A 275000-nucleotide genomic window follows, 5' to 3' on the forward strand; every position below is an offset into this window, starting at 1 on the left:
AAATACTAGTTTATCATCCTTTACATCTGTCATTTGTGCTAAAATGTCCTTATTGTTGATGCCTATGATGTATTTGTCTTTGTCTATGAATTCCTAGTAGGCCTGGAATCGTTTAAAAAGAGGTACGTCTGGTGCGGAAGAAAAACCCAAACATTTATTAAACACCGCACCAATAATTAATTCCATAATGTGATGCCATAATGGAAAATATAGTAACCTTTCCTTTAGTTTTTGCTCTAGTAAAACAGGGGTACCCTTGCTTTCCCCAGTATTGACACTCGTTGTGTCAAAGCACATTGCAGAAACTTTGTCAGTTAGGCCCCAGTCCTGCAAAGCTCACCTTCTTTATTTTTTTGTGTCATTGTAGTTCTGTTTTTGTTTTTTTGTTTTTTTTTTTCCAATAACTTCCATTGTTAATAAAGTTTTTCTAACTTGGGCTGATAGTTTTGGGGTCTTTGTACGGATATTCTGGCTTTCTGCCAAAATTTTGTTATTTCTTCTGTTGTATTTCTTAAAGATTCTCTTATGGTTTTCTTTAATTCAATATGATTATGAAGAAACATATCCAGTGCCATGCGAATTGAAGGTAGTTTATTACCTGTCAGCTCACTTATGGTTGAACTAAGAAGATAAACCTCTGATCTAATTGATGTATTTGCCATGCCCAGTTATTTTTAAGTAAAGAGACATATGCATTTCAAAAATAAGTGCAAACTGCCATTCCAACAGTGGTGAAATCAAAACCAAAACAATTAAGAATACATACATAAGCAATAAGTTGAAAAGTTATTCGATCACGACTGTTAAAGGAATAGATTTTATGTATTTACTTGTATTTACAAAAGTATTTTCATTTCATAATGACTATTGTTAAGTCTCTATATAAAATAGCAATTTTATAAAGCAATTGTTTTCTTGTTAATAAAAATAGCAATTATATTCTACCTTAGTGAGGTCAATGGTCGTGTGTCATACGCATCTATTCAGCAATGATGAAAACTTCATCTGCTTTGAGCTACCTCTAAATATTACCGAAATGTTTTCAAATTTTGTCTGATTTATTTTTTAATGCATTGAAACAAAATGGGAGGGTAGGACTCAAAAAATTTTCACCTTCGAAATTTTGGACCACCCTATTGTTCACACATCTTCTTCCAAATATCCTCCCTTTCATCCTTGGAAAAAAATTTTTATTTATAATTTTCTATTTATATGGAATTGGTCACGTCTTTGGTCATCACTGTTTTCACTTATTTCCCTCCTCTGAAATGAATTTCACTCCTATAAAAAATTCCAAGGGATATTTTCACGCCTTGAAGAAATCCCTAGTTATATTCCTGGTTACTATGTAGTTATGGACTTAATTGTTCAGCCTAGGAACAGAGACTCGATGTAAAGCATTTAAACATTTGCTCAAAAAGTGCAAATATTTAGTAATGTTTATTTGTTGCTAAAACGGTTGCAACTGATAACACTGCGAAAGAAAACGTAAGCTCAACTCTGCAGCAGTACGAAAGCACGACGAAGAAAATAAAATCTCCTGAGGGAAGCAGATTTTGCCGACACAAGATTTTTTTTAAATAAAATTGATCACTGCTACTGTTTTCGTATACAGGGTAGCCCAAGAGTAAGTATACTGTTACTTATACAGCATTCCTCTTTTTACAGGTTCAATTACATACATATATTAACATATTTAATCCCAAAGGTGCTCAACATGTCCGTCTTCGGCATTGGTGCATTTCTGAAACCTGTCCAAGTACGAATACAAGAAAGGGGCGATCTCTTTGACCCGAGATACAGGAACTTTTTTGAGGTATATTTTCGATGTTAAAGTTCCAAAAACGCAATTTTGCATAATATTCAGTGGTGTTAGCCGAGATTTTTCCGGAATTGAAGTATTGAAAACGAAATCATAGCCCATCTCTTATTACTTTGGGGATAGGTACCGGAACTTTATACATGATTTTTTGTTCCAAAACCTCAATTTCAGACGATTTTAGATGATATTAGGGATAGGTTCAAAGGATCACCCTGGATATTTTTCGAAATAAACACAGCTGTAGAACACTTTTGATTACACAAGGGTAAGCGATAGGGTTCAGTGTTGGTTATTTTCTGGAATAAACCTTATTCTTTACTACTTACCCCAGAAAGAGTCAGCTTTGAAAAAAAAAGCGGACACAATTGGTTTTGTGTATGTAACTGCATACCTACTTTTAGGTCAAGCTGTGTTACACTCCTACAAGAAATATCAAGGAGTATTTTCAATCATTGAAGAAAATCCAATTGTTGGGCAAATTTAAACTGGCAGCGTCGTAAATGCTGTGATTAGTATCTGCCTACCAGGTTAGGTTTGTCGTAACTATATTTATATCCCTGGTTACATTACAGTTTTTTTTTCTTAGTTGTTGAATCTATAGAAGCAAAAGCGAGACAGAAAACATTTAAGCATTTTCTCAAAAATCACGTAAGCTAAAACGGTTGCAACTGATTGCACAGAGAAATAAAACGTAAGCTTAACCCCCCAGCATCACGAAAGCACGACACAGAAAATAAAATCTCGGGAAGGAGATTTTGACGTCACTCTTTGGCCATTATCCCTCCAGGTCTAGCTTTCTCAGTAATTTGTCGCGGCCGATCCACCCAAGAGAAAGAAGCAAAAAACAAGCAACAAAAAACAATCCTCTCCGGCCGCTCTGCCGCAACCTGTAATAATGGAAGAATCCCATATACTTAACTCGTTCCAGGTACCACCCTTATAATTCCTTTTTCCCCTAGGTTTAAGTAATAATAACGATAACGTCGGGCCCGGACTTGAGGTGCGAGAAGTTTTTTGGGGCGATGAGTTTTAATGCTTGCTTCGTGAGTGGTGTTTACGGCTTTAATGCAGGCGATGGGATAGAGTTACGGGTTGAGTTCTGTGGAGCACTAAAGGTTAAGTTTTTAGGGCATATTTTTGTCTAAGTTGCTTCAACGGGAATGGAAACGCGATGGCAGAAAAATAAATAATTCTGAATTTTTGATCCTATTTTTTGAAATTAAATCACCGTGCTTTACTTCTTACACTACTGAAACTTTTTTAATGAAACCCTTCTAATTGCTCCCCCCCCCATCAGGAGCTTAAAGGTGTTTAGGCGGGCGGTTTAGTGCAGTTGCGGTATGATATCTGTGGAGCACTAAAGGTTAAGTTTTTGAGCATATTTTTGTTACTTGCTTCAACGGGAATGGAAATGCAATGGCAGAAAAAATAGTAATTTTGAACTTTCAACCTTGATGTTTGAAATTCATTTAGCATGGTTTACTTTTTACGCAGTTATAAAAAATTAATGAAATCTTTCTTCCCCCCCTCCCCTCTCTAGGGCTTAAAGGGTTCATTCCGACGGTGGAGTAGAGTTACAGTATGAATTCTGTGGAGCAGTAAAATTTAAGTTTTGGATATTAGTTTTGTTTTAGTTGCTTCAACTGGAACAAAATGGCAGAAAAATAAGTAATTTTGAACTTCCAATTTCAATTTTTGAAATTGAGTCATTGAGATTTACTTCAACCAATGTTAAAAATTTTAGAAAATAAAATCGCTATAGCTGTTTCTCCCCCACCCCCTTGAGTTTAGAGTTGTTTATGCTAGCAGTAGAATAGAGTTACAATATATGAGTTCTGAGGAAAATATATCTTCGTGAATATAAGGGACACTTTCACGAAAATGTACAAAATTGTTACACATAGCAAATAAACTAATTGCTGAAATTTACAGCTTATTTCCAGCCATTTACGATAATAAGTCGTCAAAATTATGATGGGTGATCCCCAATAAACTGTTCGTTTTCATTCTGAAACGTTCATTACTTCCGTTTTATGTTAAACTTTTACCTTTATATCGCCAAAAGTAGCATAAATTCAAAAATTCTCACCAAATTAAAGGAAAAGATTCATTTCTGAAGCATGGCAAAAATTTATCTAATAATATAAGCTCTGTTTTCTTTGAAATTCAAAGAACATCATTCGAGGTGAAACAAAACGACCAGACAGCGAGTCCATTCCACATAAAAAGCCACCATTTTGTCCTGCACGTGACAACCATTTCAGTAAACAGTAATATTTTTAAGTGGTAATGAACAAAATCTCACGGAATTACGTGCTTAAGAACTCATACGTACGTTTGGGAACTTTTGAGCTACAAAATTTGGTTCTTTACTCTTTTAACGTATTATTTTTAATAAAATGCAAAAAATTGCCAAGTGCGGCACAAAATGTCCGTTTTCGATGCTGGGATCAAAGTCATCCTATATTTCCTATAAATCCTATATTTTTCAAAAAAGGTCAAAAACCATCCTATATTTCCTATAAATCCTATATTTCCAATAAAAAGCCTATATTTTTGGTACCCCAGAGGAATTTTATACCTTATGCATAACGAGTTATGTGACCTTTCATTGAAAGTTATGCCCTGCTTCATCAAAAAAGAAACTCTTCAAGGGAAAACTGGTGAAAATTTACTTCAGTTAGATCTAATAAAAGATTTGAAATTTCATGTTGATAAATAACCCCAAATGTACCACAAAAACATTTATTCAAGTTAAAAAATATTAAAGTATCTTGCACTTAGCCTAAAATTCATAATTTTCTTCAAAAAACTAATATTTTTCTATATATTTTTTAAAAAACATAAGGTAAATTTTTAGAAATTATAAAGCTGAAAAATATAAATAATAAAATAGGTAATTAGCATTAAGTAAGAGATTTTGCTCTCATGCAATATTTAAGTCTCCTTCCCACATAGTACTCAAAAATATGGGGGGGGGGATGTTTCAGTTAAATTTTTTATTTTAGATGTAATTATTTTTTAATTATTCATTTGCAAATGTTGATTTAAACATGTGTTTGTTAAAAATTTTTGAAATTGATATTTTTAATATACATTTATGTATAATTTTTTAAAAAATAGAAAAATTCAATTTTTTTTGAAAAAAGGTCTGCTGTACACTTTAATAGTTTTTAATTTGGATAAATGTTTTTGTTGTACATATGGGGCTGTAGAAGCAACGTTTTATCAGGATGAAATTTCCAATCATCAAATTTTTTTTCCTCTATTCCGCTTAGTACATAAGTGCTGGTTCAGAACTTTGGATGCAAGTCGGCATGGCTTGGTGTTGTTAAAATTATATGACATATTTTACAATTGTTTTGACATAAAAGGGAAAATATGAGGGTGTGCGACTCAACAAAACAATTTTTTTTTTTTGGATATACCCTAATGTACATCAATGACGAAGATATTCCTAAGAATGTAGCAGATAACCCCGTCAATAAGTATTGGAATTTCATCTTTAACCTGAAGGATGAAAAGCTGCACTACCCTAATTTGACCAAACTTGATAAGGCGGTTCTGACTTTCTCTCATGATCAAACTTCCAAGAAGAGAGGCTAACAAAAGAATTGTGACTAGTGACAAACCAAACATGAGTTTAGACGCAATTGTTGCTCTGTGAGTGATAAAAGACTCGGTAAAACACCCTGTGAAAATATTGATGTAAATAAAAATGAGCCAGTTGTGCAAAGCACCACACTTGAAATAAAAGGAATAGAAAGAAAAAAAAAACTAAGAAATAAGAAGAAAAAATATAAAACCTAAATCGAATGTTGTAACGAAAAAATCTTCTGGAGATAAACTGAAAGGTTGTAAGGAAAGCATTAATTCAGCTCAGGCAATGATAGATGATTGGAGTACGAAATTAAAAATTAGGACTTAAATGTAATGCGTGATTGACATTGAGACGGGGCAAGCCGTAATAGACGCTGGTAATAAAAAATTTAAAAGCTGCTCAGAAAAGAGTCGGAAGTTCTATGTAATTTCTTGCTAAACCATTTTGATTTTCAATTGAAATAAATTGCTATTTCCCATAATATTATCGTTTTTATTTTTTTATTTTTTGTGTGTGAAAAATTTAAATTTTTACAGTATAAGTAAAGAATCAATAAAATATGTCTAATAATTTTTGTATGCATATATTTTCATCAGTGGCACTAAAAGGTACTTTTTTATGATGTATATGCAAAATTTAAATCATTTTTTGGTGTCCTATAAATACTATATTTTTTCAAAAAATGTCCTATATTTTGTCAGTTGGTCACTTTGATCCCTGCGGACTAACTGAAAGAAAAAAGTTTAACTCCGTAATTAAGACACACACATACACAAACAAACAACAAACAAAAAATAACTTTACGAGTAAAATAATTACTAAATTAAGTCAGAAAATTAAAAATCAATCTTCTTTGGGAGGAAATCAAGCCAAAATTATAAGTAAATGCACATACATACAAGTAATACTAAGCAGTCAATCTTTTGTTTTAATTTACTGATACTATCGTATTATCTAAGAAAATATGTTTAGGATGTGTGTGACACATGTCTGTAGAGATATGCATGCAAATTAAGTACGCAAATGTTAAAAAGGGTACCGTTGTAGAACTGGCTGTTAATGCGTGCGATAAAACGTATCTTAAAGCATCATAAATTTCTCTTAATTAACGACCTTTTGAGCTAGAAAATTAAGAATGAGAATTACATTACGTGTCACGAAAGCTGAACGTGAACAGTTTTATGAAAGTTCTGCACTAATAAACCATATGAATATAATCTTTTAGCTCTAGGTTTAAGGAAACACGCTTTAGGCTTATGGTTTATTGAAGCTAAAATCTTCGATGTAGTGATAAAATGTATTGCTGTTGATTGTTGTCGTGAGCGAGCTAGGCTGACAATTTGGGGTGCGGTGCTTCACTTTTCCAGCTGCACCGTAATTTGGTGTGAATTCCAACTTCTACAGCACACAAATGCCATAAGGACCGTTTGTAGAACAGGCAACCATTTACTGCATAACAACGCATTCACACAAAGAAAGGACAAGAGAAAAAGTACATCCAATCCGAGCCGGGATTCGAACCTGGGACCTCCTCATCGAAGTTAGACTTCTCTGACCACTAGGCAAGGCGGCCGGCATTGCTATGAATTTCCAAAAATATATTTAAAGATTTATGTACTTTTGCTGCTGTTTCCGGTTCCAGATCTTGTCTCAAACCCTCAGAACTGCTTCAATTTCTTCTCTCTCTCCTCTAACACAGCATCCGCTTGATCCGGTTGTTTCAAGGGACAGGAGTTCATCGTGACTTATCAAAAATTTTGTTGTTCTGCAAAATCCTGTCTGACGATTCGCCAAATATGAAGACAGTATTGATTTATTTTTTACTGTTGCTTCTCATTAAATCTAAGTATGTATTTTTTCAAACATGCACTAAAACTGGGATTTTCATTTGATAAATTGAGAATTCCCTCCTCTTCTCCCGAGTTTGGTTCGGGGCATCCCGGGGTTTTCTTTTTGGAGAAGGACTTTGACAGAGACGGATTCTCGTTCGGCTTTTCTTCATATTTCTTAATCATCTGACAACTCTAGATGGCAAATTTTTACTTACAAAAAAATAAAGTATTGACACACGTATTGATATAATTTTTCCAAAACAGTTGGTAAGGTATTTTGCTGTTTGCGCTCACCGACAGACGACAGTTTCAGTTGATCGAAAACAAACAAATATGCAACATATTTGAAGTCTTTGTATGGTGTTTTGTGGTGTTGCTATAAAACTAGGCGAAAGAGAAGGCGAAACTTAGTTTTTACTTAGATTTAATACCATAAACTGAAAAAGGTGCAATTTGGCTTCAGGAAATTATGTCGTAATCTGGTGTCAATCATGAAATCGCTAAGAAAGGCAAAGAAAATTCTATACATTTAATGTTTAAATGACCTAGTAGTCAAACGGCATAAACTATAAATGGTAAATTTTTATTTGCGAGACTGTACACTTCAAGAAATTCAACGTAAAACAGACGTAACTTTTTCAATAAATGCTCAAAATTTGTTAGTTTTGGCGAAACTGAAGAAAATATCGACAGATTGACTCCTTGATGGTGTAAAAATACCATTTCTCAAATAATAACTTTACCGACTTAATACAAAATGAAGTTTACATTTGGTTTATTGCCGCCTGTTCTGTGCATTAACAGAGCAAAACCAAAAAAAAAAAGCAGGCTTGGGCTTAAATACTACTGTACTTGGCACTTTGTGGCGGCCATCCTTCATCGCAGATTGGCGAGAAAGACAGGGTAGCAATTTATATTTCAACTCCAAGCCGTTTTACACGCCTAAAACAAAGAGAATAAAAAAATAACAAAACAGGAGGGGGGCTACCGTTGCGACGTGACTACGTGGTCACGCCAAACGCGAGGGGCTAAACAGGAAATTCCCTGTTGCCCCTCGCACACTGTGCATTTTCCACAATTCTCGCCATTTCCAGCGAGAGGGGTGGGCCACAGACGTCATTCTTCGCTTCCGCCCCTTCGATGACTCTTCGCACGTGAGGCTTGCCACGTGAATACGAAGATCTGTCACGCAAGTCACGAGACGAGATCTCGTGAGAAAAATGGTTTACATAGAGAGACAAGCAACCAGATATATCCTTCGCTGGTTCAAAAAAAAAAAAAAAAAAAGAAAAGAAAAGAAAAATAAAAGCGCATAGGATTTACGTTTTCAATTAAATATTCTTTCCCAGAGCAAAAACAATTAAATTGTTCAAAATAAATATTCCAATGTGCAATGTTTGTTTAGAATTTAGTTCATGATTCATAGAAAAAAGGGTTCCTTCCAGCATTGAAACAGGTGTATGCAATAGTTCTGCAATTTTGTGCTTTAATGACGTTGACTTCATCATTCAACATTTTTGCACATGGGATTTTTTTTTTTTTAATTGTGCTATTTGGACATTTCGGAAGTATTTCGCTACATAGTATATAATAACAATTCCTTTTAAGTTATTTCTGATCAAAGTTAAATTTGAACAATAATTTAACTCCAATTACATTGTACATCATTGATACTTGAAGTCTTTTTTTGTATTTTAAACCTACGCTGTTCTGCAATCATAATGACCTGTATCCGCTGTCTTCAATGAAATATTGATTAAAATTTTGAAAATTAATGTTTTAGGGGTCGTAAAATCAGCAGACTTGTCTAATACATAATCAATAATTGAAATGTAAAGCTAGTCTCCAATACAGTTTTCTAAATAATTTTATGCAAGTCATTTTGCTTATTTAGCTAGCATTACTTTTACGCAAATCTCCAAAAGCGAGACTCAAAAACATATTTTTTTAAAGTTCACTATTGAAAAATCGGCAATAGCATTAAAATCCAGGGTTTTGATGGATTTTTTTTTGAACGAAATAGACACCTGAATGGAAGTAATAGAAAATGTGAAAACTGAAACTTTTTTAACTGAATGCATAGTGAGTCACGATTGTTTTTCTCTCCAATCTCTATCAGTCAGCGTGTTGTTGACAATACCCAAAAGGGTCTAGCAATCTGTAAGCTAAGTCGTTTACCCGATTCGTTAAGAAGGTGGGCAATCGATTGGAAATGTAATTGTCGCAAACTGTTGGAACTTTACGTCTCAGTGCAACTTACGATGTAATCCAGAAACTTCAGAATAAATTTTTATCAAAAGATTTTGCCTCTAGAAGAAAATATTCCAAGCAAATCATCAGTTACAATACCAGCGGAACATCGTTTTCTAGCTCTTTCGGCCTAAAGGTGGAATCTCACTGACTGTACCGCAGATTGCTGCAGATCATTTCTTGTATCAGAAATAATAATCTCCGCTACCGAAGACTGCAGAAATGATTCCTGTAGTTTTCTGCGTTAGTCCAATTCAGAGCTTTTGATGATCTTGTAAAAGCAATGCACCAGATACAAATTTGGCGTTGTTGAGTTGCGAGCCATAGTTACACAGTAGCAGAAACTTTCAGTGGCGTCGCCGAAAGAGGAGGGAAAAATACATCCCCTTCCGGCAATCAGAAATTTTCCTTTTTTGATCACAGAAAAGGACTAAAACTAACCATACTTCCCTTCAAAATGTTTTCCTGGCTACGCTTCTGGAGATGCTTAAGCATAATTTGGTAAGATACCTATGTTCGTGAGTACAATGTCTTTAATTTGTTCCATGGAGGAACTCTGACAAAGCTGAGACATCGGGGCAAGATTTTTCATCCATGCGCTTGCTTGTACGATTCGCAAGGAATTGATTCTGATGAATTATAATAAGTGATGATCATAAAATGCACTTGTTGAGGAGTATGAAAGATCAGGGCATGGAACAAGTGAACTGTTTACCGCTATCCCTGAATCAAATAGAGCAAGTTTGGTATTACCTTAGCACACTTGTTTCTGCTTTTTGATTTTTGGCTTAGCCATTACAAGAGCTGAAACTCATGAATACTCGTATGCATTTGTGTATGTATGTAAGTACATTAACGTTATACAACCCATTTAATATGTGCAAAATAATAACTAATTAAATTCTGTTAATATCAGGCAAACAGGCTGCCTTCGTCGAGCAACCTGATGATTATCCCCCAAAGTACAGTCTGCGATGTTATTTCGGCGGCATTCATTCTATAAAACGTATCTGCAGATCAGAATTACGCTGAATACCTTCACAGAATAAACAGCAACCATAATAGTCTGATTCGCATGGGTGAGTGAGACAATCCCGTAACTCGGTTATTTCATGTGCACATATCACTTAAAAGAGTGTTTTCGTCATTATAGACGCGGAGTCATTATGTGACAGACCACAAAATAACCATTCGCCGGCACTTCATACCGTTTTCTTGGATGGCGATCGGGCGGGAGCATAAAGAGCGACATCTTTTCGCAGGATCTCGAATAATGATACATTATGGCGAGGAAAACGGGAGAGACCAACAAAACTGGAGAGAAGCAACGCTAACAACTTATGTTTCCGTTCGGGACCGCGCAAAATAATTATCAACGGAAGTAGAGGAACTGTCCGAGAAATTATTAACGAGCGCTCAGACAAATCTTTTGTGTGCACGGCGGGAGTTATGGGTAAATATATCTGCGAATGCATGCGTGCAGCAGAGAGGATTCTTCTGGAGAGGGAGGGAAAAGTTTGGGGATAATTGCCGCCAGGGAGGTTAGGCGCCCATTTTTAATGAAAACGTTGTTCTTTAACGAGTGTGGAAACGAGGAAGAATACTTTCGAAGCTTCGCTTGTTAAGCTACTGTTTGGCGTTTATTATTGGACGGATTGAAACTTTCGTTGGGGCTGTTATTTTGTCACAACAACAACAACAGCAGCAGACAATTTGAACTTGAATGAGACGTTGTTTTCTGCGGTAATGGGAAGAAGGCGCAATGGTGAATAAAAATTGTGTGTGCCAGGAATTGATAAATGGGGCGTTATTACCGCTATTACTAAGAATGGATGTCCTACTGGAATAAAATGTAAGATTTTCATGCTGATGAAATGATTCGATTTTTTTACTTGTAGGAATAAGTTTAGTATTATATGTTGGCTGTTAGCATTATACTGTTTGGCGTTTATTATTGGACAAATTGGACTGCCATTGTGGCAACCAGCTGGCTTGATTGTTTATCGAACTTTCTGTAACAGCTACCTAATAAGCCGCAGTCTCCTACACTGTTAAAACTACAGGATGCATTCGGCACCTTTCAGGGGAGAAACGCTTGTTCACCAGCGGCACCCAATACGGAGCCGAAATCGCACCTCTAAATAGGGTGAAAACAGGCACCTTTTAAAAAATAGACTGCTGGAGTGAAAAAAAGGAACCTTCGGAGAGAGAAACGGCACCTTACTATAGATCCTCCTCCCCCTCCCCCGTATTGTGTGCGTTTTTGAATACAGTTGTGTATTTTTTTTTCTTTTCTTTTTTTAAGTTTCGTTTTGATTTACGATATTCTACGTTTTGGACATTTTTCACATTGAACTCGGTACTGGAAATGATTAAAACATGTAATTACAGCATTTGATCATATTTCAGAGTTTTCAACATAGTTAAGAAGTGTTCATTGCTCTAACTCAGTGTTTCTCAACCTCTTTTGACCCACGGGCGCGGTAAAAGCAAATGAAAAACTTTGCGGACCAGTGAAATCTTTATCGTTTTCTTAAAAATTCATAAAATAAATAATATTAATAATAACTCTGGGGCCGTTAAAAACATGTGAAAAATTCAGAGTTCTTTTGAGTTTTTTTTTTTTTTTTTTTACAAAAAGTAATGTTAAGAATTAATAAAACAATAAATATCTACCCCTTTACTTGGTATCAAAGATCTGTCACAAATCGTTATAATTTAAAGACGAGCAATTATTTAAATAATGTGAGAAATTATACATTTACTAAAACATGACGCATTCCGAAAATGAAGCATAGCTGTACTTATGAATTATTTACATGAAGAGCCAAAAATATTCAGGGATATTACAGTTACGGAAAAACAAAATCGTTTCATAAACGTTAATCAAGAGTAACAAAATAAAATGCACATGAAGTTTTTCGACAGTTAAAAATAAAAGAAATTTCTAACGCTATCGAGACATTAACCGCGTACAGGAATTGATTCTAACACTTGAATGAAAAAGCAAAAAAAAAAAAAAAGCTAGACTTAGAGAGATTTTTTTTTCGCTAGCTTTCTGTTATAATCTACGAAGCACAAGAACCATTTTTATTAAGATTCTCACTTGTTGATAATTGATAATCTTACGGCAGGTGTTTTTTTCTTTTCTTTTGGTGATTAATAAAAGCTGCTTATCGAGTACTCAAGAAAATAATGACAGATATTTTTAGTAGCGTTTTTAATTATGATGGAAATTTCACGATAGTAACGGTAAACATGAAACTAAAAGACAGTAACGGTAACTGAAAAGCAATAAATGCACTTTTAAACACTTAACTATGTTTGAAAACCCTAAAAGCTACAAAGTGATCAAAAGCTGTACTTACTTGTAATTTCGGATAATTAATCCTAGAAAAGTTGTGTCTTAATCCAATAGTGTACTTCATTCAATGTGAAAGACACACAAACCCAATCATCATTTGTCCGCCATATTGAGGTGGTTGAATGTATGTCTAAGGCAAAAGCGCATGCGCAATGAGTCTTTTTGTCATTGCATGCTGTTTCGGCTCCTCTGCTCTATTTTCTGGCCTGCATTGCACCTTCAGGCACTATGCTTTCATCTTAGAGGGAATATTTTCACTCGTCTGGAACCCCTGGTTATAACAGTGTAGTTTGCTTATTTTTTAATTTTATTTAACTGATAGCAACTGTCAGCAAACACTTATGTTGCCTAACATTTTCTAAGTAATTACTTTCATTTAAAAATAATAATATATTTTTACCTCGATCTCAGTTATAAAATAGTAACAGGAATGTATTACCTGAGCAAGTCGAGAAACTTCTGACGGTACTTGGTAAATTCAAGTAAGTGTTGGTACGAAAGCGCAGATCCAAAAGATCCGAAAAAAATATAAATATTTTTTTAAGTCTAAAGACTTTGTCTAAGAAAGATTTGTTATCACTAAAAAGTACAAAATAAAATCAGTACATGATTTATTAATTGCAACACTCCAATAATTGCAGTTAATTCTAAAACCTTCATATTAAGGTTAATTCTGAAGCTTCCAGTAAAATTAAAATTAAAAATTGAGCCGAGAAATGACGAAGCTGTATACCGCCGCATTTTGTGTAAAATTTGCTCCAGACGTACCTGTACCCAAACTCTCCCCACAACATAGTACAATGTTTTCACTGAAATTTTTAAGATGAAATTTAAGATTTATTATTGGGGAAAATTTTCAGAATTAAAGTATTTCAATTTTTATAGACATAGAATTAAGTTGAGGTGTCACCCACCAGATGGCTGCCACCCGGGAGAGAGCGGGGGGAGGGACCGCCCCCTCTCAAGAAATTTTTTTTGACCCCGCAAAAAGTTTTTTTTTTTTTTTTCTCAGGTTACAGTTTGAAAAATTGAAAGCACAGGATTTGATCAACATCTATTTGTAAAAATCAAGGCTTCATTTGATAGCGTATCCAGTGAAGCTTTGTGTTTAAACATTAAAGGGGGGGGGGGAATTAATCCTTTTCATTTTTTTAAATGTGAGATTTTTAATTAATCTCACTTTAGAAATGGTAACTATTGGATAATTTGATTTTCGAATAGAACTTCAAACGTTATATACGTCTTTGTTTACAATAAAATACAATGCGAAAATTTCATGAAAAGGAATTAATATTTCAATCTCTGATTAGGGGTCTTCCCCCCTTCCCCATGAGGCAGGGATTCGAAAAAATTAAAAAATAAATAAATAAATAAAAAAGCCGCCGGAGTCGAAGTCGGCCATTTTTCCTCCGACTCCGCAGCCCTGCTTGAATGAGACGTTGTTTTCTGCGGTAATGGAAAGAAAGCTCAATGGTGAATAAAAACTGTATGTGCCACGGGAATTAATAAATGGTGCGTTATTACCGCTATTACTAAGCATTTGTGTCCTACTGGAATAAAATATAAGATTTCCATGTTGATGAAATGAATCGATTTTTTTTGCTTGTTGCAATGATTTTAGCATTATATGGATACCTCCAGTTGCCAAATCGATTAACTCCACTTTTTTAAAAAAATCCATATTTCTGCTTTAATAGTGGTTAATCAATGCTTAGAATGTGAATTTATATTAAACTTTTGTTCAGTACATTTCTGATCCTGCGATGGCAGAAAATGTAACACGAAGGCCCACTCACTAATATGGATAACACTATCTTCATCACTTTTTTCGACTTTTTGTTTTATGGAGTTAATCGATTTGGCAAGTCAAGCATCCATATGTTGGCCAGTGTTGCCAGATGGTCGAATCCAGATTTCCGCAATTCCCTTTCAACTTTTCCCCAAAAAGCGATGTTTTCTATCAAAATTCCCCAAATTCAAAAATTTTTTCCTACTAATATTTTCATAAAATCATAAAATGAATCGCGACTCCCTCTAATATTTTTGTCTCTTGAAAATTTTTTTTCCCCAAATAGCTAAATTTTCTTATAAAATTCCTCAACTTTTTTTTTCTTCCCATTTTCCCTTTTTTTTTTGTCTTCTTTATCTTTCTTTATCTTTACTTAAAAAAAACTGAAAGTCTCTGTGTCTGGATATCACCAGGATCTCTGTGACGCTCATAGCGCCTAGACCGTTCGGCCGATTTTCATGAAATTTGGCTAAGAATTAGTTTGTAGCATGAAAGTGTGCATTTTTAAGCAATTTTTCGAAAATTCGATTTTGTTCTTTTTCTATTTCAATTTTAAGAACATTTTCCCGAGCAAAATTATCATAAGATGGAGGAGTAAACTACCCAAGTTATCATAACGTGGAACCGTAACGTGGGCAAGCCAATTGGCGAGAAATTCATCATGCATTATTTGTAAATATACAGGGGATCCAATAGACTTTTTAATTTTTCTACTACGGGCAAAGCCGTGCGGGTGCCACAAGTCATAAATACAAGCGCCTGACCGAAAGATAAGAAATAACCAAATATTTTTTTTCTACTCGCATTTACTCCTGCTTCTGTATGTACATTTAATTTATGATTTTTGTATATATTGTTACAAATTCTGTAAATAGTAATTATTGTAGTAACGTAACCTGTAAATAGTTTCCCGTAATGAATATACAACCCCTTTTTTCATTCGGCTAAAGTATACGACCCCTATTTTCTTTCTTTTCGTTGATAACGGTCAACGCATTTCGAGAAGCGTGTGGAATATTTGAGAAAATTCTTTTCGGTGTATTTAAGCCGTTAGCAATGGATAAACGGGGAGTTTCGATTGATATTTCGAACTGATAGCATTTTGCTCTGTTTATAGCGAGGCATTTCGCTGTGTTGTTTTCGTATTTGGAAGTAAATACGTGTGTAAACGATGAGTTTACGGTGTTGTGTGATAATTGCTGATGAATAATTTAGCAGTTGTTAACGGTTTCTCCTGTACATAGTGTAAATAAATTTCCTGTGTTTTTATCAAGAACTGTGTCTTCATTTCAAGAAAGTGGAAGTCGCACCGAATCCGTTACAATTGGCGCCCAACGTGGGGCTTCTTCTGGACTTTCTTGGAGTAAGTGTGACTTTGGACATTTTTTCATAAAGACTTTTTTTTGAATTAGGACTTTATTTTTATGGTGATTACTCGCGCAATGGATGAACAATTAAAACAACTTCTTGACGCAATCACCTCTGTGAAGAGTGATATGGCGGCTAATCAAGAACAATTAAAAAGTGACTTGACTGCAAGTTTTACAGCCAATCAAGAACAATTAAAAAGTGACTTGACTGCAAGTTTTACAGCTAATCAAGAACAATTAAAAAATGATATGGCAGCTAATCAAGAACAATTAAAAAATGATATGGCAGCTAATCAAGAACAATTAAAAAATGATATGGCAGCTAATCAAGAACAATTAAAAAATGATATGGCGGCTAATCAAAACCAATTGAAAAGTGATTTAAACGGTGCTGAAAAATGACCTAGTTTCTAACCAAGAGGAAATTAAAAACGATCTTACTTCGGTAAAGACTGTGATGGAAAATAAATTTAATGAGATAGAGCATCGAGTTGATGCTATCGAAGAGAAATTTGAAGAAAAATTAAGTTCCGTGGAAGGCCGATGCAATGCTGTAGAAAATAAACTGAAAGAAGAAGATAGAAAATTTCATCAACTTAAAGAAGACATCTTTAAAAACCTGGAAAGGAGATTGGCGATCGCGGAAAGCAGCTCTGTACAGTTTGGCGCTCCCACATCGGTTGCTCGACCGTCCATTAAACTTGCCACATTTGATGGGAAAACTTCGTGGCAGGTTTACAAAACTCAATTCATGATAGTGGCGGAAGCGAACGGATGGGACTCTGCTACCAAGGCCTGTCATCTTGCAGCATCCCTGAGAGGTGACGCAGCGGACATTCTCCAGACCCTTCCGGACAGCCAGCGCCTGGATTTCGCCGCCCTCACATCTGCGTTGGAGCTTCGCTTCGGTGAGAAGTGCCAGAAAGATTTCAGCCGGCTCCAGTTGAAGTCCCGTTTCCAGAAAACTGGGGAAACCCTGCAAGAGCTTGCGGCGGACATCGAGAGACTGTCTCATCTTGCTTTTTACGACTGCCCTGCGGATGTTCGAGACAACCTGGCACTCAACTACTACATCGACGGGGTTCGAGATCCGGAAATCCAGAAAGCTCTACGGATGGCGGATGTCAAAGACCTGAATTCTGCCGTTGTGTATGCGATGAGATACGAGGCCGCCCAAGAAGCAACCCGTGTGGATCGCCATCTAATCCGGACTCAGGAAGCTGATGAGTCTGATTCCAGGTCGTCCCACCTCGCTGAACTTGAGAGACAACTCGGTGACTTGACAAGACATCTGAGCAGCATAACAGCCCAAAAGAAACAAGAGCAGAAGTGCTGGAAATGCGGTAGTGAAGGACACCTGCGAAGGAGTTGTCCGGCTCGCCAAGCTACGCGAGGGAAGGAAATCACCACCACTAGAGCTCTGCAGATTTCCTCTTCTAGTAGTGGCAGTGATGGACTTTTCATTTACGCACATGTAAATGGGAACCCCTGCAGACTGATTGTCGACACTGGAGCCAATGTGACAATCATTAGGACAGATGTGGCTCGTGAATTTGGATTGAAACTGCTGTGGACCTCGCCACGCGTAAGTCTCCAGACTGTGACAGGTGACAAAATTGAGATTGACGGTAAAGTGGACTTGGAAATAGTGTTTGGGAATGCCACCTACCATCATACGGCATTCGTCGCTAATATCACGGACCCCTTCATTCTCGGATTGGACTTTTTAAAGAAATATGACTTCACTCTCGACTTCAAGACTAATGAGCTGCACTCGATGAGAGAAGACATAGCTGTTTTCCCCGCAGAAAGTGATGTAAAATCCGCTCATCAAATAATAGCCCGAACAGATTTATCGATTCCCTCAAGGTCAGAATCATTAATACCTGGCTCCCTTGAAGAAAGCAATAGTTTTCGATTTGGACTCATTGAATACCCTAACCTAAGCAATAGCCTAAAAGGAGTGCTGGTAGCATCTACGCTTGTGGACCTTTCTAAGGATGTAATTCCCGTAAGAGTCGCCAACGTGAGTGAAAGGCCAAGGAATATCCGGAAAGGTGAAGTGTTAGCAACTTGTACTCCAGTAAACTGCATCATTAGAAGAATCAATTCCCCCGAGACTGTGTCTTCTGAGTCCTTGACATCGAAGTTAATTGGGAGTGCACCCTTATCGGAGGATCAAAGAACTGCTGCGGAACAATTGGTGGACGACTTCAAGCATCTGTTTTCATCTACATCGGAGGATGTTGGCCGTACGAATTTAACGCAGCATAAGATTTACACTGGAGAACACCCCCCTATTAAACAGCCTCCAAGACGACTACCGTTCGCTAAGAAGGAAGAGGTTGAAACTCTCCTGAAAGAGATGAAGGAGAATGATGTAATCGAACCTTCATCCAGTCCTTGGGCCTCTCCCATCGTCTTGGTCCGAAAGAAAGATGGCTCCACCAGATTTTGTGTCGATTACCGACGACTGAATGAAATCACCAAGAAAGACAGTTACCCTCTTCCACGGATAGACGACACCTTGGACACTCTTTCCGGACACAAGTGGTTTTCGACCCTGGACTTGAAGAGCGGCTACTGGCAGGTTGAAATACACCCTGATGACCGAGAGAAGACAGCGTTTACAACTGGACAAGGCTTATGGCAGTTTAAAGTGATGCCCTTCGGCCTCTGCAATGCACCAGCTACGTTCGAGCGTCTTATGGAGACAGTGTTAAGAGGACTCTCTTACGAATCCTGTCTGGTCTACTTAGACGATATCATCATCATGGGACGCAGCTTCGAAGAACATCTGGCAAATCTTAGGAAGGTACTGCAAAAGCTTAAGGAAGCCAATCTGAAGTTAAGCCCGTCCAAATGTAATTTGTTCCGCCGGGAAGTGAACTACCTTGGTCACATCATCTCTTCTGAGGGTGTGCAAACCGATCCAGAGAAGGTATCTGCGGTCAGGAGTTGGAGTCGTCCCGAAAACATCCATCAGTTGCGAAGTTTCCTGGGGCTCTGCACGTACTACAGGAAGTTCGTGAAGGGTTTTTCCAACATTGCACGACCTTTGCATAAGCTGACGGAGAGCAAGCAAAAGTTTGAATGGTCCAAAGAATGCGAAGATGCATTTCTACGACTGAAGGAGGCTTTAACATCAACGCCTATCCTCGCCTATCCTCAGCCTGAAAAATCCTTCATCCTGGACACTGATGCGAGCAACGAGGGCATCGGAGCTGTTTTATCCCAAGAAATTGACGGAAATGAACATGTCATCGCTTACTGGAGCAAATGCTTATCAAAGTCGGAGCGAAATTACTGCGTCACCAGAAAGGAGTTACTGGCCATAGTGAAAGCTGTGGAACACTTCCATCATTACCTCTACGGCCGAAAATTTCTGCTTCGGACAGATCATGCCTCATTAACTTGGCTTTTGAACTTCAAAAATCCGGAAGGCCAGATAGCCAGATGGATACAGCGGCTCCAGGAATATGACATGGAGATCAAGCATCGGAAAGGGTTATCTCACGGTAATGCTGACGCTTTATCAAGGAGACCCTGTCCTGAGAACTGCCACTATTGTTCCCGAATCGAGAAACAGTATGGAACGACTAGCCCTACCGCCTATCAGGTGACAGTGACTCCAACATCATCAGAACCTGATCCATGGAGTGATGACCAAGTTCGAAAAGATCAACTTGAAGACCCCGACATAAAACCAATTTTAGAGTTCATGGAAAGTGACAGTCGACGCCCTAGCTGGCAGGACGTTTCCATCTTCAGTCCTGCAACAAAAAGATACTGGGCTTTATGGAACTCACTCCATTTACGGAACGGCGTGCTACACCGGAAATGGGAATCTGATGACGGCAAGACATCTAGGTGGCAGTTACTACTTCCTCGATCCAGGATTTCAGATGTTCTGAAAGAAATACATAGAAGTGCGACTGGAGGACATTTTGGTGTCTTGAAAACTCTCAATAAAGTTCGGGAGCGCTTCTTCTGGAGCAAGGCGAAGGATGACGTGGAGAAGTGGTGCCATTCTTGTGACGCCTGTGCTGCTCGTAAAGGACCGAAGAAGAGAAGCAGAGGGAAGCTACATCTGTACAACGTTGGAGCTCCTTTCGAACGAATTGGGATCGACATCCTGGGTCCTCTACCAAGAACTGCTGATGGGAACAAATACATTCTTGTTTCCATCGACTACTTCACCAAATGGCCGGAAGCATATCCCATTCCAGATCAAGAGGCTACTACCGTAGCAGAGACTCTAGTCCAACATCGGATCTCGAGATATGGAACACTACAAATTCTGTAAATAGTAATTATTGTAGGAACGTAACCTGTAAATAGTTTCCCGTAATGAATATACAACCCCTTTTTCATTCGGCTAAAGTATACAACCCCTATTTTCTTTCTTTTCATTGATAACGGTCTACGCATTTCGCGAAGAGGTAAGAATGTTGTGGAAAATTCTTTTCGGTGTATTTAAGCCGTTAGCGATGGATAAACAGTGAGTTTCGATTCAGATTTCGAACTGAGTGTGTGTATTAGCTCTGTTTATAGCGAGGCATTTCGCTGTGTTGTTTTCGTATTTGGAAGTAAATACGTGTGTAAACGTTGAGTTTACGGTGTTGTGTGATAATTGCTGATGAATAATTTAGCAGTTGTTAACGGTTTCTCCTGTACATAGTGTAAATAAATTTCCTGTGTTTTTATCAAGAACTGTGTCTTCATTTCAAGAAAGTGGAAATCGCACCGAATCCGTTACAATTAATGTTACAAATTCTGTAAATAGTAATTATTGTAGTAACGTAACCTGTAAATAGTTTCCCGTAATGAATATACAACCCCTTTTTTCATTCGGCTAAAGTATACGACCCCTATTTTCTTTCTTTTCGTTGATAACGGTCAACGCATTTCGAGAAGCGTGTGGAATATTTGAGACAATTCTTTTCGGTGTATTTAAGCCGTTAGCAATGGATAAACGGGGAGTTTCGATTGATATTTCGAACTGATAGCATTTTGCTCTGTTTATAGCGAGGCATTTCGCTGTGTTGTTTTCGTATTTGGAAGTAAATACGTGTGTAAACGATGAGTTTACGGTGTTGTGTGATAATTGCTGATGAATAATTTAGCAGTTGTTAACGGTTTCTCCTGTACATAGTGTAAATAAATTTCCTGTGTTTTTATCAAGAACTGTGTCTTCATTTCAAGAAAGTGGAAGTCGCACCGAATCCGTTACAATTGGCGCCCAACGTGGGGCTTCTTCTGGACTTTCTTGGAGTAAGTGTGACTTTGGACATTTTGGTGTCTTGAAAACTCTCAATAAAGTTCGGGAGCGCTTCTTCTGGAGCAAGGCGAAGGATGACGTGGAGAAGTGGTGCAATTCTTGTGACGCCTGTGCTGCTCGTAAAGGACCGAAGAAGAGAAGCAGAGGGAAGCTACATCTGTACAACGTTGGAGCTCCTTTCGATCGAATTGGGATCGACATCCTGGGTCCTCTACCAAGAACTGCTGATGGGAACAAATACATTCTTGTTTCCATCGACTACTTCACCAAATGGCCGGAAGCATATCCCATTCCAGATCAAGAGGCTACTACCGTAGCAGAGACTCTAGTCCAACATTGGATCTCGAGATATGGAACACCTTTGCAGATTCATTCCGACCAAGGGAGGAATTTCATCTCTGCTGTTTTTAAGGGCCTATGTCAAATTCTCGGAATTGAGAAAACTAGGACAACACCACTACACCCACAATCGGACGGCATGGTGGAGAGATTTAACCGCACAATCCTGAATAATCTCTCACTTATGGTCTCCAGAAATCAACAGGATTGGGACAAGAAGCTGCCTTTGTTCCTGCTGGCCTACCGCAGTGCTGTCCACGAGACTACCGGATATGCCCCATCTCAGATGCTCTTCGGACGAGAGCTTCGGCTACCTTGTGATCTCGTCTTCGGTCGTCCTCCGGATGCGCCTTCATCGCCTGAGGAGTACATCCAGGATCTCCAGGCCCGATTGGAAGACGTTCATAACTTTGCACGAGAGCGAATCAACATCGCGGCGGAGAAGATGAAGACCCGATACGACACAAGGTCTACTGGACATGAATTCAACGAAGGCGACAAGGTTTGGTTATGGAATCCCATCCGACGGAAAGGTCTGTCACCCAAATTGCAGTCGCATTGGGATGGACCCTACAAAGTCCTTAACCGACTAAATGACGTCGTAGTGAGGATCCAAAAATCACCTAATGCAAAACCTAGGGTTGTACATTATGATCGGTTAGCCCCATACTATGGCCATAGTTCATGAGTATTACGTAAACAACCATGGTTGATAACATAAAAGTTGTAGATAATTTTTTGCTTTTAATGTTTAGTAATATTTCTTGTTATTATTGTGTTTTCTGTATCTGTTAGTTATTAATTAATGTGTATATTTGTAAACTTGTGATAGAAGTTTGGCACCCTTTCTGGGGATTGTACTGCCTGGGACGTGCAGTCCTTAGGAAGGGGGCAATGTTACAAATTCTGTAAATAGTAATTATTGTAGTAACGTAACCTGTAAATAGTTTCCCGTAATGAATATACAACCCCTTTTTTCATTCGGCTAAAGTATACGACCCCTATTTTCTTTCTTTTCGTTGATAACGGTCAACGCATTTCGAGAAGCGTGTGGAATATTTGAGAAAATTCTTTTCGGTGTATTTAAGCCGTTAGCAATGGATAAACGGGGAGTTTCGATTGATATTTCGAACTGATAGCATTTTGCTCTGTTTATAGCGAGGCATTTCGCTGTGTTGTTTTCGTATTTGGAAGTAAATACGTGTGTAAACGATGAGTTTACGGTGTTGTGTGATAATTGCTGATGAATAATTTAGCAGTTGTTAACGGTTTCTCCTGTACATAGTGTAAATAAATTTCCTGTGTTTTTATCAAGAACTGTGTCTTCATTTCAAGAAAGTGGAAGTCGCACCGAATCCGTTACAATTGGCGCCCAACGTGGGGCTTCTTCTGGACTTTCTTGGAGTAAGTGTGACTTTGGACATTTTGGTGTCTTGAAAACTCTCAATAAAGTTCGGGAGCGCTTCTTCTGGAGCAAGGCGAAGGATGACGTGGAGAAGTGGTGCCATTCTTGTGACGCCTGTGCTGCTCGTAAAGGACCGAAGAAGAGAAGCAGAGGGAAGCTACATCTGTACAACGTTGGAGCTCCTTTCGAACGAATTGGGATCGACATCCTGGGTCCTCTACCAAGAACTGCTGATGGGAACAAATACATTCTTGTTTCCATCGACTACTTCACCAAATGGCCGGAAGCATATCCCATTCCAGATCAAGAGGCTACTACCGTAGCAGAGACTCTAGTCCAACATTGGATCTCGAGATATGGAACACCTTTGCAGATTCATTCCGACCAAGGGAGGAATTTCATCTCTGCTGTTTTTAAGGGCCTATGTCAAATTCTCGGAATTGAGAAAACTAGGACAACACCACTACACCCACAATCGGACGGCATGGTGGAGAGATTTAACCGCACAATCCTGAATAATCTCTCACTTATGGTCTCCAGAAATCAACAGGATTGGGACAAGAAGCTGCCTTTGTTCCTGCTGGCCTACCGCAGTGCTGTCCACGAGACTACCGGATATGCCCCATCTCAGATGCTCTTCGGACGAGAGCTTCGGCTACCTTGTGATCTCGTCTTCGGTCGTCCTCCGGATGCGCCTTCATCGCCTGAGGAGTACATCCAGGATCTCCAGGCCCGATTGGAAGACGTTCATAACTTTGCACGAGAGCGAATCAACATCGCGGCGGAGAAGATGAAGACCCGATACGACACAAGGTCTACTGGACATGAATTCAACGAAGGCGACAAGGTTTGGTTATGGAATCCCATCCGACGGAAAGGTCTGTCACCCAAATTGCAGTCGCATTGGGATGGACCCTACAAAGTCCTTAACCGACTAAATGACGTCGTAGTGAGGATCCAAAAATCACCTAATGCAAAACCTAGGGTTGTACATTATGATCGGTTAGCCCCATACTATGGCCATAGTTCATGAGTATTACGTAAACAACCATGGTTGATAACATAAAAGTTGTAGATAATTTTTTGCTTTTAATGTTTAGTAATATTTCTTGTTATTATTGTGTTTTCTGTATCTGTTAGTTATTAATTAATGTGTATATTTGTAAACTTGTGATAGAAGTTTGGCACCCTTTCTGGGGATTGTACTGCCTGGGACGTGCAGTCCTTAGGAAGGGGGCAATGTTACAAATTCTGTAAATAGTAATTATTGTAGTAACGTAACCTGTAAATAGTTTCCCGTAATGAATATACAACCCCTTTTTTCATTCGGCTAAAGTATACGACCCCTATTTTCTTTCTTTTCGTTGATAACGGTCAACGCATTTCGAGAAGCGTGTGGAATATTTGAGAAAATTCTTTTCGGTGTATTTAAGCCGTTAGCAATGGATAAACGGGGAGTTTCGATTGATATTTCGAACTGATAGCATTTTGCTCTGTTTATAGCGAGGCATTTCGCTGTGTTGTTTTCGTATTTGGAAGTAAATACGTGTGTAAACGATGAGTTTACGGTGTTGTGTGATAATTGCTGATGAATAATTTAGCAGTTGTTAACGGTTTCTCCTGTACATAGTGTAAATAAATTTCCTGTGTTTTTATCAAGAACTGTGTCTTCATTTCAAGAAAGTGGAAGTCGCACCGAATCCGTTACAATTGGCGCCCAACGTGGGGCTTCTTCTGGACTTTCTTGGAGTAAGTGTGACTTTGGACATTTTGGTGTCTTGAAAACTCTCAATAAAGTTCGGGAGCGCTTCTTCTGGAGCAAGGCGAAGGATGACGTGGAGAAGTGGTGCCATTCTTGTGACGCCTGTGCTGCTCGTAAAGGACCGAAGAAGAGAAGCAGAGGGAAGCTACATCTGTACAACGTTGGAGCTCCTTTCGAACGAATTGGGATCGACATCCTGGGTCCTCTACCAAGAACTGCTGATGGGAACAAATACATTCTTGTTTCCATCGACTACTTCACCAAATGGCCGGAAGCATATCCCATTCCAGATCAAGAGGCTACTACCGTAGCAGAGACTCTAGTCCAACATTGGATCTCGAGATATGGAACACCTTTGCAGATTCATTCCGACCAAGGGAGGAATTTCATCTCTGCTGTTTTTAAGGGCCTATGTCAAATTCTCGGAATTGAGAAAACTAGGACAACACCACTACACCCACAATCGGACGGCATGGTGGAGAGATTTAACCGCACAATCCTGAATAATCTCTCACTTATGGTCTCCAGAAATCAACAGGATTGGGACAAGAAGCTGCCTTTGTTCCTGCTGGCCTACCGCAGTGCTGTCCACGAGACTACCGGATATGCCCCATCTCAGATGCTCTTCGGACGAGAGCTTCGGCTACCTTGTGATCTCGTCTTCGGTCGTCCTCCGGATGCGCCTTCATCGCCTGAGGAGTACATCCAGGATCTCCAGGCCCGATTGGAAGACGTTCATAACTTTGCACGAGAGCGAATCAACATCGCGGCGGAGAAGATGAAGACCCGATACGACACAAGGTCTACTGGACATGAATTCAACGAAGGCGACAAGGTTTGGTTATGGAATCCCATCCGACGGAAAGGTCTGTCACCCAAATTGCAGTCGCATTGGGATGGACCCTACAAAGTCCTTAACCGACTAAATGACGTCGTAGTGAGGATCCAAAAATCACCTAATGCAAAACCTAGGGTTGTACATTATGATCGGTTAGCCCCATACTATGGCCATAGTTCATGAGTATTATGTAAACAACCATGGTTGATAACATAAAAGTTGTAGATAATTTTTTGCTTTTAATGTTTAGTAATATTTCTTGTTATTATTGTGTTTTCTGTATCTGTTAGTTATTAATTAATGTGTATATTTGTAAACTTGTGATAGAAGTTTGGCACCCTTTCTGGGGATTGTACTGCCCGGGACGTGCAGTCCTTAGGAAGGGGGCAATGTTACAAATTCTGTAAATAGTAATTATTGTAGTAACGTAACCTGTAAATAGTTTCCCGTAATGAATATACAACCCCTTTTTTCATTCGGCTAAAGTATACGACCCCTATTTTCTTTCTTTTCGTTGATAACGGTCAACGCATTTCGAGAAGCGTGTGGAATATTTGAGAAAATTCTTTTCGGTGTATTTAAGCCGTTAGCAATGGATAAACGGGGAGTTTCGATTGATATTTCGAACTGATAGCATTTTGCTCTGTTTATAGCGAGGCATTTCGCTGTGTTGTTTTCGTATTTGGAAGTAAATACGTGTGTAAACGATGAGTTTACGGTGTTGTGTGATAATTGCTGATGAATAATTTAGCAGTTGTTAACGGTTTCTCCTGTACATAGTATAAATAAATTTCCTGTGTTTTTATCAAGAACTGTGTCTTCATTTCAAGAAAGTGGAAGTCGCACCGAATCCGTTACAATATTTATCCAAGAACATTCCTCATCACACTTATATTTATCTTTTTCACCTATCAACTAGTTACTCACGCAGAAAAATAATGCGAATTCCATAAAGTTGAGCAAAGTTAAACCAACGATGTTTGGTACAACTTCTTGACGCGAATTTAAATACGAAAAAAAAAAATCGTTTTTCCCGAGGTTTTTTTTTTCCCCTAGGATTTCCGCAAGAAAAAAAATTTTCCCCATAGAATTCCCCTCAAAACCAATTTACCCAAAATTTCCCCAGAGAGCACCAGATTTCCCCAAAATGGGGAAATTTCCCCCAATCTGGCAACACTGATGTTGGCTGTTAGCATTATACTGTTTGGCGTTTATTATTGGATGTATTGGAACTTCCTTTGGAGCTGTTATTTTGTCATAACAACAACAGAAGCAGACAGTTTGAATTTGAATGAGACGCTGTGTGTGCGCATTTAGGTTAAGCAAGAGAACACCAGAACACCTGCACGAGAATTTTCAGAAGACTGCAGAAAGGGCTCCTGTAGTCTTCTACGTCAGTCCAATTCAGAGCTTTTGATGATCTTGTAAAAGCAATGTACCAGATACAAGTTTGGCGTTGTTGAGTTAAGAGCCATATAGTTACACATCAGCAGAAACTTTCAGTGGCGTCGCCAAAAGAGGAAGGAGGGATACATCCCCTTCCGGCATTCAGAAATTTTCCTTTTATGACCACAGAAAAGGACTAAAACTAACCATACTCCCCTTCAAAATGTTTTCCTGGCTACGCTACTGGAGATGCTTAAGCATAATTTGGTAAGATACTGCAGCAATGGGAATAAAGCTCAATGAAGAATAAAAATTGAACATTATGCCAGGACTATGCCAAGAATTGATAAATTGTGCGTTATTACCGTTATTATTAAGCATGGATGTCCAACTGGAATAAAATGTAAGATTTTCATACTTATGAAATGATTCGAATTTCTTACTTGTTGCAATGATTTTACCACATTTTGATTTCAGAATTTTGTTTGCCTTTGAGAAAGGGAAAGCATAAAGATATAGGGAAAAGAGTTTTTAACACACCCAGGTTCTCCCAGTACTTAAATTTTTGGTAGAGCGGAAATTCTCAGTTTGCGGAACTGAACTTCAAATATTGCGGAATGATGATACTTTTGCCGAATGGAACTTCAAATTTCTCCGAATGATGATACTTTTGTCGAATAGAATCCAAATTTCACTGAATGATGATACTCTTATCGAATAGAACACCAAATGTTGCCAAATTGTCAGACAAAAATTTGCAAGTAAAGGAATTTTTGGAAAGTCACGGTGACCTCCCGTGACCAGGTGCCCCCGAACACACCAGAAACTTGTCGAAAAGTAGTTAAATTAGGAAGAAAATCTGTTTCAAATCATAAGAATCTTCTTCCCTCTAATAAGAAAAACTTAAATTTCAAATCCTTGTCCACGTCATGAGTCAAAACTTTAATTCACTACTGGTAGTTTTAAATATTTTTTTCTTCTCCTAGTAACAAACATAGTATTTTTACAAAATCAAAAAAAAAAAAAAAAAATTTGTTTTGACCAATTCTGGTACAATATTTCACAAGATAACTTCACTTTGTCCACGTCTACGGTTTACAACTTGAAATAGAGAGGGCAGATGATTTTGACATGGCTTGTACTCAACCCCATGGTTTGGTAGATATGTGAGAGCTTAGCATTTTTCTTCCAAAGCTGAAATTACCGCGCTTTTCACAATGCTCTACCGATTTCATTTAAATCTAAGCTGACCTTGAAATAATGACAATCTCAACAGTATGTTTACCAAAATTTCAAATCTCTTTAGGCTCAAATTCTTCCCTCTGTGGTTACTTCTTCTGGGGACACTATAAAGCACATGTGCACGATTATAAACCTCATAAAGTATAACATAGTAATGAAATATTGACATTAGCGATGAAACATTTTGACAACGATGATAAAAAGCTCATTCATCTTCATTGTTTTTATCAAATCAAAATCGTTAATTTTTTCCCTCACACTTTGTTTCAAAAATATTGTTAACATCGAAGTTTTACCAAGTTTCGTATAACCATGTAGAATACGTTTGTCTTTGTGTGGAAATTCAATGTTAGACAAATGGTAACGAAGCAAAAGTGTAAAATATGTTGCATACACTTGTTTCAATGTTACAAGAACGCTTTCATCAATGCAAAACGGTGTATGCTCCGGTGTGTAGATAATCCAAGAGAAGCAAGATGGATTCACTGTAAATTTTATGAAACTGCGTGCCTTCTCAACAAAATCTACAAAGCATTTAAATTCATTATTCTTCAAACTATTCGTGGATATCTTGTAAAACAACGTAGTTAAAGTGTTTATGATGAAAATTATGGAAAACGGACGCATCTTATGTTGCACAGAACCTTTCATCTGCATAGTAATTAATGTAGACCAACAGTCAGTTAATGTCTGAATTATTCTTAAAAACATGGATAAGTTTAGCCAAGAAAAATGTTGAATTAATTAAGAAAAACTAAAGCATTCAAGTGAAAATTACAGAGCAAAAAAACGAAGTAAATTTTACGAAACAAATAAAGTCAATGTATTCTGACATATCAGTAAAAATTTTCTACAGTGCATCTTTGACTATTCAGTAACTCAAAGGAGAAGGTATGATATATACTCATGCACTTTAAAAGATGGAAAGCAAAAAAAAATCCGGCAATTATGCTGCGAAAAATCAGGAATCGTTGGGACAAGAATTTTTTGTTCATCACTGTCATCATTTAGCATATTAACCGTTAAAACCCTCCAAGAATGCAAATGGCTGCATAAAAATGTTCCAGCTCTGTCTTGGAAAGCAGCACAAATTCTTTAAATGCTTCCCGTTCCCTCATCTTCCAGTCTGTATCCACTAACGAGGCCTTTATGAATTGTAAAAGCGAAATATCGCGTGATCCCCTCCAAGACTGTCATTTAGACCCGAGTGCGACTCATTCACACCCTTCGGTTTATTTTCCCAAATCCCTTTTCCACTCCCACACCGTTCCTTCGCTTCCTGAGTGGTATTAAATTTACTTTTACCGTATTTGGCAGGCTATCGCTCTGATGGAAGGAATGTTTCAGAATTCGGTACCGCCAAGTTTCTTCAAGTACTTGAGTACAGGAAACTGAACTCATGTGAAAAGTGTCATCATAAAATTTGGTTTTTTATGCAAGGGAATATGACTCAACATTAACAGAAAAATCTTTAGAGCATTTTTGAAAACATGTTGTTAAATGTTATTCAGTAATAATGTGATAAAAATATTTTTAGAAAGTTTTTGGAGTATTTTTAAAGTGACGATCCAATTTCATCAAATCGTTTTATTTATTAATTAATTTGTTTACTTTTATTCGATGAAATAAATAAACTCATTGGAACTGTTAAATTGATACCGTATTTGACAACATTAAGTTTTGTTTTTAACCTTGTCTCTTTGCAGTTGATTCACACAGACACAGATTTACGCAAAACTTGAAATTGAAAAAAAAAATAAATAAATAAATAAATAAATAAACAAATAAATAAATAAACTAAAAAATTAATTTAAACTTTGACATATGGAATTCAAATTATGTTTTTCGCAATCACGAGTGTGTGTGTATGTAGGCGTGCGTGTTTGTGTGTGTGTGTGTGTGAGGGAGTATGTTTGTGTGTTTGGGTATTTGTGTTTATGTGTAGGTGTGTGTGTGTTTGTTAGTGTGCGTGTATGTGTGTGTAGATGTGTTTGCGTGTGTGTAGGTGTATGTTTGCATGCGTGTGTGCGTGTAGGCGAGTAAATGACGCAACCTGGAGACGGTTTTCGCTAGAGGAGCAGCATTGTGAGGCGGCTGGCCGACGGTGGTGCTGCAGAGTGAGGCGGGGGGGGGGTTGAAATAAAATCATAGGACGCCAAAAACAATAAAAAAGTGAGAACAATAAGCAATGTGACAGCTCAAAAAAAATAATAATGATGCAATCAAGTACATTAAATTCAATTTTTAAAAGCTTATGAATTAGCTGTCTTTAAAAATCTTTCAGTTGATATTTCATATTACATTTCTTATATACATTTTAAGAATAAAAATGGCTGAGTCCTGTTATAAAACAGTCTTTAATCATTCTTCGTATTTTATGATCATGATTATTTTCTACTGACTTAATTCGATGAAGTTTTAAAATGCGGAGTTTGCAAATTTCAAGAAAGCAAATCAAAGTACGTTATGCTCAGCATGTTGCTGTTTTGGTCAAATTTAAACTTCTTTTCACTCAGACAAAACTTAGTTTCATATTTCTCTTGATCCCGGAAATAATTTCAAACTTAACTGCTGAATGAGGAAGTAACCATGATTCACAATAAATGAAGAATTGTATAAAATTATACTCTTCCAATCATTCCAAAATTTCGTAAGCTCATTTCTAGCAAATTGCATAAAGAAAAGTTTGCTATTTCAAGTTAAAGAAGAATTAGTTATTACCTGAGTTCAGCTATACCACTTTTTAAGTTTCCAAAGTATTATCTTTTAAAACAATTCTGACAAAGATTGTTTCTTTGAACAATTATGGCTGAATACTAGTAATTGAAAGTTCTGAAAAAAGAAAAAAAAAGAATTAAATACTTGTTCAGTATTTTACCATTTTTTGAGACTAAAGAGCTTTTATCATCAAATAGTGTTATAAGTTAAAAAAGGCTATATTGTTGAATAACTATAGGGTACTAAGAGAACAGAATTTGTGTAAAAATTTTTGTGGAGGAAAATGCGTTTCAAGCACAGTTTTTACAATAATTATTAGCCCAAGGCTTTGAGATCAAAATTTGCAATTAGTTTAAATTACAGCATTCTACAAAATAAAATGAAAAATTCGAAACTTAAGATAATCTTGTCTAAAATTTTTGATGTGAATCCACTCGAAAGCACTAAGCAACTAATCATAATTTATATTGCAGCCTTTTCCTTCCTTTATTTATTTAGTTTTTTTTTAACAAAAGAGGTGACATTTGCTCTGTAGATAATCGAAACAGGATTATGGGTATGAACCTTTAAACTGCCGATTTATTTTTTTACAAACAAACATATAATCCACCAAAAAATAACATTCTCAATGACTAAAACTTCAAATTACTGAGTGTCATCAATCCGCTGGCTTCTTCTTGGCGACAGATTAGCCGACGGCAACCCTAGTCGCCAAAGCGGAATTCCGTCGAAATTTTGCAAATGCGCCCGGGTGTACTCACGCATGCATCCATCGCACACTGAGCTCAGGAATGATTTTAATTTTCACTAACGACGTTGAGCCGATCATATGACTCTAACAAATGGATTCCCCCCCACACGTATTGGAGATCTTTAAAAACAATTTACCCGACGAATGCTATGAATTGAGTACTTAATCAAATTAATGGCCGTCATTAGGCTTTAGCGCTAGACACCTAAATCTCTTGCATATTCTCCGTGGGAAAAAAAACATTGCCTAGGAATTAAATATTTATTTCTGGCAGTCATTTCTGGCTTAGCATTTAGGTGTGAGGTTTGAGAAAACACCGCTGTTTTCAAGCTTTTTTTCTTTCTTTTTTTTTTCATTTTTCCTCATAAAGGTTTATTTTGTTTGCTTTGTAAATGATGGCATGGGAAAATACTTTTCGTTCACTTTAAGGTTCTTTTTGTTGGTAAATTTTCATTTATTGAACTTTTGAGTAAGTTAATGCATCAAGGAAATCATGGATTTGGACATGTTGTCTCGAGTTTTCTCCTAAGAATATTGCTTATTATTTATCAGCAGTCAGCATGTTTGATATAACTTGATCAACACATTGCAGTAAAGCATTGTTTATAGGCATTCTTTATTTTACATTTTTCAGTTTTACGTCTTTTCCACAAATCACTGATTCATCCCTGTTTATTTTAGTGTAGAAACTCATCATTTATACATTGCAAAATATCGGTTCTATGTCGTTTTCCTCTTCCTCCGTATATTATTTTTTCTTGTTATATTTCTTGATTTCTAGTAAGGTGGAATTTTCTCAGGTATAAAAGGTCAAATAAAAGAAAAAATAATTATTTGGTTTGCCAAAGCAGTACTTCAAAAGCATTTTGTAAACTTAATTCAATTTATAATATTATAAATAACACGCACAGACAATCATCGCGTAAAATATTTTTTTATTCAAATGCCTGCATACATATACCGTATAACAGTAAATACAGCCGTAAGCTGAGTGAGGTTTTGGGCCACCAAACTTACCCTGTGAAAGAAAATCCGTTTTACTCTATGGGATTGGTACGGTGTGGTCGCCCCGTTGTATACCGCACAAGAGTGATGTAATTGCATTAATGCTCGAGATGTACAAGATGCTTTTTTTATTTAAAAGGTCCGTTGAAGTTAAAAGTTCAATTATTGTTCTTAGTATAAAACTATTATTGAACATATTATAACAGTTAAAAAAAAATTATAAGGTCTTGAATTCAAAATATGTTTTTCGCAATCACGAATTGCGACAGGACCCGACTCGTTGGGTTTTTTGCTTCTACTAATGGCTTTTATCTTAACCACAATTTGAATTCAAGACGTCAAAATTTAAATGAATGCCGGATGCTGGATGTTGTGTGCTCTATACTGTTTTCACGTAAAAAGGATTGTGTAAAGTCTAAAAGGTCGTCTATAAATAATTGGGTGCTGCATTATAAGCACTGAAAAATAAACTCACAAGACGGACGTCATTCAACTTTCAAATAAAAACAATAAGCAATTCGAGAATGCTCACAAAACTCAGAACCTTAAAGCTCTTACATTTGCGTCGGTAGGGTTGAACGTGTAAAAAATAGTTGTTAATGCTTTGATTATGCGCCTTTTTCATTTATACCTATTTTTTTTCTTCTAGATCTTTAAAAACTGATTTTAAATCAAAAACTGTGACACTATTTGTAAAAAAAAGCGTAAAATTTTGAAAAGTGTGAAGACGAGAGTTTTCACTCCGGAAAAAGTGTGATTAGTCACTATTTGATCCATTTAGCTGCCAATCGGGTACTTCGCAGTGTTACACTTTTCTTCGATTTCCCTGAACGGTTGCTTTTGCTGCAATAAATAATGCTTTGCAGGCAATGGTAGTTAATCTAGTTTAGTTCATTGCACACAAGAATTGATTGACGCACAAACGTCAAGAGAAAATGACATTTTTTTCTCTTTTCATGTATTGCTGCATCTACTAAATATTTTCGCACTTAAAAGAAAAAAGAGCGCTAATATTATTAACTAGAAAGTCGCCCGTCAAGGTATGACGGGGGAAAATTGCTTCTACTCTTCTACATTTGAACGAAGGCATTGCCTGTTTGGCGATATTTCGATAGCTGAAATTTTAACCCTAACTCTAGTGGATTAACCTTAAACTCCAGTAGATAGCGTTTATTGTTGACCGTTTTTTCGTTTCGTCATTCCCCTGGAAATGACAGTCTTACCATGAAAACAGTGAAGTGACCGGATCAAGTTCAGACTTGTCGCAAATAAAACCTTTTCCTGCTCGTTAAACATTATCAAATGATCATGCCATGGCGCGAGTTTCATAGCTGAAACACGCGGGTTACTTAATCATCGGCTATTATTTATATGAAGATGTGCTTCAGGCATCCAGATCAAACATTTTATGAAAACTTTCCAGCACGAAACTTTTCAAAATGAAACTTTCTTGATCTAGAATGAAATTTTTTGACTTTTCTTTTGCAAGTTAAGTAGTATATTTTTGGTTAGAAATATATGCATCATATTTTCATATTTTTAGTCGTTTAGATACGACAAAATGAAAAAAAAAGGTAAACCAGTGACCTTAACCAAAAATAAATAAATAAAAACACAAAAACTGAGACGTGAAAGCATCATTTAATACGAAATAATAAATACGCAATGCCTTAAGTGGTATAAAACTGAAGTTGGACTTTTGAAGTCGAGAAAACGTGACTCAGTCGTTGGTTTACTTGTTTGGAGCGGTAATAATAACCTTAAAAAATTATCGTCTTCGGTAAGAAAAAGGGGGAAAATATCGAAAAACCTCTCTTAAAACACTTTAAGGCTATGTTACTTCACTTGATTCAAACTTTTTCTCACTTTTGAACAGTTCAAAAAACACGTAACTTTTGATAAAGCAGATACATCTTGTTTTAAGATGTAATCAAAGAAAGCGTTTACGTAAAATATGTAAGAAGATAGAATAATGAAAAGAATATATATATTTGATTACTTTGGTTGGCTTTTGATATGGCAAAAATGATGAATTACTTTTGACTTCTAGAAACGAAAGTCAAACTCTTTCATCAAAAAATATTACTTTAGAAAACATTAGAAATAAAATTTGTGCACCAAAAATTGGAAATAAATGTCAGAAGGTTCAGAGATTCTTTACTCTGTTCCATACGCTTGAATAAAATCTGTGGACAGATAGTGAAACATAGTAGGTATTTTGTTCATAGCTTAAACATGCAGATAAGCAAAATGCCAGTTAGAACTTTTTTTAAACATCAAATGATTTTAGCGCTCAAAGAAAAGGCAGTATGGAATTTGTTTTTCCCTTTGCAAAACAAAAGTTTCTCACGAGTATAGTATAAAACCTGTTAGTTTTCGTAGCATATTTTAGCTTAATTATAGTTTTAATAATTAGGTTATCCTAAATAATCAAAAATAAAATTTCATGTTTTGTTTCACACTTTGAATGAAACGAATTTGATTTTATAAGTGCAATATAGCAATTTTAATCTAAAACTAAACAAATGTGAACTTATCTTGTGTCAAATATGAAACGTGCTTCGGTTAAATGTCTGGTATTATTCCCTAACTCAAGCTAGTTCTAATGATTTCTATGGATAACTTATTATTTTCAACATACATTACATATTTATATACATACATACATACACACACATATACATTCATTCATACATGCATAGACACACATAAACATTCATACATACATACACACACACATACATACATACATACATAGAAACGTACATACAGCTGTATGTGCATAGGGGTGTGTATGTGCATCACTTTCATTGCCGAAAAACTCATTACAAGAGAAAGATAAAGCCAACGTACCGTAAATATATTTCCCCTGCCTTGCACGCTGGGAATAGCTACACTCTCGCTTCCATATTTTTTCCAGCCCATTTTGAGTATTTGGCACCTGTTGACTCGTATCCATTAAAATTTCTCATGCATGCATGCCGAGCGCGTATTCGCTTAATCGTCTGGGGTGCTGGAAGAATTAAAAAACAATCCTAAAAAAAGAAGAAGAAAAAAACTGAATGAAAGAAAAAGTAAATGGTAGTTCCGCGTTTAAGTAATAAATAAATAAATAATAATAACGACGATGAAAAAAAGGTGACGGACTAAATAATTCCGCAATATCGAAGGGGTGAGCGAGGCACCACGCGGTACTTGATAATCATAATAATCATAATAATAATATTATAGAGGTCGAGAAATGAGGGAGAGTGAGTAATAAAAAAGTGTAATACTCTCGTGTTTTTCTTTTTTCGTTCTTCACGCCACGCAGCGAAAAACCGAAATTGCATATCCCAAGCATCATCGAAAACCATCAGTGAGAAAAGTGGTTTTCTAGGCGTTAAAAGCGCGGCAGAACATCCGGGGGTTCCTTAATTGCGCGGTGCCGAATGAACCGGGCCCCTTCTTGCCTAGATAAAGTCGTTCGGTCTCCGCTCACCCCCACCGGGCCCTCCTAATTAGAGGGCCCGGCGCGCGCGCGCACGGACTCGCCCCTCCTTTTCGGAATAGAGGGAAGCAGGCGGCGAGATGGTTTTTACGAGAATTGTGGCTTTTTGCCAGGTGTCGATGAAAGTTTAATGTTGCTCGGAGTGGTGAGTGAAAATTTCCGTGAAATTGCGGGAAGGGACCAAATTCTCGCCTTTCACTAGGTAAATAAGAACTATAAGAACAATGTCACGATCGTAATTTTAGCATATATATATATATATTCAATACCTGCTTGAAAATACTATTCCGAACTTTGTACAAAACATTTTTTCCATAGTTCAGTAAAAATCTTCAGCATGCTTGGAGTTCGTCATCGTATAATGATAAAAGATCTTTTTTTTTAAAATAAATACTTCTTATAAATATTTGAACGCATTATTATTAATAAAAAAATTTAATGTAAATTGCGTTATTTGTCCAAAATTTTAAATGTATTTTTTTTTTTTTCTGAAAGGAGCATGCTTGAAAACATAAGTTTTAACCATTGTTTAAATTAGTTGACAAAGTTTAGTATTTTTAAAAATTTATTTCAATCGGCGCGCAGGTTCAATTTTATTTTTCATGCTTTTTTCATCACAAGTTTTGAAATGCCATTCACTGATGCCATCAGCGCAGAGCGCAATATTTTGGCATTAGATAAAGATAAAAATAGTATAGCGCAATAAAATACTAATGAATTTCATGTTTACTTCAGAAAAGCCTTCATTCAAAATTCTCATTATGATTGCTGTTAATATTAATGTTTAAAGGCAACCTTTTTTAAACAATGCGTAAATATTCAGGGCACCAGTGGAGTAGCGTGCCAAGTACATCACTTCTCACGCCAAAAAGACCACGCCTTAGCTCCAAAATCTGATGTAAGAAAAAATTAAATAAAGAATAACTATTGGGAAAAATAAAAACTTTTCTGGCTCTATGTTTTAGTTCTTTCTTTCTTTTTTTTTTTTTTGCTTCTTCTATCAATTTCAGTGACTAAAAGTAGAACTTTTGACTGAAGGAAACAACCCCATTATTATTCAGAATTGCATGTAGTGATGCAAACTTCAAAATATGCAGCTAAACTTAATTCTTATGAGACAAACTACACGAGAACAATTATGTGCTTTTGAACACAATATTTTCAAGACATTTTTCGAAAACCACTTAATGAATCATACGCAATAAAATTCCTGATTAATCAACTTTGTTGACACGTATTTGATACTACTGAAAAAATTATTCCTGTTTGGCATCTTTTGAACATTTTATTGCACAATAACCGATCATAAAAATTGATATATCTGTATCTGACGGAATACATTATCGATCTAATTTTTTATAACAATTAACTATCAAATTTATGCATACTTGAGGTAAAAGTGTTTCCTACTAACAATTAAAGGTTAATGAATTCAAAGTAAAACAGTTAGAAACATGAACTCAAAGAGTTTTATCGCAATAGCAGTTGTGAATGGCAGTACTCTGCAAAACGAGAAATATGTTCTCTTATTCATGACTAGTGGTACCCGCACGGCTTCGCCCGTAATAGCAAATTAAAAGGTCTTTTGGTTCGCCTGTATATTTACAAATGATGTGTAGTGAATTTTCTCTCCAATTGGCTTGTGCCCACGTTACGGTTCCTCGTTATGATAATTTCGTATCTCGCCAATTGGCTTGTGCCCATGTTACGGTTCCACGTTATGATAATTTCGTCATTTATTCGTCCATCTTATGATATTTTTTTCTTAAAATTGGAATAGAAAAAGAACAAAATCGAATTTTCGAAAAATCGCTTCGAGGTGCACACCCCCATTCTACATACTAACTTTGTGCCAAATTTCATGAAAATCGGCCGAACGGTCTAGGCGCTATGCGCGTCACAGACATCCTACAGACACCCTACAGATATCCTACAGACATCCAGACATCCTCCGGACAGAGAGACTTTCAGCTTTATTATTAGTAAAGATGAAAAATGACTTAGTGATGACACAAAACAGAATATGAAAGAAAAAGTTTATGGAAAAGTGACGAATAAAGAAAACTAAACCTCATTCCAAAACAAAAATATTTATTTGTGTTATAGGGAGTCAAAGTTAATACAGGAATAAAAGAGAGAGAGAGAAAAAAACGAACGAAGAAATTTTTCAAGCCTTTTTTATTTGTATTTTATTTCATTCATTTATTTAGCTCATTTGTAAGCCCCCTAATTGTTCTAAACTAAATAACTTTTTGAAAACATACTTATTGATTTCACTTTTGCTTCTCGTTGTCAACAAAGCGTTTATTTGTAATGATTGCTATCTACAAGGTTAAATACAAAAATTTTGTTATTGTATTCTTTACTAATAATAAAGCTAAAAGTCTCTCTGTCTGGATCTCTCTCTGTCCGGATCTGTCTGTCAGGATCTTTGTGACGCGCATAGCGCCTAGACCGCTCGGCCGATTTCTATGAATTTTGGCACCGAATTAGTTTGTAGCATGGGGCTGTGCACCTCGAAGAGATTTTTCGAAAATTCGATTTTGTTCTTTTTCTATTCCAATTTTAAGAACATTTTTCTTGAGCAAAATTATCATAAGATGGACGAGTAAATTACCAACTTATCATAAAGTGAAACCGTAACATGGGCAAGTCAATTGGCGAGAAATTCATCATACATTATTTGTAAATATACAGGCGAACCAAAAGAGCTTTTAATTTTCTACTACGGGCAAAACCGTGCGAGTGCCACTAGTAAGAAATAAACTAGGTAAAAAGAATTTTTACAGCGATATTGATTTTAAATTCCCAAAACGTGTCTACGGAAATTATTTAATCTATTAATTTAGAAAGTGACACTAAATTTTGATCAGTTTCATTAACAAATAATTGCATTTATTTTTAAAAAATTAGCATATGAAAAGTTCAGAGATTTAAGTTAGAGCTTTGATAACACTGGCAGTTGTGATGTTGTACTACGATACATTTTTATGTTTATTCAAAAAAGTGAGAAAAATTTCTTTATTGCAGTTTGGAGACACTTCAAATTAACGGATTGCTTCAAATGAAAGTTTACAATTGCCAAGCTATATTTAACTGAGTACGATTCCTGTATATGGACATATATCGGGCATGTGTGGAAACATTTACATTAAAAATATATATATATTTGAAAATGTACTGTTGTTTTTTTACAGATAATATTGTGTAAATTAAAATTTTTGTTTCAATTTTGGTTTGTATTTATCATAAGTAAACTTCTGGATCCTCTTCTAAGATGGTTAGTTTCTGATTTAGGTCTCTTCAATCTGTTTTGGATCTTTATCCAAGGTGGTTAATTTCTCATTTTTGTCTCTTAAATGTCTCACTATTGGATCTTTTCACAAGACGGTTATTTTCTCCTTTTTGTTTCTTCTGTGTCTTTTGGCTCTTTTCTCAAGATGGTTATTTTCTCATCTTTGTCTCTTCAATGTCTTTTGGATCTTTTCTCAAGATAGTTATTTTCTCATCTTTGTCTCTTCAATGTCTTTTGGATCTTTTCTCAAGATAGTTATTTCCTCATTTTTGTCTTTTTAATGTCTTCTTTGAAAAAAATCTAATTTAAACATCTAGCTATCTTATGAAATCTCACTCAGCTGTTGTTACTTAAATATCTCATAACTTGCCTAGCCCATCATCATAACTACTATCTTCAATTTATGATGGCAAATACCGCATATAAAATAGAGCTCGCAGCATTTATCTTTTTTATTTCATCTTTTAATACAGAAAAAAACAGCTTCTGGTGAGCTCAAATCTCTCTATTCTCTCTTTTGCATCATCTGAGGTCCAGTTCTTAACTAGTTCATTACTTTTATTTTTGAAAAAGTCAAACTCAAACGCATTGAAATGGAAAGGGAAGCACTGAACTGAAATTTCGCCAATTTGGAAATCTAGACGACGAACAGGCTTTCCACCCATTTTTCTCACGATCCTCCCTTTCAACCATCTCTGGTCTTCTCTCCTTGGAACGGGCACCAAAGGAGTGAATACTAGGTGGCGTGGGAATAGTTCCGCCCCTCAACCCAAGTGGGTCACTCGCAAGGACGCTAGGGTGGCCGTGGCACCAAAGAGCAAAAAACATCTCAATTTCGACTTTTTACTTCTTTTAATCAAGTTATTAAGTTATCATTATTGTTATTGCTATTATTATTATTATTATTATTATTTTACTATTATTTTTTTCATTATGATTATTATTTTATTATTATGATTGTTTTATTATTATTATTACTAGCTTATTACCCGGCGTTGCTCGGATGCTTCTCAATGCAACACATCATTTAGATAATTAAATGGATGAATTCTATCTAAATGAGAGTAAAAAACTGCATTCACACCACTCTAGGCTCAAATTTTCAAAAGACTGTAAATAGCACAGAAAGTTGAGCATTTGCAGGAAAAATAGCATCAAGTAAAAACGAAAAAGCATGAGACATGTTATCGGGGTTCTGTCAACGATATTCTTTGGTTCTTTAGGGTCCACTGGCACGTTGTCTGCGGTTGAATCAGACGTGCGGTACATCCAATGTCTTAATGCAGAGACAATGATTGTCTTGCATATCTTGTGGGACAACCTTTTGCGTGGTTCTTCGAATACGAAAACCGTTGTGCTGCCTTTGACGGTTTTGTATACCTCAAGACATTAAAGCATGCTATAGTACTCTTCACATACATTTTATTCTAGGAAAAAAAATCTTGGGGTGTTTTCCTAGAAAGAGTCGTGAATAAATTCAATGATTTTATTAGTTACAAATATATGCAAAATATGCCACCGTTACAATATTTTCAGATATGAAAATCATCCTCAATGGCCCAAAAGCTAAACAGATAGTCCACTGTTCAGAAAATAAGGAATTCGGTCTTTGTCTTTGTTATTAATAGCCGTTAACATTTCGTTTTACGGATAATTGACGGTGTTTTTACTTTCAAGGTTTCACGTGTTAGGTAGACTCATTTTATAATTTTTTGTAAGTGTTTAGGAATGTAAGCACATTCCGTAGAAAACGTTCACTTAGTATAGATAAATTCACAAAATGTGTCTGTTTGCCCTTTCCGTTGCGATTTAGTAGCATGCCGTGGAGTAATAATAGATAAGTGTAAATTGCATAAAAAGACGTACGACAACTACATTTTATTTCCTATATTTATGTCAAATTTCTATTTTCGTTGGTAAAAATGACAGTTAGATATTAATATTGGTGTCTTGTAACGATTCAAAATTTGTCTAGATTAAAATTTTATTTCAAATTTTTAAAACCTCACACTTTTGCCTTAAATTTTGTACATGGTAACTCAAACTGATGCAGGTCGTAAGATCACTTATTTAAGTTTGCTGCTCTGAAGTATTCCTTTGAGAATATCGAAATTTTAATTTGCAGAGACACAGTCGTCATTAGGGGTAGGAATGGTTCCACTGAATAATAGTTGCCATAGAAACAGTTACAGTTATTATTTTCAGATACATAAAGCATTAAAAATGGAGTACGTGGACGCGAACTTATGGAACGAACTATATAAAACCCGTCAATTGAACTGCCTTATAGAAAAAGAAAAAGGCGTGGACATTTTGGTCACTATCCGCGACGTGTTTTTTTTTTTTTTTTTTTTTTTTGATTATTTGCAGGCCAAGAAATTAAAAGAAAGAAACTTACAACTGTATAATAGACAATTCTTTTGTTTATGTTTTACAAAAGCTTGTTGCACATTCTGTTCCCCATATCCGCAGCTTCAAAACGAAGGAAATGTATTTCCACGTTTAGAAACGTAATCCAAGAACTAAAAAGTTAAATTATTTAAAATTTTCTAATTCTTAAAATTAACTCAAATCTTGCTCCTAAATACAATTTTTAGTCCCCCGTCCAACAGCAAAATGAAATACATTTTTGAATGAACCCAACCTTAAGCATGCAACATAAAATTATCTATATGGGAAATAGGTAAATTTCACATGCATTTAAAGTATTTAATCGCCTGCCCTTCTGACTTATTGATCGTGATACAGAACTTAAGTCTCACTGGAGATTTTAATTTCTTGAAGTTTAAAGAATGATGTATTGCGATTAGCGGATATACGTGAGATACAAATTGTTTCATCTTATCCCTCCACTGTTAACAGAGTTGCTTCTATAACACTGATACGTATCCATTTTTATCTTACAGCATTTTTTCAATGACGGTTGAATTACTTAGTGGTAGTTACAAACAGTAATATTTTTCGATTGTTTACAATAAAAGTTATCGAACTGATAGTCTTGTAACTGGAATTGGAGCTTTGCTCAACTAATTTCACGATGAAGACTAAAACGAAAAAACTTTATAATGTGGCGTAATATTTCATCATGCCCATTTCAGTAGCAATCTCTTCGTGTCAAAAGTTGCCTCATGCCCGCTAACTGGTTTAAAATTATTGCTAGTCAGCGAAGATGATCCTTCAGATGTACTATTGCTTCGAGCGTTAAAGTAATATAAAATTTTAAACGATTATGAAATTTGTTCACGTAAAAAATGGAGACATTTTATGCATTTTAAAAGTTTAAATGTAAATTAATATTTCTTTACATTTTTCAAACTTTAAACTTTTACCCTTCTAAAACTATGAATTCCGCCGTATTAAATTTTCGTGTGGTTTCGAGTCTAAAGGTGCACAGCCTTTTACTCTACCACACATTAGCAATTCTAGCATGATAGTTTATGTACATGTAATGAACCCTATGACTATCCCCCTCCCCCATGAAAGATAAATTCAATCTACGCTACTATGCACAAAAATGATTATTTTGCAATTCATTAGACATATTAGTATTTTTACCCCTGGTCTCTGATAACCTGGAGCGATTTCTGTGAAACTTAGGTGAACTGAATTGGGTAAATCATGGAATAGTATAAATAGCATATACATATTGATTTGTTTAAGGATAATACAATACTAAATTATATTTCCGATGCAATGATGTCGTTTTAATATCAATTTAGTATTCTAGTTGTAAACTGTTGAAGACTGTACTTCGATAATACCTACCTCATTTTGGTATTTTCTGTGCTGTTTATGTATAGAAAATACAGATCAAAATTTCGTTTACAGTTACGGTATTATTACTTGAAAACTTATTAGCGAAATTCGCAAGCAAATTGAAGAAGAACCACCGATGCTGATTTCAATGCATCCCTGTGTCTTTGCAGGGTGCAATTTAAGAACTACTGAAAGACAGCATTTCTTTTTGTTCGGCTTTCTTGAGAAACATGCTATACGTTTGTCGCTAATCGACATTAACAGCCATTGTTGAGGATACTTTTTGTGTTGATTGCATTTAAAATATCTCCTGGTGGTTATATGTTGTTAACCATTTTCATTTGCTTTGAACCAAGGTTCACAAATACCGAAGTTGAATCGAATTACTTAAAAATTCGACGTAAATCAAGCAATAGTATAAAGAAAATTAAAAATTGGTTTGATAAGGATCATAGAACATTAAATAAAATTTCTGTTGCAAGGATGAAATAGATTTGGTTTTAATAAAAGTAGTCTAATGTTGAAACAGTCGAAGATTGTACGTCAATTTTGAATGCAATACTATTACCTTACTCATGTTTGTATTTTCTTGCTATTAACGGGATAAACACTGATCAAAAATTACACGAAGCCTTACTGTTGTAGATTTATAATTAAACAATATTTAAAAATTATAATTCAACGGTAGCATTTAAATTAAGTAGCACTATGAGTAGCATCAATGGATCCCTGGGGCCTCGTAGGTAGCAGTTTAAGAAACGATGTTACAGCATCATTTATTATATCTATGGCTTTCTCGCCAAACATGCTTCAACGCTCATCACTAAACGGCATTAACGGCCATCGTTTAGGATACGTTTTGTGTTGATTGCATTTAAAATAGCTCCTGGTGGTTATATGTTGATAACCGTTTTCATTTGCTTTGAACCAAGGTTCACAAATTTAACGATTAAAGTCAATCTTTGAAGAAACTTCATCTAGGGCAGTTTTTTACGGGCTAAATTTAGACTAAATTCATAACTATACAAAAATTAGTTCGTGCAGAAAAGAGCAATTTTATGACTCAAAATATGAAATTAGACCACTTTGGGTGTTTTTAAAATTCCAAAAACCCGCCTATATGAATTCCTGAGCAACAATTTACCTTTGTGCCAAATTTGGAAGAAATCCGATGAAAACTGTGGATTTGTATAAGGAACATACACACATACCCACACACCCACAAACATACATCCATTTTTATATATATATATATAGATTATTTTTTATTGTTGTTGTTTTATTTTTATTTTTATTATTGTTCTCACTATTATTATTATTACTTTTATATGATAATTATTATTACTATCATTATTATTATTATTATTATAAAGTGTTATTTTTATTAATATTAATTTATTACCATTATTATTATCCTTCACATAAGCATTCCCCCATGCCATGAAGTCATGTTAACACCACAGCATCAACAAGATTTCCCCTGCACTTTATGAAGCCTATTTAAATGCGAAAAGCTAACTTCATGAAATTCAGAAAAGCAAAGCAAAAAAAAAAAGGCTTTTTCACAAGATTATTCGTGTTCAATAGTATTAAAAAATTATTCGCCTTTTTCTGCATTGAAAAGTACTAGCGTTCATTAGCATTGAGAACTTGGGGGAGGGGGGGGGGAGTTTCAAAAAGGCATGAGAGAGCTTAAGGGACAAAAAGGAGCCTTAACAGGACAAGAGGAAACTTCAAAGCCTAAAGTCTAAGTAATATTAATATATTACTTGCATTTGTTTTTTGCAGCTTAGCCTAAAACATTTTCACAATTTTTTTAAAAACTGATTACTGTTAATCTGAACTAATTCACTTTTATTTTTCTTACCTTGTCATCTACTATCTATCTATCTATCAATGCGTCCAGCATAAGCTCACTGTTTGGAAATGCATCTCTTAATGTTTGAAAGTGAGAAAATTTGATTAATCGTGAATAAATTTTACATTTTCTACTTTATTTTGAAATTCGGATTCAACATCTTTTACGGATTTGTAATTTGCGATATTTTTTACCAATGCTTCATTTTCAAAATATTTGAATAAATTATGCGTTGTGCGACAGCAGGAAAAATAAGTTTAATAAAAATAATATAAATTAAACAATTATAATCAATTTTGTTTCACAAATATGCAGTTCAATATTTTAAATTGATGAAGCGAATCGGAACTGATTCTGTACTTCAAATTTATTTAATCTTAATTTTAAATTCTTCGCCTTCATTCAATGAATGTTTAGGATGTTTGTAAAGTTTCTTAATAATGTTAATCAATATTTCTCTAAGGACACCTATTCATGATGCAGTGTTCAAATATACAAATAATTTAAATGTTTTCACATATCCTTCTTGCGAAAAAGCAAGTAAGTTTTGCCATGAAAAGAATGTACAACTCTTATATTTAAAATATATTAAAATTTTGTACATGAATTCGATTAAAGATTTCTGCCAATTTTAAGCAGCTTCAAATAATTCGTTTCAGGCAATTTATTCATAGTTTTGGGCATATTTAATTTTGTTTCAGAAATTGTCTGGTTCAATGATTCGCAATGGTTACCAAGTAATGAACTGAGAAACTCAAACGATTTGAATTATGCATTTTGATTTTAAGCGAAGAATTAATTTTCCTCCTCCGTTTAAATAGTTTGCTTTGCAGTATTCGGCAATCAAAAAGACCCAGAGTTTGAAATGCATTCATCAAACCGTACCAGCTTATTGAAATTAAGCGTTATTTGATCTATTTCACTTCTGAAGCCGTGATTTACGGGAAAAATTTATGCTATGTTGTTTAGATGACTGCATTTATGGCACTATGGAAAACTTAGGGAAAATTCTTTCTTAATGACTGTTCAACAGATGTGGTAATTTTTATCCTCATAAACCACACTACTTTTTAGGACAAAATGCATATCGGAAAATTAGCAGTAAGACGTATTGTTATTAACATATTTATTCATTAATTAATTTTTAAATCTTTTAAAAAATAACTATAAAGATCAAATTTGGTTGATTGTATTATGACCATTGAAATCGAAATTTTTCACACCAAAGAGATATTAATAAGCATTATAGTTTACTAGCGCATGGAACTCAAACATCAAGTTGTTTAAAGAGAAAGGCCATTGATTTTAATCTATAATTACGTAAGTTTTAAGTAAGTCCCTACGAATAAGTACATTGTTTTTAGGTTAAGAGTTCTTACTTTTGCTCAAGAGGTTGAACTGTAGGCAATCAGAAATGGTATACGATCCCTGAAATGACGGCAAAAACCGATTGAATATTTTTGCTAACATTTTGGATAGTTACATTAAATGTTCAACAGAACAATTTTTTCCTGAAAAATTGTTCAGCAGCTTGTTTCAGAAATTTTTTTTTCAGACATTAATTTCATTATTAATTTTAAAATGGATACTGAATTTATAATTTCAGCCATTCTAACGTGATTTTATTCATAGCTTGGATTTAAGTTATATGCATTTAAAAAAAAAAGAATGAGTGTAGTAGTTTAGATAATATATGGGGAAAAAAAGCTTTTAAACAGAATGAGATGAATATTGCCCTACTTGTTTTAAAGCAATCACCAAAACAACCAATACAAAGTTTGTTGAGAGAATAATTTGATGCACACTTTAGTTCTTGACAAAAATTTATAATTGACATTTTATCCTGTACTTTATTCGGAATAAATTGACACTTTTTATGTGTCTCTAGAACAAATAGTATTTAAAGAAAGAGGGACTGTTTTGGAGTTTTTTCCCTTCAGGATTTTTCAGTTTAAATTTCTCCGAAGAAAGTTAGCGAGCGATATATTCAACCCGCTCCTCTCCGAAGTCTATCCACAATTCAACTCCAGTCGATTTGCATGCAGCTGTGCTTAGCCTACGTGGGCAATCGGGGTTATAAGAGCCGGTACTGCACGCGCGCAGTTCACCTTTTGGCGTGTCCCGGGATGCACATTAAGACAACCGCCGCCCCTGCCGACCCCGCAATTAACCCGGGCGGTCGCCCCACCCGCCCAACACACCTGGGAAGGAAAGGGTGGATGCACTTGCATGCCTCTTCAGGAACGAAATTTCTGCGAAATCTTGGCCACGGTAAATAGGGTAGGCATCAACAATTTTGTCCTGTTTGATAGTGCGGAAAAAAAACATTACTGATGATAGTTTCTTAGATGGCTATTTATGATGAAAGGATGATGAAGTGTTTGAATATCCCCCACAGATGACTATCAGATTTCTTCTTCTTGTCTTAGGTTGGAATACGATAGTCTTGACCTCGAATTTCCTAGAATGTTCTTTTATTATTTCAACTTCTTAGTCGGAAGTGCTTCCAGACCTGTAATGGATTTAATTTTTTTCGACCATAAACAACTAGGACGAGTTATCAGTGTTTCAAAACAACAAAAGCACTTACTTATTTTTGTAGTAATGCTTTGTTATCTTTAGATATTTGGCATTCAAAGTTCAAATCATCATGTTCTGTGGTCTGAAGCCATTTTCAGGCTTAAGTCCAAATCCCAGTCAGTTCTTCGACACCAGGGAGATAATAACATTTTATGATTATTATCATGAGGATAATAAGAAACATTAACGTAACATGATATTTATATTAATCACGTAATAAAAATATTGATACAGTGATATGGTCACCTGTACCTTCACCTTTAACACAATATATATTTCGCGTTATTTGGCTGAGTTTTGGTCTAATTATAACTCATAGAGCGAAAGTTCTCTGTATAATTTTGCTGCTCATTTTTATAGTATACCTACTTTAAATCGCATCACAACTCAATGCTATTGTGTGCTAAGCAGTGGCGTAAGTAGAATGGAAGTTTGGCTTCAAAAACCCTCTCGAACCCAATCTTTAACACAAATTGCCCATCCTAATACACAACTTTACATACATATTAAGACAATTCTGATCCCCCCCCCCCCAGAAACCTCCACCTTTTCTGGCTGCGCTACTGGTTATCTTCCGCAGATCTAACACATGCGCACACTTTTATAATGTGTTGCGAAAATGCGCGTACGTCAAGCATTTCAAAATTGCATGGCTCACTGTAATACACTGGCCTCAAAAAGTTAAGGCACAACTTGTTTTTCGAAGCTCACCATAAAAAAAATGACAGTAACAATAAAATGCATAGTTTGCATGAATGATAATAACGATCTTTACATTTATGAAAAAAAAAGGCTACTACTTTTATTGTATAGAAAAGAGCATATTTTTAAGAGTGAGGAAAAAAAATGCGAAAAAAGCTATCTTACTTTTGTGTGTAAGTTGTGTTGATTTTCAACTGTTGTTGGCGGTTTCGATGACAATAATCAAAAGAATTTAGAAAATGTCTCAGAGACTTCTTTTACCCGATTCGTTAAGGTGGAGGGCAGTTAGATGGCTGGAAATGGGATTGTCGCAAGCTGATGCTGCTAGACGTCTCAATGTCTCACGTAGTGTTGTTCAGCGACTTTAGGATCGATACCAATCCGAAAATTCTGTGTCCAGAAGACCTGTTACAGGCCGACCACGAGCTACAATACCTGTAGAAGACCGTTTTCTAGTTCTTTCGGCCCGAAGGAGAAGAACCATTGCTGGGACACAGCTCGTTGCAGACCACTTTATAGCATCAGAAAGAAGAATCTCTGAAGAAGAAGATTCTCTGCTACTACTGTGCGAAATCGTCTTCACAATATGGGTGTCTATGCAAGATGACCAGTTGTGTGTGTTCCCTCGACGGACAACAGAGAAGGATTCGCTTAGGCTACGCAAGAGAGCATGTTTCCTGTACCCATCAGAAATGGGCTTCTGTGGTGATCACAGACGAGTCCCGATTTACATTGGAAAATGATTCAGGGCGTCTACTGATCTGGAGAGAACAGTACAATAGATAACATCAATCCAACACTGTTGAAGGACCACAGTTTAAGAGGTGGTGGAATTATGGTTTGGGCAGGGATCTCGCTCGGTGGACACACTGACCTGCATGTGTTCTGAGATATCGGGATGGGATCCTTGATCCACATGTCCGCCCATATGCTGGTGCTTTTGGTAATGACTTCATTCTGATGGACTCCAATTCACTACCTCACCGAGCTCGGATTGTTGAGGAGTATCTTGAGGATCACGGTTTTAGGCGAATGGAATGGCCAGCTCGATCTGAAGACCTGAATTCAACAGAACATCTTCAGGACTATTTTGGCATAGAGGTTGATGCTTTAATTCCTCCTCCTAGGTCGTTACACGAGCTGGAACAACACTTACTCTGTGTCTGGTCTTTGCTTCCTATTCCGATGTCCGACAACTTAATCAACAGCATGGAAAATCGATGCCGCCAATAAATTCAAGTTAGTGGGGACACATTCCTTATTAGAACCCATTTTTGTATTGTTTCTATGACATTTTACTACATAACACTGTGATGTTCTGTTTTCTTCAAAAATGGACTTTGCCGCAAAGATTGCTTTTTTTTTTTTTTTTTGTTATAAATCGGTTTTGCAATACACTTATACAAATTTCTACGAGGCATTCAATAAAATACCATTTAATGCACATATCTTCCAAATTTTTGTTTCTACATCCATTCATTTGCAAATTAGACGCAAAAAAAAAAAAAAAAAAAAAACGGTTGTACCTTAACTTTTTGAGGCGTGTGTAGTATTAAGAGTATTCTTTTCTTTTCACGTCCTCTTAACTTATCCCTTGAAGTTCTACTTTACTGACGGAATTATGGAATAGGGGAGACTAGAGATACTTAATCCCTCCCTAGGGATACATGATTCCGTAGCCAAAAATGTACCAAAATCATTAAGTAGAGATTTGAAACCTGACAATTATATCAAAGTTATACTTGTACATAAAAACTGGCAACATTTGTTTTTTTCAGCCATTTTGTTTTAGCTCAATAAATGATCGTCTGATTGTGACAAGAGAAACTTTTTTTAAGGAAAGCATTCCGAAGTTTACATTATCCGTTCAATACAACTTTTAAAAAATTCCGAAGTATAATGTTAAAGTATAGACAGTCATAAACAATTGAGACATATTTTTAGTAAATTCCAAGAGATTGTTAATAATAGAACAAATATGTTTGTAAAAATCGCATATTAGGGATACTTGATCCGTCGTGTAGACGGATACATGATCCCAGGGATCAAGTCTTCATATGACAATATAAACACAATGAAAACAATATAAATGTTGTTTACTTAGTTGACATCAACGTGAAACATTCAAAACCATGCTAACGTAATAAAATTTATCATAGTTTGAGTGATAGATTTAAACAATCACTGCTGTAAATATGCTAAACAATTGAAATATCAGTTCGTACTTGTAACCCACATAACACCTCAAACATCTAAACATAAACTAACTCTACTGATAAATTATGTACTGATCAGCTAAATGAGCTTGAACAAGTTGAACTAGATGTCAAATCTTTGTTGGAAAGAAAAAATAAATGATTTTGCAATAGTTAGATTTATAACAAAAAAGTCAGTTGCCCATTATGTTGACCCATTAGCGGATATAATGCAAAAATGGATTTCTAGAGTTTGAAATAAGTTTTCTTTAAAATGAAAAGGTAATATGCTTAATCAATCTAGTTTTCCTGAAAAATTTTCATAATGTGTTAAGCTGCACACATCCAGTTGGGTTGAGCGGAACTTAAAGAACTACAACAAACGAATTGTTTGCATTTGACTTTTCAGGTTTTGAAAACATATAAGCTAGGCTTTCTTTTTTATGAGTACACTGAAACATTTTTCTTCCCTCTTTTTAAAAATTAATGCAAATGATGAAACTATTAATTTTATTATTGCAAGACAAGAAGCAAATAAGATGATTTTCGTACTTGTCATCCTATTTTTTTTTATTTATTGTAATTTTAGCTTTATTACGCTACTTTAAAAAAATTGCTCGTTTTATTTATAAAATATGGTATTGTTCACAACTGTATTGGATAATAAGTAACTGATCAAAAGCATCATAAGTTCATGAAAGTTGTGTACATTTGTTTTACAAATGTCTATTAAAATTTGAAACTATGTTATTTTGTGTTCACATTATTACAATCTAATAAAGAAAATTAGATTTTTTTTTTAAATATTATGTAGAAAACTAAAATCCATAAATGAATTGCCGAACTAATGAAAATTCTATGTACGTTCTCAGTGGGATCAAGTATCCCCCATGAAGGATCATGTATCCCTTGATGTGGGGATACATGATCCCTTTATGAAATTTTTGAAAAAAAATTATTTTACCAAAATTATCTGTTTCATTTCAACTAAAAAAACACTGTCAGATAGAGGGAAAAGTTACCTTTGTTCACGTACTTAAAAAAAAAAAAAAAAAAAAAAAAAAAACGATAATTTGCAGCAGAGAAAATATTGAAAACTGAAGAAGGATCAAGTATCCCCTCCCCTCCCCAACTACTGTTGCTATCAAGCTAGAGGAGAGTAAGGTGTTGATCGGAGGACAATAAACAACCAAATTGCAAAAATTATATACAAATCAAAATTAAATAATTTTTGTAAGCATAAGAATCAGTTTTTGCTTTGTTTGAAAGCAAAAACTGATAAAAAAGTAAGTTAATATTTTGATTTAACCTAACCACAAAGATACAACTTTTTATAAAATCATTAAAGAGTTCAACGAGAGATTGAAAAAAAAAATAATTACTATCAAAAGGTATAATAATGGAATATGTGGAATTCATTGATTTTTCATGATAAGCAGTCAAAAATGTTTCCTTCCTTAAAAAAAATACATTGCTTCCTCATATGAAGCTAGCTAGCTATAAAGTAGAAAAATATTGTGTCCAAGGAAAAAACTCCACTCCAATTTAAATAAAAATTAATAATTGTGTTTAATACATAATGATGAATCGGTTACATCGCGTTCAACAAAGTCATTCTATAAAAGTATCTCCATTACGTAATGGGAAAAATGCTTTAATTTTGGTTGGCCAAGAAGGTCTGTCCGTAAGCAAGACAAAACACCCCGATCCAAATGTTTATGAAAAATAAAAGAACACATCATCCTAAAATTCTGATTTCTAATTCCAAATACCTGTTTAAAAGAATTGCCCTTTTTCCAGCTCTTTTATTTTGATCTAGAAAATATAATCTTTTCAATTTGTAAATTCGTTTTGAAATTTAGTATGCACGGGAAGTTAAAAAGAAAAAAAGTCAAACGATTCAGTGACTTAAGGCAGGGTTTCTTAACGTTTTTTGACCTACGGACCGGAAAATGCTTTTGAGATCATTTCGCGGATCAGAGAGGTTATTAGCCTTTTTTTTTTTTTTTTGCACAGAACGAAAAACAGATAGACCAGTGACCATTAAAAACTTGTGAAATATTTTGTAAGTCGTTGGAGCACCCCCCCCCCCACCTTTTTTTTACAAAGTAACACTAATCATAATAAATAAACAAAAACTGGTATTAAAAGGCTGTCATAAAACTATTTAAATGTTAAAGGAAGTACTTATTGTCAAAATTATAAATAAATAAATCAACATTTGTGAGAAATCAGGAAATTTCGAAAATAAATAACGAAATTTCCTTAAAATACATAGGATATTATTAGGGATGTGCCGATAAGCAAATTGGTCAATTACTGATTAATCGGCTGTGGGTAATCGGACAATCAATCGGCAGGGCCGATTAACGATCATAATGATTATTTTTATGATACCAATTTCTCCATCATATTTTTCCTCTTAAAATATCTACTTGAAAAATAGCTAGATAGATTATTACTGAGAGACGCTTTATTTTTCTCCACTTTCCTAATGTTCCCAAAACAGTTTCTAATTTAGGAACATTTTTAATTTAAATAAATATATTTTTTAATTTTAAGTAACTATTTAATCTAAGACTTTTATTCTTATTAAAAATTATAAAGTTATCTAAAAGCCCTATTTTGAAGGAGAAAAGTATCGACACAAGCAAAATGTGTATTCAAAATAGAAAAAAGAAAATAAATTAAAATAACATTACTTCAAACATCAGTTTGTAAAATTATAATAATAATAATAATAATAATAAAGTGTGTACATATTTTTTTTTAATCTCAAATGATAATATTTATTTTTTGTTAAACCAAAAATTAATAATTTAAAAAGACAGTTGCAAAATGTATGCTGCAATCATCTGCATAGTTAGAAGGGACAAAATAGATGAAAAAAAAAGTGTCATCAAAAGCTGGGGTGAGGGTATCCATAACATAAACTTAGGAAATGATCCTTTAATATTTATTTAGTTTTACGCTCTTTCCAAACTAGGTAGTTGTTTTGTTATTAAACTGTACACTTTCATACTACATATTATAGTAGCGATTGCAGAAAAGTACATTTTGTTTATTGTTGACAAATGTATTCATCAAAGTTTCTTGTTGAAGGTATGCTTTAAAAAAATATTTCGGAAAATATTTTTTTCCGCCGATTAATCGGCAAAATTTGGCCGATTGTAAATAATCGACAATATGGCCGATTATGGCTGATTAATCAGTACAACCAATTACTCGGCGCATCCTTACTATTATTATTATGATTGATTAGTAATAATTTTTTTCAATGTAAACGACCAAGAATCTATGAGGACCGGTAAAAATTTTCTGTGCCCGAAAAGTTGAGAATCGCTGATTTAACTCATGCCAAAGCATCTTCTTAAAAGATTAAAAGACTGCTAACTCTTAATTCAAGCACCTGTCAAAACAAGACGACTTTTTTCCAACATGTTCATATCGTGTCATGCTTAAAACATATTATTCTTCAACTTCTCTTTTGAGTTCTTTTATTTCTTTATTCATTAAAGTTTGTAGCATTTTTTTTTTCTAGATGGAAGCTGTGATGATAACTGTGTAGGCGGACATATAAAAACACTCCCTATAGGTATTACAACGTGCTTCTTACATTCACCCAGTTGAATTTTTATAAGTTATATTTGAATTTTTAATACACTTCCTGTAGATACGATAACTCATCTTTATAAACATGAAAGAATGTATGTATAGACGTTGCTTTGAATATATGAATGCATTTGTCATATTCTTTGCCCTCCTCATTTACACCTTTATTAACATGTGGTGAATAAAATTACTTTATTTTTGGTTAAGTTTTTCCCTTCGTACTTTTTAGATGTTGTAGCATTTATAGTACATTTCGTCGCAAAAAGTAAATGAAACAGAGGTAAACAAATCCATTTTAAGCGAAGCAGAGTTTGAAAATGTTTCACACTTTTACCAAATGCAGCAGGAAAGGAAAAATACAAAGGAAATTTTTAATTTAATGCATTGAATTGGGTTTTTTAAAAAAGAAACCCCTTTCTGATATTAAAGATTACATGAAAGATTGTTGTAATGTTCACAAATAACTGTGCATTAAAGTGATGCAATTAACACAAACACCATGATCTGAAAAAGTTTGCTCTTGTAATTTAGAGCTCCCCCCCCCCTTCTCCGACAGAAGATGTTTTATAAGGGCAGAGAAATTTTTATGTAGTTAATGCGTCATATTTATTTGATGTAGTAGGTATCCGTTTTAATTTCGAAACAGAGTCTGAAATTTGTAATATCTGTGGAAATCTTGTTTCAAATTTTATCTTTATGCTGATTCCCCGTGAAACTACACGAAAATACATCAATTAGGGCAATTCGTGAACGATTTAACTTTTCTCCTTATCGTTTTCGGCCGTTCACGTGGACAAAATTGGATCCGATTTCGATATGAAATCGTCACGTGGCCGAGCCGAAAACGATAGCGAAGTTGATGCGAAGTAGGAGAATTCCGCGATAGAGTTGCTCCGATTGCTATGGAATTTTTATGGTTTTACTCAAGAAACGAAAGGTGGCTCAATCAGTAATAAACTAAGATCCGAGTCAAAAGGTTTCGAATTTAATTCCCAGTTTTGCTGATGTTTATTTGAGATAAAAGGGGATGTTTCGTGGTAGTCGTCTTGCAGGATTTTTCCTGTTTCGGTAGTCAATCTTTTAAATAAACCAGAAGATCAATTTTTTTCTTTTAGACACTCTGTATTCAAAAGTACTACACAAAATATGATAGAATATATTTTATACATTTAATTCTATATAATCAAATATAAGAAACACAGGACAGAAAGAAATATAAGATGATAAATTTAATTTACTTCTTTGACATACCATTTGCAAAAATCATTTCTTTGCTCGGAAAACACCGCAAGTTGGCTAATGTATAATTGTATGCATAAATTATAGGAGGTTTAAAAAATAATTTCAAAATGAAATAAATCATTGATAACCCAAAATTTAACCCCCCCTTCCCCACTCCCAATGATTCTTTGGTGCCTATTGAGTTTAGCCAATCCTAAATTTTAAAACTTCACAAAAAAAAAAAAAAATCTAAAACTTTGGCATTGGCAAATATTTAAAAGAATTTTCAAGATATAGAGTAAAAAAAAAAAACTTTTATGGGCTTCCCCAGCGTTCTTCTCTTTTTGTAATCAGTAAAGTTAAAACTCAATGTTGTTAGTGTTCATTTTGTTTCCTCATTTGTAAATAAATAAAAGAGGTCAAAGTAACAATTTAATTGATAAGTTTTATAAATATTGTCAATCTCTGGTCATTATTTAATGAATATTGCATAACTTTGTTTTTTTTTAATTGCTTAAGTCACTTTTTCGTCGTTCATTATCGGTGTGCGGTGAGAAGATAAATAACTACACGTAGTAGGAAAGTTTCGAACCGTGTAAAACCACTACTCTTAGAAAATGGCTGTTTATCAACCAATTTCTGTCCTACATTTCTTCTATTCTGACAATATAATAATAAACAGAAATATCCGAAAAAAACTTTAGAAAGGGGTCGAGAAATATAAAAATTAGAACAAGTATATGACCCTGGAGTGACATTTTTGCTTCCACACTTTGATATTTTTCGGATATAAACATTATAAAAGTCAAATGCATTACTCCATTCCCATCATCTTGGAGCATTGACACACGCATATACATACGCAGCATTTCCATTCATGCTTGTATTGCAAATTCACCCCGTCAAAAATGCTGTTTCGCGACGTACTATTTATTAAGTTTTTGCATAGACCATTTGCATAAAGTAATGCATTTTTCATTCGTTTAGCCTTTCAACCGAGAGTGGAAGAGAAAATTCCGCCATTTTTTTCTTTATTCCTTCTCATGCCTTCCTGTTCTCTTAAAACACATTTTTAGCATAATATTTGAAAATTCGGCATCTTGATATCTCAAGGGATAAGTGAGAGCGGCTTCAAACTTAGTCGTATTCCATCTTCAAGAAGAAGAAAAAAAAAAAACTTTCCGGTTTCTAATAGTCTGCTTTATAAATCGTCTGCTTATTTGTCGTACAGGTAATGAGATTCTTGTTTCGGAAATCTTTCGCGAGCCCGGCAATTACCTTGAAATTTTAATATTCAAATTGTTTCGTTTTTGTCTGGTGATGAATTCTTTTGGTGAAAGAAATTTGCTGCCATTTTGTCAATATTAGATATTTTAACATTTTCATTTCGTGGTTATTTTAGCTATGAAAGATATGGCGCATTTAAAAGTAAAAATGTAATAAACAACTTAAGAATGAGAAAGTTTTTTTCTTACATCAACAGCATAAAGATGTGCTTGGAACTGAAACATATTACGTAATGGAAAAATGTTACGTAAATCGCAAGAAAGGTAAACTAAAAATTACGCAACCGCATTTTACTTTTGATGAAAATATTTGTTTAAAATCAAACCTTTTCTTTTGTAATTAATGAAACTACTATATTGAGAGGAGAATGGTTTTAACAAAGAGAAGATATGGACTTAATTGGAACAATTACTTTCAGAAAGTACGATCGTTTAGGTGAGTTATTTAATTTTATCATGCTTTAACTTCCTAGGCCTGTTACACCTGGTTGAATGTCATTGCTGACTGAATGTTGTCACACCTCAATGAGTATTAAGTGGGAATCTTGACACTTTGTAATCAGGCTCGACGAGAGGCCATGTCAGACTAGTCGGAAACTAGGGGCCTGCGCCTTGAGGGGGCCCCGTCGACACTGACGCAAAAAAAAAAAAGAAAGTAAAGAAGGAAAGAAAAAAGAACGAAAGAAAAAGAAAGGAAGAAAGAATGAAAAACGGGGGGGGGGAGGGGGGGTGAACCGAATAACAGAAAACATAAGCTTACTTGAAATTTACTTTTTTTTTTTGGTATTCACTGTTGTGGCACTTAAAATAGAGTTAATTGTTTTCTAATAAGCAGTTTTGATTTTTTCTCTCCCCCCTCCTTTCTCTCCCACTTTTTCCTTCTTTCCCCTTTTTTCTTTTCTTTTTTCCCCTTTTTTCTCTTTCCCCCTCTTTTCTTTTTTTTCCTTCCTTTTTATTTTTTGGGGGGCGGTAGGGGTACGGCAACATACCTGACAAGGGGTCCACGTTGGCTCTCTGTGGCCCTGCCTGTAATACGCGTTAATCTCAGCAGCGTTATGGAGAGGAGCATTATTTTGCCTTAAAACACACACACACACACACTTTCACTTTTTCACCTTTTCTTCCTTCAGGCTCAAGGAACTGCGATTATTTATCCCTCTGCTACGATTTCTGTTACCGTTTAAAAAAACTTTTCTTCATTAAAAAAAATGTTAATTACGCGAGAGCTGTGAATTAGACTAGCAAAGTACTTCAATATTATTCTGAATGGAAAATCTGAGCTCAAATAGTAGAAAATAGATAACCAAATAAACATGAGTAGCTTTTAAAAATATGAAATTTACAATCAAAAGCTTCCTGATAGTAGTGTCTTCATTGCAGTAGCAAACTTACATTCTTGCTCTGACATCGAAACATCCGTTTCAGAAATTGGAAAAATCCTCTGCAAACAAAATCTCTTTCACTAAAACAGCACCAGCGTCTCATACACTTCATAAAAACGACGAACGTTTTAGTTTGTTTAGGGGGCTGGCAAAAAAGTGAAAAATTCAATCTCACGCGGAACCTGTACATTGACTTCATTTTCTTGGGTAAATTAAATGCTCAGAATAATCAATCTATTTGTTCAATGCATTTCTTTCTTTTTCCTAATGTAAATAATAAAATGAAAGCTCATTTGCGTAAATGTAGCGAAGTTAATGTTCGAAAGCTTTGCCTAAAATCACGCTTACTTTAAAGATAAAGCTATTGATGAACATTGAAGTAAGAATTTTTATCTGGTATTTAAATAGTTGCGCTTGCGACGGATTTCAAAAGTTATAACATTCTGTAGAATTAAACTGAGCGTATTTTACAGCCTGTTGAATTAAAAATGCAGAAGAATCTTTCTTTTAATTGACTGAGATAAATTCTTTATCCGTCGAATAATTTAATTCGTGATTTTTGAAAATATTACTTTCGCGTTATATGCTTTGGACAGTTTCAGGAATAAAAGACAAGTAAATTTTTCATATAATTCTTTTAAATCTTGCTTCTTTGTGTCAATTTATTAAATTTTGCTCAAAATTATTGCACTATTATGAAAGCTATTAAATGATGATTGTTGATGGTTTAGTACAGTTTGATATTTATTTAATGATGGAGAAATCATAATATATCTTCAACATTTTTACTGTCTAGTAGACTTTTCAATGATGACAAATCAAATGTTAAAGTTTTTAAAATATGATAAATTCTTATTCTCTCATCTCGGAGGGGCAGAAGACTTTTTCAAGAAGGATAATTTTAACAATTAACAAGTTATAATTCCAAGAGATAATGTGAAATAACACTTTTTATTATGTTTACAGCTAAACCAATTTTTTAAACGTTAATGCAATTCACATTTTATATTAACAAGTTGCTGTCATATATTATAGGTGTAAACCTGAATTTGAATGATAAAATGTCAATGACAAGCTTAAATATAAAATGTATCAAAATCATGAAAAAACTATTGTCTGATTCAATTCACAAGCTACGCTATGGATTTCCAGATTTCTCACATAACACCAGTACGATATTTTTTAAGTGTATGTACATGATGAGTTGACGTTCAGTACAATCTGCAATTTTAGTAAGATTTATTAATTGAGATTAATCAATATTAATAAGAAGTCCATCTTATGTCCATCAGCACTTTCCCAGAAGAAAATGTCTTTTGCTCTTTTAGATTTATAGATATATGTATTTCTTCATCCATTAAAATAATTATTTCAAATCAACACGAAACTATTATAATCAAAACACAAGCTACTAGTTGCTGCAAAATCGGTAATCTGCAAGATACAGTAATTAAGTTACAGCAAAAAAGCATTTTTCTGCTGTTAAACAATAACAATAATAATTGAGAAAAAGGTAAAAGAATTAGAACTCTGAAATCATTAGAATCGAAAATAAATCGAGTGTGAGTTTTAAAATGTTTTAATTATTCAATTTCAAATATTGAATTTACAGATGTTTCCATGAATGACAATAGAGGCTGATAGTTGTGCATTAATTTTTATTACATTATGTTATATTTTCTTACTTCGCTGGTATTTTTTCCGTCGTTATTTTTTTTAATTCATAATATAAAGTGCTAAAAACGTGTAGTTGGATACTGTACAATTTTCTCCATTTCATGTCATCATTGGTCTTAATGATTTTTCAGTTTTAAAAAAATTGCTCAGCATGACAACACTAGGGCTAAATTCTCTTAAACTATTCAAATAGTATAGACTTAAAATGATGGAAGCAGAAAAAAAACATGTATTTTACGTGATATATTTTTTTATATTTGATCAGCGTTCATAAAAAGTTAATAGCCCACTTAGAATCTAAGTTAGGCTTCTTTTTATGAGCTACCTCATCTTCCGAAAAGAGATTAATGAAGAAAAGAAACACGAGACAATTGGGATACTCAACTTTTTATTTGGACGTTTCGAATTGGATATTTCCTCAGAGTTGAATTTACCATGTCGCAAATTTTATATTTGCTTGGACCCCCTGCACCATAAAGGTCCCGAAGGTTAACCAAAATGCATACGATTGTTTTACATTCTGTGATAGACAGAAGGGCCCCCAAATCTGCTATTGCAACGGGGCCTCAAATTGGTGAACACACCATTGTATTTAAAAACTATTGAAGAAAGACTGACTGATACCTGGGATGTGCACAGGGGAGGGCGAAGGGACACGTGTGGGTCTGGGCCCGAGCTTGAAAGGGGCCCGAGATTTTTAAAAATGATAGGTGAAATATTTATAGGGACGTTATAGTGGGGGTCCGTAAAAGTCGTTTGCGAAGGGCTCCAAACTTTCTGTGCACACCCCTAGCTGACCCACACACACACACACAAAGGACAGAGAGACAAGCAGATCGACAGACAGACATACATTCCAAGCAGCATTTCCTTTTTATTTCAATTATAAGTACATACTTTGCACCACTATAGAAGATGTTGACCTCATCGACATTTGATCGCTATTACATGGGTCTTCAGATATATATCTCAGATAAACTATTTTAGTTTCACATTGCCATTGTAAAACCTTTGTCGAAACACTTTGTTATAATCAATATTACTTGAGTTATTTTGTCCGCATTTTTTATATTTAATTTATTAAAATCGGTATTTCTCCATCTAATTTCAAGTTACCATGCCTCATTAAAAATATGTAGCTTTATGAACACTCTGCCACAGTTAGCTCCATAATAAATGATAACGATAAATTTACACCGTTTTGAATTGATGAGGTAATACCTTTTACGTATACGGTAGAACCTCATTAATCTAGTCTAATAGGGGATCGAGGTCGTCCGAATTGGTAAAAGTACGGATTAAATAAAATAACCGATAAATTGAGCCAAGGTACAAAAACATACTGTACACAGTAAATTTGTACTTGAATTCAAGAGAGTTAAATACAAAAATGCATAGAAATTTTTTTTTTTTAAGTACAAAATATGACCAACAAAAATACATTCTTGCGCTGTCCGGATTAAGCGAGGTCCGGTTTAGTAGGATCCGGATTGATGGAAGTTTACTATCCGTACTTCTACTGCATTACATGACGAAACTTCTTTGTCTGTATTTCAGGTGTTGAATTTACTAAAACAATGTATTTCCTTTAATATAAAATCTCCGCTTCTTGTCATAAAAAGAAGCCACATCATCACCACTCCATCATAATAAACTCGATGATTTTATGCATTGATAAAATTCGTCCGTACAATGGAAGCTTCAGAGAAAAGAAATACATTCCGATTTGCAAGAATCCTCAAGAGATTCATAAAGCTAAAATGAATAAGAGTAAAATGCAGGTGATAAAAGCTTTTTCGATTGATTGAAACATCATCGGAAATTCCAACAAGAAATCTACGAGTCGTCTGTTTTCTAGAGACGGGGGAGGGGAGCAACCATATGGAGTTGAAATATTTAGGAATGAGACCCATTGGGGCGCCAATGGCTCGTGAAATGGAATGATTTTCCGAAAATGTCTTTTCGGGTGAATCGCACTGCTTACAGCGATTTGATGGCAAAATATTTTCCTTTTAAATTTCTTTTATTTGAAGTCATAAATAATATTTAAATTTTCTTTGGATTGAAATCATGTTGATCTGCTTTTCTTTCCAAAAGAGGTTGAAAAATGAAATTTCTAGACGTCATAAAAAGTTGTACATGTGCCATTTTTTTTAGTCTATGGCATAAAAGAATATGTCTTCAAAAATTACAGATCATTATGATTAGTTAGCTATCTTACTAAGGGTTCATTAATTAGGATTATTTTTGTTTTCATTATAAAGTATGTTGCTTTTTAAACTTTAAAAAATAGTGACAAAAAAGCTCAGAATTTGACTTGGAACCAGGGTTTAGTTTACAACTAAAAAGTGCGGGGCCCTTAAGTTCCTATAATTTATATTTCAGGAAAATTTCCTACCTCTAAAAACATCATTTTTGAAGAATCAAAACATTGAGACGATGTGGGGAAAATATAGCTTTTTTTAAAAGTATTGTAAATGGGAAATATTGTTCCAAGTAGCGGTGCATTTATTGCTGGGTCGAAATCTATCATTTCAAGTTGAACCAAAAAAAAATAAATAAATAAATAAATAAATAAATAAATAAATAAATAAAATAAAAATAAATAAATAAATAAATAAATCGTCCCAAACTAAATGAACCTACTTTCCCTTCCCCCTTCTGTCATTTTCAAACGTCAAATAAATATCACCCTTAGCTGGTTTAAGGTGCAAATTATTTGAAATATAATTTTGAACACCTAGTGTAAATACGCAAAATAATGATTAAAAAAAAAAGGAGAAGAATCATTGCCAAAATTTTTGTTAGAATCAGTTGCAAGTAACCCTTAATGTTACGGATTGGATGCATCTCAATTGTTAATTATTATTATTATTTTAACCTTAAAGTTCTTTTTAAATCTAAAGCTGACGAGAACACAATGCCATGTAAATTTTAAAGTTAGACTTCATTTGCATGATGAAGGACAAATTTCGACACCAAAAGGAAGAAATCAAACAAAGTGAAAACGTAAGTAACGTCATGAATTGGCAACTATTTGACTCTAAAAGTTTTGGACGAGGATCATTGTTGCCTTGGAAGATAGCATTACTTTCTGGAAAAATGCTTTTTTCCTCTGAAGAAATTTACGAAAATTGTTTGCTGAATGAAAAACAATACAGTATAGTTACAGAGTCGCAAATTATCAGAAATCCTGCACATGTCATTATATTAATTTTTCCTGAATTCTCCAGTAATTAGCAGAGCATGAAAAACATATAACTTTGAACTGTTGCATTTCTCTGCAATTGATGTCATGAAGATTATCCGAAACTCACCTTTCGGAAAACATTAAAAACCCTTCTGAAATGTGTCGGTTTATTTTTGGCACAAATTAAACCTGATCATCATGGATTGTTTACTATAGCATTGGGACAGTTTACCTATTTCCTAAACAACAAAACTTAGGATGTAAAAGTCGAGTTGGCAGATATATGGTGAAAGAAATTTTGGACTGAGATTGCTGTCCTGGAAGATTGTCATTTTATTTCTAACACAAATTGAACCTGATCAACATAATTGTTTACTTTAGTATTAGGAGTTTGCCTATTTTCTAAACAAACAAGAAGTTCCGTCTAGAACTAGACGAGCCTACTTTCCCGTATACCCATACTACTTTCTAGTACCTGATCAATATTCTCAAAAATAGCTAAAATCGCAAATTTTTTCAAACATATTTTTTAAAATATTTTAAGCTGATTCCAAGGAATAAAATATTCCTTACTTTTCTTCAAAAAAAACGAACAAATAAAATAGCAGCACCTTTTAAACAAAGCAGCTAATACACTTCTTTCCATTAAAAATTTTTTTTAACAGCTTTCAAAACGAAAAAATAATAATAATAAGTTCATTAAAATAAATACATCATATAAAAAAATCGTTTCTTTTTCCCCTGTTGCCAAAAATAATTTTTTAAACGAATTAATGCACTTACCAAAATAGAAAAAAGCAATAAAATGCCAACTTAAAGAAATAATTTTCATTGTCAAAAAAAAAAAAAAAAATCGTCTGCGCATATTTTTCGAGTTTATTCACCGAAAACTAAATACCTAAATTAAAACTTTAGCGTGAAAATAAAAACAAATCATATCAACAATAATTATTTCACAGTTAAAACCACAGAAGCGGAGTCGGAGTCGGAGTCAATCTCATTTTGGGATAAAAGAGTCGGAGTCGAATATCCAAGAATCGGAGTCAGTCATTTGTCCTCCGTGTATAAATGTTTGCCAAAGCTACGAAGTCAGAGTCGAAGTCGGGGAGTCGGAGTCCGATTAATTGTCGGGAACAGGAGTCAGAGTCGGTGTCAGGTGCCCCTAAATTCTCGGAGTCGGAGTCGGGAGTAGGTCGTCAAGAGCTATTTCCAACAAAGTTTGTTTGAAGTAAATCCGCCTTTAAGTTCGGAATCTATATTGACTTTCAGTTTCCCCTTAGGCGCTAATGTTAAGAGATTTGAACTGTTCAAAATTGAACGAAAACTTGTTCAAATCAAAAAGATGTTTTCGATACATGTTTTTTATCAAAAGTTTTTCCCTACAAAGTTTGTTTGAAGCCACTTCGCTTCTAAGTTCAAGATTTATTTTTGATTTGAATTTCCCTGTAGGCGCTAATGTTAAGTTTTTTTGAACTGTTCAAAATCGAAAGAAAAATCGTTCAAATCAAAAAATGAATTATGGGAATGAGATGTCCTCGCCGAGATCTTTCTAACAAAAAAAAATTTGTTCGAATCGGACTATTCATTCAAAAGTTATTAGGGGGGGACAGACAGACAGACCGACAGACATTTTTCCCCATCTCAATACCCTACTTTCCAATTTTTAATTTTTCAATATTTATCTAACTATTTGATTTATTTTTGACTTTTTTTTGTTTTTCGGGATATTTTTAAGATGTATTAAGCCTTCTTTCATGCTTTTTTCTTCTTTTTCTGATTTTTACTGTGAAAGTAGGCTAAAAAAGGTAGGATGAAAAGGTCTAGTTGGCAAAAACACGGTGACAGAAATTTTAGACTGAGATCCATGCTGTCCTGGAAGATTATGTCATTTTGTTTCTGACAAAATTTGAGCCCGATCAATACCGATCGTTTACTTTAGTATTAGGACAGTTTACCTATGTCATAAATAAAAAACATAGGATGTAAAGCAGTGGCGCACACAAGGGGAGGGTCCATGGGGTTCGGACCCCTCCCATCGCCCTAGAGTTTTTTTGAATGACTATAATCCTATGCATGTAGAACTAAAAATTATTCCAAGCAAAGGTAACAATAATTTTAAATTTAATGAATGAAAAAAAAAAAAGTTTTCTCTCTTTCTTTCCCTGCAAAATCGAACTGTGTGTGAACATAAATTGCTCTAACAATGATAACTTTGCTTCGTTGTTTTATTTTTAATTTTGAGAAAAGTAAATGCATTTATTCTTGTGCTTTCTGTATTTTAATTTAAGTATTTGTGGTTAATAAATTTGTTTTATTAACTTAAACTAAGTGATTATTCAATACTTTTCGCCCCCCCCCCCCCCCGATTTGAAAAATTTCTGTGTGCGCTACTGATGTAAAGGTCAACTTAGAAGAAACACGATGACAATGATTTTGGACTGAGATTATTGCTGTCCTGGGAGATTATAGAACCGTATTATTTTCTGTTGAGACGTTTTTTTTTTCTGTTGAAAGAAATTGCTTGTTGAATGAAAAAGAGTACGATGTCATAAATTGGATGAAATCCCACACATGTGATTCTATTTATTTTCCCTTGCATTCTCCAATAATTAGCACCTTCAGAGCAGGAGAAACCGAAAACCTTAAACTGTTGTATTTCACTGCAATCGATGCCTTGAAGATTAATCCGAAACACACCTTTCTGAAAGTGTTAAAATGTGACGGCCAAATAAAAGACTGCCGGCAGGACAACCACAATGCTATTGTCGCAACACCTTTTCTTTCGGCATCGTGCTCGAATCGATCGCAAGCGGAGATACCAAATAATCGAAAAGTTTCGACGACGGACATCACAAAGAGAAAACCCCTGAAACTTTTGCCAAGCTTTTGGCAACACACACCTCACTTTTCGGCATCGGCTTCGGTAGCCATATTAATTGGTCTTTTATCCCAGATCCGTTTCGAACGCAAAGGGAGGGATGGGATGCACCATAGCGAAAGAACGTTCCGAGGGGGGGGGGGCAGCTATCACGTGGATGTCTATCGACCTGAGGAGTATGTGTGTACGTGGGGGCGTTGGTGTAAATTGGGTGTGCTGCAATACATACGCAGGGTGGGCCAACCGTTCGCTTTTACTCTTTTTTATTTTTTTTGTTATTCTATGTTCTTTTCTTTCTTCTTTATCTATCTTCTCTCTTCAAAGTCCTGTCACTCAAACGATGCCGACGTCTCCCGGAGACGTTCTATTGTTCGCGGCGGTGTGCACCGAATACTCTATAAATTGTGTTTACCGAAGTTTTATTGTAATAATAATGCGAGCAGAGGGAGGGTGTGCTGCTGCAAAAGAGAAGGTTTTATTTGATTAAATGGACGTTCGTTTGGGACCGTCCATAGATACCGTCGAGGCGGAAGTGTTTTCTCGTTCGTTTACTTCTGGAGACGGGGGGGGGAGGGGAGGGGGGGGGCGGCTCTCGAGCAAGCTAATCATCGATGGAATAGATGGAATACACCGCACTCGTCCCTATTAAATTAGCGAAACATGGATTTTCTGCTGGTTATGGTATGGTTCGTTCTTTGCAGTCGCTTGAAATTGGATCTAACCTGTCATGTTTCAAACGAATTGATATGATATAATATATGCGTGATAATTGAATCGTTTCAGAAGTTTATCACAACTGAGTTGAAAAAAGTTTTTGGGCATAATTACGTTTTTTATTGAACCCCGATCTGTTCAAAAGTATTTTTTTAAAAATATGTCTAAAAAATCTCAGCACGAAATATTAGATTCAGCACGTAGGTTAGAAAGGGTTTAAATATTTATAACTAACGTTTCTCTAAGCTGAACTCATATTACTGAAATAATAAGTTTCATTTAACTAGTATACAATCAAGTGTAGTTAAGTTTAATGGCTCTGTGACATGATAACATGTGCCAGAGATTTTACCTAATTTTTCTGATTAACTTCAAGATGCTTTTACTAATCAAATTTTGAAAATTAATTTTCAATTTCTTTTTGCCAACTATTCTTTTTAGAAGTAGCTCGTTAGGGCTACTGCTTACGTTTTTATAAGATATTTTTCCAGTAATTATTATATATATATTAGAAATGAGCTATTGCCTACAAAATAACTTTACGGTGGTAATTTACGTTACATTATTTTTTTAGTACTTGTTAAATATATTGCGAGTATCTTGTTAATGTGTATAAACTGTTTTTATGTTTTTTTTTTTTATTTTTTTTTTTTTTATGGTTTTTTTTTTTTTTTTTTTTTTTTTTTTTTAACTAAGATCATTTTGCAGACCATTGCTTAAAATGATTTTTTATATTTCTTGTTTTATATGACTTTCGCTATACTATTTTAAAATACTGACAATTTACACTTTAAAAATCACTTTTATTGGGAATTCCTCATAAACTAATTAAGAATTATCTCTTTCATTCCTATTTCGATGAATAGATGCTACTTTTATGTAGATAATTTTTGAACATGTTCCTAGTTTGCTTTCGGTTATTGGTTAACAGCTCTACCTTTAAAAAAATATATAGAAATACCTGAAAAAAAAAAACTTAATGGGGGACGGGTTTTCTGATTTAGTTTTATTTCCTTGATCTGAAGAAAGAGCTTTAGAGAAAGTGACAAAGTCTGCAGATTTTAAAGAAATATAATATTTTGTACGAAATATTGCTTTCTCAGAAAACTTAATGCAACGTTTCAGAAGAAAAATATTAGATTCCAGTACCCCGCACAATAATATGTGATTTTTTTTTCTTTTTTCAGTTAAAAATATTTAGAATACCTTCATAGAATAAATTAGTAATTCAAGCAAAGTAAAAACTAACATTTTTTACATTGTCGAAACGCGTCATAATACTTAAATGGGAAAAAGACAGAATTGTTTATATTACCCCTTTCCCTCTCTAATCTTTCTTTTATTTTTCAAATAATTATCTTTTCTTCGATTTGAAGGTACATTTTATCTCAGACTCCGTGCCTTTTGTTTTGGAATTCTGAAATGCACAGTCCTAAGAGATGCCTCTAATTTTCTTCATCATTTACGCGAAATAAAGCGTTGACTCCGATGATGGCCGATTGGAGAATGAGGGAGCGTTATTGGGTTAAAAGGCATGCCTGGTTGTTTTGGATGCTGGCGGGGGGTCGGCAGTCGGGCCACCCTTTAAGACCTAGTTCTGAAGCGTATGACCCCGCACGTTCGACGCCGCCTCCCACGCCACGGGTGTATCCGAGATTTTTGGTTTTGCTGCTAATCGGGCATTCTCGGGAGATGTCGGCAAAATTCGGTGATGAGAGAACGTAAAGTAAAATGGACTTGTGAAGTACCACCGGTTGAATCCTTTAAGTGTAAAGTTTAGTTTTGGTCGATTTCGACTTTTTATGGGCATTAGTACTCGCCGTTTATTAAAATCACTTTTGTTCTCAGGACATTTGATTTTATAAAGCGGCTAATTTTATAAACCAGCATACCTACACTCACTTTGAAAAATGAAAGATTTTGAAGTTTAAATACTCGAAAAACGAAATGAATGACTTACTTTATTGTTAACTGTTTCAAAATACAGTTGACATTTTAAACATGAAGTGTTTTTTTTTTTTTTTTTATCCGCACAAGGGTCTTAATCAAACAACAATGCGTCAATATTTTAACAGAATTGGAGAGTAAAGATTCAATATTGTTTGAAAGTTTACAAAATGTTTTGTAACTTTCAACATTATATATTCCTCTTTGCTCTAAAGGGCATTGTATAGCATCATGCGCTTTTCTGATATCTATTGCAAATTAGAATTTTCTATGGCAAATTAGAAGATTTCGACATCTTCTAAGTCGGATTCCTCATTTCTTGATGCTTCTCTATAAATTTTTTACGTATGATGTTCAAAAATGATTTTATAAAACGGCGATAATGATTTCAGAAAAGGATTGTTTTGATATGCTTTGATATTGTAATGATTCTGTTCTGCCAAATTTGATTTTAAAAAACGGCTGATTTTATAACCCAGTAATTTTATTAGTGGTGGGTACTATAATATGTTTTGACGAGTAATACTTGGAAAGCACTTGGCTTACGGATTTATGTTTTCTTTTTTAGCAAATGCTTGATCGGAAAATTCTTTTGAGAAATACATATAATAGTGCGCATATATCTGCATGTGAAATTGAAACTGATTAAACACTTTGAAATTTGAAATAACCTATAACACTTTCAGCAAAAAATGTATAGAAATAGTCTTTTCTGAAACCCGATTTTACCGTTTTAGGACCATTATAAGATTCTAGGTCAAAAGTAATTTTGTAAATTATCGAATACAAATAATTTATAAATTTTTCATGTTATTTTGACATCAGAATCTTAATATTAAAGCAAGTTAACGTTATTATTCGAAAATATACAGATTTTTCTTTTTCATTTTTTTGAAAACACTGCAAACTCCCATATTTTACCAGAAAGTAAAAGTCCTCAAAGGATTAATGGTCCAAATACAGAAAATTTAGTTATTCCTTAGCTGTTAAAATGTAATTACCGACTGTGACTTATTGCTGTTCAAAATTTTCAGATGTTGCGAGAGCTATTCCTTGTTTAAAAATCAATTAACGAAACCCAGTACGAGACAAAATTTACAAGAAAACTTCATTAATAATGTATTTTATTTCATTTCTTTTTTCCCTACAGAAACCTCTATTGACTGGGGTAGGGAGGAGGTAGTAGAAGAACACACACACATATCTTCCCTGGACGCACATTTAGCGAAAGGCTCCAGCACCATGACAGCCGGACAGGTCATAAGTTCCCGAGGACTTACCGGATAATGGATGGCCATTCTCTCAGGGCTGCCGTGCGCCTTTCCAAGTTTAACACTTGTCCGGTGGTGTCCCTGACAGCGTGATTACTTATTTGCCACCTCGATCCCCGGACTGACGTGCCGGGAAATGAGAATTTTGTCCGGCCAATGGGGGATCCGCCCAACACGTAAAAATATCATATTTCAAGGGGTTTCTCTATCATCCGATGTGGTTCGTGCCTCCTACTTTTCCATGCATTTTTCGGGATATGTTGTCTCTTTAAATAGAGTCATTTAGGGTAATTTTTGGGCCATACCGGTTGACTTTACGCCTCTTCAAATTTTTAATGCATTTTTAATTAATTAAAAAGAAAAGAATAATCCAGCATCCTGCACTGAGAAAAATAAAGTTTTCAAAAATGAGTACATTCATGCTTTCAAATTTTCTTGAAACCTTTTGTTTCAAATATGAGTACCCATGTTTTCAAATAAAATGCTGAATTATTTCATACTGAACAAGAAGTTCTGTCTAGAACTAGACGAGCCTACTTTCCCGTATACTCATACTATTTTCTAGTACCTGATCAATATTCTCAAAAATACCCAAAATCGCAAATTTTTTCAAACATATTTTTAAAACACTTTAAGCTGATTTCTAGGAAGAAAATATTCCTCACTCATCTAAAAAAATTAAAGGCGTAAAAAAAAAAATTAGCAGCAACTTTTAAACAAAGCAGCTAATGCACTTTTTTCCATTAAAAAAATCTTTAACAGCTTTCAAAACGAAAAAATAATAATTAAAATTAATAAGCTCATTAAAATAAATACATCATATCAAAAAAAAAAAAAAAACAAAATCGTTTCTTTTTCCCCTGTTGCCAAAAACAATTTTTTAAATGAATTAATGCACTTACCAAAATAAATAAAAACAATAAAATGTCAACTTAAAGAAATAATTTTCATTGTCAAAAAAAAAAAAAAAATCGTCTGCGCATATCTTTATGTAGAAACATAAATGACTTCGAGTTTATTCGCCGAAAACTAAATACCTAAATTAAAACTTTAGCGTAAAAATAAAAACAAGTCAGATCAATATTAATTATTTCACAGTCAAAACCATAGCTGCGGAGTCGGAGTCGGAGTCAATCTCATTTTGGGGTAAAGAAGTCAGAGTCGAATATCTAAGAATCGGAGTCAGTCATTTGTCCTCCGTGTATAAATTTTTGCCAAAGCTATGGAGTCTGAGTTGAAGTCGGGGAGTCGGAGTCCGATTAATTGTCGGGCGTCGGAGTCGGGAGTCAAATGCCCCTAAATTCTCGGAGTCGAAGTCTGTAGTTTGGCGTCAAGAGCTATTTCCAACAAAATTTGTTTGAAAAAAATCCGTCTTCAAGTACGGAATCTACATTGACTTTCAGTTTCCCCGTAGGCGCTAATGTTAAGGGATTTGAACTGTTCAAAACTGAACGAAAATTGTTCAAATCAAAAAGATATTTTATATACAAGTTTTTCATCAAAAGATTTTTCCTACAAAGTTTGTTTGAAGCAAATTCGCCTCACAGTTCGGAATTGCCTTGAATTTCCCCGTAGGCGCTAATGTTAAGTTTTTTTGAACTGTTCAAAATTGAACAAAAAATAGTTCAAATCAAAAAGTGAAGTATGGGAATGAGGTGTCCTCGCCGAGATCTTTCGAACAAAAAAAAAGGTTGTTCGAATCGGACTATTCATTCAAAAGTTATTGGGGGGGGGGGGGACAGACAGACCGACGGACCGACAGACATTTTCCCCCATCTCAATACCCTAATTTCCAATTTTTAATTTTTCAATATTTATTTAATTATTTTATTTATTTTTGACTTTTTTTTGTTTTTTGCGATATTTTAAAGATGCATTAAGCCTTCTTTCATGCTTTTTTCTTCTTTTTCTGACTTTAACAGGGAAAGTAGGCTAAAAATGAGTACATAATACTCAGTTTTGAAATTATTGCATATTCAAAAATGAGCACACATGTTGATTTGAGTATTTGATGAGTATTTGAACGTTCAAATTTGAATACCACGTAGTCGGAGCCATTTTGACTCACGATATGTTCAAATTCAAATTTGAGTACTTTTACATCATTTTTGAAATTGTTGTTTTTAGCCTACTTTCCCAGTAAAAGTCAGAAAAAAGAAAAAAGCATGAAAGAAGGCTAAATGCATCTTAAAAATATCGCAAAAAACAAAAAAAAAGTCAAAAATAAAAAAAAAAATAACTAAATAAATATCGAAAAATTAAAAATTAGAAAGTAGGGTATTGAGATGGGAAAAAATGTCTATCGGTCTGTCTCTCTGTCCCCCCTAATAACTTTTGAATGAATAGTCCGATTCGAACAAACTTTTTTTTGTTCGAAAGATCTCAGTGAGGACACCTCATTCCCATACTTCACTTTTTGATTTGAACTATTTTTGTTCAATTTTGAACAGTTCAAAAAAAACTTAACTTTAGCGCCTACGGGGAATTTCAAGGCAATTCCGAACTGTGAGGCGAATTTGCTTCAAACAAACTTTGTAGGAAAAAGCGTTTGATGAAAATCTTGTATATAAGATATCTTTTTGATTTGAACAATTTTCCGTTCAATTTTGAACAGTTCAACTCCCTTAAAATTAGCGCCTACGGGGAAACTGAAAGTCAATGTAGATTCCGTACTTGAAGGCGGATTTACTTCAAACAAATTTTGTTGGAAATAACTCTTGACGCCAAACTCCAGACTTCGACTCCGAGAATTTAGGGGCACTTGACTCCGACTCCTGTGCCGGACAATTAATCGGACTCCGACTCCCCGACTTCGACTCTGACTTCGTAGCTTTGGAAATAAATTTATACACGGAGGACAAATGACTGACTCCGATTTTTAGATATTCGACTCCGACTCCTTTACCTCAAAATGAGATTGACTCCGACTCCGCAGCTATGGTTTTGACTGTGAAATAATTATTGTTGATTTGACTTGTTTTTATTTTTACGCTAAAGTTTTAATTTAGGTATTCAGTTTTCGGCGAATAAACTCGAAGTCATTTCTGTTTCTACATAAAGATATGCGCAGACGATTTTTTTTTTTTTGACAATGAAAATTATTTCTTTAAGTTGACATTTTATTGTTTTTATTAATTTTGGTAAGTGCATTAATTCATTTAAAAAAATGTTTTTGACAACAGGGGAAAAAGAAACGATTTTTATTTTGATATGATGTATTTATTTTAATGAGCTTATTAATTTTAATTATTATTTTTTCGTTTTGAAAGCTGTTGTATTTTGATATGATGTATTTATTTTAATGAGCTTATTAATTTTAATTATTATTTTTTCGTTTTGAAAGCTGTTGAGAAGTTTTAATGGAGAAAAGTGTATTAGCTGCTTGGTTTAAAAGGTGCTGCTGTTTTATTTGTTCGTTTATTTTTATTTTTATTTTTTTATTTTTTACGCATGTAATTTTTTTAGATGAGTGAGGAATATTTTATTCCTAGAATGTTTGAAACAATTTGCGATTTTAGCTTTTTTTGAGAATATTGATTAGGTACTAGAAAGTAGTATGGATATACAGGAAAGAAGGCTCGTATAGTTCTAGACAGAACTTCTTGTTAGAGTGTGTTCCTGGCATTCGTTTCAATTTTGACGTCTTGAATTCAAATTATGTTTTTCGCAATCACGAATGGCAAGGACTCTACTCGCTGGGTTTCTTGTTTCTAAACATGAAATGGAATGAAAATGGAAAAGAAATTGGCATCCGTCGTGTTATGACTGGGGATTTTCTAGATTAAGCAATATCGGGCAAATAAAAAAAAAAGCAATGGTAAAATATATGACGGATTCTGAGAAAACAAAAACTTAAACTTTGCCAGCACGATTTGTGCAGAAAATAAAATCTTTAACAATTCTTTTTAACAACTGCCATAATCACTATGATTATTTCATCTGTACGTCAGTGAATACTTCACACATGCAAGCAAAATAGTTGATTTTTTTAGTTTTGGTGCCGGACACAGAATTAACACAGTTAAAAAAACATTTCTACATTCACTAAATGTCCAATCAAAGTGTAATAAATTGAAAAACAAACGATCTATTGCTTTGTTGGTCATTTAGTGTTATACTAAATATACACTACAGTATATAACACTGGAAATAAAGTGAAGGATTAAACAAAATGCAGAAACTAACACATTTTTTAAAAAATATTTAACTGTGCATTTCAACTAAGCACTGAATGGTGGAAATTCCAAACAGAAGTATTTGAGCGGTTTTAATTTCCTATGCTGACGTCGGACGCCATCACATTAAACCAATTTACTGCTTTGTTTGTAAGATGCAGGATTCATTTAAATTTTAATGGACTTCAATTCTCAAAATGGCTGCTTTGTGTGTGTGCACGTGTGTAAATTTACGGTTTAGGTTAATCACTTGTGATTTAAATACTCCATTTAAAAATTTACATATTAATTCCGTAATCACAACCCTGTTGGAGTTTAGAACTCTCGAAAACTCCAAATCAGTTTAAGGAACGTGGTGGTAGAATTTTCTTTAGTTTGATCAAAAATAAAATGAGACGTGAAATTATAAATCTGAACTTAATTTGCATAAATAAACTAAGAGGTAAATATGATTACTTCCCAAATCTATGACGTAAATATAAAAAAATATTAATAATAAATAAATAGTATATATTTTTTTGTAATTTAACTAAGGAAGCATGAGCCAATTTTATTCATCAAATAAATTCTAACAACAGCTATGCTTTTATTCATAAATTTACACTTTGCTGAACTACCTGGCCAATTATGAAAAACTGGAATGAAAGATGGGGCAATAAAACCATATTTTTATAATGAGAAACATTAGAATGGATATCGAATACTTCATATGATCAAAAGTACAATCAATTTAAAACAAAATAATTAAATACATAATATGAAAATAAAAAAACGATAAGCATCATAAAAATAAATTATTTTTTAAAGTTAATTAAATGATTAAAGTAAAAGAACGTGATGCAAAGTGAAACAGTTATGATAAATTATCTTCTCAACATTAACACATAGAAAAATTGTTTTGAAAATTACAGTATATCAAGAAAGAACAATGCATTTCATAATAAAACTTACATTGAATCATTATTTTTTATTACTGGCAGTAAATATGTACCTTAAAATAAATAAATAAATGAATAAATAAAGTGTAAAATATTCTATTTTTCTTTTTCATAGGGCAAAGTGAAAAAGGAAATATTTTACTAATAAAATATTTTCTATTTGATTTTTTTAAATATTTTTGATCAAACGAAAGAGTAAATAAAAGAATTATTGATTAAATTAATAGATGAAGAAAAAATAAATTTAAAAAAATATTTAATTAATAAATGAGTGAATAAAATAGTGAATGAATTAGAAAATAAGTAAATTAAAGAATAAATAGATGAATAATTTGATAAAGACATATAGTGAATTTATTTGTAAATGAATATATAAATGATTTAATAAAGAATTGAATAAGTGTAAGAATTGAACGATTTCACTTTGCCCAGCATGCACGTGACTATTTTACCATTTAAAAGAAAACTAAGCTTAATATTAAATAAATAAATACCACACTGAATATTAGTTAGTATTATTTAATATTTAAAATGGTAACAACGAGAACTTTATCATTTTATAATGCAAAAATAGTTTTTGACTTACTGCAAAATATTACAATATGAATCAATTTCTGAAAATTGTCTGCATTATCTTATTCTTTGATTTTCAGAGGTAATTATTTCCTGATTAGAATAGGCTGCATGCGTTACCACATAGTGACATAGTTAACATATTACCAGATACTTCGTGCTAAAAACAGAGTAAATATTTCAACCTTTCACTTTGCCTCTCATTCCGGTACATTAGACCATCAGTTATTCAGATTCAGATCAACTGAAGCATCTAGTAAGGAAGTTGAACAAAATGTAGAATACCACCATGTAGAATAGAAGTTCTGCGAATGGCTTTGCCGATCCATGATAACATTTTCTCGACTACCTATGAAAACATGTATAGTTACGTGTTTAAAAAAGCTTTATTTTTGATATTGTGACACAACACAAGAACGATTATTCTTCGTAAATAATCGATTTCCCGAAAAATCAGTTACTGAATCAGTTACCCCAGTATCCCAATTGTTTCATATTATCGATATTCTACATTATTTACAGATTCAACTTTGCATGTATATAGTTCAATATATTAAGTTCTTATCAACATTATGTGTTATCTCTTGAGGAATCTATTTTTTTTTTCATTTAGATTTTGAGCTTTTAAAAAATTAAAAATTCATAAGTAAGACTTTGATGGGGGGAAACTAAGGTCTGTCGGTCTATCTGTCTGCCCCCCCCCCCCCCCAATAACTTTTGAGGGAATAGTTCAATTCAAACAAACTTATTTTTTTGTTCGAAAGATCTTGGCGAGGACATTCCATCCAGTCCCATATTTTATTTTTCGATTTGAACAGTTTTTGTTTAATTTCGAACTGTTCGAAAAACCGGAAAATTTGCATCTGCGGGGAAAGATAAGACAAATGTAGCTTCTGTACGTAAAGCGTAACAGAGTTTTGCTTGAAACAAATTTTGTTGGAAAAAAATCTTGATGAAGAACATGTTCAAAAGAAAATATTTAAAAATGAATGTTCAAAAGGAACAGTAAAAAAATAAATAAATAAAACAAACTAACATTAACACCTTCGTGGAAATTTAAGGAAAATGCAGATCGCGCACTTGTAGGTGGATTTGCTACCAACCAGCTTTTTTTGGGAATAGCTATTGACGAAGAGCATGTTCGAGAATGAACGTTCAAACTGAAAAATGAAAAAATTCTAACATTAGACAAATACAGATCCCGAATTGGACAGATATGGATTCGGATTTGCTTGAAACAATCTTTGTTGAAAAAGGCTCTTGATAAAAAAAAAGTTCAAAATGAACAATTGATATTTTTTAAATATTAATCCAACGGGTTAATTTATTTATTTTATTTTGGCAAACGAAATCAAAAGAAAATTCAGTTTTTAATTGTTTTCCTTAAAAAAAGCTGTAAGTGATTTAATTTTTGATAAAATTAGATTACTTAGGTGAATTTTTATTGATATTATTATTTTTAAACTTTATTTTATTAATTTTTATGGAAGTTTTAACAGCAAGAAAAAAAAACTGTAATTTTATTTGTACATTTATTAATTTTTTACATGTTCAGACTCAAAATTATTCGTTGGGAACATTTTTTTTTTTTTTTTTTGGAAATTGTTCTATAATTTGCATGTAGGCTACACGGAAAGCTTAGACCAAATAGCTTCATTTAAAATATAACCAATTGAAATTCACTGAAATATAAATCCTAATAATTTGAGAAACTGAATTTGATGTTACATATTCTCTATCATTATTTATTTATTTATTTGCAAAAAAGATGCATGTTTTGTTGTTTGATATCATTTTCAAATATTAAAGCGATATGTTTGACACAATTTGCAATCTCAATTCACTGAGAAAATTTTGGTTTTATGCTGGAAAATCAAAGTTGATACGAAAAAGTCGGCTCGTTTAGTTCTTCTTTGACCAATTCTTTTTATTTTTAAATTTTTTTATTGCTTTATTTATTTAAATTTTACACTGTACATTTTAAAGTGTCTTTGTATGATATTACGACTATTTTTTCTGTAGTAAGTACAGATGCATCAGCTTAAATATATATGACTTCGGGAGCCAAAGTGGTGTAAGTAAATAAGACAACAAGAAAACTAACATGATTTTGTGAAATTGGATGGTTTAGCAGCCACTAGTACACAAACACTACTGCTGTTTCGTTTAACGATTACTTTATATCGGCAAATGCTTAAAACCTAGACTTACACAACTTTGAAGAAAAAAAGAAAACAAAATTCCTTTATAAATGTTGAGAAGAAAATATATCAAACTAATAAAAGAAAACTTTCTTGATGATTGGCCTAAACACCTGACCTTGTCCATAAACTACTATAAATGACAGCAATATGATCCTGACTCAATATGACAGCTGATAATAATTGACTTTTGTAATCCTTCGTAACTCGTAGGAATTTAAATATCGAAATTTAAGTATACAAAAAAGTTAATTTACCTGAGAGCGTATAAAAATGCATCTGACAAAAGCTTTTAAACATGCTTGTTAATATGTTTTACATAAAAATCATAGTCATTAACTACTTATCATACATTAAGTGGAAGTTGATTTCTTTGAAACATAAAATATGTAATTTAAATTTCACTCAGGATACATTTAATAACACAGTTGAGGGACTGAAGGAATCAAATTTTTCAACTAAATGACCTGCAGTCATCATTTAACTCAAAAGTAAAGTACCAATCTTTGAACAAATTGCATGTTTACTAATTTTAAACCACTTAGGTGAATATACTGCTGACGTAAAAATATCATTAAAAAAGGGGGGAGGGGGAAGAAAAACCAAATTGAATTATTGAAAAAATAATTTTTTTTTCTAGAAATTTACTGTTTTTAATCTAGTTTCTCCATATTTTAATCAAAGTTTAACCCTCCAGAAGCTTCATCCACTGTTACAAAAAGATTGACAAATTGAATTACTTTTAAGGAAAATAAATATTCAATTTGAAAATTTCGCTGCAATAACAAGATTGAGATTGCTTTATTTTGCAGCTCGAAGAGCCCGATGGAACTACGACGTTGAAAAGCATAAACTTGTTTTTAATAAGTTCTTCCGACGAAAACATCCCTTGACCACAACGTAAGAGTCATCCATCTTCTTCTTGACGCAGGAAGCTAAGTAGAAATTCAGGTATAACATTACGAAAGTAGTAAAAGAAATAAATTCGACCAAAAAGGCTTGCCCATGTTATTACGAAAAAAAAGAAGGCCCGAAAAACTCATTAAGCAAGTGGGACTGATTACTCTATATGTCAGTGAATATTTTGCAAGATAATATAATTTTTTTTCCTTGTGGATTTGTGAAGTTCATTTCTTGGATCGACTTCAGATTTGAAGCTGATGACTTTTTACTTGCGTGCTCCGTAAACTACATTTTTAAAAGAAGAGTTTATTTCTTGGTTTAACTTCAGATTTGAAGCAGTGACTTTTTATAAGCATGCTCCTTAAATTACAATTTAAAACGCTTCAGAAATATCCTTTTTTTTTTTTTTTTTTGCACTGTGGTTGTTGCTGGAATAGACTAGATACTAGAAGATCCCGAGTCAGAACACGAGGAAAGCGGTGTGGATTTATTACCGATTTAAATCATCTTGATGACCGAGGAGCACCTGAACAGAACTTTTTTTTTTTTTTAAGCATAAAAAAAAGAGATAATTCTTTCACTGTCTGCTGTTGGGCCATTCTACGGAAAACGGTCATTTTGTCCGGCACGTGACGTCTCGTATATTTCATTAAAAATAACACTTTAAAATATTAATGGAAATTTTTTTTCTGCAAACTTGTGTGATTTCTTTCGCAAAAAAAATTATTCATTACCCTTTAAAATTATTACTTTTTAATAAAATATATGAACCATCACGTGCGGGGAAAAGGGTTGACTTTTTTGTGGAATAGACCTGCTCCTATTTGTGTAGTGTTTGCATACTAATTTCATACGAATTACCACTGTTTTATCACTCTATCAATTGATGTTTTGATTCTCGAGGTACTGCACTATACCCCAGGGTCACTACATGTGGTTTAACCGATGGGATGAGACTCTGAAGATGGATTTGTTTTTTATCCAGAGATAGGGCCAAGCAGCACCTGATCTAGAACCCCCAGAGGTATTGATTTGAGGATTGATTGGAACTTGGAAAACTTTGTGGCCGCGACGTATTTAACGTGACTCAATCACTATTAGCCACCACAGAGGATCTTAGATCCGGCTGACATAGAACCCTAGATACTCCAGTCACGAGTCCTAGCGCCTTAAGGATCACGCACCCACTGCCCGTGTATATGTACTAGATGAATGAGGATAAATCCATCGTTATACATTGTTACATTCGTGGAGGGGGGATGGAAGAATGCGATTACAAATGATTATGATAGATAGTGTCAAACATCGAAACACAGTTTTTTTTTCTACTTATTGTGTTTTGTTGAGCTCAACAATAAAACATTTTCTTAATTCTTAAAATTTGGTCTTTAAGTTCAGAACTTCTTCAAAAACTTTTTAAATTTTTTTTATTTTTTATTTCCAATGGCACATTTAAAGACATTTGAATATCAAAAAGATAACAACAAAACTATAAATGAAAACGAGCAATCCAATAGCGTTCCCAGATGGATGTCCGAGGGAGAGCAGGACATCTGGACAAATGAGGCATGTCCATTACTTCGTGGAGATCACACAAAGTGCAGAAAGGGTCAGGAACCACGTTGATACGACAGAGATGTTTTCGTAGGCAATCATGGCCAGATAATAAACGAAACATGGCGACAGATTTCACCCTAGGCCAATTAGGGACATTCAGAATCAGCTCAAACCATGGTTTATTGCTGTTGCGATTTTTGAGTTCTTCGTGAAAAGTGTCTTTAAAGATTTTCTTTATTAAACTTTTGATGCTACTAAATAGAAGCTTAGGATTGGTTCTCTGAAGAACCGATGCTCCCTTTTTGGCCAAAAAATCGGTCATCTCATTACCTTGGATTCCACAGTGGGCCGGAATCCACTAAAGAACAACTGTCTTATTATACGTTTCAAATATAAATTGAATAAAAACAGCTAGAAATAATTTTATTTGGCACTGGTTGACGCGAAGTCAACACGCCACAAGCACAGAATAGCTTGTCGCCTCGTGCGTAGTATTTTATACACCCGCACGGCTTTGCCCGTAGTAGAAAATTAAAAGGTCTTTTGGTTCGCCTATATATTTACAAATAATGTATGATGAATTTCTCGCCAATTGGCTTGCCCATGTTACGGTTCCACGTTATGACTTTGTAATTTACTCGTCCATCTTATGATAATTTTGCTCGGGAAAATGTTCTTAAAATTAGAATATTAAAAAAAAATCGAATTTTCAAAAAATAGCTTCGAGGTGCACACCCCACGCTACAAACTAATTCTGTGCCAAATTTCTTGAAAATAGGCCGAAAGGTCTAGGCGCCATGCGCGTCACAGAGATCCTGACAGACAGAGAGAGAAATCCGGACAGAGAGACTTTCAGCTTTATTATTAGTAAAGATTTCTTTACTGGGCTTCCACATACTCATTTGCAGTTCTCTATGTATTGCTGCACTTATAAATGGAGAGTAATTTTTAATTAAAGAACAAGTAAAATCTTATGATTGGTCCAAACAGGTAAGTAATTACGTATAATTTAGTTAATTAGAACCAAAACTGTTCACCTCTGAGTTGTCTGCTTCTGAAGAGTGAGTTATGGCAATACTATTCCAGAAAGTGGCATTAAAAGGTTTAGTCAAAAATGCGATGATTTACGTTTTTTAGGGTGTTCTGTCCGGCAGTCTTATATTCTGCTTGATTTCAGTAACTAACACTTTTCAAGATGTTGTTAATGTGCATTCTGAGTGTTTTTCCTCCTGATATGTTTTAAAAGATCATTTGCTTAGAACGAACTAAGTGCGATGGAATCAAGATTTGTTAGACAGAATACATAATTTTATAGTTAACGGACGGACCACGATACAAAAATATACGTTTCTGCTTAAATTCTTATTATGCTTAGTTTTTCATTTTATGCACCTTTTGCTATTTTTTCGGGTGGCATTAGTTACAGTAGTACAGCTGTCACGTATTATCACATCAGTAAATTTTGTAAAATAGTACTGCTATTAATAGTTCCTATTATTACTACTGTTTACTGCTGTAATGGGTGTGATTTTAGTAAACTATAGTAGCATGAGAATCGTTAGAAATTACTGAATGTGTGCAATTACTCTACTATTTTATATTCAGTTATTTAAGTCTATATGAATATAAGCTGTGTATTTGCAATATCGTTGTCATCAATTGAATTGCACGTGATTATTATGAAGAAGTTAAAAAAAAAAACCATTTGCTATTTTCTAAGTGCCTGGGCACGTATCTACCCTTGTAATGCACATTCAGATCAGACAAAATAAAGTTTGATTTTAAAAGTAGTATTGTTCAAAAGTTATATAGAGGGGGGGGGGGAAAAACGATAAAGGAACAAGAAATTTTTAGTACAATGAAGTTAGGAAAATCTTTATACATTTTGCATAATTAAGTTTTTAAAAAATATTATTTAATGTAAAAATTCAAAAGAGACATTTTTATCTGAAGATAATAATGCGAGTAGTTTTACATGCACCGTACCCCTGGAGTTATAAAGAACGCCAAATGTAATTCGTTGCCATTTCGAATTTTTTTTTTAATTTCAAATGTAGAAAATTAATTAACGTAATGTTTCATTTTTCTTGCATCATAACCTAGAATTTACAGGTGAGAAAAATTATCTTGTGCCAGTAATTTGTTTTCATATAAATTGGAAACATGTTTTTCTTATCCAATAAAAATTTTAAATGTGGGAGGATTTGTTTTTCCAGATTACTTTACCTTTCATTTGTCTACAAAATAAGATATAAAAAACTAATTATTTCTTCCGAGAGCTATTCTTCTTAATCTTTCGTTTATTATGTTTTTTAATATTCTCCACGATTAAAATCAAAACCTTATGACAAGAATATTTAGTCCATCAACATCTTCTTATTAGAGTTAAAAACTTCTTCCTACGCATCATTAATAATTAAAATATTTTAGCAGTATAAAATATTATTTTGAATATTATTTTTAATTTAAATTTTGTTTGGCTAATGTTTTAGTAATTATAAAAATATTAATTTCAAAATTTGTACGGAAGTTCTGAAACGTTATATTCTAGAAAAATTTTATTCAAAAACAAATAAAGTTGAAAAAACGGTATATTTTTACAACTAATATTAATTTGACTTGTTTCTTAACAATTTAAGGTAATTTTTTGTATTTTCAATTAGGATATATGAAGAAAAAAAAGCCTAATCCAAAAATTTTGCTATTATTTAAGCACATTACTATTGTTCAGTTAGAAAATTTCGTACTTCAATTTAAAAGAAAAATATCAACGTTTTGCTATTTTGACCTCAGCTTTATCATGCCATTTCTATGGAGAAATAAAGAACTTTTAATGAAATCTGTGCATGGTTGGTTCACTGATAAAATCGTGACTTTTGATTGTTTCAGGATCATTTCTTTTCTCTGAAAGTATAGACGATTCTCTATTCGATCGTGATATCTATTGGAAAAAATGGTTGACGTGATATTCCATTATGGATTCTTGTTTATTATTGATTTGGATGGTGGGTGATTGATATGATATTCTTGTGCCATGGCCCGCGAGAGGAAATGTCAGCCTAGTTGGTAACTCGGGACCTGGTCATTGGTGAGACACGGCTTGGAATCGAAGTTAAATAACATTTATATATCTTATGGGAGGGGAGGGTACCTGGCTACCAAACTAAAAAGTTGTCAGTGTGAGCTCTCGGCTGCCCTGTCCAGTGCGGGAACTCTGGTTGATCATTATATCTTTGTGGGTAAGGGGTAGTAGTCATGATGTTCCACTGCATGATATTTGATTTTGATGTCTCGGTAAAAACTGGTCATTGCCAAGGTCATCACAGAGCAAAAACTCTGAATGATCGTGGTTGCTCAGTGGAAGAATCATGATCTACTGGGAAGGTGATAGTTCAATAGACGAGTTCAGATTGTCACTACCCCAATGTAAAAAGAAAAAAAAAAATGTTTACTAAACGTTAAAAGGCTTGTCATGGTCTCTCAATTGAAGAACTATTAGCTTCTTGAATTCTGAAAATCTTCTTCAAATACAGAAAAAAATTCATTACATTTGAATCTGATTTAATAAAACAGCCTACAGGCGTAGCGAGAAGGATGATTTTGGTGTATGTCTTTCCTCCTCAGTCCTTGGGGTTGAGCTATGCTGCTAATCTTATTGTTAGTTTGATAATGTATCGCTGGTGAATACTACAAAGAGGTATATATATAACTACAGCTCTATGTTTTTTTCTTCTCATTCTGCTTCGATGAAAACTTTTTCACAATTTTCGGACAATGGGAAGACTTGTTTTAAGTGCTATTAAACTGCCATTTCCAAGTTTTACTTGATTAGAAGTATTTATTTTTTTTGTCTCAGTTCCGCAAAAAATCTGGGTAGCCAGATATATTTTTCCTGCCATTACAAGCGTCTTTTCAAGGCTGAACCTAATCAACAAGCATATATTTGTGGATTTTGTTCATTTTGAACTTTTCGAATAATAAAGGTTTTCGAATATTTCTTTGATTCAAGTCAAGGCAACTAACTGTTTAATATTGAAATCCACATTGCTTTTCAGTTTTGAAATTAGTCTGTTAACTTTCATTAACAAAATGAACTGTATAATAGCAATTATTTTTCATTGTTTCTGGAAACAATTAAAAATGACATTTTAAATAATTTCTTAGTTTTTCTTTGTTTATGATTTATTTTCTTCATTTAGTACTTACAAAGTATACAACTTTATTGTGAAAAAAAGATAACATTTTCACTTCCATCCTGTGTCTTCACGACAATATATATATATATATATATACATATATATTCACGGGGGAATGTTCATTAAATAATGGTCTGTCTTCCCTATAATACTTCTTCATTTGTGGTCGGTCCCTATCAAAGGCCGTTTCGAAATAATTACTTTCGCACCCTCGAAAAAGTACCTAACGGCACAATCACGCATGTGACGTCACATATCGCGTGAGCTATCCCCATCAAGCATTGTACAGGATTTAAAATCACGTAATAAAGTTGTTGGCTGCTCTCGAGAAACAAACTCCCTTTTTCCGAAATTGCTTCCACAAGCATTAAAGGATAATTTAAGAGCAGCCGGTTGATAAGCTACCGCTCGTGTAGAAATTGTACGTCTTTAATAAAATGAAGGAATTTACAATTTCCTATTTTCTATTTAAGTGGCCCTGGTCTCTTGTAAACAGTCGGCGTTGTGTTGTAGTTAGGATGTTTGTGGAGTAATGAGAGAGTGTTTGCGCTGATGTAAACGAGAGAAAAGAGATGAAAGTTCTAGAGGCATCTCTCACTTTTAAATTGAGCATATGAAAGAGGTAGTTGAGAAACTATTTAGTGAAAACATGAGTTTTGTTGCTTAAGCCGTGATACTATCAAAGAGTCAAGGTTTTAATGATAGAGTTGAATGCTTTAATTTGTTTCCTTTTTTTCCCCTGAAACTTCATATGAAGTGGTCCAACAGGTTGAACCGTTTTTTCTTTAAATAAGGATTCAAAAGTTTTGGTTAGAAGAATTCCATTTCTGCTATACACCCGCCCTACCCCCCCTTTCTCCAAAAAAAAAGAAAGCAGCAGGAACATAAAAGTTTTTTTTTTCTTTTGAAATACATATGTGTTCAAACATAAAAGGTTTCACAGATATTTCAAAATAAATATTTTTAATGTCAAGTACTAAATGTGCAAATGACTGAAGATTAAGGCAATGTCATCAAAAAAAGCTTTGTCAGAATAATAAAACATTGGTAGCAGTAGGTTGTTCAAAAAACCATGCATAGCTTTTGGTTACCACTTATGAAAATTAATCATCGGTGATAACCAACTACCGGGTAGTTAACAAAATTTACGATGAGTAAACTTTTAAATATCATTAAAGGAAAACAACTTCATAGGGCCGACAAGAGGGCATATCAGCCTAGTCAGAAATTAAAGGCCCTGCCCTTCGGAGGGCCCAGCAAGGAATCTGAGCAATTTGAGTTCAACACGCTTTACGAGAGGAAATGGGCCCGAAGATCAAACTGACAGGGAGCCTGCCTTGGCTCTCGGCGGCCCTGAAACTGGAACAGCAAATAAGTCGACAATCTCTGTAACCATATACTGTAACAGATCCTCATAATATGTCCTCCATCATTCCTTTCAGAATGCTGTAATCGAGCCGCCTTATTAATTGGTGGTCGAGTCTTGGCGACGCGCTTATTTTTTAGGAGTTACGGGCAAAGTATTTGATGATATCATAATAAAATCTATACTTTAGTAAATAATTAGTGACGTTGCCAAATACATATTGCAGGGTGCCTAAAAGTATCAGCTGAATTTACAAAAACGGATTGAAATATAACCATAAAAGCTTTGTAACATAAAACATATTTTTGCAACTGTCATCAAAAATGTGTGTTGCAATGTCAACAAAATTATATTGAACTCTCACGAAAAAAAAAGGCTTTAGTATTGAAATTGTATAGCAATATCACCCTTGAACTGTAGAATAGTGTCTAAAAACATAGTTAGTAAAGTATAAAACGAAGTTAAAGAGTCACTAAAAACATCTGACAACTAAAAGTATTTGCAATGTCATCAAAAAAAAAAAAAAAAAAACTTCACCGAAAATACAGAAGTGTCGACAAAAATATTCAGTGAAGTCTATGTAGAAACCTAGTGTCACCAAAAACATCCTACACACATTTCACTACTAGATCACAAAGTATCACCAAAAAATCATGAATAGCTTTTGATTCGAACTTATAGTAATTAATCATCAGTAATAACCAGTTACCGGCTCGTTAATGATATTTACGATTAGATACTCGATAAGTATAAGTTTTGAAATGCCATTAAATGGAAACGACTTTAACATCTAATAAGACGACGATCTCAGTAACGAGATACTGTAACACGTCCTCACAGTATATCTTCCATCATTCCCTTTAGAGTGCTGTAATCAAGCCACTTTATTAATCGGTCGTCGAGTCTTGGATACACGCGTTTTTTTTAATGATTTACGGGCAAACTATCTGATGTCTTCATAAAAACTATACGTCAGTAAATAAATTAATAACATTGCCAAAAACATATTGTAGGGTGTATCAGCTGACGTAACAAAAGTATGGTACAAAAATAACAATAAACGTATCTTAACATTAAAAATATAATATAACTCGTTGAAAATGTGTCGTGATGTCATCAAAATTACATAGAATTCTCAAAAAAAAAAAAAAAAGTTTTGGTATTAAAAAAGGTATGGCAATGTCCCTCTCCCCCCTCCCCCCCCCCCAAAAAAATAAAAACTTATTGAAAATACACAAGTGTCGACAAAAATATTCAATGAAGTCTATATAGAAAACTAGTACCCCCAGAAACATCTGACACAGATTTCACCAATAGATCACAAAATATCACCAAAAAATAATGAATAGCTTTTGATTCCCACTTATAGTAATTAATCATCGGTAATAACAGTTACCGGCTAGTTAACGACATTTACGATTAGATACTGGATAAGTGTAAGCTTTGAAATCTCGTTAAAGGGAAGCAACTTTAACATCTAATAAGCCGACGATCTCTAATGAGACACTATAACACGTCCCCACAATATGTCCTCCATCATTCCCTTCGGAATGCTGTAATCGAACCACCTTATTAATCGGTCGTTGAGTCTTGGAGATACGCTTAGTTTTTAGGATTTACGGTACAGTAAATTAGACCGATTTTTCTTTTTCTTTTTTTTTTATCTTCCCGTTTCTTGGCGAGAAATGATTTGTGTTGGCCACACGACCTTCCACGTGGAGGATCGGAGAGTAGGGGTATTAATTTTTTTTCTCTCTTGAATAATCTTATTTTTTTTTTTTAATTCCTTGGGTGTGCTCCCCACGCGACAGGAGATGCGCTAACTCTGCTTCGCTTAGCGTTGCGGTTCGTTTGTGGTTTCCTGTCAAAACTGAGTTTCGTGTCCTTACACTCGATTGCTTGATTTCTGATACAGATAATTTGATTTTGTTTTTCAAGGTTGAATAAAATAGTTTTTGCTATATTTTTGATATTTATTTATTTATTTTTATATGTGTGAGATTCCTTTTGGTATATGATATTCATATTGATGGAAAATAATACGAGAGTACACTTTCATTTAAAAAATTATACTTTATTACAAATGCTTTTATATTTACAGGTCTTTTACAAGACATATTTAAGAAACATCCTATTAAACCTTTATTTTATTTATTTTTTTCTTTTTCTTCAAATAAACAGATGGGTGATTCTCCAAAATCCTTACAATATTATGTCCTTGTAGCCTAACACAAAAATTGTTTAACTCAGAAAGTGTTTTCATTTTTTTTAATAGTTAGAAATAACTTATCTGATGCTATTCTATTTTTATTAAAACAATAACTCATTTATTTTTTTCTACAAAGATTTTTAAATGACCAGAAAGTCGCACTTTTGGCGTGCCCATGTCCGTTTTTCATATAGACTTAAATTATTTCAAAATTTTATATCAACATTCCACAAATTTAATTCATAGTACAAAATTAAGCATACTTAAAGGTGTAAAATAACATTCTTTAAATAAATTAAATCATCAAGGTACGTCGTTTTAAACTTTGTCCCCAGGTTCCATGTCATTTTCCTGTCCTAGGAATGAGTTCAATTATTATAGATTTAAAAAAAGGAATTTTTTGATTTTCTGTACTACAACACTGTTTATTATCACCATTTTGTTAGATTCCTTCAGTATTATGTTCATATGGTTTCTCTACTGCTCTTACTAAAACTTTGAAGTCTAAAAATGGGTACGAAACATTTTTGCTGTCATTCTCCTGGACAAAATTTCTGTGTTAAGTAAAAGAAAAAGAATAATTCTACTCATAGTGTGTAGTTGAATTAAGAATTTAGAATCGAAAAATAACATTAGTTACCTTAATTATAATCCTGGGATTACGCAACAGGTAAATTGTATGGAAAATGTCGTACTCCTGTCCTAAAAAAAATCACTCTTCTAGCATCATTTCTCAAGCACTGGGCGGTCATTGCAAGCTCATCAGCTTGCGAGATCGAGATTCTCGCTCACGTGATTGGTTGTGATGTAGAAATGCCACAAATTAGTGTTCTAATCTACTTTAACTTAGCTTGCGGCTAGGTTCGAGTAGATTAGAATATACTTTGCGACATTTCTACGTCACAACCGATCACGTGAGCGAGAATTTCGATCTCGCAAGCTGACGAGCTTGGAATGATCGCCCTGGTAATACATCCCGTAGAATAGAAGGCTTTATTTCCAATACATTAGTTGGAAAATTCGCAACTCCAACGAACTATAGGGGGCACTGCAGTCAGTCTAATGGCGGACGAAAAAACTAAAACAAATGCATGTGGTAACGATGATAATGCTAAAAGGGTTGTGATTTTTGTTCGTATGTATGATTTTTTCGCTTTATTCTTTTTAAATTAATTTTCAAAGTCTTGTGGATATTCTGGCCCACGTAGAAAGAAATGAGAATTCAAGAAGCATTACTAAACGGCAAAGATTAGTGCAAACTACGTAGTTCGTAGTTCTAAGCAGCTATTTCCACGATGTTAAATTCGATATTTATCAATTCTTGATAAAACTAAATAATAATTGTGGCCTGACAAGAATAACAATTAATGCTAGAAAATTCAATATGACATTACAAATTATTACCGAAAGAAGATGATACTTTTTTGTCTTGCTTGGCTAGCGCTTATTGTTTTGCATTTGTAGCTGAGTTATTTCTCTCGAATTCCCAAATCGGTTAATTAAAAATTTTTCTGTTTCAATTTTTCTAATTTCTGAGTTACGATTTAATTATGTCATGTTATGCAAATCATCAACAAAATTCTCACGGACATATGGTGGTAGTTTTCTTTTCAGTTTGATTGACCATTATTTCTTTTTACTTATCGAATTCTGTAATCTTACTACCATTTTATTCCACTCATGATAAAAATTAAAAACGGTTTAACTAAAAACGCGAAATCTCGCCAAGGCTACTTTGCTCGCACAATACTAAAACAATAACCCTAAACAAATTTGGCGAAACCTTTCATGAGCTGAGAATAAAAGGAATAAAGTAAATTCTTTCTCGGTTAAACATTTTTCATTTTGTTCTACGATAATATATTCAAGAAAATATTTTGCATACTGTCCATTTCAACTAAATGCTGCTGTAAAATATGGTTAGTTTAATTAATTTAAGATAAAAAAAAGAAAAAAAATAATTTGAATTTTTTTCATCTTGAATTCAAATTATGTTTTTCGCAATCACGAGTGTGTGTGTATATTTAAGAGTGTGTGTTTGTGTGGGGGGGGTATGTGTGTGTGTGTGTAGGCATGTGTGTTTGTGTCTGTGTGCAGGTATGAGTGTGTGAGTTGTGTGTATGTGAGTGTGTAGGTGTGTGTGTATGTGTTTGTGTATGTGTATGTATGTGTGTAGGTGTATATATGTATATGTGTGTAGGTGCGTGTATGTATGCGTGTAAGTGTAGGATATTGGTGAAACCTGGAGACGGTTTTCGCTAGAGGAGCAGCATCGTGAGGCCCGTCGACGCGACGGTGGTGGTCTCAGAGGGTGCTGGTGGAAAAAATCAAAGGAACGCCAAAAACAGTCAAATGAAAGCAATAAGCAATCGTGATTGCTCAAAAAAACCATATTCTTACAAATTCATACAAAACAATAAAATTTTTTACCTTGTATAACGTTATCCAAGTTTGTTAATCCAGAATTTTCACTTTCACCATTTCTCAACAACTCATATTTTAGAAGGAAATAATGAAAACTAACATTATTTTGAGAAGCTCGAGAATACTACTAAGGGACGAATTAATTTCCGTAGCTGAAAGCAAACTAAGACACATCGATTGCGTTAATAAATACTCAGAACAAACTGCCTGTGTTTACGTCAGCAGACATACGTGGAACGCAACGTGGCAATGTTTTAGTTTTCCCGGCAGTTTTATAAATCACCGCAAGGTAGCGTATTCGAGCGCTGGAGTTGCGAATTCGCAACTCCAACGAACTGTAGGGGGCACTGAAGTCACTGTCTAATGGCGGAATTGAAAACTAAAACAAACGCACATGGTAACGAAGAAAATGCTAAAAGTGTTGTGATTTTTGTTCGTACGTATGATTTTTTCGCTTTATTCTTTTTAAATTAATTTTCAAAGTCTTGTAGATATTCTGGGCCACGTAGAAAGAAATGAGAATTCAAGAAGCATTACTAAACGTCAAAGATTAATGCAAACTACGTAGTTCGTAGTTCTAAGCAGCTATTTCCATGATTTTGAATTCGATATTTATCAATTCTTGATAAAACTAAATAATAATTGTGGCCTGACAAGAACAACAATTAATGCTAGAAAATTCAATATGACATTACAAATTATTATCGAAAGAAGATGATACTTCTTTGCCTTGCTTGGCTAGCGCTTATTTTTTTTCCATTTGTAGCTGAGTTATTTCTCTCGAATTCCCGAATCGGTTCATTTAAAAATTTTCTGTTTCGATTTTTCTAATTTCTGAGTTACGATTTAATTGTGTCATGTTATGCAAATCATCAACAAAATTCTCACGGATATATGGTGGTAGTTTTCTTTTCAGTTGATTGACCATTATTTCTTTTCACTTATCGAATTCTGTAATCTTACTACCATTTTATTCCACTCATGATAAAAATTAAAAATGGTTTAACTAAAAACGCGAAATCTCGCCAAGGCTACTTTGCTCGCACAATACCAAAATTATAACCCTAAACAAATTTGGCGAAACCTTTCAGCTGAGAATAAAAGGAATAAAGTAAATTCTTTCTAGGTTAAACATTTTTCATTTTGTTCTACGATAATAAATCCAAGAAAATATTTTGCATACTGTCCATTCCAACTAAATGCTGCTGTAAAATATGATTAGTTAAATTAATTTAAGATTAAAAAAACTCATATTCTTACAAATTCATACAATAAAAAATTTTACCTGGTATAACGTTATCCAATTTTGTTAATCCAGAGTTTTCTTGTTTACGCGTCCACCATTTAATACTTTTTTGAAAGAAATAAGGAAAACTAACATTATTTTGAGAAGCTCGAGAATACTCTTAGGGGACGAATTAATTTCTGTAGCTGAAAGCAAACTAAGACACATCGATTGCGTTAATAAATACTCAGAACAAACTGCCTGTGTTTACGTCAACAGACACACATGGAACTAAAACGTGGCAATGTTTTAGTTCCATCGGCAGTTTTGTAAATCACCGCAAGGTAGCGTATTCGAGCGCTGGAGTTCCGAATAAGATTGAAAAAGAAAGTTAAATTTGGCAAACGATAAATAAAAATTGTAACAGTGGAATAATTCTATTTATTTAATATCTTTTTGTTGTTGTTCAGACAAATCGTTCCAAAAAAGATTTATTGGTTAGACATTTGTTTATCTAAATGTTGATCGAATAGGTTAGGAAGTTGTTATAAATTTCGTAGTTGATTTAAATTGAAAGTAAAATATATGTTATTAATATTGCTGATTCCCTATTTGTTTTATGTTTGTATTTCCTGAACTATAAAACACTTCGCACGTAATGAGAAGTTAACTTTTATTTTTGTAAATTTTATCATACTGTGTATGGCTAACTTAAAGAAAGTTTTAATGTCGCAATCGATTTTTTTTTCATTGAAATGAATGTCCGTTGTTAGTAGTGTAAGCTGTTCAGGGTGAATAATATGGAAAAACCTATGTGGAACTTGAACTAGAACAAATTGGGGTTGTCCGTTAAGGGAGGTTTTACGCAAATTTTGATTTGTCATTTAATAACCATACTTTTTGATTTAGGTTTCAGTTATTTCTTTATTACTTTAGTTACATCCCATGAAGAAATTCATTTTGTAACTCTCCGGGTGCTGCTTGTCAGTCTCTTGCTGCATGAATATTTGACCCCTTTTTTGAGGGTGTGACATAGTTAAAGTGAGTTTCCTTTATTTTCTATTAATAAGTTCCTAGCGAAGAGTAAATATGATTTTTTTTTCAGATTTTTTTCAGCACTTTTATTTTTTAAAAAAATGTGATTGGAAAATGTCAGGTTTTTGGAGAATCACCCAGATATGTTTCTAAAATGTCTACAAATTCATGATAATGTATATAATAAAGATTTTTACTTTCAAGATTGAATGAAATAGGTTTCTGCTTCTTTCTCTGGGTAATTCACTTTTAGTATGAAATTCGGATCGGTCGGGAAACAATAGATAATTGAAGTGGTACACATTTCTTTAATACTTTTATGTGTACAAATCTAAACTGTTTCTACGAAACATCCCATTAAACTTTTATTTTTGCAGATTCCATTTTATCAAATTAAGGTATTTTTTTCAATGTCAATAATTTCATAAAATTATGTAATGTAATATCTTAATATGTATATAAAACAATCTTATATTTACATATACGTTAAAAAAAACTCTTAGTAACCTCTATAGATTCTACTGACCATGGAGATTGCAGAGAACCATGAAAGTTAGTACACATGATGTAAAAAGTCTATTAATTTATAAATTTCTCAGCAATTCTTTAGATTGGATTTTGATTTCACAATAAATTGTAGTTAAATTTTCGTTGACAACATGGAAACTTGGCAGAATATAAAATATAAGCTGAACTTTTCTTAAAAAAATTTTTCGACTGAGAAACGTAAAAGCATTTCAAAGTGAATTAATAATCTTTGTTGCTCAAGATTATAATAATACTGTCTTAAATGCAAAAAAAAAAAAAAACTTAAGAATCTCGCCTGCAAAAAGATATTAGCTCAAATGCTTACAGAATCTGAGCGTTTCTCCTCTGTTTACTGTACAGTCGAACCCGTTTATAACGAGCCCTGATTTAACGAGAACACAGATTTAACGAGAAAGTCAAAAATGGTTGTTACAATGTTAAGTCCATGGGAGCATCACACGATTTTATCGAGCAAACCCCGCTTAAAGCGAGCAAAATTTTTATGATTCGTAAAATTTCTGTGATTTCCAGTTCAGCTTATCCTTTTTTTGGTAAATTTTCTTTAACAATCCAAAGTCAACCAAAGTTTGTGATAAATCATAAATCCTGAGCACAAGCGATGACAGATCTTTTTTTAATTTGCGGAGCAAAGAAAATTTTACAAATTATATATATGTGTGTGTGTTCATGCGTATTCCTCAAAAAAAAAAAAAAAAAAAAAAAGACATAAGAAAGAGACATTCAGACAAAGTAATGTAACCAACTTATTTGGTCTGTACAGTGATTAAAAACAAAAAGTAAAAAAGCAAAAATGATGAATTTTTATGATTTTTCACAAAATTGCTTTTTACGAGCACTGGACTATAACGAGCACTCTGTAAAAACACAAAGAGAAAACTTGATTTTGCATTTGATTTTCTATGAAAGTCATCAAACTATTTGGGTTTGATACAGGTTAAGATTCAAGAAATTCTTTTTTTTCTGAAGAGAATTGTAAAAGACAAGTGACAGAATATTAATTTTTAAAATTCAACTGTCATGTCCCCTTTTTCCTGGAATTCACCAGATTACAATGATCGGGTTAAAATCGGATATGTTTTCATTAAAAGCGTTTTTTTTAAAGGAAAGAAAATACAAAAATACTTTTAGAATCTTCGCAAATTTCTCCATTTTAAACGCTAAAAATGTTTAGTTCTTTTTTTTAAATTTTAGACTTTAAAAAAGTTTAATTTTTGTAATTGTTTAGAAAGTTATTCAATATCGTTGCTGTTAAGAGTTAAGAATACTGAAACAAGTAGAAAAAAGGGGGTGGAGTGAGATCCAATGAAGATATTTCAGAAAATATCGATTTAACAAGCATCGTTACGGATTTTAAAATATTCTCTCATTTGAAGCGTAACGCATTAAGAAATACTCAATAAAATATTAAAATAGTGATCAAGAAAAAACAGTTCGAGATCCACAACTCAAAGACATTAAATAATTTTCTTTTTTCTTAAATGTAGTTTGATTGCTTTTAAAAAGTAAAGAATTTAACAAAAAACGATCCAATAATAAGAATGTAAAATTGGTGCGTAGAATTAAAAAAAAAAATCAATTTTTCTCTTCTGTTGCAGAATAAACTCAGACTGGATAAAAATTAAGAATATTGTATGCATCACAGTTCATAAAACACTTTTAATTTTTCCTTTCTTTGAAAGATGCCGTTAAAATATAATACTATTTATTATTTCACGAAGCTATCTCGAGTACATTGTATTAAATGTTCCGTATGGAGGGGCAGCAAAACGGAATCAAAAATGAATCGGACAAGAGAGTAAGATCTACGAGTGATCCCAACCCCTGAGTGACCCTTTTACTAGTAATCACGACAGATCACGCGGAGGATGGGGATGACCTTGACATCCGCACCGAAGGACGTCTTAACAGAACTAACGCCATATTTGGCACGTAATCGCCAAAATACAGTTGAAAACATATTTTATAAATTCACTGGCACCTTTATACAGCACCCCTGTTTTGCAGTACATGATTTTATACTGCGAAACAGCATGATGTTCATGTGAATACAATCATTTATATGGCACGAAAAAGAAAAACAAAGTATTTTTTTCAATCGTTCAATGAATTCAGTTGAACTTACATCAAGAATCTGATTTTTGAAAAACTATTAATTTATTTATTTTATTTTCGTGGCATCATTTCTCATCATGTGCTATGAAGGGCTAAACCTATGTTATGCATAATAGTTGAACATTAGCCACAGAGGATACTATAGAAAACATTTCATCGGCAGATTTTTAGCTTTGGAGCAAATAATAAATTTGTGAATAAATATTCTTCATTAAAACTTTTTTACTGCTGAAAATTATGAAAGTTTTAAGCCAGTATTTTGTCCAAAATATTTACAACGGCATTTACAAAATTTATTATTAAAAAAAAATTCAAACAAACAAGCAAAAAAAAAAAAAAAAAAGAAATATATTTCTTATAGACATATTTTGTTTTATGTACAATTATGTATTGTTATTATGTTATTAATCATTGTGTGGTAAATAGAAATACAATATAAATTATTATTCTACACACGCGCGGGTAAATGTTATTGCAGAAGTTGGTTAACTTTGGTTTCCTTTTAAGTTGACAAGAAGGTAACCTTAATTAATATTTTTAGTTTTATTTTTCTCAAATTTACTGACTTAAAAGACACCGGTACTGCAATGTAAATGCATAAACAAAATCAGTAAGCGTTTAGGTGTCTGGCATTTTAGAGCTCGCTGCTCATTTGACTATATGCATATATATATGCAATCAAAGGTAAATGTGCGTTAGTTAGAAAAACAGTGTTGTTAATAAGGTGTTAATCTGTTATTTAGGGAGTTCGTTTTTTAAATTAGTGCTAGAAATAAGTAGTTGTCAGGCGTATTTAGCTAAAAAAAAATATTTCATTTCCGTGCTCAGGTTTTCAATTTTAGGCGCAAAATTTGGCCCCTGAATTTTTAATCGCATAAATTTTTTTCCCTCAGCTCATTGTCATCACAACCACCAACTGACGTGAAACAAAATACGAAACTTTTCTACAGCTTTGATACTTTTAAAATGCAGATTTGGATCACACACATTTAATGTTGTTACTTTTGTAACTATGCATGTATATTTTATCAAAATTTTCATTTAGAATTTTTATTTTGACGCCAGGAAAACTTTTGGCATCACCGTGACGCTGGGGATAAAATTTTTACTGTTTCATAAATATTTTTTTTTCCAAACCAGGTACAGAAAAGGGAAAGTTAAGTGACAAAAATTTTTATCTTTGTAAATTGCTCAGCTAATAAACAACATAAATATCTGATAGAATGGGATAAAATAATTTAGTGTAAGAAGCAAAATTTATAGTACATCTTAATTCTAATAATATCAACGCAATTGCAGTCTTTTCTAAGTAGTTGAAGATTCATAAACATTTTCAAATCATATTCACTAAGAAAATTCGTTCTATTTAATCATCTGGCTTATCATAAATTTCAGACGCATTAAAAGAATAATAATAAAAAAAAAATATGTTGAGAAAACTTACTTCAATTAACGTCTCAAAATATTTTGAACACAAGACATATAACTCGAAAAATTCCAATAAAAAATAAATAAATAAAAGAAACATGGATGATAACAGAAAGAAGTTATAAAAGCACAAAGAAAATAAGATGCTTGAAAATTTTCATCGGAAAGAAAAAAAAAATTTCTACAGTTGTAATAAACAAATCTGCAGAGCATAAGAAGTATTTTATCTTTCTTTTATACAAGAGTCAAATAAAATAGATTAGTGTTAGATCAAATGATTTTGAAAGCTCACTGAAAACGTAAATACGTCAAAGAGTAGGAACAGCTTTGAATGTAGCAGGTTTAATGAAATCATTTTGTAGCAATTTGCGCTTTCACGGGCCACTGGTTGTAAAATAGAGCAGTGAAAGATAAGATATTCCCGATAGTAATGCTGCGTTTAAAGAAGCACATTACGTAAGAGTTTACGAAAGATACCGAAATTTCACCTTAAATAAAATCTCAAAATAAAAAGGAGCATTACATTGGCAAGCTTTGCATGAACATTACAAAACCAGTGCCTACATTTTTGTCTATTATCAGGTAGTGTATTTTGAATAAAAATATTTCATTTCGCGATTTTTTTCATTGACAGAGCTACAACAAATTTTATGCATGTGAAACAGTGGCAAACACGAGGAGGGCACCGGACGCCTCCCTTAAGTTTTGCTTTTTCCCCCAATTGATTACAATTCTGTGTATTTTGTATGTAGAATAATTTCAAAAAATGGTAAAAATAATTTCAGTTTGTCAAAAGATTTTTAAAAATATTATGCATTTCTCCTATAAGGAGCAGAATGGTGATTATAAATGAATACAGTGCAATAACCATGTTTTTAGTTTTGTAATTACAGATTAAAAGGGGATTCTATGAGCTTGAATTCATTCTTTAATATGAGAAAATTGTGATTTTTTAAAGTATATCTTATTAAGTGATGCAAAATATTTTTCAATAGTTTATTTTTTACTGTTTTTCGTTCTCGGGAATCGATTAATCAAGTCAATATGTTTGATGGCATATTGGTATGATATGAGAATGAAACTTTCGACCTTGGACCCTCCTCTTTCTAAATTCCTGCGCCACTGATGTAGAATGAATGTTTTTATAAAAGTTAAAAAAGATATACTTTTTTGACAGTGGGGCTAAAGTTAGAGGCAATTTGAGAATTTTTAATTAATTAATTTATTTTTTTTTGAAGGGAAAACTTTTTTAATCGTGATGAGCGATTTTTGGAAAGGGAAAAACTTCGCGTCACCGATGTCCTCGACATGCTCATCGTTTGCGTGACCGACCTGCTGTAATAGCATTAAGTGAACTTATGCTGATCACTTGAAAAGTTTATTTTGTGTATACTGCGCATGTGCATTGTTTTAATTGTGTTTTCGATAATCATTATTTGAACTGATTAATTGTTGAGGCATTGTTTCAGTTTAAATAGCTGCGAATTCAGTCGAGTTCAAAACATCCTGATTTTATTCATTGGACAAAAAAAAAGGAAAATATTTTTCTTCAAAATGATTCCAAACTTAAAGCAAAGATTTCTTCAATTAATTTTTTCCACGAGTTATCCAAATGAGCGGTGTAACGAGGGATAACAGTGTTTAGTTTCTATGAGTAAGTGAATTATCTCTATTAGGTTTCCTGTAATTTCTTAGTCCTAAACGCTCTGTAAGTTGTCCTCTCTATGAGTAAATTGTCTTCATTGGTATAGAATCTAGGTCATTGCAGTCTTCGTTGATACTTTCTATGGGTAAATGAACATAGGTAATTTATTCATCAAAACAATTGTGGCACTTGCGGACATTTTTTTTTTAATCTTTATAAACTATGTTTGTTTTATATATACAAATAAAGGGAAGAGAAAGTAACAGCCAGAAATATAATGCAACTCTTAAAGACAAATTCTTTAATTTTTCAGAGATTATTGCAAACATAACATCACTTAAGAGTTTAAACGAAGAATTATTATTATTATTATTATTATTTTGTAACAAATAGTCGCATTTATATAAAGCAGCAAAAAATCCAAAAGCTTCAAAATAATTGGTATTTAGAAACATAAATTTGAGAACTTGAAAAATTAATTGTAATTTAATGCCCTATAAAACATTTACCATTGAACTACTTAAAAGATTTGTTCAATTTTTTATTATTATTATTTTTTTAGGGTATGTAGCACGTGTTGTTCATCATTAAAGTGAGGAAATGATACTTATTTTGTTCAAACCAAAAGCAACTTTTATGAGGAGTAATTTTAAGCCAAACTATTGGAATATAATACACACTACAGTATACTCAAATTCTTTAAGATACAAAACCATAAACTAAATGATTACTTTTCACCTGCAGTGCATTGGGCGGCTTGGATTTATTCAACTGTTTGTTACCTCTTGTTAAAACCCATACTTTCCGTGCTTTTATTTATATCAACAAGGATTTATTTTATGATAATACGTAGATAAAATATACTAAATATATAAGTTCCAAAATAGGAATTTGAGGTTCTGTTGAAAAATTGAATTAAATAATGAATTCATAGTGTCTTGAATAACATAAGTTTAAAATTGCACGAGATGATTTTCCTCCACACAACGTACAACTTACGTTTTGAAATTATCCTCGTTTTATGCTATTTAATTTTAGGATAGAAAGTGAGAAAATTTTCGTTTTCTTTTTCGTAAAATCCTCTTTTACTTATTTTTAGCCCCCAGTTCCATAATAATTACACTTTGCAGAAAAGCTATCTGCACGCAGAGTGATTTAAAAACTTCCTCCTTTTTTAGAAAAATAAAAACCAACCCAAGAATTTCTTTTGAAGCTCCTCCTCGTTTTTGAAACTAATAATTTAAATCGTTTTCTCGGGGCTGAGTGGTCCGGTTTTCGCTTTTAAAAACTTTCCTCACGCCTACACCACTACTTATCTCAAAGTCGGAAATCCAAAAAATGAGTAAGTAAATAAGTAAAGGGACGGAGAAGAAGCAGAATTCTCTCATAAGTTTCGAATGTAATTGCCATGTTTACCGGAATTTTATCAAGTTCAAGCCGGAAGAAAATTTTAGCAATCTGATACGGAGTCTTCATTTATTTATTCAAATATTTGCTTACTTATTGCTTTTATTTTTTGGAGGTCATTAAAAGGACATCATATGCACTCTAATTTTAAAGAAGCTACCGCTTATTTGTGTTTTACAAGTGAAGCTTTTTTTTTTCTTCTCAGCATGAGTTGGTAAATCATTTTTAGCAAGTAAAATAGGACCTCTGTTATTACAACATCCTGGTGTGAGTTTTCTACCAGTTACATAAGTAGGCACCTGTTTTTATCTTACAGTATTCTATATGGACAAAAACTAATTATTTCCTCAAATGTGTGCATAAAAATGCTGTATTTCTTTGTTTGACACTATCAAAATCTTCCTCAGTTTCAAAGATTGAGTCTTAAAAAAAAAAAAACAGTGAATGAACGCTTCCCACAGTGAATTAGCAGTTCGTAACTATATTTAAAAAAAAGGGACGTTACGCTTTTTCTTGGATGAAATGGCAATGGCCCTTCTACTGATTTCGAGAAAGAAAACGAGTAGAAAATTGTTTTTGTCCCCTTTTTGGGGGGTGTTCATTCACTGGGTAGGTGCTATTTTTTCATTTCAAACCCCCAAAACCCGCAGCGAAAAACCTTAAAGTTTCTCCCCCCCCCCCTTTTGTTTTAAATAATTACAGTAAACTTCCAATCATTACCGGCGGTCGGATTATTCGCGGGTCTTTTCATATTGTTTTTGTTAAATATTTTTTAAACTTATGATTGTGTTATTGCTTGTTTTTATGTTTTACATATATTTTTTTGCATTCAATGTTAGTAGATGCAATGTAGCAGTTTTTACTTCCTTTTACAAAAAAGGAAGTATTGTATTCGAGAAAAAATTTTCACTCAAAAATTGACCTTAATTTCCATTTTGCTCACCCCCGAATGAATGTTGAGTTTTTTTTTTTTTTTTTTTTCGACTCGACCACACGTCTATAAGTGCCTAAGAACGTATGGACACGCGAAATATTTATTTTGACGATTCCCGAGTTAGTTACAACGAGTTATCTCGAGATGTCTGTATGTACGTATGTATGTACGTATGTACTTCGCATAACTCAAGAACGGTATGTCCTAGAAAGTTGAAATGTGGTACGGAGACTCCTAGTGAGGTCTAGTTGTGCACCTCCCTTTTTGGTTGCATTCGAGTGTTTCTAAGGGGGTCTTTTGTCCCTTTTTGGGAGGAAATCATTGTTATTTTCGATGTAAACTCAAGTGGTGTTACAATTTGGCGGACACTTGGTGATATATCGCCAGTCTTTTGGTATACAAGTTTTGTCGCCAACTTGGCGAAACATTTGGCGGTTTTTTGAGCAATCACATTGCTTATTGTTCTCACTTGACTGTCCTTGGCGTTACACTGATTTTATTCCCCCCCCCCGCCTCGCTCTGCAGCACCACCGTCGACCGTCCTCATGATGCTGCTTCTCTAGCGAAAACCGTCTCCAGGTTGCTTCCATATGCTACACACACGCATGCATATGCTACACACACGCATGCATAGACACACACACCACCGACATACACACACCTACACACACAAACACACACACCTACGTATACTCATTCACTCACCCACACACTCATGCTTGTACACAGACAAACACACGCCTACACACACACACACGCTTACACACACACACACACCTACATATACACAATCGTGATTGCGAAAAACATAATTTAAATTTAAAATGTCAAAATTCAAATTAATTTTTTTTTAAATCTGGTTTTAATTTGGATACTGTTGGTGATATTTAGAGGGTAAACAATTGAATCACATTAAAATTACCAATAATGGGAAAATGACATTAAATTGGAGTAAAAGGAAGTCATGTGAGACACACATCAGCTCGTTTTAGCTATAATTTACAATTGCATGTGTGTGTTATGCACAATTTTTAGCTATTAGTACCGTTTTTTTCCTATTATTCGGATTACTAGTGGTTTTCGCTTATCCGCTGTTACCGTGCCGCCCTGTTCCGCGGATAATAGGGAGTTTACTGAACATATATCAATTTAAATGTTTTTTTTTCTACCATGTACAAAATACTATAGCTTTTAACATTATGAAATTTTAAAAGCGAAATTGTGCTTAAGTGTTCACTCAGTGGTCAGTTTACTTTTCTACTACATACAATTTGTTTCCTAAATGTGATGAACCCAAACTGACTTTATTTTATGGCTACTATGTTTTGTTGTGAGTTATACCATACTCTCTTTCTCTCTTGCGTTATTTTAAAAATAAATATTGTTCTGAAACTTTGTCACTACTGTATCCATAATGTTAAAATATTGATTCTGGTACCAATAAAAAATGTAAAAATCCACAAGTGAGCAGGTGTCAATTGCATCTGAAACCTGAAATGCATGAGATAAATTTGTTTCAATACAGAGAGAGAATATAACAGCAAATTCCTCTTTTTATTTTTGGTGAGTTTCCTGTTTTTATGATTTAAATGAGTATGAAAGGAGGGTGATTATAAACGAATAAAAAACTAAGTTTCATGGTGGATCTGAATTAAAACAACAATAATCATGTAAAGAGTATTGGAACATAATTCAAGTTTATATAATTTTTGTCTGTTCTTTAAACAGAAAAAAGAACTACATAAGTTGAAAAATCATTTACTAGCATTTGCTTTAAAACAAAGTCCTATAAAGCATTTAAAAACAATATGTGAAACAAAAGCAATTTGTAATAATTGCTCAGATATTTAGTACTTTAATATCTTCCTCGACACCATCTTACACAGTTTTTGTACTACAATAGAAGATATAGTAAAAGGAAGGTCTAAGATGCAGATCGTACAATGTATTTTCGAGAAGCAGAACATTTCTTTTGCTACAAACTTGCATCTCTATATTGATAGTTTCACTTTGATGGATCTGAAACGAGACAAGACAAATCATGTAATAATGCAAACCGAAAAATTGAAGATTTTCGGAAGTTCAAATAATAGATATCAATGAAAAGGAAAATATCAAAGAATGATGAAATAAATCATGTTTGAATTTCAAAAATTTTAAATTAGAATCGAAGATATGCAGAACAATTTTTGTGTCACAGGACAAGTGGATAATAACATCGCACAAAACTCCATAAAATCTGTATATTCATCTAAACAGTTGTATTCATTGTTCTTTCATTTTTATTTAATCAGTTTCTGTATGAGTGATGGTTGTTTCACGTAAAAAATTAAAAAAAAAATAAATAAAAAAATAATTTGAATTTTTGGCATCTTGAATTCAAATTATGTTTTTCGCTATCACGAGCGTGTGTGTGTACGAATGCGCGTGTGTGTTTGTGTAGACGCGTGTGTGTGCGTGTATATGTGTGTATGTATGCATGTGTGTGCGTGTTGTGTATGCAGTGCTGTGTGTGTATGCGTTCGTGTGTGTGTGTATGTAGGCATATGTGTTTGTATCTGTGTGCAGGCAAGAGTGTGTGTAGGAGTGTGTGTAGGAGTGTGTGTTTGTGTCTGTGCGCAGGCATCAGTGTGTATGTGTATGTGTAAGCGTGTGTGTGTAAGCGTGTGTGTGTAGGCGTGTATGTATAGGCGTGTATGTGTAGGCGTGTATGTGTATGCGTGTGTGTGTAGGATATGGACGCAACCTGGAGACGGTTTTCGCAAGAGGAGCAGCATCGTGAGGCCCGTCGACGCGACGGTGGTGCTGGCAGAGGGTACTGGTGGGAAAATAAAATCATAGGAACGCCAAAAACAGTCAAGTGAGAACAAGAAGCAATCGTGATTGCTCAAAAAAATTACTCAATTTAAGAAAATTGAACGCAATACTTCTTTGAATATATTTAATTAATAATTAAGGAATAAATAACAAATTCTTGCGCAATTCAAACCCTTTTGTAGCAATCGGTTTTCATTATGATTCGTTTCGAGTTGTGTTGAATATCACCAAAAGAGTTAACTACGGTCTCAGCAACGCATGCTCAAATTTCACGATTTTTTTTGCCATATTTGACGAAATGACTTTTTGAAAAATGGTTCGAGCAAACTTTTCATCAAAGCGAAGAAAATTTCACGTAATTTGAGCATAAGTTTTCGAACTAGCTAACCCTATGGCACGCATAAGGGTGCGAATTGATTCCGTGTGGCACTCTGTAGTAACTCTAAGGGTGTTATTTGGCTCCCACTTAAGGGTGCCATAGGTGCAAAATGGCATTCTTAAGGGGGTACTTCTTATGTTACATCGCTTCACCCTAAAAGATGCCATATGCAGCCAGCAATTTTAAGTGTGCCCTAAAATAGTTTTGATCTTTGCAAGATCTTTTCACAAAGCCTTAAAAAGTTCACTTAAACCCCTTTGCTTCTCAAAACTTCAATTGCATTTCGTTAACATATTTTTATGATCGAACTTATGGCATACTTCACCACATTTTCAAAAAAGAAATCTAGAAAAAAGGAAAGAAAGAGGGAAAAATCATAAATAAATAAATCTTTTTAAAGCCTGATTTGCAGTGTCTTTCACTGCGAAAAACATTTTTCTGCATCTAATCTTCAGTTAATCGGCTTAAACAGAACATCTTTCAACAGCTTTCATTAATCTTCTATGTGTTACTCTATTTTCTTCTTCACTCGACAGAAATATTCAGAAAATCAGCATTTCGCGAAAACTTGTAGAACGGCTGTCATTAATCATTGCAGCAACCTCAGCTGTTTTCGAATGCCAAATGCGATCTACCTGTCAATCTTAGCACCTTTCGAAGCTCATCCGCCAAACGAAATCGTCTGATGTTTCCTCCCTCCAGTGACTATATTTTCAGGCAAAAACTATCGTCACGTTTTGCACGATGAAGGTTAATCTTTCTCAGGGTTTCAACGACAACTTAGTTTCTGAACTGCTTTGTATTTTTGTATTTTTAATAGTTGTCTCGAAAGAATGAAGTGAAGACCTCTTATTACTCTCAAAGATGAAATACTTCTATTCATGTATATTTAGAGCAATGTCTCTAAGTTACTATCTGTATTTATTTTTCGGTTTCGAATAATTAGGACAATTTGATCCTTTGGGTGGTTCAAAAGAACTGTTTTTCAGCTAGAGTCCAAGACACCCCCTATTTTTTTAGACTTACTAATAGTATTATGCTTTAAAACTTTTAGCTTCTTACTCAAATTTTTCTTACTCAAATTTTGTGAATGCTCAATGACCCCTTAATTTAACATTACCGTAGCTTAGAAAATGCAATAAATCTAGAAACATTTAATTTCCCCATCTGTTTTTTTTTTGTAGATAATTATTTTAATGCAATTGTATGTAATATGTATATGCATATTACTAGTGTACATTATAATTCATGTATATAGCATTGTCTTTTCAGTTCAGTGTATTTTTTTAATCCGCCTCCCCACACTTATGAAGTTTTGGGGAGGGGGTTGAGCACCCTCTTTCAGTTGAAATAAGAAGCTAAAATTCTTCCAGTATATTACTATCCACAAGTCAAAAAATATTGAGGGTTGTCCTGTTATCTAGGAGAAATTTTTTTTTACATGTATTTTTGAACCACCCTATTGACCCTAGGATTTTTTAAAATACATTTTGCAATTTCGTGAGAAACGAAATCGTATCAGTTTTTACCTTCATTGCCATGCCCCCGTCATGTAAAAGTTTCTATTCAAAAAGTTTAAGAGAAGAAGAGGGGAGGGGCAAAAGGTGTATGCTCAATACATATCATAGAGAATACAACGAAATGTATACAAAAGTGCAGATTGACATTGTTTCTGTTTCTCATTTTTCTTCTGTTGGAGCATTTTAAGTACAAAAATTAGCAGTTCATGTGTAAAAAAAACAATACGTAAATGACTTTTTGTGCCATTGATTCGCTTACGTGTGCTATGCAAACTAACACTATCTCGGAATCGTTTGGCTTTTTTCTCTAAATCTTATTTTTATTTATTTTTTTTCCAACGTTTTAAAAAAAAGGTTTTCATTTCCTTTTGATTTCTTTTTCTTTATGTTATCAAAACATCATTCACCAGTAACTGTTTTTTCGATGTTATTTAAGGATAGCTTTTGAAGCAAAGGCGTTATTATTTGTCAATCTCTTTCATGTTTATTTTCCTCATCGATTTTCAGAAGTAAATTTTGTTACTTTTTTGGTTTTGATTTCACAGCTATTGATTTGCTCAAATTATTTTCTGGATATTACTAAGAAAATGCGTTATCTTTACTTTCCTTTGATTTAGTAATTTTTTGCGTCTTTATCACATTTAAAATATGAGGAAGACGATTAATAGGGTTTCGTATAAATGCTCAGTAATTGTTCATTTATTTTAATGGTACTAATTTCATGATACCTTTTTAAAAATGCTAGCATTATTTTTTTACAACTTCAGTTTATTGAAAAGAAAATAATACATTTACTTACACTGTAACACTAGGGTGTGTCGTTTTGCACATTTTTTTTCTAAAGCGAAATGTTATACTTACCAAAAGTAGCCAATCCTCATGGACATTACAGGAAAAAAATTTCTTTTTCAAATTAAATAATATGTTGGGTGAGAAGTATGGCCTCAAAATTTCAAAAATTTGATCAAAAACACTAAAATATTAAGTAATTTTAGTTACTGTAAAAATATCATATTTTTGCTTTAGGAGCTCTCAACAGTGATGAAGTTTGATATTAAAAACTCACATGGTCAGTTAGGGTCAAAAAGAATATATATATATATATATATATATATATATATATATATATATATATATATATATATATATATATATATATATATATCATCTGTACTCTGAATCGGGGCAGTTCATGATAAAGTTAAACGCAAATTACAGGTGGTTTTTTATAACATATTAATTGTGAAAAATTAAAAAAAATAATAAATTTAAAGGAAAATTTACGATTTAGTCATAGCATTGCCATCAAAGTTAATTACCGCCTCGACAATTCCAAAACTGCACGAAATACGAAAATTGGAGGGAGGACGGGGAGGAGCGAGGTGGGTCTGCATGGCGGTAGTTCCGGTAAACACTACATGTTTACGCCTAAAATTCTCCACCGGGAGGGGGTGAAGAGGGGGGGGGGTGGAGCATCTTCGAAGTGTGCACGAGATTTTACGGCGAAGACAGAGCAGAAGGGGGAACGCCAAAACCTGGCAGACCGAAACCACACCAGATCCGGGTCGGCAGTAAAGCTCGGAAGGAAGGTGCAGTCGGAACGAAAGAGCTCTCTGGAGAAGAGAGAGAGAAAGAACGTTCGTGCCTACATATCGAACTTCCATTTGCTCGACGGGATGCTGCCCGTCTTGTTCGCCCCGGAACTAAGCCGGAACTAATCGGCGGTCCGAATGAGAGCGAAAGCAACCCCCTGTGCAAATAAACATTAAAAAGGCTCGTGCCGCGGGGTTAAGGAACACCAGAGAAATTATCACCGTAGGATAGAAAAAATTCTGCATCTCCCATTCGTTCGGTGCTTTCTGCGCTCACCTTTAATTTTTCGTCCACGTGTTCTTCGTCAATTTTTAGGTAAAACTGGAAGTCATTGATATAGCATAATCCTCATATATATAATAACCGATGATCGAGTAACGCGCGTGCTTCAACAATGAAACTCGTGCTACGGTATGATAATGTGTGTTGGTAATGTTTAACATACAGGGAAAGGCTTTATTGTGTCAAGGCTGATCTCGACCCGGTAGCTTAACTGTTAGGTTATGGTAAGACTTTCATTTCAGGGGAATGAAGGTACGAAAAAGCGGTCAACTATAAAAGCTATTTACTAGAGTTTAGGATTAATCCACTGAAGTTAGGGTTAAAGTTTCAACTATCGAAATGTCACCAAACAGGCACTGGCTTCGTTCAAATGTAGAAGAAGAAAAGAAATTTTCATCCGTCATACCTTAACGGGCGACTTTCTAGTTATGTTAGTAAAAAAAAGGAGGGGCAGGAAAGAGATTCGTTCCTCAGCCACCGTTTAGGAAAATACACACACACAATACTACCATCCGAACTAAGAAAGCAGTATCTCTCAAATTTTTAGTTTCGAGAAAACAAGCATTAAAGTTTTTTTAGCTGAGCCGTCACCAAGAAATTTATAAAGTACGAATTAATTTCTTTGTAGCTTTAATGTTTACTGCTTTCTAGCGTTATAGGATAACACAGATCAGGTGTCTCCAACCTGTTTTACTTAAAGCTACATTGTTAATTTTTGGAGATTCGGATGATCCAGCTATCTCCTCTTTCATATATCACAAATTTTTCTTCAATTAAGCGCCCAGTGGCGGTTTTTGAAATTTTCTAGGCTTAGTTTTCTTTAAAAATGCTTAAAAAGAAACGTATTATCAAATTAAAAAAATATGTTTCTCTTCAGGTGTCCCCGAAGAAAAAACATATCTGTTCGTGGGCCGAAGTGGCCCATGCTCCGTAGGTTCGAAAGCTAATGTGAAATCATACTAAACCTACAATTAGGCAATAAATGGAGATACTGCTTCTCAGGTTAGGACCATAGATTAGTTGTCTACACCAGCACCTGCTGCGGGGGGTGGGAGTCGTAACCAGCCTGAATTTTCTTATGGGTGGGGGGAGAGGGTCATAATAGTCCTGATATATCAATTTGCATGCATTAATTGGAAACATAACTTGAAGACAAGGAATATCAGGGCCAAGTCCCACGCTATACCCCAGAAAAATTGTGTACACTAACCAACGTTGATTTTGTCTAGATTTTTAAATACATAATTATCATACTTGAAAATTAAATATGTATATAAATATATGTAAATAAAAGTAGTGCAGAAATGCACTGGTTTTCAAGTGTGTAATGTAAATGCTGTTTCATTTTCTGTTTTTATGATTTAAATTCAAGTTTGATGCCAAAAATATCAACAATGTAGTTTTTATTTGTTTTCTTTTTGCCATTCATGCATTACAAATGCATACTTAAGTAAAATATAATGTAAATTTATCTAGACATCCATAATTAGCACGATGTAGGTGATCTTATGGGAAAAGGCTTAAGCTGTTCGGCTATGCTTGGCGAAATTTCTTATAAATCACAGCTTACAGTATCATCACATAGCAAAGAAATGGGGAATTGAGCAATGAGGAGATATTTCTTTTTTAATTTTATGTTTATGCCACAACATAACAAATTTAGAGTCACAACCTTATTTTGTATTATTCTACGGGCGAAGCGGAGTCAGCTACGATTCACTAAGTGATTCAGAATTTCAGAAAACTTTTCGAAGGGTTGTCAATATATGCAAGGCACCCATAAGGAAAATATATCGCTGACGTTTTATTTTCAATGTCCATACTCCCAAAAGCTTTTTTTGTAAATCCCCCCCCCCAAAAAAAACATAGATTTTTTTTAATGCAATCATTGCACTCCTTTAGTTGTAAAGTTAATGTCGTAAAATATTTCACTGGGCAATAATAATTTTAAAAAAAAATGTGTTCGTCAAAACCAATTAATTTAGTAATAAAATATTTTTACCAATTATTTTATTTTTTAAAAAAATAGTTTTAGTCTTTTGTATTCATCTATCTCTGTGAGCGCCTACTCCCTATCTTAAATAAGTGAATATTAAAGATATGCTTATATCTTTCTTAAGCAATGTCATAAGATTTAGGCAGTTTGTGTATTAATAAACTTACAAATAACAACCCTTTGTCTATTAGCATGTTGAAAAGACATATTTGAAGAGAACGAGAAGACATTTTTTCTTGAGGTCTATTTTTCCAATGTGAACAGGTGTGAACTAAAGTTAAAAACAACAACATTTTTATAAAAGAGAAAACGATTTACAATTCTACAACTCTTCCTCTTAGTAAGCGTTTCCGGCTCCAGCAAGGCCTGAAGCATTTCGTGACAAGGTTTTGCAACGAACGAACCTTCGTCAAAGTTTCTTTTCGACTCCCAGACCACAAGCAAACACATTCGTGGGCGTTCCTTTCGGCTGGAAATCCGCATATAAATCGCGGCTCGCCGTATAAATCTGTCCCAGTAGCAGTTTCAACCCTTGGCTTTTAAATCTCTCGCGGTTTCGTCTATCTATCTTTTTTTACTTCTTAGCATTGAGGAATATCGTCGATACAGGGTTGACCGCCATCACTCATATCGTCTGCGAGCTGGGGGTCTTCGGAGGGCGTTGGCTGCTAACCCCCAGCGTGATGAAGTACCTTCTTGGCTCATTCTGTAATAAGGACGTGATTCGACTTGCCCTTTCAGTGGAAAAGAAAGTTTAAGCTGACAGGGAAAATTGAACTTTAACTTGCTGGAACAGCCGGGGGAAAGTGATGGGCGCTGAGTTAATGAAGACAAACAAATCAAACTCTGGAAAGTTTTGTTTCTTCTTTGAATATTCAGTTCAAGTTTGCAATTTATCATACAGTTGAAGTTTCGAAGAGCGCCATTATGTTACAGCGTTACAACAATAATCAGCTGAAGAAAGCCCAAAGCAGTGGAGAGACGAATAGTATTTGAAGAACAATACTTTTTTCCCTTAACAATGCAGTTATTCAAGCTAATCTGCTTTACATTGAGCATATGTTGAGATAGTTGCTTTTCGTTGAAATTTGACAAGATATTAATGTAAATAAAACAATATTTTAGTAAAAATACAATTTAATCCTTCAGCGGGCGCAACCTCATTACCAACAAGAAAGGGCCACGCGTGTTTCTTTGATACACTATTCCATACACATAGTTTTATGCATATCTGGCAGCAGAATCTCGAGGGCCTAGTGCACTTGTCATTTTGGATCATTATTTGAGTTAATTTTTATGTTTAGTTGAGTTTAGAGATAGAATATAACCAGTAGTGGAGCGACATCGATGAAACACACTGATATTTCAAAACATCGATATTCAAAGTTAAAAAATCAACGTCATCGATGCAAAAATATCGATGTTTTGAAACATCAAACTTTTAATGTACATTCCTGCATAATAAACTCTTGAAAAAAAAAATTACTGCATGAATTAAATTTACAGCATGTATTAGTTAATTAATAACTAAGATTTTTGACCTGTCAAAAAAAGCTAATAATAAAAATGATAATTAATTTTTACCATTCCAAATTAAGTAGTGCAAAGGGATAAATAATTTACACATTTAGAATAAAAAAAAACATCAATACAAATTAACTGGAGCAATTTCCTACAATTTTTAAATTTCACCAGAATAATACGGAAACTGAAAATGCGTTATTCAACAATTAATGCGAACCAATTAGAGAAATTTGTAAACATTTTTAAAGTTGATAACATACACACTGAAAAAAGAAAATAAATAAATAAAGGAATGAAAGAAAAGAAAGAGAATACACCCTACTTCCAACGGAATTACATGGAAGAATTGTACAAATTATGTTTAAAACTCAAATTATATTCAAAGATAATAGAATTTATATCGACTTGAAATGTGTACTACGTACATATTTTTCATTTAATAGAAACGAAATAAAATAATTATAATTTATTACTCGATCAAAAATGTAACCGGAATTGCTCACTTACGCAAGTCTTGGTAGGTTTTTTAGTGAAACATGAGATAATGGCGAGAAAAATTGTTTGCATGTTCAAATTTGTTTACTTTTTAAAAAAATTTATTCATTCATTTATTTTATTTATTTATTTGTTTTTTGCAATAAGTTATTTCTTATTAGAATAATGGAATTAAAAGTGCAATTTGGAATGAATTCTGACTCTCAACTCTAATTACGCTAGCTATTATTTGAGACGACAATTTCAATTTTCATCGTTCGTTTTGTGGCGGAGTTGTGAGAGATATATATCCTTAAACTTTTGCATAAATATAATAATTATTTAGTTTATTTCTTATGTTCACATTAAATGCTCATTATTTTTTTTAAATATGGTAACATTATGATCGGTGAATTCAAATATTCTTCTCTAAATATTTGTTTTGATTTGATTGTTGGATAACATTTAGATTAACTTCTAACACCTTAGCTGAGTGGTTCTCAAACTTTTTTCAGTAAAGGCGCTATTTTTGAGGTTAAGATTTTCCAACGGCGCCCTTCAAAAAGCAAAAGTATGATTAATGATTGCTCATAACTACGGACAAAAAAAATCTGGCATTGCATAGCCCTTATTTATAATACGGTCAGGAGCTTCACACAATATTGCAAAATTTTCATAATAACTTATAAATTATTTGTGAAGTTATTGCATAATTTTGCATCGCCCTATGAAGATTTGAAAACCCCCACAGCTCACACTTTGGGAATCATTGCCTTAACTTAAGGGACTGTAAAAGCTTATCATCAAAACCCCCTAGGCTAAATAATGCTTCCGCAAACAGAAATAAATTCCGAGATTTATCCCACAATCCTCCTAATCTACGTAGTAAAGAGGGATTAAATTAATGACGATAAATCCCTTTTAAGAGGCAGTTAAAAAAAGTTTTAAACGTTGGTCCAGATCGCAAACTGGCTGTTTGCCAAATGAGGCGGAGGGGTTCCAACCACTATTAGCCATCGAGAGTCAATTCCCTGCATCGGGTGTCATGCCCTGACATCTGTTCAGGGTCACGGTTCGGATGATTCTCTTTCACCCCCAAGGGGCGCCCCAGTCCCATTTCCATAATGGCTTTCCTCGGACCGACGATTGTTTTTTGAATACGATCGAAATGTTTGGAGACGTGTTCTTTTCCGATTGATTTCTGGATAAAAAATAGGTTTTTAACGTACCAATATGTCCTTATTATACAAACTTTTATTTTTCAGCATGTCTTGGTTTTATCCCCATATATTGTTAGGGGAAAAACAGAATAATTTTCCCATAAAGTGTCATGGAAAATCTTCTAAAAATGGATAAAATATTTGCTCAGACAAAATATAAAATGTTCCTATTCGTACCTAAATCAAACAGTGCAAACATTGCTTCTTGCACTTATTAATTCAAGTACAAAGCGTGGTTTATTCTACAAATTTAAATAAAGTTCTCGCTTTAACAGAAAACATTAGAAACGGGTTGTCTTGTAATTTTAATACAAAATAAAAACATCAGAAGAAAACAGAAGATAAACCAAACATGTTTTGAAAATTAAAATATTTAAATATTTAAATTAAAATTTAATAAATGTACTGAATACAAACTTGTAGTTTAAGCAACAGTGGTTAAAGCAAAAGTAAAGGCTTTTGATCAAAAAAGGAAAAAAAAAAAAAAACTCCGGAAGGTACTAGTAATTTTGGCTGCGCTAGAGAGTTATCTCAATTATTAATTGGAATATCTCATGCATTTAATTTAATTATCTCAGAGGTTATTTAAAATATCTCATCTTTATTAAGTTATCTATTAGATTACCTCAGTTATCTATTCTCTCGTACGTCTGCGGTATCTTACACAATACACATACCCGCATGCCTTCGTAGTGTAGTAGCTACGAAGAAACTTGAATTCTGAAATTTTGAATTCAAATTATGTTTTTCGCAATCACGAGTTGCGACAGGACCCTGCTCATTGGAGGCTATTATTTCCAGAAACGGCTCTTGTCCCCCCAAGCCTGCCCCTCCTCCTGGGCGGTTACGTGTGTGCAGGCGTGTGTGTGGGTGTAGGCGCGCGTGCGTGCATGTGTAGGCTTGTGTGTGTGCGCGTAGACCTGTGTGTATGCACGTAGGCGTATATGTGTGTGTGTGTGTAAAGGCTTGTGTATGAGCGTGTGTGTGTGTGTGTGTGTGTGTGTGTGTGTGTATATGACCGTGCGTGTGTGTAGGACATGGGCGCCACCGACCAGGAGAAACTAATTCCATTACCCAGTGCTCGGAGCCGCGTCTGCAGAGGAGGGTGAGCGGTGGTGCTGCAGAGGCTCTCGGTTCAAGCTGAAAAAGGCACAGACATCAAAAACGGTCAAATGAGAACATTAAGCAATCGTGATTGCTCAAAAAAAAAAATAAATAAATAAATAAACAAATAAAAAACCCACCATAGAGTAATCCTGCCAGCGTTTGAGGGTTATCTGGAATATTAATTAGAACATCCCACGTATTAAAACTATCCCAAAGATGAATTAAAATCTCTCATATTTATTAAGTTATCTCAGTTACGTAATCGCTCGTTTATCTGCTGTATCTTACCCATACCCACATACTAAGAAATCGTCTTCGTAGTTTAGAATTTGTATCATTTCTCTCTTTATCGTCAGAAATTAAAGCTCCAGTAAAAACTTCTGGTCAAAAAAAAAAAAAAAAAGAAGAAGAAGAAGAAACCCTGTAGAAAGTAATCCTGACTGCGCTAGAGGGTTATCTGGAATATTAATTGGAATAGCTATCTTATGATTAAGCTATCTCAAAGATTATTTAAATATCTCATCTTTATAAAGTTATACATTAGGTTACCTCAGTTATCTATTCTCTCGTATATCTACAGTATCTTACACATACCCACATACTAAGAAATCGCCTTCGTAGTTACGAAGTTGTATCATTTCTCGCTTCCTCGTCGCAAGTTTCGCACGGCGAAAACGCTGATGTGTTTCGCGGTCACGATCTGCAGATTCACAAAATGAAACAAGAATCGAATGGGGAAAAATGTGAGGAACCCTGTATTTATTAGGCGAGTCTCTTCTCTTCAAGTTGCTCGCCGCTATGCTATTGGGTCCTCCCACAAAATGCTGGATCGTGGGGCAGGGAGTGGTGCTTTGCCGGAATGGCCACGAATGGGAATCTAATAATTACTGGTGGTAGAGAGAAGTAGGTATCATACGCCAGTGCTGTCGATGAAGTTTTGGTTTGCCTCGATTCGTCATAACTGAAATTGATTTAGAGATAAATGTGGGGAATAATACGTCAGGTTTTTTTTGAGCTAAAAAGGTGCTGCACCACGAAAAAAGTTTAAAAAAAAAAAAAGATGTGTTGCAAAACAACCTACAAATTAAAGAGTCCACTTTTCCTATGTCACATAAATTTATATAAAATACGTTTCATAAATTAAGAATTTCAAAATGGAAATAATTGGGGTAATTTAAAAATTTATTGCCAAATACTATTCTTGTAGCAGTATTGATTAAAATGTATGCCTAAACTTTGCCAAACATGAAATGTTAATGCCTAAGGAACTTTTTCAATTGCTAAAATATTTTGTTATTTAAAGAAGAATTAAATAATGTGCTGTCGTATATTTTTACAACAAATTTCTAAACGCGCTTAAAAAATATATCTGATCATCAACAACCGGTTAAAATTTTATGGTCATTCATTTAATATTTATAACATTCTTGTTGAATACCAACTATGATAATCTTGTTAAACATTTAAATAAATTTTGGAAAAAGCAAAAAATGTATTACACTCAAGTTACGCAAAAGAAAGTCGTTCAATTTCATAAAACAAAAAATGCCACAAATACTAAATAAATTTTGTAGCATCCGTAAACTACTTCACACATAACAGTTTTCGTCGAATGGTGTTTTAATCCAAGATGATGCAAAAGTAAACTTCAGTAATATAAATATTTCAAATAAAATCCACACAGTTATAAAGCGACATTAAAGTGTTATAAAAGCGTCATTGAACGCACAAGAACAAATTCCGTTACAGTCACACAACTCGAAACATACAAATGAAAATCATTGTTTGACATTTCAGCCCAAAACGCCATAGAAAGCATGTGAATAAATTTCGTGGCATGCACAAAAATATTATTAAAATCCGACAAGCTGTCAAACATGTTGGTATTTGAACATTTCTCTCGATATCGTCAAAGCAATCGGAAATAGCTTGTCGAAACTTTCAAGATAAGCTAAACTCCTTCAGGGGACAAATTGGGACTATAAGAGGGAAAAAACATTCTTGTTTCCTCAGCTATTTATCAAAATAAAAAATATACATTCAGCTTTGAAATAGAAAATACTGGACATATTTCACCTGTAGCATTTCTCAATACTTTATTTTTGGAAAGATCACTTAGGTGGAAACAAAATAATAATAAAGGCTTGTTCGAATCAAAATATTCAGATATCTTGATGTGTGATAGGTAATAAAAATTCTGCTTCCTAATGTGTGATAAGAAGCTGGGATGCCATTTCCTCTTTTGAGATAAGAAGCTTATCTCTTTTTTTTCTCTCCTGCAATCCATTTGACACGTGTTCTGACAGATCAGCTAGGGGATCGATTTGGAAGGATCATGGACATGCAGACCTGAATTTTGTGTCTTGGAAAGAATAAGCATATATGATGCTGATAGTCAGGAATAAAACATTTTGTAAGTGACAGAATTTGATGTTTTGTTTATAGAAAATCCAACTCTGGTAATACAATAACTGTAACGTTGCCAGTTCCAGAAAGTTTTAAAATTGCATACGCACTATATTTCTTTCTTTCTTTCTTTCTTTATTGAATTTATTTATTTTTATTTATTTATTTATTTATTTATTTTTGGTGAAGAAAGATACTGTGAAGTGAACAAGGTGGATTTCTTTTTTTTCGTCCGTCGTGGATTGTATTATTCATTTTTGTTGTAGGTATCATGATTCCCTATATTTTGAAGGTTTTGTTTCTAATTTTTAATGTTGTAAAACTGTGGCCCTGTCCATGTGACTGCCTTGCAAAACCAAAATGGAATACCTTTGTACCCAACGACACACAACCATGTGCACCCACGGACAGCAATTTTTTAATCTCCTTGGGTCACACATGAGTCTTCTTACAATGTGAAGTACCTCAAAATAGTGCCTTGTCATCAACATCCGAAATTTACTTCTAACAATGATGATGTATTTAAAGCAGGGCTTGAAGTTATAGTTTTGAAGTAACCCCCACCTGTTGTAGGATCTACAGGCCGTCAATCCCACCTGTTTTCATTTGAAGGCAACTTTTCTAGATTTTTTTTTGTTTAATCTAAACTGAGTTTTTGGTGGTGGGTTAATTTTGGTTAAATTGAAGTTGTAATGTAGATACATAGAGAGCCATACTATCATGAATCTAGTTTTTTTTTTTTTTTTTTTTTTTTGTTTAAAAACATTATTCATAACATCATTAACTCTCTTAAGACTAGTAACTTTTTTTAAAGAGTTCACTGATGTTAAAGATTAAGGAAAATTAAAGAAAGGAAAAAAACCTTCGATTAATTTTCAAAGTTTAATTTCTGCTGGAGAGTTTATTTAATGTTATTTTCAATGGATGTTTGAAGTAATTCAATATAAAATGGCTTATGAAAATGCATTGAGTATAATATAGTTCATTAGACCTATTTATAAATTATTTTTTTAAATATGTTCCTGGCTACAAAGGCACCTGTCCGTGGGTTGAACGGGTTGTTGTACTCACGGATAAAAGAGATGGTTTTCAAGAAATATTGTTTGAGGTTGAAAGCTTTGAGCTTTTCACCTGACAAAAATTGCCAAATTTGGTGATAAGTTGTAAATTCTGCTAGAATTTTTTTCCGATCGATTCCATTCCCAGAGACCAGCAAAAATTGAAAAGTTAATTTTGTCCGTGGGTACATAGCAGCTTCCCCTATTAAGAGTGGTGCTGTTCTGGGCAGGTAAACTGCCTTATCTACGCATTTTTCATTTTTTCACGTTTTAGCCTTCAGTTTTATTGTAAAAACATGTTTACTTGATCACCTTTTTACAACTTTTCACTCCTCGGTCCTCCGTATCTACCGCTTTTTGTAGTTGGATGGGACCCTGAAGACAGCTCTGACTTTTTGATCCAGACCAGAAACCTAGCAGTACACTGTCAAAACTACGGGTGCCTTTGACTAACTATTTGGCTCCCTGGGTTTGAAAACACCGGGCCTCAGGGTGCAGTAGAGGCTAGGAAGTGTGATCAAGGTGAATGACGCTAATAAATATGAAAACGGACCTCCTTAATGCATGGGTGAAACGCTGGCGCATGCGCTCTCCGCTCTGACATCATTCAACCACAATCAATGGCGGACGCAAGAATAACTACGCACATGCACTTTCCCATTGAATGAAGTACGAAATTGGATTAAAACTTATAAGTTTCTGCGATTTACTCTTCAAAGTTTCGCGTAAGTACATGCATTTGATCATAGTGTAGCTTTTAAGGCTTTCGAACATATTTAAAATTGTTTCAAAGGTACGTTGATTCTTCAGTTAGCCGTTATATACATTTGCTATTCCTATCATGCATAAATTTTACCTAAAAATAGCTATCAGCACCGGATAAGTAACATTTAATAATCAAAACGCTTAAATTAGATGATATTTGAAAAGTTATTTCAACTATTAATTTTGACTATGTGGTTTTACTTGCTTGTATTATCAACAATCTTGTGGATTTTTAACTCAGAGATGCATTGTTAGCAATGTGATGCACTCAGCTAGTGAACCGAAACTCTAATTACGATGATGCAAATAGCAAAAACATAAAAGCACGAAAAAAAAAAAAGGAAAGCGGATTGAGAAAAAGAAATTTCTTCTCCGTCTCGATATTTTTTTTTTTTTTTAATTTATTATCTCGTGTCTAAGTTAACTAGCTTTCCTCGGCGTTATTGCTTAAAGCGAATGACTGAACTTTTTTCGTCACTCTAGTAATAGTAAGAATGAATAACTCGTTAGAATTTGTTTTGGCTTTTAATTTATCGAAAGACTTTTGTTCTTTTATATTCTTTACGGATATTCAAATGTCGAATCATATATACGTACGTACTAATATGGTGCTCTTTGATTAAAATTTCGAACGTGATGAAAGGTTTTATTTTTCCATGATTGCAACATAATTGAATATTTATTGTTCGTGTAAATGATTTACAAATAGTACCTTTGTTCTTCATTTTCGGTACGATCGTGCTGCAGTAAATGTCAATAACATATTAAAATTACTGAGCAATCCAAGTGGATTGCTCAGTAATTTAGTAAATTACGAAAATTAGTGCACGGCAGACAAATTTAAGTCATGAACACTTCTAAACTATGTTCGAAAGTTGAAATGTGATCAAATGCCTTGAAGTACAAGTTTTAATCATTTTCAGAACTATTCAATGTGGAAAATGTACCAAGACTTAGCTTTTTATAACTCAAAACAATAAATAATAATGTATACAATTGTTTACGGAAATGCACACAAAACCGAGGGGGGGGGGTGCTCAGCAACAGAAAACAGAGGGTGCCAATGTTCTGCCATAGGGTTCCGTTTTTCACCGCGGTGCACGCTGGGTGAAGGGTGCCGGTTTTTCGCCCGTGTTAAGGGTGCAATTTCGGCACCGTAAAGAGTGCCGCTGGTGAACAAGCTTTTCACCCTCGAAAAGTGCCAAATGCAACCTGTAGTTTTAACAGTGTATATGGTCCAGCACCCCCAGAGGTATCTTTTCACTTGGAGGACTTTGTGACTACGAGCAAATTTAACGTCCCCAGCCACCATTAATAAAAGACGGTGAATCTTTGACCGGCTATTATCAAACACACTCCTTATATATTTGATTACCGCAGACAGTAAAGCATTTTATTTTTTCATGAGTGGTGTGACTTTAAATTTGGATAGTTTACACTTTATTCCTTTTTGTGAGGAAATGCGTTTGTCCGAGTTTCTCTAAAACTCACTTTTTGTAGATATTGTCATTGTCCGACAAGTTTCACGAGCGATTAAGGAAATCATTAATAAAAATAAGCTCATATGAGAAACATTATAACTACGTCGAAATCAACCATTAACGTTAATTTCTTTTCTAGTGTTACTTTTGCAAAATGATTATAGTACTTATAGAATTTAGATATATATATTAGAATATAGAGTATAGAATTTAAGAAACGTAAAAAATATTATGTGCTGAAAATCAGATGTCTTACAATATTTAGTGAAGCTTGTAATTGTCACTAACTACTTTACGCAATGAAAAGTATACAGATTTTTTTAACGCATTTTTGTTTCAAATTTTTAGTTTCACGAAGACTAGAGAAAAATTGCAGATCATCATCAAGTTTTCGATACATACTACAATAAAACCCGTCCTAACGGACATCCCCCAAGTGCGGACACCCCTCCTATGCGGACGATTTTAATTCCCCGATTCTAAGGCAAATAACATTATTAAACCACTCTCCTCCTGACACCCCTCTATTGTGGACAAAAAAATTTGTCCCGTTAGTGTCCGCATTAGAGGGATTTTACTGTACAATGCTCAATGGGTGCGTAGTAGCTTTTATGATACGGGTTCAAGCAGTATATCTAGACTTTTTCATACTACGATCTCACTAATACATTTTTAAAATTTAGTAATAGTTCCTACAGTTTTTGTAATGATTGCAAGATTTTTCTAGGTTAAAAAGACTTACGTTTCCATGTGACGTAATGGTTATGGTGTTGTTTTTCATCAAGACGATCTGGTTCCGTTTCAAGGCATGGGTCAAGAGAAGAACCGACCATTTTTTCTGAGCTATTCGAAAATTACTATTGCTACATGTAAGAATAAGAGGTAGGTTGTTGGAAATTTAAAAAAGTTTACAAATTTCTAAATAAAATACAGTCAGAACCAATGGCGTATCTAGGGAGTCTGGTGTCCCCCCCCCACACACACAGTGTCTTCCCGATGAGAAGTCACCGGAGGTCACTGTGACCTCCCAATTTTTTTTTGGAAGGGGGGGCGAATTTGACTAATGGATTCGACAAATTCGGAGACAATGTTGTGACCTTAATATGTTTATTTTCTATTTTTAAATTGTTTTCACTGATGCCCAATTTTCCTTTGCAGAAGATGTTTTGTATGTATTTGTGCGCATATTCGAATTTTATCATTCGATAAAATTGGAATTTCATTTGGCATATTCAGAACTCTCACCTTCACAAAGTTTTACTTCTTCCCCTGCCATTTCACATAAATTCAATAAAACCAATAACATTTGCAATTCGTTAATAAATAAAAATAATGCACGTTCTTGAACCAAATGCGAATAAACATTTTTCAGCTCCGTTTATAGCAATGTATTTATTGTTTTTTTTTTTTTTTTTTTTTTTCTGACAGCTTCAACTTTTAATAGAATTTCTTTCAAACCATTAAGAAATGTACGATAAACACCCTTACTAAAAGAAAGAAAGATTTTTTTTTTAAATAAAAATCACAGCATTTAAAAAATCATAATTAAGAAAGCAAATAAAATACAAAAAACATTGCTAATCTGAAATTGACTATAAAAAACGACCGTTTACATACAGGCAAAATAAAAGTACATATGTTCGCTAATTAAGGCCTCCCAAAATTTCGTCTAAGTAAGACTTTTTATTATTGATTATGAGAATAAATACTTAGCCTAAAAAAACTATACACTTCAAACTATGCCCGACAAAATGTAGCCCCATCTCCGAAAAAAAAAATGTAATCATCCAGTATACAACGCTCTCCAACACCGCTCCCTAGTGTGCAAATTGTGTGTAGTCTTTAGTTAACTTAATGAATTGGAATCGAGTTTCACACCACGGGTAAAACTCTGTCCCCCCCCCCCCTTTTTTGTGAGAATTAAGGATTGTTTTATTTTCTCCTCCAGCTCTATTTCTTGTCTTTCTCCCCTCTAGACTTTTTTAAAGCATTTTTTTAATCATGTGAACAATTTTTTTAAAAGATTTTTTTTTTTTTTTTTTTGAATCAGTCGAAATGCTGCCTCCCTAGCTGCTGCGTTCCTGGCGAGAGCCACGCTTGCCAACCCCCCTGTTACGCTACTGGTCAGAACTAATCTTACTTATGGTAACTTAATATTCTTCTAGGAATAATTTGACTCTAACAAACTTGAGTCAAACTAATACAATGGAGAGTTGCACTTGGGGTTTAACCTACTTTTCACCGACGTTTAAAATCTCCAACCCCACAACCAAACTTAAATATATCTGACACTGAGCTACAAGGGGGAGGGGGTGGAAATTTCGTGTCGGCGAAAAGTACACAGGAGACACCGAATTTGTATATGAAATTCCAAATACACTATTTCTTTCTGTTCTGTGTATTTTTAATGTCCATTTAGTACTTTATTATAAAATATCAAGACTCCGATAGTTCATTAATTTGATTCACAGGTGATGGGAATACCCCATTTCAGTATACATTTAGTATATTCTGATCAACAGAAACAAAGATCTTCAAATACTGGGGCAAGATTTGATCCAACCTCCAAGTCACAGCCGATCGGAGTCCATGCAATATGTCTTACATATCCCCCCTTTCCGAATCTCTTAGGATGAGTCCGGCAAATCATTTCCTCAATCTCCCCAACCCCCTCCTTTCGGCCATCCACTCCGATTCCAGGGCTGGTGTGTGCTGGGGCGTTAACGGCAATAGCGGACTTCCTCCCCTGGAAGGCGCTTCCGCGGGATGACCCCGACTCTGCACGGATGCGTCACCCGGCCCCATTGTCCTCACGACACTGGCAACTGTCCCCGCACGCCACTGACCACCCCTGCCGCCACTTCCCCTTCCTTCGGCTGATGTCCGCTGCCCATTTGCGAGCCAGTTGTTCTACTATGATGAAGTGGGACTTGTTGCTAGTTAAGTTGCAGTAGTTTACTGCAAATGTAGTGTCCGAAAAAGATTATATCTGGTTTTATTTATTTATTCTTCTTTTAAAAATTGGTGTCCAGTTTGTGGAAAGTTTTGCTTAAACTACCCCTATTTCCCATGGGCACATTTTCTTTTTAAAGATGGTTGGCACCATCGTGGTGCCCACCATGAAACCTCAGAAATACGATCTCAAACTCACGAAATTTCATTGTATTTGACAAAATGGCTTCATGAAAAAAGCTCCGATTCAACTTTTTGCCAAACTGACGAATACTTCGTGAAATTTAAGCACGAGTTTCTGACCCACTGACAAAAAAATCGTCGTAAATGACAAACATTTTCTAACGATTGACGCATCCTCATAGATGAGAGCTGCATTTCTGAGAGTGGGTAAGTGGCGGGCGAGAATGGTTTTTGAAAAGCGTTCATTATTTTTCTGGCACACCATTAAAATCTTGAATACTATACCGGGATCTCGAGTCCCAAAACATTTTAGAGAATAAACTTTCTGACTAAATGTTGATTTTACGGTGTTTAATGTTAAGGGAATGTGACTGAAGTCGATCAGTTGCTTATTCTTCACGATATGACAATACAATTCAAAACTAGGAGTGCCTATGTGGAGGGAAAATATTAAGATGGGACTGGGGCGTGATTTTTACATATTTCGATCTTATTTTGGCGGTTATTCTGTAACTTTTGAGAATGGTACACCACCGCTCTTAAAGAAGATGGACACCTCTCTCTGAATTGGTCTTATTTTCATGATAATTAAGGTTATCACAAGAATAGTTAGAAAAATATGGATGGAAGACCCATCAATTATAAATAATAGATATTTCTTAAAATTATGTATAAATTATAGCTTTCAAAGAGCGAGATTTCTGAAAGTTTCATAAAATTCTGTGCTGGGCAGTTTGAGAATTTTTTTTTGAGCAATCACGATTGCTTATTGTTCTCACTTCACCGACCTTGACGTTGTGGTTCCTTTTTCAGTTTGGACCTGGCTCCTCTGCAGCACCATCCCCCTTCGGCCTCTGCAGGCGGCTCCGGTCCTGAGTTATCCGCTTCTGTAGGTCGGGGGCGTCCATGTCCTTCACACACGCACGCTTACTCACGACTTCACACACATACACTCACACATGCCTAGGTGCATGCACACAGGTCTACGCACACACACACACACACACACACATACATACACAACTATGCACATGTAACCGCCCAGGAGGAGGGGCAGGCTTGGGGGGACAGGAGACGTTTCTAGAAACAATAACTCCAATTAGTAGGGTCCTGTCGCAGTTCATGATTGCGATAAACATAATTTGAATTCAAAATTTCAGAATTCAAATTAATTCTCTCTCTCTCTCTTTTTTTTTTTGGTTGATTCGATATAAAATGTCCTACCTGCAAAAATTTTAATTTTCAACAACAAATCTGACCGATCGTAAAACGTTGAAATAAGAACAGTCATGCATTAAATATTAATTTAACAAAAAGAAAAATAATAATATTATTAAGCTATTGTAATTGAAGAATACCACAGAACTGAGATTGCGTTTAAATATACAAAGTTTTAACAAACGAACACGTTTATGAACTGAAATCTCTCATAATAAATTCCACTACATATTCTATACTCGAGCGGCGCCCTCTATTACGAATGGAGTTGCAAAATGCAAACGATGTGTTACATCGTTATTTGCTTTTAAAAACTTACTTTGTTTTCAAGAGCAAATATGCTGTAATCCGTTTGTTAAGCAATGAAGCATTTAATCTGGAGGAGAAAGAAAAAGAGGAAAAGAAAAAAAGCAATTTAAAATTGCATACCTCTTAAAAATATTTTCATTAGAAAAAGAAAGAAAAATAGAGTTTGAAGATTTGACCACCGAAAAGAAAAAAAAGGGATGCCTCGCAATTGGACGCTATTTAAAGAATGCAGAAGAAAGATGATGTTGGTTTAATTCTATGAACGTTACTGAGTGTTGATACAATAAAAAAATAAATAAAAAAAAAGAGAAATAAAAAAAAGGAGACTCGAAAGAGAGACACTGAGCTTTCTCCCTCTTGGGCATATATAACTGACAGCAATGGATGGATCGAAAAATGAATGATACTGCTTCAGGAATTGACAATGGTGGATGATCCATTTGCAGTCCCAGTTTGCGAAATCTCAGGGACAGATGACTGTAGGTGACCATCCTTCTTCGAGAGTGGCGCTGGAGGATGAAGCAAAAGAACAGATAGATCACTGCCTGCAAAATGTATTCCAAAACATTGGAGATATCCGAATCTGGATGAGTCGAAGGCCCGGAGCACATGGAAGTACATTTGTCTTCTATTGACGAGTCCTGAGCCTCGGTGCTGCCAGACAATGAAACTGAAAAATTATTCTACGTCTACACGGTGCCGATTATGGATGTCTTTCTCCAGATTTTTAAAGCTCCCAATGAAAGACGGTAAATGTTGTCAAGAAAGACTTACCTCTCTCTTTCGTTATTGTATATATATATATATTGTTTAAAGTCTCACACACAGGTAGCACAATGGCAATTGTACTAAACAACAACAACAACAAGCACAAAAGAATATTAACAATGTAAATTGAAAACTATGTAAATACGTAAATATGAAAAGTTGAACAATATGAACTATAGAATAAATGTAGAATATTTTACTTCATGTTCTAAGAATTATATATATATATATATATATATATATATATATATATATATATATATATATATATATATATATATATAGAAACACTATCATATACTGTATTTATAATCTGGACAAGTCAACCAAAATGAACTTCACTACTCAGTTCAATAGGCGCCATAGGCTGCTCTATGATACTGGTAGACAACACATTTGATAGCAATATAAGGATTGAACAAGAAAGAAAAATTCTTTTAAAAGAACAAAAAAATGAAAAAATCCCAAAATGCCCTGGGGCCTCATCAGGGGGTACTCCCCAAGGGTAGGGGAAAACCATGAGATGTTTCGTGAGTGCTGCTGGCGAAATTGCCTAAAAAAGCAGCACTAGTCCCCGACATCTCACAAAACTAGCAATAGGGTTACTGAAAGTCCAGAATATCAGCATGACAAGAAATAAGAACATTGAACCTTTTACAAACGAAAAATACAAGTTTTATAAAGCTACAAGAGTCCAGTTTAAAGAAAAGAATCCTAGCCTTCGACAAAATTCTAAACACACGGCATCTCAATTTCAATTTTCCTTTCCTTTTTATAACGGTTAAGTTTCATAAAAATCCAATAAAGTTCAGATTCGTTACAAGTGGAACATACTCCTACAATAATCAAGCAGGTTACATTTTTTTTCGAAAAACTTAAAAATATCTTGGCCAAAATCGCAGAAGAAAAAAGCTTTATAATTCTGAATAATCAGAAAGTTCTGGATTTCATAAACAGTGGTAAATACCATATTCATAGTATTAATACTTTTGACTTTGAAAATCTATTCACTAACATTCCCCACAAACTCATAATCGATGTTTCAAATAGACTTTTCGACAGATATGAAAAACACATCAATTTAGAAAAACACTCTTGGATTAACCTTGTTAAATTTTGTATTTTTGAGAATTACTTATACCATGGTTCCAATTTCTACAGACAGATCAATTGAATACCGATGGGCGCATCTTTTTCTAGTGCGTTTGCAAACCTATTTTTGCATTTTTATGAATCTATTTTTTTAATAAACAGTATAGAAGCATTTAGATATATTGATGACATTATTATTTTTAATAACAATGATTTTCACAATTTACACAAAGAAACTCACCCAAATGAACTACTGCTGAAACAAACAAATAAGGATGAGTCAGTTAATTTCCTTGATCTCAATATTCAACTGAATAATAAAGTTCCCAGTATAGCTTTGTATGATAAACGTCAGGATTTTGATTTTAAAGTGTATTCTTTAATTCATTTTCACAGTTGTGTCAGTAGAAAAGTGTTCAAAAATATAATCATTTCTCAAATTATTAGATATAAAAAAATATGCAATAATAAAACAAATCTGAAAACAGCGATTCGAATTTTAACTGCTACCCTAACTGAAAACCAATATCCGGAGCATCTTACGAAGCATTTCAGCAAGCTTGTGGAGGATTAGCGGTAGTCGCTTTCAGTTCCTTGAATTTTCTGTTCCTTAAATTTGATTGTTTTACGTTCTTTCTTTTGATTTTGAGTTCAGGTATGAATTTTGTTTCTCTTGTAGTTTAAATATTGTTCTATTTTCTTTATATAAATCTTGTAGCTTTATAAAACTTGTATTTTTCGTTTGTAAAAGGTTCAATGTTCTTATTTCTTGTCATGCTGATATTCTAGACTTCCAGTACCCCTATTACTAGTTTTGTGAGATATCGGAGACTAGTGCTGCTTTTTTAGGCAATTTCGCCAGCAGCACTCACGAAACATATCATGGTTTTTCCCTACCCTTGGGGAGTAAGTACCCCCTGATGAGGCTCCAGGGTATTTTGGGATTTTATCATTTTTTTATATAAATTATATTATTATTTCATATATTTATAACTCTCAAAACGAAATAATGGTGCGGAATTATGAGTTTTTTGTATACAGTAGAACTCGCTTATAACGACGCAAAGGGGCCACGATATTTTCTCGATATATCTGAGTGCTCGTAAAAAACGAGTTCATGAAAATTGTCATAAAAGTTCATCATAGACGTTTTTTCCCCTTCTTCTTGCAGTACCAAAGAAGTTGGTTAATTTGCTTTGAACTATCATAATGTCTGTTTCTAGTGTCATTATTTTTGAGAAATATACATACACACATATACATAATTTTTCTGCTTCTTTACTTCACAAATTAAAAAAATGGCTGTCATCGATTGTTCTCAGGATTTATGATTTATCATTAACTTTCAGTTGACTTCGAAATGTTAAAGAAAATTTTCCCAAAAAATTATAAACTTAGCTGGAAGTCAACAGAAATTTTATGAATAATAGAAATATTGCTCGCTTTAAGCGTGGTTTTCTCCTTAAAAGCGAGTTATGCTTCCATAGATTTAACATTGTACCAACCAAGTATATCTGATTTTCTCACTAAATCCGGGTTTTGGTTAAAGCAGGGCTCGTTATAAACAAGTTCGACTGTATTTTTAAAAAAAATGTCTTTGTATATTCAACGATATAAAATAAATAAATAAATGAAATAAAAATATAGCAAGAAAATTGTCTGTGTATATTCAACTATATTAAAACAGATTTAAGAAAGAATGTGTCATTAATTTATACGCTCATTAAATCGTTACTTTGATAATATCGGTTATATCACATTTTTGGATATATTGCGCTTTCGGTATGCGACTGCGTAGGACATTTTTTTGAAAAATAACTTGGATTCTTTTTTAATTTTATTTTTTAATTACATAATTCAAAACTATGAAAAAAGTGTAAAATCAAACTTTCAAAACATTATTTTTTTAAAAAAATTGGACAAATTTGAAGAAAAATAGCGAAAAACGTGTTTTACGCTAACAGCTATGGACGAAATTTGGTTCTAATCGCATACAAATCCTTGTAGTAACACATTTGTATGACATTAATGTGTGTTTGTTATAAAAAATTTCTTATTTTTAAAAAAGGTTCTTAAATGTAGCCGAACAAAGTTTCTATACTGGTATTTTTTCGTAAACAAACGCTTTTATTTAAACTTATCCACATGAAAATGTTACTTAATAATGAAATTCAGCTTAGCTTTTAGACGGAAACATCAAGCATATTATAGAGAACTATCTCAGAAAATTTCACATCAATGCTCGAATAACTTTTTGAGATATCATTGTTCAAGTAGACAGCTTTCTTCAAAAACATCATTCTTTAGAAAACGCATTTAAATGCAACTTCCGGTCTGGAGTTTAGTGTACGACTCTGTAATAATAATACTCCAGTTGTATTTCACGTGGAGTAAAAACTAAGACAGTTTTAGAAAGTTAATGAATCTGACTTCAAAACGAAATCATAAAAAAAAATTACGCGTACTTAATAGAAAATGTCGATTTTAACGCAGTCGGATACCTTAAATTGTTTAGCAAATTACGAAATTTTAATTTTGCTTTCAGTCTTTTTGAACTCATTAATTTTGCTTTGTATTACACATTCACCCCCACGCGCATACAGTGCCGTAGTTTCAGGAAAAACTCTAAAAGGGTAAGGGGGGACCTCCCGCGAAACATTTGATTTTAAACTGTAAAAATAACGCAAACGTAATGAAAACTGATTTTAAACCACTTTTTTTATTCGTGAGTCCCCTTCCTCAAAAAATTCTCCAACTTCAACACCATACACACAGACACTATACATACATACACACACACATATATCTACATGTATGAAACATTAGGACCTTTATGATCGTTGATTTTTTTCGATTAACGAGCAGGTTTTCAAATAATTTTAATTATTTTTTTAGATTGTTGAATCTTTTGCAGTGCTTTAATAGATAAAATAGTTTAATGAGTTAAGACAGATCTGTATCTGAACTGTGATAAGGTATATCCATCATACGCAATGTTAAACAATATGATCAAATTAATATTGACTGAATTTTAATCTTGTTTTATTATTTTTACTGCTTCTCTCTTTAATTAAGATTTTTTTTTCTTGAGTGCAACAGCAAAATAATTTTTCTCAAAACAATAAAGAAAAATATACGCTAAATATCTTTTTCTTTTACTCCTTGAAAAAGCAGAAGATATTTTAAACTGATAAAGACTAAAGAAGATTTTCTAAAATGCATAAAATAAAAATTAGTTTCTTTGAAGTGATGATTATTTGTACTTTTTAATCTTGTTCATATTTTTTTCTAAATAAATTATCCCCGTAATAAATAGCATTTTTATTCTTTCTAAAGTCTAAAGAAATTTTTCCCGTAAATCAAAAGTACCGCTATGTCACACAGAAAAAGACTTATTTCGGTTTAATTAAAACGCTCTAACTGAACCGTAAAAAATCGTAATTAAAGGCGATAGAAATATTAGATTTGGCGACTAAAAACGCATTTCCGAATAAAATACAAAAGTTGAAAATATTTTTACGCCATTTCGTTTTGCTGCAAATTAAAATTTTCTTTCATGAAACTGCACAAACATAAAAAAACTTAAATAAGAATATGAGGCGGTGATAAAGTTAGGGAAAAAATAAACTTTTTTTTTTGGAAAATATATGGACTTATCTGACCTCGGCTCCTTCTTTTCATTGTAATTTAACATTCTGCTCAAAATTATAACCGATTAGAACGTTTTGAACAAGGAAAAAACACAAGGCCCGAAAAAAAAAAAAAACCGCTTCAATATATCTTCGCAGTTTCATTTCCATTCAACTTCCTGAATTTTCATTTTTATCTTTTCGTTTGCTAAAAACAAAACTCAAAAAATACTGCTCTTCGAATGAAAAAAAAAGAGCATTTTTTCGAATCCAGAATAAAGCTTTTTAATGATTAAAACAACTACAACAATCACGTGTGAAACATAAACAGAGCATTTTTGCTTCTTTAATGTACACATACAACCATGCATTTTAACAGCTCATGAAAATTATCGAACAAGCCCATAATATTTCGTCGAGTCAGGTAACGGGGTGGTTTCCCTCCCTCCAAGAGAATCTTTTGCGGAAACCACGAAGCATCCACAGCGCAGTTCCGCGCGATAAATGTTCTAATCATTACAGTGGTACGCAAAAGTGGTGAATAGTGGGGTGGAGAACGTTAAAAGGGGGTTAACATTTAAAATTTATTATGTCGCCCACCAAGCATGTTGAGTGATAAGAGCGCGGGGTGTTTGCGGTGTGTTTAAAAGAGAAAAGGGGTTGTGGGTCCCTCCGAATTGCCATTAAGAACTATTAATCAATGGAATTAGGCTTAATTGATCGCTTCTACTCTCTCAGTCTTCCGCCTCCCTGGTTGATGTTATTTATGGTGTGGTATGCAGAGAGAGAGAGAGGGGGGGGGGGGAGAGACTGAGGATGAAAAAAATTGACAGCACAACGTTGTATCTCCTGAAATGGATTAGCTTAAATGGAATCGTTACAGTTACTCAGGGCAACTTTGAGCCTCAATTTCTCTGTTTTAAACGGTCCCCACTCATATTTCAATAGTTTTATAGTATTTTTCCTAATAAAACAGAATAAAAGATCGTTATGTATCGTAGAGTTATCCAAAACTAAGCAATAATGCTTATTAAATCCCTTTAAAATGAGATGCTATGCGGTATCAAAGCTATCTTGCCAACTAGGGTAACTTTGAGCCATGTGGGTAATGTGATGCAAAATAAATTATTTTAATAAAAATAATGCAATCTTAATACAGCAAAATAAAATTTCTAAATGTTTAAAAACTATCCTTTAGAGGGGTGCCCTTGCTAGTGTTTAGGTAACTTAACTTACTAGCAAGGGCGTCCCGATGGAAAATCACGAGAGGTCACAGTGACCTCCCAATATATTCCTTATTCGGTAAATTTTGTCCAGCAATTTGGCAACTATGCAAAATCGCAATTTTTCAAAAAAAAAAAAAATGCTTTACTCATATTTTACCATTCGGTAAAATTTGGAATATTACTTTTCGCAAATTGAAAATTTCCCCCATCTCAAAAGCTTGGATGCGCTAGTCAACACGGGGCACCCCTGGTTTATAAACTAGCGCAGTCGGAATCTACTTTATTAAAGGGGGTCATAATAACGCTTTTCTGTATGTGTTGACCTCCAACCGGTCCCCTTCGCTGTGCCACTGAGCTACTTTTTCCACTGAATACTAGTCAAGTGTTAAAAGAGAAAAGAAGAAAAATGAAAGGAAAATGTCACATTCAAACTATACTTGTTTTAGGATAACTCTAACGTATTTGGGCAGCAATTCTCAGAGAACCACATCTGTTTGCAAAACATCAAACGTGGCTGCCCGGCATAGACCGTCCATCGGTCAAACCTAAACCTTCGACTTTTCTCGTTATCTATATCTATATATATATAAATGGATGTTGGTAAATGAGGGGGGGGGGGTGGCTCTGTGTGTGTTCTCTAAGATCTCAGAAACTACCCGGCAGATTTTACTGAAACTTTCACCGTTTGTTCTTTTTGGTACTGGGAAGTTTTATAGACCTGTTCGGAAAAAAATCGATTAACAGTTCCTTTTTTATTCTAATTTAAGTCTCCATTTTTGCTTAAATGCCCTAATAAGGGGGTGAAAAAATACCTGCACGTGTTAACATTCTGTGTCCGTCGAAAGTGCTGATTTTTCTGCTGAAGATGGCATCTGTTAGAAAGAAAAAAACTAGTCATAAGCTTTTTAGTTCTGTGTTCGAGTGCTTTCGTCAACTCAATTCACTATTTAGTGTATCATCTCAACTCCCAGTTGATATTTAGAATTGTATTGTTGAATATTTTTGCGTTTCGTCTGACTGTTCGAGGCGTTTTTCAAGTAGAATCTTAAAGAAGCGTTTTTCCACAAGATTGGCAAATAGATTTGTGCTAATTGAACACTTTCTCATTATCTAATCTACCAGCAGAAATCTCGCCAAAATTTTTGCAGATTTCAGTAGCTGATGCATTTGGCAGTTTATTCAACCATCGCCGTTTTTGAAGCCAAAGACTTCGTAATAATGTTTCCCAGCTTTCACCTTGTAAACAAAATATCGACATTAAAAGAATCTTTAAAACTTTTTCTAATATGTAAAATAATCCATCAACTAAATTAGGCAAATCCATAAACAGCACAAAACTTCCATAAATTTTTCTTTTTGCACAATCGCCAAATTTTACTACTTATTTTGGAAACATTTCAGATAAAACTGTTTAGCGCCATTTTATGGTGGCCAAAAGTATCTCAACATCTGGCGACAATATCTATTTAAGGAAAATTAGTAACATAACGTTTTACAAAGTAAGGAGGGGGAGCATTACCCAAGGTATCCCAAAACGGTTCCCGCAAATTTGGTAACATTTTAAATCGCACCAAGTACCCACAATAATTAAAATTTTCCAAAATAACTAAAGCAAGTATAAGGGGATTACGAACGGCTACATTTTTTTAAGCAGTTCGTACTTCAATAGACATACAGAGAAGGTAAGACTGAATGTTAAAAAAAAAATAAGTATTAACTGATAAATCTTTCTACACATGTGAAGTTTAATTTTATATTTCGGAAATTCTTCAAATTTCTATATGCTTAAATTTCGTGCTTTCGTTTCTAAATGAATACTATTTTGCTCTTTATACTTATTGCTATTTTAGTTTTATGAGTAAGGCAGAAATTCGATTTTTAATCACGTCAAAAAGATGTGTTTTAAATTCTTTCACTTAAAACAGAAAACAAGTGCAAGTAACGATTGTTTCTCGTAATTATTACTGACCCAAGCAGCGCCAGGTATTTTTGCTAGTTGCTTTCTAAAATATAAATATGTAGAAGAAAGAGAAAATAGTATGTTCAAAGAATACTTCTGTCCTTACGATTTTTAAACCCCTATGAGTTTGAACAGCAATGCTCTGAGAATCGCAACCATTTACGAATAATCAAACTGTGTCGCCATTCATAGATCGTCCATCTGTCGAACATAAGACGTCTCCGATCCTACACTCTCTCCTTATTGCTGTCTAAAATAGAAGCCTTTAGGAAAGCAAAAAACTTCATATTCATTTTTAGAGTTTTTTAAACACACATACATTTGAACAGCACAGTGCTTTAAAAATCACAACCGTTTACAAGAAAGAAAGAAAAAAGAAACAATTATGGCTGCCATTCGTGTCAAACCTAAGATGAAGTCTCCGACACTCTCGTTATCGTTCTTTCAAATAAAAATATTCAGAAAAAAAATGCAGTCCATTTTTAGGATTTTTCAATTCTCATGCATTTGAGCACACCAATTGCTTTGAAAATCACAACCGATTACAGAAAAAAAAAAAAAAATCAAAGATGACCGCCATTCGTAGACCTTACATCCATCAAACCTAGGAACTCTGGGACACTCTCTCGTTATCGCTCTCTAAAAAAATAGAAATATTCGGGGGGGGGGGGACATGTCTATTTTTAGGATTTTTAAACTCTCATATATTTGAACAGCATTGCTTTGAGAATCACAACCGTTTACAAAAAAATCAAACATGGCCACCATCCATAGACGGTCCATCTGTCAAACCTAAGCAGAAATCTCCGACATTCACTCGTTATCGCTCTCTAAAACAAGAGAAAAAAAGAAACACATATTCCAATTACAAAAGACCATGTAATGGAGAAACGACATCTAACAGACAACGACATCAAATTCCTTTCTTACGCATCCAGCTAATAATCACAATTAAACTGTAATGACTATCACCAAAGTCTGCAATTCTCGATGAGAAAGCGCGCACATTAATTTGGACACCTTTGTCGGAGGAGCTGTCAATAAAAATCGACAGATAAAATGTAGCCAATGCACCCCCTTCGTATATTTTACGAGGGGGGAAAGAAACCGCAAATGTAAAACGCCGCCGATTATAGTTTTATTGGCTGGCCCCTTCCAAAACGTTTCTCTCTCTTTTTTTTTTCATCTAACGCGTAATAAATATGTTCTTAGAACCTCAGAAGAAGCAGTACGGCAGCTCGTGATACTGACAGTAACCTGTAATTTAAAAGATAAAAAAGAAGATGGGATCTGCCAAGTGTTCTTTTTTATGAGATTAGAGAAGATCGTAGAGCGCGATATAGAGTTGCTTATTGCAGAGACTTTCCGTGGATAATTATCAGCAACCGTGTGTTTCTCGCCTGTCCTGAACCCTTATTTTTCAAATCACCTCCTCTCCCCCCGATGGTTTCTTACAGGTGTCCTTTTTTTTTCATCTTCGCATGCTTTTGACGGGATTTTTGAACATCTTTTTTTTCCCCTTCGGTTTTGCATCTGAGGTTCCCTCTTTGCCTTAGACAAACATATGGATGTGTGAAGGGTATATTGCAGACAGATGGTTTTGTATGGAAATATTAATTGATGGATCTTTTAGCTGTCACTTTTTCTTCACTTCAAATTTTTGTCTCCGAAAGGTTTCAACTATTTTTTACAAAGGATTATATTGAGGACGGTTTCTGGAAGCCATCTTTACTTCCTTTTGCAAAAAAGGAAGTATTGTATTCGCGAAAAAAATTTCCCTCAAAAATCGGCCGTAATTTCTATTTTGCTCACCCCCGAATGAATGTTGGGGTTTTTTTTCCGACTCGACCACACGTGGATATATGCCTAGGAACGTACAGACACCCGAAATATCCATTTTGACGATCCCCGAGTTAATTACAGCGAGTTTTCTCGTGACGTCTCTATGTACGTCTGTATTTGTGTATGTATCTCGCATAACTCAAAAACGGTATGTCCTAGAAAGTTTAAGTTTGGTACGTGGACTTCTAGTGGGGTCTAGTTGTGCACCTTCCCTTTTGGCTGCATTCGGGTGTTTCTAAGGGTTTTTTGCTCCCTTTTTGGACGGAAATCATTGTTAATTTCGATGTAAACTCAAGTGGTGTTATAATTTGGCGGACACTCGGCGATATATCGCCAGCCTTCCAACTTGGCGACAAATTTGGCGGTTTTTTTTTTTTTTTTTTTTTTTAAATCTGGTATCGATTTGGCCAATAATGGTGATATTTAGAGAATAAACTATTGAATCACATTAAAATTGCCAATAACGGGAAAATGACATTAAATTGGAGTAAAAGGAAGTCATGTGATGCACACATCAGCTCGTTTTTCGTGACATTCCAGTTGGAAGCAAATCATATGCTTATGTTGTTAGAATGCTAACGGTCTGACGTATACCTAAGTGTAAAGCTGATACTTTCACAAAAATTATTATTAATAATAATAGTCGTTTTGTAAGAATAATAGAATTATATCGATGGGATGTAAGCCTGAGTGTAAAAAGCTTTCACAAAAATTCTTATTAATAACAATAGCCTTTTTTCTCTACAATTTTATGAACGCAGCTTTTCGCATCAAGGTAGATTTCCAAAAATGAAATTGATAATTTTGGAACGCTTTTATTTACTTAGATTTATTTTACATTTGTTTTTATTTAAAATTAAAAGACTTGTATCTTTCAGAGCAGTGCAATAACTGCAGAATGTTATGAAAATATAATAAATGTGTAATGATATTTATAGTTTCGAACGTGACAGAATTTAGCTGTTCTGAAACAAAACTTATTGGATTTCCTTCTTTTTTTTTTTTTCATTTCTCTCTGTACATACCTTTTTTTAACACGCTTTTATTAGCTTCACCTGTATGTATGTATGTATGTATGTATGTATGTATGTATGTATCTTGTAACGGAATCTTCAAGCTCAAATTTCGGCCACTTCCTGCAATCGGATTCTTTTGAAATTTGGCACGCGACCTCAGACCCGATGACAATGCAATATTGTATAATCAAATTAATTAATTAACTCTTTTAATTGTTAGTTTTCTCCAATTTTAATCAATATTTTGGCATAAATCCAACAATGTGAAAAAGGAAAAATTTAAAAAAAATACATTAAAAAATGATCGCAAAAATTATTTAAAAATATCTACAAAAACCTTTAATTTTTCTGCATCAGACAAAATTTGTTTCAATGTTCCAAGGTAATTAGAACATGAAATATAATTGTTTTTAACTAATTTCATGCCAAAATTTAGGTGAGCCTTCAATTGGAAATTCATTGCTGATCAGACCATTGTTGAACAAAACTTTTATTCAAATGCATCTCAAATTTTCAAATTAATATAAATATGGTTTCCCCAAACATACATCGATGACTCACAGTTAGCTTCCCATCGGGGTGCCCTTTTGTCTTTAAGATATTACCTCGCACTCGTTTTATAAATAATTTCGTCGCCTGATAATTCCCCAACATAAGACTAAAAAACAGAAAAATAAAATAATAGTTTAAAAAACTAAAAAAACACGCTTTCGTAGCAAAATGAACTTAAAAGTGAAAAATAATCTTTGGATGATAGTAGTTGACCAATCACTTAATTTTAATGTAATATAAAAAAGCGTGGGGTTTTTTTATTAGTTGTCTTGAATTTCTTCCATTTGTTGTCCAAGCAAAAATGTAAATAGACAGCACCCCACGCTTTTTTGTATTACATTAAAATTCAGTGGTTGGTCAACTACTATCATCCAAAGATTATTTTTCACTTTTTAGTTCATTTTGCTACGAAAGCGTGTTTTTTTAGTTTTTTAAACTATTATTTTTTATTCTATAATTCATTACTTTATCCTCTAACTTACGTTTATGTTAGTTATATTTCTCAAAAAAAAAAAAAAAAAAATCTCGCCTGAGGGCAATAGAAACGAATCAGAAAATATTTCTTTTTACTCTAAGAAATTAAGACTAAAAAATATCAAAGACAATCGCCTATCAAAAATCAGTTCTCAATCTAAATACTAGAAAGCGTTGAATAATTAAGCATGGTTGTTTAATGAGGCAGTGTTCGTTATTTCAGAAGGTCTCATTGCAAAAATGACATACCTCTTCAAATTTTTACAGAATATTAAAACCGGTAATACTAAAAAAATAAATTAAAAAAAAACCTTGTAAAAAATTCTCATTTTCTCATAGGTCAAGACAAGCTATTGATAGAGGAAAATTTAATTTTAAGTAATGGGCGAGTCATTCTCAACCGCAAATGCTTCAATTGCACTTGGACTACGAATGCGTAATGGGTACATAAAATATTTAGTGGCAAAACTTCCGAGGTCTAAATAGGATTTCCAAAACTTCCCTCTAATGCAAAGGTCGTTTATACTTTAGGAAACCCTTTGAGTTAATCACTTTCTTGAAGGGCCTTGGCCAAGGAGGAACGGGAAAAATTGTATATCCGAGTTTTATCCTTCTCAAATTTACAAAATAAGTATAGAACTTTTATTTTTTCACAATATTAGCATCTTTATAATGTAATGAGTAGAAAGGTAGCTAAAGGGATTCTTTTTTTTTTTTCTTTTTTTTTCTGAAATATATTCTGTGAATAAAAAACAACAACATTTTTTAAAAGTGTAACAAATTAATAAAAAGACAAACAATCAATGACTTGACTGTGATTGTTTTTTGTTGCAAAGTATTATTACGTCTCGAATAACTGTTGAAACCTGTAATCTAATGTCGTTTTTAGCAACTTTCTGCATTTAGTTTTTGTGCTAGAATGCAAAGGGAAAGATTTTTCGCATACATTAATTGGAGCAAATGACATTATATGTTTCACAAATCTTGTATAAAGTTCAAGGTATTATAGAAGTTGATATTCTATTTGATTTATAAAATATTCATTTACATTTATTTTTACACGCTTTTAAGAAACCAATCTATATCAAAATTTAAATTTTTCAAAAATTTTGGCGCTTTAATTTAGCAAATAGTAATCACTTGAGGAACGATCTCCTGTAGAAGTACCAAGGAACCCTAGTGTTCCACGGGATACAGGTTGAATACCTCTGACTAAACAAATTGTCTTTTGTTACACTCAATTCTAAAAACAAGAAAAGGAAAAAAGAAATAAAATTCGCTTTATATTACTTTGGTTTTGGATACATATAACAGCGATTCACAATTGAAATAGAAATTTTTTCTTCATATTATACTAAAACTACGGGATAATTCAAACATAAGCACTAATAGTATCTATCTGTCCCAAATTAGCTTAGAATTGATTATATTAGCAATCTATATTTTTTTAATTGACCCTTTAAAAACTGTATGCTTTGCAGTGGAGTATGGACATTTTTTGTACATGAAGCTATTAAACAACGGCTTAAATAACATGTAAGCCAAATTTTGCGGAAATCGGTTCAATAGATTTTTTCTAAATGGATGGTAAATATGTGCTTAATATGGTCCAATAGAGTTTCAAAACTGTAACAATTTTCCAAACCTTGATTAATTTTATTCACCAAGGAAACATTTGTATAATTAATCATGTTTCTTACATTTAATCTTCAGTTAAAAAGTAATCCTAATTGCATCCAATACAAATACAGTGAAATCCCATTACAACGAATATCTATACAACGAAATCCCCGTTTCAAAAAAAAAAAAAAAAAAAAAAATCAGTACCGATTTAATTTTTGTTACATTGGTAGAATTTCATTACAACGGAATTCCCGTTACAACGAACAAAAGTTACGGCCCCTTAAAGTTCGTGGTAACGAGATTTCACTGTACATCGAAATACTTGTTTTAGCGAAATAGATTTTCAGTCCCTGTTTGATTTTCATTACCTTGCTTAAATTTTACTGCAACAAACAAAATTTGCGGTCTCTTCCGGTTCGTTGCAACGTGATTTCACTGTATTTCATTTCTAATGTTTTCTAAACAAAATTATTAGTAGTGTATTTTCAAACACTTTTTCTGGTGTCTCAATAACACAGAAAGCAATTTAACTTTAAACTATTTGTATTTGATAATTTATGAAATAAAGTTTGAAAATATGCCCCATGGTTTCTGAAGGATTAAAAAAGCTCGTATTTAAACGAATTTACCAGTATTGGATTTAAATAAGGAAAAGATGCGATTTTCACCATGTTTATGCAGTAAATGTGAATCGCAAAATATTTTCCCAGATCTTCATTCACATGAATATGTATCTGAAGCGCAGCATTTGCACCTAAAGCACTCACAAGAACGAGAAAAACGTGTTTAATGCTTGTAAATGCAGTCCTCTGCCCATAAATATAAATTTCCCGAGATGCCGACTGTCGGGTTTCTCTCGGAAACCCACTGTGCCAGGTACAACATCTAACTACCGAAAGTTCTGCCTAATGGTTGGACAAAATATATAATTCTTCGGTCGATCGCTTCCGCGGCCGTCACTTGAACGCTGTGGCGGCGGATTGCGCGCGTTGGTCCGCAGACAGCTCTGTGCCGCCGCCGCAATCAGCCCCCCGGAGTGCGACCAGGTGGTTTGAGGCCCCACACGAGGAAGTAGCTTGCTCGCTCACACTCCCAAGCATCCCCTTTTTGATGCCTTCACTTGATCGACAACGGATTAACAGGCGAATCAATCTTCCTTGAGATGGGATTTAATGGAATGAGATTTCATGTAGGTGCATATCGGCCGGCAATGGTGATGTATGGGCACGGAGCGGCCAGGAGAAGTGATTATGAAAGTGTGCTTTTAAAATGCAGTGAAATCCTGTTACAATGAGCATCAATGGACCGCAAGTTTTGCTCGTTGTAAAGAGAATTTCATTGTGATGGAATTCAAGTAAGATAATGGCAATTAAGACGAGGCAGAAACTGTATTTCGTTAATACGGATATTCGTTGTAATGATATTTCACTGATAACAGATCTTTGTGTAGTTCCTGTCAGAACAATTCACGACAATGACTCTAAATCATCAAATAGAACATTATTTTGTGCGGGAGGGAGAAAAGGCTCGTCATTTCAATTTTTCCAGGAGGGGGAGGAGGGCAAAGAGTATATATGGAATTCATATTGTACCGGAAAATAGAAACCACGCTAACATTTTTTTTTATGGTCTTGCGTTAGGCTATTTAGCCTTTTGCAGACCTAGAGCGATTCCCTTATATAGCATCCAGTCTTTCATGTGCCACCTAAGAATTTTGACACCCAGTTTCCACCAGATGGAGGCACCTGGGCTCTCTTTAATGAGAAACTGCACTACCACGCTAACATTTCAATAAATATTTTTTTTTTCAAAACTAGGAGCATAGTTTCCATCTCCTGATCCTTCTTAATCACGGGTCTGTGAGTGTGTGTGTAAGAGAGAGGGCGATTTCTAGAACAACTACAAAAAAAATTCAAAAAGGAAATAAAAAATTGAATAGTCAAAACCGTCTAATCAACTTAATTTTGTTCAGTATTGTGTGCGCTCTGAATATTTCTTTCTAATTCAATTTGGAGTTGAAATAGAATGAGAATGGGTGTCCGAGAGAGGTTGTAATAAGAGAATATAATTTTAATATCAAATCAGAGCGAGAGTGTGAGTCCGAAATTTATATGATTCCAATAATAGTGAAAGTTCATTATTTGACTTCTCTATTGATGACGAAGAGAAAAAAGTATACAAAAAATGCATTAATTTTTAGTTTATCTCCCTGTAAAACGTTCTTTACAGTTTAGTTACTCCTTGAAAAAAAAGCCAACTTTAAGTAAAAATGCCTTTTCGCAGTTGTTCAAAAGGGATTTGAATTCGAATATCATCGACATAAATACAAAACTTACAATAAAATATTCTTTCTTTGGAGGGGGTAAAATAGGGGGAGGGGAAGGAGAATGAAACTTTTTAGTGGTTAAGAAGTGGTATAAACGGAGTTTAATTTATATAAAAAAAATAACAGCGTTATCGAAGATATCAATTAAAAGCTATTAATTATGACACTTAGATTTTGACATAAAATCCATATTTTTCGAAAGCTTTCCTCCATTTAAATTATTATTCATTGCTTCATCTCAACTTTCCGTAACAATGCTTTTATTAAAATTTGTAGCTTAAAGAAAATCATTGAGACCAAAGATCTGTTGCCACTTTTGTTTCTCGAATATGAGAAAATAAAATTTATGCTTTTGTTTCAAAAGCTTTTCCTGTAATCGGAGGATTTGAAATGTTTACTTTTTGGTTATTTTTCCGCAATCTGCCGCCAAATTTTACTGATCTTTTTTTTTTCTTTTTTTCAAGCCTGATTGTAGAACACGCGTCACTAGACATAACGATTATTTTCGGGGTGCACCGTGCAAAGCCGGGCGACGCAGCTAGTTTATTAGTATTCATTGTTATGTTAAAGAGCTGCAGCTAAACTTGCTTATAATGGTTATACATATGTATCTGACAGGACAAGATGGAAAGATACCGAACTTGACGGAGGAGTCAATTCCAAGCCATGCATGTAACTCGGAGTCGAATTTATCCTGGATGGCAAATCGCTTCATGCCATATCCCGGAGGCAAGTTTCTCGTAATGCCAGGCATATGCCGAGCGTAAAACCGAATAAACCCGACAAATCCCGAGGACAGCTGCCGACGCTTCTACAGGTCATACGCGTCATATGCACCGTGGGATGCTATAAATCATTCATTGGGGGGTCTTCGGGCAAACTGATTTGTGAGTGAGTATCACGTAGGGGCTTTAAGCGAGGAGTAGGGAAGCTTAAAAGGCTCAAGGGGGTGGATTCGGAGGTGAGATAAAACGAGTCTGCGATGCTAAACGTACGGTTCTGAGCGTGAAATGGATTTCGGCGATGCTGATTAAAGTGTCAGAGTTCGCACCTTCAACCGGCGACCCCTTCTTCTCTATGCTAATGCTTGGCCTTTGCTTTAAAGTTGGAATTGAAGAGTGTCATGAATGTAGTTAAGGCGAAATTTCAACAGGAATGGTTCTGAGAGAATGCGAAATACTATTTCAGGATTTGGGAATAGAAGGGCATAACGGGATTGTAAAATTCAAATCTAGCAGTCACTTTCGGCTTTATTATGGAAATGTAACAATCATCATGAAAATAACATCTTCCTAAATGTACATTTTGCACTTTTATTCTAAGAGAGGGAAAATCTTGTGTCGCATACATAAAATGTGAAGAAGTGTGTGTAAAGCACAAGTATATACTAGGAGAAATATATCTATTTTCATGGTAATGCGTGTGACTGACTGCCTCACAGTAGAGGAATTTATAGTTGAATTTTGACTGAAGTGGATTTGAAACAACTAAAAAATTGTAAATGACAAAGAAAAGTATAGTATATAGAGCACACTAGAGCAGCAAGAATTTGCTCGGGGGGGAGGGGCTCAAAACAGTCCTAACATTCAACTGCATTAGGGTTGTCAATGTTTATTAAAACCAAGGACTCAGGGGGTTGACCTCAAACTCTCTCTCTCCTTCGCTGCGCCACTGATGGGGAACGATCAAAAAATAAATAAATAAATAATTAAGTAGATGTGACGGTTGTGCATGCTCCAGTTTTGCTAAATTATGTAGATATGTTTATTTTTAACTATTTTACCAAAGGCTTTGCACTTTCTGTATTTTTGCTTGCATTCGTGTAGAAAATTCGTTCTCTCTGTTTTATATTTTTTTTTGCCTTTTTTTCTATTGGCTTTTAGGGGTGTTTTGAAAATGAAGGGCAATTAATTATTATAATTGGTTTTAAATGTGCATACTTCAGTTTTGCAAAACTGCATGGATACATTTTTCCCCCCTTTTACCAAACATTTTAAATTATTTTACCAATATTTTATTTTTTTTGAGGTTTTGAGATTTTATTCATGATTTTTTAAGCAAACTAATTCAGAGGTTTACACAACGGAAGGGGATAATCTAATAATTATAATAAGTCAAGAGTTAAACTTTCACAACATTTATAGTGTAACGATTTATGATTATAGCAGCAGTTTTTAGTGTTTGGAGAATCTAGGACACTTCTTCACCCTACAGCCGGCTGACAGTAATTGACGATGCAGACAGACATTCAATTAAATATTTGTATGATTTACACAGCCATTGCTTGGCTTGCATAGGAGTTCACGGGCCCTGAGTTCTGCACTTTTCCCCAAAGCACTTTTCCCAAGTTACTGCACTTTTCTTCAATTTCAAACAAATTTCAACATTTTAAGGGAAATTCAGGCTATTTTACGCATAAAAGTAAGTCATAATGACTATAGGACTGTTGCACTTCTTTTGGTAGAAATTAAGCTCTGGATACAGCTTTGTTACGGTTAAACCTTTCTGTTGAAATAAAATTAAAAATTATTTCCTTTACAGAATCTACAATCTTGAACTACGAAGCTAAAAATTAGTTAAAAATTAAAAAGCTCTTAGACAAATATAGATCCATCCAAGCTATATTTGTTCCTATTTTTATCTTTCTTATTTCACTTTTGATATTCTCTCTGTTTCTAATGTTATTCGCGGTAGCAGATTTTTTACGACTCTAATGCTGAGTATATCAACGAAAATAAAGAAATATTGAAGCTGGTTGCGAAAAACTTGTATCGCCAAGTTTCAAGTTTGCGACAACCAGCAACAAGAAAATTAAAGAAACGCTGAAGCTGGTTGCAGAAAACTTGTACCACTAGGGACAAAGAAAAAATTATAAAACATGTTTCGAAACATAATGTTTATACAGTGAACTTTTCGAGATTTTTAGAGTTTGGTTATGAATAGCAGGACTTTGAGTTCACGTCAGTGAGCACTTTACCTAGCAGCAAAATAGACGATGGGACACGATGAAAAAATGTTAAATGCGGGAAAAGCGTAGAGTCGGGAAACGTAAAACCGGAGTTTTACTGTATACAGTTCATTATAGCCGAAATAGGATTAAGACAAAAGGTCAAGTTGGTAGTTCACAGGACTGCTGCAAATTGGAGTCATTAGTCAAATTTTAACTGCAGTTCGAGCAAAGGGCAAAACAGAATTTCTCGCGAGAGGTCTACAGAATGTCTTATTACGCGAAAGCAAAAGGTGATTTCGATTGTGGTTCTTGGCTGTGCTTGTGAGCGTGAAAATGGATTCTCGACTGGAAACACGATGGCGGCAATGATTAAAGAGTCAAAAGTTCGCGCACGCAATCCGTGCCGAGTGTTTCGGCTTTCTAAACAGCGCGATTGCTGTCTTTATGGACGCAATCCGAAAGAAATTGATTTTTATGACGATAAAAATATGATTGGCAATAAAAGAAATTATTATGTCACTCAGAACTTTTATTGATTTTCTTAAGACATAATTTATCGGTGGTTGCAAAATCATTAGTACGAAGAAAAGTAAGTTTTTTTCGCAGTATTATAGGCAAGAAATGTTTCTGAAGTGTTCAAAATGGCTCTTACTTCTACAAGTTTGTGAACCAAACCATCGTAATTGTGTGAAAACATTGCATTTAAACCAAACTTTTCTCAGTGATTAAAAAAGTTTTTTCCAGCGTCGCTACTCCTGCCCACAATTTAAGACCGAAATAAAATGCTATTGGGAACATCTTACTAATCCAATATAATGAGTCTGTCAAGACCCGTTTTTATCCAGTACAGTGGCGCACACAAGGGGAGGGTCCAGGGGGTCCGGACCCCTCCCATGGCTCTTGAGTGTTTTTTAATTGACTATAATCCTATGTATGTAGTACGTAAAATAATTCAAGCAAAGGTAAAAATAATTTCAGATTTAATCAATGAAAAAAAAATCTCTCTTTCTTCCCGTACAAAATCGAACTGCATGTGAACATAAACTGTTATAGAATGATGATTTTCCCCTCGCTGCTTTACTTTTTAACAATGAGAAAAATAAATACATTCATTCTTGTGCTTTTTGGTATCTTAAGTATTTGTTATTCATAAATTTATTTTATTAACAAATGTTAAGTAGTTATTCAATATTTTTTTTAAAATATTTTTTATTCCCAACAAATGGTAAAATCAAAAGAATATGCTTGGATTCGTGTTGGAGTATGGTATGAGAATGGTGGACCTTCGATCCTGGACCCTTACCCCCCTTTGAGAAATTCCTGTGTGCTGTGCGCCACTTATCCTGTACTATTAGGCTGTGTGAACATTCTCTAAAACGAAAAGAGGAATATTATCCAAAAAAGGCAATTACGTAACACTCTTAAGACGATTGTTTTTAGTTTATTCTTTTCTTAAAACTTAACAAGTGGAAATCTAAATTTGGTCGGTTCTTCGTGTGAAATATTGTATCAATCATTAGTTATCATTTAAAAAAAAACTTGATCTTTTATGACGCTATGACTTAAAAAAAAAAGCGCTCTTCTACTAATTTGTTACAGTTGAAAATAACAGTAAATAAGATGTTAAATATGTTACATGGAATGCGTGAAGTAAGGTATTCCATATTATATTCAAGCATTCTATAAAATATCAAGTTTTCATAACGAGCATTCTATAAAACCCCAGATAACATTTATCTAAGAAGTAGGCATTGAACACTTGCATTGCTAGATTTTTTTGAGCAATCACATTGCTTCGTGTTCTCATTTGACTGTTCTGAATTCCTATGATTTTATTCCCCCCCCCCCCCCGCCTTTCTCTGCAACACCTCCGTCGACCAGCCCCTCCCGATGCTGCTCCTCTAGCGAGCACCGTCTCCAGGGTGCGTCCATACCCTACACACGCACACATACACACCCACACCCACACACACATGCCTGGGCACAAACACACACACTCGTGATTGCGAAAAACATAATTTAAGTTCAAGATGTCAAAATTCAAATTATTATTATTTCTATTTATTTATTTATTTATTTATTTTTTTTTTTTTTTTCAAGTTTCAAGACAAATACATGATCGAATTTTCTGTATCTTCGGATCATATATGAAAATATAAAAAATAAAGCCTTTAAGAGGGTCCGGGACACATTTTGAACAAAAAATTATATTAAACAGTTTCGAGCTTTGAAATTTTTTGCACCGATTCACCATCTATTTAATAAGCAAAATCATAACACAAATATTTAAAAAAAGAGCTTTAATCATTTGTTTTAATTTAATTGCTTTAAAACGCAAAAACTTAAAATATTCTTTTATTCAGTTTTCTAATTTTTTTCCAAAAATTATGCACAAATATCTGAAAGCTTTAATTTTTATTCGGCGATTTCAAAAATATAAATTCAATAAAAAATAGAAAATATTTGATGAAAAATTTTGAAAAAATCGAAGATACTTTTTTTTTAAATAATATTTTTTGCAGTAAACTTTTTTTTTTATTTTGCAAATAAAAATTAAAGTAAATTGGAAAAGATATGCTCCAAATTTCATTACTTTAGCTTTATTAGTTCTTGCCCTATAAGAATTTGAAAGCCAAAAATCGGAAAAAATTGCATCATGGTGAAAAACGCGTTTAAAGTTCTTAAGTTAAATATAATACACACATATTAGCTAAATGCAAGCAAACAAAAATTATTATATCTTTCATTCCAATTAAGATAGAAACAAGATTCAAACGTCCTTTTAAGCAAGAAGGAAAAAAAAACAAAACAGAAAAGCTTTTTAAATGATACAAAATAAATTGCAAAATTTGACAATTTTTAGGTCCCGGAACCCTTTAAGAAAATCGTGATCGCAGAAAGAGGCAATTCTCACATTTACAAAGTGCGGGATTTGTTACTACTTATCGTCATCCTTTATTTGAAACTGCTTCCATCAATTTTCTGAGTATATTTAAAACTGATCGTTTTTTAAAACAGTACGGAACATTTAGACTTTAGACGCTGAAGAACTTTCAATTTTATGTTCATAAGAATGAGCCGAACACAAAAACTTCATGTGGTACCAGTAAGCATTATAAGAAATTTTGCAATTGCCTTATCAGCTCGCTTTACGTGATGTTATCTTTTGTTGATTATTTCTTCTGCTTTTTAACTTTTTTGGTATCCCACTAACGCCTTACTTTGGATACCAAGACATACGAAAAGACCAAGAACGGGACCACATTGTCGTTGGAGAGATGATACTATCACGTTTTTAGAAGCAAAATGAAGAAGAATGGCAGAAAATGGGGCAGATTGATATCATCTAGGATAGGAGATAATTTGAAAGGCTTTGCCCTTGATGTATTTCTGCTTGTGTAAACTTAGAAAATTAGTTCACACTCTTTTTCGTAAACAAAATTTTCAATTGCCCTTGATTTTTTGAAACTGAAAGTAAATTAATTATTACAACTGGTTTTAAACACGAAACAGCGTTAAATTTAAAAGCAAACTATTCTTATTCTTCAACGGAAAGTAAAAAACAAGCGATACTTGAAAGAGTCATAATTGAAACATCCAATATAAAAGCTCTTAACGAAATTACTTCATCAAGAAAAGCTGCGTAGACTATTCCTTCGAGTTGAATACTTTAATTGCAAATTAATTTTACAAAAGTAGGGATTAAGTACCCCATTAGCACGCAGTGCAGAATTCCCCGAATTCCAATGAACATGACTCAGAGGATTATTTTAATAGTGGAAAGTAAGAATTTCAGCTTTTTCTCCTTTTCCTCATGGCTGAGTATGCACTAACTGTAGTTGTAACGCCACTGAGGACAGTGAAGTAGAAAGGTATTTATTCTTAATTACTTGAGGAATTGTTTTTAACTGACAGGGGAATAGCATCCAAACTGCCTCGTTAAGAAAGTAAGAAATTAAATAAAGAGTATTTATACTAAAAAATGGCTTGAAAGATCTCTGGAAATTTGTTTCCAAAACAAATTTATGCAATAATAATTTTTTCTTATGCACGTTTAATATTAACGTGCAATTTTGAACAGACATTTTGATTTTTACAGTATGGAGTATTTGCGCAAAGATCGTAAAAAAAGTTTTCTAAACACTTTTTTTTTTTTCTAAATTGGCACTTTTCAGCTTTGATTTCGAGTAAAGACGTATATTTACTTGCAGACATTTTTCTTTCTTATATAATTTAATTATATAATTTATATTTTAATATTTAGTTCATTTTTATCCTACATTTCAATAAAAATAAAAATAAAGAATGAAACAAGTATGAAAGAAGGCATACATCATAAAATTATTCCTTTAAAAAAGTGAAATAAATTAAATAACTAAATTAATACCGAAAAATAAATTTTTGAAGTAGGGTTCTGATCTAAGAAAATGGGTCTGATAGTCTAATTGTCTGTCTACTTTGAAAATTTGAGGAAATAGTTCGTTTTAACTGGCAAAACAGAAAAGAGAGCATGATGTTTAGAAGAAGATTAAAAAAAGTTTTACTTTCGTTAAGCAAACTATTTTTGAGGACACAAAATGCGGCCTATATAGACAGAAAATATAAAATATAATATTACGTCAAAGGTTCTTCTCATGGATATGCTTCATTGCTTTATAACTATGTTCTATCGGAGTGTGGCATGAGACGGGTTATTTATTGATAAGTTAGTAGAATTTTCGAAATCTTGTTTTTAAAGTTACTTCAAATATGGCTGTATGAAACTTTATTCATTGCATTATACAATGATATTTTACTTCAGATATGGCCAATTTGAAAATTTGCCTTTCTCAAGTTTAATACGATATTCGCTACATATACTTCCCATTTCACACAATATTAAAATTTTCCCATTTTTTCTTAGGGTAAAACTGTTTTTATTTTATTTTGTTTTTTAGATGAATTAATTTTCCTGCTATATTTTAAAATACCATCAAATTATTAAATTTAATCTGATTATGCATAAGAAACATTATTTATGTATCGAGCTGAAAATTTAAGTTCATGAAGAAGTTTGAACGTTTTTAAAGGAATTATTAAAGGATTTATTTTGACTAAGCCAATTTAAAACTTATCGACAGGTGTAAAATATATTTTCAAGAGGGAACATGAAAAAATTTAACATGCCAGATAGAATCTGTTAAAAATGAGTTAAAATAGACACATTCAGCTCATATAGCTATATCTCGATTTATATCTTAATTTTGTTATGAGTATATTTACAGGAAGTATATAATAAGTGTCTTTACGAGGTTATGCAAAATCATTTCAGAGAGCTCTTGTCTTGCTTCTGATGGCGGCTTGAATTGTCCTAGCAGCTATTTAAATAAGCGACTACAATTAATCAATAGAAGTAAATTTAAACCTCGATCACTTTCAAGGATAGAATATATACAAGCCATGTATCTAGTACATACCTTCTTTTATACGATCTTTTTATGAACGGGTTTGAGTAATTAGATAGAAATATATATCTGCTAAAAAGAAAAGTTAAAACTGTTATTTCTCAAACGCTAGGATTAAATATTTATGTAGACTAAAAGGAACACTTCAAATATTTCTGGAAAAACAATCTTTTTTACTAACAAAATTCCTCAAAAAGCAATAATTCATAGTAACGCCTTCTTCATCGTTGAAAATTCTCAAAAAATTCTGAAATAAGTTTCAATGAAATAAATCCGAAAACAAACAAAGAAAAAGTTTCCTTCCAGTTTCGTGTAAATATTGGCATGACTTCGACAATTTCACAATCACATCAGGCGAATGCTGCAACCAAAAAACAAAAATTGTGCCCAAATCTTCATCACTAATTGGCTTTCCTTGATCTCTCGTCTTTGATGACGACAGTCGAAGAAAAGAAAAAAAAAAAAAAAACATTCGTAATTAAAAGTACTCATTCCACCATTTCTTGCGCCAACCTCCCACATTCCTTTGGCAGATATTCCTTCTTAGCTTCTCTGCTTTCCCCAAACTACTCCAGTCTATAAATTAAGCATTTTATTTAGAAAAAAAAATGTTAAAAATGTTCCTTCGCCTAATTATTTCCTTTTTCTCCCGCTTTTAGCAAAACAAAAATTGTCATTATCTTCATTCTATTGAGCCCGCCCACCAAACGATTCTGATTTCCCTACTCTTTAAGAAAAAATAAAACAAAATGAAAGGAACTATGTTTTGCAAACGATTTTTCTCGGAAAAATGAGCATTCTTTTTATCCCCAAACGAGCTGCTTTACACGTACTAGTACATATGAAGCGGCGGAAAAAGTTCGAAAAATCTGCTTTTTTGCTTTACCTTTATTAATATTTGTCATGGAGAAAGTGATTCATTATTGTTAATAAAAGTGGACATAGATTTCGTTGCATTGCTTTTTTCTTTTGTAAATCTCTTTCAAACTCACAAGATGACTTGGATTTGGTCATTTATCCGTTATATTGTTAAAAATGAAACTTGTGTTCTTACGTCGGATAAATAGAAAAAATAATAGAAAACAATTAAGCTAGAAACTAATGAACCTCGGTATAAAAATGATTTTTCATAAGTTCACAAGAAAATGATTACCTATAGTGATGAGAAGAAAAACGATAGAAATATTTTACTTATAAAACGATCCGTCTTTTTATGTTATTGTTATTTTTTTTTTTCATTTGGAGTATAATTTTTATTTTCTCGTTTTCTTCGATTCAATGTAAAAGGGGCTCATTAAAGAGGCATCTTTATGATCTTTTTTCCTTAACTTTTCTTTGCTTTTATTATTTTCTCGTGTCCTTAAATCTGAAAGATTTTCTACATTTAAGGAAATATTTTATATGATGGCATTCAATTTTGAAAAAAAGAAAAAAAGGGAACCGGAATGAATAAATTATTCTACACGCAGAGTTTTTAACGATTTTAAGCTCCAAAATCTGATAAACTGTAAGTGTTCTTAAAAGGTTGGTTTTTAAAAACTTTTAAAATTTGCTCAGTTTGATAATTTATTTTTTACTCATCTGATCTGAGAATGTCTTTATTTCTTCGCAACATTTCATTACATTTTAAATGTAGAGTGCTTTAAATATAGATGGTTTTACCTTTTCTAGACTAGATCATCTAAAACTTAAACCAAGACAACTTTTAGAAATTTTTTACCACTCAAACAAGTTGTGTGTTATGTAATTATATCTAGTATTTTTTAAGTATAAATCATCCTCACTAATTTTTTCTATCTATTTGTCCAGTTTATGTCTCCCGTTCAAAGCTTCTCTTTTGAGCTCAATCGATTTCTTTTCCAGAATGCATCTTCTGATTTCCATTGCCAGGTATTCATATAACTAGCTGCGTCACCCGGCTTTGCACGGTCTACCTTGAAAGTAAAAGTTATGTCAAGCGACGCGTGTTCAACAATCAGGCTTGGAAAAAAAAAATCAGTAAAATTTTGCGACAGATTGCGGGAAAATAACCAAAAAGTAAACATTTTAAATCCACCGATTCCAGGAAAAGCCTTTAAAACAAAAGCCAGAATTTTACTTGTTCATATTCGAGAAAAAAATGGCAACAGATCTTGGCAAGTTACTTTATAATTCGAGTAGTCAAATGTTTTTAGAACAGTTTACTGATCACTAAAACTCTCCACTAGTTTAAAATCCATTATCAAAGAAAGTAAAAAATTGTTTTTCGAAGAGAATTGAAGAACATGGAAAAATCCAACATCTATGAGGAACTGCTATGGAACTTGGTAACTTGGTACCCATTTAGATCTGAACTCTTTTGTCGGTGACACCGTCCACCCCGAACCTCATTTCAACCGAACTTGGCTCTTTTTTCACATTGATGTTTTGTTGGGATTAAAGTTTCCCAAACTAATTTATGTTTCACAACATACAAGTTCTCATTATCCTAATATGTCTCTTTACTTAGCCCTGTTATCGATTATTCGCATAGATGAGGATAAAAATCCTACTAGAGCGATGATAGTGGATAAATTTCATGCTTGCTCCAGAGAAGCCTTGATTCAAAATTTTCATTATGATTACTATTAACATTGCTGTTATAAGGCAACATAATTTGTAACAATGGGTTTTATCTTGTAGTAAGTTACCGCCCTAAGCCAGGGCTAAGGCAGAAGTACTTAAAATACACCACCAGCTCAGTTATTCCATCCGAGGACTGCAGTTTCGTGCTTTTTAGCACTCATCAGTCCGGAATAGGAACCACGTGAGCTGGTGGCAAAAAATCTCTTAAGGGAGATAAGAAAGCCAAACAAACTGGTAGCTAATATAGAATTAGCACACCAGATGAGTGACCGCAGCAATAGTGCGGTAAATAGGTTTTATATTTGAGCATTTAATGGGGAAATTACGTGAAATTGCTGCTTCCCTTCATAAATGAAATAAAAATAAAGTTGAAATTAGAATTTTAATTTTTCAGCAATACGTTGTACCTTAAAAAAAGGGAATCATTTAGTGAAAACTCGAAGTCTCTAAGTAGTCTAGCTGCTGAGATACACGCAAAAGCAGGCCTCAGAGTTTTCCGTGACAATCAGGCCAATTATAATGAAAGTGCTTAATAAAGATGTTTTTGAACCTAAAGAAAAACGCTGTTTTGTTTTGTAAGAAATGATATCCGCAATAATTACAAGGAAATAAATAAATAAATAGATAAATACTGCTGTCTTCAGATACAACACCAAGTTTGTTTAATTTTACAATAGAAGAAATTTATTTATTTATTTTTTCAAATGAAATTGAATAAAAAAAATTGAAGAAATAAAATGGTAATGTTAATTTTTTGAGCAAAAGAAAAGTATGATAAAAAGCACTTTTGGAATGTTTTTGAAAATTTTCGGAGGGTGTTTGAACCCTAAAAACCAATCCCTTGAATATGGCTTTGACTTTAACTTAACTTCAACTTTCAAAAGAGCGTAGCTATCATCAATGATATAAATCCGATGTGAATTGCATATATTTTTTCCTCATTCTAGTTTAATGTGAAAAATATGAAATCGAAACTTAACTAATTCCATGGTAAAATCAATAGATTTCCCAATGACTAGTGTATATGAGGAAAAAAAAACCGTGTTGTCTCAGCAATAAAATTTATACCATAGAACAATCGAAAAGGACGACACTATTTAAACATCCTGTACCAATAACACGAAGAAGGAAAAGCTCACATGACGAGGAAAAAAAAACCAAAGACCAACAACATAACGAGGCATCGTATTTGATACAAAGAAACTTCTAACACCTGCCATTTGTTCAAGTATAAACCTTACCAATGGTCAACGAACAAAATCAAAGAGGAAAAAAACAAAACAATGGCCTGCATAATGTGATCAGCAAGTGACTCTTTGATGTTGCCATCCCAAAGTAATTTCGTCTCATCGATGACATTATCAGTCCAGCTGAGACAACACAGAAAATACAAATGCCGGCTCTATTCGTATACACTGATTACACATAGTTATGGTACCGATAACAGCTGCGTATAAGAGAGGTTTTAGAAATTTATTGTGGTAGTCATACGTTTGAAAAGGTGCGCAAGAGGGGTGGTTTGTTCGTAACATGCAGCCAAACTTTTCATTAAAAAGCATACACGGAAGTAATCACTTAATTTATGACTTCAATACTGCACAAGCTAAACATTTTAGGAATGATAAAAGGATGTAAAGTGAAATTTGTTTATGAAAAAAGTTATTGTTCATGTTCTTTTTAGTTAAAAAAGAAAAGCATATAAAGCTTACACTGGAATTGGTGTTTCTCCGTAGCCATTATGAATATAATGCTACCTGTCACATCTGTAAAAATCGTACCAATTAGCTACGTTTAACACTAACCCGAAGTAATTTTCTTTCTATTCGTAAATTCCTAAAAATTGCACATCATGTTACATTATCTATTATGCATATTATCTAACACTGTTACAATAAATTCGCAAAGTTATCATAAAAACTCAAAATACCTAAAATTACGGCTAAATCTAATGTTTTTATGATTTTCTGCTTGACAAAAAGAAGAATAACTTTCGAGCGGTGCTGTGGTAGTAATGTCGCGTATAGAATTAAATTTCATAATTATAAAAGTCCAAATTTGATCCATTTGAATTTCAAATGCTTTAATTCACTTTAATTCAGCATAATTTTCTAAGTACGAAAAATACAAACCTAAACTTATAAGTTTAGGTTTAACTAACTTATAAGTTTAGGCCATGAAATTTAAATACTTGTTATATACTACATTGCCTTGCTCTTTCAAAATTAACAGAAATAAAAGAAAAAAAAATTGCCATTCATTGCTACTCTTCTTTATATTTTTTTAGAAACTCAAAAGCTGAGAAAAATAAGCAATCTTGAACCTCTTGAAAAAAAATAAAGTTAAAAACAATCAAAGCGTGAAAATTTTGTAATGGTTCCTTATTATTTTTACCTTTTACACCAGCTGCTATCTTTTTTATCTCCCAATTTTTTTTCCACCTATATCACTAAAGCATCAGGAAAATGAAGATCATGTAGCTCAAAATCAAGGTGGAGGGGAGGAGAATATCTGCTCAAACTGACCCAAAAAAGTACTCCAATTCATTTATTTTACGAAAATTTTCCAAACTCTTAGAAACAAAAATCAATGTGGAAAAGCTTATGCAGACTAGGAATAGCAATGCAAGATTAGAAAAAAATTGAAGAGGAAGTAAATTCAGAGACAGCATCCAGAAGATGCTACTAATAACAATTCCCGGTCAGATACGAAACATATGGCAGTGCGAAAAAAGGGGAAGGGGGTCATTAATCCCGATTTATTAGGAGCTAGTCTCCTCCTCGTTCTGGCGCTTTTTCGAAGGGGTCATCGAGATCATCGGTAAAGGGATGATGAAGGAGCGAGATTTGCTCCTTATCTCTTCGGAGATGAAGATCGGTTAGAGATCTGCGTCATTCCTCGGTGAAAAGATTCGGAATAACTTGTACTGGGAAGGGGGGAAAATCGCCCATTTGCTTCTTTAAACTGATTTTCCTGTAAAGAGGAAACCAAATTAAGATCGTCTTGAGATTCGCTGGGTGTTTATCTCTAATTTATTTCAATATCCTGTTTACATGGGTGTAAATTTGTCGATATTATCTAAATACGAAAAAAATCGTAAAAACAATGAATGGAGATTTTTCTTGAAAGTTTTGACCTTTAATTTTGAGTTTAAGGGGGTTCGGGACACAAAAATCGTCAAATTTTGCAATTTTTTTTTATCATGTAAAAAATTACTCCGTGTTTTTCTGCTTAAGAGGAGGTTTGAATCTTGTTTCTATCTTAAATAGAACGAAAGATATAATTATTTTTGCTTCATGCACCTAACTAATGTGTACTTAACTTTAAAACTTTAAACGCGTTTTTCTCCATGTTGCAATTTTTCCCGATTTCTTGCATTCAAACTCTTATAAGTCAGGAACCGATAAAGAGAAAGTAATGAAACTTGGAGCATATCTTTTTCAAACAGTTTACTTTAAATTTTATTCGTCGAATTTGAAAAAAACGTTTACTGCAGAAATTACGATTTTTTTAAAAAAAAAGTATCTTCGAATTTTTCGAAATTTTTCTTCAAATATTTTTTATTTTTTATTGAATCAATATTTTTAAAATCGCCGAATAAAAATTAAAGCTTAGATATTTGTGCGTAATTCATTGAAAAAAAAATGAAAATTGTTTAAGAATATTTTGAGTTATAGCAATTTAAAGCAACCCCATTTTTTATAAAAAAAACTAATTAAATTTAAATAAAAAATTTTCTTTTTTTCATATTTATGTTATGATTTTGCTTATTAAATAAATGGTGAATCAGTGCAAAAAAATTCAAAACTCTAAAGTATATAATAAAAAAAATTTCAAAATGTGTCGCGGACCCCCTTAACCGCATTTTCGCACCATTGCGGAATTGCTAAATTAATTTTAGCTACCAGTTTGTAGGTTTTCCTAGCTTCAACTAGAGAACATCTACCTTCAGTTCAGTTGTTGTCGTTTCCAGACTGATGACTCCACTACAAGGATGAAACTGCAATCTCATATGAGGTAGTGAGAAGCAAAGGGATGTAAGTGGCAAAATTAAAAATTTGGAGAACCAGTACACGTGGTAGATGAACCTCTTCTCTGTCTCGGATCAAGAGATGGTACTAATAGCCCTGGTAGTTGCTGCTATACAGCATGATTTAGAAAAAGAAATTCAATGAAAGCCTACCTGGGATGTTATCTTTAAACGCGTTCTACATAAAACTTGAAAATGTCCACTTACATCCCTTTGCTTCTCACTGCCTCATATGTCCCGAGTGTCATAACCGGGCTGTCGGTATTCTGTATGTATACTGTTTTGTTTAAAACATTGAGGCAGAAAAAAACAGTAATTTTTAGTTAATGTAATTTGACATGTAATAAAAGAAATCTTATTTGCTGCAAAATTTTACTGGCTTATACAAAAATGACTTCATTTCCCTTAGAGTAATTCGTGATGTTCAAGGAAAATACTTGCCCAGCCGACTGTAATGGCGACTGATATGCATTTTCAGATGAAAAAATTTTCTTTACACATGCATTCTAACAATATAAGTAATTCACTACACATGTTAAGTAGGAGATATCAACAATGCAAGTTCTATTAAAATAAAAAATGCATAAAAAAGTGGGAGAGGATGTTCCTGAAAAGTGTTCCCGAATCAATACATTTGATTAAGTGCATTATAATCGAAATAATTGCGACCAAATAGCAGCATCAGTAAATAAGTTCAGAAAATAAGAGTTCTTATCAAAATAAACGTAAACTAGCTGTAGTTTAAAAATCTCAGTTAATGGATTACAAATGAAATAGTTAATTTAACGAAATCAGTTCCATAAAACAGTATCTTTTTTTAGTCAGAACCATAAATAAGTGCTTCATCCGAATAAAAAATAAACTTACGAGATTTTGAAGAATATTCGCTTGAAGTTTTCAAGAAATTGCTCATTGAAACATGTAATAAAAATGACGCCAAAGAAAACAGCACATCATTCAAAAATGAAATCTCTAACAAGATTTCAACTGAATTCAAGCAACAATGCATGTTAGAAATTGCAAACGACATTAAATATGAATATTGTAGTTATTTTAATTTTAAATACATGTATAGTTTCAATGCATAACTGACAATTTATCAAGATGTGAGAATTTCAATTTGTACCTGCTCTTTATCTTTTGCGAGTAAAGCCTCTTTGAAGTTAGTTTCGGTGGTCGTATTATTTTGATACTTCGATGTAAACATATACTTTGTAAAAGCTTTTGGTCAGGGCTACTAACATTGCTTTTGTTCCGGTTGCACACGTAGTTTTTTGCTTTTCAAGGAATGAATACATAATCTTTAAATCATTCTGCGGTGTTTTTAACAGTTACTTTCAAATTAGTTGATATAAACAACTTTTAAATATGGTTAGTCACTGCCACTTCCATTAAGGTAAGTTCAAACTTTTTCAAGCAACACAGAACTTCACCCAAAAGAGTTTTAAACTAACAATAGATACGAAATAGCTGATGAAATTATTCCATTGAAATTAAATTAACTGTTGAAAACAGGATGTTTCCGTTTCAGAAAAAACTCCGAACATGAGAAAAATATCAAAAATATCTTCAACTTTTAAAAACAATTTTGCGTTTTTGGACCACATAAATGCTTTTAAATGTTATTTAACTTTCTAAGTAATTTTCAAGTTGAAAGGAACGTAGAATATTGTCTTCATATATCAGGCCTCAGCGTGATCCATAAAATGCCGAGAAGAAAAGCAGAGACCATCCAGACTATGTCTTCATTTTGCTGAAGACAACTTAACTCAGACACTCGAGACGATGCCAATGAACTGCGAAGCACGACTCGATAACAAAAATGTCGAAATGTGAGGAGGAGAAGAGAAACAACTCAAAAACACATGAATGCAAGAAAAACGAAGAAGGAGACTGTTGGAATTAGTTCCTGTAAACAAGTAGTGGTTAAGTGAGACGGCGAAAGGAAAATGTGCTCTAGTAAGATGTTGGAGCAGAATTGATCATTTCCAATTAGACCGCGTAACAATGCAATTTTCGGAAATTATCCCTGCAAGCAAATTGCCATTTAAAAAATTTTGATTGGCTGAAATCTGTATTTGAGCCGAAAGAAAAACAAATTTTAACTGATCGTATTCTTCGAAACTTTATTTCCAACTCGAACAATTCAGGTTTATCAACATTTTTCATGGGCAATTGTTAACATTAGTACTGAGCCTTTGAATATGAACTAAACCACGTTGAAAAACATTTTTTATCTTTCTTTTTTATATTTCAAACGGATTAAGTTTTTCACGTTATAATCTTTCAGCAATATATTGCAGGGCAGGTGAGAAGTTAAAAAAAAATGACTGACGTTGACTTCTAAAATTTAAAAATCTCAGACTACTCCGACTCCCAGTAGCGCAAACAAGAGGAGGGTCCCTGGGGTCCAGACCTCTCCCATCGCCCTTGAGTTTTTTTGATTAACTATAATCCTATTTATGTTGTACGTAAAATAATTCCAAGCAAAAGTAACATTAAATTCAGATTTGATAAATGAAAAAATTAATTTATTTTCTCTCTTTCTTCCCATTCAAAATCGAACTGTATGTAAACATAACTTGTTCAATAATGAAGATTTTGCTTCGGTTTTTATTTTTAATCATGAGAAAAGTAAATACATTCATTCTTGCACTTCCTGGTGTTTTGATTAAGTATTTGTTATTAATAAATTTATTTTATTAAAATAATTCAATATTTTTTTCATGTTTTTGATCACGACAATTGATAAAATAGAACAAAACGTGTTTGGATACATGTTGGAGTATGATATGAGAATGGTGGACCTTTGATCCTGGACCCCCCCCCCCCTCCCGAACTTGAAAAATTCCGCTGTGCGCAACGGTTTATCCCAAAAGTCAGTCCGGTTCCGAGTACGCAGTCCTGGCTAACTATAACAATATTAATTAACGTCATTTTTTTCCCACGGATGTGTATTAAATGGTGAATTCTCTTTTATGTTGTTTTAGTTTTTTTTTTATCATTAACCTTACTTCACAATTTGAAGAAAGTGGTAAATACTTTCACTTTTTGTCTGAGCATACAATGTATTATTTTTCTTCAACAGCTATATTTGCTGTTGAAGAAAAAAATGCACTTTATTCCTACGGTAACAAAATCAATTCCTGACGCTAATCACCGTGATATTAACAATGTTAATTGTGACAATAAGAATAAACTTCATTTTTATCACAGATTTTGTTTAACAATGAATTATTTCTTTTTCATCCCGTTGTATTATTTCATCGTCAACCTTACTTCATGATTTGATTTAGGAAAATGGTAAAAGCTTTCAATTTTAATTAAGGTTGTAAAAGTTCAAAAAGCAAGCACATTATACGTCATTCCAAGCTTGCATTAAAACCAGTTACGATGCTATAAACACATTTGAAACGTCCCAGTTTAGCTCCGCTTCTTTTGTTTTAGTTCATTTTAAAAGTAGTAGTTAAATATGTTTCAACAGTTATGATATAAATTCGAAGTCTGTCTTTGATTAAGCAACGACGGATGCAACCTTGAGTCCAAAAGAAGAAATTGTGGACAATTAAAGGAAATTGCACTAGCAAATAAAGATAAAAGTGATGAGGAAAATGAAATTGCGGTAAAAATTCTCAATGCCGCAAAAATACTTGAAATACTACCTGTTTCAGTAAACAATTTCTAATTTGCGCTTCATGATGAACGTTTTATATTACATTTTGCAAGGCTTTAGTCTCAAAAGGTTAATAGGGTTTCTTCAAAACCACACACATTAGATAAAAACAGAAATGGAAATTCATTCGAAATTTGAGTAATGACTTTCGCATTTAAATATTTTCCCCTAAATTGAGGTATTACCGTCATTTATTAAAGCGTGTGGCAGTGAGAAGCAAAGGGATGTATGTGGCAATATTAAAAACTTGGAGGTTAGTACAAATGAAAGGTGAACCTCTCCTCTGTCTTGGGGTAAGATATAGTACTAGTAGCCCTGATAGGTGCTGTTATACAGCATAGTTTAGAAAAACTATTCAATGAAAGTCTACCTAGAATGGCAATCTTACACGCGCCTTACTCAAAACTTGAAGATGTCCACTTACATCCCTTCGCTTCTCACTTTCTCATATCGTTCTGTTTCGTATTTGGTGTAACTGTTTAGTTTAATGTTGTTAGCTCTTCGGTAACCATTGTGGGACGTGTGTACTCAACAAGTTTAAAATTGTTTTACAAACTATGGACTGCATATAATTTATCATTTTTTTTTCATACAATTGAGACATCAGAATCTTATTAATAGCAACAAAAAAAAAAAAAAAAAAAAGTTTTTGCTTATAAAATATAGTGTTTTTAAAGTTTTTAAAATGCATTAATAATGAATACTATTTTCAAATATTTGAAGTAAATATTTAAATACGACTTTTTAATGGCTTGAACAAATTTAACTTCAATCACAATGCTTTTTAGTAATTCCATTCCTTATGAGCAGTTATCCAACGTCATGCAGCAGCCCTTGTGGCCAAAACTATCTCAATAGAAATGACCTGTAAAGGAAAAGACGAGGGCCTTGCGAGCATACCAGAATTACTATTTTTACCTACCTCCATTCGGTAACGTTGCTAAAGTAACCAAATTTTCACCTACTCTGAAAAGCCTGCTATCTAATTTCTACTCCATTCCCACGAAAAAAAAAAAAGTCATATTTTATTTTAAAGTACTTTTGACAGCTAATCTTTCTAAAGCTTTAAAGAAATTTTATTGATTACAACACTTGATAACGCATTGACATGATTGGAAAAAAATAGGTTGAAACAATTGTAATGTGTTTAAATGGGCTTTGTCAGAACAAATTAAGGTTCGTGGAAATCTGAGGAGGCAACTTCAGCGTGGTGTCGCTCACAGCAGAAAACATTTTTTTTTTATAAATGTGTAAAAAAAGTATTGCAGACATTTGAAAGAAAAATTAAATATTTCTTGATTATCTATTTTTAGAGATTTTTTTAAACTTTTTAGCATTAATTGCATCCTTAAGTAAAAATATCAATATCGCCCACAGCAGCACTTATATCAGGTATCTCCTCAAATAGAAACAGGGGTGCCTACAGAGGAGAGGGGATTACGGCGCAATTTGCTATAACAAAATGTTTTGGTTTTTTTTTTTTTATAAATTTTTTATTTTAATTTATGTATTGATTTATTTTTAATTTAAATTATGTATTTCATTTTATTTTGTTTATATTTTAGTTCATTTATTTATTTAGTTTGTGTGTGTGTATTTATGTCGTTGGCGAAGCACAGAATTTTGCAAATAAAATAATAATAATAATAGTAGTAGTTAAAAATAAATAAATAAATAAATAAAAATTATTAAAAAAATAAATAAATAAACAAATAAAAAGTATTTAAAAAAATAAATTGAATAAAAAATATATTTATAAAAAATAATAAAATAAAAAAGAGAGACAAAAATAAAAAAGGGAAAGGTTGAGAAAAAAATTTTGGGGGGAGGGGATCTGCGCCATTGAACTTGGGGGAGAGGACAGGCACCCCGAATCGAAAGAAATATCCTCAAGGGGGGGGGGCATTTAGTAAACGAAAGAAAAAATATCGAGATAATTTTAAAATCCTGAGTTTGAAAAAATGAATTTAGGCGGCGCTTGACGCATTGCTTTAATTTATTGCGACAATGAACTCCAAAACAGAGAAAAGATATTTTGCTGTAGCGTTTCCCAACGAGTAACACTTCTGGATTATGTAAAATTTATCATATAATAAGGATAGATAATAAATAATCTGTTTTAAATGTTTTCTGAATCGTACTTACTGTTTATTGGCATGTTTTGTGCTGATTCTGAACAATAGTTCTAATAATGCTGAAGCTGTCACATTTGTTTGAATTCTAGATTGAAAAAAAAATAGCAAGTAGGATTATTTCATGAAGTGTTCTTAAAGCCTAACACCGCTCATAAAATCCTGAAAAGATTTAGATCAAACCGATCATTATTTATCTGGATTTTGTGTTGAAAATGAAGTTTTGTAAACTTTCTGTGTAATTTTTTGAAAGATTTTTTATTTTTTTATTTTTTAACTTCTTATGTTTGATTGATTGTCGGATAACAAAACTATTTCAGGAGTGCACATCAACTACGTAGAATACAAGGACACTTGACACTAGTTTGTTATTCTTTATTGCAAAAGTTCTAAAGGAATGTCTTTTCTTTATCGCTGAATTTATCGCTATCTTTTGCTGCTCCATTAATTTTGAAAATAAAAATTTTGATAATTTTTTAACTTATTTTTTTTTAAAAAAATCCTTATTTTATTCTTCTTTCTAGTGAACTCTCAATTAGTTACAAAGGATTTAATCTTAGTTCTACGATTCCTATTCAGCTAGTTTCAATCTTGTAAAGTAATTTTTTGGATATTTGCTGTTTTTAAGTGTATCAAATTTCTATCATGAAACTTAACCTCAATCCACAATAATTTTGAACTTCCTCAACCATTGATGTTTGAATTTGATTCGTGCAAAGCTGAACACATTTTTAAACATCGAGTTGGGGTCATGTCATTCCAAAGGTATGGGGACAGTTGAAAAGATTTTTAGGGACTTATTAGGGGACCTGAATCTATATATTTTCTCGTGAGAAAAATAATCGTTCGAATTTATTCTTATTTCCATTTTCTACATCAGAAATCTATATTTTCTCAATTAATTACCTGTTTGAAAGTGCAACAGTGGCTGTATCCTTAGACAGGGGGCAAATATTTCTAATTTTTAGACATATTTCTTAGAACTACTCATAGCTGTGCATAAACTAGGTAAAGCAATAAAAAAAAATATCCCGAAGTGAAAATGAGTACTAAAATGCAAATGTTTTGAATTTGGCTGCTGATTGCGCCCTCAAGTACTTAACTATTTTTGGGAGCATAACCAGTCAAAGCAAGTCAAATTCGGGGACTGTCAACAGAATTCGAGTACCTACGGTCACTATATCCACGCAGCAAATACGTGTATGATATATAAAGCTGCTTCAAATGAATTGCGCATTTCATGAGAATTTTCGAAACGACGTACATAGTTTTCCTTATAAGATTATCCTCCAGCATGGCCTTGTCAGATGGAAGCCATAAATAATACAAACCCATTTCAAAATTGACAGAAATGAGAGTCTTCTAGGACAAGATTTAGATGACCGTCATGTAGTTCTCTTAACTAAATAAGAACGCTTGTTGAGAGTAGGAATCGGAAACGTAGAGTTTAAATCACGATATTTACAGAAAATCTATGAAAAAAAAAATTAATTTGAATTTTTGGCATCTTGAATTCAAATTATGTTTTTCGCAATCACGAGCGTGTGTGTTTGTGTAGGCGCATGTGTGTGGGTGCGTAAGTGTATGTATGCATGTGTATGAGTGAGTGTTGTGTACGTGCGTGTGCGTGTAGGTGTTCGTGTGTGTGTGTGTGTAGGCGTTCGTGTGTGTGTGTAGGCGTTCGTGTGTGTGTGTGTAGGCGTTCGTGTGTGTGTGTGTAGGCGTTCGTGTGTGTGTGTGTGTGTGTAGGCGTTCGTGTGCGTGGGACATGGACGCCACCGCCCAGCAAAAGTGGATTTCGGGGGACAGTGCTCAGGACCAGCCGCGCCGCCGCCAAGTCAAGACCAAACGGTCAAGTCAAAAACGGTCAAGTGAGAACAATAAGCAATCGTGATTGCTCAAAAAACCCCGTACATCATACTTAACGTAAAATTTAATAAGTTTAAGGTATGCAATGCTTGATGTTCATAAGCGAAATAGTTAAGCTCAAAATACGTTTAACGTTTTTGTCTTGAAACTAAACTGATCGTTCCCACCCGTCTAAAGGGGTCGTCTACAAATGATGTCACGTTTTGTGGGGGCTCATGAGTCTTTGACAGAGGGAGCGATGGGGTAACAAGAAGTGTGATATCACAAATTTTTTAAATAATAATATGCTGATATAATATAGCGTAACGCATAACAAGGGGAAGGGACTAAGGTGAAGTGCTGTATTTTGCAGCAAAGGGATAGGAGATCAAATATGTTTTTAAAAAGAGTGACATCATTTATGAACAACCTCTATTTTTTTTGGGGACACATAAAAAAGAACAGAGAGATTGCTGTTTTCCATAAGAGTAGTTGCGTTTTTACATTTAATAGCAATTTTTCCAGTTTTTGTAAACATAACATTAAAGATTAAAAACCTCCGATTTCATTAAAACATTTTTTAAACTTAGTAACCTATTTACTTTCCTTCATTTTTAGAATTTAAATGGGAAGACCTAAATCACCGTGGTTTATGATCTAATATTTTCTATCATTATGGTTGAAGTGGCACAAGAAATAAAACATAATAAAATGAAACTTGTAGACATTGTACCGCCCATGTAACTGCTTCCGTGATTTTCATCAGTGAGTCTAATTCTCTTAATTATTTCACACGCAAGCATGACTTAATATCACATGCGGTCGAAATTTACTCAAACTAAAGAAGCCTCAAACAAACTACGAGTATGAAAATTGATTAGATTTTATTTCTTTCGTAGTTTACTTAGGAGCAAATAGGAGTGAATAGCTTTATGAGTCATTCACGCCATGTTACTCCTCTCCTCATAAAGAACAACGACTGCAATCCACTTTTATGCTCAGATTTCAAACGACTTCATTACAGCAATTTAGAAAATTAATTTTCAAAACGCACGCGAGTAAACATATCATACCTGTTTTCTTAACGTTTAGCCAATTCTAAAGACGACATTGCTCTTAAACATGTTGTCGGTAAGGTATAAAATCCGACATTCAGGGGAATGCCTATAACGAGAAACTGGCATTCTGTAGAATGCCTAGGCACCATTCTCAGGCACTGTATAGAATGCCTAGACGTTTTACAGGGTTCAAGATTTCCAACATCGCCGGTTGTATATCAAACCCAATCATAGTTCAATAGATTTAACTATGATAGATTGAACTATGATTGGATTCAATAGATTGAACTATGATAGACTGAACACGATTGGGTTCAATAAATTGAACTATAATAGATTGAACTATAATTGGGTTCAATAGATTAAACTATGATTGGGTACAATAGATTGAACTATGATGGATTGAACTGTGATTGGGTTCAATAGATTGAACTATGATGGACTGAACTATGATTGGGTTCAATGGATTGAACTATGAGAGATTGAACTATGATTGGGTACAATAGATTGAACTATGATTGGGTTCAATAGATTGAACTATGATTCAGTTCGATAGATTAAACTATGATTGGAGTCAATAGATTGAACTATGATTGGGTTCAATAGATTCAACTATGATTGGGTTCGATAGATTGAACTATGATAGACTGAACTATGATTAGGTTCAATAGATTGAACTATGATTTTGTTCATTAGATTGGATTATGATTGGGTTCAATAGATTGAACTATAATTGGGTTCAACAGATTGAACTGCGGTTGGGTTCGATAGATTAAACTATAATTGGGTTCAATAGTATGATTGGGTTCAGTGGATGTTAGAAAGGATAAGTTCGAAAATAGGTGGTAAAGTTCTGAAAGTTAAATTCCACTCTTAAAGACTAATTTTCAATCGATGTTAGGAAATACACTGCATTGAGTTTTAGAGACAGTAAAATCCTTCTTCAAGATAGTTGCCAAATATGTGTACCGCATTTTAAGGATTATATTCCTTGAAATAATTATATAGATTAACTAAAAGCGAAATTAGGAATATATTCATCCTTCGGACATCATGAACCAGTATTGTTCGTGGGAGGATGGACATGTACAGGATATCAACAGTGGTGCGACAACGGGATGATAATTAATAATGTGGTAAATATAGTACACATTGACTCAATACAGCTCATCTTTGAGCATATAAGAAATGAGGATTAAAGAGCACATTGGTAAAATGAAATGCATAATTTGGTTTAAATAGAAATAAAGATGGACACAGTTTGCATCAAGAAATCGATTGCCATAACCTATGTCGTACAATTTGGAGATTAAAAGGAATGAGCAAAAATCTGGTTGAAGTTTTTGGTGTAAGAATATTTGTTTCGTCTACGCAATTCTTAATTATATCTCAGAAACCGATGTCTTCATCTGACTATCAATAATGGCTACATGAACTTTTGGTGGAATTTTTTCAAGTCTAAGAAGCAATTAACAAATTTTGGTGGTATTTTTGGTGGCTAGGTCAGTTTGAAGATCACTTACTACCATTAGCAGTAATTGCTGTCACGAGCATTTTTCTTCATCGAGTTTACCTGTTTTTTCTTGACAACCATTTTGTTAGCAAACCAACTAGGCAGTTCACCGGTCTCTCCCACTACCGATATTGATACTTTTTATGGTGCTATTCAACTTTACTTTAGCTAATTTAATTTACAGTCATACCAGGAATTAAAAATATTAATAACATTGATGTAAATTTTGAGTTGATACAATAAATTACCAAGAGATCAGCCTTCCGTTGTAACTGACTGCGGCGATTTGTTCTATTCTATTACAAAAAGAACAATATTTTCGCCAAAAGATTTGGTTGCCACTTTGCGTTTGGTTAAACTTTTTTTTTTTTTCGTTTTCAAACATGCCTTCAATGTACGCCTACCTTTAAAATAAAGTATAAAAATATTTATTTTCATTAATGCAATGCTTTTTTCCTACTACGCTCGAATTTAATATAAAAACTCAATTATTCTATTTCAACTTGAAATATATTCTAAAAATAAAGAGACTATACAAAGTAAGTACTTTCAAACTAATATTAAGATTAAAACCTTATTTATGTTCTGAACGGAGAATCATACATAGAACTTAATATTCACTCAAAATTTCAAGGAAAAATATATTTGCTTATTATCCTAGTGCTACGCTTTAGAGAGTCGAGAAAATTAACCTTTGCATTACTATGATGGTACATTATTCATCAAAAATAAACTTGAACCTGTGGTGTTCGGAAGTTCACATTTTAAAAAGTAATTAATCGTCAGTTTCTGCCAGCATAGAATTAAGGAATTATAGACATTTTTGGAAGATAGAAACTGCCACGATCTGATAGACTTTCCTGTGGTTCGAGATATCTTCTAGTAAGAATTAAGAAAAAACTTTTTGTGTGCCACGAGGAATATCAATCGTACATATTCTGCCCATTACGGCAATGTTTATCCTTATATGTTATGAGACAGAAAGACTTGTTTACTTGAATTAAAATCCTTTTATTTTCGATCGTATCACATGAGAGGGGGAAAAAAAGAAGTAAAATTACAGATCCCCTACCATCACTGAAACACAGGCCTTCTGTTCAAGGCAAAAAATTAGCTATTGCGACACATACATACATTAAATATATCGCCTTTGAAACTCAGCAGGGTGGCACCTGAAACCGCTAGCAGGTAGTGATGCAAACGTAAAATGAACACGATGCAAAAAAAAAAAAAAAAAAAAATCAGGAAAACACCCAATTACAAAAAAAAAAGGAAAAAAAAAAAAAGATTTTTCCCTAGCAGACGCGGCAGGTGATGACCACGAACCGTGTCTCCGGGGCCCCGCAGATGGAAACCGAGAAACGGTCAGCAGCTCGGACTGGCGGACGTCCGGCGAACCTAATGGCTTCCTGTCGTAGTGTCACCCGTGCCGGAGTTGCCCCCCTTCCCCCCAAATGCTCCCCCCCCCCGCATAGTTTTTATGCATTTACCTGCGACGCGATTGCGGGGGAGGATGCTGGTGTAAACGGTCGGAAATACTGAGAGTAATAGGTGGTTATTTTGTGACCTCCAAATTGACGAAGAGAGTTGTTTGCGGAAGTTCTCTTTAGTTTTTGTATATTTTTGTTCGACTTTTTTCTTCCCCCCTGTGTGCAGTACTTAATCGTGTGTGTGTGTTGATGTCGGTATTTTTCTTGCGAATTGTTTCTTTTCACGCTAAGTGGGTTTTTATGACTTTGGGAAGAGTCAATTCTGTAGTTATAGGATCGGTTGCTTCTCTCAAAGTGTTGGAACATGCAAATTGCTTGATTGGTAGCTTGGGTTTAAATTTAAAATGGGATCGTTTAAAGAAATATTAGGGAGGTAGAAGTAAAAATTTGGGAAATAGTTCAGGTCTGAGGAACTTTCATATTAAGCAAAAAGTTGGCTAAATGTGACTCAAATGTTCTTTAATGCCATAGTTGAAGAAGTTGTTTTTATATTTTTGCTTTTTCTTTCTTTCTGTTAAAAATAAATCTAAACCAAAACCATATGAGCAATTCCACGGGTAACGGGCTGATATTTTTGAAACAAAACAATACGTATTTTGTAATATTCAACGCAAAATATACATTGTAAACACAATCTTTTCCCATGGAATACTTCGTTTCTTAGGCTGAGTTCAATGGTATAATTAAATTACCAAATTGCGTGTTGGACGATTAAAAAAAAAAAAAACTGTTGAAAGCATGGTAACTGACTGACATACTACTTGTTTTTAAAATGTCAGTCAGTTACCATGTTTTCAATAAATATTTAAAAATCAGCCAAAAAGTACTTCGGGAATTCATTCACACTATTAAATAATCTTAAAAATACAATATTCCAGGGTAAAAGATCGTTTGCACAACATTAGTTTTCTGACTAATTTTCTTCAGCCGAATTCTGATACAAATTTTCATGAATATAATTTAAACTCATTGAAGGCCAGATTCTAAACCACAGTTAAAACAAACCCTTTATTTTAACATGGCAAATCACAGTATATATTAATTCTGAAGAACTTTTCGTTTTTTTTGGGGGGGGGGATACGCCATAATTTCCTTCGTACTTCATCAAAATTCAAAAGTAAGACATAATTTTAAAGATTATTTTCACTGATATCAGCGAAAAATAAACAATTCACATTGTTTTGTTGTTCAAAAAAATATTTAAAAAAAATGGTTTTTTAATTCCTTCTGCCGAGCACGAATGCGTCACACGGGTCGGCTCGTTTTGTTTTGCTCTTTTATGCTCTTCTTTTGTGATAGTAGCAATAAAAAACAAAAATTTCTCTATTTTGACTAATAAAAGAATTTTTTTTTAAAAAAGTGAAAAACCGTTTTAAGGGTGTTGTATAGAGACAACCAATTGGGGAGCAAGCTTTACACATTTGTATTAATCAACTAGTTTTAAAGATGATACAAGAAAAGAAACGAAAATGGCTAATTTAGCATATCGGCTCGAACTTAAGTGGAAAAGGGTACTTTCGTTGGATTTGGGATGATAAGTGACCAATTTTAAAACCTCTCTAAATGCTTATGCAGCTTAAAGCTCTCCACTTTCCAAGACAATAAAACTCATGCCATATATATTGATGGAAAAAACATTAAATAAAAATAATTACAGTATGCGCAATTTAATCCGACATTCTTCGATTTGGTTCATTCTGCAAACCGGCATCAATTGCAGCACACGTTCCGGATTTTTAAATTGTTGATCGTGTTTTTAGTAATTAATAATATTATTTATCTTTATTTTTTTCATAGTGAAATATCATTATTTCAAGTATATAAATTATCATACTTAATGACTTTTTCTTTCACATTTCGAAGGAAATTTGAATTTATGTTCGCTAAACCACAACATTTTCAAATACGGCTCAGTTATGGTTTTGAACGTGAGGATTATAGGAGGATCACTGTACTAAATACATTAAAGTCAACTTACTGGTAAAGGTGGGTAATGCTGAACCCAGGAGTTTCATTTTCTTTCTATAACTATTTTATGCTTCAGTCAAATTTATTGTAGTCTAGGCTATCTTGCCTTGTGTGTGCCAAACATCAGCATTGAAGTATCCAGTTATGTAGTTTCCACATAAAGAAACTGAAATTCAATAAAAAACACTTTCATTACAAATTAGTTATTCGTAAAAACTAAAAAATATTTAATCGAGAAACACTTTAGTAAATGTGTGCCTATACTTCGTTAAATTAGTCAAAATATCAATCAATGAAAAACTAACAATCGCTCTCAACTAAACAATTTTCCGACTTACAAAAGATTTGACAAATAGGTTGCTTTAAATATTTTTAAAGTGTAAGGCTTTTATTTTGTTTCTAACCTGTCTAATATGGTATCCGTTATTTTTCGATGATATTTTACATTAAATCTGAGATTTCCTTAAAATTTTACAGCACTTTATCACTTGACTTAAAGATCTGGTACCGAAATTTTAAACTATTTTTGTTTTAATTCGCACATTTCATAGCTGAAAAAAGAAATGAGGTAGACTGAAAATTCTTCATAATATAAATTTCTTAAAAATGACAAAGCGGTAAAGAATTTTATGCATTAAAACATTGCTTCACCAACAAAACTAGAGAGATCTCCTTCTATTAAAATGTCCTTCTAATGTTAACTAATAATTTAGTATTTTTCTTTAGGCATGCGAAAGTTCAAAAATTACGCTTCAAGGACTGCATTCAGCACGCTGTAATTAAATTCCTTGGAAATGCAGTAGAACTCCAACTATCCGAATAAATTGGAACCGGACTCCAATCGGATAATCAAAAATTCGGATAATTGGATTTTTCTGAAAAAGTGTCTGTTTTAATTAGTTAATGTACGTTTATGTTGAAAGTAAGAGAAATACTCTATTTTTAAAGAAAAAGAGCTTTTGATTACTCAAATGAAAAGGCAACACTTTTAAGCGTACTACATGTACTGAGCATTAGTACAATATGTACGTACCGTACTTGAAATGAAAGTTATTGTTTGCTGAATATCTCTGTGAGTGTAAACTGTTTGACTAATTTCGCGGAAGGAATGGCGCATAAACAGAATCATTTTTTTGCAAATCGCAGTACGTTTCCGTCTTCATTGTGTTCTAAAATTCTAAAAGCGATTCGGATAATCACCGATTCGGATAGTAAGAGTTCTAATAAATGGAGTTCTACTGCATTCGGAAAGCAAAAACAAACAATCGAATAAGGGTTGAAAGAAATGCTTTATGAATTTTAATAAAAAGCATTTTTCTGAAAAATCAATCAAAATTTAAAAAAAAAGAAAAAAAAAACGCTATTTCGCTTTCATTTTTATATTTTTATGTGATATAAAAAGCCCAATATTTTTACTTAATATTTTTTTTTTTTTTTTTTTGCTGGTGCACTTATTTATTTTGTGTATTGACTGCATGTTAACGATGTCTCCAAGTAAAGCAAGTATCGATAAGAAAAAATGCGGTGTAAATAAAAATCCAATTTATTTTATATAAAGAAAAGAAAAGAAAGAAAAAAACAGCATTTCCGTTCTTTATACTACTTCTTGTGTGCGAATAAAAATGCAATGATCTGTGTGTCTGTATAAAGCATTATTTTCTAAATCGACTACATAAAATAAATTAGAAAAATCTGACAAGCGTTCAAATATTTACACAATCAGTTTTTATAACGCAAGAGAAAAAAAAAAATTTTTTTTCAACGTTGTTTATCGATAACAAAATTCCCTTTTTTTCAATTTCTTAAGGTGTTTACAATTTTAAACATTATAATGCGATTATATTAGTGTTTTTTTTTTTTTTTTGAAAAAGAAACGTTATTGTAACTTTTTTTTTTTTTGAAGAAAATGATATACCGTTGTTAGAGTGTTGCTTTTAGGTAATTTGATGAACGTTTATTAGTATTGATTTCTTTGATTACAAAATGACGTTGCTTTTATTTGTGTATATGCATTTATTCAACGTATGAAGCTTGGAGAAGGAAGTGGCAAGGGAAGAAAAATTGTAACTACTGGAGAAAATAAGGGATATTTTGGAACTCGGCCATGATCAGCTAGTTCAGGTATTCTCCACTACAAGTCCGACAGACCGGCAACAATCCGTGTTAAAACTTGATTTGTTCTAGAAGTTTTTTACGTGTCCACGTAAAAAATACTTTTATAATATTTTTATGTTCATTCTGTTCTTTTTCATAATGTTCTAGTTTCTCTCAAAAGTTTATTCACTTCTTCAGAACAACTATAATAGTTTGCAATAATTATTTATATTTATTTTTAAATGTTATTCTAAGTAATTATTTTTAAAAAATTACATTCACATAACGATTCTATACTACCTAGTAAAGTGTCTTTTTTTTTGTAAAAAAGAAAAAAAAACTCATTGGTCAACGGAAGATTTTTGCGTATTTTTATCTGTCTGAGGGTCAAAATATTTTGAGAAGCGCTGCTCTAGCTTGTGCGTGTTTGTCGAATTATGTTAGTGACATTAGTTTATCATCAAAAAAACGTGTCTAAGAGTAACATAATTTATCAGTTTCTAGCCTGCAAAAATGATAAAGTCATATTTAAATATATTCAAGTGTAAACGTCTTTCATTCCAAGCGTTCATTAAAGGTTCTTCGAAAATGAATCAATCGAAAAAAAATCGCGATTCACACGGAAAAGAAAATTCACGAAAATATGATTAAAAATTTTTTAAAAAAATGAAATAGAAAAAAAAAAGCATGACATAGCTTGAGTATACTTTTATCACATCGCTTTTTCGTCGAAAAGTCTTGTTTAATTTTATGCCGGCTGTAATGCGTAGTGTTTGTCGAAATGAATCATAATAAAATGATCTAAATTGTTGAAGGATCTTTTGAGAGCGAAATAAAATCTCGAACATTCCTTCCTCTTCCTGTATGGCAACCACCTGTAGATAAATATCCTTAACATGCTCCTCCTCTATTTCCGAAAAGGAAAAAAAAAAAAAAAAAACTACATCATTATTTTGATGCTCCTGACAGCCAGAATAACCTGGCGCTTAAATCAATCCAGGCTTAAAACAGCTGTAATTAACAAATCCACACCGTCACAGTACTCGCAACATCTAACAGAGTTCGATCTGTCTGGGTCTTTCTTATTTTTTTTCCCCTGCGACTTGTCTATTTTCTCATCCTTGAGCAAGGGCTACGGAATCGCAAATGAATCGTACAACATCTAATCAAATTGTCCGGCCAATGTGATGATTGTTTTTGCTGCGACGTATGCTGTCAGCAGCTCCTGCATTCTGATTTACAGATTATTTTTGGTTGTTGCTGATTCAAGTGCTTGTTACCACTGGGTTTCTCGCTGATGGGTTATTAGGTTCTTGTTTTTGGTTATTCACGTCAAAGGATTAAATCTGGTTTAGATATTGACTATCAAATTACGTCTAAGATTTCCAGAGGCAAAGTTAAAGCAACTGCCTATTGACCTTGAAATTAGATCTAATGTGTCGGACGGGAGAAATGGTCCCAGTAGTGAGACAAAAATTATTCTTTTGGCTCGAGCTCACCTTTGATATTTAGATTACGATTATATCGATTCCTTTCCCAGCTCGCAAAAAAAAAAAAAAAAAAAAAAAAAAAAACTCCACTGCTTTGTTTAGCAAATTACATTGTTTCTCTGTGACCTTCAAGTTTTAGAGAAAATATCGTCATGCACAAATGAAAGAACAAAACTGTGTTCATGTGGCATATTTATTACTAATTCATAATATATATATATATATATATATATATATATATATATATATATATATATATATATATTAGGGTGGTCCTTATTTATATGGGAAATTTTTTTTTTCCGAATTCAACAAGTGACGCCCCCTAGTTTTGTCACACTATAATAAAAAGTAATCGGTGCAAAATTTGAACTCGATCGGTCAATAATAACACGTGCCCCTAGTACGTTAAACTTTAACACTTTTGACAATTTTCCCACAAATCTTCGAGTTTTTACTTCAGACCCAGTACATCGTTTTTCCTATGTTTGCAAAATATCTTTACAGCGAGGTAGCACTAAAATTAATCTTTTTAATTACTTCATATTGTCTAAAGAATTTACATTGAATAAGAATGAAATAGTTCTTTAGAAACTTTACGTTAATCGAACGCTTTTCTCAATGTATCTTAATCGTGTGAATTTTTTTTTTTCTATAGTCTTGGTCTGTTTGTAAAATACTAAAATGCTTTTGTGACTCATATTAGGTAAATTGATTGTGAAATTCTTCGATTAATTGTGCTCCTCTTTCAGTTGTATCATTCACAACTTTCAGCATTTCAACGATATCTCTTCCCTTTAAATATAGCTTCCTTCATTTGCCATGAATCAGGATCAAATCTTTTGGTGTTTGTAACTTATCAAACAGTTTTATTGACTTGTAATAAATCTTGACTTGTAATGTTTCTATAAAGAGGAAGATCTTTACTTAGAAAGTATTCCAAATCATCTACTGTTATTTGAAATTTTTTATGCAGTCATCAGACACGCCTCCCTATTCAGCAAGCATGTTTTTTGAAGTAGTCTTTTCCTATCTTCAAAGTTAATTCCTTCATCCAATACAGACAAAGGTACTAGTTCATCCCCTAAGTACCATAAGTGATTTATGAATTTTTCAATCACTGCTTCTGCTGCATGTTTGTCATCATTTTGTACGCTGCAGGTTTTTTAGACACTAGACTTTATATTAATTTAAAAGGCCTATAATGGGTTGCTGCGAAAAACTATATCTTCATACAACATTTAACTGTAAAACAGCATTTACGGGCATTCTCTTCATGTAAGGTCAAGTTAAATTGTTTCCTAAATGTATAAATATTCAAACAATAAATTCCTTTTGCCACCCATCTGGCTCACAGTTAAGCTCCAGGTTGTCGAAAACATATCCCTGTAGGAGGGAGGACTTCACCAAGAAATATTATTACACGTTATGAGAATTCTCTGTAATATTTCTTAATTCCGCTTTCTACGAACAATAATATGTCATCAAATTCTTCTTTTAGAATTTAAGTGGTATGTGTACTTTTTGAATTTTGAAGCGCTTAAATAATGGAATATCGAGTCTAGAACTAAGAAAGGCAAGAACTTCTCTAAAGACACTCTGCAGTACGATTTCAAGAGCATGATGATAGCAATACAAATGCAATATATCATTGTTCAGCTTTTGCTCTAAAAAATTACATGCACAATTTATACGGCCGGTATTGTAAGCCACTGTATAAAACACTACAGCTTGAACAGTTAGCAATAGAGAGCAATCATCTAAGATATCATATACAACTGAAGAAATATCTCAGAAATTCTATGAGTAACTGTTCAACATTGGGACCTGAAGCTATCATGGTAAGCCTATCGGCGTTTCTTTCCAGTTACATCTGGATGTATAGCTTTGTATCCCAGGGAATAACTAAAAAATCCAAATTTAAATTCATGAAATCTCATTTTACCCCTCGAAGATTTTCTCTTGCTCTCTTAAGGGATGTACGAATTTTTTTAAATTTATATTTTAGATGTAAAATAGAGTTTATTTTTATGGTAGGGTAATCGAGGATTTTTCAAAATTTAAAATATAAGAATGCATAAACATTTAAGTATATAACTAAAGAACAGTGAATTAAAATATAATTGTCATTGCTTATATTTATAGCATGGAAACCTAGTGACCCTATTTGCCACACCTATTACATACACAGAAAATTTTCTAACCCCCAAAGCCTGGAGGAGGCAATTTGTTGTTGTCAAAAATTATTCATTAATGGCCTAGGCCATTCATTAATAGCCTTTAGAATCCCTTGTGTACATCTTGGTGGAAAGAAATATTCCCCTGCCGCTTGGTTTGAAACGAGCGCGAATAGCGGTATGCCTGTCCCAAGGCCATTGGTGTACATGTACACTATGTAATATGTAAAATTTTACAGAATGAAAGTGAGAGAATGGTTGGTCTGGAAGTAGTAACATCTATTGAGGTTTAAAATTACTTTAAATATGAAACCTAGGAATATTTTTACATAAAAATAAGAAAATCCGCAATTTTTTCTTCGAAACTCAAAAAAGGAGGGCCCTAGGGGCACGTGTTAATATTCATGGATTGTCTCTCATTCCAATGTTCGCCTCGACTGTGTTTTAGTCGGGTTGAACCTGTCTTCGTTTTTAATTGCAGTCTCTCATTCCAATGTTCGCCTCGACTGTGTTTTAGTCGGGTTGAACCTGTCTTCGTTTTTAATTGCACTGATGATGGCACTTGAATTTTAGAGTGCCGAAACAGCTGTTTGCTGGTTTTTTAACCTTTTTTCATTTTGAATTTGTACTTTATATACGTTGTCATATTTTATTCACTATGCAGTACAAAGTTTTCGACTACTTTTTATGTATTCATGGATTGCTTTAAAATTTTGCATGGATCATTTATTTGTATGATGGAACAAATTGAGGGGGCGACGTGTAAAATATCTACAGCTTCAAAAATAAGGACCACCCTAATATATATATATATATATATATATATATATATATATATATATATATATATATATATATATATATATATATATATATATATATATATATATATATATATATATATATAAATCAGAAGTTCGCCAGAAAAAAAATTTTTGCTTTGACTATATATTTTCTATGTATGTATCAATTATATATTATCCTGTATTGAACGCACTTCAAAAAAAAAAAAAGCGAATTGCTTGTAAGTTTAAAAATACCTTGAAATAAGAACAGTATATTCATTCAGTTAAATAAATACTTCTGTGAATAAAAAGTAAAACAAGAAATAGCAACGTCAAAAAGCACAAATTGCAGATTACTGCAGACGCGTGTTTCAGTGTTATAAGGAACGCTTTTTTCATTGCAAAAGAATTGAGCTTAAGGATAAAAAGACATCCGACAAAAGGAACGTGCAATTTTTGCTTTTTGACGTTGTTAATTCTTATTTTAATACATTCAATATTACATGAAATTCATCTCACCAGTATAAGTATGAAACGGGTTGAAATGGCTAAGTTGAAAACTAAGTTGAAACTGGTAGTTGAATTTCTTTTCCGATACTTTCGTATGCTTCGTAGTGAAGGTGACCTTGACTTGTGTGCGTCAAATATCAGTACTAAAGAATGGAGTTACTTAATTTTCACAAAAAGAGCCTGTAATTCAATGAAAAAAAAACACATTTATTATTATTGAGAAAAACATTAGTTCTTCATGAGAAAAGTACTTTAATAAAATTCAATATGTACTCGTATATTTCGTGAAATTAGTGGACACATCTATTCAATCAAAACCTGAAAGTTTCATTCCACTTTCGAACTTACTCAGTGGTACAGAAAAGATAACCAGTCATTTATATGGCAACTATAAGCAGTAAACGTACAACGCTGCCAATAACGCAATTATTATGACTTAGCATGTCAAAGTGACAAAAATACTAACATTTTAATAGAAAAAAGCAAACGAAAGCAAGTAAACGCATTTTTCCTCCTTTTTCATTTCTCTTAAACTTTAAGAAAACAGAATCAATTTTTAAAAAGTAGGCTAACTTAAATGGTTTCACAAATTTCGTCAGCAACAAAGTAAGTCTGCCGTCATCGAATTGCTATGGATATCAAACCAACAGCAAAAATTAATCTGCTCTTACTCGTCAAAGCGAAATCAGTAAATTTAGCTCCTGCGGATGGAAGTAATTTTTAAAGATGAAATAAACAATGCCAATTAGTAAGGCAGTGCCAACACTAACTCGGGATAGTTAATTGTGAAAAAACGATGACGTGTAGAGAAAGTATAAAACTAACTTTTTTTTCACTGTCGCAGCTGTTGAGAATGTACAGTAGAGTATCGATCTTTGGAGCTCCAATCTGAACAAACAATCCCTCTCATTCTTACGTACGACTAAGAACGCAAACAGTATAATTCATCGCATGTTGGGGGGGGGGGGCAAAGCGGGTAGGTCTTCGTATGCCCTCCCCCACCCATGGTGTGTAAGCGGCGATGCATAAGTATGTCGTATTTACATGAACACCCCCGAGTTTTAATCAGTCCCAACGAAGCAGCAGTGAAGCAGTATGGCGCAACCAGGCATAAAATTTAAAAAATGATAAATTTCTTTAAAAAAATGAAGTTTTATAATTTGTGATTAGTCGGTAACCAGCTTATTTTTTTGATTGTCAATATTATTACGTTATTCCCACACCATCCACCTACAAACTACGATATTCATTTCGTTTGTTTCTTTTTTAAATTTAAGTTTTTAATTATTCTAAAAAAAAAGTGCCTTAGGGCAAAGCGGGTATAGGATTTAATCATATATTTATTTATAATTTCTTGACACGTGTGCTGACATAGATTTTCTATTTCAATAGGATAAGTTTAAAAAGTTATTTTTTAGAATGGCAATTAATTAGTCGATTAATTTAATCAGTTATTTCTTTATGTTTTCTAAACAAATGTGGTTACTTTAAATTGGGAAAGTACAACTGTTTTATAGATATTTTTTAAAGTTAGTAAACTATTTTAATCATTTATAACAATTGATTGGCAAATGTACCAAATCACAATTAGTTAAGCTTACCCGCTTTGGGCTCCCTGGTAGGGCAAAGCGGGTTTTCAAATGTTTGTAAAGTTTGATAATAAATAAATATTGGGTTTGAAATAGTACAAAAATCACTTTTTATTTTGAAGTTCAAGAACCCTGCTGTAAAATAAAACCGAAATTGTTGCGATAAAAATCCAAAAACTACAATTTTCGAGTATTCTTCGAAAACCTACCCGCTTTTGTCCACCCTTCCCTAAGTAATATATAAATGAGCGTTTTATCGGTATTGACGCATAAGAAGGTATGAAAGATAATTTTTGCAGTTATGTATGATGAATGAGCGGAAAAGATTTACAAACGATTTCTTGCTGTTAGTGACAAAATGTTTACGCAATGAATAATTATGAATGCACTCTACAAAAAATTTACTGCAATGAAAATGACATTATGATGATAGTTATTTGTTTAAAATCTATTTTTTACAATTTAGTTATTGCTCAAAATAATCGAAAAACGTAACAAAGTTAGAAAACTTGATGCAGGTATCATATTTTTGCCCATGAAAATTTTCCATCGTTTCTAATTTTAGAAATAGAATTTTTTTAAACATAAACTGAATAAAAAAGATCCATAATTTTAATTAGTCAAATATTATACGCATCTATTATGGGTTTGGCATAGTTGTGAGCATGTCATAAGATTTTTCGGACAATGATAATGAAAAAAAAGAGATATTGTTTAACACCAACTATTCATTCATTTTGCTGCCAATCAGAGTATTACCCATAATACAGTATTAGGTTTTTTTACCGAGCCCAACTGAATAACAAACCAAATTAGCAATGCTACAAACTGTTGTCCTCCTATGGCTTATGGCTCTACGCTTCGCACAATATACGGAAAGCTGGGAGAAAATCTTTGAGCTCATCAAAGAAAAGTAATCGTAAATCAGCGAGAAATTTTATCATATTACTGTTTTAGTTCAAAACTAGATGTTCTTTCTATTGTTTTTAAAAAATCAAATCATGGCAAAACTATAAACGTTTATGGTTTTCAGTTTTAATTTTCTACGTTTTTCGAGAAAAATGAAAGAAAACTTTCGAACAAAATTCGTTAAATTGCTGTAAGTCAAAAGAATCTAGTTTTCATAGCAACATATCTTATCAAATTACAGTGCATGGCACCGTTGCATAAATTTTGAATCAGTACAAAGGTAATATTAAAACTAGTGCTCTATTTTTCGAAGCCTGTTCCCGGTTCATATCGTCGGTACTAGGAAAATGAATGTGGGTTTTCATGTTCCAAAGATTTATGCTTATGTACTTGACAATTTTGTGCAGAAGAAAAACAGATTTTTTTCAGAAAATGATCAGATGATATTTTTGATTTTTCATAATAATCGTTTCCAAAAGAATTATCACCAGCAATTGCTTTAGATTCTATTTCTCACCTAGCTATATACTAAAAAATGGTTCACACACGTTGTACGGTTGTCGCAACTGGTTTTACTTTAATAAGTACTTATTTAAGCTAATTTTCAGGAAAGTGGAGAAGAGATTTTGAGAACTCTCTTCATATTCTACAGTTCATAATCCCTCTTATGTTTTACTTTAAGTCTGTTCTGGACTGCATAAACCTCACTGTTCAACTTCAATTAACAAAAAATCAATGGACATTTCTAAAAAGTTTTACATTGCATCAAAATCCAAAAGCAAATTTTTCACCGTTCGTGCGACATGCATTATAACTTAGATAATTAAATATTTGGAAAATTTGCCGGCAGAATGGCGTTGCTATAGTAGGAAACTGCTACGAATAATCCCGAAATTTCGCAAGTTTAATGTTTCCTTGTATCTTGAAAAAAAAAAAAAAAAATCTGGTGACCCGTGTAAAGTGTAAGAATACAACTATCCAAATAAAAACTTCACTTACATGCTTCAGCAATTTCTCTATTTCTCCTACTAGCTCTGAAAAATTTTCAGTACCAAGTTCCTTTCATCATCAATTCTATACTGTTTAATCCAATATGAACCACATTGAATGCTTCTTTAAAATTTCTATATTCGAAAACAAACTTCTAAAATTCACAAAATAAAAATAACCACATGAGCACATGAAAAGTAAACATTCTTGAATAATCCATGCATTTACTGAAAATTTATTTATTATTATTATTATTTTAAAATTAAATTTTAATGATTAAATATTAAGCCAGTTTTCTCAAATTAGGTTAAATTTAAATAAAATAAGGAATTATATTTATTTTATGTTTCTCCTTCTTCTAAACAGAATATGAAATATTTCAAGGTTTTTTTTATGTTTTGCTGAAACAATACTTACAAAATCTAGCACAAAACCCATATTACTAAAACAAGTTCAGTTTAGCATATAAGATTATATTTAAGTTAAGAAAGTTTGCATGCATTCGGAAAGTTGATATTTCTGAAGAAAAAGTGTAACAACTTACCATTACATACTTACCTCGTCTAATTGCAGCTTTTACATCTTTTCCCTCTGTAAAATCACCAACGAATTTTTCATATGTTGAAATATGTGCTCTTAAATTATGATTCTTCTATGTCTTAATTACTCTTTAAAAACTTCAATAGTTCGTTTAAGTCCGTTCATCCTGAGGAAATTTTCTTCTTTTTTTTTCAAAACAAGCTTTTTAATGTTTAGCAAAAAGCCGTTCCATCTTGAAGAAAAGTCATACATCTGGTTTCAATATTCTCTTCACATTATATCAATTTCCTTGAATTACTTAAATTATAATTACAGTTAATATATTCTTTAAATTTGTAATTGATTTAATCAGTTGAGTAAGAAAAAAATATTTTTTATCAGATGAACACCTCTCTATCAGCAGAATATAGTGAACACTAGTTAATAATAAATGCTTTAATTAGTATCTACTCATTGTTCAAACCTAAGATTTTTTCCAGTCTTTTAGATGGAATATTGTCTATATTTTTAATGGAATATTTCGTTGTAAAAATAAATAAATAAATAAAGATAAGCCCTCGAAGTTCTTAAAAATTAATATTCAGCTACATGATTTTCAACTGCTGCTAACTATTATTAATTGTTGATAATTTAAATTATGAGTAGAGAACCAATGAGATTTGAGTTAATATGAAACTATCGATGATGTCGATGAAAAACCAATATTGCTCAAACACGGTGCATTAAAACTTCACATTCGAGATGACTTCCGGTCGTTTCCCAAGAAATAAGCTAATGAAATTTTGGTCCATTGCATACCTTCTGACCCTAAAAAAAATCTTGTTGCCACTTTTAAAAGCCAAAAGGACTTCAGGAAATTGAATGAGCGGTTCCACTTCAAATCAGATTGTGTCATCGAATTCTTTATATATCTTGCAAAAGAAGGATGGACAAAACTCCAGTTTAACAATTAGCTTTCTTGTATTATTCTTTCCTCAAGTGGCCCAAATGCGGCACTATCAATTAACTCCTTTCGACGAGTTGAGAAAGCTTGTTTTCTCTTTGGATTGATAGTTTTCTTCTGCTGGACACCGGTTGCTCAAGTAGCAGCATGAAACAAGAAGGAAGCTTGTTATGCAAAGGCAAACGTGCGGTTTCAAAAACAAGAAGGTGAAACGGATGATCTTTGTCTTCTTTTTAACACCACGTGATGCCTGATTGTGCTCCGACAGGAGATCGTTGGAATGATAATTGTTGTCGATGAGGTTTCATGTTTTATCTGCTACAATAACAATCTTGGAAATGGCTCAATCTTCATTGTTCTAAATGTGTAAAAAATTGATACATCCTTTTTCTGTTGCTTGAAAAATGAAAAATAAAAAAGCGATATTGTGGTTTCAAAAGTAAACTCCAAAAGGTAAATGCTATTAAAAACGGATTTATTTATTTATTTATTTTTTTTTTTTGTTCGTTCTTCAATGAGATTTTCAAGAAAATAGGGATCAGTTCAAATTATTAGATATTGATATTATGCTGTTTCCTGTATTTGTTTCTCATTTTTATTTTTTCCCCATTGAAATGTGCTTTATAACTTCTTAAACACAATCTTAATCTTTAAAATACATTTATTGCATTATTCCTCACATTTAATTCCCATGCTTAAAATTGACCATGTTTCATGCTTAATTGCAGAGCTAAAATTATTTTTAAAAAAGTAATAATGTTTGATTCATGGCAGAACTTCTGAATTTATATATTTTGACAAAATTTTGTAATTTTCTTTAATAATTTTTTCAGCATTTAATTATTATTAATAAACTAATTTTGTGTCCAGTGTCATAGCAAAAGCGTTTTTTTTTTTTTAAATTTTTAATTGAACCCACAAATATTAACTGGTCAGGAAAAGCAGTTTTGAACTTGAAGGAGAAAAGTAATGAACCAAATGAAATGAAATATTCTTAGAGCACACTTTATTTTTATGTAGTGCTTGTTGTTTATTTTAAATGAAATTTAATTTAAATAATGTTAATAAAATTTGATGTTACGTGTTAAAATTTTCTCATTCAAAAAAGCCAATAATATTATACCTTTACGTTTTATTATTTAAAAATATTATTTTAATAATTCTCCTTGTGTATGTTGCAACCAGTTAAAGTATCTACTCATATTATATAGCAGTATAGAAAGATCTGTTATGATTAAAGTGAAAAAACCAACGTAAATAAAGCACAAATTTTGAAGAAAATACAGCAATATTGCCGTATTTTCTTCAAAATGTGTGCTTTATTTACGTTGTTTTTTTCACTTTAATCATATTGTAGCACAAAGCTTATATGATAATTTTTCCTTTAAAGATCTGTTATGTTTTCATGCACCCTTTCTTAAATCTCTGAATGACAAAAAATTATTTCCCCGTTCCAAATCTATGCAACAATTGCCTTTATTTTGTGTATCTTCTTAAACTGTTAAGCTGTTTTTGAAACACTATAAGTAACTTAAGCAGGTTTGTATTCTCTAGCAAAGAAGAAATTGTTTGCTGTAATTTATCCACACATTCATTTCAAGATGCATGTTTATGAGGTGCAAGTTTTTTTTTTTTCTTTTCTTTTCTTTTTTTAAATTCATGTTTTATTTTTATTTTTATTTTATTTTTTTAGGAATTACTATGTTTGCATCATCATTTTATTATTTTGTACGAATAATTATTGAGAAAAAACATTATGCATTCTAAATATTTATTTGTGTAAGATGCTTAAAAACTTTAGACTTTCACACACATTAAAGAAGGTTATTGAATGCATTTTAACAAAATACAAATTGTTCATTGGTTTATAATTTCTATTACATCACTTTGATATGCAAAGGATTTTTTTTTTCACTAAGTGTTTAATATGTACAATGCATGCAGCTCTCTGCAAAGTTGTGATTTAACGTTGCAATATATTCCTTAATATAAAAATATTTGAATCTGGTTGCAATTAAAAAGAATGAAATACTGCTTTATGTGCAACATTAATTTAAATATAATAAGTTTGTGTTTTAGTTGATGAAAAGGATTCAGTGAAAAAAAAACTGCTAAGTTATAATATAAAAAATCCATTTTTGATTGAAGGTGAAAATAATTTCTTTTCTATCTTCAAGAGTTTACTTGTTCACTCTTTGAAATTTATTTTATTTTCATAATACATTGAATACAATAAACTGTTTCCTAACTTGTCTGTGGTAATTAACGTACAATTTTGCAAAATGAATATGATATTAATGAATTTTTTTTTACTTGAGCTTTAAAAAAATATTGTTTATCCAAGAATAGCATGTTCAAATAATATTAAGCTTCTAACATTGGGTTTTCATTATGTGTGGCTGTAGAAAATTCTGTACTGTGTATATCATCAAAAAAAAAAAAAAAAAAAAGATTTCCTCTCATTTCTTATGAAACATTTATTTTCCTATGTGTCATTTTGAATATACAGTGAAACCTCGATTTTATTGTCCCCGAATCTACGTTTTCCCCGCATTTCACGTTTTTCTCATCAGGTATGTATCACCGTATAATAATGATGTTAATTTAATTCAGATGAAAAGTTTTTCATTTTGAACTTCATTTTACGTTTTCCCTAAGAAGGAAAAAAAAGAAAAAAAAATGTTTAAGCAATTTGTTTCCTTTTGTGCTTTTTTAAAGCTGTTGAAAATAAATGTATGAAAACAGAAATGCTACTACTCCATCCGGTTATACTTCCGAATACTTTCACCCTAAAAGCCCGAATTCGAAATGAAATGTGTTAAAATGATCTTAAATGGAATGTATAATAATGTTCTTTTCGTAAAATATAGATATCATACCTTTTGAAAGAGTCGCCTTTCTACCTTTTGTTTTTCCTATCTGATTTTTACATTCTATGCTTTTCCCGCATTTTACGTTTTTTAATCCAGTCCTTTGAGAAACGTAAAATTGGGGTTTCACTGTATACATGGCAAGCTAAAAAAATTTAGCTTACCATGTGCATTAGAAAATGATATGTCGTTCATGATAAGTATCATGTTGTAGAAATCACTGAAGTATTTTCTCCTTAAATCATTCTTGTTTTAGTAGTTTTAGAAAATATAGTTGATTGAAATTGCATTTTGTTCTCTTTAATACAATAGCACAAATCATCTCAACATTTTCACAGATGCCGTGAATATATCATTCATATATGATTATAAGACAAAGCATAAAAATACCTTGTATCGGTAAATATCTTTTCACTACTTTTCTTACATTTGCACAAAACTCCTCCACTACACTTTCAAAGGGGAAATAGTCCACTAATAAGGATTGACTGCCTTAAGCAAAGGAGACTTGAGTAAAATTTAAAAGCTTGATACATTATTTGTACTCAAAAATTGCTCCAATTTATCGATTTTTATCTCCCTTAGTAACTAATATCCATACACATTTCTTAATCTTTACTAATAATAAAGCTGAAAGTCTCTCTGTCTGGATCTCTGGATCTCTGGGACGCGCATAGCGCCTAGACCGTTCGGCCGATTTTCATTAAAATCGGCACAAAGTTAGTTTGTAGCATGGGGTGTGCACCTCGAAGCGATTTTTCGAAAATTCGATTTTGTTCTTTTTCTACTTCAATTTTAAGAACATTTTCCGGAGCAAAATTATCTTATGGTGGACGAGTAAATTACGAAATTATCATGACGTGGAATGAGAGAGCGAATGAACATAGCCAATTGGCGAGAAATTCGTCATCCATTATTTGTAAATATACAGGCGAACGGAATGGCCTTTCAATTTTCAACTACGGGCAAAGCCGTGTGGGTACACTAGTAGTAAATAAATGTAAATGAAAGAAAGTAGTGAAAACATATTTTTATTTTCAACTGAGTAATGACTGAACGTGTGTAGTACAAAAAGCGCAAGCCCATATAAAAATGAGGCTAGAAGTTACTGTAAAATTCAACGTATATAAATAAATTTATTCAATACGCTCAATAGAAACAATGATATTGAGTTAACGAAGCACTTGACGCACATGTGGTACCTCATTCTATTTGTTCGAACATAAACTCATTTTTATGTTCAAACATTAGAACCACCTTAAAAAAATCTGAGAAACAAACAGATGACTTCTTATAGACTCATCAATCTGGAGCAGTCAATAATCCAGCTAGAGGCAGATTTCATCTTATTGAAGCTCAGAGTGCGAACAAACTAGTAGCTAAAATAAGATTAGCACATCAGCTGTCGGTACATTGCATGTTCTGCCTTAACCTGGCTTAAAGGCGGTCACTTAGTTCTTAACACCCAAGCTTTACCATTGATTTTTGAGTTGAACCACACCTTTGCTGTGGACTCACTGTTGTGCTTTAAGTTATTAGCTATCAGTTTGTTGGCATTCTCAGCTTCAATGAGATGGCATCTGTCTCACGCTCGGTTATTGTGTACACCAGACTAATAAATCCATAACAAGGTCGAAACTGCAGTCTCTGGGCATTATAACCGGGCTGTCGGTATATTGCATGTACCCTGCCTTAGCCCTGGTTAAGGGTGGTAACCCTTAGAGCAGGAATTAGTAAATGGAGGGAGCAAGCCCAATCATTGACTTAGTAAATACTGAGGTTAAGACTCCAAGTCACGTGACTCAACAACGACGAATGGTTGACACGTTTTGCGTGAAACCAGAGAAACAAACATAATTTCTTCCAATGCTTTGCTTTAAAATCTATCTCGTGACTTGGGCTCTTTAGTTTACGAGAAAGTCTTCACTCCCTCCATTTCATCTCTTCTCAATGTTAGTAACTTATTGCTTAATGTGTGATAGAAGTTTTCCGAGTTTTCTCTTATCCGAAGCGTCTATACAAAACTAGTTGCTATAAAACTGTCTAGGGAAAGAACGAACTAAGCACTGCCCTCACATAACTTAAATCCATTAAATCATTCTCTTCTTTAAAATTACTAAAACATGCTTAATTTTTTTCAAATTCGACGGGTATTTCAATTTTCCAATTCTTTTAAAAGTACTCCATTTCCAATTTAGACTCTCCCCTTTTTCTTTAATCCCCCCCCCCAACTCTTTCTTTCGAAGAACACCGAAAATTGCATTTTTAATTTAAAAATTCCATTTCTAATCTAAAATACGAGGGAGAAAACTCAAAAATCCTTCTCTAAAGAAAAATAATTTCACGTATTTTCATTCGAAACTGCAAGTGGAAATGTTCCTACGTCTATTCATATAGTTGGATCTTGAACAAATATTAGCAGTAAATAAATCGAAAATAAATTATCAGCTTACTCTTCCCGGTATTTTCAAATACTTAAAACGCTTAGAACTGCAAGAAGATTATATTAAAAAATAATATAAAAACCCTAAAAACATAATTTTTTCATAAATTGGCGCATGGTATTTTCAGACTAGAAAAACCAGTTCCTATTATTTAATTCAAATCATTACAGCAGTTCTAACACTTCATATCCTTAAGAACTTTCGAAATTTCATCAGAAAATCCAAATTTTAAATAAATAATCCTCAACTTGTACCATTTAATCATAGCACTCGAAACTTGCGGCGAAAAGTGGAACCTCTTCTAGCATTTCTCGCGAGACGATCTCGAAACGCAGGGGGAAAAGTGGATTTAACCCCCCATCCAACACCTATTCTAAATTCCTCATTTTCCAAACCATTTTCGATCCCCAAAAATCTGAATAATATTCCTTACCTCCTTTACCGGAATTCATATCGTGCATCAAAAAGATTAGCGCCGCGTGTAAGCCGATCTTTCATATTATTATTATTATTATTATTTATTATTATTGTATTACGCCGTAAATATTTCCGAGGTTAGGAGAAGTATTGCTCCATGGAATGCTTTTCCCTCTCCGAAGTGTAAAGACCCCTATCGGAATTGTAGTAAAAAATGGATTTTTGCGAAATGGGAATTGAAGGGGAATTGGATGTCTGGGCGGGAAGGTAATGTAAATAATAATGTTTGAAGATTCGATCGCAGATGGGAATAGAAATTTAATATTGGTTGCCAGCATCTCTTTATAAACTTTAAGAAGGCGTTCAAACCGACCGTTATCGGTTGGCATTATTTTTCCATTTTTAAGCTACTTAACAGGCGTTGTAGGCTGCAAGTTTTTAGAATATTAAGTGGAATTAGTTGAGTAAGTTGCATTTTTAAAGAACTTTCCTGTAATAAACCACCCTCAATGTTTTTAATATCAATCAAAATAACTTTTCTGGTTAACAGATAACGCGATCAAATGGCAAGGAATAAAATAAATATATAATAAATAAATAAAATACCGACAATTTTTAATTAAAGCTACCCTATTTGAACTTAAGTAGAGTTCTTTCCATTCGACGAAAATCATTGGGACTTAAAAGAAATTTACCAATAAGAAAGCACTATCATGCGTTCACGGAAAAAAATAGATAATAAGTAAACGAGCAGGTTGAGAGAAGTTTCGACACTGTGGACAATTTAGGAGATTTTTTCTGGAATAAAAGAAAAAAGAAAACCAATAGTGTTCACATTCGCCGTCTGCTTGGCACCAATTTGTTCTTTTCCAAGCCAAACAAGTGATTAGCGTCGCCAAGTTTCACATTTCCTTGTTTACATCTTGATTATCTTGCCCGTGAATGCATAATAGCTCAAATGTTTACTATCTCTTAAGAAACATGGGCATGTAGAAAAAAACAAAAATCTTATCTAGAACGAAACACTTGATTTTATAACAAAATTTGTGTATTGTAGTTCCCTTTTGTTTCAATAATGCAATTTAAGCTTCAACAGTAGCTGGAAATGTTTCTCTATTGTTTGCAGAAACATAGCAATGGAAATTTAATATGACGAAGAAGTCAAGAAGCTTTTACCTGGCGGTAAAATATTTGAACTGGTGTTTTCATTTTACGTATTTCTTTTCCCCGCAACCCATGTAGCAAATATACTAAGATTAAAAGCCACACATTTATTCGAACGAGCTCTACGTAGGTAAAAATAGGGCAACTGTAACTGTAACCAACCTGTAGCTCTCTGCAGACAAGTAACTGTAAAATTAATAACGTAAAAAGGTGCAAAATTGCCCCCCCCCCCAAAAAAAAAGAAAAAAAAACAGACACGTGTTTCACGAGTGCAAAAAGATGTGAGTTTATGGATGAAAAGACATTTTTTTTTTCAGAAGTTGCATAGGAAAAATCCATAAACTCTACTATATTTTTGCATTGAAAAATGAGTACTTTGTAACTGCGAAAACCATGTTAGCAATTTTTGCTTATTTGTGATTTTACTTTTTACTTTTAACGTAAATATATGTTCTGTGTAAAAACTCGAGGGAAATTTTCAAATGTAAATCGGAACTAACCATCATCCGAAACAGATTTAAGAGTGAAGTAAAAGATGTCCGTATCCAACTGCTGAATAATTCTATAATATTTTGTTGCAAACGTTCAAAACAAGCTCCATCGGAGAGAAAAAATAGGGCTGTTGAGAATAGTTTTGTCTTCCGACCGGTTGGAATTTTACTTATACCTTACCAGAGAAATAATCTTTATCTTCACTAATAAAGCTGAAAGTCTCTCTGTCTGGATCTCTAAGACGCGAACAGCGCCTTGACCGTTCGGCCGATTTTCATGAAATTTGGCACAAAGTTGGTTTGTAGCATGGAGGTGTGCACCTTGAAGCGATTTTTTGAAAATTCGATTTCGTTCTTTTTCAATGATTTTATATTCACCACCATTAGTGGATTTAATTCCTCTGCACCGAGAGAATTACCATAACATGGACGAGCAAATCAACACAGCATATTGTCGAGAAATTCATCATCCATTTTTTGTAAATGTACTAGCGAATCTATGACCTTTTAGTTTTCTACTACGGGCAAAGCCGTGTAGGTACCGCTAGTTTTGCATAAAATCAGTCTATCAGTTCTCAGCTTAAAATATCATTAAATTCTATTAAAAGTTACCTTAAAAGATCAAATGACAGAAACAGAAATGAAAAAAAAAAAGTGTTGATTTTATTTTGTCGAATTGCACTTATCTGGTGAAAGATGTTATCCTCCAATTTTCAATTAAAAATCAGCATTGAGGGACAGAATTAATTGCATGCAATAACTACTTCACTTACGCTTTCATTTACAAGCAAAAAACATCCTTTTGTTCTTCTGTGTTACCGTTAAAATAAGTAACAGGTCAGGATCTGGCGTGCACCAGCTGCCATGTTGATTAGACCCGGCCGATACACGTGGAGGATTTCAGCAGGTGTTTGTGTTCTATGTGTATCGTTGCGTAAAACTAGTTATGTCCCACGATTACTCTTGGAATCACAAGTGCGAACAGATCAGACTTCTAGTTGAAGGCAAAGTAAGGCAAAATATATATAGCGAAAAATATTGTAGGGGCATTCCAAGGTATTTTTGACATTTATGTAGAGTCCGTAAAGTGGCCTTTTTTGCCATAACTTTTTAATTTACTGTTTGATTAGCATATTAATTTATTTTGATCTTTTCCTACCAACACACCAGCTCAAATTAAAATAATTTGCAAATCAGACGGTAAATTAAAAATTTATGGCAAAAATGGTCACGTTACGGACTCTACATAAATGCCAAAAATACCGTGGAATGCCCCTGTACCGATATATAGACCTCCACATCAATCCGAGGCCCTGCTGCCATACAATATAGCTGGTCCCTTACTGCGCTCGTCGCCACCCTTCCATGAATTATTTTTGTTTAAACAGGCATTTAAACTTTTAAAACTTTTTTTTCCGCTTAATTCTAAATAATACTCCATATAAGTTGATGAATGGTCATGATTTACCTTGCAGTTAGCAATACATTGTAAAAAGTACTGAATTAGCAAGCAGAAAACTTAAACGGATGATTTTCAAAACGATTGACAAGTTTGGTGTCCGAACCCTATCCGTTCAATTTAATGTTGATAAAATAATTTTTTTGGCATTGCATAGGCATGTAGTGAGGCATTATTTTACATTAAATTCATTACATTCGTGCCCTTTTTCACGGTTGTAAATTATTAAGCCTTTTCTATTACTTTAGTTGGCTAGTAATGGAAATTTCCTTGTCCTGACTAGAAAATTCGCATAATTTATGCATACACACACACACACTATATATATATATATATATATATATATATATATATATATATATATATATATATATATATATATATATATATATATATATATATATATATATATATATATGCATAAATTATGCGAATTTTCTAGTCAGGACAGAACTTAGACAGTTAGGACAGAACAGTTAGGAAGTATACTTAGATAGATTTTTTTTTTTTTTTTGCAGCTTAGAGAAATTGCAGCTAATTTATACTCACAAACGTCTTGACTATTATATCTAAAAAAATAAAATTCACATAAAACTCAATTTTTTTTGCCCAAGAATTGAGTACCTCCGTGAAATAAGAGTGGAGTTGTTGCTTTTTCTCCTGCATTATACATTTAATCTTCAAGAAATTTAAACTGGTTTTCGATGAGTCATACGACCAGTAAAGACGTAGTTTCCGTATAAACGCATCTTTAGAAAAATAACGTGAAAAATATTTTTTGGCGGGTAAAAATATTCTGCTATTGAGTGGTTTAATTTAGGTCGAGGAAATAAGAAAACATAATTACTTTTCTGTCGTTACTTGATATAGCTTGACAATTGATGTCAAGGAGCAAGGGCCAGGTTTAAATTATATGAATAAGAGAGGTAATTAAACGTATCTTCAACATTTACTTCATTTTTTATACAAGTATTGCAAATAACGGGTAAAGATATCTGCACTTCCCTAACTACTATTTTGAGGTTCTTCGACATCTTCCGAAAGCTATTCATCTATTGTAATACCTTGCTCTACTTAGAATAATCCAAAAAGAACATCACATCACAAACTTCATTTTGTCTCGTATTTTATTTTCCCATTTGGTTGCTTAAAACTTTATCTTCAATTTTTTTGAAATAGCAGTCAGAATTCAATAATTTTTAGAAATATTCATTTTATAATTGGTTGATATATTTTAGATTTCGTTGTTTAGCGTTCTTGCTAAACAGTAAAATTAATCTTAACTTACGCCTGCTTCAGCCGTTGGTAATAAAATGCAGTTATTACGTTTGAAACAGGTACATCTTATAACAATTTTACTTTTACGATTAGTCCCAAATAAGTTTCACGTGCGATTTATCACTAAGACTTAAAAATGACGAACATATAATTTAATTTATTTTTTACTTAAAATAAATGAACATATTTAGAGCTTTTCTCAGCTCTAGTACCTATGAATTCTTCTTTTACAAGAAATTGTTTTGAATTAAAAAATATTACTTTATCTAATCAGATTGGATGCATATAATTTTTTTAACCAATTTTGCTGAAGGTTGAAAAATATATATATGAACATTTTGTAAAGTTTCAACAGATAGACTGACATTTAAAGGACGCATAAATTTAAATATTTATGCCCTTTTATTGTTAACATTTAAAAAATCTTAAAATATTTCAAAACTCATAAGGCAAATTCCTATCTCGCAATAGAAAAAAATACGCTGATTTCCTAAGTACAAGAAAATAAGATTGCCCTGAATATTTTTAAAGTATAAATCGATAAAAATCTACACTACACAACCCAGTCTTTAAAAAAAAGAGAGAAAAACTATAATAGAGTGTCTAGTTAATTCCAAGTACTAAAAATCAAGTTTTCTTTTTTCGTAAGAAAAAACTAATTTAAAATTTAAAAGATCAGGAAAGTTTACTGTATGAAAATTCTTCAAGTTAAATTAAAAATTTATAAATCACGTTTCATCTGATACCAAAAATGAAAAATTAAATCAATAAAAATGAGCCTTGAAATTTCAGGAATTAATGCTGTGACGGGTCAAGGTCAGTGCGAGTTTCCGGAATCGATTTGAAGGGTTGCGATTACTTTAGGTCGCTCTTAAAAAGAAAAAAAATCTGGCAACGCTGGAAATGAAACTGCTATGTTATATGTTTCCATCGTTTAATTAACGCCTAAAAATATCCTTCCGAATCGAATTCGCCCATCGTGTTCCATGATGCCAAAGAATAGCGGGCGTACCTTCACTTCAAGTCAACAACTGACTTTCGAAAAAAAATAAAAACTCACCACCCACACCAATAGAATACTGCCGGCGTTAAGAAAATCCAAAAAAACACAAACGATGGAAAAGGAATTACCGGCAATGGTGTCAGCTTAATGCAGTTATGGTCGTGATTAATGATTTCCCGAATACGAGTGTGTCCCCGTACGAACCTCACGTTAAATGGGGCTTAAACTTAGGGTTTTCTGTCTTTTATGCTTCTTTATTATTTCGCGCGTTTTTTTTCTCTCTCGACATTCGTTTATTTATTTGGGATTATTTATTATGATTTTTTGGGAACTGAAAATGTGTTCAATTCGCTGGGAAGGGGGTAACGAAGCAGAGGGATGTTGTCTTTCGTATTTCGTCTTCCGCAGCAAGATAAAGGAGTTTGAATTTTGTTTTATGATTTTTTTTCTCCTTCCTTTCGGCATCTAGCTCAAAAGAGAGAGAGAGAGAGAATAGTGGGAATAAATATTCATGAAGCGACGTGAATGTTTAAATTGACACGCATGTCAAAGCCGTGTGTTGACTGCTAAGTCGGAATCGTTCCACAGGAATCTTATGTCGATAAATAAAATGTTACATCTTATTAAAAAAAAAAAGAACCCAATTTTTAAAAATTATGCATGAGTTTTTTTGGATCAAAGTAGGAAATCACCGATTTTTTTTATAAAATGGAGAAAATGGAGCATTTGTTTTTGTTTTTTCAATGTTCTTTACTGTTGCGTATTTTAAACTTATATTCGCAGTTCTAGAGCTAGAATACGCGAAATTACGGTGGTTTGAGAAATCATCGAAAAAAGTTAAACATTTCAACTTTGCACGGATAAGGAATATGTCTCATTGGACAGGTCACATCCGACGCAAGTGGATCGCTCTTGATTTTACCTCTTTCAACCGCCATTAGCTAGAGACTGCGGCGCCACCTATAGTTTATTTGAATTTCGAATTCGCATTAGTAGTTATTTATTATTTATCGTCTGCATTTATTTAATATTAAAAACTGTTATTTTCTTTACTTCTATTTTTGCCGTGTTTTTCGACTTCTTTTTTGATACTGCATTAATACGTGAATTACTCTATGTGTATACAAGCTTCCTGCGTTCGTGTTGCAAATAAACAGTATGTTTTTGTTAGGTCTGTGTCATATTATTTTCTCAAGAATTGCGACTATATACAATACGAAATTTACTGCTCTTTCAGATATGCACAGGAGATGCACATGCCCAAAGGTGATGGATCTTTATTCTTCAAAAAAAAAAAAAAATAATAATAATTAATTTGAATTTTGACATCTTGAATTCAAATTATATTTTTCGCAATCACGAGTGTGTGTATGTAGGCGTGTGTGTTTGTGTGTGGGGGTATGTGTGTTGTGTGTAGGGGTATGTGTGTGTAGGCATATATCTTTGTGTCTGTGTGCAGGCATAAGTGTGTGAGTAGTTGTGTGTATGAATGTGAGTGTAAGTGGGGGGGGGGTATGTGTATGAGTGTGTAGGCATATGTGTTTTTGTCTGTGTACAGGCATGAATGTGTGGGTAGTTGCTTGTATGTGTGTAGGTGTATGTGTGTGTATGTGTTTGTGTGTATATGTGTGTGCGTGCGTGTGTGTGTGTAGGTGTATGTGTGTGTAGGTGTATGTGTGTGTATGTGTTTGTGTGTATATGTGTGTGCGTGCGTGTGTGTGTGTAGGTGTATGTGTGTGTATGTGTTTGTGTGTATATGTGTGTGCCTGCGTGTGTGTGTGTGTGTAGTTGTGTATGTATGCGCGTGTGTGTAGGATATGGATGCAACCTGGAGACGGCTTTCGCTATAGGAGCAGCATCGTGAGGAGCCGGTCGACGGTGATGGTGCAGAGAGTGGCGGTGCGAAAATAAAATCAAAGGACATCAAAACAGTCAAGTGAGAACAATAAGCAATCGTGATTGCTCAAAAAAAAAAAAAAAAACTCCCGTGTTTACAACTTTTTACTCATGTTGATGAAAGTGTACTAAGTCATTTCGTAAGTTTAATTATTTTTTTTTCTTGTAAGAGAAACATAAAGATGAACTTTTGTAAATCAGAAGCGTAAATAAGACAGTATCTAAAATTAAATGAAGATAAAAATAATTTAAGCAGTTAAGGCGATATTTTTTATGCAAATGAATGTTTATAACTTAAATAAGGGCCGATTCAAAAATGGTGGTTTTTCAAAAGGATCTATTTTTTCTATTAAATTTATTCACAAAGGGTGCGAGTTTGCAATCATATTATTTAAGATTATTTTTGAATCTATTTTTATAAAGGGTCATTTTCAAAAAAGTAGCTTTCTGTAAGAATCGCATTTCTCTTTTTTTTTTTCTTTGATGAGAAAAAACTGTCGCGCAAATTAACCGACATAGTTTAAAGTTTGCCTGAAAGACAACATAAACAATGAGAATCACAACAAACGCTAAAATACTTCGAAGCTTTAGAAACAACTATATTCAAAAAGGAACTCTTTTACTAATTCAAGTGCACTAATTTAGCAGATTTTAAACAGGGACGTCAAAATCTCGACGTTTATCTTAGACGGAACTAACTTCTTTTCGGAAAAATACAAGTTTTTAGATCCAGAAAGTCACTATTTAAACAACCTGTATTAATTCTTTTTTTACGTAATACAAGCAGGATAAATTTCTTTAAACATTTCATGAAAATCATAACAATAGATACAAAAAAAAGTCATCAATAATCCTGCATAATAAAAGGTTCCAGGAGCTGATATTTCAAAGGAGGTTTCTGTCAAAGGAAATTAAAAAACGATTACCTACTGTCGAACTGAAATTCGACCCCCATTGCAATAAGGCTATTATTTGGCAACAGTATCAAATTGCCGCATTTAATAAAGTTATTACAAATGTAAAACTTAGAAGTTGAGCTCAGCATTAGGTATTTTTTTTCATTTTCTTTTCAAAGAAAGTTTTTTTTTTTTTTAGTTCAATTCTGAGAGCTATTAATTTTGCAGGTTATACCGATGAATTATAGAACGTCAATTGCTATGACTATCACGAAACGTTTGAAGAGAGTGATCCTGCTTGCCTTATGTTCAAAAGATATACATATGCGCTGTTTTAGTTCTTACTTTTTGAACTTGAAATTTGCTTTTTTTCCCGACATTGATCATTTTCATTAATGCTTTCTGGTTTTTAAATCTGCAAAATTGCTTTAAATTGCAAAAGTAAAAGAGTTTTCTTTCCAGAATAATTATTTTTTTAATCAAAATCAGGTTTTTTTTACATTTGTATTAATTTTCTTTCATAAATAATGAAATTGAAATTTTTAAAAACAAACTTGCTCATACAAGATTCCGGATAGAGTTTTGTTATGTATACAAAATACGATATGACTTGAGAGCTTAGAATGAAAATCAGAACTGCAACTCTTCAATACTTGTAAAATATTTTTCATAACAGTCTCAGGCTGTCAACATGTATTGTCAATCCTCACATGCTAGATAAAGGGACATGCAAAAACTATTATAACCGCACCCCCCCCCCCCCCCCCAAATGCCAGAATCCAAATTCTGACTGAGCGAGTGATACATATAAAAACACAGTAACAAAGTTTTTGAAATTAATCGTTAACTACTACGTCCGATTATACTCTCACAAGAGTAGAAACACAAAAATATCAATAAAACCAAAATACATGAGAAAAATAGGAGTTTTTGCTGACATCAGGCACCAAAAAATAGTTCAACCAGAGACCAATTTGGGATTGTTCAATTTAGCACTGTCAGAAGCATTATTAGTAAACTTAAACAAAGGGAGTGCTAACAATGACCGTGAATTAATAATTTAATGGTTTGGGCTATGAAACAAGCTCCAAAGAAATTCTGTTCCAAAGGAATTTTGAATAATCAATGGACATCGTGTTTGTTAAAATATTACAGTCAAAAGGCACAATGAAGATACATTTAAATTTAACAACTGATTAAATTACCCGAAGACAGATTAAATGGGCTTCAAATGTTTTCTTGAAAGTATCTCATTTAACTAAAAATAACTCAGAGCCTTTTTTAAAAAAAATCGCTATAATCTGAAATTTAATGAACTTAATTAAGTTTCAATAATTTTGACAGTTACTTTGAAACAGTGTACCTAGTGGGCGATTACTTTAGTAAGTAAAATGCACGAAAAGTTTAGTTCCATTGTTTTTACAACCATCAGCAGTAGAGGATCTAGGTGGCTATACAAGCTATGTCCCTTGCCCCGGGCGGCAAATTTGCCCAATTTTTGTTGAAGGAGGATGGGTAAGGGCGACAGTTTCAAAATTTTGCTTCAGCAAAGAAAAATCGTAGATCTAACACTGAATATCAATCTCCATTTCTCCTAATAATTTGTGATTATAAGCACACAGCTTTTACATAATTTATGAAAAAGTCCGAGCCCCGTTATTTTCAAATAGTTTCTTAAACAAATAACGGTCAGTAATAACCGTTTAATCTTCTACTTTTAGGTTTTTCTTACTGAATCACTAAAACGGTTAACTAGTACCTATTCGAAATCAATTAATCTTTTAAAAATATATTCTTTTTATAATAACGGCCAGTAAACACCGTTGGTAATTTGAACTAATCAAACTTAGATACTTTATCGCGTCAGAAAAAAGCACCCAAATTAAGAAGTATAATTTATCTTTAGAACAGATACTTGATAGAATGACTTTAAATTTGCATTAAATTTTATCCAGTTCAATTTTCATTTATCATATTCTAGTGCAAAATTAATAAACACGATAGGAAAAGGTAAACCATGTTGCAAAAAGAACGCACTAGCGTTACCATGAATAATTCAAACAAACACCCACAAAATATGACCTTAACCTAAAATCAAGAGGTGACCCTCCACTTACCCTGTACCCCGTCAAAGACAGCATATAGCTGCCTCTTGGGAATTTCAATATATTCCTGGGGGGGGAGAGTCCCAGCCCCCATTTTTACACTAATATTATTCATGACACCCCTTTTTTATTTGTTTGCTCATATTTTAATTATGATCTTCTCCAAAGTAAGGAGACTGCTTTGACTTCGCCTACAATATGGTGCAATGCTACCCTTCTTATTTCAGACCTCTAAAATAAAATATTTAAGTATTTAATTATACCATTTGGATAAAAAATCTAAAGTGTTCAAGAAATCGATAACTAAGTTCCTTCAATAACTTGAAATAAAGTACATACAACAAATATTGCCATTTATAATAACTGCAAAAGAAATTTCAGAATTATGAGCATGGATAGGAAGATCATATTCAGGGTCCGACGAAGGCTGGGCGTGAGATCACCTGGACGTCTAAAAAAACGACTTGGCGACTTATTCTTTCAGAACTAGGGACAAAAAATCTACTTAAACCCTGAGAAATAGTATGTCGGGAGCCTAAAATTTTTTGCTCACTCCTAAAATTTAACAATTTTTGTCCAACGCTAATCATATTGACTTTGAGTATATATAACTTTGATAAATTGCCCTTGCATGCATTGACCTGCATTAAAAGCAAAATTAAAATTATAGTTTTGAATTATCCCAGTTTAATTTAAAATCAACAAAAGTAAAATTTAAAAAATATATTTGAAAAAAAAGTTAATGAGACTATTAAAAATTCAAACTCACAAAAAGAGAGATCACATTAAGTCTTAAATTGCTGCTTTCTTGACACTGCATTTAAACATTTTCATCCATAAGCTTAGTTTTGAATTATATCAGTTTAAGTTAAAACTAACAGAGGTAAAATATAAAAAAATATACTTATAAAAATAAATAAATAAGTAAATAATGAATAAAGATGAATGAGACTATCCAAAATTCAAACTCACGAAAAGAACGATCGCATTAAGGCTTAAATTGGTGCTTTTATGATACAGCATTAAAATTTTTTTATCTATACACTTCATTTAAAATACAGTATCTTTTAAAATACAAAGTTAATTGTAATTATCACAGCCTAGTAAAAAGTTACACAACTAGACGAAGACATAAACAACATGTTAAACAAAACGCGTTGGCGACACTATTAGTAATTCAAACACACTAAGAGGGTGGTCACATTGACCTATCCATGTCAAAATGGCCCAGAAAAATCTATATTGTTGTCAAATCTGTCGGTTGAAAAACGGACCCGGGTCAAAGAGCCTTCGTCATCACCGCTCTGAAACCGAGATTTGCAACGACCTTATTTTGCTCATCATCGAAAGGGTGCTTCGAACGAAAAGCGGCCCAAGTCATCGTTCCAGATGAATTTCTCCCTCTTGTTAAAGAAGAGACATTAGGCGTGAATACTAATGCGTGTTCTTCATTGGTGATGCTGGACGCGATGCAATCATTTCGCAGCCTCGGGTGCTATTTGGGTGGTGGTTGCTAATTGTGAACTGCTGGAAAAGGAATAATTTTGCATGGAATTGGCTCTGTTTTCTTGTGAACTTATGGGCGAATCCGTATTCCTTTCCAGTTCTTGTTTTAGAAAATCAAAGTCGGATAACAATACGCATAAGCATCGACTGTTTGCTCACAGCTAGAGGATTGTAGTAACGTTGTATCAAAATGCTTGAATTGAAAATTAATATTCTCGTGCTGCCATGTCATGCAGGGAAGCAAATAATTAAGACTTAAAACAAAAATTTAAATAATATGTATGTTTTTTGGAATTATGAAGCAGTGGTGCAGCGAGAATTTCTTTATGGGGTAGAGGGGCGAAGGGGCTCATATGAAAATTTTCAAAACTAAAGACCGAAAAGTACAATTTTGGACCCTTGTACGTGTTTTCATGCATATAATTTTGAGCTTCTAGGGAGAGAGGGCGAGTTATGACCCCTCTATTCCCGCGGGCAACGGAACTGTTAAGAACCTACGTTCCAAGGTGTTATGCTAAAAGGTGGGAAATAGTGGCGAAAAGTACAGTAGAACCTCGTTTATTCGGCCCCCTTTTATTTGGATCATCCTGATTAAATTTGTGGATTAAAAAAAATTATATTCACAAATAATTTTAAATTATGATTTTAAGAATGGAACTATAAATACACCTAATATTCACTTTTTATTTTGATTAAATGTAAAGCTTCTGCACACGTAGTACAATAAATTCTTGTAATGTAACAATATTACGTATTTGGAACGTCAGGCTGACACCACTGTTGCTGGAGTAAAAGAGAGTGCTTGCGAGAAACGATTCCATGTACTTTTCAAAGTAACGCATCCGCTTAAGCTACATGAATTATTTTTAAATTACACCTAAACAGAACATTTTGGCCACAAAAACAGAAAAGGGATGATACAATAATGCCTAACTTCTACATTCTTATTTCGATTTCTGGACAAAAGTAGGAAAAACACATCAAAGTAAGACTTAAAATGCAATTTATTGATTGAAAAGATGGTGGGAAAAAAACAAAAAACTTGTGAAAAAGACATGAGCAGTTAGACACTAACTATAAAATAGTGTAAACGAATACTTGAGTTCAGAGAAAAAGGAACAGAGATGGAATCATTACGTAAATTGAGTGGATATTTCGGAATTAAGTAGACTCACCAAAGAAGGAAAGACAGAAAAAGAAGTGCATAAAAGCATTTCTGTATAACGTAGCTCGAATTAAAACCAAATTCTCAACAAAACATGGCAAAAAGTGAAACAATGTTGAGAACTTTTTTTGAATGAGATACGTAAGTTGGTTCCAGCAACGTTAGTTTTTTAAGGAGAGAGGGAGAAGCTAAAAGAACAGAAAGAAAGTGAAATTCCTATCTATCTTTTTAAATCTATTGCTCTGGCTAAATAATTTCAGTTAGCTATGGCAAAGTTGTAGAATAAATAATTGAAAACCAACTCTTAAATCAAGCTGTTAATTTTCTGCTTGCCTGAAGTGTGCTTTAATTTTCATTTTTTAAATTTAGATGATGTATTCAGAGTTTTTGATTAAAGATTTTAAAAAATTCAATTTAAAAGTGTAACCACAAAATTAGCAACACTTTCTTGTAACTAGTATTAAATGCTGCGTTACCACCGGCTATGTACGAAAGACGGGAATTATGTACTACCCTCTTAAGCAAGGAAGTCGTATCTCATTTTTCCTTGAAACATTTTCCCTCTAAGATTTATAAGTTATAAACATAATAGATTCGAATAAATAATAACAAATAATAGAAATATTAATTGCAAGGGATTAAAAGAAATGCAAATATTAAGAGGTTTAAAAAATATTGAAAATTATACTCATTGCTAAAAATTAAATCAATCCTTTTACACTACTTGACTTTCAAAATTGGCATTAAATCAACAATACATATTTATCAAAATAAACCCATTATTTGAAGCTAAAAATTAAATTATACGTCCATTCGGTTCATCCATCGTTAAAACTCGGAATAACCATTTTATGTTAATTTGCTACCCAAGGAAAAAAGCGAGGGACACGTAAGAGATTGCATTTTTTCCGTTTTCTTTCTTTTTTGGTAACAAGTGCCCCTCACGAAAAAAAGAATAAAAAAAATATTTTCAGTATAATATTTTACATTTTGCAATTACATACACCACAAAGCGCAAGCGATTAACGATATAGTGGCGAAAATATTTCAGATACTTAAACGGGGAGAGCAATTAAGAAACCATTACCGAGTTTAAGTTAAAGCTAATAGCTGCTATGCGTGGAAAATGTCGGCAAGGTCCATCATAAGCTGAAATCCTATTGGATAACGAACCATTGCGGCCTCATTTCGTCACCCAAGGACGACGGGATTAAGGTAAATAAAAAGTGTCAAAATTGCGCTTTTTAGAATACATGGAGGAATAAGTACTTGTTGTAAGGTTTTCTATTGCATTTTCATTTCGGTCGAAACACATTAAATTATTATTGAATAAAGTTACGGTTTCCTAAAGTTTAGCAGACATCTCCAAACTTGATATTATTAAAACTTTCAGATCTAAAAAGGACCATGGATATGACAATCCACAACATATCAAGTAGAGAGAGGAATATAATAAAAGAAAAAACTTTTTATAAAACTACATATCAATAACAAGCACTCTCAGTTCAGCAAATATGGTTTGAACATGTCATGGATACATATATTAGTGATAGAATAAAAATGATAAAATAGTTTCAACACTAATATACCCCTCAAAATTATGGTGATCTTAGTTGAATCGTCTAATTAGTTACTGCTCTTCAAAAGCGTGCGGCACTACGCTTTAAAGCAGATTAAGAAAATAAAGTGCACTTCAAAAGAAATCGGTTCGGAAAGGTCACTTTCAGCCTATATTAGTATTTACGCTATTAAATTGCTCTTCTACAGTGAAAGCACTTTTTTTTTTCTTTTTGAAAAATCTAGTAGAGAGAATTATCTTTCCAACAAACAGTTGTTTTCAACAGCAGATAATGATAACTGTCGTTGAATGTAAGAGCAACAGTAAAATAATAAACCTCATTGTTAAAATATAATTCAATTTTAAATGTTTGCCGAGGTTTCATGAATGATCCGTTTGATCACAATGAAAAAACCAAATGCGTTTTTTCCAATAGAAAGACCAATACCAAACCACAAGATATGACTTTATCTGCATTATTGGATGAGGAATCTACCTTGCGAAGAAAGCATAGCAATAATTGCAAATGTAATATATTTAATTTGAAAACAGTGAAGATTTAGTATTTGGTTCCCGTTATTACTCTATCCATTTTCAGAACATCCGATAGATGAAAGTTTCTGATCAAAAATTACCAACTACAATTTGATGTCTGAAATTGAACAATTGATAATGTATATTTCATCAGCTTGAAGAATATATACCAATCGAACAAAATTAGAGTACAATAGAAGAGTATAAATAGAAAAAAATACAAAAATGTAGCAAAGGTTAGGAGAAAAAAAAATAGCATACGGTAGGAGAAAATTCAAAAAAGTAGCAAAAGCTGGGAGAATTACAAAGAGAAAAAAAGAAAAAGGCAAAGGTTTGAAGAAAAAAAAAAAAAAAGTAGTAAAGGTTAGGAGGGGGAAAAAAAGGAAGTAAAGTTTAGGAAAAATGAAATAAAAGAAAAATCTGCAAACAATTCTGAATTTAACTGGTGATTGATTTGTATTGGTTTTTGTCGTGCTACTTTTTCATGAACACAATCATAATGGCAACTTTAAGATTGTTTTACATAATTATTCATCATCACACATAAAATATTTTCTTCGGCAAGTTGAACACAATAAATATACAACTCAGTTGCACCCCCATCCCACTCTTGCTTCAGTTTTATGCAAATCGAGAACTTTAAATCTTAATTTCAAATCTAACGTCCCCATACTTTGTTAATTGTTTCCAAGAAAACTTGGTACCAATAAATTACCTAGATTCTTGGTTAGTAATGTGGTTGCGTTGCAAAACAACTTTAAACCTTCGGAAACGGTTTTCTATCATAAATGTGTATTCTGCCATGGAAAGATATATATAAGCCATTGTCTACAGAAATGAGCTTTTGAGATATTTAAACGCGTTTTGGATACTAGCAGTAGTGAAATGTTGGAATTTGACGCTTTTTTCGTGCTTTATTTTCAGCAGAAACAAAATAAGCTATCTTGTACAATAAAGCTAGAACACAATAGATGACAAAAATGCAAAGAAATGAAATGAATGCAGAAATGAAATGTAAGCAGATACTACTCTTGACCCTTCCACGGCAGTATCAACGCACAATGGGGTTGTTTCCTTCAGTCAAAAGTAATACTTTTAGTCACTTAAATTGATAGAAAAAGCAAAAAATAAATAAATAAATGAAGTAAATAATAATAACATGGATCCAAAAAATTCTTTCATTTTTCCAATAGTTATTTTTTAATTAATTCTTTAAAATGTCCAATTTTTCAAACAAGGCGTGGCCTAAATGACGTCACAAATGATGATTTTTGGCACATCTTTGTACCGCGTTTCCACGTTATGATAATCAAGAAGCGAATTAAAATTGCGCTCTGCGCTTGCTATCAACCATATCGTTGCCAATACATGTGAGTAAAGATGCGAATTAAATATTTTGCTCTGTGAATGGTAACACAGAACGGCATTTCATCATTTATGATGTCATCGGCAAGAAATGTAAACAATGAAAGATCACCGATTTAATTATTTTTTTTTTTAAATATTAAACAAATTCTTTAAAAAATGGTTAGATCCTATGTTTTTAAGCATGTTCTTTCAGAAAAATAACAATTCCCTCTAATTGACAAACGTTTGAATCGGGTTTTCCTCGTCAGTAAGCCAGTCAAAAAGGTCCCGAGTAGGGAGAAAAATTAAATCACTGTAGCTCACTTTAATTCCGATTTATCGCACGGTGTATCTTATTAGGATTTTTTTCCGCTACATCAGAATTCATGCAGCATTAAATCATAATTCGTGTTAAGGAGAGAGTTGGGAGGAATGGGACAACACTGCATGAAATAATATGTGAAAACTTATTACTAGTTGATCCAATATATGCAGCAGCAAAAGAGTTTAAAGCTGACACATCTGCGGGACGAGTAAAATAGTATTATTCACATTTTATTTCTGTATATAAATACAGCGTTGTCCCATTTTCTCCGTCCCATTTTCCGGCCCATTCCTCTCGACTCTTCCCTAATACCGTTTAAGGGCTCGTCTACAAATGATGTCACGCTTTGAGAGGGGAGGATGTTCGTAAATAGGGACAGTTTGAGACAAGGGTCAAGTAGGATTTTAAAAAGTGACATTAATGAATGTATAATTTTAAAAGTGACTGTCCATAAACTTTAAAAAATTTATGGACAGCCCCTCAGTTGCCTGCCGTAGAATTCTATCAAGGAATTTAAGAGCTAAACGCATATTTATAATTTCCTTACGCATAGCAAAATAACGTTCGAACCAGTGGTAGGTTTACACATTTTGGGGTCGTTGCAAAGCATTTTTGGAGGGTCATTCGTCTACGGTAAACATTTTAGCATGCGCACATTGGGATCCCTTTTTGGGGCCCTTACGTCGTGGGCAGGACCTGATTACTGAATAAGCCAACAAGGCCGTAGTCTAGGCCCTTACGTTTTAGGGACCCCCAAATGGCTGATATTGTTTTAGCGAATGACTAACGATTGTAAGGTACCCTCAAAATGTGTTTGACCTACCCCCTCCCTCTGCCCCAATATCTTAATCGAGCCCTGGTCGTAGGGCTCCTTGCAATTGCGACATGGTAAGTCCGCTGCAGATCAGGGCAGACAGGTTTCTTAAAAATAGTTTTTCTGTCATGAATTTCTCATTAATTCACATTTGGTATTTAATGTCATTTTCCAAAGAGCACGGTCAAACTCATTTCCGAGTTTGATATCAGAAGTGATCAACAAATGACAATGGAATTGCAATTGCTTCGAAGCCGCCAAACGAAGTGTTTCGAATCGAGTTTGCCTCATCGGTAAAAAGGGTGTTTGTAGAAAAAAAACTTAGCGAATTTCCAGTTTTTCGAGTTCGGAGGGTTGTCGGCATTTCTAGCTCTTTTTTTTTTTTCTTGCGGCGAGAAGGAGGGAATGGTCATGTTTTCGCACTATTTCGGCGTCTCTGAAAGGATTGGAGATGAGAAAAAAAAAACTTAGGAACGTCGGAATTATTTGTCAGTTTGCTAAACGACTGTTGGATGCTATATTACGTTTATCCTTTTTTTTTTTTTTTGCCAAGATGTTTTTCTGTATTATGAGGATGGAAATAAGTCACCATTTTCTCTTGTGTCTAATTTACATCTTGCGGTGAAGGCCTAGAGGGATGAAATTGATGATGAAAGATATTTCACTATGAGTCATCTTTAAAGTGTGCTGGTATTTTACCGAAAAAAGAAAATTTTTTTTCTGCATTCATCTTTTCTTTGTATCAATTAAGTTTCTTTTTGTTCTCAAGAAAAGACAAAACTCGTTTTATTTTATTTACAATCCATTTTCAACTTTTCATTATTAGTAGTTGAAAAAAGTTTCTGCAAAAATATTTTTTCTCTTCCGCGAGATATTTTTGAAATTTATTAAAACCTGGTGCAATGTTGCAGCAAATAAGAAGTCTGTATACTGTTTTTATATAATTGTACTTCTATTTTTTAGCTTGCTTTACAAGATAAGACGTGAAAGAATGTTTTTATCACAAAAAATATACAAAAAACTTTTTTTTTTAATGTTTTTCAAAATTATATAAAAGTAGGGTTTTGACGTAGGGAAATGTGTGTCTCTGGGTCTGTCTCCCTGCGCTTCCCAATAACTTTTGGGGTACAATTTGAGTCGAACCGTCTCGGCCAAGTCTCATGTCCAAATTTTTGATCTGAACAATTTTCTCTCAATTTTGGGCAGTTATAAAAAAATAAATAACTCGATCGGAAAACCAACCCATTTGACGGATCTGTTTCGAAAAAACTTTATCACGTAGAACATGCAAAAAAAAAGTTTTTTTTTGCTTAATGTAAGCACATAGTTCATCATCAATTGAAAAAAAGAAAACACAAATGTTTACGAGAAAAATTCAAGCCTTTTCACTTAAAAAGCCAATAATAGTAAATTAATTTTTTTAATGAAAAGCGCAAAAATTATATAGATACTCTTATATTTTTATTTTTTTATTTATTTTGCAAGAAACTGAAAAAAGGTTAATAAAAACCGAAATGGAATGTTTCGTGGCTTAACATTGACAAAAAAATGCTATTATTAAGCAATTAATATCGCATGGTACCATTTAGTGAGGAAAAGTATGAAAATAACTAGAATGCATCCATAAATCCATTTCATCAAGTGAAAAAGATGAATTAATAACCAAACAAGAAAATTCTATTCAGTAATATGCTGGTCAAGTAAGGTTTTATGCAAAATGAAATAAAAGCACTCCTTAACACAATTGGTCAGTTTTATTGATGTAAAATTTCAGTTATTTATTTTTCTTTCTTTATGATAGTCCTTCTTTTTGTCATTCTATTTGATCTTATTTTGATATCATTTTAAACATATATTTTTCAAAGGAATGCGAAAACGCATTATGCTTTTAGTCGTTTGAGGCGTTAATAATAAAATTGTTTCCGAAAATGCTTTTTAGAAAATTACTAAATGATAAGCAAAAATTAGAGAAGCATAATTGAAAAATATTACCGTTCTTCCTTTATTGCTTCCGCTAGTTATCGTTATATACTCGACTTTTATTTTTATTATAATAATCACTATTATCAGCATTTTTTAAAGAATGAAAACAAGCTAAAGTTTGAAATGAATTAAAAACTAATTTAACGATAGTGAAATCAGTACACAGATTCTAACGTTTACTATAAGACATTTCAAAAGTATTTTAATTAACAATGATAGCAAAGATTACAACAAAAGTTCAAGAAAATTCACTAGAAGTTCTCCCTCTTTAAAAAAATTGTTCATGGAAATTATAATTTAAAATGAGGTTAAACGGTGAAAAATTCCACAAAAATAATATGTATTGCATACGAATTTAAATCATTTAATAATTTTTCATCCACAAGTACAACTTATATTCTAGGTTATATCTTCCGATTCCTTTCAAAAATAATGACGAAAATTGTTTATCACAAACAATGCCGATTCTCCAAAACTGTGAAATGTAATTCGTATAATTTTTACATTTAAAAGCAATAATCTACAACAAAAATTTACTAAAAATGATTAAATGGCTGCTTTTGGATAAAAGGCGTGAAAATTTTTAAGGCATTACCAAAAAGGAAATCGTGATTTATGTTGCGAAATGAACTGGTCGTCCTACTTAAAACTTTTGTTCCAAACAAAAATGAGAATATGAAAAATTAAAAGAATGTACACCGTGCAGTTACCATCGGTAAGATTTAATCTGTCAGCTATTCTTAATTTTAAACTAAGTGTATTCTAAGCTTGCTTTGATTTAAAGCAAAAAAAAAAAAAATCTTATATCATGAAATTGTAACGATCATGCGATGGAAAAGTAAAAGATTAAAACTACTTTGAACTGTGTGCAACTTCTTTACTAATAATAAAGCTGAAAGTCTGTCTGGATATCTGGATCTCCTTCTGTCTGAATGTCTGTGACGCGCGTAGCGCCTAGACCATTCTGCCGATTTTTATGAAATGTGGCACAAAATTAGTTTGTAGCATGGGGTTGTGCACCTCGTAGCGATTTTCGAAAATTCGATTTTGTTCTTTTTCTATTCCAATTTTAAAACATTTTCCCGAGCAAAATTATCATAAGATGGACGAGTAAATTACCAAGTTATTATAACGTGGAATCGTAACATGGGCAACCCAATAGGTGAGAAATTCACCATACATTATTTGTAAATATAGAGGCGAACCAAAAGACCTTTTGATTTTCTACTACGGGCAAAGCCGTGCGGGTACCACTAGTATGAAATAAATTAACTTCATCAGAAATCAATAGCACGCAAGAATGCATCGAGTTTGGTCTCACATCTAATAAAGATGATTGAAAATCTTTCGCATAATATACCAGAATTAATTAAAATTTAATTCATCATAAAGCAAATAACTCTGTTTGGAGAATCATAAATTACATTAATTTTAGCACCAAAATAGTTGATAATAAATAAATAGAGAATATAAGTAGCCTCAATTATTACTCCGCCAAGTGTTAAAACTAATGAATAAGAGTTTAAAGATTAAACAAGCTCTATTTGTGAAATTTCGCTAACGATATTTTTAGAAATGATATTGATAGAAAGCAAAGAGAAAGACGTTCTATCAACGTTATTTGAAATACCTGACCAATTTAACAGGTTATTTATTTATTTAATTTTATAAAAAAGGCGGAGAAAATTTGGAGAATATTTTTAAAACATTGACAGTTAAATTTTGATAGCGATCTCATTTATAACAAAGTCAAGGGAATAAAATTAAAAAATATATATATAAATAAGATCGATAAAGTTCAATTGAAAAATAATTTCCTTATTTTAAAAGGATTGAATTTTAGCATTAAGAATAACTCTGGAAGAGGTAGAAGAGTTTTTCAAATACATATGTTGGTTTTCAAGGTCGAATCGGTTTTATGATAGAAAATATGACTGATGTCTTCAGTTTTGCTGCTTTCTCGTCAACCGCAAAAGTTGACAATGATGAAAAAGAAGAATAAGGGGCGAGTAATTACAGATCAGGTCGGTACAGAGTAATTTTGCTACCACATGATGTACAATATTTCCCTTATGTCACGTCTGCCGTATACGCATACTCACAGAACGAAAAGAAGCAATAAAAAAATGCAATTATTATTGAGAATTTACGTCATTTTATAGTGTTTCTCACCAGTGAACCATACCCACGATGTGGCAGCGGTTCATTTAATTTATCTTCAGAGGATGTTTTGATTTAGCAATGTTACTGTTTAAGATTCTAGTGTTAAAGCAACGTGCTTTATTTCATAATTGCTGAACTTTGTATGCAAGATGAACATGTGTAGGGTTTACACAGACTTAAGATTGTGCGGAGAAAAGTGATAAATGAAAAGAAAAGGCGAGTTTTCGCACATTTTCCAGTAAGGAATTAAAATGTTCAAAATCAGAAAAATACGATTAAAAAGAAAGAACGTAGTACCTGGTAAATGGAACATCGTTTCTTTACAACTTTTCCAGGTTAAAAATTTTAAAAGAAGTCATTTTTTAATAGAAAAAAGAGTTTTTAAGTCCCAAAGATACATATGCCAAGAGACACTGGAGAATTGGAATTTAGTCTGCTACATTGCCCAATGGGAAGAATACTCAACTAAAAGAGGGGGATAAAACCAAATTAACTACTTTCAACAGTTTAGGGGTCAAAATTAATTTATTTTTGGCAACCAATCTTATTACCAAAATTAATTCAATGCGAATTGCACGCTAATATTTATAAAATGGCTTTCTAAAGGGTTAAAGACCCTGGATTTCGGGCAAAAACCTTTTCTAAACGAGAAAAAAAAAAAAAAAAACCACAGAGACTATTAACATATTTTACCAACAATGTTCTATGTGTGACGACTGTTGTACTTACTTCTCGACGATAAAAAAAAAGATAATAAAAAATACGTAAATAAGTAAATATTCAAAGCTCGCCGCTGGATATTTGCTTAGGTTTAGCAGCACCGTATCGAAATAACAGCCGAAATAACACCCATATCGCATTACGTCCCGCCGCGCCTAATAGCTCGGGGGTGGTGATCCGACGGAGCGGCTATCCGATGACAAGCGGCGATACAGCCCCGCAATCGTGGGTTCAGATTGAAGGGCTATTACCGGCTATCCAGATACCGACACGCTGAGATATGGAGTGATGAGGGGAGAGGACCCAGTTACGGCATTTAAATCCGTTTAGGTACTGGGTCCTCGGGGCATATGTGTGTGAACTGAAGGGGAAGAGGAAGAGAGAATTCTCTTATAAGAAAGTTAAAATTAAAATTCGGATGGAAGCTTGGTGCAATTGTATATTTTTAAAGATTATCGAAAAAGTGTTTTTGAGTTTCCTAATTTTTTTTTATTTTGTTATATAATGTCAAATTTTGTGCATTCAATTCCAAACATACGGATTTTAATGCACCTTACGGCATTTAAATCCGTTTAGGTGTTGGGTTCTTTGGGCATATGTGTGCCAGCTGAAGTGAAAAGGACGAGAGAATAGTCTTATAAGAAAGTTACGTTTATAAAGAATATCGGAAATTTTTTTTTCATTTTTCTAATTTTATTAATTTGCAAAATAATGTCTTATTATGAGCATTGAATTCCAAACAGATGAATTTAAATGCACCCAATGGCGTTTAAATCCGTTTAGGTGCTTGTAACTCGAGACGAACTGAAGTGAAGATGACACTAGAGTTGTCTAATAAGAAAGTTTAGCAGTATTCGACGTTAATTTTGCACTACGTGTGAAGAATATCGATAATGAGTTTTTGATTGTTTATACTTTTATTGTGAAATTCTGTGCATTGAATTCTAAGTTTTATTATTATTATTATTATTTTTTTTTTTTAATGTGCAGTTTTAATATCTTTGTCCTGTATGTGTGCATAGTCGTATGAGCTACAGTAATAAGAACAACGAGAGAGAAAGAGTTCGTGTCTTACAAGAATTATTAAGTTTAAAGTATCCGACGTTAGTTTTGTGCAGTATATTAGAGTTGCCTTCATATCAGTGTTCTGTTTATGAAGAATCTCGAAAAAAGTAGTTTTGAACCATCAGTTTTTTTAATGTTTATAACTTCATAAATACTCGAAAGGATACCAAATTATGCATCTTTTTTTTATTATTTTTTTACAGTGTTGAAAACTGAACGCACGAAATGTAGTGAACAAATGATTTCTTTTTTAAAGGCCTCATCCAAATTTTTATAGAATTTTTTAAAGAAATCAGACAGAAATTTAAAAATCTTAATAATTCTACATGGTGGTTGTGTCTCCACCCTATCCAGAATTACTCAAATGGCAGGTTGTTTAGAAAAGAAAATATTGTATATACCCATCAGTCTTTACACCACTCAACTAACCTTAACCCCCGCCGAAACGTTCCCAATTATCATACACGATACAAAACTACAATTATTGGACGTATCATAAATTTTTACGCAAGGAATATACTGACTTTTATCACCAAATTAATCTTAATTTAAATATCAGAATTAAAAGTTCGAAAACTTTTTTAAAAACATTTCACACAGGTTTTCATTTCTTAAAAATTTTAGTGTAAAATTTAGATTTGTAAAAATATACTAATTAAATAAAGATTTTACCCTAATTACTTCTCAACTTAAAAAGTTAATGTCGAATTAAAAATAAACTGAGGGTTATGACTAATTACGAAGGGAATTTCTTTATTTTTAACTGCATACCTTTATGCATATGAATTAAGTAATATATTAAATAAATATCATTTCATAAAATTTTTTGCTAACACAATAGAATCATCAGATTTTTATTTTTTAAATATTTATATATTCCTATCAAAAAGCAAGCTTAGTTTCAAAAAGTAACACCATGCATTAGGGTTTTGATTTTTATGCAACTAATTCCTCAACAATGCGAAGAATAGCCGACAAAAGATCACAAATCATATTTCCAAAAGTATTTCCACTTGCTTTTTTTTATCAGTAAATCAACATAATCTAAGCGGTAAATTTTTCCGTTTTAAAAATGAATAGAAATTCGTGTGGTTAACAAGTAAAACAAATGACTAGTGTTTTGGGAATTGTTTCCACGTTAGTTAAACAATCATTTCCCCTCTTGTTTTTATCGCAATAATAAATAAATTTCAATTTTTCTGTACAAATAATATGTGAGTGTTTAAACAGTTTTAAAAAATGGTAATTAATCATAAAATAGGTTTTACATTCGGTTACTAAATTTATTAGTTTTTTGACATTCGTTCAGAATTTGTATATATTAATCATTGAATTGGAGTTCCGTCGAGTTGTTTTTTGGTGATTACAGTATTTTGTCACTGCCTTGCTTTCAATATTCGAGTTAAACCGAACCATTGTTTCGGTCACCCGTCTGGTCAGTGCTGATTCTTGTATTAGCTACCAGTTTGTTTGGCACTCTTGGCTTCCTTAAGAGGTTTTCCACCTCCAGCTCAGTCACTGCTATGCCGAGCTGATGAGTGCTAATAAGCGCGAAACTGCAGTCCTCGACTGGAATTGATTGAGCTGGCGGTGTATTTCTTACATTCTTTGTTGTTTACATATAACTGCTCTTTGCAGCTTGAGACATTACAACAGGGATACTTTCTTCCCTCTACTTGGCTTTCATTTTTGTAATTCAAGTGAGTCAAAAAGAAATCGAATCTGTTTTTTCCAAATTAAGTTTTTGCAATAAAGGATTGCCGCCAGCTGAGTATCCCGTTTTTCTAAGAGTTAAATTTTTTGCATAACTTGCTGTCTAACTTTTCAGACTTCTTGTTTGTACAAAATATCCAAAAAGAGCATTAATGAACATAACATAGAGGGAGGACAAATGATATTTCCCTCCCTCTACTTTTCTTTCATTTTTATCATTTAAGTGAATCAAAAAGATAATGAACCCGTTTTCGACAAATTAAAGTTGTAGCAATAAAGGATTGCAGCCAGGGGAGTATCCAATGTTTCTAAGAGTTAAAATTCTGTATAACTTGCTGTCTACGTTTTCTGATGCTTTATTCATACTAAATATCCAAAATGAACATTAATAAATGATAGACGAAAATGTAATAATACACGATCCAACCATCAAAAAAAAAAAAAAATCTACACGAGAAATGTACGCAACAGCAATTTTAAAAAATAAAAAATGAAAAAAAAAAAATCTGAAGATCATTAAAAAAATTAAAATAAAAGATACATTAAAATGTATATAAAACATTTTAATGTTTAAATAATGATAACAATAAGCCAACAAATTTTATCTATTATCTGCAAAATGAAAAAAAGAAAAAAAATTGTATATGTTCTAAATGAATTTACTGATATTACTTTGGCATAAGAAATTCTTAAGTTGCATATGATTAAAAGAAAAATCTGAGCGCATAAAGTTATAAAATTATGACATGTACAAAGACTATCGAAAGGAAAGAAAAAAAATCTTTAAAAGAAAAAAATCTGTAAAAGAAAAAAGATTTATCGTACACAAAAAATAAATAAACAAATAAAATAGATGTTAAAAAAAACGCATCAAGCAATGGATCACAGTACTAGATATCTACCAACCACAACGACAGTATATCGAGAAACGTCAAGCTACGACGACATAACATTAGACCTAAGGTCTACTTGAAACCTAAAGCAATGGATCACGCGACTCGCTCTTTACCAAGCACAGAGACAATATAACGAGAAACGTTAAGCCACGGCAAACTGAAATCAAAAACATGATCTTGATAGCTCAAAAAAAGTGAACTATATTTTCTTCTACAACTGAGCAATGTACAACTGCACATTGCTCAGTAACAATGAAAATAGCGTAAAAATTGCTTTCATTGTGTGAAATGATCTGTTCATTTTGGATATATTTGTCTGCTTTAGGGATGACAGGCTCACATCTTCAGTCAGTGTAAGATGGTTTGAAAAACTACGCCCAATACACCGCGATTCTTCTCTCCCTGAAGACAAGCAAGGTAATTATTAAGATCAGGAATAATAACTTAGCTTAGGATTAACTTAGAATACGCTTCTTCGGCAAAGTACAGAAAGAAAAAAGTTGGAGAAGGCCGTCTAGACAGACATCCTTCCAACACCTTCCCAATACGAATGATGGTTTCTACCTTTAATGACTTTCACTCCCCTAGTACTAGCTTATTCACGATTCTTCCCAAAAGATGCCCTCCCCCTCAATTGCCATTAACCTCAGGGGCTTGGACAGCAAGAAAACAGGCTGAACACATACCCTCTGCATGAGATAGGGTCATTAAGAACTCTTGAAAGGTGGCGTAAATATCTATATCGCATATACAGATTCTCTTCCTGTATCAGAACATTCTTTTCGTGCGCAAAAAAAAGCGGATATGACGTGATTTTTTTTTTTTTTTTTTTTTAAACTTTCGTATGCATTTTTTTTTCCTGTAGAAAAAGAGATGGAAAAGCTCTTTGTAAAGAAAGTAGGCTGCCGATTGTGGCTGGGTAGGACAACTTAGTGTGGGTGGAGCGAAAGTTGACTTCAGGTCAATTCACAGATTACAAACCTATCAAAGCGAGTAGATCATGATATATTGAAAACGGGATATTGAGCCGCATTGCTCGTATGAGGAAATAAATAGGAAATGATGGGTTAGATGTGGATAATTTTAAATGGGAAAACATTTGTAAAGAAAGATAAAGAAATTTAATGGAAAGGAATGAAATAAAAGCAAATTAATAAATCTTATGAGAAAAAAGATTTTCTGCTTTTCAACTGTTTAGTTGGATGTTCAGGGATAGTCCTTTTAAGTATAGATATCTTTAATTTTAAGAATGGAAGCAATAGCTATGCAAAGTATTCAAAAACTACTCGTTCTAATGTAAATTGCATGTGAAGATTCATTCAAGAATGTCCAACATTTTTTATACGGTAATATTCTTCTTTAATACTTAATTATTTCATGTTAAATGCAAAATGCGCAGCGTTACAGTTATATATTGTCAGTTTAATAATTACCGCAATAGAGAGCCTTGTTCAAGGTCACAAATGCGTCAAATAATTAGAGAGCTGTACTCTAAGAAAATTCATTGCATTGATTTTTGATTTTTTTTCTAAAGCAAAAAAACGATACGTTTAAAAGTTATCTCTTTTCTCCCTTTTTCTTTAAGATTACTTCAATAGCATTTTCTGTTAATTATATTTGTATTAATAGAGAACAATAGATAAGAAATACTCTAAGATATTATGTTATATATTCTTAAAATTTACTGAATTAAGGCATATGAAAAAAAGACTTATCTTTATGAGATAACTTTTTTAAAAGGTTTCAGAGATGGAATGTTGGAGATGTAACTCAATTTAAAACTGTTCTGTGATTTAAAATAACTGTCATTGAAAAAACTGTAAGCAAGAAGGATCAAAAATAAAGCTAAAAATCCTGTGACTTTTATTATCAGTTGACTAATTTAGTAATTTTATAACCAAAATCATCCCTTAAATGTCAAGTAATTTTCTAATTACATTTTAGACAGAAAATATATTTGATCAAAATAACAAATGTATAAACATGTAAGTTTATAGAATGAAAAAGACATCGAGACATTTTTTTAACAACAGAGATATGACGAACATTTAACGATTTATACAAGAATTTCTAAAACATTTTGACGAATAAATATTTTATTTCCTGATAACATATATTTGCTTTATATTTTTCCTCACTGTTCATAATTTGATACTACAAAAGGCAATATTTTGCTTCTGTATTTTTATAATTATTTTTGCTTTGTAGTTATCCTCGCATTTTTAAAAAAAATATATTTTTCATTGAAATGTCTAATTTTGAAAACAAAGTATTTTAAATATTAGACAAAGTGACATCGCAAAAATGTTTAATTAAAAGCAAAGTTATTTAATGAGAAAAAAAAAGACTCTTATGCAAAAATATGCGTAAAATGTTTGATTAGTGAAAACTCACAAAAAGTTAGCACACTTTCGTGTAAAAATCTTTTATTACAGACTGAACTATTAATTTTAATCATTTTTAACACAATGTGTGCTAACTCATAAAATGCCAACCGTGGACTAGTTGTTAAAATTTCATTCGAAATTTATTACGTAAACTCTAGTAATTTTAAATTATCGGTAGAGAAGTCTTGGAGTAATAACAAAGAAAAATCTCTTTATGACTAAGAGAAGTAGTAAGAATATATTAACATATAAAATTCAGTGAACAGACATTCTAAATATAGGTACTAAATAGTCAAAAAGATAAAGAGAGAGAGAGAGAAAGAGAATTTAAGCAGTTACTGAATTACAAATTACAAAAGTTATTACACCCTTTTCCTTTTTATTAAGCAATGTAGTAATGATCCTAAAAATGCTGGATTTTTTTTATTGGATTTATAATGCTGGATAAATTTTGAACTTTTAACTTATAATTCAATAAGAAATTATTCTATGTACTAGTAAAGTCTCCAGGACTTAAAATTTTAACGAATTATACTCTGTAAATAAAAAGGGGAACCTTACTCCGTAAATACGGTGGCAGCATTTTGTACTTTGTGTAACCTTATTCCGGTAGCTAGCTTCCTCCATAGCAATGGAGTAACTTAACTGATAAAACTGTTGTAACGTATGAGCGTTACACCAGTTTTATCAGTTAAGGTGTATGGAGGCAGCTAAGCTGCCACCGCTTTTACGGAGTAAGGTTACATTTTTTTTTTTTTTTTTTGCAGTGTACGACCCATAAAAGTACAGTCGTCCCTCGCTACTTCGCGCTTCGACTTTCGTAGCTTCACTACATCGCGGTTTTTTCTAGTTTTTTTTTTCTCCAATATAGTAATTGACCTTTTTTAAGCGCTTGTGTAAACTTTTACTGCAAAAAAAAAAAGTATGTCTTTTAAGTAAGGTGAGCTCTTTTGAGGGGCTATAGTTGTACTATTTGAGGGAGTGAAGGTATAAAATCTTCGAAGAAAGTGAAGGGAATTGCTATCTCATTTTAACCGTTAAGCACTAACTGAAAATTATAAATCACTGTATTATTACTAGGGGATAAATGCATCTGTAGTGTAGATGGTGTTCAATAATGTACTAGCTTTTTAAGTTGTATACGTAATACCTTTAATGAGGATGAATGTTGAGGACAAACGGGGGCACATACGGTCACTAACTGGCAATTAATCATCAAACAAGTTGAACTTTTTTCATAGATTAGTAATAGTGTGTAAGAACTACAAGTGTGTGTGTAGTTTATTTCCCAATAATTAACAAAATGATATTTTTTTTAGTTTAGTGTATTATTTCGTGCAATATATTGAATACTACAAATTTAATGGTGGCTAATGGTGCTGTTATGTCTAGAGTACTTTATCTTAAAACCTTTTTAAATAGTCGTAAGTAAGTTTTATGTGCTCTAATAAGGAAAATATTCGGTTTATAAATACAGAATTTTACTTCGCGGAAATTCAGTTATCGCGGTTAAGTCTGGAACGAATTAACCAAGATAAACGAGGGTTGACTGTAATTTATTTGGTCTCTCAACTGCATACAAGCTCTAAAAACTGAAACAAGTAACTTTGGAAAATTAGGGCCACTAAAGTCCGAGGAATATAGACATAAGAAACGGAAAGGTACTTCGTTCTGAGAATTTTTGAACAGTATTTTCCATTGTTTATTTCTTTATCTTGCTTTATAGATAAGGAATAGAATGTTTGGGCTATTTAAAGGCCTTGAAAACAATCTATGCACTTATGATGATTTAATTATCCAAAGAGCTTTAAAAATATTCAAAAAATTCAACTTCCACGCTAGACAAGGTCAAATTAAAGAAACAAGATTCACCCTCATCTCTTGACGTGCTAACCAGATGGTGGGATCCCACCATAAATATCATCTCGAGTAAAAACTTCATAAGGATTGGATATTATCTATCTCTCAGGTACTTGCTCTCTATCTCCTGATTATTTCCCACATCCACCCAGTTGGCCGGCGGAAGTGTTCACCCATTTTTTGTGCGTTCATGGGTTTCCATTCCCCTTTTGCCCATTTTTTTTTTATTCATCTCGACCAGTGATTCTCATTACCACGGCTGATGAGAATTCCTTTTGTTGAGCTGTGGATGGACACTGGGGATCAGTATTCTCCATCTGTTTCGATTTATCTTTTCGAACCACCCTCGGTTCGAACAAAAGGAAAAAACCCAGGGAAGAGGAGGGTCCCCATACCGAGATAATGCACTCCGCAGCGGACTTTTATATAAGGCCAAGAGTTTTTCAATCTGCGGTTCCGATTAGTTTTTTTTTTCTGTTTTTTCTCCCTTCGATCTTTTTCCGGAGCACTTTTTTTCCTTTTCTTTTTTTCCGGTTTTCGGAGATGAATTCTAATCTAAGAATGACCTAAACACCTTTCTTTTCACTTCTACATTTCATTTTTTTTCCAAAAATTAAGATGATCTCGTCGTAATGGTTTTTGTTGACGAAAATATGTGACAAGATAGAGTTAGACAGGTTTCATAAAATAGAACATTGTGGTGATTGTTCTACAAATATATACTTTCTTTTTAGGTTAACTGATTTTTTCCCTCTTTTCATTTTACTTAAAACCTTAAATCCTTAATAATTTTCCTTTTCTTTCTGTTTATATTCAATTAACAAGGCCTGAGCACTGCACAACCCGACTCGGCCTGAACCTGGGCCTCCATCTTCCTAAGGAGCCCTAAATGACTTAAAAAACTATGCGTAGCATAACAACTATACGGAAAATGCAAGTATTTTTAAAATAACAATAAAAAAAATAATTAAAATTGCTAGTTGGGAAAAAAACTTCCTTAAAGGACAATTTTCATTCATTCTGCCGTAGCGAACTTCCCATGTAACAATTATGAGGTTAACCGAAAGTAAGATATAAGGGAGCCTCGTTTTCGTATATTTCACTCCTCTAAGAAATGTCAAGGAGTATTTTCTCGCCTCGACAGAAAAGCCCCAGTTATCTCTGCACAAACTTCTCACTTTTGGTTATTTTAGTTCCCTTCATGCTGATGTATATTAAAACATTTATAAAACAGTTTAACTGCTTCATTATGGAATCGATCACTATTCCTACATTGTTTTCGTACATTTCACTCACGAAAAAAATCAAGGAGTACTTTCACGCCTTGAAAAAAAAAAAAGAAAAAAAAGAGCTATGTTTCTGCCTAAACTTTACTTTTGATTGCTTTATTTGTCTCCATGCTGATGCACAATAAACCATTTATTCTATAGTCTAAATGGGTATTTTTGGAACTCTTTACTGATTTTATATATTCCACTCCTCTAAAAATGCTAAGGAATGATTTCACGCCTTGTAAAAAAGTCCCATCTATATCAGATCTGCACAAATTTCTCACTTTTGATTATTTTATTTCCCTCCATGCTGATGCACATAAATCATTTATAAAAGCCTAACTGGTTCATTTTGAAATCAATCACTATTACTTCATTGTTTTAGTGTATTTCACTCCTCTAAAAAATTTATATCAAGGAGTATTTTCACTTCTTGAAGAAAAAAAAAAGCTATGATTCTGGGTAACCTCTTATTTACTTTATTTCCCTGTATGCTAATGCACATTACACCATTTATAAAACAGTCTAACTGATGATCCCATTCGAAACCCAGGTGATGAGAGCGCCGGAGCCGCCCACCCAAATCGGACCTAAAACCCGTGTCGAGCGCGACATCATTTTCATCGCAATTCTGCTCACGTCGATCAGGCGACATGATTTAATATCGCGAGAGGGGGGGGGGGTTGACCCGGGGGTGGAGAAAATGAATCGGAGCCTCCAATCAAAAGCTATTTGCAATGACGTGATGGATAGCGGCATTCCTGTGGAGTGGCGGCGGCTTTCTCTGCCGCATCACCCTCATCCGAGCCTGCCGCAGCTACCGGTGAGGGGAGAATCGCTGATATTTCACAAAACCGGGAGATGAGAAATAGCTGCGAAGATGGGGCAGCGGTCACCAAATTAGCATTTAATTGGCCATAATGCTGGCCCCGAAACTGTATTTAATGAATTCTTTGTTGCTTTTTTGTATGTCACGGATTTTATAAACAACATTTTATGAATTATTAGTTTTAAGAATTTGGAATGTTATTTAAATAACTGAAATAAATTTTAAAAAAATAAATTAATTTGAATTTTGACATCTGGAATTCAAATTATGTTTTTCGCAATTGCGAGTGTGTGTGTGTATGTAGGCACGTGTGTTTGTGTCTGTATGCAGGCATGAATGAGTGTGTGTGTATGTGTCTGTGTGTGCAGTTGTGTGTATTTGTATGTGTGTGTAGTTGTGTGTATAGTTGTGTATGTACGCGCGTGTGTGTAGCATATCAACGCAACCTGGAGACGGTTTTCGCAAGAGGAGCAGCATCAGGCGGCCGGTCGACGGTGGTGCTGCAGAGGGAAGCGGGGGGAGAATAAAATAATAGGAATTCAAAACAGTCAAATGAAAACAATAAGCAATGTGATTCCTCAAAAAAAAATAAATAAATAAATAAATAAATAAAAAGAAAAAAAAAACAAATATTGTCTGTAAAAAATAGTACTTGAAGCATCTGTAGTCAAACTGACATTTAATTGGTCATAATGCAGATTCGAAACTATTTAATGAATTGTTTGTTGAAACAACCTTTGAATTGTTAGTTTTAAGAATTCAGAATATTATTTAAATAACTGAAAAATACACATATTGTTTGTAAAAATAGGACTTAAAATATATGTAACCAAGTTCGCTTTAAACTGGCCACAACAAAGATCTAAAACTATTTAATGAATTGTTTATTCTTGATTTTCCATACATTTTTATGTATTGAAGCGGCTATTTCTAAACGAAATATCACGAAGTATTAACTTTAGCGATTCAGAGTAATTTAAATGCCAAAAATATGCAAATACATTGGGAATAAATAATAGTACTAAAATAGCTGCAGCTAAATTAGTGTATCATAATGCTTGTTGAGGTAGCCTTTTCTAAACAACCCACTGTGAATTATGAGTTTTAGCAATTCAGAATATAATCTATGGATAGAAAATTCACACCAGTTTTAAAAGACAGTTTTTAAACTATCTATATCCATATTAGTATTAAATTGGCCTTGATGTAGATTCATAGCTGTAATTAATGAATTGTTTCTGTCAAACCTTTTTATCACGTAGAGGTAGCCTTATCTAAACAACATACTACGAATTATTATTTTTAGCAAGTCAAAAGTCATTGTAGTGACTAAAAAGTGGACATACTTCGGCTTTTTTTCAGACTAGAATTATGAGTAGCCAAATTAGCATTTAACTGTTCATAATGCGAACGTTGATGAATTGCTTGTTATTGGTATTTTACAGCAGGATTATGTACCCTTTTCTGAACAACATACTACGTATTATTAGTTTTAGCAATTCAGAACTTCCTTTAAATAATTAAAAAATGCACATGCATCGGTAATAAAATATAGTACTTAAAAGATTTGTAGCCAAAGTAGCATTTTATTGACCATCATTCATACTCAAAATTATTTAAAGAATTTTAAGTTGTTAATCACGTGAAGCATCTTTTTCTAAGCGTCGCGGTCTGTTTAAGCAATCCAGAATATCATTTCAATTACAAAAAAGGTGTACATTAGTTTTTATAAATAGCAAACTCAAAAGATCTGAAGAAAAATATATGAGCATTTAATTAATCATGATGTAGAGATAAAACTCTATTTCATGAATTTTTTGTTGCTGATAGCTGATCGTTTTTACCGCATGAGAAGCATGCAACGGATCATTAGTTTTAGCAATTCAGAATGTCATTTAATAAAACAAAAATTATTAATCAGTTTAAAAAATATATAGCACTTAAAATACCTAACTTTTTAAAACTTCTAATGCAAACGAATAGGTATCTACATCTTGAAATCACAATTAAACTTATTTTCCCCCATTGGAACATTTTGCAAATTCGCACTTCGTTAAAACCTTGCGATATTGATCTGTACCGTAAGTGTGTCCTTCTTCCTCAAAAATCTGAATGAATTGCATAAGTTCTATTATGCATATAACACTAGTGCAAGGACCCCCCCCCCCTCTAACTCCCCGTTTGACAAGAACTATATTCAACATTTTTTTCCCTGTTCCATGAGTGTATTTCAGTTTTGACCTTCAAACAATCGCAATGCATATCAAATAAAAAGGTTTTGAAATAATTTTAGCAAGAAATTAACAGTTTCTTTTGATAGATTTTAAACATCGAACGTGCCAAAAGAAAATAAAAAAATAAAAAAAGGAAAGAACCGTATCGGAAAACAGACCAACAAAATAGGACACAACTGCAATAAAAATTTATTCACGTGTTCTTAGATCCTTTTCTTCAAAAAAATAAACAATTTTCAGGGATCAGAAAAAAAAAGTTTTTAATATGAAGAGCAATACAGAAGAATGAAAAATGAACTCTAAACATTTATGCTATTGAACAAACAAGCTGGTGGAAAAACAACTTGACGCGAAAGAAAATCATCAGGAAAGAACCTAGTTTTGCAAAGTAAATACAAAAATATTAGTTGTTGAAAGAAAGATTTTCCATAACATGATCAACTAAATGAAAAATTATCGAAAACTGCTTTGCGCTAAAATATCAATAAACTGAAAAACTTAAATAAAACACAAAACTGTCAAGAAAATGCCGAAAATAGCTATTTCAAGCCTACAACGGAGGCCCTTCATCAGCGCTGAAAGTGCTCGATACAACAAGAAAGTCGTGAGTGATGATCAACAAGTGTTTTTTTTTTTTTTTTGACAATTTATGATTTATGTTTGTTGTTTTTTCATTTTGAAAGTAAACAATTGCTGGTATCAGCTTTGATAAAGCGTCTGCGGGGAAATATTTTTGCGTGAATTTTAAAAATCGATTACATTATAGTATTGCTCAAGTAAGATAACTCTGACCTAGAGAGCGTCAGTTTCTTACCTGGGGGGTTCAACTGAGAACGAGAAGTAATATTGGCGCGGATTTAAGTTGGTCTATCTTCGCAACATTACTGTGAAAATAAGCCAACTGAACTCTGGTGCAGTAACATTTCCCCATTTCAGTGAACTTTACAAGAAAAAGTAAACATTCTCCATGTCACTCCTCATCTTATCTGAAGTGTGCAATCCATTCGGTGGATTTTCAAGATGCGGGAAATCATCAGCCTTTAATGTCCAATGATTATGTGGTATGTTGAAAATCTTTAGAGTATCTAATTGACTTGGGCACTACTCTAGGCGAAATAAATTCCTTTTGCAGTTTTTCACAGTAAGAGCCGACATACCTGGTAGGAAATTTGACGCCAAAATTATTAAGTGGTCCTGGCTGTTCGCTGATAGTGGTGCGCAAAGATAAAATTGATGCCTATCCCTGAAAAATGCACTAGCACCACAAATGACCAAGAGCCAATTCGTAGCCCCATTTGAAGCGCTCTACTTCAAAGATCCCAAAACCATGTTACAAACCATTTTAAAAGAAAAAACATTGTAAAACGTTTTAAAGCGTTAAATTCGTAGGAATACTGAGAATCTATTAAAGGAAACACTCTATCTGCTATTACCAAGGAATCATGTTCTTACCAAGTCATGAGGTACCCATTGTAAAAATAGGGTTAAACTACTTCTAGTAATTTCAGCTCTATGGTAAATACCACAAAAGATGCCGGTATCTTTCTGGCCAATCACATTTCGACGATCTCTGATAATTCTTTGTACTTCTTACTCACCAATGTAAAAACATGCCTCAAATGCTCATGGTCTTGCTTTAATTCCAAAGCTAAAGACCACGAGCATTTGGGGAACATTCAGTTATGCTTCGGATTTTAATGAATTCTTAAAAATCGGAGGCACAACTCACACTAATACAGAATGACGGGCTAAACTCCTTCCAGTAATTTCTAGTCTATGGTAAAGACCACAACAGATGCCCTGTCTCACATTACTGATGCCCATTTCGATGATCTCTGATAATTCTTTGTACGTTTTTACTCACCGATGCAAAACTACGCCTCGAATGCTTATGGTCTTGCTTTTACTTCTGAAGATCACGAGCGTTTTGGGGAACATTTTCGGATTTTAGTGACTTCGTAAAAATAGGAGGCATTACTTTGATTGAGACTGATGGGCTGAACTCCTTCCAGTAATTTATGGTCAATGGTAAACACCACAACAGTAACAGATGCCTGTCTCATATTACTTATTCTTATTTCGCTGATGTCTGATAATTCTTTGTACCTCTTTACCCACCAATGCAAAAATATGCCTCAAATAGTCATGTTCTTGCTTTAATCCCAAAGCTAAAGACCACGAGCGTTTTGGGGAACATTTCAGTTACGCTTCGGATTTTAATGACTTCGTAAAAATCGGAGGCATAACTGACATTAATCCAGAATGACGAATTGATGTTCCTGTTTCCGGCAAAGGGCGGAAGGATGAAAGATGCGCAACATCCATTTGGCAAAAGGGGGGTGGAAGGTGCCGACGGCCGAAAATTCTTAAGGCCCAAAATCAAAACGAAAGCGGCGAAAGTGGTGGCATAAGTGGGTGCCCCTCGTCACCAGGAGGGATATTTCCTGGCAGGAGCGGGCAGCATTTGCATAATGCATATGGCCGATGCTCCTTGCAGGAAATGGTACGAGATGCCACTTCATGAATAGAAAATGCGGCCCCTTTTCTAATGCACTCCCGAAGAGAGAAAATGTCCCCGCCCTATTTCCCTTCTTTTTTTTCCTCTCTCTGTCCTGAAAATATACTCTCTCTCTCTACCCTCCTTTTCCTTCAGCAACTCCTCCTCCTTTAAGTGCTCGGAAGATACACCAGAACCGCCATCTGTCGAAGAAAATTTTGCCATAAAAGACTTGGGATAGGAGGATGCTTCTAACATCTCTTGCCTGAAGATAAAGATGGAAGAACTGGCAGCCAGATATATTTATAAAATTTTTAAGATGGTACTAAACGAATTCCTCTCCTACTTTGCTGTTTTCTTTTCTTTTAATGTCTTAAGAGGACCGGGATATTGGAAAGGGTTCCACCGTGGATTTTTCAGGCAAACGCGAGATCTCTTTTCCGCGATTGAAAAGAATCGAAAGGTAAAATAATGATTCATCCATCTCAAAGGAGGGAATTTTTTCTTTTTCTTTTTTTTTTTATTGCTTTGAGAAATCAACGTTTTAATTTCCATTGTCTTTGATTCTTTTAAGTATATTGTTATAAACTTCTCAGCGAAAGGATTGGATCAGAATAGATTCAGTTCTGAGAACTTTATGTTGTTTAAGTTAATACGGTTCATCGATTACCGATATAATAAAGACGTTTTTTCTTACATTTAGATTGTAATTTTTCATGTATTAAACGTACGAGAAACAACTGATATCCAGCCAGTATATACGAAGTAGTCTTGCATTTAATGAGAAACAATATACGTAAATATCTAAATAGAGATACTGTTTTCATTCTAAAAATTGTATTTATTTTATTTTCAGAGCTTGTACATGTCTAAAATAAGATGTGCTTCATTTTTGAGAGAAGAAAAACATTGAGTTGATGATACCCACAAAAGTTTTCACCACACTGATGCCAAACAGTAAAAAATTAAAAAATAAATTTAAAGCCTCAAAGATTTTTACGACTACAGGATAATTGAGGTACTTTCAACAACTAATTTTAAAGAGGGTTGGATCAATGTTTTTTCAAACGGTTTTCTCGTCCCCAGTCTCTCGAATTTTCGCAAATTGTGGCATTTAACATAGAACTTTCCCACAACTTGTGCCGATAACTTAAAACTAAAAAACATCAAAAAATGAGGTTAAACACAGCTTGATCTTTTAAACCAACTCTGCAATAATTAACGACTATCTGGCTTGTATATTTAGATATTTGTAAACCCTGAGTTATTTTGCTTAAAGAAAATAACTAATAGAGTAGATTTTGATCATTATTTTATCCATAAGGAAATACGAACTGCTAATTTCAGTATAAATTAAGTAAAAGAGAAATAGAGAGGGATAATTAATTCGTGCCCTTAAGTATTTCTTTAATTGGAAAGATGGTCAGCTTTTACAAAGTAATCAATTCAACTAAATAACAAAACATAATAACCTTTCGGAAAACATTTTTTCGTCTGCTTCTAAAAACGGTAAGCTTCAACTTTCATACCCTAAAAATGTACGGAATAAATTTTTGATCGGAAGTATTTAACTACGGGTAAATATTAACTTAAAATGTTAATTTACTTTATAATTCATTAATTCAAAAATAATTTTATCTTTTTGTAAATTGATTCGCATAAGCAATAGTGAATTGTTATTCAGGTATGGTAATTAAGTTTGAACTATGCCAAGTTATCTGTGTTATAGAATTTCGAATATTTTAAGTTTAAATTGATGCAAATAGAATCACATAATTCAGCACACATTTGAGCAAACAGTTTCTTGAACTGATCAAATAACCGCAGAAGACAGAAAAGATAGCACCACGCCTTATCATGCTATGTTTTTAAATAGGAGAACCAACCAATAGAACATTAAATATGCAAATGATTCGTCAAGACGGCCAGATTTACCAGATTAGAGTGAATTGAGGCTAATCATGATTGAGAACTTCTTAACATCTATTTCAATTTCAAATCTGAAATGTAACTTTTCGCAAATAACATGAACTCTTTGCATTTCATTGCTTCATTAGCAAGGTGAGCTTATTTTCGTAAAATTTAATATGAGTTATCCAAAATGTGCATTGTTTAAAATATTACTTTTTCTACTATTGCAAGTAAATTACAATGACATTGATAAAACATAAGATAAGCAATAAAAACGTCAAATATCACAAACTACAGACTACTGCAGACACGTGTTTCGGCGTTGCAATGAACACCTTTTTCAATGCAGAAGAAATGAGTTTATGGATGAAAACAGCTCATTTCTTTTGCACTGAAAAAGGCGTTCCTTGCAACGCCGAAGCCGAAACACATGTCTGCAGTAATCTGCAATTTGTGCTATTTGACGTTATTTCTTATTTTACTTTTTTTGCACAAAGGCATTTATTTACTGGATAAAACGTGTCTAGTAAAAGATGATTTTATAAAAATATAGTGTGTTAAGGATCCACGTCATTTCAGGGGGTCAAAAGGGGCAATTCGCTCCCCCTCCCCCCCCCCCCCCCCACTTCGACTTAAAAAAGTCATTTTTTTTTTACATTTTTTTACATTTAAATGGGCATGGTTTTTACTTAACTAACAGATAAAATTTTCACTGAGTACATCCTTTGCTCCCCCCTCCCTCGTGGAAAAATTCGAAATGACAGGCCTGTAAGGATCACAAAAATATAAACCTTATATCTAAAATAATGAAAATGGTTCCAGCACAAATAGCTCATGGATAAAAGAATTCCCCTTCTACTCTTTCACAAAGACATTTTTACGGTATTGTGGCGACAGAGATTTTATGAAGGTTAATGCTCAATATCTTTCCTGCGGTGAACCCGCGTTTATCCCGAAGGGCTGAACTTGTCAGTATAGATTCCGGGTAAAGTTGAAACAAATGGAGTTAATAAAATCCCCCATTACGACCCCGTAGCGCCCAATCATCGCCCCCTATTTGCCAAAAGGGGGTGGGAGAGAGGGATCCAACCAATAAACTGCGACGCCGTTCAACAGCCGTCTCCCCCTCTGGTTCAATTTTTTTCTCTTGCCATCATCCTCGGATTGAATCGGAAACTGCCGATGACTTTGGACACGATGTCGTTTTGGACTTTTTCCAGCCTGGATAACGCGACAATCGAGCAAAGATGAGGGGAGGGGATCATAGGGGGGTTGAGATATCTAATAAATTACAGTTTGGGCAGGCTGCCACCCGCGAAAATCTGCCAACTTGGCGAAGTCAATTGTCGCGGTTTCATTGTCTCGGAGGTTTCTAAATGACTACCCGCTAGTACTACGATTGTAGTACCAGGACGTAGTACAATTGCTCGTAAATGCCCACTCTAGGGTGATCAAGGTCGCGTTTGAGGCCGAGTGAGTGATTTTGGTGGCAATATTTTTTGGATAAATTCCAATGTGTGCTTTGTAAAGAAACTCTTTGCTTTCTTCTGTTGCAATATTTTAAGCTACTTCCATTCCTTTCAAGACAGTATGGTATCCATTCTTGCATGGGCTTACACTTCATTGAAGATAATCGCATTCTCTGAGCAGTAAGCCAAATTTGGTTGCAAGAGTAATAACTACTTTTAGAACTGTATTAGAAGAAATCTTTCTACATGGCCTAGGGTATTTTCTACAAGCTTCCGTGTTAGGGAATTCTTAATTATTTTCATGAAAGTCAGATTTAACATTTTGAAGAAGAATCAAACAATGATAAAAACAAAGTTATATGTATTTAAAATTAGTAGTTTTAAAATATGTATTTAAATATATATTATGCATGGAAAACGTTGGAATGAAGTCTTAAATTTAAGTATGTAAAATGGGGTAGTAAGGGAAACAATTTTAGGAAAAATTTTCAACTGTTTTCATGCCTAAAAATAATTATAATTTTAAAATTATTATTTTCCGCTGTTTCTATGAAGTTTTCACTAGGAAAAAAAAAGATTAAAGCGATTCCTATTCTCAGTGAAGTTTTTTTCCCCTCTTTCAGTTGAAAGCTGACAGCAAATGTTTTGCTGCGACAAATTTAAATAGCATTGGAAACTTGAGCTCTGAATGGCATATTCACAATTTTCAAGACTATGAGATAAAACAGAATGTGTACTAAAGTGTCATTTTGGAAATCTAATTTATGTGTTGTCAAATAAAAATGCAATTATACTATTATAATATCAGAGCATTTTTGAAAGCTATATTTTTAACTGCTAATTTATTATAGATAACTTTGTAATATTTTAAGTCCATTGTATGGTAAGACACTTGAACAAAATCTTGTAAGCAACTAAAAATCTCATTTATGTCTCAATTATTAATCACACAAGGTTTTTTTATGCTGTTTCTAGAAACACGCTTTTTATTTATTTATTTATAATGTGTTTATGGTACTTCATTGCAACACATAGAAATTTCTGAGGGAAAATAGTATGCCATGTCCACATTTCCCCACAAAACAGCAATTATTGCATCGCTATTGTATTATAAATATTTTATAACCCTATCCCTTACTAAATTCAATATGCAATATTCCCAATAATACAAAAAATATGCTATTGAACATTCTGGTGTTTATCACAGTCAAAAATAATTTTCTCGATTCATTCACTGACTTGAAGAAAAACAGTTAACATTCCTTTACGTCTTCATCAATTTTAAAACCCGCGAACTTCTTAAATTTGAACCCGATAATCAAATATTGAATTTAAACTTGAAAACTCGTGAATACATTTAGCATTAGTAATCAAAAATTCAACTACTTAGCGTTTAAATTTTTTAGAAAAACCAGTCAGCTTTGTGATATTTTCGTGAAAAACCACGATTTAAAATTTAAAATCTTAAAATAAGTTTCAGACAGCTGGTTCTGTCTCTTCAACGGCGCACAATAATGCAGCTACCTATATTTTATTACGTATTATAAATATTTTTTCGTAGCTATATTACTGTTTTTAAAATGAGTTTCCCGTGGCAAGTAAGTAGATGAACAAATTTTAAAATTAATGCCCGTAGTAATTGTTCTAACAAATAGTTGCTTATGAAATAAATTGCTGTTTAACACAGACTACGTCACGACACGAAAAAATTATTTCTTAATCATTGTAATAGTTCAGTTTAAGGTTTAAAAAAAATTAAACACATGAAAGAAGAAAAATGTTTTCCAACAATAAAACCAACTGTACTTTTTGAGAAATTGAACTTTCGAACAACTTCTTGATCCCGCAAAGCATCACTGAAAACTGGGGGCAAAATTGTTACAAGTACTTGTGTCAAACTCAAAACGAAAATATTGTAAAAATTCATCAACATTGAGTTAAAAAGTAAAAGTTTATATTATTACCTTTAATAGTGCAATTTCCCTCAAAATAGACAAATGAGACACACGCTCATTCAATAGAAAAAATATGCCCTTTTCTTTTCTTTTTTTTTTCTTTCTGTCCCTCCCCATTTTTGTTTTGCTAAAAAAATTTGAAAAAAAAAAATTATTGACTTTATATATTATTTATCTAATCTAAAGATTTACAGCCAAACATAATTAACACAAAAAAATGCGGACTTTTTTTCTTGGCACAAGTCTTTACACAACGAATGCAGCTAACCAAAGAAAAAATAAAGTCAAAAGTAAATGAGTTACTGCACGCATAATTGAAACCACTTCATAAAAAACCATAATAAACACATTAGCTATCAATTACGCGTAGAGAATGTTAACATGAAGACGACGCCTCTTGGAATAGGCCAGTGGGTGGCTGAAGAAAGGGGGAGGGGGCGGAGAGCCTTGATACATAATTCTTTCCCATCCGTAGATTAGTACGTGTACTTCTTCTAGGAAGGCATGGAGGAAAAAAAAGTGCTCTCAGATAGTCAGCTGTTTTTTTTTTTTTTTTTTGCTTTGCTCCAACTTGAGACATTTAAGGCAATAAAACATTTGAAAATGGTTTTTGAATGCTAGCAGTGGTCTTGATCCTACGTTGAATATTTTATTAACTCTTCTAGTGATCATAGTCTTGAATTCAGAATTTTGGATCACAATTAAGTATTTTATAAGCTACTGGTATCAGTTAAGCAGTTTTTACTAATTGTGCTTGTAACAACTCTTAGATGAGTCAACTGCATTATTAAAGTTAACAGCGTGATTTCGTTAATTCTGAACAACTAGGACGGGGCTTAACGAGATGAGGACTTGAGAACATTTGGGAATATGTACTTAATTTTGTCTTCTAAAATACTATAAGAACAAATTGAAACTCTGTAGGGGTCAATAGCCAGGAAAACACTCACTGAAGATGTTATTACAGCATTTTAAAACTTATAAATACACCAATATGATGGAAAACAAAAATAGATTTATGTTGCCAAGTTGTTGTTGAATGATAAACCATATATAAATTAAACAATGATTTTTTTAAGTATTTTTCTCTTGATTTGAACAGAAGTTCAAAGCCAAAGAACACATTTCAAAGTGGTTTTAAGAAATAATGTATTTAAGGTTTGAAGGCTCATTTTTCCCCAGGCCCGTTATTTAGGAGGGTCAGGGTGTCGATCCCCCTCCCCCCTCCCCCGACTTCGAGAAACTAGCGTTTTTACATGTAATTATTGTTATTGCTTTTTTATGATAAAATTTGCATTGAGTACACTCTTTGCCCCCCCCCCCCCTTCTTGGAAAAATTCAAATGACGAGCCTGCTCCTCCTTTCAGGTCTCTTGTTTCTAGAACCATATTGCCAATCTTAATGTATTCTCATTTAACTGGTGAGGCTGGGTGCTTAAAACCCCAGAAGAATTAGACTTTTGCATTCAAACGTTTTGTAATGCTTACATATACAGGTAGTTATCAAAATAATGGAAACACTTGGAAAATAAATTTCGGAATCGCTACTCTGCCGTAAATGTTCTGTTTATAAAGGAGCCTTTCTAACTATAATCACTCGCACTAGTGAATCCAGATCTTGATTGAGTTCTGTGGTCACTTTTGCTGCTGTTGTTCACTTTTTAGACACTAATACAACCCCCTTCAACACCAATTGGTTTCTTCTACTGAGCTTCTCTTTCCTTCCACTGTTTTGCTTTGCCAAGCTTGTCTTACTACAATGTGTGTATGCCATCATGACTTTAGATACTGTACCCCTAGAAACGCTAATAAGTTGAGGTGTTTTAGTTACATTTGCTCCAGCTTGACGCGCTCCATCAATTTGGCCTCTTTAAAAATTTGAGAGGTCCGACATTTCACGCGCTTGAAAAATATCCAAGACTTCCAGAACTTCCATTAAAGTACCATATACTACCAGATCATATACATTGCTATTTATAAAAGAAATATATATATATATATATATATATATATCTAGTTTTATTCTTCATTACTTACGAAGCTCATTCAAAAACGTCACTTTTATTCACAGGTGTTTCCATTATTTTGATAACTACCTGTATGTTCTGCTATTTAGTTTTATACGCATGCCACTTACAGTACTGTTTCAGTTGCAGTTATATAAATAAATAATACAAATACTGGAAACTTAACTACCTTAATTTAATAAATTTTATGAATTGCACAAAAAATATAACGTTGAGTTTACCTTCACCCACTTCAAACTTACGTCACAAAAAAAAAACTTCTAAAACTGACGGTTAATACAGTCGTATTAAACACACATAAGGACATGCATATAAGGTCACATCGCACCACGGAAACGAAAGGGATACAACTTTAAATTTTATACAAACGTATTAACTATTAATTTAAAATCTAAACTTAATGTTCTTTCTTGCCACAGAATTCGTACACAATTAGCTTACACAACTAGTGCGTAATGACGTTTAATGACGTATAAACCATATAATCAATAGTGACATCATTAAAATTTCGTAATTTTAGAGAAACATTTTCGAACTGTAAGCATAACTGGTTGGGCAACCCAAACCCCAAGCAGTAAGCAATATATCATAATTTATTTTACGTGGATCGTAATATTTGGGGTTAAATCACTTAAAACTACTATTTCGTCGATCCTTGATTTTCGCCAATGTTTTTTTTTTTTTTGAGTTGTGTAACTTTCGTTGCCGGGGTATGCGACATGCAGATGCATATAATGATAGCTACGAACACCTTCAAATGTATTTAGAAGCAGCTGGATTCCATTTCAAGATTCAGCTTTAGAGCATTATCAAATGAAAGTATTCAATATGAAATGTTTCATCCTTAATACAGTCGAGCCCGATCAATGGAATAGACAATTTTCCACTAAAAACTATTCTAATGTGCGGAATGTTCCATTAAACAGAATTAAAGAAATAGACATCAATGGTTTGGTACATTGAAAATGTATTACATTAAGCGGGTTTACATTAAGCTTTTATCCGATATGCTAATAAGTGGGCTTGACTGCTACTGATAAAATTTTGTTCCTCTCCATTCAAAAATCAAAACAGAAAACGGAGCTCCACTAGAGAACACAACTTTGTGTAACTGACAGAGATGAAAAATGTATAACTAAGGAGAAAAATCTAATATCGTGTAGCAAAATGTTCTGCCAGAAAAGTTATTAACTTAGCCAAAGTAATATAAAAAATTTTCGCGTCATGGGAAAACAGGAAATTCAGCTGACTGGTGGTCAAGCGCGTTTCTGAGATATCGCTCAAGAAAAGAAACAAAAAGACTGCAAGTATCGGTCGGCCCTTTCCACTCCCACCCGTCTGTAACCGTGCCAGTGATTACCTAAAACTCCGTTTTGAGAACTTTTAATTATAAGAAATTACGGGGAAGAGCTCCAAACTGCTTTTTTGTTTCCTATTGCTAGACCTATGACCCCTTCTCCCTGTCGAGTTGTGAGCACATATTTCAATAATGATCCCTTCCAAAACTAGAAGCTGGATCCGCCCTTGCCAGCGGTGTAGTTGATAAGAATTTTTTAATTTTATCAACTTGAACGTTAGCATATATAAGCGTAAGAATACTCCACTGTATCTACAGGACGATTTAAACGTTTCAAATGTTATTTCCCACTCCCCCCCCCCCCTTTATTGTTGGTCACTTTATTTTTCTTTTGGTTCATCGACGTGAGTGTTGAGTTTTGTTTCCCAATAAGAAAATCAAGCATGGAACAAATTCCATCAATGTCCAAAAGGCGGCAGGGGCTTTGAATGGAAGGGGCGTTGAGCGGTGTTTCGGAGGGGTGTCGTTGCTTATTCAAAGCAAGCTCAAAGAAATTCTGACAGATTCGAATCTCTTGCTTTTGCAGCGACCACTTGTCAAATGTAGGACAATTGCTTGTTTTTTCAAACTTATAACATTTGCGTATGCCTTACCAAGAGTTACGCTATTTAAAATTTAGAGCTCGTGTTACACAAAAAGAATAATTTAAGCAATTAATATCATGAAAGTATAGCATTTTGATTTGATCTAAATAATATTACAAACTGTTTACAATCATAAAGACAAATTTAAATATTTAATCAATAAAAAATTAAAGAAAAAACTTGTGATACATTGTTTTACCATTAGAAGCAGTCTAATTCGGCATAAATACTTGTAGCATTGATCCATTTACCCAAAAGAAAAGATTGCCCAATGATTAGTAATAATCGTACTCGACCTTTGTTTAGGAGTTTTTTACGACCTAAGCATAACTTTTAGGATTTTGCATTGTTTGTTTTCTAAAGTTTAACATTTTCTGCCAAGAAAAGAGGAAAGAAAACAGAACGTAGGCATTGTACTCTAAGATCAGTTTGTATAGGAGCTCACGGGAGCTAAGTTTTGCAAATTTTGTGAACTTTTACACATTAGACAGAATTTAAGAACCTGAAGGAATGAAAACAAGTTCAAAAAACAACAGTACTCACACTTTCGCTTCAAATTTATTGTTTGAAGTTCTGAATTTTAAAACAAAGTTCGCATATTTTGAATTAGTATCTCTATAGTATAAACGACGGTAAAATATCTTCATTAAGGCCCATTTTATTGTTTAAATTATTAGTGCAGTACGACCTCGTTTATCCGGACTAGCTGGGACCAAAGGCTACCCGGATGATCGAAAATCCGGATAATCCAGCTGGTATGAGTAATAAGCAAAACCTGCATAAATAAATGAAAAATGATTAAATAAGCTTCGTGCTAAGATGTGATGAAAGTGAAATACCAATGTAGATAAAGCAAATTCTCATGATTCTTTTTAATAGAGAGTTTGAGCTTTACCTACTTTGGTTTTTCACTTTAATCATATCCTTAAATAAGCCGTGTTATCGCTCATTACGATAAAAAGACATACTTTTTAACAAAATTAAGCAGAAAGGTTTACAAGACACTGAAAACTATCAAAACAATTTTTCACATAATTGCTCAAAGACTTGATCCACTGGTTCAAACACGTGGGTTATTTGAATAAAGCACGATTACCCAAATGCCTTATCATTATAGTTCAACTGCAATGGTGTTTATTAAATTTCTATAATTTACTGCACAATCTATACAGGAGCTGTACAGATCAAAATACAAAGCAAATGTTCGGTGTACTCATAGTTGCGTTCGTGCTATCATTATTGAAAAGTATCTATGTAAACATAAATGTTTTTAAAAGGCTGCTAGTTTGATCCTGATAATCCGGAGATCTGGATAAAAGAGAGTTGGATAAACTAGGTTCTACTATATTACAAACAGTTTCTTCAGAAATAACGTTTTAATTTTATTTTAAAACTAATTTTAAAATATCTAACTATACTCCTTTAAACCACACATTGGTATTTTATTGGGAAGGAATTAAATAAACGCCCCGTATTCAGGCGCATGTTTTTCAGATATTTTATTAAATGTAAATTACTGACACTGATGTCGGTAGAAATGAAAGTAAAGATTTCGTTTATCTGCCTAAATATTTTATAAAATTATAATTTTTTTTAAAGACCGGAAGGTACTTTATTACGTAATTTTTTATGGCTTTACATGATACAATGAATGTTTACTAGGCTGTGGATTACAAAAGCAGTTATGAAATGTTTTGGAAATATTTCTAATTGCATGGCTTTCTGCAAAAGTACTGAAAGTGTCAGTCGTATACTAACGTAAAATAAAATCTACTATGAAACATTATTCTTACATCATGAATCTGCTCTGGTTTCATAACTTAAGATGTTGTTTCAATGAAAATTTTAGAAACATATCTTCGATTTTACGTCAAAATGCTTTCCTTTACTTCAAAAGCATAACAAGAGTTTTAAACAAAAAGTGTAAGCTGAATGCTCGTGCATCAAAATAAAATGCTTTTGACGCATCGGGGGGGGGGGGGGGGTGAAGCCTTTTAGCAGAAAATTTGAGATTTTTATCTTTGCAAAAAAAAAAAAAAACTATGCACACAAAATACTAACAGTTCAAAAGAATACTATTTCCTTTAACCATATGTAGTAATAATTGATGTCTATACATAACGTAACATGTTGCATTATGTAGTCGTACATAAATTACGTGACAATTTTTTTTAACGAAAATTTCTTATAAACTAAAGAAAAACGCAATTGAACAGAAAATGCAAAGAATGCAAATTCGATAAACGTGTTTTGTATTAGCAAGTAACTCTTTCTCCAATAACCGGAATCGTTTCAGAGCATTTTGACAAAAATATTCGACATTTTAACGCAATCAAAGACTAGTTTCTTGTAACTGCAAAACAAATGTAAGGAATTTTCCTTTCACTTTTGGACTTTATTGTGTAATTTGCTTTTATTTCAGAGCGGACACGCTACGGAAATTAATTTTAATGTACAAGGTCAATAAATACAGAAAATTCGACTTATGCATCTAATTCAGCAATCTTTAGTCCGTATTGTTTTTTTTTACACTAAGAGCATGCTTCTAAAAGGAGCGTAAAATCCTTTTCTTTCTTTTTTTTTTTTTTTTTTTTGAAACCAACTGGAAATTGCATTTAGCGATAAAACTAAATTTGCGATAAAACAATTAGGAAAAATTCAATCATCCAAATTTGACGAGAACCACTACAAAAATCAAAAGGGCCATCTAAACTGCGATCTTGATACAGGGGAGGTAGGGGGGGGGGTCTTCTTAATGACTCTTGCCTCGCTCTATCTGGACCGAGACCTCTGCTACGAGACGACGGGAAAAAGCTTATTAATTGAACCGATCTCACGGCAAGCGATTTCGGGTACTCAATGTTGGCTTACGCGGCATTGCGTGATGTGGGGCAGTTAAATTGGGTGAGCGAGAGACACGAAGCAGTACTAGGGGTTTGAATGTAGTGGCTAACAACCCGTAAAAGGGAAGGGAAGACAAATAAAGTTGAAATAAATTGCCACAAGTGTTTTCCTAAATGAGCCATATGTTAGAGAAAAAGAATGTGCGAAACGGCAGTTGGGGTCCGGGAAGCCTAGAACAAAAGGGATATTTGAGTTAGAATTAGTTCCACAAAGAATTTTTGTAATGTCTCTCTTTTCTGTTTTCAAGAAGAAATTGACTAAAGTATTTAATATGAACACATTGCGTATGAGCTTGAATTAATGTCAATAAGCAAATAAAATAAAACATTTTGAAGGGTCATTTCACAGTATTGTGGACAATTATGTCGAGTCCATAACATGACTCCCCCCCCCCCCATAACTGTTTAATTTGCTGTTTGATTAGTGCATTATTTTATTTTGAGGTTGCCCAACAAATATACAAACTCAAATTAAAATAATGTGTTAATCAAACAGTAAATTAAACATTCATTGCAAAAAAAAGTGCCATGTTACGGACTCTACATTTGTCCAAAATACTATGAAATGGCCCTCAAGTTATCGAAGATATCTGTATGCAGATGCATCAAAAAGGGGTTTTGAAATATTTGAAATCAATAAAGTTTTGCAGTACTACCGTAAACTCGCATTTACAAATTTAAAATATATATTAAAATACACTGAGATTATTAAAATGAAAAATCAAGTGTTTGTTTAAAACAATTAAAATGTAACATAACTTTTGATGTAAAAAAACCTCCCTAAAACGAGCATAACATAAGGCTTTTAAACTGATTAAGTTACAATGAAAAGCATACGAAAAAGCATTTGTGTTTCGATAAACGTACAATTAAAATATTATGCGAAAATTAGTTCATTAAATACAGCACCTTAGACAGTAACTTTAGATTAATCAGCGAATCTTGTAGTGGTATACAATAATATCTGAATCTGAGTTTCAAGGTACTATAAGGGAGAATGTAATTTTTAATCCTGAATTAATACGTAAAACATTGAGAATTTGTAAGAATAATTTTACTTCAGTTTCTACCTCAATTTTAAGAATGCTTTAGCTTAAGAAGATCATAAAACCACTAAACAAACTTCCAGTGAAACTGAAGAGGTACAAAAATGAGACATGCACCTAAAAGTTAACTGTCTAGTTAAAAAAAGAGAAGCGATTAGCAATTTTTTGAATACTTGACACAAAAAGGTTCAAATTTCTCCTATAAATTAGTCTCTGAAAAAGCAATATGGTTAATGTTTCGCTCATCAAGTATTAAAAGTTCGATTTACAGGCATAAAAAAGATTTACAAAAAATGGAATGTAATATTGATGTATGTTTTAGAAAGGTGGATCCTTTCTTTTTCCACAAAATGAGCCATGTTCAACTTCAAGTAAGCAATTCCTTCTATTTTTGCCCCTTCTTGTCTCATAAATCTGGGTAACTTTTTCGCAAGAAAAAAAGCACTCGCTATCGATGGTGCAAAAAGAAAAAGATCCATTTTTACGTGAGGTTCAAAAACAGCGATTTTATTTCCTTTGTAATATCAAAGTGGAATAAAGTAAAATGAATGATAACTTCTAGCAGGTTTTGCTGCAAAGTGCATTCAATAATTACGTATGATAGACTTAGTTACATTAAGTTAATTTATTCAATTAGTATTAAATGAGCTGTTTTCTTAGCAAAAAATAATAATTTTACCCTGTTAAAATTCAAATATTGATTACTCATCATTTAGACAAGTACTGCTTAGCTAAAATCAATACATCATTAAAAAGTGTCAATTGATGATAACATTATGAAAATAAGTAAATAAATACAGGAGCTGGTGATTTTCCCTTAATTAAGTATCGCAGAACTTTTAACTTTTCCACCTTACTTATCTTTTTCCCTTTCCAAAAACTATGTCATTTAAGAAAGTTAGTCACTATTTTTTAAAAGTCTAATCTTGAAGTTTAAAGTCATTTTACTCTTCGCAAATAGCCTATTAAATATGAATTTATTATTTTTGTGCATTTAAAATGTCCTACTAAAACGACAAGCTTTCAAAATCAATACTTAATTTCGTCCAAGTTAGAAAATAACTTTTGAGTAAGTTTCCAAATTTAAGAGTTTTTCACATCTTTCGAATTCAAGTTTTAGAAGATACATTTTGGTGTTGCATTATTTCCCCGTCTTCTATTTTCAAAGGTAGGTTTTAGGGTTCCATATTTTTACATTTTAAATGTCTCCTCCTGACTTTGCTTATGACTCAGCAATAAATTATATCTGATTTTTAGAAATAGTATATTTACACACACTAATAACATGCCAACAGAAAAAAACTTAAAATTCTCTGAAAAACAAACTTAAGTTAAAATATCGTTAACTAAAATTATTACAATAACATACAAACTGCGCAAAGCTATTATGTAAGATCCTCAAATATCTTTCTATTATAAATTTACATTAAATCAACGTAAAATCTCAAATAGTTTAATTTTTTTCTATTTTAGTACTTTTGCTGAAACTTTTCCTTCTTAAGTTTCTTTGAAACAATTATAAATAGAATATGTTTATCACTAACATATCTTGAACATTTTGAGGTTACCTGCATAAGTTTAAGCAATTTAATAAATCACCCCGTCTCAATTAAGCATACGTCATACAATTTCTAAGAAAACTTTTCAAATACTTTCAATTTCTACCATAAGATAGTCACTGAATTTTCTAAAAGATCGTGTGAAAATATTCTACAACACTTGATGAAATCAACGGCAAAGCTTAATATAGTTGAGATTTAGGAGCAATACCATAACACAGACTTTTCTTTAAGTATCAAAACTCGTATCTGTACTCCCTATAATTTTTATGAATGGTCTATATGCTGAATGATTTGTGCTATTGCTAATTTTTCTGCTTAGAACTTTGGATTATTTCAACTGTTGTCTTGTTCCATTTGATCTTCTGTTTTAAAAAGATGTATGGTCGTAGTCACTGCATGTAAAAAGGAAGAACACAAGAAAATAAAAATACTACTGCAATTGTATATCTCTGCCAGTTTATTTTCAAAGACTTTTTTATGCACTGACTACCAAATTCGACAGAACAAAATCGTCGTCACTGAAACAGGTTCATTTGCGTGCGCTATATACATATGATAGACAACAGTACTGTTGGTCAAGTTGTCACCGCATCTACGAGACTAATTCGGCTAATCATATTGCCAAGGAGAAGGATTCTATGCCTCAAATATTTCTTTAAATCCTTTGATGCATTCAAGTTTGAGAAGTCATGCTTTCCGTAACGTTTCAACTTAATTTGTTAATTAAAATTTCTTTGTGGGATACCAAGGAGAGGGGGGGGGGGTGAATTTACCACAGAAAAAAAATCTTTATTTCTTAGCTTATGCTATAACTTTCAGAAGAGACTTTTTGCACAAGCTAGAAATTTTTAGCAAAGGCTAAAAGTTTCTTGAGAAAATCTACTCGAAAAAAAATGTAATTTCTTAGTGAAATATTAGGGGGGGGGGGGCGGTGAATATACCACAGCTAAAAGTTTCATTAATGTTTAGATCATGCTATAACTTTTTAAATAAATTTTTTGCGCTTAGCAAAGGCTAAAAGCATCTCCAGAAAATCTACAATTAAAATTGAGAATTTTTAGTCGAATATTGAGGAGAGGGGAGTTGAATTTACTACAGCTTAAAATCTCTTCAATTTTTAGCTTATGCTATAATTAAACTTTCAGAAGAAATTTTTAGCATTAGCTAGACATTATTAGCAAAGGCTAAAAGCTTCTTCAGAAAATCTGCAAGAAAAACTAATTTGTACTTCAATTATTCTTGCAGGTGGGGTCAGAAAATGCAGTTATGAAAGTCATAAAAATAAAAACAGCAATTTGACATAATATTATTGCCTCCTTAAAAGTCACTAAAAAAATATGTATTAACATAATGTTACACTATGTAAATTTGTGACAGAAAGATTTAACAAATTTCGATGAGAAAATATGATAAACTATGCAAAACTATCCATCAATTATTTTTGAAGAATGAAAAAAAGTTAGAAACGTTTATTATATATATATATATATATATATATATATATATATATATATATATATACGAGACACTTACTACTTTAAAAAGGAAAAAAATCAATTTAAATGACTTTGAATTGCAAAACAATGGGTTAAAATCGATTGGCACTTGAACTCTTTGAGTAAAAAACAATTTAACAATTAAATGCCACATTTTAAAATACGAATGTTTAAAAAGACTGATAGAAAATACTTTTAAAAACCACAGTGACAAATTACTAATAACAATTAAAACAAGCTTGAACAATGAATGATAATGCATTTTTTGAAAATAGTTGACAAACGTTTGTATAAAGAACAAAAGAATGGTAATGAAACATTTTTTGTTCTTATCAAACATTCCGAGTTTGGATAACTTAATTAAATGGACCTTTGTGACTGTTTTTGAAACTTGAGCTACAAATTATTGAAAAGTAACGTAAGCATGAAATCCCTGCCTTCATGTAATAGATTGATATTTTGTAACATATGCACAAAAAGGGGAAACTTTTAAGATTTTTTAGATGTTCTGAAAAGCCGAATTAGTTTCGTTGTGCGAATCGTTTTTCTGAAAAAAAAAAAAAAAAAAATGGGGAAATCACATCTAGGTGCAGGAAAAATGCAGTCCAAAGTTCTCTCACACAACACTTTATACACATAATGGTATGGAAAATACACGGCTCCCGCACAAGAACTATATATTACAAACGAGGAGCCGGGCATGATTTTTTTTTTTTTCTGTTAACACATAAGTCTCTGTTAACACATAAATATCTGCGATGCATAGTTCGTTTCATAAAAATGAATTTTAAGCTATTGCTCGACAAGGAAATAAGTCACTCCTCAAACAAAACAATTGTCCATGAACTAAATAACTTCTTACAATAGTACTTAACAATAATCTTACTTGATATTCTCTTCTCAGCCTTATAATTGTAAAAATTAACAAGACAACAAGAAATAGTCGTTTTGTGTCGTTTTTAAAATCTTTTAAAAATATAATAAACCCTGTAAAAATCGTTGATGCGTAGAAGCTTATAGTTTCTTACGCACCAAGAGAATTTTTAGGAGTTTTAGAAGGTAAGAACTGATTAGAATAGGCCTAAGCACTATCTACAGCTAACTGTCCCCGGAATGGGAGGTTTGTTTTTTCACTAGCTGGTTTTTAGCTTTTTATTTGGTTGATGGTTTTTTTAAATAGAAGAAAACTTTCTGTAAGGCTACTTACGTGCCTCGTCCTCCAGCGATTCGTGTGCACGAGTTTCAGTCCGTTTCTGCTGTTGCAAGTTCCACAGAAACGCGAGTTCGTGTGTTTGGGGAGTCCACTGTGAAGGTTGTCGACGCGCGAAAAATGTCTTGTGTTAAAAGTCCTAGAGTCACATGTGCGTGAGAGGCAAAGTCCCGGAACTTAGGGATTCTGTGCCCGGATAATGCGTTTGCATCTGTAGCCTGCTCTGTACAGCGTTCGGGTCGCCGGACTCACCGGGCAGGTACATGCTGATCATGTCCCGTAGATCACTGGTGCAGCCACGGCGGGACGCGGCGGCTATTGCGGCCGTCGCCATCGCACCGGGGCTGCTGCTCTGTCCTCCGGGGCTGGACTCGGCCTTTATGGGGCCCCCCATGGGCTGCCCCGCCGACTGCATGGACGAGTAGGACGTCATGGGGACCGAGTAGCTCGAGCCGCCGTTCATGTAGGGCACGGGCATCGAAGAGGCCGCCGTGGTCATCGGATTGTGCATTTGCGACATGTCGTACCGCGAGTACAGTCCACTGTTGGGCATTTGCGAGCCGTAGCCGTGCTGCTGGTAGGCGTGGGCGGCCTCATGCATCATGCTAGGGTAGCCGTTGGGCATGTAGCCGTTCATTTGGTACATGTCGCGACTCACCTGGGGCACGGAGGCCGTGGGGCTCCTGGCATCGCCCGGCAGCAGACCACCTGTCAGAGGGTACTTGTCCTTTTTCATCAGGGTCTTGGTCTTCCGCCGTGGCCTGTACTTGTAGTCTGGATGTTCCTTCATGTGCACTGCTCTCAGTCGCTTCGCTTCGTCGATGAAGGGCCGCTTCTCCGCCTCGGACAGCAACTTCCACTCCGCGCCCAGGCGCTTGCTGATCTCGGAGTTGTGCATCTTGGGGTTCTCCTGGGCCATCTTGCGCCGCTGACCCCTTGACCACACCATGAAGGCGTTCATCGGCCTCTTGACCCTTTCGATGTCCTTCTTGCTGCTGGCGGTGTTGCCGCCCTGGTTCCCGCCGCCCTGGTTGCTGTTGCCGTTGCTGTTGGGGCCCATGCCCTGGTGGTGCTGGGACCCCTGGTGGTTGTTGGAGGCGGCGTTCGAGCTGGGCGAGTGGTGGCTCGAGGTCAGGTGGTGGCCCGGATGGTGAGGGTGGTGGGGCGGCCCCATGCTTCCTCCGCCCACCTTCAGCTCCGAGGGGTCGAGCCCCCCCGCGTGGCTCATCCCGAAGTGGTAGGCTGCGGTGTAGTCCCGATCCATGACTGCCAGGGCGACTGGGCTAGCGGCAGCCGGTTGTTGGTCCAGCGGGTGCGAGCTGCAGCACAGCTGGCAAGGACAAGCGCTGCTTGGCCGAATGGTGGCTGCCTCCGTGTTTACGGGTCAAAGCGAGAAAAAAACACGGTGGTCTCGTTCGAACGGGAGTCTTCGTACCTGTTGCTCCTCCGCTTGCTGCCGTCCTCCTCGGAGTCAGACGATATGAAATTGTCAACAACGAGGGATTTGTAAACAAACCGAACAAAAAAGTAGAAACTCCATCAACAATGCCCCTCTCGCATGGGCTGCCTCGCCGGAGAGAGGGGGGTCCACAGTGTTGAGCACGAGCAAAGCACGACGCAGATTCTCTCTCTCTTCCAACACCGCGGCTGTTTCGAGTACGTCCACAGCGCCGACGCACGCGTAGCTTTCTATGGGAAGAAGTTGGCTCGCACTTCCTTGCGCTATTGATTGACAAAGGACGGAGCAGCGCGGACCAATCGCCGTGCGGCTCTCCTCGCCAGCTCATTCGCCGGACGGGTAACCCGGCTGCCGGTGACGTCACGTGACGTAGAGGGAGGAAGGCGTGACCCCCGACTAGCTGCCTTTCCTCGAACAACGCACCGCGCGGAGAAAGCACTCTCGTTTCTTAAATTTTTAATTTTTTCACGGCACCCATTTTTTTTTGCTTATTTTTTACGCGGAAAAAAAAGTAATTCCCCCGAAGCACTTGATCTAAAGCAAATTATTTTCGTTGTTTATCTTTTTTAAAATTCATTTCAAAACTGATGATCTAGTTTTGTATCTTAGCAATTAAAAATTGACGTAAGAAATATAATTTGTTTTAAATATTTAATGTCTTCTAGAAAAACGAAAAGCTCTCCTGGAGTTAGTATATAGAATAATTATTTTTTTTACTTTTGCAATTCATCTTTTTCACAATTATTTCATGTTGCGGGACAGTAAAATATTTTAATTGTTACTGTATGAAATTAACATCATTATCGCATGAATTGCATAAAGTAGAAATATCTCACACAGATTCAAACAACAGGCTTTGAATATATAACTAATTGCCATAATTTCGAGCAACTAAGAAAACAATTCAAACATATTTTAAAAGGAAGAAGTAAAAAAAAAAATCTGATTTTTTGCAGTAAAGCACTCCATCACAAATCATGTCAATCATGCAAATTATAATTTTATAATTTAAATAAATTTCCATACCCTTACAATATCCCTTTTCCCCCTTCCATCTCTCTCTCTCTCTCTCATACACAGTCTCCTTTTCAGTTTAGCATTTAAAGTAATGGTTGAGTATACGCCGAAGAAAAAGAAGCATTCGGATCAACACATTTGTTTGTTAAAATTTTTTTTTAGCCTGATATTCTCATTCCTGTTTGCATATAAAACTCCAAATTACTATTATTATCATTACTTTTGGAAATTAATACAAATGTTGCGCAAATGGTCAAAATTAGTTCAAATGCTTCTTATGCTATATTTTCAACAAAAATTAAGAGTATACTGCAGTTGACGAAATTTTCTCGTCCTTGATTTAAAAAAAAAATATGTTTTTTTATGACCACAAAGTCTGACATCAAATGAAGAGGAAAGTAATTCTCTTCATACACTGTAAACCATGTTTGCATGATTTTTTTTTTCATTTAAGAATTAATTCAGAAAGATGTACAGAGTGGAGATAATTAAATCTGCCAATAAACAATATACGAGTGGAAAATTATTTTCCTAATTTGCTTTTCTTCTTAAATAGCTTCAACTCCATCTAATGTGTAAAAATTGATTTAAAATGGAAAAGAATCGCAAAACTGAGCTCATATACACATTTTAAGTCCTGTTTGAGTGTCTAATACCTCAACTCCGCATTTTTTTTTTTTTTTGGGGGGGGGGGGGGGTAATTTAATATAAAATCGTTTTTTGGAGCGTATTACCCCGCAAAATCAATGGAAATAATAGTGTCGTTACAAAACTGTCCAATTTAAAGCTAGAGCGTATTTAGTTCAATAAAAAAATAAAGCGTAGGAAATGTGTCTATTATTTACGAAACATTTCTGGTACTCCGTAAAGTCTGTTATCAAAGAAAAAGAAAGACTTGAGTCATTAAAGGCTGTCTTTTACTGAATCAGAAATCTTTAAAATATCATCCAAAAACTGTGTTGCCTGTAGAGAAATTCTATCATTTAAAGAAATGTTACCAGTATATTCTTATGTAAAATCTTTTTTTGCAGATTATAATAATGCCTATTACTTATAAAATAAGTAAGCAGCTCATAATAGATCACGTAAACCGAGCTTTTAATACTAATTTGGAATTGCGATAAGGTAATTTTAAAAATATCTTTCTTTCAAAATATGTTTATCTATAGTAGAACTAATAGGTTTTTAAAATAAATTTATGCAAAAGCTGTGCTTTCTATGGAGATAAATTAGTTCCTCAAAAGTGTGAGTCATTGAAACAAACCAATTAGCTTTTTTTTAAAAAATATAATTTAATATTATCATAAACACTACTTAACGCTGATCTTTTCCTTTTAAATGGCTGTCAAATTTCATAATAAGATTAACAGTGAAAGACATGACGGACTGTTGTCTACAGGTGCTCAACAAGTGTTATTCACATTTTGAAAGCAGTACCGCAAGTCTTTTAAAGCCTTTATATTCATAGACATCAACTCAATACCATACAATAAAGAATCGAGTCAAACATTTTGACCATTCAATAAGAATAAATTCTCTCGCAAATAGTATGGGTTAAAAAAAAAACCACAATAGAAACTTTAAGTATTTCATTCAACTCTGCAAACAAGCATAGATTCCCTTTTTTTTTTTCTTGCTATTATTATATTTTTTAATGACAACAGTTTGGTGCCCGCGCGCAAAGTCAAGTGGGTAAAAGCCTCCGTATAATGTGACTATTTGCAAACAAATTTTCTCACTATCTCATTTTAAATACAATGAGGAGCACTGTGGCCGTGATTTTCCAAGTTGTTGCTTGAATGTGGTGGAGAGGAGAAGATAAAGAGCGAGAGAGGGGTCTTATATAAAGCGAGCAAACCCGTAAAGCAACAGATATCCTTTTATTGTAGACGACGATATAAAGGCTAAAACTTGAAAAGGACCCCTTCCATTCAGCGTTTGTGTTTATTAGGCGCACGCAGTGCTGTGCAGCTTTTGTAGCAGACAGTTAGGCCTACTTTAAGCGTCGTTCCAGTCAGAATTCCTCACAATAGGAAACGTCGATTCAAAACTTGCGAGTATTGTCAATGGGAGCAAAGTCGACGAATTCAAAAGAGAAGAGCACGCAGAGCCATCTAGCGAAGACCGGGCACACTAGCGGGAGCGATGGCAGTAAGGATGTCTGAGAGCGGCACGAGAGGATGGGGATCGTTTGGAAGCTGATGATTGGTCCGCCGTTACCCACCCCGGTTTGTAACCACGACCACGTGGGGGTAGGCGCAGGGCTACCGGGCTTTAGGAGGTAGGTCCTTGAATGCATCTTCTTAAAGGAAAAGTAGATTACCATACCTAAATTTCAATTTAAGTAGAGGTCAGGATTTCGTAAAGATTTTTTTTTTCTCAGACGATTTTTTTCCTTCATTCGCCTTCGTTCTTAATTTGCATTTCCTTTGTCTTCGGAGCATCATAATGTGCTCTGATGATCGATAGCTGTAAAATTGTTACTTTTGAATCTGCTAAGCAGAGGTGTTAACTAAAATGCATTAAAAAGAGAAGAGCGAAATAAGTATTTGCGTAATTGTCGCTTCCGTTTGAGAATTGAAGTTTGTTTTGATGCTTTTTCTTTTGTTTCCTTCATTTTTTCCCCCCTCCAAACACCTTTTATAGCAGAATGAACTCCGAAAAATAAGAATTTAAAATAGCCTTATTAAATACTGAATAAGAAAATTCTAACTAAGGATTAATATTTTGTGAGCCTTCGATTAGAAATTTTTTTTTTAAGAATTAACACCGGCCTCCGCGTCATGTGAACTCCTTTGGGGAGGAAAAGTGTTTTCCTTGATGATATTCGTGTGAAATTAATCGAAAACTGAATGGAGCATGCTAAAAGCATTTAGTTAGGATAAGAGTTGAGAGGAATGCGACACCAAGAGGAATGATACATCTGCAATTATGCCAAAAGCAAATGTAAAGAAAAAAGTCATTTGTTCAGTAGATGTAGCAACTATAGGTTCATGCTTGTTTCTAAGCTGCTGCATCTACTGGACAAGCTATAAATATTTATTTTTTTACATTTTACTTCTTAATGTAGCTGTCTCATTCCACCAAAAGCTTCCCTATATTTTTTTCAACCACAACTTTATTACGAGTCTCCTTTATTGCTAATACAGCTGAAAGTCTGTCCAGAGGATGTCTGTGACGCGCATAGCGCCTAGACCGTTCGGCCGATTTTCATGAAATTTGGCACAAAGTTAGTTTGTAGCATGGGGGTGTGCACCTCGAAGCGATTTTTCAAAAATTCGATGCGGTTCTTTTTCTATTCAAATTTTAAGAACAAAATTATCATAAGATGGACGAGTAAATTACGAAATTATCATAACGTGTAACCGTAACATGGGCACAAGCCAATTGGCGAGATACGAAATTATCATAACGTGGAACCGTAACATGGGTACAAGCCAATTGGCGAGATACGGAACTATCATAACGTGGAACTGTAATATGGGTACAAGCCAATTGGCGAGAAAATTCACCATACATTATTTGTAAATATACAGGCGAAACAAAAGACCTTTTAATTTTTCTATTATGGGCAAAGCCGTGCGGGTACCACTAGTAGTATATAAGCAAATTTTAACACATATTGCCAATCCTAACACTGCAATTTATGTAACGTAAGGATTGTAATGACCAAATCCCCTCCCTCTCCCCCCAGCGAAAGTAAATTTTGGTTGCACTATTGATTTGAATTATGTACTATCTGCATGCTTTCTCTAAACCAGTAAAGCATCAGCTCTAAGGGGCATAAAAAGGATTAGGATAAAAGCATAGCGAGTAGAGAATAAATATTAATAAAATTTGTATAAAATGAATCAAATTATTTTGAATGAAATTATTTTTCTGTGGTAGAACTGGTACAAAGTTATAATGTCCCATTGAAGAGTTTTCTAAAAAAAAAATCTCATTTTCAAAATTAGCTTAAGAATCAAATTACAGCAATCACCATTAATTCTTTTCCAGGTAAAATGAGTCAAAGAACTCATAAGAAATAGAGAGAAAAAGTCTTAAATACATGCCTACAATCCTTCAAACTAGGGTGTAAACTTCAATTCCTCATTTTCACAGGTTAAGTAAAGTAGCCTCATTCATGAATAGCAAAACGGAATTGATAAGGGCTCTGGATAAGTACAGGGGTGTCCACAAGGGGGGATTATGCCGCAAGTTGCGCCATATTTTGGGCGGGGATTTTTAAAATTCCTCTTTATCTATTTATTTATTTTTAATTTAAATTAGTATCTATTTTATTTTATTCTGTTTATTTTTTATTTCATTTATTTAGTTTGTGTGTTTGTGTGCGTGTCATTGGCGAAGCACAGACATTTTCTAATAAAATAATAATAATTAAAAATAATTAAATACATAAATAAATAAAAATATTTAAAGGAATAAATAAATAAAAAATATTAAAAAGAAAAAAATATTTCTAAAAAAATAAATAAAATAAAATAAAATAAAATAAAAGAGCTAAAAAAAAAGGGGGTGGGAGAGAGTTGAGGAAAAATTGGGGGGGGGGGGATTTGCGCCGTTGAACTTGAGGGGAATGGGCACCCCTGGATAAGTGAGTAACTGCAGTCTGCAACTTCGTTTGTTCATCTAGTTGGGTGATTAAGGCAAATATTGCATTCGTAAAGAAAATATAGGAAAGAGGATGGTACACAATTCTCGAAATTAAAACGAATTATGTACATCATTCACTTCACAGGTCTCCCCCCTCCTCCTCATCCCCATCCTCCTCCGAGATCCTAGTTGAATCACTTGCCAAAACGTTGCATTCATGAAGAGAAGAAAATACTGCGTTTGAACTTCATCCTGCGAAATAAGATGAATTATTTCATTTATTAAGGAGTTTTCAATTATTAAACCGAAGAAAGTTATTCATAAGAAAATTACAGTAGGAAATATTTGAACATTCTACTAGTATAGATGATGAATTCTTTAAGCAACGTGGAGTTTCTTGCAAGTGTAGTCCAAACCAGTGATACTCAACCGGTGAACCGGCACCGGAACGTAGAAATTTTTTACCGGTCTCCTGAGATTTTGACTCGTCAAGGTTTAAAAAATAACTTTGCTCAAAATAAATTAGTAAAATGAAATCAAAATGTTAATAGTAAAAATATCCTACACGACATTGTTTACGTGATTTTTGAAAATAGTTTTCGTAATTTTCTACGATTTTTCACAAATGTTCATTTTCTGATGTATAACTGCTATGATAATTACGTACCTTTCCTTTCAAATATTTTTTTGCGTCAGTTCTTTAATACTAAATAAAGTTTCATTCGTTTATTTCTTGTTATTATTTTGTCAAGAAGAAAAAGAAAAAAAAACTGGTCGGCAGAACTTTTTCACAAGTGTTACGGGCCTAGAATCGAAAGCTTTGTTTCTCACTTTTTTTTTTGAAAAAAAAAAAAAAGATAAAAAAGGAACAGATACCCCACCGGTTCGTTTTTTTTTTCTCACTAGTTTTTAACGGTTCGAGAGTCGAAGAGTTTTTTTTTTTTTTAATTTTTTTATTGGTGGCCGAAAGAAATAAACAATTAATTGAATAAAAGTAAATTAATAAAACACATCACCGGTCCAGATATCTTTTTCAAAAGCTTTGCTGGTCCATATGTCGAAAAAGGTTGAGAATCGTTGGTCCAAACTATGGCTACATTTATACAGAGAATTCAAAACACAATCCAACAGGAATAAACTGTTTTCTGAGTGACCATTAATGATAAATTACTGATTTTTTTTTTTTTTGTACTTAAGAATTAAGTACACTGGTATCAATTCCAAAAGTAATACGGGGGAAAATACTGCAGCTAAAAGTATAGCAAAACACTTATTGACTAGAAAAAGAACTGGGTAACAAAAAGTGGGAACAAACTAAGATGTTTATTTTTTCTTTGAGCAACATTAGTTGCTTTAAAATTATTATTCATTCTTTCCTCAACATTTACGCTTTAAGATTGCTTTTAGCCCACGTGAGACGTGAACGTAATATCACGTTCAGTAGAAGTCAGTTTTGAACGTGTTGAACATGAATGCAGAGGTAGTAATTCGTCCACACCCGCTTTGTTAAATTTAGAATACTGTAGTGTCAGTTATATATTACCGCAATATGAAGCTCAGTTCAATAAAAATCCATTTAAGAGAATGAGATCACACGTTCTTTAGAAGACAGAAAAAATCAACACAACACTAAAAAATCCTTCACTCCACAAATATTCCCAGTGGCAAAAAGTTCCAATTTAAGAAGTTCAGCACAAAAATATAGATGGCCACTCTTTGACCTCTAGGGTTGGAGGGGGAGGGGTGAAATTGCCGCTCCATCAACAATGAAAATAAACTTTTCCCCCCGTTTGTCTTGACAATTATTATTATTCAAATTGTTACAATAATTTCTTTACCTTAAGTTATGCGAAGCAAAGTTGTGTTAGGTTTCTACATTGTTTTGAGAAAATTAAAGATAAAATAATATAACTTTTACAAACTTAGGAAGTGCAGTAAAATATCTCGTACAACCTTAGTTTCACAAAAATACCCCTTGTAGCCCTCAGCTTCCACTTTCAGCTTTGTTAGGTAATTACTTGGAATTCTTTGACGATTTGTGCTTCATTTGCAGTGACCACGAAGTATACATGAAAATGTGTTGCAATAAAAATACCTACTGAAAAAGAAAAAAAACACTTTATTCTGTATTCTTTGAGCACAAATTTCTTTTTTTTTTTAATCGAAGTAAAAGCAAACGAAATATCCTCACAAAGTATAAACCCATACAAGGATAAAATTCAACTTCATTCAATATTTTAGAAGAAATTGCATTCCATTACACTAAACATGCACAAGATTATATTGAAAAAAATATCATGAAAAGCAGTCGTCATATTTTATTCTTTACATAAAAAGTAATTTTTGGTTGCAAACTTTTCAATTACCAAAAGTAGTGGTGAATGTTGTAATAAAACTCCAAAGGTAAAAGAAAAACAAGTGTAAGGTGAAAAAAAAAATAAATAAATTTCTAAGAGGGACTTTTATTGATGATTTAACTGGAGGAAAGTCTTGAAAACCGGGATTTATTTTAAAATACAAAGTTTCAGAAGTCACAATTCTATACTTGCTTAAGTTTAGCCTTGAGATTGCTAACATTCATTTTTGTTTTTGGCATCGATTAAAAAGCATGTTCAACCCACCTACCTACCCACCCAAGACAGAGCAAACAATAAAAGCATTATAGTAAAACCTTTTTTGTTTCAGCGAAAGGCTTTTTTTTTCTCTTTATATAGAAGTAAAAAAGTAGTAAGTAAAATACCACACACAAATACACAACTATGAAATTTGACGTAATTCGACATTTTGGAAGAATAACCGACAGAAAAAAAAAAAAAAAAAGCGGGGTGGGGGATTTCAAAAAAAATAGAAATAGCTCATACGCACACAAAAAAAGTTACTTGATATCCTTTGCATTTCAAGACAGGCAATTTTTCGTTTTAATTGAAATAAAAGCTAACGCTGACCACACAGAAATACACAATTATGAAACTTAATTCGACATATTTTAAGAAATGACCGGCGGAAAAAAAGGAAATTTTAAGAAAATTACAAACATAAAAAAAAGTTACCCCACTTAATATTTTTCGCATTTAAAGTTAGGTAATTTCTCATTTTAATTGAAATAAAAAGCTAACGCTGATTGAGTCAGCGTTCCCTCCGATCTATTGTAACTGGGAGCGGCACTTTTCGACGAGTTTCCGGTAGTTCCGCGGCAAAGATACGACGAGAACTCAGACGACGGGCGGCGTAACTCGGAGCCACGGCGAAGAAGCTCACAGGAAGCCGGGAGAAATGGGAGGCTGGAACATGAAAGCAAATTTGAAACGCAATTAAATGATGCTGCTATTTGCTTTTATTTATACGGCTCAATGCTTTCATGTGTATTTTTTCAAGGCTTTTAGACGTTAATGTTTAGCTTAAAGAAAAGAAAAAAAAACCAATTGTAAACTATAAACTTGATTTCAGATTTCTGAAGCAATGAGGGAAGGGGGGGGGGGGAGGGGGAGGTGCAACCCCAATAACTCGAGGTTTCAAACAATGCTAAACCTTACATGGTAATTTAAAAACATGTAAGTGCTGCTATACTCCCTCCCGCATCCAGCTACCCGTATTCCCCCCCCCCCCTGCTACCACATCCAGCGGATGTATGGCCAGATCTGTATCTGGTCAGCGGCTATAAGGGAAGGGGGGGGGAGCAACATTTGGGCAAACAGGTGCCACCTGACCAGATCCTAAATCTGAGATCTGAATTCACGGTTTCTAGAGTCGTAAGTGGTTTGTGAACTGTTCCTTGGTACAGTGGGGCGTTCAAGCACCCACAAAAATGGGGAATGCGTGTTAACCTCGAGGAATGAAACGGTGCATTCGTCACTTTTCTTGCACTCCTCCCTCTCCCCCGAAGATAAGTTCTGGTTGCGCTAGTGCAATGATGCAATAGGTTTTTGTTTTACATTGTTTACATGTATAAGTATAAAACACGGTTGCGGAGTCGAAGAAAAATATCAGACTCCAACTGCTGGGTTTTTGAGATTTCGACTCTGACTCTGCAACTCTTGCGGGGTTGCGAACTCGGAGGAAAAATGATCGACTTCGACTCTTGGAATTATCGACCCGACTCTGATTAATTTACCCTAAAATTAGTGCCAATTCCGAACCCGTAGCCCCTAGTATAAAGTTGAGGGGGGGAAAACATTTTTCTGCTAAAAAGTAAAAGTGAAATTTACAGCTCGTTTGTTTTTACTCGGACATAAGAACACAAATTTGCAAAAAAAAAAAAAAAAAAAGTGCAGTTGTTTCGGGATTTTAAGGAGGTTTCATTTTCCATTGAAAAACGAGCTGATGTGTGCATCACATGACTCACTTTTACTCCAATTTCATGTCATTTCCCCATTACTGGCAATTTTAATGTGATTCAATAGTTTACTCTCTAAATATCACCAACAGTGGCCAAATTGAAACAGATAAAAAAAAAATCGCCAAATTTGTCGCGAAGTTGGTGACAAACCTTGGCGACCAAACGACTGGCAATATAATCGCCAAGTGTCCGCCAAATTATAATACCACTTGAGTTTACATCAAAATTAACAATGATTTCCCCCCAAAAAGGGGCAAAAGACCCCTTTAGATACATCCGAATTCAACCAAAAGGGGAGGTGCACAACTAGACCGCACTAGGAGTCTACGTACCAAATTTCAACTTTCTAGGACTTACCGTTCTTGAGAGGACTTATGCGACATACATCCGCACATACATACATACATACAAACAAACAAACAAACGTACATGCAGAAGTCACGAGAAAATTCGTTGTAATTAAATCGGGAATCGTCATTATGGATATTTCGCTTGTCTATACGTTCTCAGGCAATCCACGTGTGGTCGAGTCGAAAAAAAAAATCTCAATATTCATTCGGGGGTGAGTAAAATGGAAATTAAGGTAGATTTTTAAGTGAATTTTTTTTCGCGAATACAATACTTCCTCTTTTGTAAAAGGAAGTAAAAAGATACTTTGAAATCAAAACCTCATGTTGCATTTTTTTCTCCCAATTGTTTTCATTTATAATGTTGTTTATTTAACCTTTGCTTAAATATACGCCTGCCTAATTTATGCTGCATTTAAAAGATACGAAAAAAGCGGATTTTTTAAAATAAAAATAAATTTGAAAAATAATTCTTACCTCGATTATAACAAGAAGTGATGCAACATATATTTAAAAAAAGAAAATGAAAAATGAAAGAAAATAGAAAAAAGAATTTTCAAATAGCAAACGCGTGTTTTCCAGTCCTAACAAATCCTCTTTTCAGCACGAAAAAGGATTCCTTATTTCAGCATATTTTTTGTCATGTAGCTCAATAGATACAGCATCACATGTCAAAAACCGTTCATTTCATTGCTTTCATATATAGCTCAACTTTTCAACATTTACTGAAATTGGTGCTTCATTCCATGGTACACTTTTTCACTCCTTAACAGGAGCAGCTATTTTGTTACAGCTATAAGAAAATGTGATTAAGGGGGAAAACCGAAGTAAATAAAGCAAATTTTGAAGAAAATACAGATTATAGCATTTTAATTTAATTATAGGAAAATGTTCGTTCTTTTCTATTTTTCCAGTAGCGCACTTTTTTTAATTGAATTAATTAATTTTTTGGGATTGATAATTTGTACTATAATACAAATTTAAAAGTACATTAAAGCACAGATTCCGTATTTATGTGCAGTTTGGAAATCGTACTTGCAGAAAATTAAAAAAAAATAATAAAAAAAAATTTGTTTATTCAAGGATGAACATTTAAAAATTCTATTTTTCCTCAAAAAATTGAGAAAATTATGAAAATTTCATTTCTTAGATGCTGAAATAGCATTGCTACTGTAAATACAATTTGAAAAGCTCAAATGCAGATCAAAAGATTTTAGTTTTCATTTTTTTTAAAACCCAATTTAAACTATCCCTTTTCTTTTTTTACAAAGGGCAGAAAAATTACGCAACACTTTTTACAACTGAAAGGATTGAAAACATGAAAAGAAATTGTGCACGCTCTTGCAATTATATCGTAACTTTTTTCCCAAGAAAAAATGATGTATAACTGGTAACATTTTTTTATATTTGGACGATAAAAAAACTGAAATATGCCAAAAAGCTAGCTATTTATCAGACACATATTAAAATATATCAGGTGGTGAAAGTAAAAGTAGTATTAGTCAGTTTTATGTCATTTTGAGAGAATAAGTGTTTTACTAAAAGTTCTGTGAAAGAATCTATGACATAATAGTAGCAATTTATTTAGTGAAAACTGCCACATAATACATTACACACACACCACTATTTCATCTAACATATTCGCAGATTCGAATGTGGATAATTTAGCTATGAACTTATCAGGATATAGAGTATTTGCTTAAGGTGTCTAAGGACCCTTAACCTTCAAAATTTTCGACTTTCTGGAAAACATATATGTTATGCATATTTTAATTCAGAACAACTTGATACCTTATTTATTAACATACACCAAAAACTTTCCAAGTTATTGTAAAAATGCGTAAACTTTCCCCATAGAGGTTTATGTAAACAGCAGCTGTTTAAGCCTCTTTTTCTCAGGTGCCGGTTTCTGTGGTTTTCTCGTTTTGCGCGCATAATATCTGAGAAAGTTTCTTATATATTTCCGTAAAACGTTACATACTTGTTTGTCTGGTTTTTATTTATGACCTTAACCTAAATTTGTTTGATTTTTTTAAAATTATTTATTTATTTTTTTAAAATTTTACAAGTCATAATCAAAAATTTCCAAAATTTTGGGCAAAAAATATATATTTTTTAATATTACCTTTCATTTTTAGTTAAGGTTTAGATTCAGTTCATAAATATATACCAGAAAAACATGTATAAAAGGTTTTACGGAAATATATAAGAAACTTTCTGAGATATCATGCGCGCAAAACGAGAAAACCGAAGAAACCGATACCGGAGAAAAAGAGGCTTAAACAGCTGCTATTAACATAAATCTCTATGGGGAAAGTTTACGCATTTTTACGATAACTTGAAAAGTTTTTGGCGTATGGTAAAAAATAAGGTATCAAATTGTTCAGAATCAAATTATGCATAACATATATTTTTTCCAGAAAGTCGAAAATTTTGAAGGTTAAAGGTCCTTAGACCCCTTAAAAAGTGAGTAACATGACTTTTCTTTTCACCGCCTCATAAGATGAAATTACTCATTGTTAAATTATAGAACGAAATGATGTTCTACACTGGGATTAGAAAAAAAAAAAAAGTGCAAACTAGGTACTAAAATAACTTTCTTATTTAACTAGAAAATCGCCCGTCAAGGTATGACGGATGAAAATTGCTTCTACATTTGAACGAAGCAATTGCCTGGTTGATGATATTTTGATAGTTGAAATTTTAACCCTAGCTCCAATGAATTAACTCTAAACTCCAGTAGATAGCGCTTTTTGTTGCCACTTTTTTGTTTTTTCATTCTCCTAAAATGACAGTTTTAACATTAAAACTGAAATTACCGGATCTAGCTCAGCCCTGTCAAAATAAAGCATTGCCCTGCATTTCATGCTTTGGCAGAAAATATTATCATGCGCGAGTTTCATTGTTTGTGACGTCAGCGTTTCTCCATCAGCGAATTGGCTATTATATATACAAAAATTACAAAATTTTACATTATTTATGAATAAAATTCAAGTGCTTTTATTCAATTTCCTAACTGTTCGCGATCGACTTGTTGCCCCCCCCCCCCTCCTGATACAGACTATAAAAACATACAGATCTGAAAAAAAAAAGTATCTGCAACAACTGTGATCAAAATAATTTTCAATTACTACATTAATACTCGATCCTCTCTATCAAACCACAGATCTAAGGTAAGCGTTTCCTTCTTCCCAATCCTTGGGAGATGAATGGAGGTTTCGGACAAGAGAGAGAGTGTGTGGAAAGGGGGTGCAGGAGGATTGCAGGTGCATTTTGTTTACGAGGCCTAACGAGGTCCCGAAAAAGAAAAGACACCCTCTTTCGCGCGGACATACAGAAGGGAAATGGTCGGTGGCCGTTTTTCACATTACGCGCATGAGCGATTTTTTCGTATCTTTGTTCCTTCTCTCCGACATTTCTTTCTTTCTTTTTTTTTACCTTGTTTTCTTATTTTTCTCCCTTTTTATGGGATTCTATCTTGTTTGAGGCTACCGGTATTTAGGCTGGGACGTGAAACAGCTATCTTTCAATATGGAAAGTTGGTAAGTGATATTTGAGAAATTGAAACGAATTTTAAGGTGCAAGCACTTTGGAGGGAGCAAGAACCAGAAACAAAACTGGCCGAAACCTAGTAAATGTCGATATTACACGGTGAATGTCAACATTCACATAGCAACATCGGCGAAAGACCGAATATTTCATCGGTAAATGTTGACATATTTGTCTTTCACAGTAACAGATACATTCATGAAATCATAGACGGATTGACTGATGTTAAAGAAATAATCATAATCTTCTGTCCTGCTACACTACATCTACAACCTGTTCGACCGATACTGCTGGACGAAGTCATTATCATTCCTTTTCCAATTGGTACTAAAGTGGACGCCGGTTAATTGAATCAACCGCTTTAATGAATGAATCAAATTGTTGAAAACAGAACAAAATCCAGTTTTATTGAAATAATCCATTTATTGAATCAGCCGCTTTATGGAATCAAAACTGTTTAGAACAAACGTGATTCATATAAGCAGCTGCCACAATCTGATGTTTTAATTTCCAATTCATTTCGGAAATGTTACTTGAACAAGTTATATTGACAAGTTGACAACATTTGTACAACTTTACAAATCAAAACATATGTCAAGTTAGATTTCTAAGGCATCTTAGCATCTTTGAGTTCATAGTTCGCTGGATCATGTCGAATATTTCTCTGTGTGTGCGTCCGAGAGAGAGAAAGAGAGAGAGAGTGGGTAGTGTGACCTGTTGGCGTGTATCAAGAAATAGATGTACTAAAAGAATGATGAAAATGAATGTAGATTTCCTCTCCCCAGTCCTCACTCTTTATATCCTCTGAATTGAGTACATTTTAAGTAGAAGCCAGTATTTATTGTATTTTATCTGCCACACTCTATTTATCCTGTTCGTATTAAAATAATTTTGAAGAGTATCAAACAAGAAAGAATAATTTGCTGAAATTGTAAAAGTTTAATTGATCACGTCACTCATTTTAATCCACTGTTCTGATCGACTTCAGAAGATATTTAACTGAGAATAGCAGTGATACGAGTCAAACTACGAGTCAGTAATTTCACGAAATCACGTGAAGTGATTTGGATGATTATTAATACCGTTTCTCTATCTTGTACCCTTGACCTTGAGCAATGATTACCTATTAGTATGTTAACGTTAACATAGTAAGTAAGATATTGATTACCGTGAATCAAATTTTCCCCTCGCCCTATGTGAAAAATTCCATTTGAACCACTGCTTGGACGGATTCATCATATCTGTCATTCAAATGCATAAGGACAATAACTCATGTTGGCAAAATTCAGAAAACTATGGAGGTTCTGTTTTCCCCTGCTAAATGCAAAAACTAGGTGCTGATATGTTTTCCTCATAACATGAAAGGAATGCGGTGTTAAAAATAAGATAACACATTGTTAACCCTAATTAAAGTTATCAAGGAATTTAGACACGATTTTTTAAAAAACTTTAACAGTATTTCGTAGAACCTTGGTTAAAAACGCCAATTTAGCTAGTTGTTGTCAAACTCATTTTAAAACTCTTTAGTGCACCGTACTTTTTCTAATTCCTTATAACACTTTGGAATGATAGATATGGTGTGACTTGATATTAGATCAATTTTCAGATCGTAACTAAGAAAGATGACAATGGATTAAATCTAATTTCTTCTTAAAAAGTTGAAATTGTCAGGTTTTTGAAATCATTTTTTTAATAATTTAAACTTTCTGGTTTTAGAGTCTGTTTAAATGCGACTTATTTCAAAATGCTGTTCAATTTTGCCTCAAAAATTTGCATATATATTTCTAAATTCTTAACTTAAACTGAGTTTTTCATTTTTTCTGAAGGTTGGTGAAATCATACTAATTTCTGGAATTAAAATTGAAAGCAATCACCGGAGAGATTCCCCACTGTTGATTTCCAGTATGCTACGAACGCAAAGTTTAACCCAAATCGTTTCAGAGTATATTGCTGTCTGGAACGTAAAACTGAACCACAACGTAAAACCAAATGACCCTCAACGAAAATACTTGTTTGTCACCAAATCTGACATTATGGGCCTCGCCTCCGATGAACCAACATCTGCAAAGACCAGGTATACTTTACGAAGAGGGGGAGAGAGATCACGGGAAAAGGTGGCACAGAAGGGGACGGGTGAGAATAATAGAACCATCCCTCAGCACCCCCCCCCCCTTATACGAACGTTCTCACAGTACCCCCTCCCCTCCGTCATTCTAAATGCCCAGGTGTGCAAAGCTATCGAAGAATTCGTCACCTCGGGGGAAGGGAGGGGGGTTGTCGCAGCGTGACATAGCTTCTCTTCTGTGAAAACCATTTTTTTTTTTTGCCTGATTTCTTTAAAGTTTGGTTAAATGAAAGTACGGGGGCAGAGGCTTTGCGGGGGCACAGGTAAAATTCAGGATGCTTCAACAACAGAGGAATAGCTATACCCAAAAATTCGGGTCTTTGAAGAGTTGGACAATTTACATTTTGATATTTTGGAAGGCAGAAAAAAAGACTTCTCGCATTTTTCTGAAGCTGACTCGGTAGATCGCATAATATAGATTTGCGGCAACAGTGCGTGAGCACACAGTAACTTTCCACTGTCTGGTGTGTGCCTTCTTTTCAATGGACAAAAAGCGTGCCGCGCTTTCACCTTTTCAGCAACGAGCTCTATGCAATCGATTGGGAGTTAATAGTTATCCACGATTCAATTGTTGAAGAGGGCAAGGTGCTTGCTGCGATAGTGGCATTATGAGTTTCAAAGCGATATGAGATTATAATAGTGAATGCAACTCGCAAGAGTACCACATTTTGTGAAAGACTGGCACGTGTTGGAAATAGTGTGATGATGCTGATAACAAACATCGAATGTTGTAGGATTCAAGTGGAAGTCAATCGTACAACTCGACGATACTCAATAAGAAATCAATCAATATAAGAAATAAAACTTTCTTTGTGAGTTCGCAATTGCCATTTTAACTTTAAACTATAAGCTGCAGTATATTTTTGTCGAATTTATAGTATATTAATAAAGTGAGCAAAATAACCACTAAGCGTGTCCTTTAATAAGATTGAATGCTAAAATTATCTAAAACATTTCTTTCAATCTTGTTTATAAGCTAATAGTATATGCTGTTATTGACACGTATATGACCAGGCGGGGTGATGAATTTCCTCCAGAGCAAAATTCAATAGTCATCCATTGAAAATATTCATTATAATACTGTAATTTTTCAAATATTAATATTTCAATGGGTAAATATTAGCCTCACTATATTTCCTACGTGCCATTAGTTAAATATTATGTGAAATTTACTAATACAGGTGTATCACGTATATTGGAACTTCTTGTTTGACAAATATCAGGAAAGACATTAAGCATAACATTAAGTTGCTTTGAAAGCATATTAAGCCCGGATTATATGCATATGCGTATTTTATGTTAGTGCATATAAATAGCTTTTCTTTAAAATGAATGCATATTAGTGTGGTCTTTCCCTAGCCTTGATTGAAAAAAAAAAAAAAAAAAAAACTTAATAGGGCTTCTGTAAAACTCGAAAAAATATTTTAATCTTTATAAATAACAAAAAAAAATGAAAAAAGACAATCTCTAACCAAAGAAAACCTTCAAGAACATAATATGATTATTTCATATTTCAATAAGAATCTTCGATGGGCATACTACTTTCTATGGACAAATAAATATTGAACATGAATTTATCGCCTTAGAAACAAAATAAAAAAATAGAGCATCTATTTTTTGTTCATATGTGAAAACTTTTATGGCGCATGTAAAAAAAAAAATGTCAGTGCATATTTTTAAATTTTAGGGTATATTTTTTTGTTTTTAGTGCATATTTTAGCTATTTTTTGTTCATATATGAATGCATATTTTCATGATTTTTTAGCGCGTGGAATCCGGGATCTAGTTATCATTAATCTAATTAGCTTAAATATGTTTTGGTGTTAAACACGGCAAATAATTTCGTATTAAAGACTTGAATTTTGACAAATTTCCGGGTAGAAGTACCGAGCACAATGCTTTCCTATAACGCGATCAAAGATGACCTATAATTGCGTTTTTAAGACATTAACTTAACAATTTTAGGAGAGCACCCCACCCCCTCCTCTTAACTTCATTAAAAATCTTCTGAGACTTTGTTTAAGGACTTCAGTTTCGAAATATTTCCTTGCTAAAGGTCAGAAACCCCATTTTTAAAATCATCAAAGTTCATCTAAAATTGCACTTTTTGGAACTTTAAATGAAAAATTGCCGGAAATTGGAATCGCGTTTTCAAGACTTCAATTTGGATTGAGTGGTGGTGGTGGGGGGAGACACACACACACACAGGAGGAGAAAGAGAGAGAAACACTTTGTCAGTAAAATGCAGAAAGAAAAAGGCAAACGCATCAGAATATTCATCTAAAATTTTACATAAAATGACTAAAAGTTTGTTGAAATATAGACTGAGTCGAACCTAATGGATTATTATTTGTCGAAGCGTTTGCAAATAGATGGTTCATAGGGGCGAGGGAGGGGGAGGGGCAAGGAGCAACTGCCCACTCTAGAAAAGAAAGGGATATTGGGCTTCCTTTCATCTACGCTAAAAATGAAGAATCAGTCCAAAAAAGGAGTGTTCATCGATTCACGTGTTTTAAGAAAGAAGAATTGATTTGATGAGTGTATGTTTTACAATTTTCTATTATTATCATATCATAAAAATTAAAATGGAACTTTGAATTGGAGGGGGGGGGGGAGGAGGGCGTTTACTGCGGCCATCGGTCCTGATTTCTGAGGTGCGTCCTAAATTTTTTTTACAGATGTTTCTGTTGACCCGCAATGTTAAACCCCATCTATCCTAATATGGACTGTTCCTATAACCGTGATTGATTCACGTGTGACGTCATCTCCAAGTTACATACGCTGTAGCGTAGTGAATGTTCAGTTGCAGCAAGTTGCTGTCTAGTAATGCATCTGTGTGATGTCCATGTTTCTGTGAATCAATATATTCCAAGCCCACTGCCTCTGCATCCTTATTTTGGGATTTCCAACAGGTCATGGGTCCAGCGCCTTGGCCACGGAATGCAGTGAAAGGTATTTACTTTGGAAATTTTAAATTTGGATGCTGAAAGAAATTTTTTCGTTCTTGAAAGAACATTCGTCAAATGAAAATGGCTATGTCGGGAGCTTCACTTTTCAAAATGGAATTGCTGAACAAGTCTAACTTTGAAACTTGGACAATTCAAACGAAAGCAATGTTAATTAAGAATGATAATTGGAAATACATCGTTGAAAATCCTCCTGCAGCAACAGACACGGATGGAAATCAAAAATGGAATGCCGGTGACGAAAAAGCAATGGTGGACATTATCCTGTGTATACAACTTACAGAACTGAAACAGATTAAAAGGTGCACTACTGCTAAAGAAGTTTGGAATGAGCTGTCAGAAATTTATAAATCTACGGGTCCCGCAGAGAAAGCAACCCTTTTAAAATCACTGCTGCACTTGAAAATGAAAGAAAGTGAGAATGACGTTCGAAATTATTTACGCGAATTGTTCAATTTGGTTGACCAGCTGCAAGACCTGGAAATAAATATCGATGATGAACTTTTGACTATTATGCTGCTTTATAGTTTGCAAAGCAGTTTCGATAACTTTCGTGTTGCTATAGAATCTAGAGACGAGCTACGAAGACCAGAGGCTTTGAAAATGAACCCCATCTATCCTAATATGGACTGTTGCTATAACCGTGATTGACTCACATGCGACGTCATCTCCAAGTTACATACGCTGTAGCGTAGTGAATGTTCAGTTGCAGCAAGTTGCAGTCTAGTAATATATCTGTGTTTGATGTCCGTGATTCGTTGAAAAAATATGTTCTGTATTCCAAATCCACCGCCTCTGCATCCTTATTTTGAGATTTCCAACAGGTTCATCTATCCCAATTTTCTCAAAATAGTCAACTTTAGGGGAGCAGCGCACCAAATCTTCTTCGCCCCCTTTTAGAGGTGGGGGGGAGGGGGCACCAGTCACCTATGCCCTCGCATATTATTCAGGAATATTGTTTTAACAGATGGAAAATGTCTAAGGAGTAATATGAGAATTCCTTTCTCTAACTTTCAATGGTTGTTTAAGTTGTTTTCTTTATTAAATAGAAGAAATGGTGGAAACCATTTGTCCTCCTTCAGTGCATTGGCAATAAGAAAAAGGGTAAAATTCATTGAAATAAACATAATTTTATAAAATGGAATTGTTGGTGTAATCGATCAACATGCAATTCAACCTTCTTTAGCATCAAATTAGATGTTCCCTGAAACAAATTTTTTATACGCAAGAAATTCTTCGAAGATTTTGTGTGGTTGATTATGTTAAGAAACAACTAGTCCTCCTCTTCAGTGCGTTGGTGATACGAAAAATGGTGAAATTCAGGAAAAGAAATAGCTTTTATCGAAAGCAATTGTTGATTTACTTATTTGTTAGTGTAATCGATCAACATACAATTCAACCTTCCTTAGCATCAAATTAGATGTCACCTATAAATCAAATTTCTTATACACAAGCAATTCTTCTAGGATTTTGTGTGGTTGATTATGCTATTTTCTGTATTAAGTGGAAGAAACAACTTGTCCTTCCTTGCGCGTTGTTGATCCGAGAAAGTGGGCACACTATGGCCCAGAAAATCCAAAGGATGTTTTCCTTCCGATAAAAATAGTTCTGGAAAAGAAAAGGGAGGGAAAAATCAAAAAAGAAAGAAATAGTGCACTTTCGTTTCCCGGTGCACTCAGGTAGCACTAAGGTGGGGCGGAAGAGGGTCCGGGTGGGGGTCCTAAACCCCAAGGAGTGCCATTCAGGGATTCCGGGGCCCCCGAGCAGTATGCGACATTGCTGCTTCGGTCTATTGTCACCTAGGTTTTGTCACAGATTAAGGGGCGGACAGAACCCATGCAGGGGTAAAGGGGGCACGATTTTTCGCGTGCACCTGGATGCAATAACGGGGGGAGAGCACTCCTAGAAGGGAGCAAAAAAGCTGTCATTCGAAAAAGTTGATTGGTGACTATTGGGGTGGGGGAAGGCAGAATGGCATTTTCCCGGGGTCATTCAAGAAAGCTTACGCAGACGATCCCGAGCACAATTTTCTGTCAGATTTGACGCTGAAATCTGTTGTTTTTCGTGAGCTATAAAAATATTCTTCGCTCACCTTCCTAACAGAGGTTGATGTTATGGGGTTGAAAGCTGTGGGACATGCCTCCATCTCCATTTGGTGAAATCCGTGAAATCCTGCCTAAGTTGGGAATCACGAACTGTAGGACGGTCAGGACAACCTTAAACCAAGCTCGCACAAATTTTACTGATGATTTTTTCTTTCTCTTCTTTTTCTTTTTTTTCAAATTCTCTTATCAGTTACGAAAAAATTAAAGGAAGATAATAAAAAAAACACTCAAAGGGCCACATGGAGCAATTTTAATGGTGAGCAGAATTTTTTCGTATTTCGACGTCATTTCAAATTTGTTGAAAAAGCTCTTTCAAAAACAGAATTTCACTCGTATCGCGTAGGAAAGATGAAATCGAACCTTATTTATTTTTACATTTCAATCCTTATCGAATAATATCCAATCGAATCTTATTTATTTTGAATTTAAAAATCTTGTTTAGTGCGACGTGCATATTAAGTATTATTACATGCTTACAATTGCGTTACATGTTAAGATAAACCTACTTTCATTGTCAAGTGTTACTGTGTGTCCTCTAAATTATTAGGTTTTTTCCCACCCGGGAAAAAATTATCACCAAATCGTGAAGTTTTAGCATTTGAAATTGAAGCATGTTTGAGAGCGTAAAAGATGCATTGATTTTAAAGATTTAATTGAGAAAAGATACGTTTTTTGTTTTGTTCGCAAAATTAAACAGATAGTTGAGATTACATTGAAAAACAGAGCTGATCCTTCAGATAACTGTCGGTTTAAATTTAAAGTATTGAATGTTTATCTTTTTTAGTTATTTGCTCAAAATACGAAAAATAATTGCATCATCTATTTCATCTATATTATTATATTTGTCGAAGAACATAATGGCACATTCATTTTAACGTCAAACATAAGTGCAAAATAAATAAAATTAAAAAAATAAATAAATAAATAAAGCTTTTTTTGAAAATATTTTATTTATCATTTTTTAGCACAACAAAGTACTTTCTTTTATTTTATGACATTACTTTTTTTTCAACCTGTCAAAGCTGGAAACACGAGGTAAGGTACAGGAGGGTCAAATAAATAAATAAAAATAAAATAAATAATAATAATAAAATAAATAATTAAAAACAATAATAATAATAATTAAAAAAATAAATACCGAATGATATCCAACCTTTTTTAAATTGAAACTAATAACAAATTCTTTGAGCTTGTCAGAATTAAAGGGGCGTAAGTTATCCCAACATAGTATCGAGTAAGTGAAGATTTCGTAAAAAATATGAATAAAATCAAGGTAGTGTAAATTTTGATTTCACGAAGAAGGATTTGCGTCTTCGCAAAGTGTTTTTTAAAATTATTATCGCTAATCAACTTTCATGAAAAGTTATTTGTATTAATACAACTTTAAACGACTTACACCACTGTCACTCTGTATTTATAATGGATTTTTTGAAATACAGTCAAATACAGGCAAGGACTTCTATGCTTCCATAAACACAAACATTTGACTGCTGTTTCAATAAACTGTATGAAAATTAAGTTACACCAACGTCATTCTCACCTGAACAGCCGTTTCGTTTAGTAGACACTTTTCGTGCACTCCCAGTCTGTATTATATTTTAGTCTTTTTTTTTTTTTTTTTTGCCGAGTTGGTACATTTAATAGAGGAACTAAGAAAGCAGCCAAATCTAGGCTTAACTTATTTTGTTATAAAACTTGACTTAATCCATTATCATTCATACCTGTCTACATTTTTCAATGTTTTGTTTTCCAAAATTGTCGAATTATTTAAAAATTTTCACTAACAAGAAAAATATGCTTGAAAGATCCAAAAAAGTATAATATCATTCCCATAACATAGTTTCTTTGTAATACAATTGTAATTTAATCATTCTACAAAATATAGATTTCTTTTTTCACTCGCTTAAACTATGGTTTTATGTTAAGTAATTGAATCAAATTTAACCCAATCAAGTGTACGAATAAAAGTTTGCAGTAATTATGATAATTTACTCATCATTTAAAGATTTTAAAGTTTTTTTTCCTTGTTCTGAATTGGCTCCCTTTTACTATTTTCTTGGTAGTCACTTAAAACAGCGATATTTTTTGTAACTTTCACCATTACTTGTTTTCAAAACCAAATTTATAAGGTTAAATATAAGTGTTGATTCAATGCGCATATATATATATATTATATACATCATTTACTAAAATTATCGACTTTTTTCCTCTTCGAAAGTTACTTTTTTTCTAGTTAACTAAATTTTAGCCAGAAAAAGTTTAAAAAAATTCTGTTGAGGGCTGTTTACAAATGATGTCACGATTTTGGGGGGGGGGGAGGGGAGTTCGTTAAATTATGACAGTTAGTGACCAGAGGGAGGAAGGGGTTAACGAGATGTGTGACATCACGCACTTGTTCACATAAAAAGTTAATGAAAAATGGTGTGATATGTGACAAGGGGGGGGGGAATGAGTGAGGTGAAGTGTGACACTTTGTGACAGAGGGAGGAGGGGGGCCAAAAATGCTGAAAAAAATGTGTCAACATTCATGGACAGCCCCTTGTGTAATAATTAGTGTTGTGAAAATAAAGTGTAATATTATAATTTTCTCTTCAGTCTAACAGCTGTCAAAAAGAAAAAATAATAATGTAACATAATTTGTTTTCTCAAAATTTATTGTTAGCTTTTTAATAAAACAATGCGTACACACTTGGTTCTTTTAACAAAGTTTCAGTTTATATTTTGCTTCAGTGATATTCATTAGGTGAACATAATTGACGCACGTTTTGCTAAGCTCAGAGGAAAAGATATGGAGGGAATGTTTTACCAGTTGTCGAGGATGCTTTTTCCGAGAAGATCATAACAATTACAAGCAGCGTTTTTAAAAACCTGGAAAGAAAGAAAAAGAGCAAAAGTTAGGAAAGTTTAGTTCAGGAAGTCAAAAAATACATATATTTCATTAACTATTTTTATAGGTAATTGTATTCAACAGTGAGTTTTATTTGATTGATGTGTGTAGCACAATGAATGAAAAAGAACTTTAAAAGCAGGGCTGTGGACTTGGAGGAAAAATGACCGACTCCGATTCATTTAGCCCAAAATCAGTCCGACTGCGACTCCACAAGCACTATAGCAGAATTGCGGAGTTTGTTGGAAAATGAGTAACTTTCGACTCTCTTCTCTGACTCCTCTACCCCAAAATCAGTCCGACTCCAACTCTTCGACTTCGACTCCGCAGCCTTGTTTAAAAGTAAACAAAAGAGAGTTATAGCTGCATTTGCACATGGAATCTTCATGAAAGTTAACTTACTATGAAATGGAGTTGTGTTACTTTGTTTTAGTTTCGCATAGAAGAAATTTTCAACACAAAAAAGTTTGTTTAAAACATAAATAGTTAAATTCAACGTAGTAAAATACAAAAGCGCATTTTATTAATTTTTTTAAAGGTTCCTGCTCATTAAACTTCCTTTGATCATTATAATACCAGTTGGGATGCAAATTAACCGATTATTGACTATTCGGCAAAAGATAAACAACCGATGCCGATCAGGGCCCGACTAAGATATTACAGGCCCAAGGACAAATAATTTTTTGGGGGCTCCCTGTATTCAAACTTTACACTTTTAGGTATTGGATAAAATAACACTGTGCGGCGAAAAACTACCTTAAGAATGCTTCTGACATAATTCTTGCTGATTCTTATGTAAAATTACCTCCTGAATCCAAATATGACCCAACTCCCCCTATACATGATAAGTTTTAGAAATGGCGCCTCCCATTTTTTTTCCCGACAGTTTCATAGCCATCATTTTTATCTGAAGGGAAGGGAGCGTTATATTCGCCAGTAACACTCTAATGGAGAGCTAAAGGGGTGCAAAGTTCAAAAACATGAACATTTGGAGCAATTTGGGAGTCTCAAAGGCCTATTTCCACTTAAATATTTTAAAACTCACCAAAAACCGATTTTTTGTCCTAGGGGTTTGTTTTATAATTTGTTCACTAATTTTTCGGCATAAATCCAGCGTATAGGACTAACTCCTATGAGCCCAGTGTCAAAAAAATATAAATAAATAAATAAATAAATAAATAATAAAATAAAATAAAAATAAATAAATAAATAAATAATAAAATAAAATAAAAATAAATAAATAAATAAAGCTGGAAAAAGAATATATATTGGAAGCACCGCATTTAGCATAGTCAGAGTCGCATCGCAGATCTTCAGTAAAGCACCTTCCCTTATTATTTAACTATAAATTCACAGTTATAATTAAGATTGAAATTGTCAAGTATGCTTACAATATAACGTTAATGAATATTTATATTTCTGGCCATGCACTGCTCCTGTTATAAATGTATGTATTAATGCTACTTTATAAGCATATCTAAGTTCATTTTTAACCCTAATTATATTTTTTAATGTAAGTTGAATAACACGGGAAGTTTCTTTACTGAAAATGCGCGATACGACTCACACTATGCAAAATGCAATGCTTCCAAAATTTTTTCTATTTTTTTCAACCGTGAAATTTTTTTCAGACATGGGGCTCCCAAGATTGAAGTCTATACCCTTGTTTTATGTCGAGAAATAAGTAAAATAATTGTAAAACAAACCCCTACAAAATAAGATCGATTTTGGTGATTTTTTTAAATATTTAAGGGGGTAATTCCCCCATGAGTCTCCCAAATTGCTTCAAATGTTCCCGCTTTTGAACTTAGCACCTCTCTAGTACCTTGGAAGAGTGTGAAGGGAAAATATAACCCTCCCTTCTTTTCGAATATGTTCATAAAACTGTCAAAAACTGAAAAAAAAGTGGGGGGGGGGGATTTTTAAAAGGTGGAACGTGTAGGGGAACAACGGTGGTCGTATTTGGATTCAGGGGGTGATTTTACATAATAATCAGCAAGAATTATGTCAAAAGCATTTAGAAGGACTTTTTTGCCGCACAGTCTAATTTTAGCCATTGACTTAAACAATTTTTGTCATTTGGGGGCCTCTAAACAGTGGGGACACTAGGCTACGGCCTATTAAGTAATCTAGCCCTAATGCCGATTGCTGAAAATGATAATGATTTTTAATACCATAATTTCTCCATGAATATTTGTTTTTTAAATTTCAATATCGACATTTTGAAATTAGTTATTAGCTTTTAAACACAATTTTAACTTTTCAGAATGAGTTTTTTTTCTTTTTTTGTTAATGATGGTTTATTTTTTTCCGTTTTTCTAGTTTTTCCATAAAATAGAATTTCAAATTTTTATTCAAACTCTAAAAACCAATTTTCTAGCTATTGGTCATAAAATTATATTATCTTGTTAATTAGATAAGAAAATTCAATTATTTAGCTAGTAGACCGTAGCCTATAAATACTCTTAGTTTACTATCGACTTTTTTCTTCGATTAGTTGCCATTTAATGCATTTATCTTTATGAAAATTTTAAGACACTCTCAAAGCGAGATACTAAAGGTAGGGTGCGGGTAAAAGTGTTGACACATGAGATGTGTGCGTATATTGTATACGTATGATAGATGCGCAGAGCAATAAAATAAAGGAAAATTAAATTAAAAAATCCAACATTGCTTCAAAGCGTTCATAAAATGAGAAAATATCAAAACCTATTTAATAATGCTAAAATTTTTATTGAATGAAAATGGTTCTGATTTTAAAAGAAAAATGATAAAATGTTTGTTGTTATTGCATGCATAAACAGTGAATACTGATTACCAAAACAAAGTTTGAAATACAGTACTCCCTCAAACGTTACGGTGGAGAGGGGAACTGAAAGGAATAGAGTAACCATTTATTTAATTTTTTTTTTTTAATTCTGTATTTTTATTGCTTTTATTTTTACAATTGCATGATACCTTTTGCGGCCTTAGAATTTGTAGAGTATATCATTTCTAAAAAATAACTAAAAGAGTTCAGACAGAATTTATGAGCATTTTGAAGAAAAAAGAGAGAGAGAGAGAGAAGAATTTTCACATGCTTTACGCCACTATCGCAGCTAGAATTTTCTCTTTGGAGGGAGGAGTGTTTGTTTAAGATAATCTATACATCTGTATATACTAGCTACTAGCACACAAGAGTTGGCAATATGGTTTTAAACCAAAATGTTTGGAAACACTACCTGCGACCCTATTTTATACATTCTCAATTCATGCTATAAATTTCACACATATTTTCAATGGATAATTTTGTCCCTGAGGGCATTTTAACGTGTAAAATTACTTACGCGACATTTTCTTTGTAATCTTTTTCTCATTCTTTACCCATGGCACAGTCAATTTGCATAGACTCTCTCTTTATTATTATTATTATTATTATTATTATTATTATTTGTAAAGACGTCTAAAGAATTTACATATGACTTAAGAAATAAAGATATAAAGTTATTTATACTTTAATATCTTTGGGTGAAATTGAACCTTTGCCTAACCATACCATCTCTTAACTGCATTTATTTAAGGTTTAAAATCTGTTTCGATTTCGATATAGGAATTTTCGCGGTTAAAAATAATAATTGCATCAGTTGAATATGCCTAGGTATCAGAATATTAATTGAACAGATGATCCCTTCATGGACTTTTCTTATGTATTGAATAACTCAAACCCATAATAAAATAGCTCTTTTTTTTCCTAAAGAGGAAAAACATGGTTGTTCTGAAGAAGACAATGCTGACAATATTGTCTAAGTCTATTCGAAGTCCTTCATCTCGATTATGGTGACTACAGTTAGGAAGGTGACAACACATAAATTAACTAAAATCGGGTAAGAATTAAGTTCTTGGATTACACGGAGTCATTGCTTCCTACCTGAATAACAATTTAATTTTCTAATCATTCCTTAGATCCACCTTGCCGCCATCATTAAGAGAATTCCGAAACTTGCCATCTTCGTTTTCCTTCAGCGTGATATCATAATCTCACACGCACAGGCGCTCATCCCCAATTAGCCCAGATGACTCCCCATTGTGCATTTGAAGTTGGGATATGTGGAATGTCTCATCGCTCTTCACCCTACCGCGGGCAAGGAAGACGTTAACCCAGGTAGAGCACGCTTAATGTTCCGGTACCGTGATTTATGATCTTTAGAGGCTGGTCCGTCACGGAGGACATTGTACCCATTGTCCCTCCGGGCGACACTTCATCGAGTTGACCTTGCTTAGAATATTCCAACTTTTCTCTCTTCATCCCCTTCTGAGGAACTCACACCCACCTGCATGATCTAAATCTGCATGGAACAGCAGTAATATCATCGTTAACATAAAGTGTTCGAAGCAGAGTCTACACTCATGTATCAGCTGATTTGGCATTTGCCAGTTTTGTGTCATAAATCAAGTTTGACAAAAATAATCTTTATTTGGAGCAAACCAAAATTGTTGTTTGAGAAATTATCTGCTGATTTTGTGTTTTTCCAAGTACAAACCAAATCAAGTTTCAAATAAAAAATTTAAGTTTAAAAAAGTTTTAGACTTTACAACAATAAACTCGGTAATTCAATTTCCTCTCAAATACATTCTGTGCAATGTGGTCTCAAGTGTATGTTAAGTGTTATCTGACGTACTATGTATTGAACTTTGAATTTCGTTTTGGAAAGTATGATCTCATCACAAATTTTAATAATCCAGGAAGCTATCTTTCGTTGGTGCAGTAACGTTTAATGTTATGATGCCAAGGCCAAATTCTGATATTAAAGTAATCATTCCGTGCTCAAATTTTACATTGAAAGAAACAGTGAATCTCACTTTGTTTTAGTTTCTGTGTATGGCAGTGTGTTTATGGATATTGCTATGAGTTACGTTGATTCTATAAGTACAGTATAACAAGTTAGCCTATGATGCTCTAAAAATCCAAACTAACTTTTCAATCATTTTTTAACTGGCTTTGATTGTTGCAAACGATCGCAAGTAATGGCTATTTATCATAATGATTCTTCAAGTCTGATATTAGTGCTAATCACTACATAGTATAAAACGAAGTCTCCAAAAGCATCTGTATGTTTGAACTTGCAAAACACGAGAACTACCCGGCCGATTTCGCTGAAATTTTCAGTTTGTTCCTTTCCATTAAGTACTGAAAAGGTTGGTAGACCAGTTCGAAAAAAATCGATGAATAGTTCTTTTTTTATTTCAATTTATGCCCAATTTTCACATAAATTTATAAATATGGGGGTTAAAAATTACTTGCACACACATTAATATTATATATCTTTGGAAAGCGTAGAATTTTCCGCGTTCTACGCAATTTGTTTAAACGCTCTAACTTGATTACGGCGGGAGTTATTTATGTTTTTAGCTCGAATTTCTTTAGGCTTAGTGAAATTTAGGCACTACTTTCTTTATTAAGTTTATCAATAAAAAGTGAAGGAATTGTCCCACAGTTTTCTTTTTGGCACAATTGGAAAGAGCTGCTTTTTTTACTCCAGATCTAACTTGCCTATGGTCGCAAGTTTAACCCTTTATCTCCATTAGAAAAAAAATTACAAGCGAATTAAATGAAGCTCAAAAATCTGTTCTCTATTAAAGTTCTTAACCATTTTATTTTGCGTTTCCACGGTAACGCTTTTTGAATCCATTGTTTATTTCCATCTCTCTCATTTTCGATTCTTAAACTTATTTTATTTTGTGTTTCCATGGTTACGCTTTTTAAATACAGTGAAACCTCCCTTAACGGACACTCCCGAATAGCGGACACCTCTAATTAACGGACATTTTTGCAAGTCCCAGTCCCTCAATATAGGCCATTCCATGTAATTCACTCTGAATAACGGACACTCCGAATAACGGACAGTTATTTCACAAAAAATTTCCCTTGCGATCGTAGCACTTCCGGCTTTTTTTCTTTTCACAGAATATCTTAGTAACTGCTTGCCTTACTTACAAAGCTTTTCATCTTCCACGACTGATATCCACCCCCACCCCCGTCATTTCCTTATTACTGTTTCTTGGAATTAAAAGAGCGCTAATGGGCAGAGGCAGCGATTGGGTCTTAAAAGTTGGGGGCAGAAAATAAAAAGAACTAAAAGGCATGGTACTTTTTGCGGGCAGCAAAAAATGAAAAAGGAAAAAAAGTCATAATTTTGTAACGGCTAGTTTTGAGAGTATCGAAGCAGATAAGTGAAAACTGATGTTAGTCTAACAATTTACGCACGTTTTTCTTAAGATTTTAATGAATTTTGTACACAATAACTATTCAAAAGTTAAGATAAAAAAGAGGAAACTGGTAGCTTTTTCTAACTGGGGCTCTCGGGAGATGCAATTGAGCAGACCGGCGCTGGTAGTAGTCGGCTTTATGGCGCCGTGGTTCCGTTGGGTTGTTTAATTTTTAGGCATGAAAAAGATTTGCCCATATTCAAGGTCGCATTGCCAACTGTCAATCATGCAATAAATAGTGATACCCGAGATAAAATAAATAATTTAACCATAAAAAGTTTGTGTGGGGGGGGGGGGGGTGCTCCGCCGAATCGCCGCCGCTGGTAATGCAAAAAAGAGATGTCAAACAGTTTTAACTGATTACTTTAATTGATTAAATGCTTTTTAAGACAAGTGTGTGCTGTCAGTATACCTTTATTAAGAAAAAACAGATTAATTACACTTGACGTAAAATGTAGTAAACCTTTCGCCATTGTTTCGATTGTGTTCTACAAAGGGAACAACGGCCCATTTTGAAAAAGGTAAATTGAGCAGTTCTTCCTAATAGCGGACACCTCCCAATAACGGACAAAACTTCTAGTCCCTTGACTGTCCGCTATTCGGAGGTTTCACTGTACAACTTTCTCATTTATTTTAATTTCTTAAATGTATTTTAGTATCTGTCGTCATTGTTTGGAGGGAACATTTTGATGATGTTTTTTTTTCTTTTATTTAAGATTGAATATCGAATATACGTCACTCGACCCAATTTTTATTTTCAAAGTAGACCAGACAAAGCCGGGCAACCCAGCTAGTTATTAACTAAATAAAACTATACATTAAAGTTATAAAAAGCGATAATGGTACTAATTTGCAATCCTTATTGATTTTTTTTCTGCTGAAAATGTGATAGACAAATTAGAATGTCAGCAAATTAGGTTAGTCTTTTAATAAGAACTTTAGATCAGTTTGTGTTTACAGGAGCTCTCTAGATCAGCCTAAACAGGTAACAAATGTAAATTAAACTGAATGTATGAGAAATGTATGTCAGTGAATGTTTATGGGAGCTCTTTGTCAATGTATTTACTGGTGTTTTAGATGGTTTTTCATTTATTGGAGCTCTGTTTCAGTGCGTGGGTTAAAGTGGCGTAGGTATGTTTTGGCAGAGGAGGAAATTCAACTTGATGTTCTGTTGAATTTAAAGTCAACCTGTATTTATAAGAGCCTGCTGTCACAGTTTTAAATAAATACAAGTAATTATCATGCTTGAAGAGTTGAAGCGAAGGAGTCCGATGCTGACTCCGAATCCATCAATTTTTATGTCTCCAACTTCAACCTTTTCACCCTAAAATCAGTCTGACTCCGACATTGCAGCCTTGAAAAAGCTACGGAATCGAAGTGAAAATGACCTTGGAATTTTAAAGCCTTCGGTTCTGACTTCTACTTGACCCCAAACTCCAATTCTGCGACTGCGTCTCCGAAGCCCTGATACTTACAGCTCATCATACACACACAAAAGGACCTGCTAGGACTTGATTTTACCTAAGTTCTAGATGGTAACTTAAGTAGCGACACGTCCGCCATCTTTCGGATAAATACCGCTTTCTTCCTATGTCTACTATAATGAAGTAGCGTGTTTTTCTTCTTGATTGTGGATTAGCACAGAGCATGACCCCACTAAATTTCGCTTACTCTTACAGGCCGTGACAATTGCTGAAACTCATGGCGCTACAGGGAACCCCTGTTTTCCATTACGTTGCCATTGAT

The 275000-nt window shown here is 33.4% G+C and overlaps 1 protein-coding gene and 1 long non-coding RNA gene across 2 annotated transcripts in view; both read right to left on the reverse strand.

The window, feature by feature from the left end:
* Positions 1-35639: 35639 nt before the first annotated feature.
* LOC129235208 (transcription factor Sox-3-like) lies at positions 35640-243270 on the reverse strand. Its single transcript, XM_054868915.1, has 2 exons — positions 241619-243270; positions 35640-35768 (listed from the first exon to the last, which is right to left on the reverse strand). The coding sequence occupies exon 1, from the start codon at positions 242883-242885 to the stop codon at positions 241767-241769; it is 1119 nt and encodes a 372-aa protein (XP_054724890.1). The 5' UTR covers positions 242886-243270; the 3' UTR covers positions 35640-35768; positions 241619-241766.
* A 23519-nt stretch (positions 243271-266789) lies between these two features.
* LOC129235209 (uncharacterized) overlaps positions 266790-275000 on the reverse strand; it is a 564511-nt gene continuing 556300 nt past the window's right edge. The window contains exon 3 of the long non-coding RNA XR_008581574.1: positions 266790-266989. This is a non-coding gene — a long non-coding RNA (uncharacterized LOC129235209). The remainder of the gene's footprint in view (positions 266990-275000) is intronic.

The sequence above is a fragment of the Uloborus diversus genome, chromosome 2 (assembly GCF_026930045.1).
Source record: "Uloborus diversus isolate 005 chromosome 2, Udiv.v.3.1, whole genome shotgun sequence".
NCBI classification, from domain to species: domain Eukaryota; kingdom Metazoa; phylum Arthropoda; class Arachnida; order Araneae; family Uloboridae; genus Uloborus; species Uloborus diversus.

Excerpts from the sequence above, each read along its gene's own strand:
- LOC129235208 (XM_054868915.1), bottom strand. The coding sequence starts at position 242,885 with ATGGATCGGGACTACACCGCAGCCTACCACTTCGGGATGAGCCACGCG.